The following is a 223,766-nucleotide window of genomic DNA, read 5'->3' on the forward strand; positions in this document are numbered from 1 at the left end:
AAGTAAGTACTCTTATATAAACAATAATCACAAAAAGGAATGTGTATTGTCTTTCTAGTTCTTGGAAGATCAAGTTATATATTTTATTATCACTTGGATAATACTTTTTAGATTGATTCTAATCTACCGACCATTCTTAAGCAACTTTTTTTTTTCCGTAAAATTAGTCTATAATATTTATACGCAAAATTATGTATTTGAATTTCTCATCGTATTATCTTCTAATCCTATCTATTTGTTTCTCAATTTTTATTTTCTTACAGAGAAAGTGATCAAGAGATTTCACAAAGGACACAAACTCATTCTTATATCCACAAATTTCCTAGTGAATTATAGTGATTGTATCTCTATAAATATGATCAAATCAGAGACCCAATCCCTTGTGTTAATCGATTATATCCACAATCCACAAGCGGAGGTTAATAATGGCTCAGCATCTAAATTGCCTGAGAGCTTAAAGAAAGATGATGTGAACCGAGCATATGTTGACACTGCTGCACCTTTTGAATCTGTAAAGGAGGCCATAAGTAAATTTGGAGGACTGATTGATTGGGAAGCTCAAACTCTAGAGGTGATTCAGATTATATTTGCTATTAATCTCTAATGAATAGGAGGTAAAGATGCTTAGATTAAGTTCTCTACTTACTTGCTATTTTTCCCTCGTAATTAATAGGAGGTGCTTAAACTAAGTTCTCCTCGCTCATCATCAAGAACATCAAAACTGTTGGAGAGTTTGAAGAAGGTCAATATCAACCAAGCATATATTGACACTGCTGCACCTTTTGAATCTGTTAAGGATGCTATAAGTAAGTTTGGAGGGACTGTTGATTGGGAAGCTCAAACTGCTGTGACTATAGAGGTAATCGTGCTGTCAAATTATATTCTAATTCTTTTTATTCTTTGGTGTAAGTTCTTAGTTGAGTTTGCCCGATTGTTTTTGTTCATTTACTTTTCACTATGATTTGATAGTTTTTATTCGTTTGTTCTCACAGAGGCACAAACATGTCCATCTTGAACTTGAGAAAGCACAAGAAGAGATCATGAAGTGTAAAGAACAATATGAAGCTGTAGAATCTATCAAGGAAGATGTGACCAAGGAGCTATCTTCTATGAAGAGACTTGTGGAAGAGCTAAAACAGAGCCTGGAGAAAGCACAACCTCGAGAGGCACAAGTAAAACAAGATTCCGAACTTATCGATGTAAGGTTGAAAGAAATAGAGCAAAGAATTGCTAACTTTGCAAGTGTTGCGGCCAATACTGATGGCGTCGAGATCGACAAAGAAAGAATTGCTGACTTTACAGCAGCAGTTGCAGAGTTGAGATTAGTGAAGCAAGAGCTGGAATCAATGGAAAGTGAGCGCGTTGTGTTAGTTGATGAAAGGAATACTGCGTTAAGGAAAGCTAAAGATTTTGATGTTGCATCGAAGGAGATCGAGAAAACCATTGAGGACCTAAACCTGGAGCTCGTCGCGACCAAGGAGTCGACTGAACTTGCCCATTCTGCACATCTCGAAGCAGAAGAACAAAGAGCAAGTGCAGCCTTGGCCTTGGAGCAGGATAAATTGATCTGGCAAAAGGAACTGAAGCACGCCGAAGATGAAGTAGAACAGCTCAAAGAGCAGCTCCTGTCGACAGATGATGTGAAGTCGACGCTGAACAGAGCATCTTCGTTGTTGTCCCGTCTAAAAGATGAACTAGCTTTGTACATGAAAGCAAAACCAAATCGAGAGGCAAAGAGCACTCAGGAACATAAGCTGGTAGATCACACAGGAGACGTAAAAGAGAGTAATCCATCGGCTTTGAATCCAAAGGAACTTGATGAAGCAAGGAGCAGAATTGAGAAAGCTAACAATGAAATCAACTGTCTAAGAGTTGCATCTTCTTCACTCAAATCTGAACTGGAAATGGAGCGAGCATCCGTGTCGACTCTGAGGCAGAGGAATGTCTTGGCATCTGTGTTAGTCTCATCTCTTGAAGATGAACTCGACAGGACAAAAACCGAACTAGGGAAGGCATTAGAACGAGCAGCCGAGGAAGCAGATCGGGCTAAGGAAATAGAAGAACAGGCCAAGGATGAAGCCTGTACGATGGAGAACGTAGCTAACTCCACACTCAAAGACTCATCAAACCTCGTAACTCTTTCGATCGAAGAGTGCTTCAAGCTCAGAGAGAAAGCTAAAGAGGCCGAGGAGATCGCTAACAGTAGAGTGATCTCCGCCATTGCGCAAGTTAATGCAGCAAAGGATCTGGAACTAAGGAGCTTACAGGAACTGGAGGAAGTGAAGGACATGATCCAAGAAAGGAAAACCGCGCTCAGAGCCGCAGAGGAGAAGGCTAAGAGGGCGACGGAGGGAAAGCTAGGAATGGAGCAGGAGCTACGGACATGGAGAGCTAAGCAAGAAGAGCAAAGGAAGGCGAGAGGTGCTGCAAAGAGGTTGCCTGAACTTTCGAATCTCGACGCTGCTGTAGAAGCGAGGAGTTGTGTGGGGAAAGCAGACGCTGGTATCGATGAGAGTCCATTAATGGCGAATCCCAAGCTGCAGATGACACGATCGAACACGACCAATTCCATCGCTGCCTCCAAACGAGGGAAGCGATCGCTGTTCCGGCGGATAGCCATGCTCTTCACCGGGAAGAAGACTCAGCCAATGGGGTGACAGGACCAGCTGTACTTCTATCTCAGAAGTGCATCTTCGACCGTTCATATTGAAAGATTTAAAATGCCTAATCGATTTTAGTCCGTCAGATCTCTTATATCTTCATGATTGATCGATCAATTTAAGTGTTTGAAGAGTTCAGATATATAAAATTAAATTTGAGGGCATTAGACTCTGTTATTAGATAAAAAAAAAAGTTAACAATTGGATAGTCAAATTAGATCTAACTATCATAATTTTTTGATATATTAGATCTAGACATTATGTTCTTTAAATTGATCAAAATTTATAATCCAATTAAAAGATTTGATTTGATTTTCCCTTAATTTTTTTCTTTACTTAAATTTTTTTTTTCATGTAAATTTGATTTCATGATTTATTTATTATTTCATCACATCCTTAAATTATTTATAATATATTTAATACTAAAATTATCTTCAATTTGATCCACGTAAGAAGGGAAAAAGATATAAATAATAAATTCCAAGCTCGACAGCATCTCATTCCTCACTCGATGCTGAGTCACAATATTCTATTCGCTCATATTATTGCACATTTAAATCAGCTCGGAATCTATTGCCAAATTTGTCGAGCTCTTGTTGGTGATATTAGCATCATTTACCGGAACTTTTTTGCACACATCAAAATAAATGATTGAGTCCCTTTATACGAATGAAAGTTCTGAAAACAGGTGCTATTCTTTTGATCCCTTTATCTGTAATTATCAGACAAAGAATAATAGGCCCTATTACAGATTCCCTGCAGATAAAGATATTTGATGATATCTGATTCTTCATGATTCATGCTCACCAGCATCTAATTCACCATCTGAATGAAATAGCTGCTTTTCAGATTTATATTCCATATTTTTGTTCAAGAATCAGCTTCTTGACCAACTTTAATAATTGGATAAAAGGATGAAGAAGATGGAAGTGGCAGTAATGGAAGTGGCCGCCCTTATCGCTGCCTTGCTTTACGTGATTCTCTTCTTGCACACAGCAATCGTGGCGTTCAGCTTCGCCTATAAAAGACCCAAACAGCAGGCATACGTTCGAACAAGAAAGAACCTTGCTTGGACGTTGTTCTAAGAGCTTCCAGTACGTATTGCCATGGCCATCAGGACCACGAGCACGGCCGCCACCACCACCACCAGGTCGGTGAACGGGGACATGACGGTGGAGGAGTTCAAGGAGTGGCTGATGAAGTTCGACACCGACAGGGACGGGCGCATCAGCCGCGAGGAGCTGCAGAGGGCCATCCGCAGCATCCGCGGGCGGTTCAGCGGCTGGAAGAGCCGCCGCGGGATCAGGTACGCCGACTCCGACGGCAGTGGCTTCATCGACGAGGGGGAGATGGACAACCTGGTGGAGTTTGCTCAGACGAGTCTGGGCCTGAGGATTGTCGTCTCTAATTAGCTGCATGGCATGCAGTACAAGTATAATTTACAGTGGTCATGTTGTTGTCTGCAAGTCATGGAAGCTTTGAATTACTTGACGAGCTTCCTATGTATTTATCTTCCTTTGTTGCTGTTGAATGTCATCGTTTCTACGTCATCGATGTTCTTGCTATCTGTAGTCAATAGTATTAAGTAGTAATCTTCATTACATCTCTATGAACATATATATATATATATATATATATATATATATATATATATATATATATATATATATATATATATATATATCCATATATATATATGGAGCGACTTTACCCACTTGTGTCCCATCTTGCGTCCTTTACCCACTTTGCCGCCAAAATTTCGATCCGTTTAAAGACCGTGCAGGGCTTGCAGAAGAAGGAAGAGGAAGCGAGACTATCGCTCGACTTGGAGGAGGAAGAGAAAGAATGACCTCCAAACAAGAAGGGGAGGATGAAGAGTTAGGGTCTTCCTTTGATTCCGATCAAGGATACGATGAAGAATCCGACTACGGAGGACAAGAAGAGGAAGAAATCGAGGAAGAAGACGAGGAGAGTGGCACGGAAGAAGCCTGCTCCGCTGATCAAGATCGGAAGTCACAGAACGTCGCCGCCCTCGTGAGGTACGCTGGTTTCACCGCCATCGTTGACTGCTCGCTAGTTTAAATGATCTGCCGGATTGCGAAATCTAGGGTTTCCTTTGACACAGAAATTGATCGTTGTGGGGGTGTGGATTCGAGGAGAATGGTACTTGTATCACATGGTCGTGTTTGGATGCCAACCTCTTGCCGCACTGAGTGTGGTCGTTCTCGGACCTTCTGCGCTGATAAGGATACACATGTTTCACTTATTAATCTGGATAAAACACGACAGCTTCAATTATAGAAAATTGAGGAAAGGTCGCAAGTGGAATGGTGTGACATATGAATGGATTGTGAATGGTTTAATCGATTTAAAGAGTTGGTTTGCCAAATGATAATGATGTTTGCACAAAAGAATTTTAGTTCTCAACGAGGTTGCTAATTGATATTGCTTAGAAGCGCAAGTTTCTGTTACCAAAAGAAAGAAATAAATAACACCTAGAGGTCCTAAGTGTTTGTTGCTCTCAAATCATTGAAATAATCATACAAATGCTACGAGCATCAATGTTCTTGGATTATTGTCTTGATTATCAATGGAAATCACTTGTCTTCATTTTTCAGTTTTGTTATAAAAAACGAATAGTCTTAGAACCAATTGGGATCTAACACCTCTAATAGGTAAGAAAATATACCAAAATATAGCAATAAGCTAGAAGACTTGCCATAAAACATAATAAAAGTTCCAAGCTAAGGGGACTAGTGAGAATCTGGTTTGACATCTTAGTTGTTGTCCATAGGTTGGTCTTTGTGCCTTTACAAGAGAAATAGAATTCAACTAGACCTTTTGGTGACTTCTGTTAAGCAAAGCAGCATGCATTCCGTAATCAGTACTTATTCAGAAATTATTTAAAGCATTATATTATAGCAATAGAAGCTAGTTATGTTTATCCTAATTTTTACTGAAGTTGAATTTTCAATTCGTTCTTTCCATATTTCATCTTTCCTTATTCTGATTCCGAGAGAATTTTGTTTTATTTCTGATTTTAGGTAGCTTCATTTTTGGTGATGTTTTTTTCTTTTTCTTGTTAGAGGAAATCTTCTCGTAAGAAGGCAGCCACTTATTCCACGAATTCTATGTGTCTCTGACGGAGCAGCGGTGGCTCGAAAGCCTTTTAAGCCACCATGCCCTTACCGATACAAGGATGAAAATGATGAACTAACTCGACGACTTTGGGCGCGTAAGAGATTTGTACCATGGTGTTCCTCAAGAACACCATTGGTTACCATTGGCAACATTCTGCATTCACCGAGTTTTACTAATGATGATCCTGAAGAAAGAAATCAGCCTCTGCCCCCTGGGATAGAGCCTTTAGTTCTTTGGCTGCCCGAAGGAGCAGATGAGTCAAATGATTGTGTATCTCGAATCGAAGTAGATCCTTTACTTGTTCGCTATCTTCGGCCTCATCAAAGGTACTGATCTCACATCTCTTGTAATTGTATCTGTTGACAAAAAAAAGTTTTTTTTTTTCATTTTTTTCTTGGAAAATAAACGTCCTCTTTGTTGTTACATCCATTTTTTTGTTAAATTGTAGCATGGAATATTACCTTGTCGCCTTTTCTAGTTATTGGTTACTAGCCCTTCTATCGGGCTCTTTATTCAGAAAAGGTAAGATATCAATGTAGTGCCTAATCACACATGTGCCTTGACCGTGAACTGAAGCTGAACTTAAAATAAGTCAAATGATAAAAGGACAAAAGATTGCCAAGAGGAGGTCTTTGACACAATGGTTATATTTTGTGCAGAGAAGGAGTTCAGTTTATGTTTGAATGTGTTTCTGGGTTATCTGGTTCTGATGGTATCTCGGGATGCATTCTGGCAGATGATATGGGGTAAATATATTTATCTAAAATTCTTTTATATGGTTCTGCATTGTTGTGATTCAAGATGCTCTACATATATTAGTTTCTGCAGTTACTACTTACTAAACCTCTACTTCTTATCCTTTTTTAAAATTTTCCAGACTGGGGAAGACTTTACAATCAATTACTTTGCTGTATACACTGCTTCGGCAGGGCTTTGATGGCCAGCCAATGGTTAAGAGGGCTATGATTGTGACTCCCACAAGCCTTGTTAGCAATTGGGAGGCAGAGATTAACAAGTGGATTGGAGGAAAAGTTCAGCTTCTTTCTCTTTGTGAAAGCACACGAGCAGATGTCTTATCAGGGATTGAGAATTTCTTAAGACCCTGCAGCCCTTTTCAGGTTTATTCGTTTTGGTTTCCAATTGCAATAACTTTGAATCAGTATTAATCATCTATATGATGACTCAGTGGATAGAGGGTATGTCTTCTAAGAAGAGTACTTGATGCATGAAATTCTTTCAGGTGCTCATCATATCTTATGAGACATTTCGAATGCATTCATCAAAATTTGAAAAAGGTGGAAGTTGTGATCTTCTCATATGTGATGAGGCTCACAGGCTGAAAAATGATCAGACATTAACCAATAGGGTATGTAAAGCTAATTAGTCTTCTCAAGAAAATGTTCATTTGCTATGTTGAGATGTGAAGAAGGATGCTTCTCATAAACTATGGGTTGTAGTATGCGTATATGTGCGTTGTTCTTTTTGTCTTCAGTATTTGTTGAAACCCAAGATTTGGTCATGGTGCATCTCCTTTTTGTATCAGGCATTGGCTTCTCTACCTTGCAAAAGGCGTATCTTATTGTCAGGGACGCCCATGCAGGTAACATGGTTCTTTGTGTGGTTCTCATAATGCAAGTTCATTCTACCAAATTTGTTCTATACGAACTGACTTCAGTTTTGATAGAATGATCTTGAAGAATTTTTTGCCATGGTAGACTTCACAAATCCAGGAATTCTGGGAGATGCTACATATTTCCGGAAGTACTATGAAGTAAGTCGATACCTTGATGTTGTAGTCATTATCAATATCTGCTACATGAATGTTACTTTTTTACCTTCTGCTATATGTATCAGAATTGTGTTTTTCTTTTCTGTGGACATCAATGAGCCATGGCAGGTTTCTTGATTTTCTTTGAATATGAAATTGTTGGACGAGGTAAACCATAATAACTGATATGGATGCTTAACCCAAAGCCATTCTCTGTATGTTAACTAGATGTTGTAAAAGCAATGGATGAAAATATAAAAGCATGAAACTGCAGTTGACTGTTTCTAATCAATTTAAATTAACGTTATTTGGTATTTTACAAGTAAAAGGTGCACTAAATTTGTATAGGCTAGTCTTGCAGGATTTGTCTATGTTGTTAGCTTATTTCATTGAACTCGCTCTGCTAATTCTAGATCTTGTCCCTGAATATGTACGATACTATAATGCTTATTGTATTACAGTGTATATCACACAAATAATGGAGCATCGAATGATTCTCAATCTCCAAACATACCAAGTCATATCCTTTTCTTCATTAATTTAATCATTTCGATCTTCTAAGTTTGAGCACCCCAAAGCTGCTTTTAAACTTTTTAAGTATATCTATAGAACATTTGCACGGAGTTTTTTGTTCAAAAACATGGAGGTCAACCTTATAAATGCAGATTACCTGATTTCATTTAATCTACCATATTTTCTACTGTCGTATGTTAAAAAATATAAGCCTTCTAAGTGGCTATTTCTAAGTTTTGATTACATAATATCCTTTATCAGGGGAAATTTGAGATAATAATTTATAGGCTAGAATCTGGTGTTAAAAAACCAATAATTTGATAAATATTATACTAGTTTTGTAGAAACCCTTTGCAGCCAGTCTTGATACATAATAGTTTAACACAACAAGCACACTTGTCATGATTAAAAGTACTGCAAAAATAAAACTTAAAAACTAGATGAATGAAAAAATAATGGCAAATGTTTATTAGAGGGAACTCTTTGTCCTTAATAAATTTGATTTGTTTGAGTTTCCATAATATTATTACCTTGCAGAAACTGCCAAAGAGTACTCCATAACTAGTGTGCTAATATGTGCTTGAGAAAACATGGAATGGCATGTGTCATGCTTGTCCTTATCAGATTGCATTTTTATGATAGTACAAATATTGGCAAGGGCTTAATACATATAAAAATCTGATAATAATAGTACTAATAATGATTATTATTGTAAACTTTCTTTTTTTTTTTCATTCTAATATGTAATATTGCTGCAGTATTTCCTTTTATTAAATTTCATGTTAATTTATCATAACACATTCAGTGTCATGTTATCCTGTGGCATTCGCGTGTTGTGCTCATCACATGGTGTGGCACGGGCAGGGGGCATCTACCTTTAAGGATTCGGTAGGAATGGGGATACTGATACTGCAAGTAAAATTCATGAGAAACCAGACATTTGTCAGCAGCCCATTCCAATTTGGACTAGACTAACTCTTTCTCGAGTTTGTTATGCAATTGTCATACTCTTAAGTCTTAAAAGCAGACTGCAATTCATGGTATATTACCATATTTGAATTGCATATGAAAACCTACTTTTGGTTTTGACATTTATTCGAAATCATCTAGAAAATGTTTATAAAATTTTAGGCAACACATTGAGTCAGTTTTTTAGCAGTCATATGACCATGGAATGCCATATTAGTTTGAAAATGGCCAAACATCAGTTGTTTGTTTGCCTTGGTATCAGTAAAACCTGTTATCCTTACATGCATTATGAGGCTATTCATAAAGTACCATGATGGGGTATCACCCTTTGTCATCATCCACTCTCCAAATTGATTTTCTCCTATGAAAAGCAAAACAGCTTAATTATGTGCAATTGCATTTGAATGTTTAACATTGCTTCATTCATGTTCAGTAGTATTCTTTAAACTTATAATTGAGTAGCATATTCTCTTTGTTGGTCTTCTGACTTTGGCTGTGTTGCTGAATTAACAGAATATGGTGATTCGTTTTAACCTTAGATTTACTCTTCTTTTTCCATTTTTTTATAAGAAATGATTCCTTGATTTTTTTTAATCTTTCGACAACTTATTTCCTATTGTTAGCTCAAAAGAATTGATGGATTGTTAGATTTAGCTAGTGGCAACTGTTTTGATGATAGAGAATGACACTAATATTTAGTTATATACTTAGGCGATATTTGCAGTTTTTATCAATGTAATTTCTTGACCTAACTTATTTTTTATGGCTTTAAAAAAGATACCAGTTGTTTCTGGAAGAGAGCCTACAGCAACCTTAGAAGAAAGGAAGTTGGGTATTGAGAGATCTGCTGAGCTGAGTGCAAAAGTAAACCAGGTAATCTTTCTTGAAAAATGCAAGCCTTAAAAGTCATACTGCACATGGCATGATTATGAGTGCAAGCTTCATTCTTTTTTTTTTTTCCGTATGCTTCATTCTTGTGTAAGCAACACATCACTATGAAAGTCATACTTTCATGCATGCCATTACAAATTCTCCTTTTTCTATTTATAAATAAAACGCCTAGAATCTAGGATTTATATGTAATAATCTTGAATCTTGAAGGGTATATATGTTAACTTTTTAGAGGGACATATGCATGTAAATGCTTATATATAGAATAATAAATTCCTTAAAAAGCCATATGTGGTAACAGATATATGATGTGTGTACATGTATTTGTATTATTGTATATATGTGGAGAGCAGAGGGTGGCCTCTTGTTGCAATTAAGCTATTTCATATGACAAGCATCAGTTGTAGAAATAGTCTCCCCCCTTAAGCCAATGTTCACTGATGCTGTCATTATGGCAGCTTGAATGGTGGGTTGCCCTATGTTAACTATTAAGAGAGTGTCACAGAACTATCATGAAATCCCACTTATCAAGTGAAAACTAGTGTACATTCTCATTATTGCATTTTTTTTTCCTTTTGTACATCAGCAACATTGGTTTGTCAGGCAACAATTTATCCTGCTAAATCCGTGATGATTTTTTCTAACCTATCTGCTTATGTTTCAGTTTATACTGAGGAGGACGAATACTTTGTTGTCAAATCACTTACCACCTAAGGTATCCTGCCTCTCCATAACTTTAATTTTGCTAAAGATGAGGTTGAAATTCTTGTTATGAGAAAAGTGGCTAGCTTTTTTTCAACTCAAGGTTTTTGTAGTTCTAGACGTCAAATTATTTAACTTTTTTGTAAGATAAGTATTAACATTGAAATTAAGGCTCTTAATAATATCAAACCTAGCACATTCTTAATCATCCATTGTAACAAGTCTGCATGTCAATGGACTATTAATTGATAGTAGTTAAGCACTTATCACTAGGGATTAGTTACCTTCTACCATCCAAGGTAACTAAGTTGGCTTTGATACCTACCAGTTGGGCGAGATTATTGTTTCATCTGTAACATTCACAAAGCCACTCTGTCATGCAATTCTGTATGGTTACACTTTATTTAGCTCTACATTAGTCACATTTAAATTACAAGAACATGGTGGGAATGTTCGAAGCAAGGTCCAAAAGATTAATTCGATACCAATACTGATCTCAGATCCATGGTACCAGCATCAATTTGTACCAAGTTTCATTATGGACCAATGTTGATTGCTGTGGACAATATCCATGCCAGACGAATCTTTCCTGCACTTATAATTTATTTAAGACCTTTATTTCTCTTCTTTGATAATTTTATAACATTTTATTAATCATACAACAAAATGATTTAAATAGAAGCAATTAAAAATCAACACATAACATCAATCATAAGGCATATATATAAATATTACATATAACTTCAATCATAAAACATTAAATTACAACTGTTCTGTTAATCAAACAGGCCTGTGTTTTTATTATGCTTGTTACATTGCCATTGTTCTGTATTTGGTTTTCTGGGAAAATCATATTTTAACTTGATCAATATTAGAAGTTTGTCATGGTAGCTTCTGGGCTTTCATTTATTTGGTACTTTTTTTGGTATTGGTGCATGTGTGTTACAGTTATCTAATGTTGTACCAACTACCAATGGGAGTTTTTGGCTTCTTTTGATAATTAAATGAATCATTACATTTCCACACACGAAATGATTCAAACTGCTGAATCTCAAAACAAATTTAAGGCACAGGGGTATTATCTCTATATCTATCTTATGTTAGAACAACAAAGAAAGAAATCTTTTATCTCCATCTGTAAATCAAAATAGTCAATTTTGCAAGTAAAATATATAATCATTGACAACTATCAAGCCAAACCTATGCCTATTACTAACTTTTTGGGAAGGCCGATCATGCAGCACCTGGCACTTCACAGCTATTAATATTGTTAAAAACAGTTCCATTCATCCCAGAATTGTTTATTAGTAACAGACGTTCTTCCATCAACCATATAGACTTTTTTTGGTTATTTTTCCCTGTATTTGACATGAACTTCCATGTGATGTCGCATCAGTAATGGCCAACTATATGAAGCTAACTTGTTGATTTTTTATATGCTTTTGACACAATGAATCTATCTAAAATCTTCTTATCATGGAAGCAGGATGAGTGCCATTTATAGAACTAAATGCATATTAGCTCACTTTTTCTAAGGCAATTTTACTTTTGCAACTTAGGGACTCAGAAGTTCTTAAGTGAAAGGGATATGGTTCAATGGACGCCTAGTACATTTTTTGGGCACATTGAAATCTTATTTTACATTTTAAATTAAGAGTATATTAGACTGAAATATAGAAAAAAAAGGTTTAATCATATCATTTTCTACAATTTAAAAATTTTCTAAGAAAGGTTGTGGTGGTCACCATAGCAAACAAGGTTGGTGCCATATAAGCTCAATGGTAGAATGCCAAATTAGCAGGTCAAACTTGGTCTATAAAACCTAAGACTGTTGGACTTTTAGATGGTTTAGACATTTGGTCCCTTTCAAAGTAATTCTTAGAGAAAAACATATCACAGATTTTAAAATGGTAATATAGTCCCAGATTAATGCAACTCTGGAAGAGAAGATCTATAATGGACATAGTTAGGGAGAAAGGATTTAGCATTCGAATAAAACAATTGAGTAACACCAAGGTGAACTTCCTTTTGTCTATGGAAATTACAGATGTCATTTAACATAATTATGCATATTTATTGCTTCATTTTTAGTACATTTGTTGACCATTAAGGTCAATCTATAGCTCCTTTCTTTATTCATATGCTCCTTATGCTCAGGGCAGAGGTATATATGGAAAGTAGTCTCAGTTTTCCAAGGCGCTTGTATTGCTTTTATGTATCTTTTATTCTTGCTTTAAATTTGTATTTTAATCAAACTCAGTATTTTTACTGACTTGGTTATTTAAATATAGATCATTGAAGTGGTATGTTGCAAGCTGACTCCTTTACAACTCGAACTCTATAATCATTTTGTACAATCAAAAAATGTGAGAAGACACCTACCTTTCATCGTCATTATGCTAATTAGTAATAAACTTTACTAAAAAAATCTTATTTTTCATATATGAATTTTATAGGTTAAGCGTGTTATAGCTGAAGAGATGAAGCAATCCAAAATTCTAGCATATATAACTGCTCTTAAGAAGCTATGCAATCATCCAAAGGTAAATATTAATTTTTGCAAGACTTGTGCAAGGCTTTATAAAACTATTACTGCAAGAGAAATAATAAGAGCTGATTTCATATCTTCGATATGCAGTTGTTCCACAAGTGATTCTTTGTTGTTCTATTATTCTATATGATGGTGGTTGTTCAATTTGTTCTGCCTCCTACCTGGTGGCACACATTTAATGTAGGAATGTCATAAAAAATTACATTTAGTGCAAGGCTTTTAATCTCTCTCCAATACTAGTTTAGTAATCGACCGGACCAGCTGGTACTGATATACTAACCGAAACCGCTTGGTATCATTCAGTATAATAATAAAAAAATATAATCAAAAGTATTGTATTGGTATTGAGCTCCATGTCTCAATACTAATAATTTGTCAAATTAGTAAGTACCAATATGTTATTCAACTAATTCATTGATAATTGCTATTAATATGGATGTTTCATAAGGTCATATATAATGATCATAGGCTCCTAATATTCAAAGTATAAAGTTACAGTACTGTGTATAGAATATACACCTATATATCATCAAAAGACACTTTTAGGTCATTAAACAATCATGCACACTTTTTTGGTTATTTATTATTACCCTTTGATCTCTATTCCTCGTTTTGTTCAGCTCATCTATGATTCTATTAAAAGTGGAAGTTCAGGAATGTCAGGTTTTGATGACTGCATACGCTTCTTTCCTACAGAATTATTTTCTGGAAGGTATTATCAGCGGTGTCCTTTTTTTATCATAAAAACAAGATGTTGTATTTCTTTTACTTGATTTTGAGTTTTGTTTGGGTAGATCTGGATCATGGACTGGTGGTGGTGGAATATGGGTGGAACTGTCAGGAAAAATGCATGTCCTAGCAAGGTTACTTGGCCAGCTTCGTAAAAATACTGATGACCGCGTTGTTCTTGTATCCAACTACACTCAGGTATTGTTGGGACATTCTGGCTTGTTAGCATCATTATTGTAATATCCAACTACACTCAAGTGATTAAGAACTTATCTCACTAAAATTGTCAGACTTAGTTGCTTCTGTCTTACCTAGTTAATGCTTGAAGAAATATTAAATGCTAGGGAAGCATATTGAGATGTAACTATCTCTCTAATAGAATATAAAACATAGCCCATTGAGCTGGCATCAATATATAGATTATTGAAGCAATGCTAGACAGTTGCTTAATTTACTCGATGTTTTTTTAGTCCTGCAGACTAACATGCTTATCATTCACTGTCAAACACTAATAAATATAACATAAGATATTATTGATACGTCAAAGTAGATCCTTTGCTTTTTTTAGCATAGAGGTTACTTCATTTTGTTAGTTGATGCCTTAGTTTTTTTAATGTGGGATTTATATGTACTGATGTTTTGGTCAAGAAGCTTGCATACATTGATCCTCCTCAGACTTCACATTAGCGGTTCACCTTTATTTTATTATATGTACTAATGCTTTAATATGAAGTTGCTCAAGAAGTTTCTACATTTCTAGGTCCCTAAGTAATTACTGGAAGTGATTTTTTAATTTTCCTCCTTTGTCCAAAGGGTAATGTAAATATTTTTTTGTGCTAGCTAATGTTTCTCCTAGTGATTGCATTGGTTTTGAAGAATACGCCTGATACTTGTATATTGACCAACTTAGATTTGATGCACTAAGGCGGCTCCATAGTGAAGGAAGTTTGACACTTTAGGAAGTCAAATAAAATGATGAAGTGGTAATGCTCTGTCTTACATATGAGTGTAGTGGCCACGAAACAAAAAGCTTGTCACCAAGGATTGCATCGATGCTGGAGAATATACCTACAAGTGGTACTATACATTGACCAACATAGCTTTGATGGACCAAGGAGGCTCCACAGTTAAGAAAGTTCTGTAGCCATAGAATAAACTTTTTTTTTTTTTGGCTCACTGCTTTTATTGGATAGACAAACCTCTCTTTTGAATATGGTTACCATATATGTATGCACTAGTTATTGTCATTTTTTGTAGAAACTTTACCATTGGTCCTACTACATCCTAATTGTCTTTAGTTCTCTATTATAAAATTTTGAATAAACTTGTTTGTGCAAATGCTTCTGTTTCTCCATCTTGCCTTGTCTTATAGTGCATTATGGTTGCAACATTAGTTGTTTGTTCATTGATCCTGATGTTTTGAAATCCTTTCAGACATTGGATCTGTTTGCTCAATTGTGCCGAGAAAGAAGGTATCCCTTTTTGAGGCTTGATGGAACTACATCCATTGGAAAGCGGCAAAAGTTGGTCAATCGTTTTAATGATCCATCTAAAGTGAGTAATTATTTTCTTTTTTTCTGTTTTGACATGTAGTCATTACACCGACTTTGATTATGTAGTTGTTCTGGCATTTTCCTGGCAGGATGAGTTTCTGTTTCTTCTAAGTAGCAAAGCTGGCGGCTGTGGACTTAATTTGATTGGTGGAAATCGCCTGGTCCTTTTTGATCCTGACTGGAACCCTGCTAATGACAAACAGGTATTCTTTTTCCCTGAGCGACTTCCTTTATACCTGTTACAATAAGTTGATAATATTCAGGGTATATGCTTTTTTCCTTCCCCAAGGCTGCAGCAAGAGTCTGGAGGGATGGGCAGAAGAAGCGAGTCTACATCTACAGGTTCTTGACCACAGGAACCATTGAAGAAAAGGTTTGGACCTTTTGATTTATAACATTGTAATAATTCTAGGCCACTGTATAGTTTATCATTGTATTATTTCTATAATGCTTTGGTTGCATAGATTTACTATGGACTATAAGTCTACTCTTCTAAGTGATTATTGATATTAATATAATCTTTTGCAGGTCTACCAGCGTCAGATGTCGAAAGAAGGACTTCAGAAAGTTATTCAAAAGGAACAAGCAAATAGTCAGATGCCACAGGTATAAATTTGCTACGTTTTACTTCCCTTACAATGCATAGTACTTGAGATATTCATCTTTACAGGGGAGTCTTCTGTCAAAAGAAGATCTGCGTGATCTTTTCAGTTTTCATGAGAATGTCAGGTAATTTGTACATCTAATTTGAATATTGTCTTATAACCAGGTTGATGAAATGACTTAAATTTTAGTTATATAATGTTTTTAAATCAATACAGGTTAGTATTTCTGCTGCAAAACTACTATGCTAAACAGTTAGAAGGGTAGAAAAACTTTCCAGGCTATGAGCATTAATAGTAATGTTACTCTAGTATTTTTCAATTCTTGCATTTGACTGGGGTTAGATCAATCATTATTGATAAACATATTTTTATTCTTGCCATTCTACTTGTATTTAACATGTAAATATTTATACTTGGTCGATACGAAGATAATGGATGCACCAGTATGGAGGTTTGAGTCGACCGATGAAAGTGAGAGGAAAGACAGACATTGGTCAAAAATGAGAAAATGGTGCTTCTGTTACTTTAAAAAATGTTGCTCTTGGCAGAGCTGATTTGAGAAAGGCTTCATTCAACCACAAATGATAGAGGATTAAAGCTTTCGACATTGTTTGTGCATATTCAAATGCTTCGTTGGTGAAAACCACATGCAAGTACATTCGGTGAGTTTTAAAATGTTTGGTGTCTATCAGTTAACGACTAAATCAGTTGCTATAATTTCTCATAGGTCTGAGATTCATGAAAATATGAACTGTGCACGCTGCAAAGAAGATGGTCTGATGGCAGTGAATAACATTGTCAATGAGATAGAGGACGATGACAGTGGAGATTCATGTGATGGAAAGCAAAAGCTAAGTGGATTAGTAAATGACATTGGCAGATTTGCTGAAATTGCTGGATGCTTGCAAAAGTTGACAAGCTCCCAGAGACAGGTTACTCTTACATAAATGTTCATAATTTTTCTTAAGCAAATTGTAGCTATTTTCTTAGAATGTTTGTTCACTTTGCTTTTTTCAGCTTGGAACTCCGTCTGAAGAAGATTTAGGAAGCTGGGGCCATCATTCAAACCCTGCAACAGTACCTGATTTAATTCTTCAATCGGCAGCTGGTGATGAGGTGTGTTGTGTTATAACAGCTTGGATGAACATGCATAAATCTTTTTGATGGCTTAGCAAGATTCATGATTGCAATGAAGGTTTAAAAATCAGTTAAATATCAGTTACAACTGTTCATTGGTCCAGTACTGAACCAATGTATTAAACGGCATATCAACTTGCACCGTCTGGTATCATTAAAAAAGAATAAAAAGATAAAATATCAATTGATTCTGAAATATATAGTTAAACATTGGTTCTTTGGATTGGTAAATTGATTCGTATAGATATGATCGAGTATTTGAAGCCTTAACTGTAGCAAATGTCATAGGTTTCTGCAGTATTTAATTTACAGCTCCTTGATATTTTTCCTTCTAACTTGTAGGATGAAACAAAACTGTAGAATAACCTGAAATAACTGTAGAATATTTTTCCTTCTTTGTTTGTATTGCAGTTTATATAATATATTTATCTTTTTGGAAAAAAAACCTGAAATTTTATTTGCAGGTGCATAAGCCCGAGAAGCCTTTCCCTGTACTTGCACAGTGAATTGAAAGTGGCCATTGTTTTGACTATTGTTAACTACTCTGATGACTTCCACTGCTAAAGCTCAACGATTTGCTAACATGACTTGGAATCATAATTGCAGGTCACATTTGTTTTCACTAATCAAGTGGATGGAAAACTTGTTCCAGTTGAATCAGGAGTAAGATCCACTCAGCATTTAGATAACCAAAAGTATGAGAAGAAAGATGGGAAATCAATGTTCTTGCCTATGCAAATTAAGCAACAATCTACAAAATCCAACGGAAACACTTGCCTGAAGAGTTTCAGCGGCCTAGACACTCCCCTGTCAAAAGAACCCAAGTCGATGAAAACATTGCGGAAGTTGCATTTGCTTAAGAAGTCTAACGTCTCTTTTGGTGACCAATCCTCCCTCAAAAGGATGCCTATTGCTTGTTTATCTGATGATGATTTCACATAAATCTACAGATCTGGCATCTTGTTGAGCATACAGTCATCTAGGAGACCATGCCAAAGTTGGCATAGCTGGCTAGATGCTTCTATCGGAATTTGGAAAGATAAGCACGGAGAAGGAAACCAGAAGAGCTGTCCTGGTTAAGCATATTTTCCGAAGAAATAAAGCTGCAGGTTCTTCTGGCTTCTCTTCAACATTATTGCCAAATGAATTTGCTTTTCTGCCTGTATCTGTCATAAAATAAGGCCTCTGATCCTTGAATCGTTATACAAATACCCTCGAGTTTGTGCTGTGCCAAACTCTGATCGATTGCAACGTGACAAGTCATTCCCTTTGTAATAGTTGAGCTTTTGACAATTGGGCTCATCTAAAGGATCCAGGTCGCCCCGGGGTTTTGACCACCGCACAAGGTCTCTTTACCCGTTTATAAGTAGGCATAAAACCGGTAAAAGTTAAAGCATCGCAGTGGTATTATTGTCTAGTTGATTTTATTTTGTTACATTTAATTGTGTACAAGCAAGTTTGTGAGTCAGTATTATTTGATTGCTTTGTTACTGTGAGTTAGTTTCTGTTTGAAGTTGTATTTTATTCCTCCCATACAGGTGTAGGCAACGTTCATTATTCTATTCCGGTTTGGTCAGATGAGCTCACTGCCTAACTCTGACAAGTGGACGATCCTCATTCATTGGTACACTGTTTCCCATAAACAAGTTATAGAGAGGCCGTCAACGTTTCTTTGTTGGTAAGATCGAGACGTAATCCATGGATCATAGAGGGAACTCCTCTCACTTGTCTTATCTTTACTTACTGATCCTTCATGCAATCCATCATTTCCCTTTGGATTCTTTCTCCCTTCTTGCATCATAACCAAAAGGTCTTACGAAAGAAATCTTTTTGCGGAAATTAAAGAAAAGAACAGAGTGTGGAACTTGAAGGAGACATTGTTCTTATCGTTTCTTTTTCCTTCCATCTGGACGAAGCTCGAAATTACGATTCTACCACTCCCTCCCGCCACAGATCCCGGTGAGCAGCAGCATCGGAGCCGTCGCAAATACTCCACACGCCGCCGTCGCCGCTCCGCAGCCGGAGCAGGCGGTAGCACCCTCCCGTCCGCGAACAGAGCCTCGCCGCCCACTGCCACGTGCTCCGCGGGGCCGCCGAAGTCGTAGAGCCCCTCCGCCCCGTCGCTACCTCCGGCCAGCCGCCGTTCCCTTTGGAGGAACTCTCCCAGAGAGGTCGGCCCCGCCATGTCGTTCCCGCACAGCCGCCACAAGCGCCTCCTCCCCCAGCGGACGCGCCGCCGCCGCTTCTCCGCTGCCCTCGGCTTCGGCCTCCTCTCCGCTTCCCCGGCGGTGGTTCCTCCGCCGCCACCGTGCTCCCGCCACGACGGAAGCCTCATCGAGTGGGCAGCGGCCTCGGCGAAGGTGACGCCCATCAGGCTCCCCAGCGTCGTGCTCCGGTCGGGGAAGAAGGACGCCGTTGACTGCGTAATCAGCAACGGATAACGAGTTCATCACTACAAAACCAAACTCGAAGGTAGTCCTCTGCCGCTTTCTCTTACCTCGGTGTCGAGATCGGAGGAGGAAATAGAGTCGTTGGAGGGAGACGAAGGGATGAGATAGGTGTCCGGATCCATGGCTCCGTAGAAGTTTCCTGAACAGAAATAGAGGCGCAGGAGGACGACGAGATGGAACGGAGGATTGAAAGAGACGAGACGATGGTGGAGAAGAAGAGAGGAGTGGGGCATGAAATGACAGGACTGGCCTTGATGCTCGAGGGCTCGCAGTCACTGCATGGGCGATGACGTACGACGCGGGGCGTCTGAACACTTTTAGGTCAGCTGATTTGGACGTCATTGGATTAATGGCGTTTGTTTTCGTTGACTAGTCCAAGAAAACAAGCAAACTGATCGACCACAGGAGATTCCACAGTGCATGCGCATGACATCAATTGCTTGTCGTACTAAAAATAAGAGAAAAAAGGGATAAAATTATTTGTCTCATTTATTTTAATTAAGTATCCTATCATTTGTCTCATTTCTAACACTGCAATCAATAGCTTTTTTTTTCAAAAAAAAGAAAAAAAAAAATATTAAAAAACTAAGCTGAATGGATACATCCAACCAACAAACCAAAAAAGACAAATAGAAAGATAAACTTTCTTCCCAGAAGAAGACAGATGTTCTAAAATCCATCAAGAAGGTTCTAAGAAGATGACAAATGTCTTGAAGTAGGATCCCAAGTTGTTTAGCCGTCAGCAACCCTTTCTCTTCCTGTAGTCGTTTCACAGAAAAATATATCCCCTTTAGAAAGATTCATAAATCCACAAAATAAATATTAAGCAGTATAATGAATCCAATTCCTCCGTTGTCTTTTTGATCTCAGGAGCTATCACTATTGAGTTTACACCAATCCTCATGTTTGTGACTTATGTGATGCATCGGGAGTTGATACTGTTTGATCCTATTCCAAATTGTTTAGATGACTTCGAGAGGGAGAGATAGAGTGATAAGAGCGATGTAAGGGCTGGAGAGGATGATTTCAAGATTATCGTCGAGCCCTCGAAGTTGTCGTAAGGTGGAGCCGAAGTAGATTTGATCTTCGTTGAGATCTTACATAACAGGTCAGTGTTAGGGGATTCCCGACTCGATCCCTCCATTGCTTAAATTAGTAGATAAATGATAGATCATTCTTTCATGGGATTGGGGACCGACCTTTATACCTGTGAAGCTGACAGGAGGGGATTGCAACCGGTGAGGATTGATTATACCTTTTTTCGGTGTGATCGTGTGAGCAACCAACTCGTACACCTTCAACAGCATGGGTCGACCCGGCTCTTGTAGTGTGGCATCGATTAGTGCAATCCCGTGCGACGCGAAGTTGACGAGGGACGATTGAGAGAGCACTGTCCACTATCTGAGCCATTTTCTACGGATGAAACTGTGACTAATATTAGAATATTCCCTATCACCACCAAAGGATCCCAAGTAACTGGGATTCAATTTACCCTATCACTGTTTTCAGATAAAAGAGTCTTCATGGAGCATGAAATAAAGCTACAACTTGATAGAAAATGGAGGAATAGTACCACTGGATATTAAAAAGTTTGTCATTAAACTATTTTCAAATAAAGACTATAAAATTTGAAGGCATCATTGCAGTTAAGTGAGTCTCCCTTCCTATGCCAATCATCAGAATCTCAGGTATCAAAATATAAGAAAGTGGTACCAAATTTGTTTTGAACCCAGTCCCACACCAATCTGGCATGATTGCAGGGGAAGAAAAGATGAACAACACACACTCAGAAGAAGTATCAATCTCAAAAGCAAGCAATCTATCATAAGTTAGCTGCTACAATTTATAGGCTTTCAGCAGAAAAACTTTAATCTGGAGGACCATAAGAAGCCTCCACAGATTGCCACTCATCTCAAAAACCTGTAGAATCCAACTTACAGGATTGAAGGAAATGGAATGCAGGTTTGGCTGAGGCTTTACCACGCAGAATCAATAGCATAAATGCATCACAATAGCCTCAAACTCTAAGCTCCAAAAGTTCTAAATCGGATGAGGTTCTTGTAATTTATTGACAAGCTTACATTTCTTGCATCAAACATGGATTCCAATAACTTATTTTTACATCAATGCCTCAACCCAAAGACCAAACAATTAATGACATGCAACTGCAAAAGAATGATACATGGCTCTGCAACACATGCCGAAAGAGAAGGAAAGAAAAAGCCCTGCTATCCATCTGCTGTGTTCATGTCTTTCTTCAGAACAAGGTTTCCTGATTCATTCCTGGTGAAGAGCTTGTCAACCAATTCATCCCACTTGGTTCTGCCACTAGATTTTGAACCATTGCTTGAAGTTGTGCCTTCCTGACCTTGAGAAGGCGCAGCGCCGGTGACCTCACTGTGGTCTCCTGTTGCGGCCACCACAGCATGCAGTATGTCCAAGGTCACTGCTCTTTCCAGCGCGTTCTTGTGTTCTTGCTCAAGACTCAGATTCCTACTCATTTTTTGTTCTGGTGGAGCGGTTTTGGGCACCATATCCTTCAGCAGCTGCAACATAACCAGCTTTCAGAACTCTTCAAACTTCTGAAACATAGTCTAGTGTTAACAAGAAGGCAACTAACAATTCATCGTTGATAAATCTAGTGTGTGCAATCCTTATTTTAACATGGTTCAGATACATGGTTTTCACTGTTTACTCCTAAATTTGAGATGGTCCGGTTGAGTGATCGCCATAAAAAACTCTACCCTGTTGATGCTATACGTGGAAGTATATAGGTATACCAGAGTTTTGCATGGATGTACTTAAAAAGATATATTGGAGTCGAGTAAATTCTTATTTTAACATGCACAAGGATGTAGTTTTCTTTGTTTAGCCTATTAAGATGGAAACAATTAAGACCGATAAAATCTTATGAAAGATGACAAATGAGAAAGATGCGTCGGTATCAAAGATGACAAAGCTGAGTGTATTGAGGTCTTACATCTAAAGCCTTTTGTGCTTCATGCTCTATCCATACAATTGCATGGTCCGATGTGGTACTACATGATAGCACAATGTGCTCGAATCTTCCGTCTACCGGAATGGCAGTCCTCACCTCTGGAGGATATCTTCCACATCTGCATCCACAGATATTATCGTGGATTTATTCATTTGCATTTATTCAACATACACACATATGCATTTATTCTTTTCGTGGCCTTGTTTGAATCCTAGGCATTAGATTCCATATCAATAGTTGGACTTAGTAGTCGATTTTGGCAAATCACTCAGTGGCATAATTGTAAAAGAGGATAAGCACTTGTTCCTTCAATATATCTATATCGACTGAAGCGACGATGGAATTTTTTCCCCGGATCAAAGTATTTAGAAGTTAATGATCCTACATTGGTCTCAAAAAAAGTAAATAGTTTATTGAACCATAATAAGGAATAGTTCTCCTCATCTTCAGGAAGTGCAGTTCATTGTCAATGCTGTTGTCAAAATTTTTCATAATATATATGATCAAACAATTCTTCATCCATTGATCTTCCATTCTACACTGGAATCAACCCTTTGCGACATTCATTGCTGAAATGCTCGCTCCTTAGTTGTTGTTGCTATTGGCAGAGTCATTTCTGATTTTATCGAGTGTTAAATTGAAATGACCTAATTTTTATAATGAAAATCTTCGTCAAGAAAATTTGAACCAAATAACCTGAATAAAGTTTGCAATAGTGATCTCCTATCTAACGGCACCCATGTGACTGCATGTCATTGGAAACTTGAAACCTTGATATATATGAAGTAAACCCAAGGAACTTATGATTGTTTGCATTCATGACCTTTCTGAAAGTTGATTTCGACTATGTAAGCAACATTTCAAGATCTTAAATCCATTGGTGATGTTTATATCACTTAGGCATGCTCCAAAACTACAAAACTTGGAAAAAATTTTAATTATTAAAAATCAGAAACTCAGCCACTCGATAATAAATCAATGCATAAATTTCAACTTATCAAGATATTCAATAATCAATAGATCAGGTCAGTTGGATAAGTCACCGTCTTCAGTAGAAGTTTATTATAAGTAACCATGATTAAATCAGTTCCAGAAATAGTAATATAAAATACAAAAAGAGACATGAGATTAGTTTTCACAGACATAAACCAAAGAAGTCAGACAACACTTTTAATCTTCACTCAGGAAGAAAATATCAAAATTTGAAGGAAATATTATGAATCATAAGGATTCATCTCAGTGGAGACATCCAGGTGGTTAGCACATTATATATGCAGTTAAAGATTCTAGGCTTTTGATCCCTATGGTGAGTGTCGAATGAGTATGAATCTTTACATAGTTCTGCATGAAGAACCACCACTTAGCCAGTATCATATAAACATTTGGCATTGATGTCAATCTGCAATATAACTCTTGATGAGTATTTCTTAGAGCCCCCATGTAAGCAATGAAGAATAAACTAATATTGGACCTATCCAATCATGATGATGTGATTCTTTATATGTTGCCTTCTATGCTCTTCTGAATCTCTGTCACTACACAGTGTCAGGATTATCTTAAACCAGAGAAACAATAAGCATGTAAACATTGCATGTTTGATGTCTGCATCATCATATTTTCTCAATTTCATTGGATGAGGTTACACTAACATTTTACCATGCACCCTTTTGGTGGTCTTTAGGCCCTGTTTACTTATATGCACAAATTGAACCAGATTAGTCATTGGGACAATCATAATGTGGACATCAATAACAACTGCATGCTACACCAAAGTTGTGGGTGATCCTTAATGGCTACTTCATATCCGAAATCACCTAAATTTTTCTCTGTAATGCAAGTTTGATTCACTCATCTATCAAGTTAGAACCAATCTACTGATCCAAATCTGAAGAATATTTTAACATCTGTGGTCGACATCAGATGGTTCATGTTTGCAGGACGAATAACCAGTTCTGTACCTCCAACATGCATATATCATGGATCTGTTCCTTCTAGTATCAATTTGGATATAAGTTTCACCTGATGTAAAATTATGTGAAAATAGAAGTCTATGATGGTTATATGCCTGAGAAAGACAAAACTTAAGAATTTCATTTACCACAAGTGAAATATGGAAAATTGATATTAAATTTATTAAGATGAAGAGATTTCTTAATGAAAGTCAACGAATATAATCATTTCTGGACTCAAGAATGTCAAACAGATTTAGTACCTGCAAAACTTTCTCTCAACGATATGATATATTCGACCGGGAACATAAAGCCTCCTTGGATCTTTGAGCTTTCTCTTTTCCGGAATAAATGTATCTCTCATGCAAACCAAACATAATAAGCAGGGCAAGCTGTCCAAATCAGTAACACCTAATTAATTACATATAGATTTTTCTGTTCATCAAAACTAAGCAAAAGATTTGAAATCTCACCAGAAAATAGATCCAAAGATATGCTCCAAGGGTGTTGGTGTTCTTGGTAAAAAATCATCCTGGGAAAGATCTTACTATGTCAAAAGCAGAATTCAGAAAGATTCATCACATGACACTCATATATAGTTGAAAATGAAAAATGGTAAGTTAAAAGAAGGTTTGGATGATTGCAAAGACAAATCAGTCTCTCTGAGCTTTCGGTTGACTATTGCTTATGCTAGCTACATCGACATTGAAGGATGCTGTGAGGATGGAACTATTCCAAAGGTAGTCATGACTCACACCCAGCTCTCAAATGCACCAATGGCAAATATAATTCATACGATCCAACAACACCCTGCTTTTATATTGCAGGCAAACCTGCACTTGCCCAAATACCCAACAGAACTATCATTTGGTGAGATCCAGATCACTATACTTGACTTCCCTAATGCTTAGACTGAGGTCAAGCTCTCGCACCATGAATTCCCGATCGAATCACTTCCCTAACTTAAGCAAGCAGTCCAATAAGCAACAAGAACGACGCAGAGATCAGAGAGCCGCACTTGCCTGCAGGATGACGGAGTTGATGACATCGGCATACTTCACGGCGAGGTTGAGGGACATGCACCTGGCAGGAGCGATGGCGTAGCATCGGATTTGGCTCCTGGGAATGCCCCCAAATTGGTCGCGGTGGTTGACGACGATGATGGTCATGAGAGCGGCGATGCCGGAGCCGAGCGAGTGGCCAGCGAAGACGAGCTTGTATTCGGAGCCAAGCTCCAGCCAGAGGTCAAGTAGGGTATCGGCCTCGCGGTTGAGGAGCCAGGTGGCGGCCCGGAGAAGGCCGTGGTGGACGAATCCGCCGTCGAACATCTGCTGGCCAAGGCGGTTGTCGAGCAGGACCTTGTAGTCGCTCTCGCGGACGAGGTTGAGGCCGCGGACGGCGAGGACGACCTCCTTGTGCTCGCGGTCGACGTAGATGAGGTACGGAGGGCAGCGACCGTGGGGGATCTCGTCGTATGGGACGCGCTTGACGACGCCGGAGGAGTCCATGCGGTATCCGCCGGCGGGGGCGTAGTTGGGGTTGGCCAGGTCATCCTCGTAGATGGCAAGCACGACGCGGCAGACGCGAGGGGCGGGCTCGAGCTCCTCGGCCGTGGCCTGCGGCCACGCCTCGCTGTCGTAGGCGCCCACGTAGGCGAGCCGCTTCCACGCCCAACGAGAGCACCCCAAGCACAGCACGCACTCAAGCCCGCACAATGCCGCCGCCATGTTCGACCGGTAGTGGCGGAGGCCGCGACGAACGAGGCGGCGCAAAGGAATACGTTCTGGCTCTTGTTTTGAGGCGTGTTATGGGAGACGAAGCAACATGGGGAAGGACTAATAATGGTAGTAGGGGAGAAGGAGGAGGAAGGAAACCAGACAAGAAGGTCCATGTTGGACACCAAAGATCCCATGGTCTATTGGATTTGCAGAAGTTGGATTAGATTTCGCTTCCTCGGTCAAAAGATGTCGCTGTGGAGAATCTACCGGTAGGATATTTAGTAAATCTAACACATGCAGTCTTGTCTCAGATTTAAAAGAAATAATTTCGATATTGAGTGATTGGAATTCATACTTTCCACATCTTCACCATCAATTGTGCTGTTCTCTGCGGATTCACATGGCATCGCTACTGATATAACCAAGCATTTATGACGAACTTTGTGATTTGAGGTTGGAACTGTCTGCATTAGTGTACATCCAAATAATAATAATAATTATTATTATTATTATTATATTAAATAAAAAAGGGGTACTTTATACTCCCGTGATGTGCGGAAACAAAAAAATATAGAGATATGATAGATCAATCTCTCCTCCAAATAAAATATAAACTATCAATTATTATGATACACGTGAGAGATAATTGATAGAAATAATAGAAGATAAGAACAATAATTAAAGAAGCTTTATTGTATAAATGAAATAGCTTTAGCTTGAATCTATTAACATATTCCCTCTCCTATTTATACAAATTAAGAGGAAGGATTTTCCTAACATAATAGAGGATTTTCCTCATATAGTTAGGAAAATATTATCTTCTATCATGCCCCCCGCAAGATGGTGCTCCTGACAATGATACCAATCTTGGATCGATGCAAAGAATTGTTTACAAGCGAGAGGCTTCATGAGTAAGATAAGTGTAGATCGCTGCTGCTGCTGTTGCGATTGTTGTTGATGTGATGGCACAGGCGTTCCCTTCATTCTCCTTAAGTCAGTCGAATGTTGACAGATCAGCGAAGACTATCGCTGTGAGGAAGATGAGGATTGACCACGGAGCCTCTTAGGAATGCAACGGCATTGGTCGCTGGCCGAAGGGTGAAGCTTCACTTTTCTCAACGACGTTGGTCGTGGTTGCGATTACGACGGCTGCGACGGTAGAGAAGAAATCTACAGCAATATTGCAGTGATGCTACTACAGCAAAGGAGGAAACTGCAACAGAGGAGGAAGCTGTAGCAGAAGAGGAAGCTGTAGCAAAAGAGGAAGGAAAATAGCTACAACGAGAAAGAAAGGTGGGGCAGTGCTGATGAGCAGCACTAGAGATGCCGTAGCGGAAGGGAACGGACATTGGCACAGAGTGGCAACACCAATGATGAATTGGTAGCGAGAAGAGAGCTTGCTCTAGGCAAGCGGCTCTGATACCATGATAGAATGAGAGAATGAAGAATGAAATTATAAGGATAAGCAAAAAGTCACACTTCAAGTAGTATCATGTGAAGTCTATTTATACATAGTGAAAGAGGATATTTCTTTAACTGAGCAGAGAGATTTCCTCATGCAGTTGAGGAAATCTCATCTGCTATGCAGTTGAGAATATCTCTCTTTTATCAGAGAAAATCTCTCTGTTATTATGCCCCCGCAAGATCGAGCTCCTGTCAAAAAGTTCTTCGAATGTGATTGGTGAATCACGCGCCCGTATTGCTGCTGCCAATTCCTTGTACTCGTCTCCGAGGCCATCGAGGATATGAACAGTAACTTCTTCATTACTGAGGGAATGACCTACCAAGGCCAAATTATCGATGATAACCTTTATGTTATGTAGATAATCAGCAATATTACTTCCCTCTTGTTTTATCTTCATAAGGCTGGATAGGAGACTGAGCATGCGAGTGCGAGAACGATTGGCCAAGGTGGTTTGCAACTTGCACCAAGCTTCGGCAGCAGTGTCACATGAAGAAATGAGTGGGGCAAGGGATCCAGCGACCGAGGCTTGAATTGCTTGAAGGATGAGGCGATCCTGGCGTAACCATAGTTTGTGATCCGGATTTGGTACTGGATCGGATGCGCTTGGGATGTTGAGCATCGCCGGTGGACAACGAAGAGAGCCATCGACATAGCCTAGAAGATCATAGCCAAATAATAGATTAGAGAATTGAGCACGCCATGATGCGTAGTTACCATCGTTGGATAATTTGAAGGGGATGAGGGTTGTTGCATTTATGGAGATAAGACTTGTATGTGGGAAGGTACTATGGTTTCCTGCGGGAACAGTAATGGGAGCATTAGAGGTAGATGATGATGACGACATATGGAAGATATGATCAGGGAAAAAGAAGTGTTGATATAGATCAATGTCACCTGAGATGGTGGCAAATAAGATATATGAAAGAATAAGGTCTTGGTGCAAGACAACTGCAGATCTGTGTACAATAGATCAGCAGTGAGGAATCTTGGCAACGAGGCAGCAGCGTAAAAAGTTACCGAAGGCTGCTTGTCTCTACGAAGGCAGAGCAGGATGCTGGCTGGCAGAGCAGGATGCTAGCTGCTGGGAGGCTTGCACCCAGAGGGTCCTCTCGGAAGCAGTGAGGATAATGTTGCCGAAGTCGAGGACAGCGGTGGCGAAGGCGTTGGAGGGAGAAGGCCAGGAGCTGGTCGATGGACCAACGCGCGGAAGCAGAGCAGATCTGGAGCAGAGGGTTAGTGACGGGGCGTTGGCGGCGATGAAAGGTGGGAAGTGAGAGGTGGATGACTGCAGTGGTTTGATGATGATGCAACAGCAGCTTCCATGGCCTGACGTGAAGCTATGGGTGAGGTTGAAAGACTCAAAGAGAAGAACGCTGCTCTGATACCATGATAGAAATAATAGAAGATAAGAACAATAATTAAAGAAGCTTTATTGTAGAAATAAAATAGCTTTAGCTTGAATCTATTAACATGTTCCCTCTCCTATTTATACAAATTAGGAGGAAGGATTTTCCTAACAGAATAGAGGATTTTTCTCATATAGTTAGGAAAATCTTATCTTCTATCAATAATTACATTAGTAATAGGGATGATTTTGTCTCACACCAGTTGATCTGCTATCGAGGTTGACACTCGGCTCTAGGTCACCAGCATCAAGATGGTGTCGTTGTGCATCTCGATAACTGCTTTATCTTATTAAAGGAGGAGAAAAAAAGAAAATGATCCTTTAGGTCAACACCTATATGAGCAAAGGCCACCCGAATAAGAAAGTATAGCTCACCCCAAACGGACTTCACGTTGATCGTCATAGTTCCAATAACGATCATGTCACCCGGTAGGAATACAAGAAAAGAGACATCATTCAAGACCTCTATTCGAAGCTTCAAAGAACTTCTTTCTACGGGGAAGAGTGATAGGGATGAATCTTGACACCTCCCAACTTCTCCCGTCATGTAAGCGACACCTAAATGAAGGCTTCGAGCCACCTACGAGAGGTTACATCACCTGCCCCAACTTCTTGAAGTAAGCCCATAGGAACCAATCATCGATCTCATAGTTAGGAAAATAAACTTTGCTCCATTAATGAACGATGGCATAACCCAACTTCACGTTTTTCTTTTGAATGAATGATGAGAGAACTACACCCTACTTGACCCAAAGAAGAAAGGAAGCATGATCAGAGATGTCACCATGATAGTCCCCATACGTTAACTCTAGGAGCACATGTCGATAAGTTACTTGCATTAAATGTTTCCACCACACCAGGTAAGGGGAGCCTCGATAGTGGCTCGACCATTCCACCTAACGCCTAGGTATAAAAGTCATACCCCAGGCTAAGTTGAGGGCAGACAAACAGAAAAGACTCTTTACTCTTTTAATTCATCCAACTTAAGTATCAAAGGGGTTGAGCCATAAGCAGAAGAGACTCTTTACTCTTTTAATTTATTATTGATACTATTATCTTCCTTTCCTTCTGGTTTTCTAACTTACATATCGAAGGGGTTGAGTCGTATCATGTAGAGTCAACAACATAGCTTGGAGGCACAATCAAGAAGTTACCGGTTATCAACTCTTGAACCAAGCTTCATCACTTGAAGAATGAGCCGCTCCTAGCTCACTGGGTCTTTCTACAACTTTCTTCATTTTGCACATCGCACTTGCTCTTCATGTCACCAAGAGGGACGAACCTGTGCTTGCTCTTCATTTTGCACATCAGACCGTCTCATCAGTCCCCAGTCTTGTGTGTTAATAACAAAATACAATCTTCACTACTCCTAATACATTAGTAACAGTCAGAGAATAATGAATCACAAGAGAAATGGGAGCTCAGAAAAATGAGATAACTGACATGTATGATTTGCACTAGGAAGAAATCTGTTCATGGAACTTTCATGTTGTTAGGATTAATAGACGGCTTAGAAGTCGCTAATGGTGGCTATCGCAGCATATTTCTTGTTTGGCTTTGGTCCTCAAACGTAGCCTAACGACTGCACTGTCACGTTGAATATTTCGCTGGTGTTGCCATCTTATGTATGTTTCTTTATGCCGACTTCACCAACATTATTAGGTTACAACATTCGACACGATCCACAAATTAGATTCAATTGCAATAGGAAAAATGTGATCGACGGAACAGATCCTCATGATATCGATAACTAAGGGAAAGATCAATCACATAAGTGGAAGGTATGCATAACGATTTTATATGACCTTATTACTAGGTTCGATGGAAAAGATTATTGATGATGAAACTAATGATGTCATGAGTATCGTCGACTGGTAAGTCAGTCCGATTGGTCTAGTATCGAAAGTGCAGGTTCATCCAAGTACATTTTTCTAGTTGACATGAGAGACTTAGTGAGATAAGACCATATAGGTTATCTGGTCGAAGGTCATTCTATTAATAAGGATCTAGTTTAAGATGATCGGGTAGATAGACTGGGATCTTCCTAGTTGTAAGGTTCCTCCTTGGGGGCTAGGTCATTTGAATATCTTCGAATTGTCTCTTCCAAACTTAAGTTAGCGAACGAGAAAAGACAACGATATAAGTCGTATGGTTGAGTTTGTGTATAGAGAGCTTTGGCTTAATATACTTGATCCCTAGGCTTTTTTTACTAGCTAGCCTGGGATAAGATCAGGTTAATCACTTAATCATTATGTCTTATGATTTTGATAAGATAGGATAAGTATTATCGGTCATTGATGCATGGCAAATCGGGATGCACTGTAACATCATTTTAGGATTGGTGACTTAGAGCCTTGCTCTAAGTGCCGATCTTAGTTGTAGATGAGCTGAAATGTGACAAAATCATCCCTATCATAAGCCTATCATTCAAGTATTTCTAGATTTAAAGGAAATTATTTTAAATAATTTTAAAATCATGATTTTTGTTGATATGATGGATATGTATAGTAGTCTTATATTTTATAAAAAATATTTTTAAATCTTTTGGATATTGTAGATCATGTCTAAAAAAAATTGTATGACATTTTCCCATTTGTTAAGTGCATGACATTTTGAAAATAAAATCATATTAACAACTTATTTGTAGAAATTTTATATGTTTAATAATTGTGGATTATATGGTCTTTTGTCCAACATTTTTATCCTAATACAAGTGTTAAAATTAATTTGCTTCACACATTGACTTTAGTCATGGAACCAATCCGATTCTTTTGTATGAATGGTGTCAAGGAAGTTAATTTGGATGAGTTGAAATTATCCTGTAAGAATAATTTTACAAAATTATCTAAGTGGATATCAAGCTAATGATGATATGACATTCGAATGTTTATAATATATATAATATCTTAAGTCGACATTAGTTTGAATGATATAGTAACCTAAAAAATTAATGGGATCAATGTCAGAGATTTTGTTAGATTGGAAAAGATTTATTTAATGAGATCTCTTTTAGGTGGGAAGACCATTACAAGCAAGAAAGGAAGCATTCGAAATGACTAAGTTGAAGTTAGGAAAGACTAGTATTAATCATTGTAATCTAAAATTCAGCCGATGCTGCTCAAAGAGTTTTTTTTTTTTTTTAAATTTAAAAGCACACAATTTGAAAGTTACAATGATATTAATTTGTAAGGAGAACTAAACTCTCATTCTTCTTCTTTTTATCCTTTATAGAGCTACTATAAATAATATATCAGGGACAAATGAGAGATAAGAGAAAATTTATAATATCTTAATAACTAATATATTTTGAGGTTCTATTGTTTTATAGATAAGAGTAAGTATTTCGGATAGTAATTAGAAAAGTTCTTAACAAATAAAAAAATCAAAATCAAAACAAATAAAATAAATGATTATTTGAAAATAATTTTGCTTAACTAAAATTTGAAACTTTGAAAAACCATTTTTCATCTTAGCACAAATTTTATAAAATAAATCAATAAGTCTAATAAACATAATACTTTATTAAGTTTGATTATTAATACAAGATATAGAGATTGTATGTTATCAATATTATACTTTCTTCTATATACTACAATATTGTTAGCTCTTTTAATGACAATCCTATTATTACATTCAATCATAATATATATATATATATATATATATATATATATATATATATATATATATATATATATATATATATATATGTGTGTGTGTGTGTGTGTGTGTGTGTGAGAGAGAGAGAATGTGAACATAGCCTTAGTTAATTGATCAATAATCAATATAGTGAAATCCAAGTTATTAATTGACATTAATTATTTATATATATATTTTTAACTACTAAGTACTTTATACCATAACGAATATAACTGTTAGAGCACTTGCTATTCCTAAAAAAAATTGTTGTGATATTTCATGTAGTATTTTCAACGACTTGGTAGTTAAGTTTGACTTTATCAAGTCTTGAGATATAATTTTGAAGTTATAAAGCTTGATTAGTGGTCTCAAAGTATACCATAAATTTAGATTCTATAATTAATAATGTAATAATATATTACTTAATTTTTTATAAATTATTCCTCCAACTAATATAAATATAAGACATAAAGTAGACTTCTTATTATCGAGATAATTTACAAGATCAATATATAAAAATATCATTATTTCAAGCTGATATATATATATATATATATATATATATATATATATATATATATATATATATATATATATATATAAAATCTTTCCTCCCTTTCAAGTATCTTATTACTTTCTTTATAGTCTTTTATTCATAAATAATTCTAATATATACATAGTATTTCAACTATAAATTAATATATGATGCTTGAGCATATAATAGGTTTTCAATTTTTCATACATAAGAAATATTTTTTATAAGATTTTTTAAGTTATTTTAAAAATACTTATTTTGTTTGTAATTTTTACCGATGTCATTTTGCTGAATAAAGTTATATATTAAATCTCTTCGAGACTCAGTAGATTTATTATTTTTTAGATAATCTTAATAATCTTTAAGATCTATTTATGAATATTTCAATATCAACAATATAAGATGACTCATTCATATGAACCAATTTAAAATTTTTGATAAGAATATTTTTGGTTTGGTATAATAAACTAAGATCATTAGTGGCAAGCAAAATATTATTTATATATAAGATCAATATAATAAATTTACTCACATTATTCTTTAGATATAAATATTGATTAATAGTATTTTTATTAAATTTGAAGGATATAATGATATGAAAAACTTTATATACCATTATCTAGAAGCTTATTTGAATTTTTATTAAATTTTTATTATATGAGGTTCTATCCTTTTATATATTTGAATATATAAGAGTAAAGGATCTCGAATTTATAATTAAGAGAGTTTCTCTAATCAGAATAATTTCTTAAGAAATCTTATCATAATTAAAATTTCTTTTTGTTGATCAATAATCTAATCAGAATCTAATCATATCTATAATATATCTTATCTAATTAAAAAAAATCACATAATCTAAATAGATAGATGTATACACATATTCGATCGATTATTCTAATAGTGTATATAAGATTTTAGTATATGGAAGTTCATTAGTTTTTACTCAATCACGTCGTTACCCAAATGACACGTGACTCGGAGAATTTAATTTAGTATAGTATACTAAGAGTATCAACAAATAAAAATAAATACATAAATAATATGCCATCATGGCACACAAATCATCTTGTTAGACACAAAAGGTGCTCGTAATGAACTAAAAGTTCACCTACAAATTAACTACGTCTTGTTAGAGATGATATTAAACCATGTCTTAGCTTAATGAGTTGCTTGCCTTTAAAAATAAAATATATAAAGCGTCATAAAAATAAAAATAAAAAGGTATCGTATTAGCAACCGTTAAGAGGGTTACCGGTGTCTGAGCCCCCCCCCTCCCCCCCCCCCCAAATAATTGGGTGGGCCGGCAATAAATCTTCTTCTCTGCACAGTTTTCAGAGCAAAAGTGCGACTAATTCCCATCTTCCTGTCAAAGCAAAGCGATGATACCAATTCCATGCTCTTCTCGCAACGCAAAGGATGTAGTAAGCCTATACATATCGCCGTCGACTAACCTACGCTCTTACGATTTTATCGCATCTAAAAGTACACGTGTCGAGCACGGGCTCGACCGCACACTTTACTTCCCCTCCACCCGGCATTAGATGGATCCGTGGGACCCATGTAGACATCACAGCCAATGAAAAGGCAGGTACTCGTAGGTACAATTTGCTGATTGGAAGAATAGGAAGGAGCTCTTCATCTTCCTGTATAAGATCTGCCCGCCGCGGAGCCATCGATCGATCGTGTCGGAATGGCGTTGGAGTGGGTGGTGCTGGCCTACGTGGCGGGGGCGGAGGCGATCATGCTGCTCTTCCTCACCCTTCCGGGGCTCGATCGACTCCGGCGGGGTCTCGTCGCCGTTGTCCGGAGCGCCCTGAAGCCGCTCCTCTCGGTGGTGCCCTTCTGCCTCTTCCTCATCGCTGACATTTACTGGAAGTACGAGATGCGGCCGTTCTGCGAGCAGGAAGGCTGCACCCCCTCTGAGCACCTTCGCCACCAGAAGTCCATCATCAAGAGCCAACGCAACGCTCTCCTTATCGCTTCCGCTCTCCTCCTCTACTGGCTCCTCTTCTCCGTCTCCGGCCTCGTCCTCCGCATCGAAAAGCTCAAACGCTCCGAATGAACCCAAATCATTATATCCGAATGGCGAACAGTATATTAATCTTTCGCCTTTGATTTGTGTGCTCTATTTATGATCCATGCATCTTACCTTCTGAAGTTCTTATGAAGCGTACTATGAAATATATGAAAATAATTGGATGGTTAATATTTTCTGATTTGATTTGTGTTGCTTTTTTTTTCTGAGTTTAATTTCGATGAATCAGACTTTTCATTTCTGCAAGTTGTAGATGAACACCTTCATATAGATTCTTTTAAGAATTAGTAGGAAGTAGAGCACTAACATCTCTCTCCTACATGAATTCAGAGGATGGGATAGATAGCATCAGAGCTTACTTTTTCTTTCTTAAATTTTCTTTAACAAAAGTGTTAAGAGTTCTGCTCCTAACAGCTGACGCAATTCAATCTCTACACAACAATGTTAATTCTTTTTCTTACTAAAACTCACTTTAAACCTCCAATCCTTAAGCAAATCAGATTCAACAGTACTTTAAGTGCAACTCTATAACATTAATATCTTAAACTTCATGTTTTTTTTGTAAATAAATTATATTTTTTAAAGACAATGATTTGGAGGATACCAATCATGTTGAGAATTTGCAAGGACTCAAGTCAAGTTTGACTAATTCAACAATGTTATAATGTTTTATTTTGTTTCCATCTTCATTTTTTTTTTTGTTATTTGCAATATGTCTCTCTCCTCTATTTTTATTCGATTCTTAATTAATTCTTAATATATTAAAATTTGGTCTAAAAAATAATATATCATCTAAATGAGTCGACAGATCAAATGTCAAGATGTTTTGATCTAAGCTGGTTGAATGTTGAATGGAATTGGGTTCACCTTATTGATTGGGGCGAAGATTACCTCGCTTGTCTCTAACTCGTCTTTCTCTAATGAACTTTTGAATAGAACTAATGCCATATATATATATATATATATATATATATATATATATATAAACTTGAGAGAAGATGTAAACCTATATGGATTGGTAGGTCATATACATCAATCATCATTCATATGAATCACTAGCACAAAATGTCTAAGTGGAAATTAACAATACAGACTTCAATTCTCGTTTCCAATGTGAGACTAAGCTGAATTATTGCACTGAATTATAAATCAAGTTAGATCATTGAAGAGTAGTCACATATCTCTTGTCAAAGAATGTGACATTTTGTTGGCTTGAAGAACACTCCACGATCTCTTCATCAGATTGAGCATATTCATCGTATGAAAGAGATATTTTCTTTTATCCACATTTTTATCGGATTTAATGTGTTTTTTTTTTCATGTACAAATGATTCATCATAGTAATCACATCATTTTTTTAATCATATGTTGCATGTGATGTCAAGGAAAAAAAAAACTTTTAACATTTTGAAAGTTTTAATTGGAGACTTATATTTATTAATATTTATCTTATTACTTTGAAAGTTGATAAAGACTAAGATTGATTTATAAAGATTTGATGAATATATTATTATTAATTTTAGTTTAAATATTTTAAGTTTATGATTCTAGTTTAATAAAATTAATAGATCATTTATCTTCTCATATTGATTTTTGATAATTGATATTTGACCTAGTATTAAGTCGATGATGAAAAGCTCAAAAAAATAGGATCATCGACTAAAGAGCACGTCACGTTGACGTGTTGCTAAATATTTCGACAAAGTTAAAAGATCAACTATCTAATCATATTTTCTTTTTAGATTTTTCGTTCAAAGAAAATATGTACCTTTAACTTTTTTTTCGTCGACGAAATAATTTCATTAACAGTAATTAAAAATATTCGAACCTAAATTAATAATATTATTCACATCGAATGATTATTGGCTAATATAAAGTTAGGGTATGCCATTTTATATCCAATAATCTCTTTCATCGAATCTTGGTAATAAAGAGATACTAAATTCAATCAAGAAAATTTATGTCATACACGAACTCATTCTTTATAAGGTGAGTTTTTATTATAGATTTGCTGATGTTTTCTACCGATCATCGTTTGGAAAATACTCACAACATACGAGAAAGCATCAAATTCCCTAAATAAATGACAATCAACAAAAAGTTAGATGCATATGTGATCATAAATATATATGTCTTATATGTTCATCAAGTTTTATTTTTCTGATCCAATACTCATCAAACTACTTTCTCTTTTAGTGTAAGAACACGAATCTCCATGCATCCAACAATCGTATTACCTCTTACCGACACGAGCTCTCCCTGAACCGTGAAGCGCCGTCGTCCGCGCACCCAACGGTGCAACCTCCACCACGTCAGCCGCCGCCCCACATATCCACGGGAGCGCCCTCGACCCACTCGCCTTACTCGCCGCCTTCCTCCCCTCCCTCGTCGTCGGTGTAGCAAAGGCCACTTCCCTCCGCCGGCCCCCGCCGTTGCTCGCCACGATGAGGCGGTCCAGCTCCTTCGTGATCCTGTCGATCTCGTACAGGTCGAACAGGGGGACCGGCCCGGGCTTCTCCTCCGCGGCGGCGACCGCCTCGAGCTTGTAGCGGGACGGGCGCTGCTTACGGCCGGCGACAGCTGCAGAGGCAGCACCACCCCGCCAGCCGAGGTCGAACTCGGCAACGCCGCGGCCGTCGCTGCCGGAGCCACGCTGGTGCCAGGCCCACGCCGCTGCCTTCGTCATCGCCAGCTCGTCCTCCGTCGCCGCGGCGGTCGACGAGGACGCTTTCGTCCTTCGCTTCGCCCGATCCATCTGAGCAGTCGAAGAGAGGGTGAAAGAGGAGAGCGCTCTAAACATGAGAAAGAAGCTCGTTATTGGCTATTCCTTTTTTATATTTATAACCTCCTTCTATTCGCAACCAAAATAAGAATAATAATAATAATAAAATAATTTTATTATTTATCATCTATTAATTACTAATTTTATTTTATTTTTATTTTTTATAATTCGGCACGTTGTTCGACACCCCTTAGATATCGTCTCGACTCGATAGATGTCGTTCGACGACTGAACGCAAGTGGAGTTATTCGACGTCGATAAATTATTATATATAATAAAAAAGGATTATCAATCGAAATCTCTATACAAAAAAGTTTTTTTTTACATTTTTATCTTTCCAAAATCTAATTATTAGTATCATTTATCATTATATAACATATGATATACATGTTTCTAACCATTATATCCTCTACATATTCAACTAACAGTCCGTTCCCAATTAGGAGGACTTCGTGTTGGCAGATTGATATCTATCACGTCCTCACAATTGATTCAGTCAATTCCAATTCAATCAAACCTATCCATCCGTCGGAATGACAATTAGGGAATCTAATTCAATCGAATTAGTAAGGATAGACGTTCGATTAATCTACCTCGCGTCTTGGACGTGATTGGTGCCTCTGAGATTGGTGTTACCACTTAAGAGATTTGTGCATTCGTGTTAGGTTTAGAGCTTAATTGCGTGATGGGGAAAGGTAAGTGAAGTCTCGGAAGTTAGTGGTGATGAGGTGGACAAGTGTTTTGAGGATTCATAGCCTCGTCTTCTAAGACTACTATTAATTAAGACGCCTCATTAATCCTTCAATTTGCTTTCCTTGTTCATGTGAACACCATCGCCTTTACGTGTAGACCGAGCACCAAAATTAATGAAAGAGACTCGTGAGAGGCTAATATTCTCTCGACTCTTTTCTTATCGTCTAAGATTCTTACTCAATTCAGTATTCTTTTTCCACAAATCCATGAACGACGGAGAAAAACGCAAAGTAGGTTTATAGTAATTTATTATCCGAGATTGTTAGTATAGAAGTTTGATCCGCAATCCATTTCACAACCTCACCATTTTGAATCCTCATGCACGGTAGATGGAAATCACCATCAATAATAAATCTCGAGGAGAGAGCAACTTATGCTACTTTGTACTCTTTATGATATTTAAATAGAGTTTCGGAACGATTCCTCCGACGTATAAATTAGTCAATAATTCATCGAGAGTTAATTTTTAATGTTGCACCATAGTATCGGAGCGCTCTCTCCTACCTATGTTTGAAAAATACTTTTATAATAAAAAATATTTAGAGACTAATTCTAATTAGTCAAAAATTCGATTGATTTGTTTTTTCATATTGATATCTATGCGAATATATCAATATGATATTTCATACTAAAATAGTATATTGAAAATCATATGAAGTCATTCGGGAATTGTTGAAGCTGAAACACTGAGATCAAATTAAAGGCAAACAAAGTCATGACTCCCAATTGTTGGATGCATTTTCCGTACTTGATTATGATCCGTGTTAGGCGAGTATTCCCTCCGATTGTTTTATACTTAGACAACTCCTTCAATTGCCACTCGTAATGCTTACCCTTAGTAGTTGGCTATATTTTTTGATCCTTACATTTTATTATCAATGAAAAGATAAAAAAAATAAAATAAAATGATAATTTTAACGTTTGAGTTGATAGTGACATATGATGATACCGCTAGGAGTCACGAGTGACTGTTATAAATAGAGTGACAGTGGGAGGTGATGATCATTTTGCATCTACATCAATATGGTTATAGCAACATTTGCATCGACACCAATCCATATGTCGAACAACATCACTCTATATCTACGTCGATGTTGATGTTGATGTCGAGTGACCCTTTCGTTGCTTAACAATATCAATGTCGATACAAATACAAAGCGATTCTCACCTCTCGTCGTTGCTCTTCTTATCGACAACAACCACCCGCTATCTAACAACATTGACATTTGTCACCATCAACTAAAACATTAAAATTATTATTTTTTTATATTTTTATTGATAAAATCGATAACATTAATGTAAATAGACTTAAATATTTTATGAATGCGAATGTAATTTTCTAAAATATAAGGATCAAAACATTAAAGATAATTAACTACATAGGATATGAATAATATATAATTAGACCCAGAAATTAGCGGACATGTTTCCACCAATTAATTAAAATATTAAAAATTATTATTTTTTATTTTTATAATTTTATTGATAAAATCGATAATATTAAGATAAATAGACCTGAATATTTTATTTTTTATATGTCAATAAATCGAAATATTAAAGATAATTAACTAAAGATGGACGAAAGCTGGGACGGATCTACATAGAGCAAGCTGAGCTATTCGTAAAGCTTCCATCTCATCGTATGGTTTCCATCCAACAAAGTCCGAGGAGTCTTAAATCGGGTAGATGGATAGCTAAGTTATTTAGGTTGCAGCTATCATGCCCGTTAAACGTTGACTTTGTTGCGCTCGAGTTCGGCTCTGTCGCTTGGAGCTCACATGAAGTAGACCAAGAAGACACCTCCAAAACAAATATCATATTTCCGATCTCACCTTTGAGTCTCACATGTTGGGTTTGAATTAGGCTTTTACCTCGAAATGAGTAGGGGATTATGATGTTATATCGATGGTTGACTTGCCATTGTTTCATTGGCTTGATGAGATCGTCCAAAGATACAGCCCAAAATGTGGTCGATGTGAATGTAGTTAATAATAGCCTAAGATGCACACAAAGATTTAATTGATAAATTATGGATCGAATCCAATATATATAATCGAAACTCTTTCGATTATTATGTGTGTTCTTCTTAGTCTATCTCATACATATGAATATTCCTAACAGATTTAGAGTTTACCAAATGAACAAATTCAAACATACCATGGAAGTTCAGATGGAATGAAGAATAAGTAGTATTACATAAATATATTTAATTAAACATTAGGTAAAATAGGAAAGACATTGCATTACACAAATATATCATGACAAAAGAGAGGCTTTGATATGGAACTCAGTAAATTTATTTTTATATCCATACCATTAAATAAGCATTTTCATTGTTCTATAGGAGAACATTTCTATAGACATTTGTTGGTGCTAAAAATCATTAAAATGGTATTAGAACTAAAACCATAATTCGTATTACTAATCCATACCATTATATCGACCGTCAATATCCGTCCGTCAATATCCGTTATATCGATCATCAATATGACATGTCCGTTATATCGATCATCAATATGACATGTAATAAATTATACCGAACATATACCACTCGTACCGATACTTTGTCAGATCGGATCGATATATATCAACCGTGCCAAGCGGTACATTTCAATACCACAAACCTTTGTTAAAACAGTAATTAACAGCAAACTGTAAGACTAGCAGTATCTGAACCTCTTTATCAGAGAGGACCTGTGGATGATAAATATTTATAAGGAGGAACAAGGCAAATAAGTGTAAATCCTAAGTTCATGGATCAAAATAAGAGGAATACTACATTAGAATTCTGGACAAAAGATCATGCTCACAGATAGGCCATGGATGGCTGAAATGAAAGAAGCAACTTTGGGAAAGAAGGGAAACAGATCTAAAAGTAGGCTAACAAAAGATCTCAGCATCCAAGAATTAGTAGATTCCCAATGAACAACTCCTTGGTGCCACATGCCCAGAGCATGGCATGCCAACCCTGATGAAACTATAAAGGCAGGTTTCAAGCAAAAGCTATAGCAAGCAACAATTTAGGGGCAGAGTAGACAAGATTTGAGATTACAAATCCACATGTGCCAGAGATCTGAAACTTCTAATATAAAATTACACAATCCAAATAAAATTTGGATTTCTTGTACAACTCAAGGGAGATTTGAGTATAGAACAATCTGGATCACATGATAAATACAGAGCAGAAGTCACCTCCCTGATTCTATTTCATACTGGAACAACATTTGCTCCTTTGTGGAGATCTTACTACAACGGACTCAACTATTGGCTCTGCCATTCTCATACTTAACTCCCTAGATTTCGCATGAACATGACAGAGTTGCTTGGCCAAATTCTACCAGCAAGTTTGAGGTGATGCAAATAAGATATATAGAATGTAAAATTACCATCAGCATTAGTCCAAAATCTTGGACAATTGCAAATCATGCACAAGAATATAGAAAAATAGGAAAGCTGCCATAGTAGTGTAAGTAATTTAGAGCAGATTGAAACATGATCAATGGAGAAGATCAGTGAGAAGTATTTGAAGTGTTTCTGACATGTACATTTACAAGACAAGGTGAATCAATTTGTTTCAAGCTTCCAAAGTAATAGGACGCCTAAGAACATTATTAAGAAAGAATATGACAGTCCTAAGGTAGAACAAGTATGTTGCCTTCGATGAAACTAGATAGCAAGAAAGGATAAATGTAGTAAACTTGACAAGTAGGAACTTGCAGCAAGAATATCAACTTCCAAGCTATATGATTGCACTTGAATAGCACACAGATCTTCACCATTCTCAGAATCTCATTGGTCTTCATCTTCATTATAAAAGGTATGGTACAAAAGAAGATACAAGAGTCATATAATAGGGTTTGATAGTAAACCAGATCTATGATCTTAAAATCTAAGATAATACGTAATTATGTTTTCACTTTCAACTAGATATGCCTCCCAAAACAAGAGCAGCAAAAAGCTAGTAATGACAACCAAAATGTCATTTCGATGTCTGAACTGTGTTGCAGGGTTATGACTCAAGTGATGCAAAATTTCCGATAAAATATCAGAAATTATTGTTGGGCAAAAGCATGAAACCATGTTACTAAACATGCTCATTAAACTTGATAAACCTCATTTCAGACAAAGGATTAAGATGCTTCTCTTTCCACAAATTCAGTTATGTATAATGAGAAGTTGGGATAATGATCTCTTCCCATGAGCTACTAATGGTTTCGCAGGGAATGAAAAAGAGAAAACACAGGTGAATTTAAGTGCAAGTTATTCAAGCTATCAGTGCAAGCTTTGAGTGAGTTTAAGGTAGATGTAAAATTTACAGCCATGATACTGCAATCTTATGTTATAGATACGATCCTGGTTATGAAATATGATAGCACACAATGTTCGTAATAGTGTAGAAACAAGGAACCATACCATGAAATGCATGATCAATGGCCTAGTGTTATCATAATTTTCCTGCTACAGTACCAATGGAAAAAAAAGGGGAACTGAGTGGGAACCAAAGAATTATCTTTCAGAAATCTTAAGGCACGACAACAGTATATAAATCCTCAGTCCAATTCGTGTCATGAAATTAGGGTACTCAGTAACTGACAAGTTAACATCACCATACAATGAAAACTAGTTATGTTCAAGAAAAACAAAAAAAGTCCTTAAACCAATGCTTCGAGCTAAGAAAAAGTCCAACAATTGAACCTTTAAAGTAGGTTACAGCTTCAAAAACTAAGGAGTCCTTCGTTCTCGGGTGATATGATGCAGGCTGAAAAGATTTAGATACTACAGATAACATAGTAAATTCTAAGTGGTACTCTGGATGCATGAAAAATAACATACAAACACTCAAAGTTCCAAATAATTACTGAATAGCAAAAGATGGAGAGTATCAAGAGAACCTAATAAATTAACAAGGGGAAAACTACTATACCAAGCCTAAACCTCATCAGTTGAGGGAATTAATGCAATTAAGCATGGTGTAGCTTGACAGGAACCAAGAGAAAGCCACTTGAAAGAAGAGTTTCCACAGATCAATTTTATTTGTAAAAGTTTTAAGTATAGTATTCCTGATTTATTTGGTACAATTTCCCAAACAACAAATTAATGGTCAATATTTCAAGTTGAGAATTTCTATCTAGCTATTCCTGTCATACTTTATATTTTACTGTGCTAATGCCACTGTGTTCCTTAAACTACTGTGCCAAGCCACCACTGTTAGCTTGATTATTACTACAGTGATTCAAGTATTTCACACCCATCAACAAATTCCAAGTTTAACTCTGTTCATTGCTATTAGCAAGAGTTGACAACTCAGTTGAGCGAGTGGAGAAGTTGCATGAGGCCACAGAAGGTATAGAATCACAAACACAAGTACAATGCATGCATCATATGAGATGAGATGCTTAAGATCTAATATATACCAACTCTGCCCTTCTCAGATTCACCTTGTGTACAAGGTCATGCATCCAAGTTGATCTAATGTGTGAGATATGTCAAGGAATCTCAAATTTTAATATTGGAATAGGTCAATACAATTTGCTTTCACTTTAACTTCTACACTTGCACTTGAACTTGGGTCATGATGCTGAAGTGGCAGATCAAATTCCCTGCTTCGTTGAATCACTTAATATCTACAATAACACCAACTCCCATGTAATCATTGTGGTAGGGATTGACTTAACAATTCTCATTTTAGAAGCTCACTTTGGAAGCATATGAGAATATTCAAACATCTGGATATGCAGTTCATCAACCATCCATAACCTGGCTATCCTGCAAAGGATTAATAGTTTCCTATTGTAGATCACTTTGCCTAGTGAGCTTGGTGTTTATGAAGTTGGGTGTAGTTCCAGAATCAAGTAGTGCAACAAGGAAGTCATCCTCAAATTCATTGTTAATTGCATGGTGGCAGGCAGATGTTAGTCTGAATCTTACATAAACCATGATTCCTTGCAAATGTCATTCATCATGGTGGTCATAGTCCATAGTTATCCAAGTCATCGGACTTTGATGCAGTAAGCATCTTAATATTCCTCGGCTTCATAGAAGCTGTTGATGCGGCCTTCTATTGGAGCTTGAACCTTGCTAACAAGAGAAGTAGTTAGAGCCACAGATTCTACAAGTGTGGTCAGCTCCAAGGAAATATTTTTGGTAGTCATCCATAGATCTTTGTCACCACTGCATCTGAAGCACCACTACATATTTAGTCATCCTCAATGGTTTGAATCAGATTCTACAAGTGTGGTCATGATCAGTTAGTCACAATCAACTTCAATTAATTCCTAAAGTCAAGCAGTCCCTGCAACTGCATTAAATAGAAAGCAGCTTCTCAACAACCCAAGACATTGAATGAATCAAGCAGAGTAGTGGGATTCAACATAAACAACTTGGTTTCACACAATTGCTTTGCTCAATCAGATTATCATGAAAAAAATCAGGGTGACAGTCAGCTCCAAAGAAATATTTTTGGTAGTCATCCATAGATCTTTGTCACCACAGCATCTGTAGCACCACTACATATTTAGTCATCCTCAATGGTTTGAATCGGATCATTAGGGTCCTAAAGGAACTCTTCCCAATGGATCTCTCAACTCAGTTGCTCATCGGATCATTATGAGACCAGGATTCGAGTTTGAGTCACAAAAACAATATCTTTGAATATTTAAAGGTAATGTCGTGTACATTGACCCTCCGCATTGGTGGGAGCCTCTCGTGCACAGAGTATATCTTTATGTGAGGTAGAAAACCATTAGTGCCACATCCTCAGACATTGTCACATCATCAAAGAACTGCTAAAATCTAAAATGCTTGTTCATAAAGTCAACATTTCTAGAGTTAGGAAGTTGATCTTGTCCAGTCTATAGTGATGGCAACATGAAATTGTGGAACTTATCATGGCATGTCACTGCTCCTTATGGAAACTATGGTAACTACAGGCACTTCTTAATGAGATGGCATCAAAGCTTGTTAACTGAATTGTCATTAGATCTCTAACCCCTAAGATTATCTGGTTCGATCATGCCTCTTAAGTGGATTTGAGTTACCAGAAAAATGTATATAACCATCGACAGCTATTTGAAGTGAAGTTTATATCAAAAAAATCAGGCAATCAGCATAATAGGTATAGGAAGGGTCAGGTCATCCTTGGTAGTGATTCAACAAGGACTTATGACAGCCCTCTAGGATTTGCTCTAATGTGTTGTCGGGACAGTGATATAAGCTATTGTTTAGCTGGCTCTTGTAGTGGCCATGTTGATACAAAAGACCTAATGGGCTTCAATGAAAATTGAGCATGGAACAATACAGAAAAAGTTATCTCATCTTGGGGGTTGATCATATGGTTTGTTCCTATTAAAGCTACATTACGGTAACTGATTTGCTTTCCTTTTCTCATCCTGACTTGAACTATGTGAACTCGGTTGGCCCTTGGATATTCTTGACCAATGTGTAAGTAACACATCACCAAACATATTCAGAAGATATTGCAGTAGTCATCCTCAAAACCAAGGTTCGCAATACCGTACCGTACCGGTATTTCGACCTGGGCTCGGTATTGGTACGGTACGGTGTACCGAGCACTGTAGCACTGTAGTACACACAGTGCGGACCGATACCAGGCGGTCCGCGTACCGCTGGCCTGTCGGACCGGTACGTACCGTCCGTACCGGGCAGTACGATTCGGTATGGCAGACACTGCTCAAAATGCTTCTCTAATCCATCCATGTGCTTGTCAAGATTCTTAAAATTTCACGTGTCATCTTTTACTTGATCATCACATCTCAAAGGGTTAATACTTGCTTGTATATGCATGCCTCAACCAAGAAATGATCTAAAATCATTATTGCCATTGGTCTTTTTCTAGGTATAATCTCTATTATGTGTTGCTCTACTTCGAGGAAGAGAAGTAGCCCTGGATGAGATTGATTTCAACAAAGTTAACTTATTGTGGGAACAGCAAGAAAGAAGACAGTTCTTCATAGCAGAAGTGGCTTATAAGTCCTTTTATAGGCTAAAAATGCAATTATCCAAAGTATACTAGAATATACAGTTCTTTAATAGTTTTTGTATTTCTAGTTGCTTTCTCTTTATCTCTTTGCCTGAGAGTGAATGAAGCTAACTGATACATTGTGCAGCATGATTAACCGAGGAAGCTTCACAGTTCAAACAATATTCAAAGTCAGAGCCAAGAAGGTAAAGCTTCAAACAGTTTTTTGATCTGAGTTAAAAAGCTAGATGATTTGCACCAAAATGCAATCAATTTATACACACTTAAGCTACTCGAGCAACTACAGAACTGATAAGATCATGCACATTTATAGCATGCCAAAGTAAGAGACCCCTGAAAGTTTCCACAAGAAAATTAGTCATAGTTATAAATTAAAAACAAACTAAAGACATAAAACAAAGAACAGTTACAGTTCACGGATCCCTGTCAAAATGTGAAGTAAACAAATTTATCTGTTATATTTTAATAATATGACAGGGGTTCAAAGGTTTCATCCATAAATGCTGACCAACAAACCATTAAAGAATATTCAGCAAAAAGGTTTGAAACATATCAGGACTCAATAAAATTAACCAAGGCTTTTTAGCAACGGTTCAAAAAGACATCTAGTTAGACAGTAAATTTCTCATTAGAACCACATGTGAATGAGAAAAAGGGAAAACACCAAGACTTCTGCCTAACTGAACATCTGAATCTCCAAAAGGATGTAAACTAGGCTAAGTAAGAAGTAACAGTCTACAGACTATCTAAAGGGCCTCTGCAGAAGACAACATGTTTATATACATGTAAGAGCAGACAAAATGCAGAGCCCAAGTTCCTACATAATTAACGAAATTGTACAGCTTTACCTGATTGTCACAAACTTATTGGTGCCATGTTTGGCCCAGTAAGGCCTTAAATCAATTGGATTTGACAAATTATATCCTTCTCCAGCAAGCTTCTCTAATACCTTCTTAAATGCACCTTGACTCATCTTCCGTCCACAAATCCGAGCTCCTCGCCTCTTTGTGCTCATTGGGAGTGGGTACATTGAAATGCTAGTAGTACAGCAGGCGGATTGCCACCCTCCAACTCCCCAACGATAGCATTGCCGTAGAGTGCCCGTGCAAGAGCACACTGGTGTCGGTATCCTCGAAATGTCCAGGTCAAACCCATTTATGACAATATCAGTGTTCTTCTTAATGGCCCTCCCTCGACCACCAGAACGACCATTAGTTTCATCTTTTGGTGTAGGAACCTTCTTTGGCTTCTTAGGCTTCGACGGCTTACAGGGGCGAGCTTGCGCCTGGGACCTCTTCTTCAAAGGTGCCTCCTTTGCAGTCACTGTCTCATTTTCCATCGCTGGTACTTTTTCATCCTTCGGTGGAGGCACCATTTGCTGCATCATTGAGGGCGCATGGACTCCATGAGCATCAGGAAGGACCGAGTATCCATGGTTCAAGGGCAGCATGTGTACCATCTTGTTATCTCTATAGTTAATCCAACCATTGCGCATAAAACCCATCGGAACCGAAGGCTCAGCTACATCACAGTCATGGCGGAGGAAGCCCCCGTTTGAAAGCAGCGGTTTTGTGGATTCACGCTCGGCTGCTACCGGGGACATAAGCTGCAACCCCAAGTTTCCCTTTAGGGTCTGCTCATAGTAGGCCCAATTCCGCATCCCCATTCCCCCATCACCATCCATAAAGGCAGATATATGTTGAACAGACAAGACTACAAGAGAAAGGGGCCTCAAAAAGTAATCTTTCAAACGAACCCGATCAACCCATCTACTGCATTGCTTCCATCTGGCCAAAACTAGGGAACCCACAACATCAAAAGAACAAAATCTTAGAGATATCACGCTAAATCAAGGGAAAACAGGACAAATCTAACGGAAAAAGGCCGCATCTTGAAACAAACCCTAAATCCGATCAGTCCGGGTGCTTTCTTCTGGCCAAAGCAAGGAACCTACAATACCAAAGGAGCAAAAGCTTAGACACGCTACACCAACTCGAGGGATGCGGACAAATCTAACAAAAAGAAAGAATCTTGAAACAAAAAAACATAACTCCAAAAACAATGAGATGCTATTACATGAACACAAGAAAAAGGAAAACAAAAACCCTAAAAGCCTTGCATCTCCAAAGTTTTACCAGATGAGAACACTTAAATACAAAAACGGACGGCAAGAACGAGAATACAAATAAGGAAAAAGTATTTGTCACAGAATAAATGAGCATAGAGCGAGACGTGATTATGAGAAAACAAGAATAAATCCATAAAAACGACAATGGCAACAGCTAGAGGGAGATAGAGAACAAAGGGGAGTCCTTACTCCGGGGAGAGCTGTATTTTAGGGTTCCTTACCCAGGTATGAGAGAGAGAAGAAAAAGAACATTAAGATCTATGCTATTTATAATGGTAAAGATGATGGTTTCAAATCTGCAAAATGATATACTTTATGGGAAGCAATTTTAATGTGGCGTGACAACAAGTTGTTTTTGTACCAACACAAAAATCCAGGAAAGGGGGTAAGGAGGTGGTGAGTCAATAACTAAAATAAAAACAAATTCGCCAACAATTGCATGCTTATCCATTGCTTTGAATCTGAGACACGCTTCTCTTATTTTAGTCTCTCTTCTTTTGCTTTGACTTCGTGAGAGGTGGCGACACGAACGAATTGGTCTTTGGGTTCGGCGTGGTTTGGGTCGATAGCACCACTCGGTTCTTCAAGTTGGAAGCCAGCGGCAATGTGGCTTTCTTTTTGTGTGCCTTGTAATCGACAGGGTTTAATCTAATCATTTAAGCTAAGCGAATTTTGATTGAATCTGTGTGTTCTTTCCAAGAGGCAATCTTCATAATTGACTTGTAATTTAAATTGTGGATTGATTCATACGAACAAAAATAAAATTGGTTCAAACTAAATATTATTTTTGTACTTGTAATCCTAGAATTCATTTCTCACTTGGAGAATAAATTAGCTGCCATTAGAGGTATAATTATTCCTACACCAAAAATTAGTCTTCATTTATATGAACCCTATTATTAAATAGGATTCTCATGATATTATTGAATACTTAGATGCCCTATTTAATCATTGATGAGTTTTGAGTAGGTTTATGGCTCAGATATAAAATAGGAGATATTGACCTTTTATCAGTGATATCAAAATGGGGAATAATAGATCTGCACTAAAAATCAGGAATTTGTCATCATCCTCTGTCATGACCACTTTTTTCTGTCATCACCTGAAGACATAAAGTTGAAATTTTCAACTACAGTTTAAAACTTTCAAATTGATTCACACATAGATTTTTTATAAAAATGAGATCTCATTTTTGATATAATTTTAAGGTTTTTGCAAGCTAGATTTGCAGTTTGATGAAATATGAAGCATACAGGTTAAGGTACTTTTTGACTCCTTTCAAGTGTTGCCCTCATACAAGACAGTGTTGCTGCTTGATGCCTTTTGGGAAACACCTCTACAGCCTTAAATGTAGTACAATGCGACGTACTTGAGATGCTGTTGAGATATTGTTGAGTTCCTTTATCCTTCATCAAAGCTACTGACCAAAGATGTTCTTAGAGGCATTCTCTGCTCTTCCTCTTTCATCATTGTGATGTTGCTTTATTGCTTTAGCTGTTGTGGAATCTCTTTCACCTGCATATTCTTGTTCTTTGCTGCTGGAGTACTGCCAGAAAGTATACTCCTTTATTCAAGCCTTTACATTTTTCAAGTTCCTATACATCCAAACACTGAACCTGTATCCAATGAAATAAAAGAATATAATTTGGTTCCTGAATAGATCAATGATAACCTATGGAAGGTGTAATCTTTAAATTTGCTAGTTAACACATTTATTATGACAAAAAAGATCTTTATATGAATAAACCAAATGAAAATTTCTGGATATGGACCCCCTATCCCAATGGTATTGCTGTCTCCTGATAGAGCATGTTTCAGTATCATATTATAGTCTTGGACTCACTATAATAAACAATGAAATAAAAGAATATGTATTGGTTCTTGAATAAATCATTGATAACCAATGGGAGTTGTAACCTTTAAAAATGCTATTTAATCCACTTATTATAACAAATAATCTTTATATGAATACACCAAATGAAAATATGTGAATATTCCTGACACCTAATTGAGCATTTGTGAGTATCAAATTATAGTCTTGCGCTTAGAATAATACATTTTAATATTTTCCTTCAAAGCTCTTTGATGAAATTTGAAAAAAAAACCCTCAAAATCTGATAATTTCTCAAATTACACCCTAAGTTTGAAAATTTTTCAAAAAAAAACACTCTTTTTCTCAAATAAGAACATTTTACCCTCTATCGACCACCATCCTCCGCCCAACCCTTGACCACACTACTGCCTTATTGATCACTCCCACCATTGGGCCACTCCACCCAAAGGGAGGCACAATAGTAAAGGCATCCTATGAAAATTTTTTAAAATTATTTAAAAAATTCTGAAACTCAAAGGTTTTTTTTCTTCTAAAATTCACCAAAGCTCTTTTTCATCTTAGTCTATGACTATTTCAGAACTAATTTTCATCTCTATGACTATTTCAAAACTAAATCTTAAATTTAATTTTGAGCTGGAAAGATAAGAATTTAAAAGATTAAATAATGCAGCTTCATACTGATAGTTAACAAAAGGTTATGAATACCCTTACAATTTAGATTCGTTAGGTCCTTGCAGAGGTTATAACAAAACTGTTTGAAAAGGCCTTGATAAAAAAGTACACTGCTTCTCCGATCCAAGAATTAACAATATCAACAATTGTAGTGAAATCAATAAATAGCCAATTCCACATCAAACACACTGCCCTTAAGACTAAATAATGGGCTTACACCTTGCATGAACATGTTTGTGCTTGTAAATTCTTGCACTTGATGTCCGCTACTAATTGCTTCACCAGAATTTTCACAAGACCTGCAAAGAAAGTGAACGATCTTTTGTCTTTGTGAAATAAAACTACTTCAATCTTAAATCAAGCACAGGTTCGCAGGAAAAGAATGATTTTGTCAGATAAATTAGAAAAAAAAAAACAGACTTTGAGATGGCATAAGATGTGGAGCATCTGAATGCATAAGCCATACGATACGAATGGCAAATGCCAGAATCTCAACCCGCCCTCGTTCTTGGCAACGTACAGCGCTGACGACGCTATAGGAACAAGCGCATCAGAGACTCTAATTTATTGCCTTCTTTTCACTCCCCAATCCAAACAAATCAAGCAAAAACCATCATAAAAAAAATCGTTCTTTGTGATTCTCAGACGAACAGAAAACGAAAGTCAACAAGAACATGGAGTGGCTGGCTCAGAGGCTAGTACAAGATTATCGACACCTCTTTCTTCAGAGTTTGATGGTATGTCTTTGCCAGTTCATCATCGCCCAAAGGCCACCATTTTTGACATGACGTGCAGAGATTAAAGAAGAGAAAGATCGAAGAGAACAGCAAATCAGAAGGCCTCAAAACCAAGAGGCGCCAAGATCACATCACAGAGAGAAAGCGATATTACCCGATCTCTCCACCCATCAGGCGATTGAAGTAAGCGCAATGCAGTAGGGGGCCGGAGTTGGACAGGATTCAAGGGAGGGTTCCAGAGAAGGGAAGAGCGGAGGCAACGAAGAGAGAACGGAGACGGAGATGAGATTTGGATGATGGTTTCCACCTTCGTCTATTATAGGGAGATCGGACGACTCGGAGAAACCCTATCTACAATGTAATGACTTAAATACCCTGCATAGGGAATTTGTATTCAAATATCATAGCCCTCGCGCATACATCAAAACACACATTCATCTCCTAAGTAATGCATTTGTGACAAAAGTATTATGACATCTAATGTATTTTAATAAGATATAAACATCAAAGATTTATTTCTACTTTCAATACGACAATCACGAAGAAAACAAATCAGGTCATATCGATTACATATTAATAGAATATTGGGAGCAGATTTGATTTGATTTATAGAATACACTATCTTTATTAATTTCGATTGAAATATTTTGAACCTCAGTGGTTTTATTTCCATATATATTAATGGTCAAATAACATCTAACCGCATGGCCAAACCCGCACGTGCGAGCCGTGGTTTGACCCAGACCCAACCCAATAAGTATCTGGTCCGTTTTGGTCGACTGTAGCCGTCAAGATAGGAACCACGTGCGATACTTGCCACGCGACCTGGGCCCACCTCAGAGAACATACGTGGCGACTGATCGTTGGAGACAACACCTCACACCGACCGTTCGTGACGTGGACCAAAGCTCCATAAAAGGCTCTTGGTTGGCAGCGAGGGCCGAAGGAGGAAGAACCTGCGACGAACACCAACGAATCTTCGTAGTCGATCGGTTCCTTGTTGGTGTCGCCGTCGCCGTCGCCGTCGGCCAATCCCTTTTCGCCGCCGTCCCCAATTAATAAGGTTTGGGTTGGCGCGTACCCTTCTTGGGCTTCTGGGAGTCGGTGGGGATTCGGAGATCTCGGAAATGGCCCAAGCAGTCGAGGAGTGGTACAAGCAGATGCCCATCATCACGCGGTCGTATCTTACGGCCGCGGTCGTCACCACCGTCGGGTGCTCTCTCGAGGTGAGAATTTTTGTTGTCTTTCTTGTCGATATTGGATTAGATCCAGGGTTAGGGTTGCAAGCTTTTAGATTTTAATATTTTGATCTCTTGTCATCGGCTGCGTCGTAATACTAGTTTTGTGCTTTGTGTTGATTTTGTGGAAATGTGTATTTTTCAGATTATATCGCCCTATAATCTGTATCTGAATCCTAAACTCATAGTTCAACAGTATGAGATATGGCGCCTCGTCACGAACTTCCTCTACTTCCGGAAAATGGGTAGGTTTAATGTTCGTTTTTTCATAATCATTTATCTCATGTTCGTAGACATTCTTTGCCCCGTTCTAATATTTCTGTTGCCAAAACCGGTGGGTGAATGTCAGTTTATGCATTTGTCGGTGGGTGAATGTCGGTTCTGCAAGATGTTGTGAAACAATTATTCCATTTCCATCCAAGTTCGATCCTGTTATTGTGATACGTACATTCATTATGTAGGTGCGTTTGTTCCATGGAAAAGGACATGAAATTTGATCTTTACTGTTCTGCTCCATCCGATCTTGATGATGGTGGATGGTGTGGTCATGGATTTGGTTTTAATTACACAGCTCATTTGACCAAACTGTAATCCCTGTCAGCCAGTCCTAGCAGAAGTGCCATGATAATCATGAAGGACTGAGGACAAACAGAAGAAAATTTAAACTGTATTGTTTTCACATTTTTCAGTGCTAACACAAATGTAGGCAAATAAAAAACAAGGTAGATTTTAGAGAGAAACAATAGAAATAATAGCGGAGAAGTAAACAAAAAAAGAAAATAATAAATCAAATAGATGGCATGATGAAATTGAGGCACTAAATTGAAAGATAGAAGCCATACTTTTTTTTTCTCAACCATAACAGGTCCCTTGATCTCTTTCTATTATCATGAACTATCCTAATCTTGAACTCGGGCAGGAGAAGAAATGGTATGGCTGACTAGTTATTTCATTCGAGTGGAAGAATTTAAATCACTTACTTGCTATGACAGTCAAGTTGTGTCATCATTTCTTTTCAACTTAGCTCTCTACAAATCAATTGAAAAAACTGCTATGAGAGATACATTAAATTAATGATTGAAATTAAATATTTCCATTGACTCATTTGAAGTTTCTTAAACTTGATTCATAGTACTCATAGTCCTATCAAAATGACAATTCTACCTATGTTATCATTTCACTGCATATTGCTCTTACTGGAGGTATAACTGAAGGGATTTCATTTGTTTTACCAGGGAATGTTCCAAGTATTCACTTAAATTTGTTGGTATGTGATGATCAATTATTACAAACAAGATATGCCCTACATGTTCATACAATAGTCCTACCTTGCACTGACATCTAATGGTTGTAAATGATATTTGTTTCCTGTTGAAATTTATGTTGTAGGATCTCTTCTGGCATTTGTGAATGAGATAATCTATTGACTACATTCATTTTTGTGGAATTATGTTCTTATGTATAAGACCAAAAACTTAGCTTTCTTAAGCCACTTTTTGCATGTAATTGTATTGCCAGTTTTAAATGTTACTTTCTACTTTTCATGCCTATAATTTGTATATATTTCTCCTGTCAAACAGTGTCATGAATTTGGAATTACCTTTAGGGTAAATTCAAAGAAACAACAACAATGATATTTTTGTTCTGGTTTCTTTCTTCATGGTGGATGCTTTAAAATATGCCAGTTCATGATTTGTAAGATTGATGTCAGTAGTTAACTTCGTCTCATTATTGAAATTTGTTCTGCCATTTGGGTCGTTTCTGTATAACTGGCTTTTCTCTAGAAATTGTTTCTCTTGTTGGTACTAACTTGTTGAAATTGCCAGATTTGGACTTCCTATTCCACATGTTTTTCCTTGCTCGATACTGCAAGCTTCTTGAGGAGAACTCATTTAGGGGCAGGACAGCAGATTTCTTCTTTATGCTCCTGTTTGGTGCAACTGTTCTAACTGGGATTGTTCTCATTGGAGGGATGATACCGTACTTGTCTGAGAGCTTTGCGAATATCTTGTTTCTGAGTAATTCGTTGACATTCATGATGGTTTGTGATCAGTAATTGATGTTTGGCCATATCTACACTATTTCTATGCTTCTTTATGGTTTCTTTTCTTCTAAGTTTGAAAGCCTCATAATGTTTTACAGGTCTATGTATGGAGCAAGCATAATCCTTATATTCATATGAGTTTCTTGGGTCTTTTCACTTTCACAGCTGCTTATCTTCCATGGGTGAGTTATTATACTATTCTTTCTTGATCAATGAAGCTAAACATGAATCTCTGTTTCATAATTTGCATTCTTTTACAAGCTTACAGTGCATCGTTTAACCTGAAATTTAAATTATACATCTTCACAGAATGCATTTTAAAAAAATGAATATTTGTCAATATTTGCAATTCAATTACACATTTATAATGTCTGTGATTTTCTGATATGATCTTGATGACTTTTCATGTGTTTCTAAATTTTATAGGATTTTTAGTGGATGCTGCTGCTTTCTTTGCGAATTATATTCTAAAGTATTTTTATGTGTTATATGGTTTTCTTTCTCTCTCTCTCATGGTATATATTGACTGAAGCACCTGAAGTATTGACTTGTTTTGTGGGTCCTGGATAGTGCAACAAACTGGGAATATCTGCCTTCTGTCTAGCATTAGTTGTGACTCATATGGTGGTGCATATGTAAAATAATAGTTTTTGATGAGTTTATTGTTATCCTTGGTAAAGAAATGCAAGGTTTCACTTGGTTTACAATCTCTTTGCATGTATATATCTAATTATCTGCTTCAATCAGAATTCAGAAATATGTTCTTGATGCTGCAAATTTCCTTAAGCTCATTGAATTATTACCTTGCAATCCACATAGGAGAACCTGTTGTGGTCTTGAGGCATTTTAACTGTTGTATGCCATGATTAGTAGTGCTTATTTTTTAAAGCTGGATTTTTTACTGAAAATTTGTTTTTATCTGAATAATATTGAAATCCATTTTGAAGAATTTTTGGCCTTCACTCTTATAAGCATGGAATGTTCACCTTCTTAGCCAATTGACATTTCTCCTCTGTTGCTTAAGATTTTCTTCTTTGGTGAAGAGTGCCGCTATGTTCTTATGGGGTCCATATGCAGTTGTTATTATGTAGCTTCTCAACCCATTGTATAGACGTCACCTTCACTACACAATTCCATAAACTGATCGAATAAGAATGGATCTGAGAGCCAGGAAAGAAGAGAGGTCAGGCCATCCGTCAGGTTCTACACATTTAAGAGTTGTGGCATTTTTATTTCCAAAATAATGGTGTTCTTATACCATTAATTTGATGTGGCCTCATCTTATAGATGTTTATAAATTTCATAGTGGTCTGAACTGGATCTTGTTGAATTGAAGAACCTGATTACTACTGAAAAATCTTACCTTTTAAATAACTTAATGTGAATGCCTTCTGTTTGGACTCTCAATTTCGGAAAATTGTCCATGGGATTGGCTGAAACATGTTATTGTGGTTTGAGTGCCATTTCTTTCAAGTGTTTTCTGTTAATTGCTATTAGTAGTCAATTAATCACCTTAAGATTCATATAATCTCTGATGGACTTAAATTTAAACCCATCTAGTTTGTGCCTTGTCTGTGCTGACTAGGCATGGTCCGCATGGTATAAACTGAAGTGTTCATTGCACATGCCTGGTACTTGCAATGCATGTTTGGATTTTGTTTGATGGCATGGCAGTGACACGGACATGTGACATGCCAGTTCAGTGCCTTCACAATGCTATAGGCACCTTAATATTAAGTACAGGATCTGTAGTGGGGAAGGACTGGCTGTGAAAGAAGTATATTCTCCTCATTGTCAGGGAGTTCTCTCAATATCTCTTAATTATTAAGCTAGCTGTTGATTGTATTATCTTAGATCCTTCACGATGAATTTATCCAACATTTTGTAACTTAATATGTGCCTCACTTTTTTTTCTTTCAGCGAAAAATAAATTATAGTAGAATGGTCAGCAGACTTGGAATCAATTGTGATCATTTACCTTTTTGTGTCCTGGGAGCTAGTTGCTTATATTAAAAATGCAAGTCATTATATTATTAAACTGTTATTGGTTCCTTGTGACAGGTTCTTCTGGGATTCTCTATTCTTGTTGGCAGCACTACATGGGTAGATCTTCTGGTATGCTACCTAAAACTTTTGGGATATTGCAAATATGACAGATATTGTTAGAATAATCTATGTGAAAAATAAGAGAGTAACATGGTTAAGTAATGGAAATTGTTCAATTTCTGAATGATGTTTCCTGAAATTTTGTAATCTTGGAACTACATAGCTTCACTCTTTTAAATGAGTAAATGTTCTACTAATATACGCTTAGGAAATCACCTAATTGCTGATTTAGATTTCAAAAGCAGTGCCCGGTTACAAATTTTCATATAAACTTAGATTCTTTACCAAAATGACCCTGCTCTGATGAGACATTATTTCCTTGGCATTTAAATCTGGTTTGCCTGTGTAAGTGGTAACCTAATGTGGCAAAAGACAGAAACGACAAGTGTTTGATCTAAGGTATAAAAAACAACAGATGACTAAAGTCAAATGCCTCTTAAAATCTTGCTTTTTTAATAGCATTTATATCCATCCAAAAATTAGACATCGCAATTTAGTTGATCTTACATGAAAAATAACATGGAGCACGTTTTGAAGTTTGAAGTAAAACAATGCTCTTACGTTAGACATTTGTGAAGTTAACATAGAATTTCTAACAGTATTAATCCTTATTTAATCATATGGGCATTTTCAGAGTTTAGGAGTGTGTTTTTATGATTAGGCTTTGGCTTAACAAAGATTCTCCAGATTTAGTAATTGCATTAATTAGTAGAGTGCAACATTTGAAGTCCAAATTTCTTATATAAGCTAAGAGCGCAACAATTCAATTTAGCAAGCTCTATGCATTCTTGATAGAGAAGGTTTTGTGTACTAATTTGATTGAACAAGACTGGAGATACACCAATTCCTCCTTCGTATTCAGTTGAGAATTTAGATCACCTGTTCTTTCCCGTTCAGAGTTCGTTGCTTCAGTCTTGACTATCAATCTAACTCTTTCTGATTATTATTCTTTTTTAACATTCATGTTCCATGATTTTATACTACCATTCTATTTGTTCTTGGCATTTTTTTCTTTTAATAATAACTTGTCTTATTATGCTGAACTAGTTGGATTGCCTCGACTGTAGGGTATGATAGCAGGTCATGCGTATTATTTTCTGGAAGATGTTTATCCACAGATGACAGGACGCCGCCCCTTAAAGACTCCTCTCTTCATTAAGGCACTATTTGCAGATGATGATGTTCTCATGGCCCAGCCAGGAAATGAAAGATTTGCTCCTCCTGCACAAGATCTTCATCAAGATTAATGAGGAGGAGTACCCAGAATCTGTGTGCTTCCGTTGGAGATCCAGCCATAAGCAGTTATTCGCTCTCACCTTTCAGACAAATAGGATTGATTATTTGCTCTCACCTTTCGCTCTCACCCAGAATCCTGTTCTTGTTTTGTGATTCTAGAAATGTTGAGTTTGACTCTTGTAGAAATGTTGTGCATAGCAGAGAACATTTATGGGCAATTATACTCTTTTGAAGAAACATTGTGTTGGCTGCAGTAAATGACATAAGCCTTCTCTGTAAAATTGACCTTATAATTTTTAATGAAAGTAGCATGCAAACATTTATAGGCGTGATTTCTTGCATTTACAATCTTGAAGAGGTTAAGATGAACACATGCTTTATTATTGGATTAATTATATATTATCTCTCATAATTAAATTTTTTAATATTTTAATTTTTAGATTTAAGTAATTTATGTTGAAATATTTATAGTTATGAAAGTGAAATGTTTAATTTTATTTATTTTAATATTATCGGTTTTATTAATAAAATATACAACATATGATAATACGTGCATGAATGATATAAAAATGATGGGAAAAAGATAATTTTAACGATGATAGCATTGTGGGTAGTTGTGGTGGTGATCAACGATAATGACGTGGTGATTGACCATGCTAATATCGCTTCGAACATTGATAGGGAAGAGGAGGCAAAGAGATGAGGCATCTGCGTTGATATCGAACGAGGAAGAGAAGGGAGCTACACTGCTCTACCTCCTCTTCCTCCTTTGGTGTTGCTTTGCATCTACGTCAATCTTGAAACCCTAGCCAAAATGACGATTCTCAATCCAAAGGCTATTTGCAATACGGTGATTCATCGTTTCTTTGTTGTCTCGCTCACTATATCCATCGCTATCATCCTTTTGATACTCTCCCCGGCCACCACAGTGCCAAAGGTGAGTGAGAAGGATGAGGGTTTGTTGTCTCTCCCGCCATTAGATCTGTACTCTTCGAGCCTTCATTTTGTATGACGATCAATCTTTGCCATCCGATCATATCCCCTCCAATCGCAGGCGGAGCTGATCTGAAAGTAGGTTAGTGACCACATTGTTGTGGTTGGGGCATATCTATTTGTTTGGGCGTTGACTAAAAGGAGAAGGAGGGTTTGGATTTGGCAGGAATGAGCTGAGGTATCTCTGCATAAGAATCCAAATATTACCTTTTGTTTGACTGATAAAAAATAAATGCTCTTGAAATTTTTTTTAAGAAATATAAAACCTAGAAAAAGCAGCTCCTTTATACTCAAACTATCACACCCTGTACATAATTTTCTTAAAGGTCCTAAATAGAAGTTCCATATTTTTCCACACAAATCAAAATTTAATCCTCCATCATGTCAGTTAAATGATTTAGAAAATCCAGTTTTGGTTCATGTCATATTTGGGAGGGTAGATAGTTAACCTATCTTAGAGAACCTCTTTCCCCATTCCTGCTTTAGTTTTCTAAATTTATAGGTGGCATTTGCAGGAATAAAAATGGTATTCTAAATATATTGATTGAATCATGCAAAAAAACAAAAAAGATTGATCTAAGTAGTTGTTGAGAACATAACCCAAGTTGTTTGAAGTAATCTTGACATACTTAATTCAGAAAATTTATGTATATTGCATTATGATCTGATTAATATGCAGGACAGCATTTTCTCTCCACATATGCAACACAACAATACTCTTAACAAAAGTATGCAATAAGATAAAGGTTTTACATCTAGAATGACACAATACTTTACATCCAGAATTTAACAAACAGGTTTCACAATAATTTAGACCTTTTTCCCCAAAGTGATCAAAGATCCCTCTGCAATCATGATGTAAGTAATGGTAGGCTGAAGACAGATTAATAATACATGACAAAATAGGAAATGGAGAAGGTAGACCAACATATCAGTACGCAAATAGTAATACCACTATCCACCTATCTTTAATGAACCAAATCAAGCTAGCAAGATAACTTTTCCTTACAAGAGGATAGTTGTCATACCAGAATGAGTTAGAAATGTACTTGTATCAGAATGTTTGTAGCCCTGGAACTTCAATCACTCAAGTTGGACAGTCATTCTGAAAATTGATTTCAGCATTAGGATCATGGAACCTGTTTTACTCCAGTCAAAAACTCAACACCGAGGTTGTCAGGTGAAAATGAAGAGGTTCACACTCCTTTACCCAAATCTCATCTTGACAAAGCTTGCTATGGCCAAGGATGATCAAGTTGCAGCCTTTGATCTATATTTTCGCAACCACATTTTCCATGGAGTTGTTCTTCTTGACGACTCCTCTAGAACATAATTCACCAAGTAGCTCCAAAGCCTCAGTGGTCATTCCTTCATAAGCTAATCCTTCGATAAGGATAGTGTAGGTTGATTCAGTAGGCATGCACCCGTTCGAAACCATATAAGCAAAGAAATCGATAGCTCGAACCGTCTGCTGAGCTTTACAAAGTCCCAAAATGATCGAGTTGTATATATTGGCATTGGGTCTGGTCCCCATCTTCTGCAAGTCCTGAAATATGTTGATTGCTTCATTGATTCTACCTTCTCTACTAAGACCAGCAACTAGTGAGGAATAAGTAATTACGTCGGGATGAAGCCCCTTCTGCATCATCTCCTTCAAAAGCTCCAGTGCTTTCGATGTATTCCCAACCTTCGACAGCCCATCGATGACCGTGTTATATGTAATCAAGACAGGGGAACATCCCTTGCCTCCTAGTTGCTGAAGCATCTCGAGAGCAACCTCAACCTTGCCATCCTTGCACAATGCAGTAAGCAAAGTGTTATATGTCACTATATCTGGGTAACACCCTCTCGAGACCATTTTATCCAAGTACTCTAGTGCTCTGTCCATCTTCTTCTCCTTGCAGAACCCGTGAAGCACCGGGTTATAGCTCATCGAATTGGGCGTGCACCCATGCTCGGGCATCTTCTCCAACACATCGATGGCACGGGCCAACAGCCCTTTCCGGCACAAGAAGTTGATAAGGATGTTGAAGGTCACGACACTTGGCGAGCAACCCTTGTGGATCATATCTGCCAACAGCTTCTCGGCGTCCATCCACCGGCCTGTGCTGCACATGCTCCTCAGGATAATGTTATGGGATATGACATTCGGATTGCAGCCGTACGACTGCATGCCACTCAAGAACTCGATCGCCTCATCCAGCCTACCCTCCTTGCAGATCCCATTTATGAGGACGTTGTACGTGACCACATCCGGGGTGCATCCCTTGGCCCGCATCTCATCCAGGAGCTTCATCGCCTGCCCGACGCCGCTCTCCTTACAGGCGGCCTCAATTAGAATGGTGTAGGTGAAGACGTCAGGAGCGCAGCCCCGCTGAAGCATACTGTCGAGCAACTCGAGCGCCTTCGTGAGGCGGCCCCGCTCGCAGAGAGACTGAAAGATGGTGTTGTAGGTAACGACGTCGGGCGGGACGGTCATGCGGCGGAGGAGGCGGAGAGCGGCGTCGGGCACGCCGGACTTGCAGTACCCCGCGATCATGACGTTGTAGGTGATGACGTCGGGGGCGGCGCCGGAGGACTCGAGGAGGTCGAGGACGCGGGCGGCGCTGCGGGTGCGGCCGAGGCGGCAGAAGCCACGGATGAGGCTGGTGCAGGGGATGATATCGGGGACCTCGCCGCGGCCGGGCATGGCCTCGAGGAGGCGAAGGCCCTCGTCGAGCTCGCCGAGCCGAACGACGCGGCGGAGACGGTCGTTGGCGGGGTCGGACGGGCGGTGGGTGCGCCTGGCGGGGGCGGCATGGAGGGACCGAGTCCGAGCACGGTGGCGGTGTCTACGCGGCGCAGTGGGGATAGCAAAGGAAGAAATGACGGCGGGAGGCGTTCGTCGAAGTGGGAGGAGGAGGCAGCGACAAGGGTGGGAGTCGCTAATGGCGGTTCGAAAGGGGCTACGAAGGGGAACGGAGGAAGAGGTCAACAGATCCATTACTGTTACTGTCCGGAAGCGAGAGAGTGGAGGAGCGAGCGAAGGTTATTAGGGAGAAGCGGCTGAGGATAACGTTAGCCGACGCGGTTAGGGAAGGAGGTAGACGAGGGTATTTGAGGGGATTTTTTTTTTGTTTTAAATAAATATTTTTATTAGGTCAATTTACGAAAAAACGCTATTAGTTTTTGAAAATGTGAGAAACTTTTAAAATAATATATTTTTAATTAGACTATGAATTATATTTCAAAAAATCTAAAGCCTAAAAATAAGATATTTTTATAAATTTTAAAATGATTATGTTATTAAAATATAATTTAAAATTATGAAAAACAATCATACCAACTTAATTGTGGATTTAGACTTTATGTAGACATGAAATTACACATGTGATACCATATATTTGGGATCTAACAATACATATTAAAGTGATAAATAAAGTGATACCATCACAGCCGTCGAAGCATCCCAATCGCTCTCATCACCGTTTAATCCCGGTCTCGTGGCGTTCTATATCTGGTGCAACGCTCCCCTACGGTGCCCCTTTCTCTCTCTCGGTCTCTCTCTCTCACTGCGCGTTCCATTCGAATCCCCAATCTTTCCCCCCATTTTACTTGACCTTCCTTAATCCTTTGCTTCCACCGTCCTTGATCTGAAATTGTTGGGTGCCAGTGCCGATTAAACCTCCTATCGGATCAATTACTTAGTTCTGATGGGAGCTCAGTCAATATTCTTTAGCTTTCTTCTCTTCTGGCCATGTTTTGTGGGGAATTGATAGCGAGTTTCTTCTCAAGATGCGGATTTCAGCTTTGCAAGTGATTTCTTAAGTTTGATGGAGGTTAATTTTTGGTTTTCCATCAAACTCGGTGATTAGGTTTTGGGTCTTCCACTTGGTGAAGTTTATTTAGGTGATGCTTGGAGATTAAAATTAATTCATTGTTTCTTCCCCCTAAATTTTGTGTTCTTTTTGTAATTTTTAAGTTTTGTATAAGTTGTTTATTGGGTTTGTATTAGGTCTATCTTTTTATTTTCTGTTTTGCAGTAATTGTTGCATGCAATGGAACATTCAGTGGCTACCATCATTGATACGACGAGTAGCAAGATGAAGGATGACGAACAGACTAACGATAAGAAGATCTGTGATTCGGAGCCAGTGGTTTACCAACTTGTTCGGGTAATTGTTAGTTGGCAAACTTTCAATCAGTGTTTATTTTGATTACTCAAAGCTCTTGTTTATATGTAAAGTGAAGAATTATATAGACTAATACTTTCATTCAATTGATTGTAGAAATGAATTCTTAAATCACTAAATCTTAATTGATCAATTTTAACTGAAATATGCATTTAGGATAAGCATTGGATTTTGCAATTGTCGATGTTGGGGTTTCATGTACAAGAAGGTTCTTGCAAGTGGTTGTCTACATGATCATCAAAGTATTTAAATACCTATATAAAGGTTAAGTTAATACTTACAAATGATGCCTTCTAAATGGCCTTTTATAGGGGCAATTACGTGGGGGATATTGATGGTTGCAGTTCCCATGACAAACTACACCAACTGAATCTGCTTATGCTGAAATGTGTACAACATCATGTGCTTAATGCAATATAGGTGGACGGTCAAGATTGACTAATGACTTCCATTTAACACAACATAATTTAAACATATATTTCATTGCATGGCAACATGCTCACAGATGCGTGGATCAGTAAGATCAGTGCTCAGTATGCAGACTAGTCTTGAGAACTGAGATTTTTAGATTAGGAAACATTTTAAAAGCATCATTAAGATTTTTGTGTTTTCAAATATTGTGTTCGGTATGGTGGATCCTATTGTTGGAAAAACAATATTATTGCTACTCAAAATCTGAGGATATAGCACATAGTCCAAAGTGAACTTGATTTTTGAGGTGGATGGCCAACTTAACCTTGTGGTCAACCTGATCTAAATATGAAATTGCAGAAGCAATCTTTTAAGTACTTGGTGATGGAGGGAGAGCGCCAAGGAATTGGTAGTCCCGTCTAGCTCAGCTAGTTTAGTTAAGCATGTTTTCTTTTTTTTTTTTAAATGCTCTTTTTGGTTTAGAGCTTCATAGAGTTTCTAAACCATTTAAGAATAGGCACAAGAACATCAATTTACTTATTTATAGAAGAACCAATCTTGTTTGAAAAACGTAGCTCCATAAGATGTAGTTCAGCTTCATGACCTCATTGGTATGTACCCTTGAGAATCCCCACATTTATATTATACTCTTTGATATTTCATCAGGATTCATGTCCAATGAATCCAGAAAATTAGTGCTCATTTGGGTTTGATCCATTGATATCTAGCGTAAATAATATCATCTTTAGAGAAGATAAAAAACCCCATTGCTCTTATCAGTTTCTGTTAATGCTAGGTTTTCATGATTAAACATTGATGCTTCAAGCTCAAGCTCTTACATCTTCCTTATGTAAATCCTGATGACACATGAGATATCATGAACCTTTTCTGTTATGGGTTTTCTTTCAATCAGGTTGAAGGTGATGGAAGGCTAGTTCCCGCTACTGACGATGAGGTTATTGAGGTGGAGCAATTACTCGAAGATAAGAAGAGTGACCTGGCTAAAGTGAAAGCTGTTGGTCATGATGAACAATGTATTTCCAATGAGGTTTTCTCTAAGTCTGACTTGGAAGGTATTGAGCTATTGACATATTGCTTTCCCTTTGAAATACTTTCTTTCGTGGTTTTGTGTCTGTAATTACTTTTATATTTTTTGTGATTATTCAGTATTATCCTGACATATCTGCTTTTTTGTTAGCCATTAATTTCAGGACTATTTTATTCTTTATGCCCTTAGGAAATGTAGTCTGGCTATGGCTGGTTCTTATACTCTATATATTTCTTCTATCTTATGAAAATCTCCTTTGTTCCTTAGTTTTTGGTACTTCTCCATTTTCAGTTGCTGTTTGAAATGCACACATTTTTTTCTTATGTCATGTAGTATCCAACTGTCTTTCTTTTACTTACGTCATGTAGTAGCTTATATATGGTAGGTTCTATTACTATAAGTCCCAATTTTCCATGTTTTATTTGCGCCATGTAGTGGCCAATATATGGTAGGCACTATTACTATAAGTCCCAATTTCCATATACATAGCTTTCATCATAGCCATGTGCATTAAGACTTCAGTAAATTGTCCATTTCCACTCTCTGTTTTCATTTTACCTGACATAGAGTTGTACAAAAAGATTAAATTGCTTTACTCTCAATTTAATGATTTATTTTTTTTCTGGACACAGAGTTGTCCATAATGATTAAATTGCTTTACCCCCAAATTTATTGTTCGAGGTGCGGTATGGTGTGAGTACTGGTTATTGCAACTAATTTGGTTTGTGGCACATGGGAAATAAGACTACTTGGTTCATTATTTTGGATCCTCCTACATATTTAATCATTTAATTAGATTACTTGCTGCATTCGATAAATTGTTTTGGTCTTACTGTGTAAATTTCTTAGACAAAAGTAGTCAATAGTTTTTTATAATTATTTTAGCTTACAATTTATAATTTCTAATACTTCATAGGAAAACAAATGTCACTGCTAGCTTAAATTATGCTTGGAATTATGTTGTTTCACGGTATATGCATTTTTTTTGTATTGAACTTCATACATCAGTAAATTTTGTATATCAGGAACCGTGCAATCTGGGAATGCTGACATTTCAAGAAAGTTGAATGCTAGGCTTGAGGTGTGTGTTCCTTCTTGGTGCATCAAGCAGTGAGAGCATGAATAAATTTTGTACTTGTTTTTTGTTGTATTATAACATTCCTTGTGTGAAATCTTATGCAATGAAATTTAGTCCAAGCTGGTTAGTTCTAAATGTAGATCATCAGCATTTTCACTCCAGTTCATCTAGTCTACTCTCTATATATCTTTTATATCTAGGGATATAAGTGAAACCCTTCATTGGATAAATCTTACTTTCACATATGGGTGTGACATAAATGTTGAAACAAATCATCCATTGTTTTACAGACATTCAGTGTATGGGATTTGAATGGTGGTATGAACAAACTGTATGCAAATCATCACCACTGAGGGATTAGTTCTTTGTATGCTAACCACATTGAATTTGAAACTTGACATTGGTTAGAGTTGGTTTATACCTAGAACATAACAAGGGCATGTACAAAATTGAACCCATTTAAATATCATCCAAATTATAATTAGAATTAATATAAATAAATGAATATTTAACTTGCAATGGAGGGGGGTTCTAGTTTTAACAAATTTAGGGATGAGGGGTTGATGAAACCCAACTTTGCTGGAGCTTAATGGGAAAATATGAATACATTCTTAGGCAAAAATTGTTTGTGAAATATTCTAGCTTAGCTTAATCTTGATGTCTAGAGGTGCTAATTGGTCTAACTAGGCTAAGTTATGACAATATTAGGATTGGGAAGCTCTGAAGCAATACATATTTGTAGCCAAGTTGACCCTGCCTTGGCTCTTTCTCCGTAGTGTTGTTTTAGTTTGGCCTCTATTTGTTCAGCCAAATAATTTGCCTAGTGATGTGACGCTCATTTGATGGGCCACGGCATCAATGACAATCTTGATGCCAATCTTGGCCTTGTCCATCTTCAAGGGCATGGCATCATTCTGAAGTATCACACACCTCTTATTGCATGGGACAACAGTGGAAGTTTGGTATGCATCAAAGTTGACGTCCAAGCTGACTCGGGACACTAGATCCTATTATTATGGTGGGCATGATTTTTCTTTAATTTGGTTAGTGCATATCAAGGATTTCATATTTGAGTGCTGGAGTGGAAGAATACAGATGACGAAATGGAAGACAATATTAGGTGATTTTCCTAATTATATGTGAATTCTAGTAGATTTGACTGAGGGTCTTGGCCTTAAGGCTCAGAGTTCATTTGAGCTGATCCAACGAAACCCCAGGACCTATAATTTTGGACTTGGATCTAGCTTAAAGGCGACATGGTCCAGGCCCTTTACCAGCATCTAGGAGATTCTTTTCTACAAGCCTTAATAAGTGGTTCTAATATATGGTTGTATGGTTGTTGAAGTTAACTATTCATTTCACTATGAAGTTCTATTTGGAGGACTGGCTGATGTTTGGATGAAGGTCTGGAGACTGTATCATCATGTTACGACTAATCTCTCTTTCATTTTGAATAAGAGATCCAGTATGCCTTCAAATTTTAGCCATAGGAACTTTTTTGTCTATCCATCTTATATATAACTCTTAGTGCTCATCAAATTTTACATGCTCAATTTTGGTCTAATTGTAACCTTTAATTTGTAACATTTGTCTCCATAACTCAGGTTTAGAATTAATCCTAAACATTCATTGGCTAAAAAAATGTTTTCTGCAAACAACTTACTTCATGGGATTTATTATACGTATGGTAATATGTGACTAGTGTTTGCCTCTTAAACTGCTTATGAATGGGCCTCGTAATGTACTAGAGTAATGATCAAACATATCTGAGACTGAGAGCGATTATTAGCTGAAAGTAGCTATTCCCTGCAGTAAGTGAAGGTTGCCTTTAGAAAAAGCAAATGTGTGAGTGAGCATAATATTGTTTGTTAAATGTACAACTACTTTGTCATGCACCTGTGTATTCCTATCGCATACTTTATCAATCTTGATATGGAGAACTTATATGATTGTACTGAGGTGTCTGCTGCATAGTTTCTCACTTGTTTCCGAATAACAGCTATTGTTAATCCTATCTTGAGGTGTACATCAGGCAACAGATTAGATGTCCCTAACCTACATGAACGTAAGAAAGACATCCACTTTATTACATGTTTGTTGACAACTATCATGGAATTCATTGGTCAAAGTCAAACAATTTATTTACTGTACATGAGTAGTTTCTTATCATTTTATCTCACATCTTCATTTTGTTATTTCAATTGATTAGTTTTTTCCATTATGTTGGTCTTGTTCTTCAGCTATTTTTTCTACCTTCTCTTTTTGTGGTTTATTTTACCATGTAGAATATAAAGGTGATGTTAAAAAAAGTTAAAAAGGAAGAGAGGCTGTTGTTGTCGGGTGAATCTCTTAATTGTTCTCCCAAATTCATGGCTATGGAGGATTCAACATCTGACAGATCTAACACCTCAAAGGCATGTATTGACAAGCATGAACCTGAGAATCCGTCTAGGGAAAGAGCAGCAAGTTCTCTGGAGCTTAATAGCATCCACATTGTTGAAGTAGGAACCATCGAAGCATGCTCAGGTCCCATGAATAAGGCAGCAACTAGTAGATCATCCATTTCTGAGTCTTGCAGTAGCTTATTACCTGATTTTTCTATTTTAAGAGGAGAAATTTGTTTGGATAATTTCTCAATTAGGGAACTTCAGGAAGCTTTTAGAGCTACCTTTGGGCGTCATACATCTGTTAAAGATAAGTTGTGGCTGAAGCGGCGGATAGCAATGGGGTTAACTAATTCCTGTCATGTTCCAACTGCACGTTTTACTATCAAAGACAACAAAATAATTCTCAGTGACCTGAAAGAACCTGCAAGGTTGCAACAGTCCACGATTGAAGCTGAATCATTATCCATGGACATTCATGCAACAAATGTTAGTCCCCAAGATATAAAAACTTGCTTAAATAACCAGATGGAATTTCAACAAGTGTCTGGTAAGAGACTTGGAGTACTTCCTTCAAATGATGATGTAAAAGATGAAAATATACAGATGGAGCAATGTGCTGCCAAGAGGATGAGAAAGCCCACAAAGCGGTATATCGAAGAACTTTCTGACCTTGAGACCAGGGAGTGTACTGCTAAATCATATTATTGTGTGAATTCAGAACAAAGTCAGTTCCCTTCAAAAGCTCAGATCATGCCTTTCCATGGTGGTACCCAGAGAAGACTTTCTTCGACTAGACACGAATCCCTAAGAGGATTCAGTTTTCAGGTACCATTTGTACTCAGAGCCAGAAGAGGACAACCTAGGAAGAATTTAATGGCGCTTATGGTATGTATATGTTCAATTAAGCATGTTCTTTAGCTTCATGGTGCCGAAATGTTGAGTTCTAATTGTCTGATAGTTACTTTAGATCATTTTATTGTTTCTCATGTAAGTGAAATATCTTGCTTTGTTTTTTCATGGAGGATGGGTGTTGACGTCATGGTAGAATTGCTCATTTATGATCTAGTAGATACCTAGGGTCCAAGTTGAGAAAACGTTTTCTTCCTAGAGCTCATGGTGGTGTGAGCCTTGTGCCTTGGGCTGTCCTCTTTTGTTCTATATTGCTAATAGGCTAAGATAAAATTTTGAATTCGGTAAGGCATATATCTATTGTTTATTTTACCAAAAATACATGAATCCTGAAAAGCTGAAAGACAACAGTTGATGATTTTATCAAACAATCACAAGATTTGTGCATGATCCAAGTTTCACTTAACTGTGAATTGAATTGACTGAACTCTTTTCAGCATCATTGTTGAGTCTTGGTGGAGATCAAACTAAATCTATAAATAGGGTCTTATTGCCTAATTCCACAAGTGCGTAGCTGGCATTGCTTGTGAATTTTTTATATCATATTGCTACTCAAATCAAGAATGGCACCATGAAGATTATTTGAACAAAAGAAAGATAAAGTACGGGAGAGTATTTCCTTTTTTGGGAGAACTATAATATGAGAATTTTGTTGTTATATACCATGAATAGTTAACCTCCATTCTAGTTTAGGTGAAAATATTTCTAGCTCCCAAAAGCATCTTTCTTTAAGAAATATCTGAATTACTTTTTTAAATTGAAAAAAGTTGTAATATCAACCTTTATGCCTATTTGTAGGAGTACCACCCTAATGCCATCTCTCGCATAGTAAAAACAGCTGTTATGATACCTGTCCTGGAAGAAGACAAGGAAAATGGAAGCAGTTCAAGGGAAACCAGATCTGTTCCTGTACAGATGTTGAACACGGTAAATTGATACAAGTTACCATGCAGCTTTATTCCTATACTTTGTGTTGTTGGTGAAGTTCCTATGCTTTTTAGTATCTTTTTATTGTTGATTCTTATGTAGTTTCCAGCAAGTTTTAAAACTTCTAAAGGATAGACATCTCAGAATATCAGGAAGTTGCAAGTATTGCCAACCACTTACCTTTAAGACTTAGTTCCTGGGAAGTTTGATCTTATCATGTTTTGATTTTTAAAAGTCATTTTCACTAGTCGATTGACACACGGACTTCGTGGATGCATTCTGATCGTATTCTATTCGCGATAAAGCTTTCTTTCGCTTTTTTCTGAATTCATTTATGCTTAGTTATGACATCTCACATCTTTTTCTTGCCTCGGTGCTTTATCATGGCCATCGGCTTTTGGTCACAACATAAATACACACCAAACTTTGTGGACCCTGAATGTGTTGAATGCATTTTCAGAAAATCTCAATTGGCAATATTCTTACAGAATTTATCATATGTCAAGAGTGTTGCTGGTGAGGAGAGTGTGGAAATGGATTGTGGAACGTTGAACTGTGAGGAGCTAGGTCCAGAGCACAAAAAGTTAGATGGAATTGGAGATACTGCATGTGATAATGTACCTAAACAACTGGCAGCTAAGGCTAATGTCAGGAGGAAGCATCATAGGGCTTGGACTCTATGTGAGATCAGGAAGCTAGTTGATGGAGTAGCTAAGTATGGAGCTGGAAGATGGTCTGAGATTAGAAGACTGTCCTTTGCCTCTTATTCTTATCGGACCTCTGTTGATCTTAAGGTAATGTTCACATGGTCCTCAACTCTGAATCAGGAACTTAAATTCCCTGTTCTCAATGAACTGAAGATGAAATATATTTGAACTATAAATTTGTTGATAAATCCCTAAATTGTTCTATGGTTTCTTCAGGACAAATGGAGGAACCTACTGAGAGCTAGCTTGGTACAGTGTCCTACTGAGAAAGAGGTAAGTATCGTAAGACGTTTCGATCATGCATTCTATTAATCTTTTCAGATTGTCTGTGAAACCATTCAACATCGATATGCATCCTTCCATATAGATACTGAACTAGCACCTATTTCCCATTAGATTTTATTAATTAGTATATTTTCTTATTATATATCACAATTAGGATCATTTCATAACGAAGTTGTCACATTATATGGATTTTAAGGTTGACTGACAATTTTGGTTGTGATTCGTTTACAAAGAAAAGTGACTCAGTTCCTCTGGTTATTTTCGCCTTTTGCTCGTGCAGGCAAATAACTACCGCAAACAGACTTCAATACCAATACCGGCATCCATTCTATCTCAGGTCAGGGAATTGGCAAAATTGCACGCACAGACTGGGATTAAAGTCAGCCCTAGAAAGTCTGCAGGCCATGGAAGCAGCACAGTTCAGCGAGAAGGATATGGTTTTATATGACACTTATGTAAACGAAACAATTCAAAGTAGTAAAAGCTAACAACATTTAGTCACTCTGTAAATTATTTTGATATGTATGATGTTCATAATATATGTTATGCATGTAAGTCTCCAAATCAGCTGGGATTTCAATATCAACAATTTAGTCACTCGTAAATGTTATGCACCTTTATGTGGAGGTCAGTACAGCTTGGACCTATCTTCATCTTCAAAGTGCAGGGTCGTCTAAGTAGTCTCTCAAGGGGAAGGATGGGAGAGCGAGGTTGGCTTCGGGGTTGTGATCGAACCTTCGAGGGCGTTTCGAGGGGTGCTTGGCCTATGTCAGGATTTTGCACAATAGACTAATGTCATGTGAGGTTTTCGACTAAATCTTTTCGATGGTTAACTCAATTAGTATAAGTGTGTTCTCTCTTTCTCCTAGGGAATTAGTTTTTCTACCTACAGAGATGGTTGAGGGGTCTGATAGTTGATAATGACCATTAGTACCTCCTGTGGCGCGGTTGTGTGGGTGGCTAACTTGTATGCCTCTTGTGGCACGAGTTGGCTCGCTTGGGCTTCTGTGACATGGCACTGACTTGTATAGTCTTGCGCGGCATGGAATCAAGCAAAGGGGCGCCACGATTTCCTTCTACGTCAAACAAATGTTGAGTCGTGTTCCATGTCGACTCTACGGTGGCTATCAACTAGTGACCTATAGTTGGTGTGGGAATACTCCCTGTCGTTCGTGTCCCCCCCGGAGGATTGCTTTGAGAGCCTCGTAGATGGGTTCGAGGTACATCATCTGATGCCTCCATTGGTCGGGGTTTTTGCTTCTTGGCACATGGCTTTGATTGGGTCCCACTGATTCAAATGTCTCGGGCGCTCTTCTTCAATGGTGTTGCCACCATAAACGCCCCGATGTGATTCTTGTTGTCTCAATTCATATGCCTCAGGTGCATTTTGCCTGGTGACTTCTCCATGGTCGACTCCTCCTCTCGACATACCTACCTCGGGCATGTTTGGCCAATGGCCTTATTGGATCTCTTCTTTTTCCCGACTTACACACCTCGAGCATGCTCTGCCTCGTGGCCTCGTCACGATGGGCCTTGGATATGCTGCTACCTCCTTCTCAATTTGTATAACTCAGGCACATTTGGTCCGATGGCCTCATTGTGGCGGGCCTCGGATCTTCTGCGACTTCCTTCCTGATCTGCATAACTCGGGCGCATTTGGCCCAATGGCCTCACCATGGCGGGCCTTGGATCTTTCGTTACTTCCCGATCTATATAACATAAGTATATTCGACCCAATGGCCTTATCGGGGCGGGGATATTCTTTCACTACCTCCTTCTTGATCTATACAACTCGGGCACATTTAGCCCAATGGCCTCACCATGGTGAGCCTCGGATCTTCCACTACTTCCTTTCCAATCTGTACAACTCGGGCACATTCGGTCTGATAGCCTTGTCGTGGTGCACCTTTTCTTCCACTACCTCCTTCCCGATCTATACAACTTAGGCACATTTGACTCAATGGCCTCACCCTGGTGGGCCTCGGATCTTTTGCTACTTCCTTCTCGATCTATATAACTCTGTCACATTCAGCCTGATGGCCTCACTATTGCGAGCCTATTCTTCCGCTACCTCTTTCATGATCTATACAACTCAGGCACATTCGACTCGATGGTCAGGCTGTGGCAGGCCTTTGGCCTTTTCTTCCACTACCTCCTTCCCGATCTATACAACTCAGGCACATTTGACTCAATGGCCTCACCCTGGTGGGCCTTGGATCTTCCGCTACTTTCTTCTCGATCTATATAACTCTGTCACATTCAGCCTGATGGCCTCACTATTGCGAGCCTATTCTTCCGCTACCTCTTTCATGATCTATACAACTCAGGCACATTCTACTCGATGGTCAGACTGTGGCAGGCCTTTGGCTTTTGAAGTATAGACAAGCTAGTCTTTTTTTTTTTAGCGCACCATCCTGGGGTTTCACGTTGTTTCCATATAACTTGGAGCGTCAATTCATCATGGTGAGGTGTGAAATTTTCAACTCCTCGAGGGTTTCTTCGAGGCATCATTATGGAGGATTGGACATTTCTTGCCCCTACGGATCTCCAAGGATTGCGTTGGATGGGATGGCTGCCTTGATGACAGAGGGTGAACGGTAGCTCCCCCCCCCCCCCCCCCCCCCATTAAATTTCTCACTTAAGGGGGGGAGACCCATTCCACTCAGTTCCTCCTGCTTCTCTTTTCCAAACCTTGGGATTCATTAGTACATCGGATCGTCTTTCTTCGTCGTACTTCGATCACCCTTCTGTAGGTCAAAATATCATTTTCTTCTTTCTCTTGTTATGGTGTGTTGAGTCGGGCTTCAGTTGAGGTCCATGTTTCATCCTCAAGTAGTTTGAGAGTAGAGTAGATAAGCTCATCCCTAAGGGGCATTTCCCCGATGGGCATTAAGGCTGTTATGGCCTCAGAGGCTATAAAAGAGGCCCATGACTATGACTTGGTCATGACGGCACCACTTCTAGAGCAACTTCGATTGAAGTATTGCATCTCGATTGAGTATGTGTTGCATGCCCCTCGGCTCGGGCAACACCCGTATGACCTAATCTCGAATGGGTTTGACTTGTCTTGTGATACCCTCAAGACGGGACTCAACCTCCTGCTTTACCTTGTCATCGAGTCCTATCTACAATGGTGATGAATCTTACTATCCTAGATGGTGCCCAACTCATGATGTTATCTGTTGGCGTTCATCGAGGAGTGCCAGGGAGCAAGGATCACCCCGACCTGAATCATTTTCTCCGCCTGCTTCCACCTGTGCAAGGGGTAGGGTGGCTACTACCTTATTGCTCGAGGCGGCTTCAATGTGAGTGGCGCCCCTTCGAATAACAAAGGTTGGAAGGTGCACTACTTTTTCGTCAGCACCAGTCAGGGGTGGGGGTTCGACCTTGAATGGTCGACGTGATGTATCAACAACACTCCCCCCTTCCTCTTTGATGAGGAGATCAAACAAGTCGGACGCCTAAAGGAGATCCTCTCTTCTTCCAAGTTAGTGAGGATAATGAATGAGGACTAACTGGTTGGAGCGTGTCTTAACCGGGCCCCTTGGGGTTCAACTTCGAATTTTTCCTTCTATATTTCTTTTTTTTCTTTTTTCCGACGCTGACCCTATTTTCTATCTTCTATCTTAGCAAGAATGGATCTCAAGAGGATGAAGGGAGCGACTCGTGTCTCAGGTTCTGCAACACCATGACCTCTACAACCTTCAACTCAGGAACTATCTGCAGAGACTCCCCAAGAACCTTGATCAAGATATGATGGCTCAAAATAGTCAAAGAAAAAGCAGAAGGTGGTAGCGTGAAAGGTGTCATAGTTTGAAGGAGCTTCAAAAGGAACTGAGGTGGGAGGCGGCCTTGCTCGGGGATTAGCTGATGGCCCTTAGATATTCGCTCAAGGGGGTGCTCCCGCTATTAGCCGTGCTAGGGAAAGGGGGCATACCCCGTTCCCTTTGGAGGCAGGGAGACCTAAGAAGAAAGCGAGTTGATCGAGGTCGATGTGCAACTTGTGCAGGGCCAAGGCCCGTACCAAGACCAAGTTGTTTATGGCTTTGCATATGGCCAACCTCCAGAGTTGGTGTTGGGCACTCCGATGGAGCCATGCTAGATGTCTCTCACCCAAGAGACGAGGGTGTGGGTCGAGGGGGTGACTACCATGGAGTCTCGCCGAGGGGCTCTCTGCCCCACTTTGGCAAAGTAGATATACTGCTCGCCTTTGGAAGTGTTGATCGATAACTATGCTCAGGACTTGGTCATGGTGAGTGATCCCGAGCTTCTTCCCCCTATCTAATTTTTGCTAAATTCTTTTTTGAGATTTAAATGATGCTGATATGTATGTGTTGTGCACCACCAATACTATATGATGAGCTTGGTCGATCCAATCCATGACATTGGAGTGGTAATTAACCAATTGTCCGAGATCAATGACAATCTTCGGGCTGAGGTCAAAGAGCTGAAGGCAGGGTCAGTACCTGCTGTCGTGATCGAGGCGAAGATGCTAGCAATCGATTTGGCTGAACAATTGGAACAGGCCAAGCGAGAGCTCAGGGACATTAGCCAGAGATTCAACGAAGCCAAGCAGTAGTTGACAGATGCCCAAGGAAGGAATCAGGTCTTGGAGAATGAGTTGCTCGGGATTGCAAAAGAGCTAGAAGCAGCTTGGGCTATGACTCAGGAAATGGAGGTGGCCTTGGCTGAGGAGTGGCACCTTGCTCCTGAAAGATTAAAGAATCCATCAAGGAGATGCTTGGGTTTCAAAGGGGATTGGAGAGATTGGGGCATGTCTCATAGCCCTAGCTCATTTCAAGGCCATATATCTCAATCTAGAGGTCTAGCAGGACCCCTTCACCAACTGCCCAGAGGATGAGGATATCCTAATAGAGATCTAAGTTCCCTTCAATAATAGCCTTAACCCTTCTCCAGGCTTTGAGTGATGCCTTAATCATTTTGTCGCCAAGCGGGATTGCTTGTTTTGGTTTCTTTTATAAAAGCTTTTCATTTTATGATTGATTGGGACCTTCTATTCTCCTCCCTCCTCCTCCTCTCTTGGTGGTGCAAGAGGATAGCAAAAAGGAGCCGGCCCTTCTTGATCACTACTGCAAAGTGGTGTGCGAAGACTATGAGGATTTGCATTGCAACAGGAGTGTCGCCACTTCATCTATCATGTGGATCATTGCTAGAGAAGATGATATTTGACCTCCTTCATCCACAGATTTAGATTTATATTTTTATGGATATATGATCGCCCCTAGGTAAAACATCTCACATGCGTTATGTAGTTTTTTTATTTTACGATTTTTTGCACACCAACTATTGCACCATGACCAACTATTATTCTTTAGGTAATCAGTTTTTTTTTGTTTTTCTATTGTGTATGTGATGCTTTATTAAGGTTTCCCAATAGTCAATGCTTAGTATATCCTTTAGTGACTAAGCAAAGATGTTTGCATTCTTTCCAAGGAAGTTGATTAGTTGAACAAGATCCTTCTCGGGGAGTGTCGCCCCAATCTTCACAACTCAGTTAGGTTGAGCTTTATCAAGAGGGACTTTGACAAGCTGCTTGGTAGGCTCAAGATGTGGCAGGGCCTTTGTAGGGTCTCATGGGTCTGTGCATGGTAGCTCGGGATTCGCCTTCTTTAGTAGCAAGACTACCATCAGGTAGCACTGCCTTGACTCCTGTGGGTCGTTTCGTACTTCGCCAACGCTGGCTCGGATTGGAAACTTCATTGCCCGGTGATATGTGGACACCATTGCTCTTAGCTGGTTGAGGGTGGGGCAATAAATGATTGCGTTGTATACTAAGGGGACATCCACCACCATGAACCTGGCTATCAAAGTCTTAATGCATGATTCCTCGCCGAAGGTGATGTGCAAACTGGTAGTCCTGAGGGGACAGATGGAATATCCCGTGAACCTCATGAGGGTCAAGATTATTAGGGAGAGCTCCTTCTCCATCAGCCCGAGCTTCTAGAAAGCATCAAAATATAGCACATCGATGGAGTTGTCGATATCGACCATTACTCTCTTTACTCAAGCATTGGCCATTCTGACCGAGATCACTAGCGCATTATCATGCTTAGGGTATTCTGCTTCCCCCCCTTCAAAGGTAATCTCATGTTCTTATTTATTCCTCGGGCATTTCTCTATAATCGCTGGGCATAGGCCTTATGCCCAAAGGAGTTATCTCCTCCTAAGGTAGGCCCATCGATGATAACATCTATTTGCTTTTCCATGGGGACATGGGGACAAAGGGAAGGTTCTCGGGATTTGCTACTTTAGGTCTCTGTGGATGAATTCTTCATATGGTACTTTAGGTCTGATACTCCTCCATGTTGTGGTCGTAGTCTCCCGGTGGAATCAACAATATGTTGACCTATCCCTCCACTCCGAAGGGCTCCTCATCGACACTAGTTCTTTCAAAAACTCCTTCTCCTTGATCATCTGAAAGATTTCTATCCTCGTCATATTGAGGAGAGGCAAGCTAGGCCTCAAGTGAGATGACTTAGGTCGATTAAGCCTTCTTTAGGGTGAACCGGAGGCTTGGGCTTGAGAGATGGCTCATAGCGAGACCTTTTGTGCAACTCCTCCTATCGACCCAAGATCATTGCTTCGATGGCCACATATTGGTTGACCCTTTGGAGCGCCTCGGGGATGATTGTAAGTGGCCTTTCATCCAGTGACCAGAAGAACTAAGAGTGCCTTAGGCCCATTATGAAGGCCTGGATGACCAACGTGGGGTGAGCATCAAAAACCCCTCGAATCTTATTAGCAAACCATATGAAAAAGTGAGAAATGGGCTCATCCTCCTATCTTAGGTCGAGTAACATTGCCGTCGACGGTTTCGAGTGCACGTTTGCCAAAAAATGAAGCTCAAACTTTTTCATAAACTAAGCGAAAGATGACACTGAGAGCGGTTTTAGGTGGCTATAACATTCGTGAGCTGGCCCTCTTAGCATCATTAGGAATGCTCGACACATTAGTACATTCAATATGCCATATAACACCATCTAAGTTTAGAAAGTCATTGTGTGTTCTCCTAATTCGAAGCTATTATCAAAAGCCTCCAACATCAAAAGGCAAACGTTGGTCAAGAGGGGCTCCTCCTGGATATCTTGGATAAAGGGGGAGCCACTTGAGGTATGCTTGTCAACTTCCCTCTTTTATTGTTGGAACTCTCATTGTACCTCGTTCAAGTGCTAGTTCACCGGTCACAATTGGGCCTTAAGCAAGTCATCCATCAAATCAAATTTGTCGACTAAGTATGTAACTTGAGAAAGGCTTAGGTGGTTTAGTAGGGCAAGGGAGCACTGCATTTCACATTGAGGAGTGCGGGTCCCTAAGTTGCCCCTTTGTTGACTAGGGGCGATCTTGGTGTGCAAGGGGTGATTCAATTAGGGTAGCTTGAGTGTGAGAACAAGTGATGTTTGGACCGTTAGCCATGGTTACATAATAGGCACTATCTGCTAAGCCAATTGGGAGAGAAAGGGAGTAATGACTTACATCACCCTGGTAAGTGTCTACACTTGGTAGGTGAGATTTAGGAAGGCCTCGATGGGGACCACCAGTTGTCTCAAGATGGCTCCTGAAGAGGAGAACCCAGGGTCATTGAATAGGTATTTATAACATCTCGAGGTTTCGACCGAAGTGGACTCGTCTACTTGCGAGTGGGTGGGCAGTTGTCCTTTTTGACTGAAAGCATTGTGTAAGGGTGGTGGAGCCTCCTCATTGGAGCACTCATTGAGAGGATTCATTGGTGGAAACTCTTGCGATATTCAGCCTTCCTTCTAGCATCAAAAATATTATGCACTTTTATATCATAGTTTCGGAGTTAGTACGGCTTAGTCCTATCCTAAAAACATAGGGTCATCCAAGTGATTTCTCAAGGGGCAGAAGGATAGGGGAGTGAGGTCGAGCTAAGGAGGTCGACTTTGGGGTTGCGGTCAGACCTTTAAGGGCATTCCGAGATGGAGCCAAGGGATGCTTGGTCTACATTAGGATCCTGCATAACAGGCCAATGTCTGAAGAGGTTCCCGATTCGATCCCTTCAATGGTTAAGTCAGCGAGTGTAGGTGTGTTCTCTCTCTCTTTCTCAGAATTGATATTTATAACTACGAAGATGACCAGTGGGTACGATGGTTGATAATGATAGTCGAAACCTCTTACGGTACGATCGCGTAGGTAGTTGACCCATACGCCCCTTACGATACGGGTCAACCTGTTCGGACTCTTGTGGCGTAACATTGACCCGTACAATCTCACACAACGTGGAACTGGGCGAGGGGGCGTCGCCTACCGGGTTGGTTTCCTTTTATATCAAACTGATATCGAGTCATGTTCTATGTTAGCTCCATGATAACTACCAGCTTGTGACATGTAGTTGGTGCGGTAATACTCCTTATCACTATACCAATGAATGCATTTCTCACGAGTAACTCTCCCATCAAACATTTCTGTTGCTTTGCACGAGAAACGTTCTCTTTCATGTCGTTTAGTGATTTGGGTCCAATTTAGGCATATTTCATCGGTACCAAAGAGAAGAAGCAACCGAGGTAAGATTGAATTCAATATACGGTTGATTGATTAGAGTGGCAGCAAATTCAATGATGCTCACACAGTGTACATCGAAAGTTTACATATACATGTGATTTCCCAATTTTACAGCCAACTTTACTTATTGAATGTTAACGGATCGGACTTTGCTTTAGTTTCTTATTTTATACAATTACATTATAAATAATTTATAGTTAATTAATTATACATAAAACTTCTTAACATAATTAGAGATTAATATTTTAAAATTAGCTAATTACATATTATCCCTTATAATTAATTATTTTTAGCATCTTGATTTTTACACTTTTAAATATTACATTAGGATTTTTATACTTACGAAAGTGAACCTCGTTTCTTCTTATACTATCGATTCTACCGATGAAAATATCGTACGTGCTCAGTGGTAAACTAAGGTGAAACAGAGTTAACATGTGCTCAGTGATAAACCCTATAATATTTTCATTAGTAAAATCGACGACGTGAGAAAAAATATAGTTAAATATTTTATTTTTCATGAGTATAAAGATTTCAATATAACTTTTGAAAGTACAAGGATCGAAATACTAAACATAACTAATTACATGCGATAAAAATACTTAATATGTAACTTTTACATTTAAAATATAAGTTTATGAATTATTCTTTATATAATTTTCTAATTTATTTAATATATATTTCACTATACACATGGTATTTAAACACTATTATTTGAGAAATAATTGTTGACGAGGTTGATGGAAGTTTGATAAAAAAAAAAAAAAAAAAAGAACATGTATATTATACATGTCTTGGAGACCATATTATTTACAATACAAACAATTAGCGAAAGATTAGTTGATCATTGCAATGCGACATCAAGAAAGCTTAACTAAGACAAGGCTTTGTCCTCGAAAATTATGCACTCAAGTGAATAGCTGTAATCAACCAAACATGTGGTGGGCTTTTATTAATGCTTTCGACCATCGAAATGGCGTGTAGACTGTCGGTTTAGTTGGCACATGAATGATAAACTATAAGCTAAAACTTGATCATGCTTATACTGAGAATAAAATATTAGGCAAATATGAGTGTTATATATAATGTGCATGAGAAGTTTAGGGATATAATTTAGAAGCATTTGTTGGCGTTATACTACTTAGAACATGGCTAGCAGCGCAGAGATATGAAGGAATCAGTCAAACATTTGCCATTGGGCTGGTCAACCGCAAGAACAGGCACGACTCCTCATGCACACACTACATCGCGCACCTTCTTCCTTTGACATTCGACGAGTCAAGGGGTAGAAAAGACATTTCAGCCTCCATTACATTGTGGTTGCAAGATTCGAGTTGTTGCTGAGTTGTACGTGTTGACCTCTTCTTCCCTCTCCAGTGTCTCTCACCAAGACCTCCTCTGTTACCCTCCACCACCTCCATCACCACCAGAGATCCATATAACTAGATCGAACTGAACACTTCTCGCCACCCCAAAGCTTGCTTCCTTCACTGAGACAAGTCGCACTCTTTCCCCCCCACCTCTCTCTCTCTCTCTGCAAGGTTTCAACCATGTCCAAGCTTTCATGGCGGTCCTGCGTAACAAGCTGCTGGAGTAACACTGATCAGAGCTCCGTGACGGAAACCAGGAAGGCTCAAACGACGGCAAGATCCCCCCAGAACATGGCGTATTCTCCGCTGTCTTCCGAGGGCTTGTCCTTGAGCGTTCCAAGATCAGATCTTCATGTGTTCACCCTGGAGGAGCTGAAGGCCGCGACGAGGAACTTCTCCATGACTAACGTCATCGGGTCGGGCGGGTTCGGTCCTGTCTACAAGGGGTTCATCGACGACAATCTGCGGCCGGGGCTGCTGGCGCAGCATGTGGCAGTGAAGTCGCTGGACTTGGAGGGGTTGCAAGGCCACAGGGAATGGCTGGTGAGTGCTGGAATTCTACGGTGTTCTTAGGCCTCTGTGCAACTGACGTTTTTGCCTTTGCGTTAAACCCTGTTGTGATGTGTTGGTAGGCTGAGGTTATCTTTCTTGGGCAACTGCGGCATCCCCATCTGGTGAGACTGATTGGCTACTGCTGCGAAGATGAGCAGAGGATGCTGGTTTACGAGTATATGGCTCGAGGAAGCTTGGAGAACCATCTTTTCAAGAGTAAGTCTACTTTTCTCGATAAATAAGTCGGAGACTCTGATCTAATTTAAGCCCAAAACACTTTTGAGGATGTTATCAAGAAGATCAAGGTATTCAGTAGATGATCCTCTAAAATCTACATCGAGAATATACCCGATCTTTCATCCGATGCTTAGATTTAGAGAAAAATGGTCAAACTATGGAAGTGGTTAGCAAAATAAGATTCACATATTAATCTCATGATTTATCTATAGAGCTGCTCATGTAGCTGACTCTAAATAGTTGGGACTTATCATACGAAGATAGACAAAGCTTAGAAGCAAGGGTGGGTAAACTGCCACATCAAAATGGAGTTGTTGGGAATTAACAACGGTGTTCGAGCGAGAACCTCTTCAAGGAGAAGGCTAATGCCTTCATTAATTGGCATTCTATACATTCTTTATTAGGTGTACTGCGTTGGAACGTATTTCTGGTCAACATGAATTCATCTACGTATGTTCACAGGACTTCTTGCTTCGTTGCCATGGTCTACAAGGATAAAGATAGCAGTGGGAGCTGCCAAAGGACTTGCCTTTCTCCATGAAGCTGAGAAACCCGTTATCTACCGCGACTTTAAAGCCTCAAACATATTACTGGACTCGGTAAATTTCTGCAGTTCTCGGCCTCATAGATATTTCAAATAGTTCATGCAAAAAGATGAATCGTATTCAAGTATATATCCCAATCCCTACGTTGGCTGGCTGGCATGCATTCACATAAATACTTTACATGAGCAAGAGTTGACTTTAAGACGAGCAAATGAGACCTGCAGATGCCAACTAAGAAAGACTTAGTGGCGACCTGTCATGATCCATCAGTTCTGAGTTCTAACTATATGCATTAGAATGGGCTATCATGTCATCAACATGCATAGAATACCTAATATAATAAATACTTCAATGTCTGATCAGGACTACACGGCGAAGCTTTCAGACTTCGGGCTGGCGAAGAATGGACCTCAAGGAGATGATACGCACGTCACTACGCGAGTCATGGGAACGCATGGCTACGCCGCGCCCGAGTACGTGATGACCGGTAATAATGACAAGAACTGTAACGAGATGAGCAATCGATTCGATGCATCTCCATGAGGAAACGACCAACTCACAGCTCGTCGTCCCTCTCCAGGCCACCTGACGGCGAAGAGCGACGTCTACAGCTTCGGGGTTGTGCTCTTAGAGCTGCTCAGCGGGCGTCGGTCCGTCGACAAGAACCGGCCGAACCGAGAGAAGAACCTGGTGGAATGGGCGCGGCCGTATCTGAACAACCCCAACAGGCTCAGCCGCGTCATGGATCCCAACCTCGAAGGTCAGTACTCCACCGACGGCGCACGGAAGGCAGCGGCGGTGGCTTACAGATGTCTCAGCCTTAGCCTGAAAACGAGGCCTAAAATGAGAGCCGTCGTCGAGGCCTTGGAGCCTGTCATGGAGTTGAACGACGTGCCCATCGTCGGCCCCTTTGTGTACACAGCACCTGAGGAGAAAGGAAACGATGGTAAGGAGGAGAAGGAAACGGCTCCTGCAGCAAAGTGGAGAGGGAGTCGCCATGATCATCTCGGTGCAACAGATCATTCTATGGCCAACTTTAACAGGGATAGTGGTCTTCACAAGAAATCTCCAAAGCACCAACAGAGCTCCAGTTATTGGAATTAGGTTTGTCAAAGAAGGTTCAGTATTATCATGCAAATAGAATAGAATACAGCTGAATTAAAGATCAATGGATCAACCGCTTTCATATATATATATATGATCTCCAGTTTTTTGGTTCATTATTACGTCAAATTATATGGGGTTAGGGAGTGGCGTAGTTATATGATGCCATGGTTGAGCTGCAGCCGCTTTCTGCTGCAGAACTTCTGTAAGAAAGGGGAGAAGATAGTAAAAAAAATGAGAAGTACTTTTAATTTATTCAAAAATATGTATTTTTATTATTCAAAAGGATAAAGTATAAGTTTTCTAAATAAAAAAAATTAATCATAATGAAACAAATCTTTTCATCCTTATTTATTTATCTTAATCTAAGTTTTTATCTTTTATTACATCTAATCCTAATTATTTGAATTAATTTTATCATATGCCCTTAATTCAAAATAGTTGCAACTTGAAGTTATATTCGAAAAAATAATTTTTTTTCGTCAAAACTTTTGTAAAGATATCGGTAAGCTGATCTTCAATAATTTTGTAAAAGTAATTTTTTCGTCAAAAATAATTGTTTGATGTATCATATGATTCTTCATTATTATAATAAAAGATTTATTATCGTAATAGATTTTAGTTAGTCCAATTTTTTTAAAAAAGATTTAAGAGAATTCTTCGAAGTCAAATTATTTGACATGCTATAATTATCTAATTTTTTTATTCCCTAAAAATATATCTAGAAGTGTGACGAGCGACATTTGCAATAGGTTCCAATTTAATTTAACAAAGGGTGTTTTCATTTCAAGTATTTAGGTACTCTTATTGTTCTTAGAAGGATTGATAAAATTTACTTGAATGGTCCGATCCAATCTATCTTGTATAGGTTTAGAAGTTGGCAAAGGAGGATGGTCTCCTAAGCCGGTGGCCTTATGCTTATTAAGGAAGGATGTTCTCTTAGATACTTAATTTCATTCTAGATAGGGTTACGAAGATAGTTAGAAGGTTCCTATTAGGATAGAAAATGATGATAATTTACATTATTTATATTTATTACCTTGGGATAATATGATGCTCTCTAAGAGTGTTGGGGGTATAGACATCATGGATTTACACATTATGAAATTTATTTTTGTAAGGGTGACATATTTTGTAGTATTTAAATGGGGATAATAACATATGGGCTAAGGTTGTTAGGGCTAAGTAGGAGGATATCGAGTGTGGAGATATATTTTTTTTATTATAGAGAATTTATGAAATAATTTTTTAAAATTTATGGGTAATGGCTCTATTTTATAATGTTATTGAAATTCAATATGTTTGTTTAGTTTCTGATTTAATATATAATGGATGGTGAAATATTCTAAGGTTGAAAATGTTATTTGGGAGTATTTTGTTAGAAACTTTTATATGGTCCCACCTCTTCATTTTGGGTAGATTAACCTATGCTAAGTTGTACCCTTTTTGTAATATGGAGTTGAGTCAATTTTGTATTATTTTTTCCTTTTATTTTTTTTGCTAGTAGCTTATGGAATATGATAGAACTGAGACTTAGAGTTTCTTATCTTCTTTTCCAAATTGGTTTAAGGGAAAGTGAAAATTAATAAGGGTATACAAATTGATGGTAATTCTAGCTTGATCTTTGATGCTATTATCACTACTAGGCTTTGGTGATTATGAAGAGAGAGGAATGAAATTGTTTTTAGTCATAGATATACATTGGTGTATAGTATTTTTTCACAAAACGATTACTTTAGTCCTTACTCATGACATGTTCAAACAATCTAATAGTGGTAGGTAAAATTTAGTTCAAATGTAGGTTTCTTAGAGTAGACCTCAAGATGAATAGACCAAGTTTGATTGTGATGGTTCTATAGTAAATAATAAGTTCAGTAGTATTGGTTTTTTGCTACAGATGATACTAGTGACCCTTTATTTGTTAGTGAGATGGATAATGTTCTAAGGTTAGAACAATGAGAGATGACCCTTGTGTGGTTGTATAGGATGGAGTTAAAAGGATCCATGTGAAGTCTGATACTTAGCTCCTCTATAGGTCTAAAGGTTGTATGCAATGTAATTGAGGATATTTTGTATGTTTTTTATTCTTAGGTAATCTCTAAAAGGTATAGAAAGAGACATGAGGCAATAAACTAGTTAGCTATATCTATATCTTTCCATAGAGGAGAGTGGCCCTCTCAATTGTATCATTTTTTTTTATATTTTAATTAATAGGGCTCCTTTTGTGTTTCTAATGCTTGACTAATATTTTTTAAAAATATATATAGGGTTTGAAAGTGGAAAGTGATTCATAAGTTCATTTTGTAAATAATATTTTTATTATTTTTCAGTGCTCTAATGTACTTGTTAGAATATTAAATTAAATTTTATGATTAAATAGAATTTTGATTTATAAGTCTTAGTCAAGGATTTTCTATCATAGTTAAAATTAAAATCTTGAGTTTATCCCTCTATAAATAAAGAGCTTACATAATATTTTAGGTATATAATTTGAGAGAAGAGATCGAGCTCAAATAATACTCTACCTATATAATTTGGAAGGAGAGAAGAAGATATTTAGATATTCAGAATTTGAAAGTTTTTAGGTAAGTTTTTAGTTTTAAAGTGTTCTCTATCTTTCTCTATGATTTTTTTTTATTTATGTCCATCATCTTTTATGAAAAAAATTTAATAATTTTTTTTATATTTTACATATTTATTCTTGTGTTTAATTTTTTAAACTCTTATTCGATTACCACCAATAAAACAAAATCTAACTAGGAACAAATCACATACTCTCGTCTTCTTCCTCTACCTCAACCAACTATCGCAATGATCATCGTCGCCTTCATCCTCATTTTCATCATCGACTACCCTAATACTCAATATTATTATATTAATTTAATCTAATTTATATTAATTTAAATATAAACTAAACCATATTAGGATTTAATTATATTTAACCTAAATTATCAAATTTAACTTATCATTCTAGTTTAAAATTTATCTTTTTAGTTTTGAAGATCACCAATTACAAATATATTATAGGTTATATTTGGAATAAGTCATATATTTGAGATGACATGCTTTGGTGAAGATAATATAGTCATAAAATCCGGATGCCGATCAAACTATAAAAATTGAGAATTTTTTGTCGATCAGCTTGATTAACTAATTAAACTATGAGTTTAAATGACTAAAATATTCTTAATTCATAAATATAAATCTTTTTAAGGGCACTTAAGTTTTTCCATATTACGGAGTTGAAATAGTTATACTCTCTTATATGATCCACTCCTACACCTCTCATTTCACTATGTTTTAAAAATGATAAGGTTATTTATATATTTTATAAATTAAATAAATTATATATTCATTTTTAAAATAAAACAAAGTACTAAATCTATATTCTGACTATTTGATTAAATGGATGATGAGTTTGAATGAAACTAATTAAAATTAACATATATTACAGACAATATCAATTCGACCCAAAAGTTTATGTTTTTTAAATTATAAGTCAATTCTAATATATATAATTTGACTCTATTAATTTTTATCAACGTGAGACTAAATTCCTGATTTTTTTTCTCTCACATATGAATATTGTTTAACATTATCGATCTAAAACACTTCATTGAAATGTATCAATTCAATTCTAATAATTATACAAGATATTGCAATGTGTTTAATGAATGACATAACAAAGACGTGAATGTGTTAAATAAAAAATTTTATATTAGAGAATGACTTTTTTTTATTCAACCAGATATAGCTGCTAAGATTTTCCTTGATAACATTTAAGATTTATTTAATTATATGAGAAAATATCATAATTATGTTGAGAAAAATTGTATAAATATAAATAGAGAGCATCGTATCAAACATAAAATATATATATACGTACACATAGTTTTGAACACATCAATTTTGTAATAGTACATTAATAAGATGTCTCAACGGAGATAGAACATATTTTTTATTAATATGATGAATTTTGTTGCTAATGATTCTATTTAATTCGGTAGGTGACAAAACACTTATCATAATCCAAATCACTTCGGAAACGACGTCATCTGGTCGTCACATATTTGAACGCCACAGAAAGCAATCTAAGGACAATCTCCGCATGCACGCAACCCAATGACAAGATAAGTGTCCCGATCGACCATGACGGATACAGACGCAAGCATTGGTGGCAGCCGGTCATGGATGGGTGATCTGATGACGCCAGTTGCCTTGAAGCTTGGCAATGTGTTCATGGCTATCTCGCCTCCACGATTCTTCCTACCCTTTATATTTATGTGTATAGGGAACTTGATACAATGAATGGCACACAGACACCGGTCAGATCAAACAAGGACTGTTTATAATATATATTTCCAGATCTGCAGAAGAAGCTGGACCAGCGGGAAATATAGAACAAAGAAGAGCAAAAGTGAGGCTATTCGTCTTCTCTCATCACCAGCCACCGGAAGAAGGACCAGTTCAAGTCTTGGGTTTGACATTTATCATTCCAGTGTGATATTTTTGACGTCACATCAGCAGTTTTGACTCATTCATTCTCCATCTCTATCTCAAGCAGGACGAGCTAAGATTTCTGTATTTGTTTGACCGCTCGTGTCGTTGATGAAAAGAACACACCCATGATAGAAATAGGGAAGCGAGATTAATGCTTTTTAGTATCAGTATAACGTTATGGCTACCATATGCACTGCATTATAATAGGATTACGTGAACAACAGTGGCAGATGATGCCACTGCAAACTATTCGGTCTCGACGGAGTAAGGAGCCATTTGTGGTCTCACAAAGACACTAAGCGGTTCGTCTCCTACCACTGATCAAATCTTAAATGAAGTCCAGCCTACTGGAAATTGTGATTTCGAAAAGAAATTATGTTCGTTTCTTACTTTGAAATATTGATATTTATTTTATGTTTTTAGTTTAGTTCTCTGTGAGCAAAAGAAGGATACATGTTTTCATATCAACCTTGAATTTTCGATCTTTCGAATTGAAGCAATTGATGCAGAGTTATAATATTTGAGATTTCTCATAGTCATAAGAAAATAACTCAATGCGTTTGCTCTTCTCATCAATGGTGGCACACTGTGGCATAGAATTGAGTGCACTTTTGTGTTTGACAAGATGATGATAAGCATCGGACATCTGAACATTAATTGCAATGGAAAGAAGTATTTTGTGACAAGTTATTACTTGGAATTCATGCTCTCACTAATCGCTCTGGTTCAGCAGTACCGGCAGACGAAGCAAGCGCCGCCACTCTCTTCCTCCTCTTATTTCCCGACAGTGGCGGCAAGGTTGAAGACGGAGGAGGCGTCCCCTGCGAGCCGATCAGGAGCGGGAAGTTGAGCAACGCACGAGAGCCGCGGATGCGGAACGCCGCGCGGTCGTAGGCGAGCGCCGCCTCCTCCGCCGTACTAAACGTCCCCAGCCAGACCCTTGCCCCATTCCTCCCGGGGTCTCTGATCTCCGCCGCGAACTTCCCCCATGGCCGCTGCCTCACCCCCCGATAATTCCTCCCCCTTTCTCGAGCTGGAAATGGGGCCGGTGGCGGCGGCATAGGCAGCGGCGATGCATCCTCGGCGGCGACGGGGAACAGCTCCTCGCTGCCGTCTCCATTAGCATCCGATGTCGGATAACGGAAGTCAATCATCGTGGTGCCGGCGGCAGTGATCGGCTCCTCGCTGCCATCGCCATTAGCATCCAGTGTCGGATAATGGAAGTCGATCATCGTGGCGCCGGCGGCAGTGAGCAGATCCTCGTCGAGGAGATGGCTGCGAATTCTCTGGAGGACGGCGAGGTCGGGGCACTGCTGTTGCGGGTGCGTTCCCATTGTGTGCGCGCGAGGTGGTGTATGCGATGAAGAAGATCGAGGGAGAGGATGAGAGAAGCAAGCGATGTGAACTCGAATCATGGAGAGGGTGGGCAGGGGTTGCAGGGAGTTGTTATATAAGGAGCGGTTCATTGCATCTTCCATGGTTTCGTCTACCTCCAGCTTCGCGGAAGCTTCGGGTTGCTGGCGGTCGCGACCACGACTTCCATGTGCCGGATTTCCATTAAAATGCATTTATATTCTTCTAGGACCTTTGCCTTTTCAGGAAATATTTTGGTATATGAAGCAAGCAAATCTATTGAAAGGGTCAGTAGTCGTATTGGGCTGCGTTGCCGGCGATCCCTGGAATCCACACACACCTAACCGGTTGGATCGAGCCAGCTTCAACCATTAGATTAGATCAGATTGTTGGATAGAGGATCAAATTCAAACTTTTCATTGTTTTGATAAGAATTGGTTTACTGACTTTTGTTTTGATAAGATTGAGTCTGCTGAACATAAGTCTGTATCTGTCCCTCCAGGAACTACTGAGACAGGCTATAAGTGATGAACACTTCTTGAGTTACGACAGAGTATATTACACCATGTTCTTGTTCAACACCTTGCTCAGTGGGTAGTAACTTCATGATATGATTAAATATCCTCAAATTTGTAGTGCTGTACCCATCAATCAGATCCATAAACAAAGACAAAGAGTAGATGAATTATCAGGCAGCTGCTCATCTTTGACATGAATATATTCTTATATCTTCATTTCGTTCATCAAATGAATATACAAGACATTCTTTCCTCCACAGGAAACCTTGTCCAACATGCCACAGAGAGAGGGAAGAACAAAAAGAGGCTTCAGAAACTTGCAATCTGGTAAAACAGAGCAGAGTTATAAGATGAAAACTAAATGGGCTTCACACTCATTGGTAAAGACAAATTACTCACTAGATTCTGTTAGCACTCACAAGAAAATTAAACAGAGAGAGAGAGAGAAATGTTCTTCTATCTGACCTACTCAATTTTCCAAGCATGCAGTATCAAAGAAAAACCAAGGCCTTGCAGTTGAGGTTCCCTCAAAACCTGTGAACTAGTAGACCACGACAAAAGCTTCTCAGCTGAAAGGCAAGTTTGGAACATGAAGACAGCATTGCCAGTAGGTGAGCCGAAAAGCCAGCTATGAACATCCCAAAACACTTCTACAGGAAGACCGTCCACCAAAATCGTCTGGTTTCCGCGGAATTTCCAGGCCAGTCTCTTGATCTGCATCACCCGCTTCTTGTCGATGCATATCTCAAGGCAGGGATCCTTGAGCCCTACGGTGTCGCACTCTATGGCAACGTCGTGGAACTGCCCGTTGTCACAGAATTGAGCCTTCGTGGAGTAGAGCTTCTTGCCGTAGATGTGCTCCGTCTTGGCGACGAGCACCGCGCTCGATGGAGGAGGCCTTGCGTTGGTCCTCTGATAGGCTTCTTTGATCAGGTTGCCGAGGAGGAGGACCATCTGGTGGTCGAAGACCAGAGCGACGTAGAAACCTTCGAGGGGCTCCGGGCCTGGTCCGAACTTGGCGGCAGAGAGGTCCCAGAAAATGTCTATCTTGCTGCCCTCCATGTCCAGTGTCCTCGAGCCCTTCCTCTTGGAGAAAAGCCATGGCTTGATTTCCACCCTGCAAGGCGGGCATTGGTTGCCGAGGTCATCGATTCCGACGCTCAGGCCTTGGCCCATCAGGTTCTTGCTCCATGTAACGTTGATCACCCGACGGCGGCCTAAGAGCTGAGCCTGGTAAAGGCAAGTTACCAGATTCTGAGCGGTCTTGCCGGCACCGGATGATGATTCCTTGGAGACCTGAACTCCACTTTCGCCGAAGCAAGAAGGGAAATCCCTCATCCTGGTGCCCCGAACCTGATCCGTAGAGGTCTTTCGGATCCAATCACCGGCCGGGAAGCCACACTCGCCTCATCTGATCAGGATTGCAAGAACTCATCAAATAATTCCCGGGTTGTTCTTCTCAGGAACATGCCACGAGCAAGAAGACTGCCTTCTTTTCAGCAAAATCAAGTCAAGTACTCAAATCTCAGTGTCAAGATAGAGAACAGGAGGGCAAATTACATCAAACAGAATCCAAAGCAACAAAGCACGAAACACTATGCTTAGTGGAAAACCAGTGAGAAAGGCATCAAACACCTGAAGAAACGAAAAGCACAAGGAGACGTAAAAGAATGGAGACCGTCTACCTTATTCCATGTCAAAGGACACCGCACCACTGCAAGCTCAGTGCTGTCAGGCTTCCTGCTGCGCCTGCCCGTAGCCTGCTCCTGGTGATGCCAGAGAGAGTGAAGAGAAAGGGAGACAAGGCACAACTCCTCCTCCCAAAGCCAACAGCAAGACTGAGAACGTGGGCAGTTAAAAGAAAGGGGAAAAGGTAAAGGTGGCCGGTCAAAGCAAACCAACGGACAGTCGTTACTCTCTCTTTGTCTCAGCTAATGCCGCAGCGGTTATTCGTAGAGCAACTGCAAGTAAATGTGAGGGTGTTTATGTTTTCTTTTCCAACAAATAAAAAATACTTCCATTACGAGTTCGTGGGATGCAGCTCGAAATCTTAGTCTAATCCAACGACTTTTGTTTCTGGAAACAGGAAACACAAAAACGGAAACAACAGTACAAACGGGCCTTACGCTGCAAGCAAAGCCGCCCACATGCAGAGTCACGCTCTAATGGATCCCAACAAAAGGAGCATTTAAAATAGGAGTAACACTTCTGTAGACGGCAGGCGAATGGAATAAGGCGATGATGGTGTCATGGTTGTAACGTAACAGCAATCAATGACAGGGAAACGTTTTTTTGTGGGACGAATTACTGCACCCACGAGCTGGCACATTGCTTTCAGTAGCCCCACATGAAATGGGACGGCAGTCCCCAACAGCCATAACTCGAGTCACCTACACCCCAACCCACGCCAAATTAATAGTGTCTATAACACCGATTGGTCCACGGACGTGACGATGCTGCGTCGGTCTGTCCTGCGGCGGTGGGCGTAGTCGATTCCGGGGTAATGACTGCAGCATTTGACTCGACCCGATCGGGCTTGGATGGGTGATTCAATACGAAATGATTGATGGTGAGTGAGGCAGGGAAGAGAACGAGGTCGACGCTCTGCTACGATAGCAGCCTGCGACTGTCGATAGTATGGATTTGATGTGCAAGTAATTCAGACTGTAATAGAAGAAAAATATCAACATCGTCGATTTCCTCCCATCTGAGAAGCACAGAAACGATGTCAGGCTAATAAGGAAGGAAATTAGACAATGGCAGTGACGGGGTGAGACTATGTAGTGTGGAAAGTCATCTACAATAATTGGGCGGCATTAACGTTGCAAGTCGACGAAGAGGACGACGACGAGGTTCACGAGGAGTGCGTCCTTTCTTCTTCTAGCCCCAACCTGTTTTACATTTGAACTCGAGGACAGTCTTCGCTACCCCGCCACCTTCCCTCACTCTCAAAGTCTCCGTTCTTTATTGCCTCTCTGGTCGGTCTCCTCGATAAGCTAATCTTACACTGCTTACTTGTAATACTTATATACATCCGATCCACACTCAATCACACGGCACGCGCAGCAGCAGCAGCTGGGAGAGTCTCTGCGTCCTCACTCCTTCCTGTGCGCAGTACAAGGAGGATCCTCTTGGAGGAGGAGATGGAGGGTGGCGTCTCGTTCTGGCAAGCGGTGACACTCTCTTCCATTTTGGGGTGGGTGGTGGCCTCGTCCTGGTTTGATCTCACCAAGAGGATAAGATCCCTCGCGCAGCCATGGGTCACCCGCCGCGTCCTCGCTGATACCCCTTCCATCCTCTGGCTACAGGCGAGTCATGTTGCCACGGTCTTTAGTTTCATGCACCCGTGAGCAAAAGCTGGATTGCTTGAGTATTTCTTATTGGATTTGCATGTGTCGTAGTTGGATTTTCTTTCCTGACGACTATATTAATCTGTTTGCAGAGCATGCGACATGGTTTCTTGGACTGTATCTTCTCGGTGCTATCTTGTTTCGTTTCAGTGCCTTTCTACACAGGATTTCTTCCCGTCGTCTACTGGGTGTGATCTTGCTGCTCCCGACTCAATCACTGATTCATGTGTTAGTTTGAATCAACTCTATTGATCGAGTTCATTTGTTTTCCAACAATTGGTAGAGTGGGCATAGGAAATTGGCGAGACAAATGACGCTCTTGATGGCGTTCTGTGATTACATTGGAAACTCCATAAAGGTATTTGGTGTGTTAATGTGCTTGCTGCTACCACTTTGCTGATCTACTGAAACATCGCATTTGATGAACACAGGATGTAGTATCAGCTCCGAGACCGAGTTGTCCTCCCGTGACAAGAGTGATGGCCACAAATGATGAGAAGGGGAATGCCATGGAATACGGATTGCCGTCCTCACATTGTCTCAACACCGTCTGTCTCTTGGGGTAATTTCCTCCTCCAGCATCTTAAATACCAATTCCTTCCCTTGCATATGATTATGTTAATGTGATTGCAGATATATGTTACACCATTTTCTGACACTTGGTGCCGAGACCGATGCCATCATTCCTGTAGCTTTTTTGGGTTTAGTTTGCCTCCTTATCATTTCAATCGGCATGGGTGAGTTCCAGTTTCTTTCTTCTTGTTGTCGTAGTCTGGGATGATGTCGTGAAAGCTCCTTTGGTTCTTTACACAGGGAGGATGTATCTTGGCATGCACAGCTTGATCGATGTAGTGGCTGGAATCATCTTTGGGCTTGTAATTCTTGCTCTATGGCTCATGATCCATGAATATGCCGATGACTTCATTACATCCGGGCAGAATGGTAAGCTAGATTGAGACATCAAATGCTATTTTCTTTTTCCTGGAATCATAAAAGTAATGCTTTTTCTTTTTATTTGTTGTTGCAGTCACATCTTTCTGGGCAAGTCTATCTTTCTTGCTGTGCTTTGCTTATCCGACTCCGGAATTTTCTACCCCAAGTTTTGAATACCATACAGCATTTAATGGTGTTGCATTCGGACTGGTAAGCACAAGCATTTTGTCCTCTGTCATGCGCGTGCCATCTATATGATGAAATGTCACTGAGATCTATGTACTGAAATCGACTCATTTTTCATACATTAAGCAGCAGTCATGATGATATTATGACATCTTATCCAAATGATATGCGCACCAGTCATCAAATCTCAAGTATTTCTTAGCTAGTCTATCATTCTATCAGAGAGAATACTTGTCAAGCAATCTGAACTTTGATACGACTTCCTCGATGCCATCCAGGTTGGTGGAATTCACCGACACCTCCATCCTCGGCATGGCGGTAATCCATCCTTATTTTCTGGACTCCCGGTTGTGGTCTTCTTAGGAAGACTATCGGTAGGCATTCCCACAATGCTGGTTGTGAAGTTCTGCAGCAAGGCAGTAGCTAAGTGGCTGCTTCCTGTGATGTGCAACACTTTGGGCATCCCGATAACATCGTCACGCTATGTCCCAACGCTGAAGGGGTCCCAAGGCAGCAAGAGCAAATCTGAGAGTAAGCAATCTGGTCGTCTTCTCCCTCACAAGGCATATGATGTCGACACCGGAATAAGGTTTCTGCAGTATGCTGGCCTCGCATGGTCTGCGGTGGACTTCGTTCCCGCGCTCTTCTCTCATCTCAACTTGTAGCAGTATAGCTGCGAGTGGGTTAGACAGAGTTGTTCTTAGGGGTGTTCCGGTTCGAATCGAATTAAATTGGCTTTCGATTCGGTTCGGTTTAAGTAAACCGGTTTAGACCTATCTAATTGACCCGTTCAATACCATTTAATTCGGTCCGGTTAATTGATTTATAATTTTAAATAATTTAAATATATGTATATTTAAATGAATAGGTTTGATTTAATAAACTAGTACGATTCAATTAGAATCTTGGTTCAATTGAATCGAAATTAGAACTATATCATTTATGAAATTGTAATATTAAAATTATGTTACGTTTATTGATATTTTTAAATTAAAATTAGTTCGATTTGATCCGAATTAGTTAATTAAATTGAACAAAAGTATCTCTTTATTGCCTCTGAGGTCGATTTTCGACTAATTTCGATTCAATTTGAACACTAGTTGTTCTATTATAATTTCGCAAATACATAAGTTCAGACTAAGCTAGTAAAAACTTTGATAGATCATAACAATAAATAACATAATATCATGTATCATCAACTATTGCTCTCTATTATCAAGATATCGCTTAGATTGATGTGGTTAGAGATGATAATTGATCAACACCCCCCTCCCTCGTACCTAGTTGAGATTAGAAGATGATCATACATTTACTTTTTTGTTCTCTTTTCTCTGGTGTTTTTTTTTTTTTCTCTCTTTGATATGTTGTACTTGTCAGATCTTCTTCTATTTGACGATATTGGTGGATTAAGATTTGTTTACACGATGTATATGATTTTATACATTTGCACATGTTGATATCAACATGTACCGAAAATATATTTCAAATATGTATTAGGAATCTAACACATTTCAAATATGAATTAATGTTTAATAAATTTTTTTTAAATCGTATTTAGTTTAGATACTACATTAAAAATGTTCAAATGCTAGTGCTACATAAGAGTAGTATTAATATTTAAGCATTTACAAGATGTTAATATAAATTTTTAAATTTCTAAAGTACCTTATGATGTTATTTTAAATCATAAAAATATCAAAATAATTTAATGAGAAATCAATATGATTTATATAAATAATATTTATTTATTTTTTAAAAAAATAATTTGTATTTATTTATATGATTATAGTTGGGGTCCTAATAAAGACATTTAGTCTTATATTTTTAAAAACATATATAAGCATTTAATATTACTCTTACCTTTAAAAATATTTTTTTGACTCATCTTGAAAAGATAAAATTTTATAAGCTCATCCAAAGTAAATAATTTCTTACGAACCTTCGTACTTATAGCAATGATAACAAAATATTGATTTTGTTTTCTTCTTACGTTTATGATTTTTTTTATATTTATGAATAGGCAAAATTTTGTAAGCTCACTCAAAATAGATAATTCCTTATGAATTTTCTTTCTTTTCTTCTTACGATTATGATTTCAACTATATTTGTGGATAAAATTAGGATTCTCCATATTATGATGTATATTCACAAGTATCTATCGATTTTGGGGTAAGATCAATTTCTATTTCTTAGATTATAAGGATCCTTATAAGTCATACATCATTGTCAATGCCTATCATAATTTAAATTAGACCATGGTGGTATAATACATGTAAGGCGTAGCCCAATGGTAACTCCATGTCATACAAATCCTATAATTTCATCCATATATTATATTTTCCTACTCAAACTTCCTTATCATGCTTAAATATTTGGTTGGTCGTAATATCAAATATCACGATCCGAAGCTAATTGTCCTATATCTTTATTTGACATAAATTATTGATAAAAATATTTAAGTTAAATTAGTAATAATACATGTCCTTATAAGTTAACCTTCATTTTATCCATTTTCGATGTATGACTAATTGATGTATTATAATAATGCATATCATTATTTTTTTTCTTTCATATTTCTTGTTGTTATTATTTTCGTTGTCTCTTTATCATTTTTTAGGATTAAGAAAAACTAAGCCTATTTTAATCTACATTATTTATTTAGTTTCTTCTAGACATTGCACTTATAATACTTTTGATTTGGATAAGTTCATTCGTATGATGCCAATTTACAAGGATTTGTAGATCTCGTATTTTTGGATATAATCTAAAATACATGCATCAAACTTTTTTTTTGTGAGGATTTAAAATGTACAAGATTAAAGGCTAGAAATTTTCATAGTCATATTGTTAATTTTGGAAAGCAAAATATTTTAAGAAATAAAAAAGGAAGGATCTATCTTATTCCATGTTTGGCCGATTATAGAAAGCACATGATCGAAGAGCAAATGAAAGCGGCCATAAAAACAAAACCTATAAAAGGAAATTTGATATATAAGGATATGTCATTTATTCTTGGAATAAAGATTTTGAAAAGATATGGTAATCCAAATAAAAATAATTTGTCCCCATCACAAAATCCATGCATATACCAAAAGAGGCCGGTAAAGAAAATATATTATTAGGAAAGTTGATGTCTTTGCGAAGCTTATTTGGAAACAAAATGAAATAATTGGTTAGAATCAATTAGATTCCAATTTGTTGTATAAATACCATCATTTTGAGAGGATTAAGGAGAGAACAATGAGTTTGTCTCTTGCTCGGCTTGGTGTTGTTCCAAATGTTAGTCTTGCCGAAGAGTTCTTGTTTTATGGTGTGTTGGATTGTTGCACACAACCCTACTAATGAGGTTGAGAGCTCGATCCCAACATCACCTTTTTATAAGGTGAGATATCTCAAAATAAGTTTCTTTTCTTTTTTTCTGTTCAAGATGATTGCATGAGATTCATTCGCTCTTTCTCTAAGAAAACAAATATTAGAGCAATATTAACTTGTATAAAGTAATGTTATGTTTCTTTCTTGTGATAGGAATTAGAAGACAAAAATTGTTTCTTATTCTATTTAGATCTTTATTTTTCACTTGTTTAAAATTGTTTCTTATTCTTATCTCTCATGAATAATTCATTTTTATTTTTAGTCGGTCTATAATGTTTTTGTTGTTTAGGAGGTGACACACTCCTGTTTAATTCGAAGCATATGAATACTTGTCATTCTCAAACTTGATTTAGAAAAGACTTATTATTTGCTTTACACTAGGTTCATTGTCAAATTTAGTTCTCCGTTGCATATTTGGTGAATGGGTAATCATACTAGAGGTATTTATTCGTCAACAAGATCCGATTTCTTCTTAAGTTTGTTAGATTTTTATATACTTGGATAAAATATATAATATAACTAATTGGATTCCGTTGAAATATTTTAGTTAATAGAATAGAAGTCAACTTAAAATAGGATTCATTAGGAGATAATGAATCCTAATGAATCCTAATATCTTATCCTAGATTCTCTACTTTCGTCTACAAATAGATAGGACCTCAAGAGACTAAGGACATGCATAGACGCATGTCTCTGTCTCAGAGTTAAGAGATTATTTCAACAATCTTGCATTAAAGACGATGCGGCATCGTTAAACTAGGTCAAAGTATTTGATTTCAGACATAAAGGTTATTTCCTTTTAATACAGCATATTACGGATTCTTATGCTTACAACCTTTACATCCTAAATCTTGGATTATTTCCTAATGATACTTGTGATAGGTGATTTATTTGCCCCTCTTCCTGTAAGAGGACTAGTAAGATTTTTCACTTGATGTAATTTGATGATATATTGTTACGCTTTTATGCCAACCCTCGATCTCATCATATATCCTTTGAATTTTTAATTACTTTGAGTCGATCACTAACCTTAAGATTAAGGTATCAAAATATGAGGTCTTCTTCCTTAGATCAGTAAGGAGCGAGGTTAGGAAGAAGTTCTTTGTCAGTTCTTTGTGCATTGCATGTACTTTCTTCTCGTAGAAGGATCAATAGATCTAAGGTTATTGGACATGTCCAACCTATTTTGGACTTGGATCGTGGTAGGAGTTGCTCTTGTCTCATGCTGGTAGGGTTATCCTCATTAATTCTCATTGAATTATTTGTTCAAGTAGAATACGTTGATGGATGATATTATATAGTTGATTGTCTATATATCTCACGATTCCACTTTTATATCTTGAGAAGAAATTTGTTTCATCAGTGCAAAACTAATTTTCTTTTAGGATAATGGAACTTAAATTAAGCTTCAGAAATGAGAAAGTATTCCGTCACGATAGATAGAATATTGAGAAAAATATTTTGACTAGTAGTAAATGCTTCCAGAAAAAAGTTGGCAATGAGATTTCTATCCGTACATCATAAAGTCATATCGTTTACATAAAACCTAGAAATTAACAAACATGATGTTGAGGATTTCAAGATGGCTACTTGCATTCAATATATTCTTGCAATGTTTTTTTTTGTATGAAATATATATTCTTAATGATTTAAAAAATATTTTTTCATCGTGCCGTAATAGAGACATGAATGACATACAAACTTTTATATCAACCTGTGTTTATCTTATTGTCAAAAATAGATAATCAATCTGTCCACGACAAAAAAAAATTGAGTTTCCTTTCATAATCAATATTTAGGCAATAGAGGGAATGAAGACCAAAAATCTACACATATTCAGTGAAACTTTGATACGAGTTCTGATAAAATGCTATGTTTTCTCTGTTACAACAAAATAAAACGTCGATCGAATCACAACATAACGCAGATATTGATACAAGTTCTGCGAAAATGTTATGTTTCTCTGTTACAACAAAATAAAGCCTCGATCCAACATCCCTTTGTTTCACAACATAACACAGATATTGATTTGGCGCTCTGCTCGTACGAAGCAACTGTTCTTTGGACCCTGTGCTACTTCATTATATTCTTCATGAACAACAAACTACCTGAAAAGTGGTCTCAATCAAAATATATTTTGGTCCCTAACTGGTTGAGCATGTGTCTATTTGCACTGGCTCAGGCGAAACTTCTCGTCTGATAAGAGTGATAGCATAAGTCGTTCTATCTTGATTGCACCAGGACCCGGCCGAAGGATAGTGGCATTTCCCACAACCAGGCAGGGGTCGCTACCATTTTTTCTACTCCCTGCGCACCACCCTCCTGGAACAATCATGTTTGGCCCACGAAACAAGAGCTCAGCGTCTATCTTGTCGAGTACAGGATCGTCCCTGTGGAACTTCCGAGCAAATGGTGCATTGCCCTCTACCATGCGTGACATATCATCCATGGTGAGGTAGTGAGGATGCTGCTTGGGTGGATTATCCCATGAAATGAAGTGAAGGTCATGGTTGACGGTGGTATTGTGGAACTCCTGTGCATTGCATATGACAGTATGAAAGTAACCTTCTGGAGAGGAGATGAAGTTGGCATAGTACATGAGAACAGCTCTTGGAAGGTTGTCCCAGCCCCATATGCAATAGTCGATGAAGGAACGTGAGAGAGCCATCCATGCAGAACCTGCAATAACCAGTGTGCACACTCATTAAATTATTATCTGCATTTCAGCATGTAGATTTTTTTTAAAATTATTATCTGAGTAAAAGAGTGAAACAAATGTTATTCTTTAAGGTTGCCTACCAGGGCCAAAGCACAATAGGTCACCGGCCTTTATTTAACGGGAAAAAAAGCTTTTAGCAAGATTATACTTAACATGATGGGGCAGCATATGAACCAGATACATACCATAAAAACATAGCATACGGCTCTTTGTCGCTACAGTCAACCCAATGAAATATTTTTGCCAATCACAGACCAATAGCTTGAATTGGTAACTGATGCAATGACACTGTTGGTGCCTCTGAATTAAACAATCTTCACAAATTTGTAGGAAGTCCAGACAAAGAAAAACTCCCCAAACCAAGGACTTCAATTTCATTCGGATTGATACATACCAACCAATATCCAATATTTGCTGGTCCGGAAAAAGTCAACACACAGACCACCCCTTTTCAGGCAGTCTAGGGACAGTATAAGGTTAACACCCAATAACCCTTGCGACAGGGCCTGGATCGGGCAATAGGCCTGGTTTTTTATTTTCTTTTTAACATTAGTGAAAAATCCTAATACCTCGTCTGCCTCTCTCTCTCACACATGATTTCTCCTCTAGCTCACCTCTTCCTCTTATTCTCATTCTGCACCTCCTTTTTCCATGATCAATACAGATCCATTACTTGAAATTATATTCTGTGTTCCTAGTACTCAACATGGATCCTTCTTCCCAGTACTTGAAATTGTATTCCTTGCTCAAAACATATATAGCACAGTGACAATATCCACATGTCACAATTAGGAAATGATGGGAAAAGTCCTATGATAAAAATGAATGGAACAGAAGGAAAATTGTTTTCTGAAGATTAATTTCTAGAAGAGTAGATGAGGTCATCACTAACAGCCTGGAATTTGTCCATCCTTTAAGTCAAGGACGACAACACATTACTGCAATATCCATGGACAGGGTCCTATAGGGCCATGAATTGGAGAAAATAATTATTAAAATAAAGAGCTAAAAAAACCATGGGTTAGTGTGACATCAAAAAGAGAGATTAGACACCTTTTTGCTAAACATAAAAATATGATGTGACTAGCTGAGACAACATATACCTTCACCATAGTAGAACATAGTCTTGGAGTTGAGGACCTAGAAAAGATGCTCTAACAGAACTCATTGACCATCTAACAAAAGACAGTGACAACACCATTGATTGCTCAATTGCTGGACTGCAACAGCAAGAACAACAGCTCAATTCTTGGGCCAGAAAACTCTAAGATCTAAAATTGTTAACAATGCTTTGGTCTCAATCACACAAATTGGTTTGTGCTGCAAGAACAATCATCTTGTAATCTATTTCAATATAAATTTAATTGGTGATATGAGGAGTCAGTTTATTTTTCTTCAATTTCGTAAATTTTGCTTAGGAATCAGCTTATTTTTCTTCATTTTCGTAAGACTTTTTGGTTGTGTATTTAATGTACTGGTGTAGGCTTTTGCGTCCTATTTTGAGCAGAGTTGGTTCCTTTGAGTTATCATTCAGTACACAACTTTCATGTGTTCCATCACATATCTAGTGGTGGAAAAACAAAACTACTTTCTTAATTGGCAAGCTTCTGCTTTATATAATTTCTCATGGATATTAAGAGCTTTGGTTGATAATTAATCAACAAATTTCCATGATGTTGTATCTCTATCCATTGATTCTCAAGAACATCTAATGATAAGAAATGACAATTCTGATTTTGGTAACAATTAGAAAGTTTTTTAATTCAAACTTTCGGTATCTAGAAAACCAAATATGCTAATTCATAACTCGAGCATAAGATAAATCAATTATGGCCATTTTCTGCAAGTTCATGTCTTGAACCTCTCTGAAGATAGAGAACATTATAGATATGAGATTTCCATAATGTGCAGACTCCACCAAAGTCATATTGCCTCTAGCAGAACATGGCAACAAGGAGATAACATATAAAAACAGTAAACAAGCTGAAAGTTAACTTAAGTACAAATAGTACATTCATTAAAGAGTTCTTCTCATCAGTATTGTCCCTGATCAAGATAATTATCTTAGAATTCTAATAGTAACAAAGATTGAACAATTATTCCACAAGATCATTATCGTTAGTTGCTAGATTAAAACCATCTCAACAAATACTGATGTTGACACTAATCCCCCAAAAGAACTGAGTAATCCTTCTGTAATATGCAATCACAATTCTGAAAGAACTGGATTGAGAGACTCCTTTTACCTGTAAACAGTTTGAATGCTGTCGGTACGCTTCTCCTCTGCGGGATCCAAAAGACATCAGATTTCTTCGTCATATACAACCCTGGATCTATAATTACGGGTTTCGCCCTCTGGAACCTACACAGACAGATCGAAACAAAAAACTTATGATCCAAACAAGTCAAACTCAAAAGCACTATCACACATACTCCTTCCAACCAATGTCACTGGTATGATCGATGAAGTTGAGATCCCTCGGCAAATTGGAGAAGGTGTGCAGCAGATCTAAATCCAAAAACCAACAAGCCGACACCCTTTACTTCGTAATCCAAGGAAAAGAACAAAAATTGACCCAAATTACGAAAAGAAGAAAGAAGAAACACAATTACCATCTTGGGTGACGAGGGGGTAATCCGAAGCACTAAGATTAATGAACCAATCCCAATCCCCACCCTCCCGCAGCAGAATAGCCGCGGCATGGAGAGTGTTGGCCACCATGGTCGGCCCGCGGTACGTGACGAGGTTAGCCTTGGTGATCATCCTCACGTTCCCGACGGCCGTGAAGAGCGAGTGGCGGGCAATGTAATCCCTCAGGTCTTCACGCTCCTCCACGGGGGCCTCCAGATCAAGGTGGACGACGTAGCGGTTGGCGGGGTGGTAGAGCGCGAGGAGGACTCGCTTGAGCATGTTGCCGTCACCGACAGTGCCGGAAATGAGGTAGGCGAGGCGAGGCGGCCGCGGCGAGGCCGTGCTGAGGCGGACGGAGGGAGGGGCGGGCCGGAGCTTGGACTCGACGAAGACAGGGGCGTAGAGGGCGGCCAAGGGGCTGGAGGGGTGGGAGAGGAGGGCGGAGGGGAGGAGGGAGAGGGGTAGGAGGGCAAGGGGGGCGTCCGGGGAGGAGAGGGTGGTGAGGAAGAGGAGGAGGACGAGGGAGACAGTGGCGCCGACCGCCAGGGGAGCGATCCACTTCCGGTCCACCATTATCGCCGCCGACCTTACGTGCAGGGGGCTGAGGGCCACCTTCATCTCCAGATCTGCAATCAAGCCGTCGCCCTCCTCTCTTCCACTCTCATCCTTCTCCAAGAAGACGAGGAAGAGGTAGGGTTCGATCTATTTCTTCTGCCGATGGGAGCTGCTCGATTACGAGATGCGATTTGTACTTTCGTCTTTAACCATAAATACGTATCGATGCAAATTTTGTTGCTTTATGTCCGAGCTGACTTTGTTTGGCTTTGGGCGTTCAATTAGATGAGACGGGTGTGTGCTTCGGACAAATTCCCGAACCAAATTACATATCTTACCTATTTATTGACGCCACCCAATCTCTCATCCGCTTCTTCATTGGAGGCCAGAAATGACCCCACAGGTGGGTCCATGCTTTTAGATCCGATGAGTACAATACCGTTGGATTTCGAATCCAGCAATTGTGACATATGGATCGATAGATTTGAAATAGCCCGAGGCACGTGACTTTTATAGCATCGTCCTCATCCGCCATTATGGATGAGAGGCCACGAATCCTTCCAAACTCTCTCTGTGGTGGTTGAGACCAATTTTCTATTAAAACTTGCCAAATTTATAATTGGTATATTTGTTCTTCCAATTTTAATTTTAAGATCCTTCTGTTTAACATATGCAATCCATCTTTAAACGTACAAAAAATGTAAAGATATTAATATGGATTAAGATTTTAATTATCAGTAAAATGAGAGCTAATTGATAGAGATTAACTGCAAGTTTTAAGATCCCTTGTTACAGTGTTAATCCAATTCCAATCGAACTTGCACAAATCCACTAAAAATGTAAGCAGCAACTTCTAAAACAATCATTCCACAAAACATCTTTCAAATGATTGAGCACAATGTCTTATTTATACATGTGAAAAGGAAGAATTTTTCTCAACTGTCCAACGAGATTTTCATCTACAGTGTCGATATGGTAAGATTGAAACATGGTTCTACCTCAACTTATCACTGAGAACTCTACCAGAGGAGGAGGAGGAGTATATCCAGGATCAACACCAGTCTTCTCGGCAGTATCTCAAGTTGACATGCAGATGAAGACTGGCCAGGAGCTGGACTTCCAGTATCAGTTGTATTCTCCTTTGGGCAAGCATAATTGCAGCGGCTCGGTGGGACAATCCTGTACACTCCCTCGCTTGTAAGAAGGAAAACATCCTTTCTATTGTCCTCACCAAATGAGTATATGAATCCCAGGGACGGGAGAGGACTTCCAGGAACCGTATCACAAGGAATAGGAGAGTTCTTGGCACAGTTGAAGGGAATCATAGTGCTGGTGTAGTTTCCGCTGTTTTCTGGGACCTCTATTCCTGCCCACATGGCTCCACCATACAGATCTGCATATAGGTACCTAAACATGCCATATGAGGAGGAACAAACAGTCAAGCAATCCAGCAAGAGGTAAACTTTGAAGCTGAGAATTCGGCTATGGAATTATTCTTGAGTTCTTGGTTACCTTCCATACATGCAGGGATCTGTCAATGATCTGTAGACATAACCACCGGTGATAGATGCAGAGCCCATAGTGGTGTTTATATCGGAGCGGCTGTAACCCATAACAGGGAGGATTGGATTTATGGAGCCAAGTGATGTATTACCTCCAGGAGACCGAGGTGGATGATAAAGATAAGGTCCCTCGTAGACTCGCCATCCGTAGTTTCCACCCTTTGAGATCAAATTTACTTCTTCGTATGATTCCTGTAGTTGTATTGGTGCCAGTTATCAGAGTAATTGAGAGATGTTTTTTGGACCAGGATTGTGGATACAATTGGAAGAAGGTGACAAGAAATGTAACGATATCTTCTATCAGATTAGTTTGTGGGAGGAAAGATAAGGACAAGGGGAAGAAAAGTTGAAGACTTTGAGAAGATGAGAAAGAACATAATTGAGATCAAATCGAACAAGAGTTCCTCATGGTAGCACTCTTTCTACCAGCAAAGATTTATTGGATCAAAATATGATGTTGACAATTTTGTTCTCAGTTTGTCAAATCCAAGGGTTCATATAGTCCATAAGAATGATAATTTTGATGGTAGTTTTACTTCTCAAGAATCAATACTTAGATACAAAGTATAAGTATCGATTCTAAAGAAGTAAACCATGCTGAAAGTAAATGGAACAAATACCTGGCCAACATCTGCACAGAAGAAATAAGAAGGTTTTTCTACATAAAAACTGCAACGCCATGGGTTCCTTAAACCCAATGCCCATATCTCAGCCTGTAGTTCGCTATCAACCATGTAAGGATTATCCTTTGGTATAGAATAGTTTCCCCATAGACCAAGTTCACTTATTTGATTCTGACCTAGAAATGGATGATTAGCAGTTAGAAGAGCTGACAATGATATTACGTCTGAAATGATGGAAATTTAACAATGGCCTAGTCAATACAGGTGACAGATTCTTTAGACATGACAGTTCTATAAGAAACACGGATGATGCAGTATTTGTGAAATCTAACCAAAGAATTAATAATGTGATCACCAGTTGCAAGAGAAGTAGAAGAAAAGACCTAAGTTTGTCCAGAGACTTACTCTGCATGTTGTTTATGTCGAGTCGCATGATTTTTCCAAGCATTGCCTTTTTGTTTTGAGCAAAATTATAAGGATCTCCTATATTCCCACCATCTCCCATCATAAGGTATAAATAGCCATCTGCAGGTCCAAAGAGAATTTGGCCACCATGATGAGCCATATATGGAAGCCCCATAGTAAAAATCCTCCTCACTTCTAATGGATTCGCGCTTGATGCCTAAAATTAAGGAGCCAGCTGAATTAGTAACTTGAACTTTGTAATCAATAATATGCATTTAGATTAAAAAACCACAGAACAATAAAGAGAAAATGTCTTCATTTAATTGAAGAGGATATGAAGATATATACTGTGGAGGGTGTTGTCGAGGAATCATTGGCAGTGAACTCAGCCACAACGGTTTGGTATTGACATGGTTGGGCACCATTATCAGTGCCAAGTTTTGAAGGATCACAGCCTATATCAGAGTTACATGAACATCTTCCAGAACAGGATGCCGATTGAAGCTTATCGCAGTTGTACGAAACGAAAAAACGTCCATTTGTTGTGAAGTTTGGGTGAAATGCCAGACCCATTAGACCAAGTTCAGTGTCAAAGATGACTTCATCAGTTAAATCAAGAAATGGGTTTGACTCATCGAGTTCCAGTGTTCCACCTGATCCATGTTCTGGAATAGTTGCCAACCAAATTTTGCCAGCTTGGTTTGACAGGAAAACACGATTTGATCCATCAGGGTGAGCAACCATGTTGAGGTAAGATCCATTTCCAATTCTCTCAAGACATAGACCTTTAGGAGTTGGTGAATCTGCGATGCTGTTGAATGAAACTGAGTCACCATTGAAGCATGGAGTATTATCTCCAGATGATCCTCCAAATGCTTTACAAAAGTCTGTTGCAGATTGCCAGATATCAGTAAGTTTGGATGAAGAAACTGGTAGCCCAGCAAAAGGAGAATTCCTTGTCGAAATATCTTTGCAAGTATCCCACACTTCTCTACAGAAGTCTTTGCTGGAGTTGTTGTGCAGAGAAGAGCTTGCTGAGCCAGTAGAGTTGCAGAGATATGGAATTGTTCTTGTCCTTGGTTCAGTTCCGAACAACTCAGCTGAATATGGATCGCATTGCTGCAAGACCAACATGGCAAGGCATGATCACATATCACATGAATTATGTTTCAAATTAATGGAACCACACACTGATGATATGATACAATTATTCTGCATATAACTAGAATGAATAGTACTTGACGCTATCCAATTGATGTAGCAGGAAATGTAACCTGATTTTGTATTTAGCAGTACCTGGAAAACCTGAAACCTTACGGTTTATTTTCTATTACTGCATCTATGAAGGATCCAGATGAAGAAAAACCATTCAAACAAATGCATAGAGAATGTTAATCCGTCTTCGGCATCTAGACATATTTGATAGTTCATGTATAAGTCCTGATCCTCAAGAATTAGAAACTAATGAGTTTGTAATTACTCCAAAGAAAAGGTCAACACAAATAAGTGAAAACAGGACTGATGATGCAGAATAGATATCGAATTTGGGGTCTTTCCTATGTGTCACATGAAGCAAAGATCAAACAAATTTACAGAAAAGATTACAGTGCAAAACTGTGCGACGAATTATCAGAAAAGAGACATAACCTAGCAAGCATAGGTGAAGATTTCAACATTTCAGAAGCAGTTCTGGACCTTATAACCCATATTTTTGGCAATGTTAATCTAAAACCTTCTCCAAGACCGAGTTCAATTGACCAAATCAAACCTTTCCATGATGCTCTGCCGCTAACAAATCACCAATTAGTGTAGCTAATGCTTCTTAGAGAAGTATGAGATTGGTCATCTATGAAGTTACTATCAATCTCTGGGTGAATCCAATCGACTACTCAGAGATCTTAATGACCATAAACTGAATCGGAAAGTGCAAGACTGTTTTAGGGCAACAAGTTTACCGCGCAGAGGATGGATTTCATGACAGCCGCGCAGGCCGCATCGGAGATGTTCATAGACTGGAACTGCTTCCGGAGTGCGGCATCATCGGTCGAGTTGCAGCAGCTGCTACCATCGTAAGCACAGAAGGATAAAGGAGCTTTCAGGGTCGTAGGTGCCACTAAGAAACCAAAGATTCACAACAGAAGAGACCGTCACATGAGTCGAACATCAAATAAAGAAACATTCAGCAATAAAAACAATGACATGGAAGGGATTGGATGGATGCCCACTTGAATCGGTGCACAGTTGGAGAGCAAGGGAGTGAGGGAGGAGGAAGAGGAAGAGGAAGAGGAGGAGAAGAGGCAGTGAAGCCATCATCACTGGCCTCATCACAGCTCAAGGAGAACCTGCTTTGACACCTTTGGTGAAGTCCAAGGAGGAGGAGGAGGTGATGGTGGTGGTTCAATCTGTATGCTCTAGAGTGGAGATGGAGGAGGCTTCCATGGGATCTCAATCAGGGTTGACCTGTTCCGAGAACGACATCGACCACATGGCTGTTGAGTACATCTAAAAGAACTGAGTTAGCACTCCCCTTGCATTAAAATTGAAGCCTCGACAGGAGCAGCGGTGGTTGATCGGTGGGAACTGATCTTTCAACCCCAATCAGCCTCAGAACAAGCCATCAAAGTCAACTTTAAAAAAGTCAGGATATCTCCAAAAGTCAAACTCAAGGACTACCCTTTGCACACCAGTCAAACAAGTCGTCCGTCTATGATTTATCTTAATCAATACATCCTGATCACCAATGAAACACACTAGTTTTCATGATCATCCACACAACCTCCACAAATCTCTTGCAAACTGCCTCTGAGACAAAGAAGCTGACGACAATCTCACCCTTGTTTGACTCAACAATTACACACCTCTTCCGTAATGAGATGGAGTCCAAGCGCAGGTCAGCCTGTTCCTACGTTGACTTCTAAAAATATAGCATTGAACAATATAATCTTACCGAATCATTCACAAAAGTCAAACATAAAGACGGGTAAATATTCCTATGAAATTCAAAAATAAAAACGTAAAGTATATTATCTATATAATAATGTATTAATCAATCTGAATAACTCAACAAAGACACGATTATTCCTCGAAAACAAGCTACTCTGATCCGGCAAAATAAGACAAAGCAAGAAATGGAATCATTCCCATTCCTCTCCCAGACTTAGCTCGATGGCTCTTTCTAGCGCTATCTGACAACGAAAGAAGGGCGACAGAACAAGAAGAGACGATCGGCTCGGACATCCATCATCGACAAATATTTCATTTATTTATGGCCATATATATATATATATATATATATTAGCACAGCAATACAAGCAGACAAATTGGCATATATGCGAGTGTCTCTCAAAGGATCCCACTCGGGAAACACTCGTCATCCTGTTCTGCGTGGAACTCCTCGATTTCCAATCCTGAGATCGAATTGGTGTGTATGCATGGACCACAGCTTTGGAGTCTTACCGCCGCAGTTCCTCGAATCCTACACTCGGTACATGCAAGCTCACTTCAGCAGCAACGCTTCCTTGCGCCTCCCCAGAAGAGACAGCACGGTCGCAGCAACATGTCTTGAAGACAGCCCTGCTGCTTCAATCTGATCCTGAGGTGATCCATGGTCGATGTATCGATCCGGCAGAACCATCGATCTCAACTGCTTCAGTAAAAATCATCACTGGGATAGTTTAGGAGAGAACAAAGCTAAGATTAGATTCCTTGTGTCGAGGGAAAGTTTACCTTCAGTTGTCCATCGAGGAGGCCACTCAAGCTCAGGAAATGAGCAACATGGGATCCGAATCCTCCGATGGAGCCTTCCTCCACCGTGATTAAGATATCGTGCTCCTTCACTAAGCTCCTTATGAGCTTGACGTCCAGAGGTTTGCAGAACCGAGCGTCGGCCACGGTGGCGAAGACTGCGTGGGCTCTCAGCGTGTCTGCAGCCTTCAGGCATGTGTTAACTGTGGAACCGTATCCCAGGATGGCGGCCCTGTCCCCTTCCATCAGAACTCTGCCCTTCCCGATCTGTTTGGGAACCAAAAAACAAAGAGATCTCAAAGATCGTTTTAGTTCTTTGAGGATGATGACATTGTTGGGAAGCCGGTCGCTACCTCGAGAGGCGAGCCCTTGTTGTCGGGAGGGAGGGCCACACCTACTCCGTTGCCTCTGGGAAATCTGAAGCAGCTGGGCCGGTCGTCGATGGCTGCCGCAGTTGCAACCATGTGCATCAGCTCGGCTTCGTCCGCCGGGGCCATCACGATCATGTTGGGCAAACAAGCCATGTACGTGATATCAAATGCTCCGCAGTGCGTCGGTCCATCGGCGCCGACGAGGCCCGCTCGATCCAGCGCGAACCGGACTGGTATCTTCTGGAGGTCGACATCATGCACCACCTACGGATCCTCCCAGTTGGATTAGATCATCAAAACCATCATACTGACACAAAATCCAAAGCTTACCTACCTGATCATATCCTCGTTGAAGGAAGGATGAGTAGATGGCACAGAAAGGCTTGAGGCCCTCGGTGGCCAATCCAGCTGCGAACGTGACGGCGTGCTGCTCTGCAATTCCCACGTCGAAGCATCGTTCAGGGAACCTCTTCTGGAAGTAGTCCAGTCCCGTCCCACCACCCATGGCTGCGTGGATAGCGACGACCTTGTTGTCCGCCTCCGCCTCTTTGATGAGAGCCTCCGCAAAGTACTGGGTGTACGAGCGAGTGGGTGACTTTGGCTTCAGCTGCTTCCCGGTGCTCGGGTCAAACTTCACGACTCCTGAGACGAGCACATCGTTCTAACTCTCCCCATGGATACCAAAAGAACATGCAAGGAACGTTACCGTGCATTTTGTCTGGAGCAGCCTCGGCGGGGGGATACCCTTTCCCTTTCTCTGTCACAATGTGGATGAGGACAGGTCCTGGAGCAGGCATGGACTTCACGTCCTGGAAGATGGTCACCAAATCTTCCAAGTTGTGCCCGTCTACTGGACCGATGTAGTATAATCCCAGCTCCTCAAACAATGATGATCCATTGGCACTTATCAGTCCTCTGGCGTACTCATCCACCTTCGCAGCAACCTCATGTGTTGGACCACCAATTTGCTTTGTGATGCTCTGCAGAATGACCCAATTCGGCGACTCAGAATGATCCAATTTACTATGTATGTCATAGCATCAACCATCGAAAGCAGTCCCAATAAATTAGAATCGTTGTTCTGTTGCCTCCTTTGGAATCATCGTCTCATTGAATTCGGCATACAAGTAGCCACCAGTAAAAACAGGAACAAAAGCAAGATGGGGAAAGGACGACAAGAAATCTACTAAAGAACTGAACGAACATGTAAAGATTAACTCGACTTTTGCGTCCTCACCTTGGCTGCTTCCCGGAGCTTACGGAACTTGGTACTTGCTTGAAGTCTGGTGAGGGCTTTGCTCAGTGCACCAACGGGAGTGGCAGGTCCATCAAGGGTTGCAGTTGGTAATGAAACTTGCCTGTTGTCATTCAACACCACAATAAGGTTCGAATTCAAGTATCCTGAGTTGTTCATGGCTTCGTAGGCCTGGCCAGCGGTCATAGCTCCATCCCCTATGACAGAGATTACATGGTTCTTCTTCCCTAGCATATCTCGGGCGACGGCCATGCCTATCAAGACATCCAATGGAATAAAGAATTGAGTTCGATTTAATGGGAGAGAGTAAGTGTCGAGAGCTTACCGAGTCCGGCAGAGATGCTTGTGGAGCTGTGACCAGCACCAAAAGCATCGTAGATGCTTTCATCTCTCCTGGGGAAACCTGCGATCCCAGAGGTTTGCCTGACAGTATGCATCCTTGACCTTCTCCCGGTCAAGATCTTATGTGTGTAGGCCTGCAGTTCATCCCACACATGTTATTTCCTTCCTCTTCTACTGGCAAACGCTACAATCTTTCTTCTCTGACCTGATGACCAACATCCCATATGACCTTATCCTCGGGAGTATCGAACACATGATGGAGAGCCACGGACAATTCCACGACTCCCAGGCTTGCACTTAAATGCCCACCAGTCTTCGACACGGTGAACACAATCTCTGCTCTTAGCTCTGCTGCGAGCTGCTCCAAGTCCTGTAAAGAAGATCTTTTTTCGTGAGTGGTGGGATCGTTATAACCAATGACATGCGTGAAGAAAGCACCAACGAGGAAGAGACCTGAACGGAGAGATTCTTCATGTGAATTGGGTAATTAATGGTGTCCAGAAGCGGGGTGGGAGGCTTCTCTCCGGAGAAATCAATCGTCCACCCATTCTTGCCTTTGTTAAACATCATCTTCCCATCACCACCAAGCCCGCACGCCCTGACACGAAACTGAAGAGAAGAAAATTAAGAAGGTAGGAGCAGAACAGATTTCATGCGTCGAACCACCGAAACGAGAACGGAAATGAGAGAGACTACACGGACCTGCCGCTTGGGGCTGGTTCTTGGATTCGGAGCTACGAGGAACGGAGCGGAGAAAGCGGCCATCAGAGAGCCTGAAGCCTCCATTGTGAGAGAGAGAGAGAGAGCTTTGGATGGAGGAGAAGGTAGGTCTGTGAGGGAGCTTTAAAAGCGTTGCGTCGGCAAGACGACGAAGGCGATATGTTGGTGGCAGCGATCAAACTTGCGACGAGAATCTACAAGCATCACTCGAGTCCCCGTTTTAGCCCCGCTGGCCCGGACGACGCGTGCAGAGAGATCAGTCCAAGTCCTACGCCGCCCGTGGACTGGTTCTTGAACCGCTCGGTCTAGAGCGGAGATGACGGCTTTTGTATTGCACGTTAATGAGTTCATACCCAAAAGGCTTTTACAGCTCCTGCAAATATATTGCCACAGCCAATGAATATAAAGATTAATTTGACTTAATAAATATAGTATCATTCATAATATATATATATATATATATATATATATATATATATATATATATAGAGAGAGAGAGAGAGAGAGAGAGAGAGAGAGAGATTTTTGGGTAATGATGAGTAATATATTCTTAATCTCAAATCTAACTTAGTTGAATTAGATCTAATCTATGAGGCATGTCTCATTTAGAATTGTCATCTATCATATAAATTCTTATGTTTATGTAATTTATATGTGACTAATCATAGAAAATAGAATACTTTTATGTGTGCAATTGTTGTCCTTTATGGGGACCTAAATTATTAGGTGAATTAGATGGACTTTTCCACCTCCTAAATTTAGTGCCCAACTTTCACAAAATAATTAAAATTCCTCGTTGCTTTTGAATTCAATGGTTCGACATCAGCTTTTTTTTTTTCTTTTATATTTATATTTATATTTTAAATTTTGGTTTAGTTTCAATTTCAATAATTTATTAGAGCGGTTTAATATTTGGTTTGTCTGTTCTCATTTGAAGTATTGTTTACAATTGTCAATCTCAAGTAACCCAATAATTTTCGCTTGACAAATTTTTTGATCCTATTAGTCTAATTATGTTCAAAAGAGTAACTACTAAGATCGAAACATATGATTCCTTTGAGTTTCTTTCGACTTTCATCATTTTTTTCTCTTTTTTTCTATTGTTATTGTTCAAACTTGTCTTACTTGATTCGTGTTAATGTAAGCATATGAAAGTCAAAGATCGATCGTCGAAGATTGATTATTTAATACCTATATAGTATCGAAGAGTATGATTAGGATAATATTTACATGTCATCCATATATTTTGACATGCTTATATTTTAATTGGAGGTTATAATTTTTATAATGAACTAACACTTGAACCTAAGTTTACTCGCTTCCAACTAGTAAAGATTCTTTTAGTTCACGCACTACATTCCATCATGCATGCTGTCCTTTTCATTCAAAAGAATATACCGAGTCCTAATGTTCTGTAGATGCTAATTGGACTTCACATTCGAGTTTCGATTGGTATAGCATGCGTTCACTAATGTATCTAACACTTGGAAGCTGACTTGTCGTGTTTAGAGTACGGAAGGTTTGACTGTGAAGGATCAACTATAAGCTTTTGGAGCAAGCAACAAAGTCAAAGGTGTAGATTGTTGAAGAGCGAGGCGTCAACACCGCATATTGTTGTGTGCATATATTCAACGGAGGCGTCAATCATAGGTTGCTCTATGTATTCTACATCATTTTCTTCATCTTAACATCGGCATAGTATAAGTATATTTCAATTGTAGCATCCAACAGAATGGAAACGTCGATGTTCATAACTCAAGTTAGCCGCCTTTCCAGAATACGTAAAGTCAAAGCTTCTCATCGCTCTGTCTCTCTCTCTCTCTCCCTGGTGCTCATCTTTGTGGATGAGGTGCTTACAGGCGAATTCCAAGCAGTGGGTTGACCAGCAATCGAATGTGTCTTTCCTGGAAGCCATTAGCATGATCGGTCAAACTTAGATCTGATAGACACCACTCAACCCAGAAGTCTAAACTACTTAAATATGATAGTTTACTTTTCTCTTTCAATCCTTAGTCCTTTTCTAATCTTCATTTTACATGTGAATTTGTTCCAAATATTTTCTTCTATTCGAATTGGCTTGTAAGGATATATCAAATACATGTTCATTACTGGTAGGATAAACTATGATTTTATCTATTTTTTTTTTAATTTTTGATTCATTTTTTTATGAATTATAGCTCATGTCATAGACTTAAGTGATTTTGTATAAGTCATGCAACTCTTTTATTACGTCCATAAGTAAAAGGTTGAAAAAAAAAAGAATTAGTGAAAGTAAATGTATGGACTAGCTATCGTCAATGATACCATATAGACAAGGATAGACTTTATAGGCTTGAAATGATCTCATAATAAATGTCGCATAGATCCTTGTACTGGGGGATTAACCAAAATATTAACTAGGACGAAAAAAATAAAATAAAAAATAAAACACCAAATTAGACTTTCATTCCACATCTTTTATAAATAAATATATATATATATGATGAATTAAAAAAAACTACATGTAAAAGATAAAATAAACAAATTCAAATGGCAAATCAATTTATCTCAAACTCTTTTTGTAATGATATATTATCCTATCCAAGGATTACTTACAAAAGAAATAATGTAATATTTATCTAATATCCTAACATTTTCTCCAAAAAGTTCCATTGGAGATTATTGCCATCATAACCTGCTTTGGTAGACTTCAAGATGTGGAGAACTGGGAATCCTAATAAATTTCCTAGGTTACTTGCCTAAACATTATCTAGCATATAAAGTATTATTGTCAGACAAATAACTCACCTATTTATTTATTTTAATAAGTAATTCACCTATAATTTTTTTTGCAAATATCTATGATTAATCAATAATGTATGGAGGATCCTAAATAGTATATTTGCTGTTTATGAAGAGTCGATTGATGCAGCAGAAATGCTTGAAGTATTTGCAGAGCAGGTAGAATTGTGCATGTTGAATGAATGAGTACTCCGACCAAACAAAGAACACTGAGCTGCCACTTTAAGAGATTAGAGTCAGCTTTGTTGCACATTAACCCGACATAATCCTCCACCATCATAATTAATCTTCTCCTTCCTTCCCTGCGCACATCTTTATCAGTGTCTTAATTAACGTTATATTCTTATCTTAATCCACACGAAAAGCCTTCGGTTTCCACCAGCTTGCAATTTTGTGTCCCCCACCTTTGCTTGATAGATTCCATCTCTCATCAGTTTACATCATAAAAAGAGAGATGGAGGGAAAAGAACACTGCGGCTTTCTTTATCTGTAATGCATCATACACTCCTCATTCCAGTAGCTTCGACAGATAACCAAGATAAAGGCAATTAATAATGCTTAGCATGTAATGTTGGTAACCTTCATACACTCTCCCATCGTATATTATCATGTAATACAAATTATTCGTATGTGATTGTAGTATAATGCATTTGTACTCTGAAGGCTTTCTGGAACTCTTAGTTCGACTAATATATTAAGTTCATCACGATAAAGTCTTTCTTTGAACAGCTACGTCTTGTAAGAGCTGTTTTTATCTCAGCCTGTTCTTTCCTCTCCAAGGCACTATATTCTGTGAGTAGAGAGAGAGAGAGAGAGAGAGAGCTGGTTATCTTGATCATGAAGAGTAAGGAGTGGATCATAATTTATGAGCTTCTGATGGTGGAATGCTACTTAGGTAACCTCGATTCATCTCCCACACAAACTCTGGCAAGTATATTGTTGTGGCTGGTTCTCCATCGGTAGTTCCTTCTATCGATTCTTCGTGTTCTCGTCCTTTCAGTTGTTGCAATGGGGGGCAGACTCCAGCAGAAGGCTGAATCCACCATCCCCACTCCCACCTTCTCCCCTCCGGAAGCCAACAGAACAGGCATCGACAGCACCACATGGTGCGTGGCCCATCCGGGGGCTTCTCAGTTCGATCTCGAGAACGCACTTGATTGGGCCTGTGGAGTGGGTGGCGCCGACTGCTCCTCCGTGCAGCCGGGCGCCGCTTGTTACCAGCCGGACACTCTCCTCTCCCACGCCTCTTATGCCTTCAACAGCTACTACCAGCACAATGGCAACTCAGATGTTGCATGCAACTTCGGTGGGACTGCAACCATTACAAGCAGAGACCCAAGTAAGCTCGTTGATGGCAAGTCCTCTTAAGCTTTATGTCCTGATCGACTCTTCAAATCAATAGACCTTTTGATTCATCTTTCTCACGTCATGGTAGGCTATGGATCCTGCAAGTATCTCAGCTCAGAGTGAGTAGCACTCCATGCTGTTTCTGCATACATTCGATTACCGAGCACTTGAACTCTGCTTAGCAAGCTTCTTTTGATGGATGCAGGTCAGCTTCTGAGTCGTCATCGCTGTTTCAGAGTGGCTTCCTCACGAAGATTTTGGAGATTTTGATCCTTTTGTGTTTGAACACTAGATTATGATGTGTCATCATAAGGATAATTACATATCAAAATCCACTGCGTTTCTTGTATGGCTCCTGTGGTTGAGCTCAAGTTGGCTGAACGTTCCATGATACTTAGCTTATTGTATTATGCAGTAAAAAATATGTTTATATTATGCCTTTGTCCCTTCTCTAACTATAACCAGTTTTGTAACCTAATAGTATTTTTTTCTTTTATTTTTCTAAAAAATACTCAAATATTCGACAAAATAATAGATAAAATTTAATTTATATTATGAAGATTTTGTATAGTTCGACACATATATGACTCCAAACCAACGATTTCGGTTTCGATTTAAGTATTTTCTTTGAATAAAAATTATTTTAATTGATCAAAACTATCGATTTCTATTTTCGACTTCACTTGGTTCAGTTTTGGTTTGAGTTAAGGCTAGGATTAATTATATATTACTCTTATAATTAGTTATTTTTAGTATTCTGATCCTTAAGTTATATTAAAAATTTTATAATTAATAAAATATAACTTTTTTATTTATATTTTATTAAAATATTATAATATAATTTTTAAAAATATAAAGATCGAAATGATAAAAGATAACTAATTATAGGAATAATCTGTGCGCCGATCTTTTCGGATCCGGATCATCATTCAAGCGAATCCGGATCCTCTTACAGTGGACGAGAGAATCCATGAACCCTAGTTCGCGCTTTAAATACCCGTCGCCTCCCTCGGCGCCGCAAACCCCAATCCCTTCTCAGATTCCTCCCTCTATCGATTTGAACTCTTTCATTTTGGTGCAGCGGAAGTAATTTTAGGGAGCCTGATGATACGGGTATGTCGCCCCAGTCTTACGGTCCGTTCGTTCTTTCGAATGGGCGATGGTGAACGACAATTCTATCTGATTCCTTGCCGAAATCTCACTTTTGTTTTCTTCTTACAGTGTTCTGCGTTTCCCTCTTTTTTTACTCGTTCGAATTTAATGGGAGAAATGATGATTCAATTCCATAGTTTTTTTTTTCTCTGCAAGTCAGATGATGAATTATCACAAAACATGCACTACCATCTGATCTCCCTTCTACGGTTAATCGCTTTGTTTTCTTTCTAAATGTTCGATTTTGTAGATAAAAATGTTGTTTTTAGTAGCGAAAATACTAAAGAAATAGATGGATTTGGTGTGCAGTCGATGATGAAGAATTAAGCAAGTCCTGATCTTTCTGTGATTATTATATTAATTATCACCATCTTTCGGCTGAGACTGCACAAATTTGTTCTTTAACTTTTCTTCCTGTTTTCCGATTTACGCCTATTATTCTGATATGATATGCGATGGGGTATCTGATGTTGAGCCTTAACTGTGGTGGCTCTGCATCTCGTTAGGGTGGCAGAGATGATGAACAGTTCTTGCGACACCGGTTGCTCTGTTTCTACCGTGAGCTTCCGGTTGCTCTGTCTATATCTTGTTCCCTTTCAATAAATTACATGGTCAAAGTCATAGAGCCATTGCGATTCACAAATATATTTTTGTCATGACGTATTGGAATTAAATGTGATCCAATAACATTTTTATGGAAAGTAGGTGGGAACAATCAAAGGTGGAATGACTTTATAATTAGTTAAATTATCTATGAATTATCTATATGTAATACTTAAAATTTATAGACAAAGGAGTAAATTGTATTTGACGAAAAATATAATTAATAATTAGATTAATTATATATTATATTTTGTAGTTAGTTATTTTTAGTATTTTGATTGTTATATTTTAAAAAGTTAAATTATTATTTTTATAATTATAAAACTAAAATATTTATATTTATTTATTTTAGTATTATCGATTTTATTAATAAAAATATAAAAATATAAATTATAAAAATAATCTTAATATTTCAATTAGTAATGATAGATAATGATGTTTTTATATCTGTGTTAATGTCAACATATTGATGTCGAGATATCATGAACGATATGTAGTCACTTATGACTTGCAACGATATCATTGTTCGTCATTATTGACGTTATCTGTCATCGTTGATGTCGTTCATCATCGTACCGATTAATGATTACGATTAAGTATGAATATATCTGCTCGTTATCTATTGAAAGGAACCAAATGGCACAAATATTACACGAAGTACGTCCTTCGAAAACAAACAAGTTGCATAAAACACAAAAGGACGCCGCACCGGCGCATACGTACTGCATACAACCACGGGACAGATTCAATGACATCTAATGAGACCCACAATCCTGATAGCGGTAACTAACCAAGATCATCAGAAGTAGTCGGAGATAGATTAATATGCCAAAGCTGTGCTCCTAGCGGCCATCACGGTGCCGCCGCAGGTGGCGGAGTGAGGAAGGGGACGGCAGGCACCGTCGGGATGGAAGGAATGACCGGGAATGAAGGCATCGGAGGAATCGTGAGCTTGGGGATACCTGCAGGCATAGGCGGCAACGTGACCTGTGGCACCATCGGCATCGGCGGCGCCGCTAGTGTAGGTATAGTCGGCACAACCGGCATCGGCGGCACAGTAAGCGTAGGAATGGCCGGTGCTGACGGCAGGGTTGGTACCGTCGGGGCTGCAGGTGCCTCGGCCGCGTCAAGCAAATGCCTTGCTGCATCGCATGTCATGAGGCTGGCCAGCGTAAGGACAGCTACGAGAATGCTCATCGTGCAGAGGCCAGCATTAGAAGCCATGAGGGTATGGGGTGTATGTATATGGGTTTGGAGGTCTCGATGGTGGCGATGAAGATGAGAGACTGGACATTTATAGTGGGAGGAGGATGGAGTTTGGGTCTGTGGTGGTGCAATTACCCTTGAATTAGAGCTCGGTGGTTGGCTCCCATGGCTGGTGTTTCGGTATGTGTTGGTGGGAAAGGACGAAGGTGACGTTTATTTTGTGTTGTTAGTTCATCTTCTCATCACTTGCAGTTGCTTTGATACTATAAAAAAGAAGAAAAAAAAATCTGTCTCAAATCACAAGTTGCGTATTTTTCTGTGCTATTCTTGAACAATGAACATTAATATTTGATAATTATCTAAGTTTTTGTGACGTATTAGTCTTCGGTGGTTGTACTCTTTGTATTTAAAGAACATATTCAAGTAGATATTTGACTATAGATCAATTTTCTAACGTTACATGTATGATTAAAAATTAATTAAGTGAATATATAACATCTCTGATTAATATGATGTTGAAAGTGAACAAGATTAAGATTGATATAAGGATTTAAAAAGTATATTATTATCAATTTTAGCTTAGATATTTTGATTAATGAACTATGCTAAACGAAGTTGATAGGTTAGTCCAATTGATATTGGGTTATAATATTTGGTGTTAGAGTCGACTTAATATTTGGGTATGATAAGAAAACTCGAGTAGAAAAAGTATCACTAGACTATATCTCACATGCATCATGTTAGGGTTGATCAATGTCTTGACAAAGACGTCAAACCCTTGAATGATAGAAATTGTAATACTCCGATTAATCTCATATCTCAATATCAGGATTGACTTATAATAATTTGATCAGTATATTACTACTAACTTCAGCCCGAGTATTTTGGCTAAAGTTTAGACCAAACAAAATTGATATGCTAGTTACCCCATTAAGCTCAAATCTTAACATTTAGTATTAGAACCGATCTAGTATTTAAACATAATGAGAGAGCTCGAGTAGAAAATGTTTACATGTGAACGAAGTCAGAGGATGTATCAGGGGTCTGATTTGAACAATGTTGAACATTGATAAGGACGTCTAAGTCTTTAAGCAACAAAGATTATAACATCCTTAATTAGTCATATCATGATATTACACATATTAATTTGATTAATTCTTAAAAAAATTATTTTATTTTTCTTTGACTAAAATAATTTAGAAAAGGGTGATTGATTCCCGCATCCATTTATTACCCTTATTTTTTATTTAACAAAAGTATAAATTAAAAATAAATGGACAAGTTTCCATTATTTTTATTTTTATTTTCCCTTCAATTGAATTGGTTCGACCCTTAAATTTATGATGTTAAGACCATTTCAAACGCAATATAATGGATATGATATTACCACAATATATGGCTAGTTTACATAAATATATAGAATCAATTTTAAATTCAGTTGCATTTATTTTGATATTATAGATAGTAAACTAATACTTTTGTATCAATACCTACTCAATAATAATAATAATAATAACATAAACGAAACTTATTAGATATACCTTAAATGTACTTAAGTTTTCATATTATAATCGCAAACTCCTACTTAATTGTTTTTTCTACATAACTATTACTCACGACATTAAACTTTTCATTTTCCTTTCTTATTTTGTTATTCAATTCTCCTTCAATTATATTTTTTCACTTAATAGTATCATCAATTATTTTACTTAATATTATGATCGTATTCGATTAGGGTAGATACTTGTAATGTTTAGTAGTCCTTATGTTAACATAAAGATGATAAATCCTACTAATGACTCTTTTTGTCTCAATAAATTTTTTTTAAAGTTGGAGACTTTGACAAAAAAAAACTTTTTTTATTTTTATTTATTTATTATTTTATATAAACCAATCCATTATTATCTGTTTCTTTTGTATTCCTTTTACCATCATGTAAAATGCTAATTAATACAAAATAATTTAATAATACTTAGTGTATCATTTGGTCTAATGACCAAATGAATCATATTAGTCCAGTGAATCCACTAAATAAATCATTTTGATTCGGTGAATCCAAAATAATGTTGCAGGACCTAACATATTGGGTTCGACACAATCATTTTGGACTCGGAGGCAGCATAAAGATTAATCCGGTAATCTATTGAAATATTTTGGAACATATCAATATCATATTAATGATATATAAAATATTTTAAAATATGTTAATGATACATCAAATATTTTAGAACATATTAATAACATATAAAATATTTTAAAACATATCAATTATGTATAAAATATTTCGAAATATATTAATAACATACGAAACATTTCGAAGTATATTAATAACATACGAAATATTTGAAAGCATATCGTACGGTCGAAAATAAAACCGAAACTATCGTGTTCCGCTTTCGGTGTGCCAGCAGGACTCGAATCTGTGATTCCGTACCCTACACAGCCGGGGAAAAGGAACCTTTTTAGGTGCACCGTCTAGCGTACCTTCCACTGCTTCCCCTCCGCCTATTCTTCTATCTCTTGTGGCCTCTTCACCTTCTTCTCTCTAATAATAGCGAGGGACAGGGATTAATTCTTCTCCGTCGCAATGGCTTTCGTCTTATCGTATGTAAGTCCTTCTCATTTGACGATATTCGATTTGTTCGTGTCTTTGTTGTGGTTGTTCTTGGTCGATGTGATAGCATGGGATGTAGTATTTAAGAGCATATGGTATTGATCGGATCTGTTTACCTGTCTAATGATGTTAATTTGTATTTGTTGGGACTTCAATTGACTGAAGAATATGTTGTTTTCTATCTGCCTAATTTTATAGGATTTATAAGTTTGTTATTCTGATCAAATGGGCGAATAAATTGCACACTATATGATTCTTTCCTCTTTTAACTTGTAAGCGATTCTTGCATTCTTCAGTCTTCCTTTTGTTGAATAGCAAATCAAAGGAGTAAATGAGCTTCATCACTAGTTTTAGTTATATCCTTATTGATCTAACTAAATTATTTCTGGCCATGTATAATCTAGAAATCTTTGCTTGAAAAGTTAATCTCTGTAAATGTAACTTATTGTTCATTCTTATATTTCACTTGTCAGTAAAAAGTCTAAACAAAATGTCAACAGTAAGGAGAATTCACTTTTTTTCTTGTTTCCTCATAAAGTTTAAATCCGAAGTAGCTTGTTTTCCCTGTTAAGATTTACTTACTGTAGTATTCTGGGTGTCTCATATTATGTTCAATTATTAGTCAAATGCATCATCTGGAATGGGTGTTGCTGAGGATTGCAAAGAAACATTCCTAGAACTTCAGAGGAAGAAAACTTATCGGTATGTGGTATTCAGTATCGATGAGAAGCAAAATCAGGTTGTTGTGGAGAAGACTGGTGCTGCCACTGAAAGCTATGATGATTTCTTGGCATCTCTACCTGAAAACGATTGTCGTTATGCCATCTATGATTTCGACTTTGTAACTGAAGAGAATTGTCAGAAAAGCAAAATTTTCTTCGTTGCCTGGTGAGATTCTTCATGCTAGATTATTTTCATTATGCCTTTTTTGTTGCTAGTATGCTGTGTCTCTCTAGATTTTATATGTATAGTATAAATCTTTGAATGAATCAAGGATGATTAAAATATATGCATACTGATTGAGGCCTAGTGTTGCAGGGGGAGAATTCTAGGATGTGCTTAGGACATGTTTGACTTAAACCTGTGAAATTAAATTGGAAACATTCTAAAACATGTATGTGATCGTAATTTAATTGTTGTCATTATCTGATGATAAATTAGCATAAACCTTGTAGATTGGATGGTTCCTTTATTTTGTCTTAGTTGGTCTTGTATGGATACAGAACTTCCAACAATTGTAGTTGTTTGAGGTCCTGAAGAAGATATATGCATTCTAAAATCTAATTATCTCTATTTTTGTTCTTGAGAGTGAAACAGAAATGCAAGTTTTGTCTCATAAAACCAATGGGTATGATGATTAGATTTTTCATCTTCATTGTGTCAGCAAGACAATATTAATGATCTCATTTGTTGTATGTTGATCGATAATAAAGACCTCATGAAACAGCTCTCTTTAGTTAACAATGTGCATTTCTTTCATTATATTACATATTTTCTAGTGCTGTACAATCTTGCACATCCATTCTGGTTATAATCGTAGTCTTTTCCTTGTTGCTTCTGCCATCAGGTCCCCCCATCTATATCACGAATCCGAGCCAAGATGCTGTATGCATCCTCTAAGGATCGATTCAGAAGAGAGCTGGATGGAGTCCACTACGAGATTCAGGCTACTGATCCGTCAGAGATGGACCTTGAGATTCTCAGAGATCGAGCACATTAATCTCATAGATCTTTGAGCCCAAGAAACTCCATTCAGAAATTGTTTTAGCTACTCATGCCTTGTGGAGATTAGTGTTTAAGATCTTAAGACTTTAGTATTCGGTGCAATTGGGATATGCGTCTTAAACAACTTTAATCATCGGAAACTTCTGTTGATAAATGGTTGAGGCAAGCTGGTGTTTTGTTCAACCTCTAAGATGACATTAATTGTATGATTGTTAATTGGTGGTGCTGCTGTTTATATTCTTGATTGTCATAGCCTTGCCAAATTAACATTTTTATCGAGAGGCAAACCCAAACAGATGCTCAGATGCTTATTATATGGGCCACTGGATATTGTAATATATAATGCTCGTGATAGTATTAGAATCGCATGGTTCTCATTTTTTTGTTAGTGCAGATGACCAATTTGACCAAAAAAAAAAGAGAGAGAAAAAAGAAAGAGAATTATATTTGTAATTCATTTTACTATTTATAATCTTATTTAATACTTTTAATACTTTTAAAATATTTTTATAAATAAATATAAATATTATTATCTTTTTTTTTTTTTTTTCTCCTCGCGAGCGAGAGAGAGAGAGAGGGATTAGTGGCAAGTGCTATAATATGCCTTTAGATTGGGATTGCATCCACCGTTCATCTGAGGTGATGGCTTTGATAGGAGGGGCCAACAGCAAAGGGGATCTGATGGGAACCTCGCACCCAATTTGGGGAATCGGAAAAAGAGCCGGACAAAAGCACCCAGCTTCCGTCATCGCCCACTCCGGACCGCGTTAGGCACTGCTGCACCTCTGCCGACGGTTGCAGCTCCATTCCATCGGTGGTGGTGGACTTCTCCGCTTCTTCTTTTTCTCTGCCTCCCCCCACCCACTCCCACTGTTGTCATTGCGCTTCCTCCTCTTCCGTTTCCCGTCTTTCGACCTTCTACCGAGAGTGCGTGCGGAACAACAAATGACCGGGGGCCTCGTCGTCGTCGTCGGCGGCGGCGGTGGCAGTGGCGGAGGTGGAGTGAACCCAACGCTTGTGAGAGTCATCCTGGCGGTGATGGCGCTTGGCCTCGCCGGCTACATCGTTGGACCCCCGCTCTACTGGCACCTCGCCGAAGCCTTCGGCCGTTCCTCTCCCTGCCCCCCTTGCGCCGCCTGCGATTGCTCCTCTCAGCCCCTCCTCTCCCTCCCCCAAGGTGCTCCCTCTCGCCCTCCCACCCGCTTTGCCTTTTTGCTCTCAGATCTGATGATGATCCAGTGCCTCTTCCCTGGTGGATCTTGAGTCGCGCTTTTCTTCGTTTCAAGATCTGATCAGGGGATCATTGGAATCACAACAACAGAGTGCTTTCTTTTTTTTTTTATCAATTTCTTCTAATTGTAACTATGGATCTTTTGTGTTTCTCTTTACAGAGCTGATCAATGTGTCCTTCACAGGTCAGTGTTTTTCTTTTCCCTTCGTATTTAATTGTTCATTCAGTATCGCATTTTATGTAAGTTAGATGGCAATGCACTATTTAGCATTTCTAAATAAGTTAAGCTTCGACAATTTGATAGTTGTAAAGTGGATGAAGTTGATTATTAATTTGAAAGAGTACTTTGGTATTCCTGATTTGCTTAATAGCAGTTGGTTCTGTGTTTCATGGTTAGAATTTGTAGCATGACCTTTTCTTTTTCCCTATGCAATACTGAAATAGTTACTATTCTATGATCTGTATTTGATATCAGAAGTCAGCATGAGACATGCATGATGAAGATATATTCTTATCTTGCTGTGTTTCTGCTGTATCTAACATAGTGTTTCTATAGTATCCAATTAGTCATGTTTCATGGCAGTAGACTCATGCAACAATTACACCAGATTTGTCAAAACCAGTAAGTATTTTGCATGTTATATATACATACTTCCATTTTTATGGTTATAATCATTCCTCTTTCATGTTTTACATCATGGAGTTGATAAGGTAAACACAAAAAGGCTTTCCCTTCTATGGAAAGAAAATGGCATCCCAAATCAACTATATTCCGAATTATGTTCTGTTTCATCATATATGTGGCTGCTTATGCCCTACAAAGGTCATAGTATTACCACCTCATATAAGGTTATGCTGCATCGATTGGTAGTTGTAATGTACACATATTTATGTCCTACTGTCCCTAAAAATTTGAAGCGGGAATGGCATCTCTGGTTTATTTGTCATATTTGTTGCTATTTTTTTGTAATTTATTATTTTTTGCCCTCCATAATTTACTGCAGATATAGATTCCTATAGGAGGGTAAATGGCATCCTGTGAATTTCTGGTTTGTCTGCAGTATAATCTGCCTATAAATAATTTTAAAATAAAATTTTGTTATCCTTGACTTTGTACTTTATCATGTATTACTTGAATGTTTAATTATGGATCACATGCAGCTGCATGAGTTCACATGCCACATGCTATTTATGATTTCTTGACTGCCTGAATGTATCAGCTGCTTTTTAGAACACTGGTCAATTGTTGACACTTAAGGTCAGCATCTTTTTTAAGACAATGCATCAAATTTTCAAAGGGTTGAGGGTAAAGAAACTATAGAATAATCAATAAAAGATTGGTAGGAAAGACATAATTATTTTCCTTTTCTTGTGACATGGAGAGTATTCGTTTGACATTTTAAGAACTCGAAAGGAATTGTGTTTTGATATTGAAATTTAAAGCAAGTAGTCTATGTTGAAGCTTTTAGACAGCACTAGATGATGCTGAAAAAGAAAGATCAGAAAGTTTGTAGCACAACTATCTATACGCAATTGTATAATCAACGTCCAAAGAGTGGTTATGTGACCATATATTCAGACATGGTCATATGAGCACCTTGCATAAATGCTTATGGAGACTTAATACATGGAATTACCAAATATATAGTCTCGGTTGCATATGCGGACAAAATAAATATATTGCTGCACATGCACTTGGCTTTTGATTTGGCCCTGTCACATATGAGTTACTGATAGTATAAACCTGAATATATATTTCTTTGTTATTTTAAGTATTTTAGTGCCAAGGCATAGTGACCGTAGAAGCAGCCACATATTGCCCATAAACTATGCAGTAATTGTCCAACCATTTACCATGTTCTTTTTTAAGCTTCTTGCTACAGATTAGAGTAAAATGGCACACAAAACCCAGCATACCACTTTTAAGTGGAAAGTTGCATATCCTCACACTCTGAAAATTTTCCTGCTTTAACTAAATTCTAACATTAAGAGCATGGTGTTGAATAGCATTTGCTAAATCTTCATTATATTTGTCGTCTCTGGTTTGCCTGCACTTATGCATTGTTGCACTATCTAAAAGAGCTGGTTTTGTGATTTAACTAAGGGTTTATTCATGCAAAGGCATAGTTCGCTTTGAATACATCTTGAGCATATCCATTTACATCCTAAGAACTAGTAATTCTTTTCTTAAGTCGGTTGAAATGTATATTTATGTGCTCCAAGAACATATGAATTAACATGATTTGTCACTATGAAGAAGCCCCCCAAATAGTTCTTTCTTTCTATCTTGCTGAACAAAATTTTGGGTGTATGAAATGCCTAAGGCTAGAGAATAATCTAAACTTTCTGCTTATCATGATATGTTTATGTTTTTCAATTGATTTTGTTTACTGCAATTATATTCCGTTCTTTGTTTTTCATTGCAACTACCCATCTGAGAGCCTCTGAGCCCATTTCTTTGATGCAGATTGTGCAAAACGTGACCCAGAGGTCAGTGAAGAAATGGACAAGAATTTTACTGACCTTCTCGCAGAGGAATTGAAGTTGAGAGAGAAAGAGTCAACTGATGCTCAACATCGTGCTGATGTGACACTGCTCGAGGCAAAGAAGTTGGCATCACAGTATCAAAAGGAAGCCGACAAGTGCAACTCAGGGATGGACACTTGTGAGGAAGCTCGGGAAAAAGCTGAAGCGGTACTGTTAGAACAAAAGAAATTAACTATGATGTGGGAGCAAAGAGCTCGGCAGCGTGGATGGAAAAAAACCCATGCTTTTCAAAGGTGATGATGTTCCATGTTTTGGTGCAATATCTTAGCTCTTACTATCAAATGTATTGCTTGTTGTAGCCAAAGAAATCTGAAATTATCCATACAAGTTTATTTCTTGATGAAAAATGCACTAGAAAATATGTGGTCACAAATCATTAAATAGAACAAGATCTGTCACAAATTTCATTAGCTGGAAGATGATCGATTACATTGTGATTTAGTTCTTGGCATAACATCCCAGTACTCAACATTGTTTTTTCTTGTGTTGGATCTCATTTGTGTAATGTTTTTGTTGTGTGAAGATTGATACCTTCCCAAATTAGTGGCTTATTTATTTACTATTATTTTTTTGCAGATTACAGCAAGTGATTATATAACATCCTTATTTGAACAAAGAACAATTTTTTTTTTATTTCGAGTAAAATATTTATATTTAATGGTATAAAATTTTCGAAGATGTTATCTAGCATTAGCTGCTAAAGATTTTATCGAATGTTTGTAAGATCACTATATTATTTAAAATATAGTTAGTCCCTTTTTATATATCTCAGTCAGATGTAAAGTTTTGATATGCCATGTACCATATGCGTCAAAATATGTCATATATGATCAATAAGCTTTGATATATAATGTAACATATGCATCAATCTATTGTTAATCTATTGTTTTCATAGATTGGAATACATTTTTATGGGCCACCTATTAAGTTTGTTCTTCTATTTCCAGCAAACAAGCAGTGCAACCAACCTCTTAGAAGGAAATAAAAGAAAGCCTTCAAACTAATTGTTAGAGAATAGAAAACAAAACAAAGTGAAGATATATTGATATGACAAAGAGAAGCAACAATACAAGTATTCCATGATAAAGACTATGCGTCATATTACTAGAATCTAAGAAATAGGAAATATAATCAGAATGTTGTCATCGTCGTGGAAAGAATTAGACGTAGAAGTTGCATTCTCATCCAAAAGATGATGAACATATTAACATTACGAAGTCGCAGCCTGTCCACAGACTGCGCGAAAGACTCGGTAGGTAAACAGAAGGCGATCGTCTGCATGCGCAGGACGCATCCTTGACATGCATGGATGGATGGTGGCGCACACTGCAGCACCATTTGTCGTTGCTGCTTGGCTACAGCTGGAGCGCCGCCTTCTGCTGCTGTTGCTGAGGAAGAAGGCTCATCACTCTCTTGCAGGCCATGATGGGCTCCCCGGAAAGCGAGATCACCGGGAGGTTGTCGCAGTTGCAGATCTCGATCATGAAGCCGTCCGGGTCATGGAAGAATAGCTGGTCCACGTAGATCCCACCTTCCTCCACTCGACGTTGGATGTAAGGGATTCCCATCTCTTTCAGCTTCCCCTCCACCAAGCTCAAGCTCTCGCACTGCAGCAGGTAAGGAACGAACTCAGTCGACGCATCTTATTCGTTAGGTAACGCAAGATAAAATACGTGTCAATCGCGACTGATGAAAACCATTTCTATGAGCTGTGTGTGCTGCAGCATCACACCCAGCCCTTTTCGCAACCATGTCAAATGATGATGATTATTGTGAAGCTCACAAGGCTCCAAGATGAATTCTTTTGCTCGTCTTTATCTTGAACTCAGTGCAATACAAAAGGCTTAGTAGGTGGGTGTAGAGATTGAATCGTGATGACACTGATTTATCTACTACAGCTTTTGGAAGTGAGTTGTCAAGCAATTGCGATGGTATCGATCACCGATCATACCCTCGTCTCGTAGCTATGGAAAGGTGTGAAAGGAAGCAAAGAAGAAATGATTTTTCCTCCTCTGCTCCTCTAACTAAGAAACAGTCTACACAATCTCCTAAAATAATATGAAACGATTACCTGGAAGGAGATGTGGTTGTCCTTGGGGTTAATCTCCTCCTTCCTCGGCATCTTCTCGGGGTCTTCAGATTGCAATAAGTGGATGCCGATTCCGTAGTTGAACAACCTGTGGATCAGAAGAACACAAGGAAAACCGGTTGATGGAAAGAGGAGACAGAATTCCATGAATTCTCCATGCCGAAGAATGAAATGTTGTGGCCGTGGATCACGTCAGGAGACTAAACTTACCAGGCACCAGTAAAATCGAAGGATCCCGGCCTCCTGATGGGGAGGAAGCCGAGCACATTCTGGTAAAAGTCAAGTGATCTCTCCACTGATCTGCAGACCAAGGAGATGTGATTCAAGGAAGCCAGCGGCAGCGCGCCACCTTTAGCACCCAACATCTTGTGAAAGCTGTTTGTTTGATGGAGAGAACAAGGAGAGCTCGGAACGTGCTTTGAGGTGGATAGAAGCTATGTCGCAGGGGATATATATTGATAGGCAACACAGGGGGGATTCACGACGACTTTGTCCAATCCGTAACGACGACAGGTTGCCTAACCTGACGTGGACGATGCATGTGATTATGACACGTGGATCCAACTAAGCACACGTTATCTATAGGATTCCACATTTAGTGTTGCCTGCTAAGCTCCAAGTCACCTTTTCTCTCTCTCTCTCTCTCTCTCTCTCTCTCTATATATATATATATATATATATATATATATATATAAAACATAAATTAGTTATCCTTAGGCCAACACCATATCAGACATTCTCGAAATAGAAACACAAAAGACAACGGATCGATTATCGAGTTATTTTTATTGTAAAATATTTATAATAAAATTATCGAAAGATCATAAGATCCGATTATAAATTGGATCCTCAAAAATATTCGTAGAAACATTTTCAAAAGTTCAAAAATAGTTTCAGATGATTACAAACTATCTTTTTTAGAAAAAAAAAAGTACAATCAAACATTAAATTAAGTATCTGATGAATCGATTCGAAAAATTGCTTCTGATATCGATCTTTATACCCGAACAAACTAAATAAAATCATGACTCGTAGAAGAAGGTAATTAAAATTACAATCTTTAGTCTGACTTGCAATTTCTTTCAGATATTAAAATGTTATGGTCAAACTGATGACTCGTAGAAGCACGAAATTAAAATCGAATCAAATGCTCTATGCTTTGGATTTATGTTCCCCTTCCTGTGTACATCCATGTGCAAGCACATGACTTCACCAGCATATCTTATGCGCACGAGAAATAAATCGCCGACGGTGTCTCACATATTTTATATTGAATTGTTTTGTGCTTCATGGTAGAATAATCTACAGCTCAAGTAGAGTTGGATGTGAGAATGACAGATAATACAAATTTGGTAAAAGGATAATTTCAACATTCATTCAGTTTTAAATGATTTTATCGATAAAAAAAAATATTAAGACAAATAAGATTATTTATTTTACTTTTAAATTATAGGGATCCTATTATAATTTTTTTTAAATATAAATCAAAATAGAATCAAAATTTTTGATAATATTTAATATTTATTTATTTTTCTTTCATTTGGAATCGAATCATCGATCGATTTTAATTTTGATTGAGTTGGTTTACATAAAGCTGGGTGAATTGGATCGAAAACAAATGTGGGACAAGCTTAAAGCCTTGTACATGAAGAGGACAGTGGAGAATCGTCTCTACTTGAAGTAGAGTTTGTATATGCTTCGGATGACTGAAGGTACATCTATACTCTCACATCTTGATAAATTTGATTCCTTGATTATGGATTTGAAGAATATAGATGCAAAAATTGATAACGAGGATAAGACTCTATTACTCTTGTGTTCTCTTCCCCAATCTTTTAAGCATTTCCGTGATACTTTGATTTATGAAAAAGAAACAGTTTCATATCAAGAAATTAAATCTGCACTGAAATCTAAGGAGCAGATAGACGGGAATATCACTGGGGAAAGTAGAGGGAATCAAGCTGAGGATTTGGTTGTCAGGGGTAGAATGGATAAAAGAGAATTTGATAGTAGTAGATCTAAATCTAGATTTAAATCCAGATATAGAAATTTGGAATACAGATATTGTCATAAAATGGGGCACATTAAGGCTATTTGCTTTAAATTGAAAAATAAATTAAAGCAAAAGGGAAAACTTATCGAGAAAACTATTGAGTCCGTTGAAGCTAGTGTAGCATCTGATGAGAATGTTAAAAATATTTTCTTTGCTACTAATAACAGGATGATGTGTAAAAATGAATGGATTTTATATTCAGGTTGTTCTTATCACATGTGTCCCAATAGAGATTTGTTTTTCACGTATGAATCTTGTAATGGTCGAATTGTTTTGATGGGCAATAATATCGCATGTGATGTTGTTGGTAGAGGCGCAATCCAAATTAAAATGCATGATGGTATTGTGAGGACGCTCACTTAGATATGTTCCTGATTTAAAAAAGAATATAATCTCTTTAAGCATCCTAGAGGCCCTTGGGTGTAAATACACAACTGAAAGTGGAGTTATGAAAGTTTCTAGAAATGCCCTTATTGATATGAAAGCTTGTAGGTCTGGTAACTTGTATATTTTGTAGGGAACTACTGTCACAAGCTCGGTTGCAGTCTCATCATCATCATTATCTAATTCTGACATCACCAAATTATGGCATATGCGTTTAGGTCATATGAGTGAAAAAGGTTTGAACATGTTGAGCAAAAGGGGTCTACTTTGCGGAAAAAGTACTAGGCCACTGGATTTTTATGAACACTGCATTTTTGGAAAATAGAAAAGAGTCGGCTTCAATTCTCCGGTAGTTCACAAAACGAAAGGTACTCTTAACTATATTCATTTAGACCTTTGTGGTCCAGCTCATGTTCAGTCTAAGGGTGGTGCCAAATATATGTTGACTTTTATTGATGATTATTCCAGGAAAGTTTGGGTTTATTTTTTTAAGCATAAAAATGATGTTTTTCTAACCTATAAATAATGGAAGGCTTTGATTGAGAAGCAAACATGTAAACAGATTAAGCGGCTTCGAACAGATAATGACATGAAATTTTGTGAAGGTAACTTTAATGAATTTTACAAAAATGAAGGAATCGTTCGGCATCGCACTATTAGGATGACGCCTCAGCAAAATGGTGTGGCCGAACGTATGAACAGAACACTCTTGGAGAGAGCAAGGTGTATGATCTCAAATGCAGAGTTGACAAAGGACTTTTGGGCAGAGGCGATTAATATGGTATGTTACATTGTCAACCGCGCTTCTTCTGCAGCACTTAACTTTAAAACTCGAGAGGAAGTTTGGTCAGATACTCCTGCTGATTGCTCTGATTTAAAATTTTTTGGGTGTCCAGCATACATACATATAAATGAAGGAAAATTACAGCCTCGAGCTAAAAAGTGCATTTTTCTTGGGTATGCTTTTGGGGTGAAATGATACAGATTATGGTGTTCTAATCGCAAATCCTCAAAAATTGTAATCAATAGAGATGTTACTTTTGATGAATTATCTATGTTATCTTCTAAAGAGGATTCTACTAGTTGTACAAATGATAGTGTGCAGAAGTAGGTGGAGCTTAAGATTGGTAGGTCTGATTCTTTTCAGTCGAACTCTTCTACTCAAAGAATGCCAGTAGATGGTCCCGAGTCTACTAACGCAGATGATCCAAAGGAAGAGCAATATTCCATAGCCAAGGATAGACCACGGAGAGATATTCGACCACCACAAAGATATGCAAATTTGGTTACATATGCTTTGTCTGTTGCAGAAGAGACAAGTGAAGTTGGTGAGCCTACTTCCTACTCAGATGCAGTTTCTTGTGATGATTCTGATAAGTGGTTGATTGCGATAAATGAAGAAATTGAATCTCTCCATCGGAATAGAACTTGAGATCTTGTGAAGTCACATTCGGGTAAGAAAATTGTTGGATGTAAATGAGATAATATTGCTGAGGGAAAGGTCCTTGTTCAGAAAATTCATACGAAGGACAATCCAGCTGATATACTTACAAAGCCTCTTCCAGTTTACAAGTTCAAATAGTGCTTGGACTTGGTTGGTGTTTATTATTTGTGATTGTCCATTGGGGCTTTTATGAAGAAGGTGGAGCAAGTTTTGTTGGGACATACTAAGGTGGAGATTTGTTAGTTTGACAAGTCCCAGATAGTCCCACATCGGGAAAATCAGGCTTGTTATCTTCTATTAAAACTATAAATAAGGGCCTAGGCTTTGAAGGCATATATACCACAAGAGGCATCACAAGAAAAACCTAAGTGTTTACTTTGGGTTTAAGTCCATACTCAGTTAAATAGTTTAGGCTTACGGTTTGAGTTTTTCTTGTTTAGTATTTTCTTTCGTCCGTGAATATAGGTGAAAATCAATAGACCGAACCACGTAAATCTGGTGTTCTTGTCGCTTTTATCTTTTTTCGCTTTATTGTCTTTGTTGGGTTACCAAAATTACCCTTTGGTAAATTTTTCTCTAACACAAAAGATTGCATAGCATCAAATGATCATCTATTAATCCTATATAAAACCATTTTATTAATCTCTAGGGCATCAAATGATCATCAGCTATCTGCACATGCATTAGCCAAAATTGTAGTCAAATACAAAATACATTTGTGTGAGTTGAAGTAAAATATCATATTCATTATAGAATTGATTGGCCAGCTTCTATTTATTATATTCGGTCTCACCTATTGAAGCTTTATTGATAATTTCATAGCTTAATGAAATAAGCTTGCAGCATTCTGCTTTTGCCTCAGAGGAAAAAATGAAGCCTCAACAAAAGAATACTTCAACCGCTCGTCTGATTATTATGGGTGTCGTTCAATTGTTGCTATCATCTAACGAGTTTTGTAGCTCATTGTTCATTTATAAAATGGCCAAGTAATCAACTCATACAGATTGTCCTCAGTCTTAATTAGACCATCTAAAGTTTGTGTTGTCAATTCTACATAAGATAAAATGCCAATTCTACATAAATTCCATTTCGTATAGTCATCTTACTTTAACCAGGATCTAGTTCCTTGTTGTATACCATGTCAACACAGCTTAAATTATACATTGCATCATATGCGTCCGATACATCAATGAATTCATTTGTATGGCTACTTCTTTTTATGCTATATTGATCACCTTAACCCTCTCTCAATGCAACATAAATTTCAATGTGTTTGTCACTATTAGGTGGCTAACATAAAAAAGCTCCTCTTCAGTGGCAGCTCCTCTGAAGGTGGCCAATGCCTGCTTCCTCTTAATCGCCTCATCTTACCTTTGCTCCTCCTTGCTGACCCTCACCAGCTACCCATGCTAGTTCCTCGTTATTGTAACTAATATGTAGGGCTCACCCTCTCTGTCTCTCTCTAAAATTTAGGTTGCCATGGCAAGTACAAAACAGTCTTACGACTCGATACACTGATTATACCGGTACCATACCGGTCCGACTGTAGACTAATATTGATGCTGAATGTAAATTTTTATCCTTGGGTAACCAATAAAACAATTAAACGCCAAGAACTTCTACCAGGGATTTGACAATAGTGCCTTACACTGATGCAGTCGAACCAGCTGCAGCACCAAATATACCTTCAAGAAGCATACCAACACCCTGGGTATACAAAACAAATTATAAAAAGGAATAGCTGATACTGCATCAAAATTCTTGTTTAATTGATAAATTTTTGACAAAGTACAAAAATATGTGGCCTGTTGTTTAAACCTGGAGGCCAATGCTTCGACTTAGCACGTATTAAGTTTGTTCTTCTATTTCCAGCAAACAAGCAGTGCAACCAACCTCTTAGAAGGAAATAAAAGAAAGCCTTCAAACTAATTGTTAGAGAATAGAAAACAAAACAAAGTGAAGATATATTGATATGACAAAGAGAAGCAACAATACAAGTATTCCATGATAAAGACTTTGCGTCATTTCACTAGAATCTAAGAAGTAGGAAATATAATCAGATTGCTGTCATCGTCGTGGAAAGAATTAGACGTAGAAGTTGCATTCTCATCCAAAAGATGATGAACATATTAACATTACGAAGTCGCAGCCTGTCCACAGACTGATACAACCTTTATTGCTACTACAAAGGAGAATTCCAAATGCGCGAAAGACTCGGTAGGTAAACAGAAGGCGATCGTCTGCATGCGCAGGACGCATCCTTGACATGCATGGATGGATGGTGGCGCACACTGCAGCACCATTTGTCGTTGCTGCTTGGCTACAGCTGGAGCGCCGCCTTCTGCTGCTGTTGCTGAGGAAGAAGGCTCATCACTCTCTTGCAGGCCATGATGGGCTCCCCGGAAAGCGAGATCACCGGGAGGTTGTCGCAGTTGCAGATCTCGATCATGAAGCCGTCCGGGTCATGGAAGAATAGCTGGTCCACGTAGATCCCACCTTCCTCCACTCGACGTTGGATGTAAGGGATTCCCATCTCTTTCAGCTTCCCCTCCACCAAGCTCAAGCTCTCGCACTGCAGCAGGTAAGGAACGAACTCAGTCGACGCATCTTATTCGTTAGGTAACGCAAGATAAAATACGTGTCAATCGCGACTGATGAAAACCATTTCTATGAGCTGTGTGTGCTGCAGCATCACACCCAGCCCTTTTCGCAACCATGTCAAATGATGATGATTATTGTGAAGCTCACAAGGCTCCAAGATGAATTCTTTTGCTCGTCTTTATCTTGAACTCAGTGCAATACAAAAGGCTTAGTAGGTGGGTGTAGAGATTGAATCGTGATGACACTGATTTATCTACTACAGCTTTTGGAAGTGAGTTGTCAAGCAATTGCGATGGTATCGATCACCGATCATACCCTCGTCTCGTAGCTATGGAAAGGTGTGAAAGGAAGCAAAGAAGAAATGATTTTTCCTCCTCTGCTCCTCTAACTAAGAAACAGTCTACACAATCTCCTAAAATAATATGAAACGATTACCTGGAAGGAGATGTGGTTGTCCTTGGGGTTAATCTCCTCCTTCCTCGGCATCTTCTCGGGGTCTTCAGATTGCAATAAGTGGATGCCGATTCCGTAGTTGAACAACCTGTGGATCAGAAGAACACAAGGAAAACCGGTTGATGGAAAGAGGAGACAGAATTCCATGAATTCTCCATGCCGAAGAATGAAATGTTGTGGCCGTGGATCACGTCAGGAGACTAAACTTACCAGGCACCAGTAAAATCGAAGGATCCCGGCCTCCTGATGGGGAGGAAGCCGAGCACATTCTGGTAAAAGTCAAGTGATCTCTCCACTGATCTGCAGACCAAGGAGATGTGATTCAAGGAAGCCAGCGGCAGCGCGCCACCTTTAGCACCCAACATCTTGTGAAAGCTGTTTGTTTGATGGAGAGAACAAGGAGAGCTCGGAACGTGCTTTGAGGTGGATAGAAGCTATGTCGCAGGGGATATATATTGATAGGCAACACAGGGGGGATTCACGACGACTTTGTCCAATCCGTAACGACGACAGGTTGCCTAACCTGACGTGGACGATGCATGTGATTATGACACGTGGATCCAACTAAGCACACGTTATCTATAGGATTCCACATTTAGTGTTGCCTGCTAAGCTCCAAGTCACCTTTTCTCTCTCTCTCTCTCTCTCTCTCTCTCTCTCTCTATATATATATATATATATATATATATATATATATATATAAAACATAAATTAGTTATCCTTAGGCCAACACCATATCAGACATTCTCGAAATAGAAACACAAAAGACAACGGATCGATTATCGAGTTATTTTTATTGTAAAATATTTATAATAAAATTATCGAAAGATCATAAGATCCGATTATAAATTGGATCCTCAAAAATATTCGTAGAAACATTTTCAAAAGTTAAAAAATAGTTTCAGATGATTACAAACTATCTTTTTTAGAAAAAAAAAAAGTACAATCAAACATTAAATTAAGTATCTGATGAATCGATTCGAAAAATTGCTTATGATATCGATCTTTATACCCGAACAAACTAAATAAAATCATGACTCGTAGAAGAAGGTAATTAAAATTACAATCTTTAGTCTGACTTGCAATTTCTTTCAGATATTAAAATGTTATGGTCAAACTGATGACTCGTAGAAGCACGAAATTAAAATCGAATCAAATGCTCTATGCTTTGGATTTATGTTCCCCTTCCTGTGTACATCCATGTGCAAGCACATGACTTCACCAGCATATATTATGCGCACGAGAAATAAATCGCCGACGGTGTCTCACATATTTTATATTGAATTGTTTTGTGCTTCATGGTAGAATAATCTACAGCTCAAGTAGAGTTGGATGTGAGAATGACTGATAATACAAATTTGGTAAAAGGATAATTTCAACATTCATTCAGTTTTAAATGATTTTATCGATAAAAAAAAATATTAAGACAAATATGATTATTTATTTTACTTTTAAATTATAGGGATCCTATTATAATTTTTTTTAAATATAAATCAAAATAGAATCAAAAATTTTGATAATATTTAATATTTATTTATTTTTCTTTCATTTGGAATCGAATCATCGATCGATTTTAATTTTGATTGAATTGGTTTACATAAAACTGGGTGAATTGGATCGACAACAAATGTGTCTTTGAGCTCTTACCTAGTAAAAGTTGCTCGAGATGAGCTTCCACAACACAAGATGATAGATTGTTTTGGCCACCACTTCGGTCGTATAATAAGTGCTCTTACATGAAATCATCATACGCTTGCATAATCAAACATGCCCACAAGGCCTGACGACATATCTTATTTCTAAGCTATTGTTTAGTAGCTATACAAGTGTAAATCGAAGTCCTAATAACGTAGCAAAAACTATGAGACGAGTTTGCTGACAACAATGCATGCATTACCGCCCACAGAAAGCTACTTAGCGCCCAAAGATTGCATAGAACTCCAGTAATTTTGATGGCCTCATTTTGACTTAACTATTACTAATAGCTTGTAGTTCTGCAATCCCAGACTTTGGTACCATGTTGATCTGTGTGGAAACAGTGATATGTGTCATAATAGAACAGTAGTGGGTGATAGTCTAGTATATTAAGAAAGCTTCATCTTCAGTTGATGTACAAGTCAATCACTGTAGCCTACTAACAAGAGACATCAGCTCCATTCATTGACCTATGGCAAAAGATGTGACTGAATTGACTAGAGGATTGCTGACACAGCATGGCAATTTGGTTTTCTTCCCGAAGCTGAACAGTTTATGCATCCAGTGAAATGATGCTACGATGCTCAATCCAAGCTTGTTATTTAATTGATGACTCAATTCATATTCCAACAATCTCCAAGTGTTTCAAGACAAACATATTATTAGTTTCGCAAGTTCCATAGTCCAACGTCGGGAAAATCAGACATGTTGTCTCGTATTGGAACTATAAATAAGGGTATGAGCTTTGAAGTCAGATGCACCATAAGTGACACCACAAGAAAAATCTAAGTGTTTGCTTTGGATTTAAGTCCACACTCAGTTAAATAGTTTGGGCTTATAGTTGAGGTTTTTCTTGTTTAGTATTTTCGGGTGTTTTATGGTCTAGGAACATCTTCATAAGACATCTATAATACTCCATTTTATAGTAGTGATTTGCTCCTCTTTTGTCCGTGGATGTAGATCAAAATCAATTGACCGAACTACGTAAATCTGGTGTTCTTGTCGCTTCTTTAATTCTTCTGCTTTATTATCTTTGTTGGGTTACCAAAATTATCCTTTGGTAAATTTTCTGGGGCTAGCTCTGACAAACTGGTGTCAGAGTCTGGGATCTTTTAGCAACGATGACAATAACAAAGATCGTTGTCGAGAAATTCGATAGAAATATCAACTTCGGTATATGGCAACTCAAGATGGAGGCCATTCTGGTTCAAGATAGAGTTGATTTGGCATTACAGGTAGCTGAAAACATTCCAGATGATACATCAAAGGAAGATCTTGCGGCAATGGATAAGAAGGTCCGATCAAACATCATTCTAAATCTCTCTGACGAGGTTTTACGGGAGGTAGCTACGGAGACTACGACTAAGAGCATGTGGGACAAGCTTAAAGCCTTGTACATGAAGAGGACAGTGGAGAATCGTCTCTACTTGAAGCAGAGTTTGTATATGCTTCGGATGACTGAAGGTACATCTATACTCTCACATCTTGATAAATTTGATTCCTTAATTATGGATTTGGAGAATATAGATGCAAAAATTGATAACGAGGATAAGGCTCTATTAGTCTTGTGTTCTCTTCCCCAATCTTTTAAGCATTTCCGTGATACTTTAATTTATGAAAAAGAAACAGTTTCATATCAAGAAATTAAATCTGCACTGAAATCTAAGGAGCAGATAGATGGGAATATCACTAGGGAAAGTAGAGGGAATCAAGCTGAGGATCTGGTTGTCAGGGGTAGAATGGATAAAAGAGAATTTGACAGTAGTAGATCTAAATCTAGATCTAAATCCAGATATAGAAAATTGGAATGCAAATATTGTCATAAAATGTGGCACATTAAGGCTGATTGCTTTAAATTGAAAAATAAATTAAAGCAAAAGGGAAAACTTATCGAGAAAACTACTGAGTCAGTTCCGTTGAAGCTAGTGTAGCATCTGATGAGAATGTTAAAAATATTTTCTTTGCTAATGATGACAGGACGATGTCTAAAACTGAATGAATTTTATATTCAGGTTGTTCTTATCACATGTGTCCCAATAGAGATTTGTTTTCCACGTATGAATCTTGTAATGGTCGAATTGTTTTGATGGGCAATAATGTCGCATATGATGTTGTTGGTAGAGGCACAATCCGAATTAAAATGCATGATGGTATTGTGAGTACGCTCACTAATGTTAGATATGTTCCTGATTTAAAAAAGAATCTAATCTCTTTAAACACCCTAGAGGCCCTTGGGTGTAAATACACAATTGAAGATGGAGTTATGAAAGTTTCTAGAAATGCCCTTATTGATATGAAAGCTTGTAGGTCTGGTAGCTTGTATATTTTGTAGGGAACTACTATCACAAGCTCGGTTGCAGTCTCGTCATCATCATTGTCTGATTCTGGCATCACCAAATTATGGCATATGCGTTTGGGTCATATGAGTGAAAAATGTTTGAACATGTTGAGCAAAAGGGGTCTACTTTGCGGACAAAGTACTAGGCAACTGGATTTTTGTGAACACTGCATTTTTAGAAAATAGAAAAGAGTCAGCTTCAATTCTCCGACAGTTCACAAAACGAAAGGTACTCTTAACTATATTCATTTAGACCTTTGGGGTCCAGCTCATGTTCAGTCTAAGGGTGGTGCCAGGTATTTGTTGACTTTTATTGATAATTATTCCAGGAAAGTTAGGGTTTATTTTTTGAAGCATAAAAATGATGTTTTTCTAACCTTTAAATAATGGAAGGCTTTAATTGAGAAGCCAACAAGTAAACAGATTAAGCGGCTTCGAACAGATAATGACATGAAATTTTCTGAAGGTGACTTTAATGAATTTTGCAAAAATGAAGGAATCGTTCGGCATCGCACTGTTAGGATGATGCCTCAGCAAAATGGTGTGGCCGAACGTATGAACAGAACACTCTTGGAGAGAGCAAGGTGTATGATCTCAAATACAGGGTTGACAAAGGACTTTTGGGCAAAGGCGATTAATATAGTCTGTTACGTTGTCAACCATGCTCCTTCTACAACACTTAACTTTAAAATTCCGGAGGAAGTTTGGTCAGGTACTCCTGTTGATTACTCTGATTTAAAATTTTTTGGGTGTTCAGCATATATGTATGTAAATGAAGGAAAATTAGAGCCTCGAGCTAAAAAATGTATTTTCCTTGGGTATGCTTCTGGTGTGAAAGGATATAAATTATGGTGTTCTGATCCCAAATCCTCAAAATTTATAATCAGTAGAGATGTTACTTTTGATGAATTATCTATATTATCTTCTAAAGATGATTCTACTAGTTGTACAAATGATAGTGCAGAGAAGCAGGTGGAGCTTGAGATTGGTATGTCTGATTCTTTTCAGTTGAACTCTTCTACTCAAAGAATACCAGTAGATGGTTCTGAGTCTACTGACGAAGTTGATCCAGAAGAAGAGCAATATTCCATAGCTAAGGATAGACCATGGTGAGATATTCGACCACCATAAAGATATACAAATTTGGTTGCATATGCTTTGTCTGCTACAGAATAAACAAGAGAAGTTGGTGAGCCTACTACCTACTCAGATATAGTTTCTTGTGATAATTCCGCTAAGTGGTTGATTGCGATGAATGAAGAAATTGAATCTCTTCATCGGAATAGAACTTGGGATCTTGTGAAGCCACATTCGGGTAAGAAAATTGTTGGATGCAAATGGGATACTATTGCTGAGGGAAAGGTCATTGTTTAGAAAATTCATACAAAGGACAATCCAGTTGATATTCTTACGAAGCCTCTTACAGTTTACAAGTTCAAGCAGTGCTTGGACTTGGTTGGTGTTTATTATTGGTGATTTCCTATTGGGGCTTTTATGAAGAAGGTGGAGCAAGTTTTGTTGGGACATACTAAGGTGGAGATTTGTTAGTTTGGCAAGTCCCATATAGTCCCACATCAGGAAAATCAGGCTTGTTATCTCCTATTGGAACTATAAATAAGGGCCTAAGCTTTAAAGTCATATACACCACAAGAGGCACTACAAGAAAAACCTAAGTGTTTACTTTGGGTTTAAGTCCACACTCAGTTAAATAGTTTGGGCTTACAGTTTGAGTTTTTCTTGTTTAGTATTTTCGGGTGTTTTATGGCCTAAGAACATTTTCCTAAGGTATTTGTAATTGTCCCTTTATAGTAGTGATCTGCTCCTCTTTCGTCCGTGGATGTATGTCAAAGTCAATTGACCGAACTACGTAAATATGATGTTTTTGTCGCTTTTATCTTTTTACGCTTTATTGACTTTGGATTGTCAAAATTACCCTTTAATAAATTTACTGGGATTAGCTCTAACACAAAAAAAAATTGCATAGCATCAAATGATCATCTATTAATCCTAAATAAAACCTTTTTATTAATCTCTGGGTATCAAATGATCATCAGCTATATGCACATGCATTAGCCAAAATTGTAGTCAAATACAAAATACATTTGTGTGAGTTGAAGTAAAATAGGTTTCAGATTGATATGACAAAGAGAAGATAGATTGATATGACAAAAGAGAAGATAGATTGATATGACAAAGAGAAGCAACAATACAAGTATTCCATGATAAAGACTATGCGTCATTTTACTAGAATCTAAGAAGTAGGAAATATAATCAGATTGCTGTCATCGTCGTGGAAAGAATTAGACGTAGAAGTTGCATTCTCATCCAAAAGATGATGAACATTACATTACGAAGTCGCAGCCTGTCCACAGACTGATACAACCTTTATTGCTACTACAAAGAGGAATTCCAAATGCGCGAAAGACATGGTAGGTAAACAGAAGGCAATCGTCTGCATGCGCAGGACGCATCCTTGACATGCATGGATGGATGGTGGCGCACACTGCAGCACCATTTGTCGTTGCTGCTTGGCTACAGCTGGAGCGCCGCCTTCTGCTGCTGTTGCTGAGGAAGAAGGCTCATCACTCTCTTGCAGGCCATGATGGGCTCCCCGGAAAGCGAGATCACCGGGAGGTTGTCGCAGTTGCAGATCTCGATCATGAAGCCGTCCGGGTCATGGAAGAATAGCTGGTCCACGTAGATCCCACCTTCCTCCACTCGACGTTGGATGTAAGGGATTCCCGTCTCTTTCAGCTTCCCCTCCACCAAGCTCAAGCTCTCGCACTGCAGCAGGTAAGGAACGAACTCAGTCGACGCATCTTATTCGTTAGGTAACGCAAGATAAAATACGTGTCAATCGCGACTGATGTCAAATGTTGATGATTATTGTGAAACTCACAAGGCTCCAAGATGAATTCTTTTGCTCGTCTTTATCTTGAACTCAGTGCAATACAAAAGGCTTAGGTGGGTGTAGAGATCGAATCGTGATGACACTGATTTATCTACTACTACTTTTGGATGTGAGTTGTCAAGCAATTGCGATGGTATTGATCACCGATCATACCCTCGTCTCGTAGCTATGGAAAGGTGTGAAAGGAAGCAAAGAAGAAATGCTTTTTCCTCCTCTGCTCCTCTAACTAAGAAACAGTCTACACAATCTCCTAAAATAATATGAAACGATTACCTGGAAGGAGATGTGGTTGTCCTTGGGGTTAATCTCCTTCTTCCTCGGCATCTTCTCGGGGTCTTCAGATTGCAATAAGTGGATGCCGATTCCGTAGTTGAACAACCTGTGCATCAGAAGAACACAAGGAAAACCGGTTGATGGAAAGAGGAGACAGAATTCCATGAATTCTCCATGCCGAAGAATGAAATGTTGTGGGCATGGATCACGTCAGGAGACAAAACTTACCAGGCACCAGTAAAATCGAAGGATCCCGGCCTCCTGATGGGGAGGAAGCCGAGCACATTCTGGTAAAAGTCAAGTGATCTCTCCACTGATCTGCAGACCAAGGAGATGTGATTCAAGGAAGCCAGCGGCAGCGCGCCACCTTTAGCACCCAACATCTTGTGAAAGCTGTTTGTTTGATGGAGAGAACAAGGAGAGATCGGAACGTGCTTTGAGGTGGATAGAAGCTATGTCGCAGGGGATATATATTGATATGCAACACAGGGGGGATTCACTACGACTTTGTCCAATCCGTAACGACGACAGGTTGCCTAACCTGACGTGGACGATGCATGTGCTTATGACACTTGGATCCAACTAAGCACACGTTATCTATATGATTCCACATTTAGTATTGCCTGCTAAGCGCCAAGTCACATTCTATATATATATATATATATATATATATATATATATATATATATATATATATATATATATATATATATATATATATATATATATATATATATATATATATAACATAAATTGGTTATCCTTCGTTAGGTCAACACCATACCACAACGGATCGAGTTGTTTTTGCTGTAAAATATTTATAATAAATTTATCAAAAGATCATACGATCCGATTGTAAATTGGATCCTTAAAAATATTCGCAGGAATATTTTCAAAAAACTAAAAGGCATCTGATCGATGATAAATGACTTTCTATAGGATATTCATAGAAATATTTTTAAAAACTAAAAAATAATTTTGGATGATTACAAACTATATTTTTTAGAAAAAAAAAAGTACAATCAAATATTAAATTAAGTATAAGGTGAATTGGTTCGAAAAATCTCTATTGATATCGATCTTTATATCCGAACAAAATAAGAAAAATCATGACTCGTAGAAGGAGGTAATTAAAATTGCAATCTTTAGTCTTACTTACAATTTCTTTTGCCGACGGGTCTCACATATTTTATATTGAATTGTTTTGTGCTTCATGAGAGAATAATCTACAGCTCAAGTAGAATTGGATGTGAGAATGACAGATAATAAAATTTTGGTAAAAGGATAATTTCAACATTCATTCAGTTTTAAATGATTTTATCAATAAAAAAATTAAGATAAATAAGATTATTTATTTCACTTTTAAATTATAGGGATCCTAATATATTTTTTTAAATATAAATCAAAATTTTTGGTAATATTTAATATTCTTTTTTTCTTTCATTTGGAATCAAATCATCTTGGTCTACATAAAGGTGGGTGAATTGGATCGACAACAAATGTCCCTTTGAGCTCTTACCTAATAAAAGTTACTCGAGATGAGCTTCCACAACACAAGATGATAGATTGCTTTGGCCACCACTTCGGTCGTATAATAAGTACTCTTACGTAAAATCATCATACGCTTGCATCATCAAACATGCCCACTTGGCCTGACGACATATCTTATTTCTAAGCTAAAGTTCAGTAGCTATACAAGTGTAAATCGAAGTCCTAATAACGTAGCAAAAACTATGAGACGAGTTTGCTGACAACAACGCATGAATTACCGCCCACAGAAAGCTACTTAGCGCCCAAAGATTGCATAGAACTCCAGTGATGTTGATGGCCTCATTTTGACTTAACTATTACTAATAGCCTGTAGTTCTGCAATCCCAGACTTTGGTACCATGTTGATCTATGTGGAAACAGTGATATGTATCATATTAAAACAATAGTGGGTGATAGTCTAGTATATTAAGCAAGTCAATCACTGTAGCCTACTAACAAGAGACATCAGCTCCATTCATTGACCTATGGCAAAAGATGTGACTGAATTGACTAGAGGATTGCTGACACAGCATGGCAATTTGGTTTTCTTCCTGAAGCTGAACAGTTTAGGCATCCAGTGAAATGATGCTACAATGCTCAATCCAAGCTTGTTATTTAATTGATGACCCAATTCATATTCCAACAATCTCCAAGTGTTTCAAGACAATCATATAGATCATGAAGCTGCTCTCGGTAATAATGCTGGTAATGACTAAGATCAACACAAAGATCCCAGCCTTGTAGAGTACATGCAGTCCTAGTAATACATATACCGCTCTCCTTTATTTATTTACTAAATCTCACTTTCTCATAATCAGATCTCCGCAACGCCGATGGAGGAGGATGATCTGGGACAATGGTTGAAGCCATACCAGATGCCATTAGGGAGAGGGGTACCGTAGTAGAAGCTGATGGCACGGCTAACATGGGGCTCATAGACCTGGACCCACTCTGGTGTCCACCCATCCCATCCATCCCGCCGCAAGTATAGATAGCATATTCCATACCCACATGGCCCTTGGATCTTGAAAGTATCGGTGGAGCAACGTTCGAATGCACCTGATGATGGATCATCCAGCCTTGGTGCATATACCTTAATCACGAGAAATAAAAGTAACATTCATATACTACATTTCATGGATCTCTTTCATACAGAAGTTTTAAATTGAATAAACAATATAAATATATTTATCAACGTAAGTTATGTTGGTCACACAACTTAGAAACCAATTAAAATCAGACACAATAGCTCAGATATTGGCACATCACCGCATTCTCAGTCTCATATATTAATGAGGCTATTCTGTGTACGAAACCAACAGAAAGATTTTTCAAAGCTATGCCCAAACTCTAGCGTAGAGAGTGGGCAAAAATGATTTGCTTACTCCGCTAACAAAAGTAGAAAGGGAATTTGATGACAGAGACCATACTTTCATGTGTCGGAAAAGAAAATTTATAGGATCTAGATGGGCACTGTGGTATAAATTTTAGGAGAAAATTCAAGCAACAAGTACATAAATAGGACTAATTAATTATATCAAGAATGGATTTGAAGAAAAGAAGAAACAGTTCATGAAATGCTACACAGTCAAATTACGAGACTTAATAAGTTTGGACTGCACATCAAAGCTTAAGACAGACCTATACATAGAATCAATATTGCAAAGAGTGGATAATTGAGAAAGTTTATGGCAGTAATATACCATTTAATGTTAATCTTGATGATTTGAATAGCATTCAAAAAAAGGTTTCAGCAAGTTATCAGATTGATATGGCACTATACTAGGCTGTACATCTGCATAAATCATCTCATAGCCTAAAGAAATAAACTAAAAAAATGAGGACAGGGTAATACAGAAGTGTATGTTCCATTATCAGTTTTTGTGAATCAATAAAGCCAGGCGGTACATACAGGTGATGGATATTTCAAACCAATGGTTGAACTTTGGATTAAAGAAAATTTTCCTGAAATCAATAAGAATATTGTCAATTATGATGATTATCTAGGCTTTCAAGAGACATACAGTTGAGAAAATCAAGTAACAAAGAAGATGGAAATGGTACCTAGTAGCCTCACACCATCGATCCTAAGACCCTCATGTTTGATTCACAAAACATCTGCATAATAAAACCAAAAGAACTCTGGGAGAAACTCATTCTACAATATGCAGTACCATACCCCAATTAAACTGCAGAGCCATTTCTACTCCTTGAAGAATCATCCCGTGCCCGTATTGGGTAGTCTCTGTCAAATTTGTTAGCTTTGCTCTAATTGTATGTCGTCTATCAACTCCCATTTTAGTTAATGTGCACTAAAATGCTTTTCAGACTTCAGAGAACTCAACACTAAATGCCTCATCAATTGCGTTAAACTTTTTTCTTCATAGATTGGTTTGTACAATTATAACCTACATTTTCATGTCAATAAGCATGCTTAGAGTGGTATCTTGAGTGTTTCATGTTTTCTGGTTGTATTTGATCCTTATAAATAGTTCATTTCTTGCCTAAAGACTTTCCTGGATATTCTTATACCACAATCAGGGTAAAGTTTTCATATAAGTTCTTGTTTTTAACAACAAAACATTTATGACCCCTTTCAGTTCATGATCTTGTTGGATTTTTCTCACCTTGATTCACATTTGATTTCTGTTCTCAGATCACCATCACCCTTCAATACATTAACATAAGAGAGAAAACAACTCAAAAAAGAAAAAAAAAATGAAATTTTTACGGATAAATTAAGTTACTATGCACCAGTCTTACTGTTATCATACTAGCAAATGGAGCATCTTGTAGCAAGATTCATTTTTTTTCTTTTTAAGAAAAAAAAGGCATTTCCTCTTCTAATCCAGTAGGTGATATATTATGGGTGAAACCTGGATGAAATACCAAGTTCGCAAATGTGACCATTAGCCCGACTGATGGGCTATGTACATCAGGAGTGACATGTTGGCACAAACACAGAGCAGAGAATATGTTTAAAGGTAATGAGTCTACATGTAAACATAATAATGTGTAAAAATTTTGAGAATAAAAAAAGATTACTTTTTTACAAGCCAAAGGAATGATACAGAAATTAACACCTCGGAAAGGAAAAGGGCGCACTGAAATTTTATCTATTTCTTCAAAAGAATAAGTAAGATAGGAACTCAGAAAAGCATAATAAATAGATACCTCGTTGTGGTAAGCATCACCGAAAGCGAGGCTGATCCGATCAGTGGTGAAGCGCCTGGAAGAGCAGCTGGTTTTTATCTTCACAGTGTAGGAACATCCCCACCCGATCTCCTCCTTCGATAAGGATCAATGCAGTAACCAAACAGAAGCAAGCTTCTTGAGCAACAAAAATAGGTTTCTTTTCGTAAAGCAAAGGAAGATAACCTCGATCCCATGTGTACCTTGATCTCTTGGATCTTGAAGGAAGGGAACGCCCGCGGGCGCGGATCGACGGGTACGGATTCACAGGAGATGAGGAAACAGACTGGTGACGACAGCAAGATGAGGAAGAGGAGGAGAAAGGACCTCAAGGGATTGCCCATCTCAGCTTCCTCTTTCTTCTCCGTTCTCGGTACCCCTTTTACCCGACAGAAGATGCAGGAAACCCGAACGCTTGTGTTCATGGCACTCACTCGCACCTGCCAAAGAAGGTCCCCCATTGGAAGGGTAAATTAGTCATCTTACTTCCGCACAACCGGATGCCATTAGAGATTGGCTACACTGTGTACGATTCCGAACGATGATCTGATGTCGCCACGTGGTTCACGAAATGCGGAAAGACGGTTTACCCGCCCGTGATGGCTAATTATAAGGAGTCGTTGCCAAAGACCGACTCCTTATAATTAGTCGATTTTGCTAAAAAGTTATAAATATTTTTTGATCCAATGAGAATATTTTGGATAATATTTAATTTCTTTTTCATGCCTTCAAATAATCAATGTGACGTATGTTTCAGAGTCACAAATGGTATATAGCTCATCGGCTCGTCAATTTTGGAATGGTCGGCTTCTCACCCATCAGTTTGTAATCTAAATTTAGTATTAATGATATTTTATTTTTTCAAAGAATACAGGTTTAGCTGATGACGGTACAAAAATTATCCTCATGTTTTAATAATATGGAAAGCGGAAGCAAAATCGATAAATAAATAAATAATTTAAAGTTTATAAAAATAAAATATTTTTAAAAATTAAACTTAAATGAGTTTGATACAAGAATTTTACTAATTTGTGGGGAGAGTATCATTGTTTGTGAGTCGGCTCGATTTAATCTGAACTCGAAGGCACAATGATAACCTCCCATGATAGTCTTGCAAGATAGTTGATGTGGCATTAAGATACCCGAGATGGTCTACAGGTGGCTCGGGAATGTCGATAAATTCTTACACAAAGGTTAACTTAGATAGAGTTTTCCGACTTGATCGTTCTGATGCTCAAGTTAATTTTTGAGGTGTTATATAATGTAAAGAGATTTCTTGAAGAGAGGCCCGACCCCTAGACTAGTGTTAGGGGTTGACTTTTATACCTGTTTAGTCGAGGGAAGAACTTGTAACGATCGTAATACCCTCCTTTTAACATTTTATCCACATGGGCTACGGGTCTAAATAGCCTCCCGTGGACTATTATCCACGGGGCCGACCAAGGGGGGGGGGAACAAGTTCGAACAGTCACCCATAAACTACTATCCACGAAGACCAACAGAGCCAGCTCGTACGCCCCCTCGTGGACGTAGAAGTTGCATTCTCATCCAAAAGATAATGAACATATTAACATTACGAAGTCGCAGCCTGTCCACAGACTGATACAACCTTTATTGCTACTACAAAGGAGAATTCCAAATGCGCGAAAGACTCGGTAGGTAAACAGAAGGCGATCGTCTGCATGCGCAGGACGCATCCTTGACATGCATGGATGGATGGTGGCGCACACTGCAGCACCATTTGTCGTTGCTGCTTGGTTACAGCTGGAGCGCCGCCTGCTGCTGCTGTTGCTGAGGAAGAAGGCTCATCACTCTCTTGCAGGCCATGATGGGCTCCCCGGAAAGCGAGATCACCGGGAGGTTGTCGCAGTTGCAGATCTCGATCATGAAGCCGTCCGGGTCATGGAAGAATAGCTGGTCCACGTAGATCCCACCTTCCTCCACTCGACGTTGGATGTAAGGGATTCCCATCTCTTTCAGCTTCCCCTCCACCGTGCTCAAGCTCTCGCACTGCAGCAGGTAAGGAACGAACTCAGTCGACGCATCTTATTCGTTAGGTAACGCAAGATAAAATACGTGTCAATCGCGACTGATGACAACCATTTCTATCAGCTGTGTGTGCTGCAGCATCACACCCAGCCCTTTTCGCAACCATGTCAAATGATGATGATTATTGTGAAGCTCACAAGGCTCCAAGATGAATTCTTTTGCTCGTCTTTATCTTGAACTCAGTGCAATACAAAAGGCTTAGGTGGGTGTAGAGATTGAATCGTGATGACACTGATTTATCTACTACTGCTTTTGGATGTGAGTTGTCAAGCAATTGCGATGGTATTGATCACCGATCATACCCTCGTCTCGTAGCTATGGAAAGGTGTGAAAGGAAGCAAAGAAGAAATGCTTTTTCCTCCTCAGATCCTCTAACTAAGAAACAGTCTACACAATCTCCTAAAATAATATGAAACGATTACCTGGAAGGAGATGTGGTTGTCCTTGGGGTTAATCTCCTTCTTCCTCGGCATCTTCTCGGGGTCTTCAGATTGCAATAAGTGGATGCCGATTCCGTAGTTGAACAACCTGTGCATCAGAAGAACACAAGGAAAACCGGTTGATGGAAAGAGGAGACAGAATTCCATGAATTCTCCATGCCGAAGAATGAAATGTTGTGGGCATGGATCACGCCAGGAGACTAAACTTACCAGGCACCAGTAAAATCGAAGGATCCCGGCCTCCTGATGGGGAGGAAGCCGAGCACATTCTGGTAAAAGTCAAGTGATCTCTCCACTGATCTGCAGACCAAGGAGATGTGATTCAAGGAAGCCAGCGGCAGCGCGCCACCTTTAGCACCCAACATCTTGTGAAAGCTGTTTGTTTGATGGAGAGAACAAGGAGAGCTCGGAACGTTCTTTGAGGTGGATAGAAGCTATGTCGCAGGGGATATATATTGATAAGCAACACGGGGGATTCACGACGACTTTGTCCAATCCGTAACGACGACAGGTTGCCTAACCTGACGTGGACGATGCATGTGATTATGACACGTGGATCCAACTAAGCACACGTTATCTATAGGATTCAAGTCACCTTCTATATATATATATATATATATATATATATATATATATATATATATATATATATATATATATATATATATATATATATATATATATAACATAAATTAGTTATCGTTAGTTAGGCCAACACCATACCACATCAACATTCTCGAAATAGAAACACAAAAGACAACGGATCGAGTTGTTTCTGCTGTAAAATATTTATAATAAAATTATCGAAAGATCATAAGATCCAATTATAAATTGGTTCCTCAAAAATATTCGTAGGAATATTTTCAAAAGACTAAAAGGCAACGTGATCGATGATAAAAGACTTTCTATAGAATATTCATGGAAATATTTTTAAAAATTAAAAAAAAATAGTTTCAGTTGATTATAAACTATCTTTTCTAGAAAAAAAAGGTACAATCAAATATTAAATGAAGCATCAGATGAATTGGTTGGAAAAATCTCTTCGATCTTTATGCCCGAACAAAATAAGAAAAATCATGACTCGTAGAAGCAGGTAATTAAAATTATAATATTTAGTCTGACTTGCAATTTCTTTCAGATATTAAAATGTTATGGTCAAACTGATGACTCGTAGAAGTAGGAAAATAAAATTGAATCAAATGCTTAATGCTTTGGATTTATGTTCCCCTTCCTGTGTACATCCATGTGCATGCACATGACTTCACCAGCATATATTATGCGCACGAGAAATAAATTGCCGACGGTGTCTAACATATTTTATATTGAATTATTTTTGTTAGGATCGGAGCGGCAGGGGTGAATTAGTATAGCGGATTAAAACTTGTAAGTTTGAAAATGATTTTGTAAATGCAAGGAGATTTCGTTTCGATAGTAACTTGAATAGATGAAAATCGAAAGCTTGCAATAGTATAAATAATAATTTTAAGAAAGTAAGAAATCACACATTCAAGGAACACGCTAATTTAAAGTGGTTTGGTCAAAATGATATACATTCACTTGTGAAGCCTTCTTCAAAGAGGCTCCCAACTTCCACTAACAAATCACTTTGAAGGGGAAGGACAAATACCCCTCTTACAAGAGTGGTTCACACTCTTACAAGTTTTCAATCAGAAAGAAGGAGGTGAACACTCGAGCAATTGAAAAACAAGACTTGCTAAAGACTTTGCTAAGGCTTTATCTCAATTTCTTACTCCTCAAAAGGTTGTGTTCTGTACTGAGAATTGAGGGGTATTTATAGGCCCCAAGAGGATTCAAATTTAGGCTCCAAAATTTGAATTCTCTTGGGTTTCCGAGGCTGGCGGTGCCACCGCTCAGTTCTCGGGTTCTAGGCGGTGCCACTAGCTACACTATTTCAGCTCACTGGTTGGGCTCCAAACTTGGCCCAAACCAATCCGAGCTCGGGCCCAATTAGCCACTACTTGGGTTATAGGATTAATACCTAATCCTAACCCTAATTAACGTGCTTAAAGACATTTCCTAAGCTATTACAAAGTCCGCAAGTCAAGACTTTTTCCGGTGAACTTTCGGCGGTCTTCCGATGAACTCTCGAAAACCATTCTGCGAACTCCTGACAAGCTCCTAGACTTCACGATTTAATCTTGGCGAGTTCTAACGAGCTTCTTCGGCAAGCTTTAATCTTTCTCGGCGAGCTCCGCGAACTTCCAATGAACCATCCGGCAAGCTTCCGAAAAACCCTTCGGCAAGCTCCCTACTCATTCTCGGCTAGTTCCGACAGCATTCCCGATGAACCTTCGGACTTCTGTCGAACTCTCGAACTCGCAACAAATCCTTCGCGCTTGACTCCGATACTTTGTTTCACTTTATGTGTTCATCGTTATCGTAGTTAATCCTGCACACACAAGCCAAAACTCTATTCCGATCTAGACAATTATTATAACACGAATTGACATTCTATTGCCCGACATGTCATTGGTTGGCCCGATACCCGACATCCGAAGCCTTCTGCCATCCAATATCCTAACGCGTTCTCCTCCGGCGCAATGTCAATTCCTCCTGCGTTAACTGTCTAATCCTGATCGAGTAGACCTGCATTACTCAAAACGTAGATTAAATCATAAACACATATCAAGTGGTTTCATCATCAAAATATGAGATTTAACAATCTCTCTCCCTTTTTGATGATGACAATCACTTGATGACGGAGTTAACATTAACTCCCGTAGTTTAAACGAACTCCCCCTATCAATATGACTTATTGATAGAAACTCTTGGATTCAAGAATCCAAGCAACATGTCGTCATAAACTTATACATAACATGTCATGTCATCGTACTTCTCCCCCTTTGTCATCAACAAAAAGGAGAAGTTCCTACTCTTATGTATTTAGAGATAAAAAGTTTCATACATTGCATGAAAAACATGGTATCAAATTTTATCATCATGCAATCTAGCAATTAAAGATGTGTAAGTTTAGCATGTTTACTTTTCTTGAGATAACAACTAATTGTTTCTCTTTAGACTACAAGCTAGTAATTTTCATGATATGCAAGTTGCAAGCTAGCAAATTTTTGCTTCCTTTGTAATGTTTGAACTAGCAATTTTGCTTCCGTAATAAGTTAGCATGTTTTGTATTTTGAGATAGGCAAGATAGCCGTTTGGTTTTTTTAGATAACAACTCTCAAAAATAGTGATCTTAACAAACCAACTGAAGATGGAGAAGAATATCATAAAACCAGCCGATATCTGCACGATTCTCCTACTTCCAACGCGTGTCAATCCCAGAAGTCCAACATTTTCACTACAAAACACCTAATCGATTATACTAAAGGAAACTTGGAAATAATCTTTAATAACAGCTGTAATGAAGCAGCTAAAAGAACTAAACAACAAAATTTATTGGATGCAAATTTTGGAAAAACCTCTTCTTCTTTTATTTCTTAAAGGAAGAGTTGAAAGAAACTTAATATACTTAAATCATTTCCATTTTCTTCTAGATGTAAAATATAAGCTAATTTATTTTTTTCTTGAATCCAAATTAACTACGTGGATACGGACAAAATTATCGCATTCGGGACAGCTAGTAAGAAGAGAACAAACAGATACAATGTGAAAAAAAGACACAAAGACGCTACAAGTCTGCAGCAATCAGCATCGGGTGCAAAAGATTGCAGAGCATCAAATGATCATCTATTAATCCTAAATAAAACCTTTTTATTAATCTCTAGAGCATCAAATGATCATCAGCTATCTGCACATGCATTAGCCAAAATTGTAGTCAAATACAAAATACATTTGTGTGAGTTGAAGTAAAATATCATATTCATTATAGAATTGATTGGCCAGCTTCTATTTATTATATTCGGTCTCACCTATTGAAGCTTTATTGATAATTTCATAGCTTAATGAAATAAGCTTGCAGCATTCTGCTTTTGCCTCAGAGGAAAAAATGAAGCCTCAACAAAAGAATACTTCAACCTCTCGTCTGATTATTATGGGTGTCGTTCAATTGTTGCTATCATCTAACGAGTTTTGTAGCTCATTGTTCATTTATAAAATGGCCAAGTAATCAACTCATATAGATTGTCCTCAGTCTTAATTAGACCATCTAAAGTTTGTGTTGTCAATTCTACATAAGATAAAATGCCAATTCTACATAAATTCCATTTCGTATAGTCATCTTACTGTAACCAGGATCTAGTTCCTTGTTGTATACCATGTCAACACAGCTTAAATTATACATTGCATCATATGCGTCCGATACATCAATGAATTCATTTGTATGGCTACTTCTTTTTATGCTATATTGATCACCTTAACCCTCTCTCAATGCAACATAAATTTCAATGTGTTTGTCACTATTAGGTGGCTGTTACGGTAAGTAACTTTTTAAGCCGTGGCCTCGGGGCCGACGCGGCTCGGTTCTGGGGCTCGGAATGTTGAGGATCTCGGGCGCAGCTCCCCCGGAGTCTCCCGGTCGGGATGGTGGCTGCGGGCGGTAGATCGGGTCGGCAGCTCCGCAGCAGCGCCGGGAAGAGGCCACCTCGTCTTCGCTCCTGCACACAGGTCAGGTCGGAAGCTCGGCCCGACCCCTCCGACGATCAAGTTAGAGGGCGTAACTTTCGGGCTGCCAGCACGAGCGCGAGGGCGAGCTTCTCGATTGGAGGATATCGCTCCTCGGGCCCGGTCAGGACATGACTAGTGTAGTAGACGGGGAGCTGTTCGCCGGCTTCTTTGACGAGTACCGAGCTGACTGCGTGCTGTGAGGCAGCTAGGTAAACGCAGAGCTCTTCCCCAGTAGTGACTGAAGCAAGGCGGGGAAGGTTGGCTAAATGCTGCTGGACCTGTCGGAAAGCCTCCTCACACTGGGGCGTCCATTGGAAATTCTTCGGATCTCTTATTGCGCGGAAGAAGGCTAGGCAGCGATCGCCCGAACGGGACAGGAATCGGGATAGGGCGGCCAGCCGTCCGTTCAGCCGCTGTAGGTCTTTGACCGTCTGAGGGGCCTGCATGTCGAGGATCGCCTGGACCTTTTCCGGGTTGACGTCGATCCCTCTTTCGTGTATAATGAATCCGAGGAACTTTCCTGTACTGACGCCGAAGGCACATTTTGCGGGGTTGAGCCGAAGGCCGCAGTTTCGAAGTGTGGCAAATGTTTCTGATAGGTCCGTTAGGTGATCTCCCGAGACCCGGCTTTTTACAATCATGTCGTCCACATAGACCTCCAGGTTTCGCCCTATCTGCTGGGCGAATATCTTGTTGATGGTTCTCTGATAAGTTGCGCCTGCGTTCTTTAGTCCGAACGGCATTACTTTGTAAAAGTATGCCCCGAGGTTGGTGATGAAGGCTGTGTGTCTCTGGTCCTTAGGCGCCATTCGGATCTGATTATATCCGGAGAAGGCGTCCATGAATGAGAGTCGGGCGTGCCCTGCGGTTGCATCCACGAGCTGATCGATTCTTGGAAGGGGGTAGCAGTCCTTTGGGCACGCCTGGTTAAGACTGGTGTAGTCAACACACATTCGCCAGCTCCCATTATGCTTTTTTACCAGAACTACATTGGATAGCCACTGTGGGTATTTGACCTCTTCTATAAAGTCGGCCGCTAAGAGCCGTTCTACCTCCTGGCGGACAGCTTGCTGCCTGTCCGGGGCCTGGGGTCGCGGCCTTTGTTTCACCGAGCGGGCATCAGGCGATATGTTGAGGTGATGTTGGGCTGCCTTCGGGTCCACGCCTGCTGTGTCAGATGGCGACCAAGCGAAGACGTCGGCGTTCTCCTGCAAGAGGCCGACGAGTTGTTCCCGCTTGTCCTGGGGTAGGTCAGCCCCGACCTTAATGGTTCGGTCCGGGCGTCCTTTTTTGAGTGACACGTCGTAGGTCGGGGCCGACGGCTCGGGATGTGGACTTGGCCGCTTCATTTTTCTGGGATCGTCCAGGGGTGCCTCGGTTTTTGCCCTGTTGTGTAGGGAGACCGCCGTCAGGTAGCATCGCCTGGATTCCCGAGGGCTTCCCCAAGCCTCCCCAGTTCCCGCGTGAGTCGGGAATTTCACTGTCTGATGGTAAGTGGAAACCAGGGCCCTGCTTTTGTTGAGGGAAGGTCGGCCGAGGATGGCATTGTACGCTGTAGGAAGGTCTACTATCAGAAAGGTCGACATCACCGTTTTAGTCTTGGGCGGTGTCCCCAGCGTCAGAGGTAATGTGACTGATCCCAAAGGCGAAACCGAGTTGCCGGTGAATCCGGTGAGGTCCGAGCGGACGGGTTTCAGGGCTTGCTTCGTAAGTCCCAGCTTCTGGAAGGCGTCATGGAACAGTATATCCGCCGAGCTTCCTGTGTCAATCATAATCCTTCTTACCTGGGCATTGGCGATTCTGGCGGTTATTACCAGCGCGTCGTCATGCTCCAGTCGTCCGGCGACTTCGGGGGGAAATGTGACCTGGGGGTCGGGAGTTCCATGGGGACCCTCGTCCCAGGCCGAGCGGGCGTAGGCCTTCCTTCCAGACATGCTATCCCCTCCGGACGCTGGTCCGCCAGTGATGACGCTGATTAGGCGCTCGGCCGGGCCGTCTGGGCGGGTGGGGGGGATGTTGCCTGTCTGATCGTCGGAGGGGTCGAGGCGTCCTTCCCGGCGGAGTTCGTAGATTTGCCGCGAGAGCTCGCGGCATTCCTCCGTGTCATGCCCGTTTTGGCGGTGGAAGCGACAGTACTTGGACCGGTCGGCCAGTTCTCGCGAGTTGTTCATCGGGTAAGGGGTTTTGAGCAGTCCCCTTTCCCTGATCTGGAGAAAGACTTCTGTGCGGGATGTACCCCTGAGGGGTCCTAACAGGGGAGGATCGGGTTGGTGGAGCTTGCGTCTGGGAGGGGGAGGTCCTGAGCCGGCTCTGGTCTTTCCCTCTTGTGCTCCTGCCGTTTCCCCCCCGTCCAGGCCTCGACTTCCACGAACTGGTTCGCGCGCTGGAGCATCTCGGGGACCGAGGTAGGAGGTCGCTCCACGAGAGACCAGAAGAGTCGGGAGGGACGCAGGCCTGTTACGAACGCCTGCATTGATAGTGAAGGGTGAGCGTCCGGGAGTTCCCGGATCCTTGTAGCAAAGCGATTTACATAAAGGGAGAGGGGCTCATCCTCCTTCTGGGTAAGCCCGAGGAGGAACGCCATGGAAGGCTTTGGGCGAGCGCAAGCTATGAAGTGGAGCTCGAAGTTCTTGGTGAGCTGATCGAATGAGGCGATCGTCGCAGTCTTCAAGCCTCCGTACCACGCGAGGGCCGGCCCTCTCAACGTGGTGGGGAATGCCCTGCTCATCAGGGCGTCAGAGGTCCCGTACAACGACATCTGTGCGCGGAAGGCCGTTGTGTGGTCGGCCGGGTCCGCGGAGCCGTCATAAGTGTCCGGGGGGGGGAGTCGGAAGCCTGGGGGAATGGCGTGCTCCAGTATCTTCGGCACGAACGGCGACCCCTGATGTGGGCCTTCCGTGGGCTCTCCTGGTGGTCCGGCACGGATTTCCCTTTGCACATTATCAAGCCGTTCGTTGACGAGACGCAGCTGAGCGCGGAGGGAAACTGCAGAGTTCGAGGATAGAGCCTCTGGTTCCGAGTGGCCTTCCGGGCAGACCGCCGCCTGCTCGCGGGTTTGAGATAGCGGCACCCGTGGTGAGGTGGGGGGCTCTCGAAGCTGGGTGGGAGCTTGAGTAGGGACCCCCTGTTGATACAACGGCAGGGGGCCCGGGGGCCGAGATGGACGAGAGACAAGGGGGACAATGGTTTGTACCATGTCGGTGAGTAGCTGGACCTGGTGAGTGAGGCCGTGGAAGGCTTCCGCCGATACGGGTGGCGGATTGCCGGTGGTTCCGTCGGGGGGCGATAAGCCCGGATCGTTGAAGATCCGCCAGTAGCGCTCCGAAGCCGTAGCGGGACGCTCTTCCCGAGGTCCTCGGAGAGGGGGGAGTTCTCCCGTAGCCTCAGTCGGGAATGGTCCCCCGATCGCGAGTCTGGCACGCTCGTCGTGATGACCGCTCGACATGCTGGGGGCCCTCCTTCTAGCGCCAAAATGTTACGGTAAGTAACTTTTTAAGCCGTGGCCTCGGGGCCGACGCGGCTCGGTTCTGGGGCTCGGAATGTCGAGGATCTCGGGCGCAGCTCCCCCGGAGTCTCCCGGTCGGGATGGTGGCTGCGGGCGGTAGATCGGGTCGGCAGCTCCGCAGCAGCGCCGGGAAGAGGCTACCTCGTCTTCGCTCCTGCACAAAGGTCGGGTCGGAAGCTCGGCCCGACCCCTCCGACGATCAAGTTAGAGGGCGAGATGTGGAGGGGGTTTTAGAGGACGGAATGCCTCCATACAAGTGTGGTGTGCGAGTGTCTCCTCCTCTACCTCGTCTGGAACCCTCTAGTATTTATAGATGGGCCTGGGTAAGTACCTCGCGCTGCGTCTGACACGCCCATTGGGGCTGTGTTGGAGACTGGGCTGCTGCAGGGTATGGCGTATCTCGATTGGCGTGTTCCTTACCCTTGACCGAGCCCTGGAAGGCGTAGAGCTGGGCTCGTTGGACGAGGGGTGAGGGTGTTGTGGTGACGGACGGGATCCAGTCCGGGCGTTAATGCGCCTGGGACGGCGTCCCAGGGTTTCGTTGACCGTGGAGTGAAGTCACGGTACAGGGTGGCTGACGTCATTCACGTCGTTTCGCCATTATTGCACTCATCAGTGGCTAACATAAAAAAGCTCCTCTTCAGTGGCAGCTCCTCTGAAGGTGGCCAATGCCTGCTTCCTCTTAATCGCCTCATCTTACCTTGGCTCCTCCTTGCTGACCCTCACCAGCTACCCATGCTAGTTCCTCGTTATTGCAACTAATATGTAGGGCTCACCCTCTCTGTCTCTCTCTAAAATTTAGGTTGCCATGGCAAGTACAAAACAGTCTTACGACTCGATACACTGATTATACCGGTACCATACCGGTCCGACTGTAGACTAATGCTGAATGTAAATTTTTATCCTTGGGTAACCAATAAAACAATTAAACGCCAAGAACTTCTACCAGGGATTTGACAATAGTGCCTTACACTGATGCAGTCGAACCAGCTGCAGCACCAAATATACCTTCAAGAAGCATACCAACACCCTGGGTATACAAAACAAATTATAAAAAGGAATAGCTGATACTGCATCAAAATTCTTGTTTAATTGATAAATTTTTGACAAAGTACAAAAATATGTGGCCTGTTGTTTAAACCTGGAGGCCAATGCTTCGACTTAGCACGTATTAAGTTTGTTCTTCTATTTCCAGCAAACAAGCAGTGCAACCAACCTCTTAGAAGGAAATAAAAGAAAGCCTTCAAACTAATTGTTAGAGAATAGAAAACAAAACAAAGTGAAGATATATTGATATGACAAAGAGAAGCAACAATACAAGTATTCCATGATAAAGACTTTGCGTCATTTTACTAGAATCTAAGAAGTAGGAAATATAATCAGATTGCTGTCATCGTCGTGGAAAGAATTAGACGTAGAAGTTGCATTCTCATCCAAAAGATGATGAACATATTAACATTACGAAGTCGCAGCCTGTCCACAGACTGATACAACCTTTATTGCTACTACAAAGGAGAATTCCAAATGCGCGAAAGACTCGGTAGGTAAACAGAAGGCGATCGTCTGCATGCGCAGGACGCATCCTTGACATGCATGGATGGATGGTGGCGCACACTGCAGCACCATTTGTCGTTGCTGCTTGGCTACAGCTGGAGCGCCGCCTTCTGCTGCTGTTGCTGAGGAAGAAGGCTCATCACTCTCTTGCAGGCCATGATGGGCTCCCCGGAAAGCGAGATCACCGGGAGGTTGTCGCAGTTGCAGATCTCGATCATGAAGCCGTCCGGGTCATGGAAGAATAGCTGGTCCACGTAGATCCCACCTTCCTCCACTCGACGTTGGATGTAAGGGATTCCCATCTCTTTCAGCTTCCCCTCCACCAAGCTCAAGCTCTCGCACTGCAGCAGGTAAGGAACGAACTCAGTCGACGCATCTTATTCGTTAGGTAACGCAAGATAAAATACGTGTCAATCGCGACTGATGAAAACCATTTCTATGAGCTGTGTGTGCTGCAGCATCACACCCAGCCCTTTTCGCAACCATGTCAAATGATGATGATTATTGTGAAGCTCACAAGGCTCCAAGATGAATTCTTTTGCTCGTCTTTATCTTGAACTCAGTGCAATACAAAAGGCTTAGTAGGTGGGTGTAGAGATTGAATCGTGATGACACTGATTTATCTACTACAGCTTTTGGAAGTGAGTTGTCAAGCAATTGCGATGGTATCGATCACCGATCATACCCTCGTCTCGTAGCTATGGAAAGGTGTGAAAGGAAGCAAAGAAGAAATGATTTTTCCTCCTCTGCTCCTCTAACTAAGAAACAGTCTACACAATCTCCTAAAATAATATGAAACGATTACCTGGAAGGAGATGTGGTTGTCCTTGGGGTTAATCTCCTTCTTCCTCGGCATCTTCTCGGGGTCTTCAGATTGCAATAAGTGGATGCCGATTCCGTAGTTGAACAACCTGTGCATCAGAAGAACACAAGGAAAACCGGTTGATGGAAAGAGGAGACAGAATTCCATGAATTCTCCATGCCGAAGAATGAAATGTTGTGGCCGTGGATCACGTCAGGAGACAAAACTTACCAGGCACCAGTAAAATCGAAGGATCCCGGCCTCCTGATGGGGAGGAAGCGGAGCACATTCTGGTAAAAGTCAAGTGATCTCTCCACTGATCTGCAGACCAAGGAGATGTGATTCAAGGAAGCCAGCGGGAGCGCGCCACCTTTAGCACCCAACATCTTGTGAAAGCTGTTTGTTTGATGGAGAGAACAAGGAGAGCTCGGAACGTGCTTTGAGGTGGATAGAAGCTATGTCGCAGGGGATATATATTGATATGCAACACGGGGGATTCACGACGACTTTGTCCAATCCGTAACGACGACAGGTTGCCTAACCTGACGTGGACGATGCATGTGATTATGACACGTGGATCCAACTAAGCACACGTTATCTATAGGATTCCACATTTAGTGTTGCCTGCTAAGCTCCAAGTCACCTTCTATATATATATATATATATATATATATATATATATATATATATATATATATATATATATATATATATATATATATATATATATATATATATATATATATATATATATATATATATATATATATATATATAACATAAATTAGTTATCCTTCGGTAGGCCAACACCATACCACATCAACATTCTCGAAATAGAAACACAAAAGACAATGGATCGATTATCGAGTTATTTTTGCTGTAAAATATTTATAATAAAATTATCAAAAAATCATAGGATTCGATTAAAAACTAAAAAAAATAGTTTCAGATGATTATAAACTATATTTTCTAGAAAAAAAAGGTACAATAAAACATTAAATTAAGCATCGGATGAATTAGTTCGAAAAATCTTCGTAGAAGCAGGTAATTAAAATTGCAATCTTTAGTCTGACTTACAATTTCTTTCGGATATTAAAATGTTATGGTCAAACTGATGACTCGTAGAAGCAGGTAATTAAAATTGAATCAAACGCTCTATGCTTTGAATTTATGTTCCCCTTCCTGTGTACATCCATGTGCAAGCACATGACTTCACCAGCATATATGCGCACGAGAAATAAATCGCCGACGGTGTCTCACATATTCTATATTGAATTGTTTTGTGCTTCATGGTAGAATAATTTACAGCTCAAGTAGAGTTGGATGTGAGAATGACAGATAATAAAAATTTGGTAAAAGGATAATTCCAACATTCATTCAGTTTTAAATGATTTTATCGATAAAAAATAATTACGACAAATAAGATTATTTATTTTATTTTTAAATTATAGGGATCCTAATATAATTTTTTAAATATAAATCAAAATAGAATCAAAATTTTTGGTAATATTTAATATTTAATATTTTCTTTTATTTGGAATCAAATCATCGATCGATTTTAATTTTGATTGAATTGGTTTACATAAAGCTGGGTGAATTGGATCGACAACAAATGTGCCTTTGAGCTCTTACCTAATAAAAGTTACTGGAGATGAGCTTCCACAACACAAGATGATAGATTGTTTTGGCCACCACTTCGGTCGTATAATAAGTACTCTTACATACAATCATCATACGCTTGCGTCATCAAACATGCCCACAAGGCCTGCCGACATATCTTTTTTCTAAGCTATTATTTAGTAGCTATACGAGTGTAAATCGAAGTCCTAATAACGTAGCAAAAACTATGAGACGAGTTTGCTGACAACAACGCATGCATTACCGCCCACAGAAATCTACTTAGCGCCCAAAGATTGCATAGAACTCCGGTAATGTTGATGGCCTCATTTTGACTTAACTATTACTAATAGCATGTAGTTCTGCAATCCGCCCAAAGGGTAGTAATTATGATAAGACTCGGCTGATGACAGTCGACGTCTCACATCTCGATCGGTGCGATTATACTCGGTCAACCGAACCAGAACACTGGCCGAGGCACATTAACATCTACTCAGGCTTGGTTTTTCACGCCACGCCAACCCCCATGTCAGACGCTATCAGCCTGCCTCCTGTAGGCGGGCACATCAAGTAACACCAAGCTTATCTATAAATACCCTCTCGTTCATCAGAGAATAGGGGGGCTCAGGAGGGACACAAACACTTCTTCATCCGAAACCCCCTCCACTATCATCTAACTCGATCGTCGGAGGGGTCGAGTCGAGTGTCTCGGCTCGACCTTTGTGCAGGTGCGAGGCCGAAGGTCCCCCTCGAACGCGCAGGCGAGGAGTTCCTGTCCGGAAGAGACGACTACACCGTCCCGATCGGACACCACCCCCGACCTCCTCAGCGGGCTCGAGGAATGCCCCCGGGGAGATCCCGATCGTCCGGACCCGAACCGAGCAGCGTCGGCCCCAACGCCACGGCTCAAATCTGTTTGCAGTAACAGGTACCATGTTGATCTGTGTGGAAACAGTGATATGCATCATATTAAAACAATAGTGGGTGATAGTCTAATATATTAAGAAAGCTTCATCATCAGTTGATGTACAAGTTAATCACCGTAGCCTACTAACAAGAGACATCAGCTCCATTCGTTGACACATGGCAAAAGATATGACTGAATAGACTAGAGGATTGCTGACACAGCATGGCAATTTGGTTTTCTTCCTGAAGCTGAACAGTTTAGGCATCCAGTGAAATGATGCTACCATGCTCAATCCAAGCTTGTTATTTAATTGATGACCCAATTCATATTCCAACAACCTCCTTCAAGTGTTTCAAGACAAACATATAGATCATGAAGCTGCTCTCGGTGATAATGCTGGTAATGACTAAGATCAACACAAAGATCCCAGCCTTGTAGAGTACATGCAGTCCTAGTAATACATATACTGCTCTCCTTTATTTATTTACTAAATCTCACTTTCTTATAATCAGATCTCCGCAACGCCGATGGAGGAGGATGATCTGGGACAATGGTTGAAGCCATACCAGATGCCATTAGGGAGAGGGGTACCATAGTAGAAGCTGATGGCACGGCTAACATGGGGCTCATAGACCTGGACCCACTCTGGTGTCCACCCATCCCATCCATCACGCCGCAAGTATAGATAGCATATTCCATACCCACATGGCCCTTGGATCTTGAAAGTATCGGTGGAGCAACGTTCGAATGCACCCGATGATGGATCATCCAGCCTTGGTGCATATACCTTAATCACAAGAAATAAAGGTAACATTCATATACTACATTTCATGGATCTCTTTCATACAGAAGTTTTAAATTGAATAAACAATATAAATATATTTATCAATGTAAGTTATGTTGGTCACACAACTTAGAAACCAATTAAAATCAGACACAATAGCTCAGATATTGACACATTACCACATTCTCAGTCTCATATATTCATGAGGCTATTCTGTGTACGAAACCAACAGAAAGATTTTTCAAAGCTATGCCCAAACTCTGGCATAGAGAGTGGGCAAAAATGATTTGCTTACTCCACTAACAAAAATAGAAAGGGAATTTGATGACAGAGACCATACTTTCATGTGTCGGAAAAGAAAATTTATAGGATCTAGATGGGCACTGTTGTATAAATTTTAGGAGAAAATTCAAGCAACAAGTAGATAAATAGGACTAATTAATTATATCAAGAATGGATTTGAAGAAAAAAGAAGAAACAGTTCAAGAAATGCTACACAGTCAAATTACGAGACTTAATAAGTTTGGACTGCACATCAAAGCTTAAGACAGACCTATACATAGAATCAATATTGCAAAGAGTGGATAATTGAGAAAGTTTATGGCAGTAATATACCATTTAATGTTAATCTTGATGATTTGAATAGCATTCAAAAAAAAGTTTCAGCAAGTTATCAGATTGATATGGCACTATACTAGGTTGTACATCTGCATAAATCATCTCATAGCCTAAAGAAATAAACTAAAAAAATGAGGACAGGGTAATACAGAAGTGTATGTTCCATTATTAGTTTTTGTGAATCAATAAAGCCAGGCGGTACATACAGGTGATGGATATTTCAAACCAATGGTTGAACTTTGGATTAAAGAAAATTTTCCTGAAATCAATAAGAATATTGTCAATTATGATGATTATCTAGGCTTTCAAGAGACATACAGTTGAGAAAATCAAGTAACAAAGAAGATGGAAATGGTACCTAGTAGCCTCACACCATCGATCCTAAGACCCTCGTGTTTGATTCACAAAACATCTGCATAATAAAACCAAAAGAACTCTGGGAGAAACTCATTCTACAATATGCAGTACCATACCCCAATTAAACTGCAGAGCCATTTCTACTCCTTGAAGAATCATCCCGTGCCCGTATTGGGTAGTCTCTGTCAAATTTGTTAGCTTTGCTCTAATTGTATGTCGTCTATCAACTCCCATTTTAGTTAATGTGCACTAAAATGCTTTTCAGACTTCAGAGAACTCAACACTAAATGCCTCATCAATTGCGTTAAACTTTTTTCTTCATAGATTGGTTTGTACAATTATAACCTACATTTTCATGTCAATAAGCATGCTTAGAGTGGTATCTTGAGTGTTTCATGTTTTCTGGTTGTATTTGATCCTTATAAATAGTTCATTTTTTGCCTAAAGACTTTCCTGGATATTCTTATACCACAATCAGGGTAAAGTTTTCATATAAGTTCTTGTTTTTAACAACAAAACATTTATGACCCCTTTCAGTTCATGATCTTGTTGGATTTTTCTCACCTTGATTCACATTTGATTTCTGTTCTCAGATCACCATCACCCTTCAATACATTAACATAAGAGAGAAAACAACTCAAAAAAGAAAAAAAAAATGAATTTTTTAGAGATAAATTAAGTTACTATGCACCATTCTTACTGTTATCATACTAGCAAATGGAGCATCTTGTAGCAAGATTCATTTTTTTTCTTTTTTTAAAAAAAAAGGCATTTCCTCTTCTAATCCAGTAGGTGATATATTATGGGTGAAACCTGGATGAAACACCAAGTTCGTAAATGTGACCATTAGCCCAACTGATGGGCTATGTACATCAGGAGTGACATGTTGGCACAAACACAGAGCAGAGAATATGTTTAAAGGTAATGAGTCTACATGTAAACATAATAATGTGTAAAAATTTTGAGAATAAAAAAAGATTATTTTTTTACAAGCCAAAGGAATGATACAGAAATTAACACCTCGGAAAGGAAAAGGGCGCACTGAAATTTTATCTATTTCTTCAAAAGAATAAGTAAGATAGGAACTCAGAAAAGCATAATAAATAGATACCTCGTTGTGGTAAGCATCACCGAAAGCGAGGCTGATCCGATCAGTGGTGAAGCGCCTGGAAGAGCAGCTGGTTTTTATCTTCACAGTGTAGGAACATCCCCACCCGATCTCCTCCTTCGATAAGGATCAATGCAGTAACCAAACAGAAGCAAGCTTCTTGAGCAACAAAAATAGGTTTCTTTTCGTAAAGCAAAGGAAGATAACCTCGATCCCATGTGTACCTTGATCTCTTGGATCTTGAAGGAAGGGAACGCCCGCGGGCGCGGATCGACGGGTACGGATTCACAGGAGATGAGGAAAAAGACTGGTGACGACAGCAAGATGAGGAAGAGGAGGAGAAAGGACCTCAAGGGATTGCCCATCTCAGCTTCCTCTTTCTTCTCCGTTCTCGGTACCCCTTTTACCGACAGAAGATGCCGGAAACCCGAACGCTTGTGTTCATGGCACTCACTCGCCGCACCTGCCAAAGAAGCCCCCCAATCGTAAGGGTAAATTAGTCATCTTACCTCCACACAATCTTATGCCAGTAGGGATTGGCTACACTGTGTACGATTCCGAACGATGATCTGATGTCGCCACGTGGTTCACGAAATGCGGAAAGACGGTTTACCCCCCGTGATGGCTAATTATAAGGAGTCGTTGCCAAAGACCGACTCCTTATAATTAGTCGATTTTGCTAAAAAGTTATAAATATTTTTTGATCCAATGAGAATATTTTGGATAATATTTAATTTCTTTTTCATACCTTCAAATAATCAATGTGAGGTATGTTTCAGAGTCACAAATGGTATAATAGCTCATCGGCTCGTCAATTTTGGAATAGTCTGCTTCTCACCCATCAGTTTGTAATCTCAATTTAGTATTAATGATATTTTATTTTTTCAAAGAATACAGGTTTAGCTGATGACAGTACAAAAAATTATCCTCATGTTTTAATAATATGGAAAGCGGAAGCAAAATCGATAAATAAATAATTTAAAGTTTATAAAAATAAAATATTTTTAAAAATTAGACTTAAATGAGTCTGAAACAAGAATTTTACTAATAGTTGTGGGGAGAGTATCATTGATTGTGAGTCGGCTCGATTTACTCTGGACCCAAAGGCATAATGATGACCTCACATGGTAGTCTTGCAAAATAGTTGATGCAGCATTAAGATACCTAAGATGGTCTTCAGGTGGCTCGGGATTGTCAGTAAATTCCTACACAAAGGTCAGCATCGGAGGGAATTTTCCGACTTGACCCCTCTAATGCTCAAGTTAATTTTTGAGATATTATGTAATGTAAAGGGATTTCTTGGAGAGAGGCCCGACCCCTAGGTTAGTGTCGAGGGTCGACTTTTATACTTGTTTAGTCGAGGGAAAAACTTGCAACGATCGTAATACCCTCCTTTTAGCATTTTGTCCATATGGGCTACATGTCTAAATAGCCTCCCGTGGATTGTTGTCCACGGGGCCAACCAAGGGGGGGGAGCAAGCTACTCATAAACTACTATCCACGAAAGCCAATAGAGCCAGCTCGAACACCCCGTCATGGACTATTGTCTGCAAAGGTTGACAAATCATAATTGCCTCCACATCACTACTAGTACGAGGGTGAGCCAAAGATGATTCTTGGAATGACTTTTTGTGGGTTTCTTTGTGCTTGCCCGAAATCATCACTTCTACAATTATGTACCGATTGGCCCTATGAAACATCTTGAGAGTTATCATTGGTGGTCTCTCGACTAATGACCAAAAGAAGCGGATAAACCTTAGGCCATCATAAAGGCCTATATCACTAGAAAGGGTGTGGACATCCCACTAGAAAGGGTATGGGCGTCCTACATGCCTCATATTTTGCCAACGAACCACGTGAGGAAGTCAAAGAGAGTTTCATCATCTCTATCTCAACTTGTCTCAACTTGAGTGACATTGCCACATATGTATGTTCCTAAGGAAGTGAAACTCGAATTCCTTCACGAGTTGAGCAAAGAACAAAATTGAGAGAGTAACTTCAAGCAACCGTTCAATTCTTGCACAAAGCCCCTTTGTGTTAGTGGAACGCTCGGCATATCTGAGCTCTGAAACCTACGATGTGCTCCATTGGATCAGCTCAAATAATCTCTTGTAGACTATTGTCCATGGCGATTGATAGATCGTAATTACCTCTATGTCACTACCCACTCGAGAAGTAACTTAGTCTTTGTCTTCCACATCATCCTCTTTGTGATGACTAGCTAACGAGATGAGATTGATTATTAAAATATTCCCTATCACTAGTCAAGCGAGGATATTTAAGAATGTATCGGATGAGATTTTGAACCTTTAACTAATAATAAACGAGTCAGGTATAACACCATTTTAAATCATTAAACTTAGATATATAAATAAAATAATTATTGATATAACTATTATATAAAAATCTACATAGACAAAAGCACAAGCTATGTGACTGGGATAAGAGAGTTTCTGCAAGTCGAAGAACTTAATCCATCTCGAACAAGGATTCATCCTTTTTCCATGTCAATGTTGAAAGTGATCTCCACTGAGCTTCTTCAGATTCATAAAACAACATAGCTACCATTATCACTGTCAATGTCATGTGTTGGTGTAGACGACACATTATGTCTCGTCTGCTATGAACCAGGAGATGATATCATGAACAAAGAAAAAAAAATTAAGAATGCTGAAAAGAATTTAGTTTATGCAGAAGAACTCAGCTGATCGACAAACGCGAGCAAAGCTATGTGGATATAACTACCTTTATCATGAATTCCAGATTTGAAGTGCTTCAGAAGAATTTGACTAAGAAACATTTGGTATGTAAAGGATCAGACATAAATTTTCAGCATGTATGAGCACATATAGAATAAACTCTGGAGAATGCATACATGTGCAATTTACATGTTTGGAGGCTGGCAATATTATCTAAGGAAACGGGTCGGCATCCATTCATGCACTCTGATAGGGAAGCTATAGAACTCTTCATTTCTGGCATCATTCTTGTTTAAAGGATTCAACCATAAGAACCCTCTGTCGGAGAAAGAAGTCTGGGCCTCCAGTGTGTTATCCAGCACTATCCCTACTATAAATGCCACTGTTGGAGCCGACGAGAAGATAGAATTTAATATGTCATTGAACTGCAAACAAGAAAAGACATGAGTGTCAAAAATTAAGCAATAATCAGATTTTACTCTATTCAGCATATCTCATTAAACTATAAATCCTAACGGGTCCTCGGCTTTTCGAGGTGAAATAATAAAGGAGGTACATATGCTAGTCGAAGTTATAACATCACAAGGCTTTTCTCATTTTTTCAAGAGTGGAAGCTCATCAGCTGAATTATCTGCATAATTTTCCTAATAAGAAAAAAGAAGCTCATCAGCTCATCTGGTTCTAACTTACCCATCCAGCATTTGTTTTAGCTGGTCCGTGACCCGCTGAAGCCGTGAATTCATTGAAGTACTGAGGAACAGATATACCAAGGAAAAGTGAAAGGCCCACTATGTACAGGTTCCTCATGGAGTTGTTGTTGGCGAATTGAATAAATGAGACACCAACAGCAGCTGCAATATCCAAATAGGTGGTTTTTAGAAGCATTAGCAGGATATTGATAGAAATAATTGAGAGAGAAAATAACAGAGAGTAATCCATATTTTCTTCTAAACTCACCGACGAGTCCAAACAGAATACAGTATACTGCTGCAAATATTGGTAATGGAATTGAAGCGAACAACGCACCGAACTTTCCTGTTATGAAGAATGCTTCAGATATCGAAAATTCAGTGAGTTTCATTCCACATTGAAATTAGTAGTACATACCGAAGATGGAGAAGAATATCATAAAACCAGCCGATATCTGCACGATTCTCCGACTTCCAACGCGTGTCAATCCCAGAAGTCCAACGTTTTCACTACAAAACACCTAATCGATTATACTAAAGGAAACTTGAAAATAATCTTTAATAACAGCTGTAATGAACCAGCTAAAAGAACTAAACAACAAAATTTATTGGATGCAAATTTTCCAAGAAAAGAAAAACCTCTTCTTCTTTTATTTCTTAAAGGAAGAGTTGAAAGAAACTTAATATACTTAAATCATTTCCATTTTCTTCTAGATGTAAAATATAAGCTAATTTATTTTTTTCTTGAATCCAAATTAACTACGTGGATACGGACAAAATTATCGCATTCGGGACAGCTAGTAAGAAGAGAACAAACAGATACAATGTGAAAAAAAGACACAAAGACGCTACAAGTCTGCAGCAATCAGCATCGGGTGCAAAAGATTGCAGAGCATCAAATGATCATCTATTAATCCTAAATAAAACCTTTTTATTAATCTCTAGAGCATCAAATGATCATCAGCTATCTGCACATGCATTAGCCAAAATTGTAGTCAAATACAAAATACATTTGTGTGAGTTGAAGTAAAATATCATATTCATTATAGAATTGATTGGCCAGCTTCTATTTATTATATTCGGTCTCACCTATTGAAGCTTTATTGATAATTTCATAGCTTAATGAAATAAGCTTGCAGCATTCTGCTTTTGCCTCAGAGGAAAAAATGAAGCCTCAACAAAAGAATACTTCAACCTCTCGTCTGATTATTATGGGTGTCGTTCAATTGTTGCTATCATCTAACGAGTTTTGTAGCTCATTGTTCATTTATAAAATGGCCAAGTAATCAACTCATATAGATTGTCCTCAGTCTTAATTAGACCATCTAAAGTTTGTGTTGTCAATTCTACATAAGATAAAATGCCAATTCTACATAAATTCCATTTCGTATAGTCATCTTACTGTAACCAGGATCTAGTTCCTTGTTGTATACCATGTCAACACAGCTTAAATTATACATTGCATCATATGCGTCCGATACATCAATGAATTCATTTGTATGGCTACTTCTTTTTATGCTATATTGATCACCTTAACCCTCTCTCAATGCAACATAAATTTCAATGTGTTTGTCACTATTAGGTGGCTAACATAAAAAGCTCCTCTTCAGTGGCAACTCCTCTGAAGGTGGCCAATGCCTGCTTCCTCTTAATCGCCTCATCTTACCTTTGCTCCTCTTTGCTGACCCTCACCAGCTACCCATGCTAGTTCCCCGTTATTGTAACTAATATGTAGGGCTCATCCTCTCTGTCTCTCTCTAAAATTTAGGTTGCCATGGCAAGTACAAAACAGTCTTACGACTCGATACACTGATTATACCGGTACCATACCGGTCCGACTGTAGACTAATATTGATGCTGAATGTAAATTTTTATCCTTGGGTAACCAATAAAACAATTACACGCCAAGAACTTCTACCAGGGATTTGACAATAGTGCCTTACACTGATGCAGTCGAACCAGCTGCAGCACCAAATATACCTTCAAGAAGCATACCAACACCCTGGACATACAAAACAAATTATAAAAAGGAATACCTGATACTGCATCAAAATTCTTGTTTAATTGATAAATTTTTGACAAAGTACAAAAATATGTGGCCTGTTGTTTAAACCTGGAGGCCAATGCTTCGACTTAGCACATATGCAGGAGGTGGTGTAGCACCTGCGAGCCGAGCAGCTGCATAATGGGCTCCAGTAGACTGCATTTAGAACAAAGATGAAGTATAAACTACTTTAATAAGACAACAAAATAGATATGAAATATCAAATTTTACCTCAAGACCTGAAACAAGTACTGCACCCATCATCCCAAATACGTGACTTGCAGCAAATATGGGAGCACCCCACTGAAATGGGTACGGGATCTTAATCCTGAGACAAACAATGCCAATACATTGATATTTGAAATGCTATTCTTAATGGCTTATGTTACATTTACTGAACAAAAGAATAAAGGATGCTGTTGAAGACTACCATGGAGCAGATGATATTAAGTATGATCTATCAGTACGGCAATGCAACTTGGTCTTCTCGGGGACATTGTTGTATGCACCAGCAGCAGTAAGAATAGCAGCAAAAGCCCATACAATTTTGACACAGAAAATGATTGAGAACCTCTCAAGCACAAAGTAAGCTCTCTCATTAACATGCTTCGTATGCTGTAGAGGATGCGGATGGGTGAGTCTGCTATTTGTCAGCATTATATAACAATTATCAAATAGGTTGATCTGTGAACCCCTTACCTGTTGGGCGATAACTAATAATACTAACAATATCAGCACTGGCAATCCAACTTCAACACATTTTCCTAGCTGAAAATATCAAAGGAATGCCAACTTAAGAAGTTTTTTTGAAACCCTGAGTTCTGATGAAATCTAGAAACCACACCTGAGGGAAGCCTCGCTCGAACAGTCCAAGACCCACAACACAAACTACAGGAACTATAGTCACAGGACTGCAGAACCTGAAAACCCACTTTTCGATACAATAATTAGACTGTAAACTAAAATCTGATGTATAGATATGCTTTCAACACAAAAATCAATGAAATTCTACCTGAAGAGTTTTTTCCATGCTCTGGTGTACCCAATAAATATGTTGACGAATGAAGAAATTATCAGTGCTCCTTGAATGGTTCTCGTAGTATGGACAAATCTCTGCAACAATATTGAGACCAAATAAATATGTCTTTCACTGTGAACAAAGATACTTGTCAGCAGTAAGATGCGGCTCAGTAATTGTGAAGTCACAGATCAAGTGCGCAGGCAATCAAAGATCATAAGCTACAAGAAGATTGACTCAGAAATCGATTTATTCTTCTTCTTCAAAAGCTCAATTATTTCTGGGTCTATTCAACTAATGTTTATTTGGTCTCAAAATTTTTAGACGATGAAATCCGTGAAGCACAAATTTCAACACTATAGGAAGAGTAACCATAATTAATGAAAGCAGAATCCCTTTCCTTCTCAATGATTTACACTGAATAGTCAAAACGATAGGTAATAAAGTGCAACAAATGAACTTGAAAGCAATGTCATCCATCTACCTGGTGTTCATCATTGTAGGCCCGTGAATTGAAGTCTCTGATAATTGACATGACAGGGATGATGAACGCAAAAGATGAGTTCATCACAGTGGGTAACCGTGTTCCGATCAATGTCTGGAGAAGGGTATTAATCCCACTCATGAACAGGAGTGTCTGAATAGTACGTGCCTTATCTCCCTGTTGCAAAATTACAACTGATCGATGAGTTGCTTACTAGTTTTGGGGGAAATCAGATCCAAGTAAAATAGAAATGTGTAAAGTAAAGATGTTTTACATGGTTTCCACCCATCAGAGGGACGAGAAAAGAAGCTAGCATGACAATTGATCCCAACATAACTATGTAGTGTTGGAACGCAAGTGCAAACATTTCAGCTGTAATTCCCAAAACATTTCTCAAGTAAGCAATAATCCTATCTGATAAATAAGTATACCGAATTACAGTTTTGGTAAAATTATGAAGAACAAAACGCAGTAATTGGACAATTGCCAAACCAAGTGAATCAAATCATATGGAGAGAGCATAAGCATACATGTCAGACAACAAAAATAGAACTTTGAGCCCTCTTCATGTAATAGAACAGAGCTAACCAAAGGAAATAAGGCAACAAACTGACATGAACGATTATTAGGGCATTTGGTTGCGGTTTCGTTGATGTATTCAGAAGAGAAAGACACTGGAAGAAACAAGAAGGGCAAGATATACTGCGAAAGGAGCAAACAACTGCATATCCATATTGTTGCATACCATCAAAGATCAACTGAAAGAAGCAAAATTAGCAGCAATAACTTGAGAATTATGCTCATTAAAAAAGAGAGGATCTTTTAGCAGAGATCCAGCAAAAGAAATGCAAAAAGAAGAAGGCTTTGAGGGGTAGAAAACTCAATACCATAATGAAATCTTAGAACCAAAATCTAAGAAGGTCAAAATCCTAAAGATACACCCAAGTATCTTAAGATCCAATAAACAATAAACTGGAAAAAACACAAGTATTGATGAAAATTCCTCGACATAAAACACAAACAGACAGGTCGTGTACAAGAGAAGCATGGAATTCATCCGACAGAACTACTGAACAGAGTCCAAAAAAAAACAAGAACAAGGGGGAAGAAAAGGAGACACGAAGCTCACGCCACGAAGGGTTGGAATGGAGGCAAAACTGAAGATTGGGAAGCTGCTCGAGGGGCGGGTGAGTCGGGTGGACGTCTCCAAACCCAGCAGCCGTCGGCATCGGCATCGGCATCTGCATCTGCACCGACGGCGGTGCGGTCGGAACCACCGGCGGCCCCTGGGGCGTAGGCGCTCCCGTCTCTCCTCCCATCCTCCAATCTACCACCGCGTACCGTGATCCCTTCAAGCTTCTGGTCTTCTCCTACTATTATTATTCGCCACAGCCTCCTCTGTTATCAAAACCAGTAGCTAAAATACTAAAAATGGAGCTCAAGAAAGACTAGAGATAGACTCGAGAAGCTGACAAACGAAAGCAAAGAGAGACTTTTCAAAGAAAGCATAGACGCAACGCACAGATCTTTTGTAAATTTGGATCAACAACAACACTGAGCGGTTTCCTTCTCACAAACTCGGATGTTTGTGAGAGAATCAATAGTAAATATGGCAAAGGTGGGAATCGAGACGTACATTAAACAAGGCAAGAGATCAACGACTCCAACCTTTGTTTATACTACTCATCGAGGTCGTTCACATTGTTCGAATTGACAGCAAAGATGTTGGACTCACCAATTTTACTGAATCCTAGTTACTACTTTACTGCCAGGAACATGTGAATGCAATTACGTCCTCAGTACTCAAGTCTGGGATGCGTCATCATGCACCCGTTGATTGTCCTCGCTCTGTGGGCCATTCTCATGTTTCCGCTGATTTTATTGTACTTCAGCAATTTTTACGCGGTTGGGGAACAGGAACATTAAATTTTCTGATTTGATGCTGCTACTTTGGATCGATGATGCATGAATCAGGGCAGTCGGTCAGCGTCGAAGCTAAAGATCATGGTAAGAGGAACACTTGTTCCCTACCCATGACGTGATTGGAAAGGGGACGTCGGAGCGTTGGCATTTGGAATCTCGAAGGAAACAGCGGAGTGGAGACACCGAGATCCCATCCATAGATCACGTGGAAGCAATAGTGTGCAGACATAGGATAATGTTTCCCGACAGCTACGGCTGCGGAGGTCGGCACCGACACGCCACGCCCGATAGATTCGAGTGCAATCTTTCTTCCCGGGAGGATGTCCACAACGAACGTTCAAAACGACCGGACATGACATTCGAGTTCCGTGAGTCTTCCCGCAAATGATCATCTATCTACCGGAAAGATCCGCTTGATGCCGGACTCTTATGTGAAGATTAAGCCAACGTTCCGGTGGAGTGAGAATGATTCTGTAAATTGTGTAACATGAACATCTCTGCTACACGAGCAGAGGCATCAGATGGGCTTTCGAGGATGATTAACAAGCAGAATGATACATTGGAGGAGGATATAATATATATTAATAGTTTGTTCGATGGATGGTTCAAGTAAGAAGACTAAGAGAGGACGAATGGAATGGACAAATGCTGGTAGCACGCAAATTGAAGTCATTAGCAGTGTCTGTATCAATTTAGCAGTATCGAGAAAAATTGAAGATATATGCACTATGCATCATGAGAAATTAAGAGTCAAGAGAGAAAATTGAGATTGAAAGCTGCACTTATTTCCTATGATCTTACTAGCTTTGTAGACCTAACAAGTTGTCCATAGGTTATGAGGCAAATTTGAATGCAAAAATATAGAGAATGAAAGCAGGAAAAAAATACTAGCACGCACAAAATTATGATTTTTAATCAGTAAAACACATTATCTGAGATGGTAATGAGCTATAATGTTGTTTGAACTTCTACAGGACTGAGTGGTAGCAAAACAATACAACTTTCTTAAGCTTATCCTCCACATATTTTTTGCTTGATCACTACTCACTAATGAACATATTATTTGTTGACTTACCCGATAAGTGAGGGATTGAGAACATGGCCGGTGAACAACACTACTCTGGTTACGTCTTCTCTTATTATAAAGATGAATGGGTGATCTGCTTCAAAGTCTAGAGGACCAATCGGTAATGACCTCAGAGCCACCACAGCAGCAGTAGCAGCGGCTGCTTCAGTTCCTTCTTCATTGACTTCGATAAAGGATTTGTGGAAAACTGATGATACATAGAGGCTTCGACCAACAGATGAATCTGCCACCTCTGATAGATCTGCATCTGCACTGAAAGGTAATGCCAGGCCCAAACTTTTCAGCAGTGCAGATGCTTCAAATCCAAATGATATCTTGAACTTTGGCAGCTTGAACTTCCCTACTTTAACCTTCGTCATTGGAAGACGGTGAGTTAAGAACTCAGACTTAGAATTCAACTTCTCCTGCAAACTCCACAAACCATCTCGTGCATCTGGCAGGAAAATATACATAGAGAACAGCCTTGCATCCTCACCTTGCTTGTAAGGGAGCCTAAGAACCTTAAATCCATCATTTGAAGACAAATACTGATCTTTTTTACTAGACATGAAAGGCACTTGAACTGAGGTTCCATTTAGTAGGTGGAATTCTGAGTCATTCGTCTGAGATGAATCAAACTTTTCATTCCAGGATCCTTTGAAGTAGAGTGCATTACCCAACACCAATCTGGTGTTACTGTCAACAGAACCAGGAGGAAGGAGCTCTTTGATCAGGCCAGCGGTAACGTTCTCAACCCAAGAGTTAACATCATTTGTAACTTCAACAGCCTTCATGGTCAGCATAGACGTCAACAACCATACCAATATCAACAGTATATAATGAACATGAATTGGATTAATGCGGAATATAACTGTAGTCAGGAACAAAAGTTTGACTGGAGATCAGGTGATCTTTTCCTTTTCCTTTCCTTAATTGTATCCTGTTTGACTCCGTTTATCTTATTAACAAAAAAGTGGATGGTGCCAATTGATATCGATTGTGCATATTGCTCTATAAAGAAGAAATATAAAGTGACAAGATATTTTCTAGCTCAGAGCCCTGAGAGTTAGAATTTTATTCTGAAGTGCTAATTTTTATATAAATTATAAAATAATCATCTCAGAGAATTCCAAATCTATTTTCTTCTTATGAGAATTGCAGAACTAATAATAGTATTACCTATGAAGTATACAAAGCATATTGATTTTTGCAGTAACAAAAACTTCACTTATCAATAGTGGAAGAGACAATTCACATGAAACAAAGTATGGAGGCAATTCACGAGGATATCAACAGTCTGTCAAAGATGCTGGGCTACTGCTTGCCGTTCCCATGAGTTTAGAAACTGAATAGAAGTTATGCACAGGTAATAAGTGCATCAAGAGAATATTGTCAAGTAACTGCAATGTCAGCTTAAGACACAAAAGTCCTATGATTCTCTATTGTTAGAAAACATTGATTTATGAGCATCTATAATGATAGAAATGGTCATATGACTCTTCTAAGTCACAATTTTAATTCCATATAGGTTTTCAGACCAAGAATAAATGACTCATTATAAATTAGTTAGTTGTTATGGATCCAAGTCTATCACAACAACAACAAAGCCATAAAATCCTAGTAAAACCATAAAGTTCCAATTATTTGTGATCGGCTACATGGATCAAAACCATCAAATGCTTGATTTTATTCGATGTAGTTGACATCAAGGATTGAAATTTCATATCGTACCGAAGTTTTAAGATTTGCTCAGTACGGTATGGTACTATAGATCGAACGGTACATTTTGGTATACCGCTCGATATATATATATGTGTGTATATATATGTATATATATATATATATGTATATATATATGTATGTACATATATATATGTACATATATATATATATATACATACATATATACATATAAAGGCGACGTTGCCTCTTTTCTACCCACACGGAGAGAAGGTGGGGCGAAGAAACAACGCAGAGGCCTCGTCACCTCAGACGAGATGACGATCGATTTAGAGTAGTAACAGGGCAAAAACAACCCCAATCGACGGTACCGCCCAGTAGCGGGCGATCCGCGTACCGGTCTGCTGGTGGACCGGTACAAATGATATTATTTGAAATTAAAATCCTTGGTTGACGTTACAAAAAAGGCTGTCTCAAGTCTTTCCTTTTTGGATCATATCTAGGTGGAGGATGAGATGGTAATAAAAAGGCATAACAAGCTTATTTTACGGATGTTCTAAGATGATCAACAACAACAAGCTAAAATGTCTCAACTATTTAGGATCATCTTTCGATTACTGTTTGTCTAAGACCATTTTAATCAAATTATGAATCTCAAGTCCAAGCTAATTTCAAAGATATTGTTGTCATGCATTTCAGAACACCCAGAAAATAACAGCTTAGAGCCAATTATTTGTATGGACTAGTTAACTTGCTAATCTGAAATTAGATGCCAAATAGAATCATGCAAAACCACTCGCAGCATACAGTTTGATGGTAAATAAATTAGTTATTTTTTCAGAGGTGTAAAGTACAAATATGTTTCTTGAAATGCATAAGCAGTTTGCACCCATTTGGAACACAAATTAAGAGCTAGATACTTTATTGTAGAATATTTAATGCAATTGAACAGTTTAGTTAAAGAACATGGCTGATCTTTTGGGCTTTCAACCAATTCAGATGTATAGATACAAATCTTAAATAAGATGAACAAAACTATAACCAACAAGAGAAGGCTGGATGAAGCATTCAAAAATCTGTTAATAATAAATATAGAGCAACATAATAGTACTGGATTAGCTTTAATAGTAATATGTGACATGAAAAAGCAATAAAATTTTTGATGTAAATAGTGTTAGACATTACAAAAAAAATTGGCTCATTTCCTGGAAAAAAAAATCAATTTTTTAGGATAATACCACACAATCGAAAGTTTTATCATTCTGTCGTAGGTCATATGTTCGATCCAACGTCCGTCCCCTATTATTCCGCTTCGCCTAATAATACTACGTTAATGGGAAAAAAAACCTGACCTTGGTTTGGAAATCAACGATTTTAGTGTCTGCTCTAAAAATCTGGGTGACGATCTCCTTGAAGGAAGGCTTCAGCAACAACGAGGAGTCAAAGAAGACGCCGTTGGCGTAGGACACTCTGGGCCCACCTCTCGCCGACCCGTCCGCGAGGACGACGGCGACAACCTGCGAAGATAGGGCGTTGAGGTCTGCGACTCCGCCGCTGTCGCCGAGGCCGAGGAAGGAGAGGATCTGGTCGAGGGTGCGGCCCTTGGAGCCGGCGGCTAGGAGGGACAGGACAAGGTGAACGGAGAGGGGAGAGAAAGCGAGGTTGGCGTCGCTGGCGGCCTCGGCGCCGACTTGCTTTGCGAGGCGGAGCGCGAACGCAGTCTGGTGGCCGATCGACTCCCTCAAATCCATCATGGTAGCAGGTCTTTGAAGAGAGCTGAGAAAGAGGGAAAAGGGAAGAGGGAAGAGGGAAGAGGGCGTGTAGTGGACAGCTTCTTTTGCTTCTGTTAGTCGTCACTTCCTAATCGATACCCCACAAAAACGTGAAAAGAAATAACGGAAAGCTAACGCGAAATTGACGCGCATCGGATGCAAAAACCCGTTCCGGTCTTTCGGAGTCGTCGAAGTCATGCGACGGCTCTAACAATCCGATATCATCGTTATCGGGTCATATCCCCGATCCGCATCAGGTTATTATCGGATCGGATCTCGAGCTGAATCAGGTCGGATCTAATCCGTTTACACCAATGGTTCTTACCTAAAATGTGTGCTATGGGATTAGAATTAGCGATCGGAATTGGATGGAACCAAGCGATTTTGGCTGATAGGGACCAATTTGATTGAATTGGACCCATAAGAATCAATTGGATTCAAACCAAAGTAATTCGATTAGGTTTAATTTGGACCGATTGATTAGAGTCCAATTTTTTATTTTGAATACCTATAGATTTAAGTTTATTTAAAATATTATCGTTTCTAATGTTATCCAAATCAACAAATATTTTGATCGAGATGCATCGTGTTTTCAACAATGATATCTACACGAGGATAATTATCCACTATTTATGAGATAGGAACACTGACACCACTTTGGGATTAGTAGTGAATGTCTATATATATATATATATATATATATATATATATATATATATATATATATATATATATATGACATTGGATAATAATTAAATATTTCTTAATATGAAAGCATTTAGTAATTTATAGACCTTAGGATGTCTTCGTATAAAAATACAGGAAGTCATGGAGATTAGAAATAGATATGTCTTGTCTTTGTAATACTCATTTTTACTTTAGATTAAAAATTGATAGAGAATCTACTGTCAATTAGTACACGTTTATCATATGAGATTCAAGTCATCCTATTATATCTGTCTACGTGGATGAAGATTCAAAATAGAAAAATATAAGCCTCCTTCTCGTTAAACACATGTTGTCACGTGAGATCCAAGTTACTCTCTACCTGTCTACCTACGTGGATAAATATTCAAAATATGAAAATACAAGTCTCTTTTTTCTCCGTTATCACAAGTAAGATAATTACATGTTTTCTTCTTATTTATTATAATAAGAAAGATAATTACTATCCTTTATCACAATCATAAACTCTCTTCTTTATTAAAAGATAATCATATCTTTATAAAAAGATATCTTAAATCCAATGCAAGAAACTCTTTTTAAATAACTCAAATTCATATTTAGAGATCTTAGATTACTAACTTATGCATTAGAGGGATCAAATCAGGAAATTCCTCCTAGCCTTAATCTTTATGTAAGTGATACATCGAGAGTATAATATTTCCATCTCGAGAGTATGACATTTCCATCTTGTGAGCTCAGTATTTTTTACCTTAGAAACATCTTAGATATTCTCGTGCATAATGGTCTAAACCATATTGAGATGTCAACAGTAATTTTTTTTCCTAACAAGAATAAATATCAATTTTTTTTGCGTAAGTTCTCACAACAACTTTGCATGGATTGAAGGAGACCCTACGAAAGAAAAGGCAGCAAAAATTGTTTAGAACATTTTCAAGGTAGTGATCGAATTCCATTAAATATGAAAGAAAAAGATCATTTAGAAAACCTTTTAGATTAGGACAAAGCTTTTTATCTTGATTCCAGTAAAGATCATATAAAAATATTCATATTAATTCAAAGAAAGATTTTGTTCCCAAAACATGAATTGTCAATGCATGAATTTTGCTCGTATATTTTGCTTCCACTTTTTTATGTTTATATGAATTTTCTGCTTGTTATACCAAGACAAATCTTTTAATCTTGAATTCTATCAAGATTTTTCTTTTCGAAACTAAAATATTGCTATGCAAATTTCCTGACCCTAATTCAGTAAACTTAAATTCCTTGTAAAAGATTTCATGCATGCATGGTATGAATATAACTATTGGTATCTGCATCACGCGCGCGCGCGCACACACACACACACACATATATATATATATATATATATATATATATATATATATATATATATATATATATATATATATATAAAAGATCAAAACAAAAAAAATTCTTTAAATATTTTCTATTATAAAAAATATTTCTTTAACCATTTATATTTAGGGAAGGTTGAGCAATAAAAGGTGGATGCATGCATAATTTTCGAGGTCAGAGTCTATGCAAAACCCATCTTAGAGTCTAAAAAGTGTTGGAAGGTTTGTGCCAAGAATCCTTCATGATACATGTGTTTGCGTCGTCGGAAAGACATCTCATGCTTAGCACCACATCAGAGATTTCTTTTTTGTTTTTGAATTGATTCTTTGATGACTACAACAATATAATTATACTTTGTAGAAAGATTTAATGCTAAGAACTTTTTAACTGCCTTTCTATCTTCCATGACATATCAAACATTTTTCTTTTCTTTGTTTTGTTCTTCTTCTAGTCCTTTCTCTTTGTTCTTCTCCCATTGAAATATATGCTATGGTACCCATTACTCGAGAACCTCGAGGATAGGGAATAAGAGGTGACTCATTCCTTTTCAAAGCTGTAATTTACGAGCGGAATATTCACATTGTTTGCTGGTATTGTACATGTATGTGTTCCATGTTCCTTCTTATCCAATCCTAACTCACCACAGAGCCTCCTCGTCCATGTTGATCCCACATGCATGGCTTCGAGCTCTCGTATGTGCGACGCCGGGACGACCAGCCCCTATGGAGGACTACGTTAAGATCATGTTCTACTCCTGTTCTTGGCTGTGTTCAAAGATTGGCGAACAGGGAGCAAACCTACGCAAACGATCCACTGCTAACTAAAGAAGCCAAGCTCCCGGAATCCATGACCTTTAAATTATTGGTAAAGGTGTACTACCAAATGCGATAAGGACTAAGGTCATGGGAATTGATTCTTTAGCTAGTGCTGGAAACTGATATGCATGCATGCATGCACAGTAAAGCTAAGTCATATAGCAACCAGTTCTCTTAATAATTGATGCAAGCATTTTTGTGTTGGAGTCTTTGAGATGTTCTTGTTTCTGGAAAAGCAAGTTAATGTTGCCCTCTTTGTGAGGTATTCATGTTGGTATTACCAACACTACCTGCAAAAGGAAGAGAGCAGGAAGGATGTCAATCGCCAACATCGAGTGTGGTTAATAATTGAGATTTCACGTCCTTTTACAAGGATTTGTAGGACGGGAATCATATAAAGTTGAGAGACGGACTGAGATGTCACTCCCATTCTCTTGTAGTTTTCTGACTCAATTCTCCAGTGCATGTACAGTCCCCATCTTGATTCTCCATTATTGAGAGCCCCATGCAAGTATAAAAGCTACGCCAACCCACGCAAACTGCAATAGACCCCATCACCGGATCGCCTCGTCTCCCGTCCTTCCTTTCTCTGCGTCTTGTCTTACCTTGTATCGATCAGGTCAGCATCAAACAACTTCTCCCTCCACTGTTGCTGTATATATGAAGCTTGTGTATGTAATGACAATACATTGGCGTGAGAAATCATAGTCTTCCGTTGTCCACTCATTGTTTTCCCGTGAATGAACGTATACGTACAGTAGATTATGATTCCTCACGCCATTGTGAAATGCTAGGAGTTTGGGAGGATGAGCAGGCGGCAAGGAGACTGGGACTGCAGGTCATGCCAGCACCACAACTTCAGCTGGCGTGACTCGTGCCAGCAATGTGGTAACCTGCGGCCGTCCACCGGCGACGTCTCCGACTATGCTGGCCTCGGAAGGTCCTCGGTCGGATTCAGCGTCCCCAGTTTTCGGCCCGGCGACTGGAACTGCTCCTGCGGTGGTCATAACTTCGCGAGCCGGACGAGCTGCCACTCGTGTGGCACTTCCAAGGATGACTCCGCCGTCAGCTTCAGCCGTGGGCTCGACAACGATGACATGCCGGGTTCAGGAGGCATCGGCTTTGGTGGTGGCGGGTGGAAGTCCGGTGATTGGTTGTGCACCAGGTGTCCTGCAACTCCCCTTTGTACCTTCTTCTCTCTCTTGCATGTCATGCATGTCCGAGAGAACACCAAACCCTAGCATCTGCTACAAGATAATGATTCATGTAGCTTTGTGCTTGCGTCTTTGCCAGGTCGGGCTGCAACCAGCATAACTTCGCTAGCAGGAAGGAGTGCTATCGATGCAAGGCACCAAAGGGATGCGGTAAACGACGCACTTCCAAGATCGATTCCATGTTTTCCTTCCTCGATGGACTAAGCCTTATGCCATGAAACATTCTGTGTCCAGGCACTTAAATCAACCAAAAAGACCAGAGAGAGAGAGAGAGAGAGAGACGAGATTACGCGACTCACAGCACTATCTCAGGTTATCGCTAACTAAGATACTGTTCCTTGTGATAGTCTCCTCCTATTAGCTTCTGCTTCGTATGGTGTTCTCGACTTCTCTTGTGCTTATAGAAGCTTAATCATGTATAAGTCGTGCTGCTGCACTCACTTCTTCTGCATGGATATGTAAGCGTCTACGTATGCGTTAAATAATGGGCTTCATGCTACATTACAAGTGAAGACATGCTATGCTCTTTCTCTCTCTCTCTCTCTCTCTCTCTTCCACTTGGATTCCGCGAATGTCTTGGCCACTTGTGAGAACTGTTTTGATATGGGAGTACCACATAGATTCGGAAAAGTCATATCAATTAGGCCTATAAAAGGCATCGCATCAATATTTTCATCTGTGCATAAATAGATTGGACGAAAAGAAAAATGATTAGTTCCTCAATTATCTACAAAATATAGGTCTACACGGATCAATATCATGTGGATCAAACCTGCTAAAAATAATAAATCATTAATGCTATTTCTGTCTAAAAAATCTGGAATATTTATATGTGAGGTGAAGATCGAAAAGATGACTGAAATTAATTACACGATGATATGAATTAAGAGAGTCAGAGTTACGTTGAGTTTGATGTCCAACGACATTAGGTTTAATTGGTGTATGTGACTATATATGCTAATCTTAATCAAAGACTCATCCATTTTAACATGTTAAGGCTCGTAAAAAAACAAATGAGTGAGTCAAAATATATTCTGAATATATATACATATATATATATATATATATATATATATATATATATATATATAATTAGGGAAAAAATTAGTCGAACACATCTTTACATTGAGAGCTAAACTTATCTTTCATTCATAATCTTGTTTTCATCTTTTTCAAGAATTAGACTGTATGTGATCTTTGAAGCACAAAGAACATGTATAAGTCTTAAAACAACAGTAGTAATGCTTGAAGCATAAAAAACATGATGAATAATTGATGCATACTCGTTTTATGTGATCTTTGAACTTCTCATCCCTAGTAAACTTTGGGCTAATTATAAATTAGCCCTCTTTAGCATCTCGATCCCTACACTTTCAAAAGTTACATTAGGATCCTCGTACTTACAAAAATAAAATATCAAGATCCTTATACAGGGTTAAAAATATAATTTTATAGGATTAAAAATCAAGATAAAAATAATAATTTTACTAGAGCAATGACGTTAAATGTTTTACTTTCAGAAGTTAGAGATCTCAATATAATTTTTAAAAATATAGAAATTATGATCGTCTTAGAATAATTAGCTTCACTCTTATCTTCACATTCTTTATCTTAATAATAACCATATTGCATGTAGAAATCTAAAACGATAACATTTTTAGTCAAGATTAGATTTCTCGCAAACAGGGTAAGAAAAATGGAATCAAGAGACTTGGAATTATGGTTTCATCTTTCCCGATATTTTGAGTTGATTTTAGGTTATGCCTCTCTACCTTTCTTTGAAACGAATCGTCTCGACGTTTGTAGAAACTTGACTTTGTCTGAAAGCTTCGTTTCCTTTAATTTTGTATGGAAAAATAGTACTCAAACTTCAGCATAAATGGAGAATAATAATAATGTTAGACCCAACACGAAGGTTGCATTCAAACCAGAATCGAATTGGGTTGAAATCCGAATCAAACCAAAACGAAATTAGCCTTCAACGATTTAGTTTCGATTCTGATTCGAGACGACGATTTCAAATTTAAAACAAAAAATAAGATTAAAGGGCTTTGATCGACCATTTTAACCCAATGATCCAACCACACCGTTTGAGGCTGAAGGGACAAATGATCAATTTATCCCTCCCAATTTATTATTTATAAGAATATTTTAATTTTTAAAAATATTTTTTTTTAAAGAAAGTGATAGTTTAAACTAGAAAACCATCGGAAATGTAAAAAAGAAGAGGGGTGTAAAAAGGTGATTGATCTTCGCCTATTGAAGGAAGACCGTTAGTGAATACAAGTGATCTCCACGAAAGAAGAATCATGAGTGGATTTAGGTCATAACGATCGAACCACTATAAAATCGATTTGTTGCTTTCTACTTTGCTATTTACTTTTGCTGCAATTCAACTTAGTTACTCATTGCTCTACTTCCTCGTGCTTATGAAAGTATTTTTAAGTTAATATCTTTTCGATCGATTTTCAACGAATGAATATTTTCCGAAATCGATAATTTTTTCCACTGCACTAATTCACTCCATCGCCGATTCGTTCCTAACATAAAAGGCTTTGATCAACCATTTTAGCCCTATGATCCAACCACACCGTTTGAGGCTGATGGGACAAATGATCGATTTATCCCTCCAACAGAATATTTATAAGAATATTTTAATCTTTTTTATAATTAAAAATTTTAAAAATATTTTTTTTTAAAAAAAATAATAGTTTAAACTAGAACTAAAACCATCGGAAATGAAATCGAAATTAACCTTGTGAGATTTGGTTCTAGTTTTCAAAATTTAGAAATCAAATACATCTAAGAAGATTGACAATGTAGGAAGTAACTTGTTATTTTGAATTAGTTCGACGTAGAATAACAAATTTTAGGAAAGAAAGGAGATCATTAAACTAAAAAGAATGTTAAACTAAAATCATTTTGATCCACAGCATGAATGCATAAATTTGAATCTATATTTTAAGACACCTGATTTCCATATCAAAAACATAAGAAAAGGAAATACACAGGAGAACAAATAAATTGCTGAGAATTAGGATGAAAGACTTTTGACTAGAAAAACTGAACACATAAAAATAATCTGAATATTTTGTGGAACTAATTTTACCTTTAATTTTTATTTTACGGTCACTGGTGGCATGATTAATCACCCCTGGAACATGAATAAACATATCAATAATGAATAGAGAGAACTGTTTCTTTTTAGATAATGAAAACTATTCCTTGATGTCATGGAAGATTAGATAGAGTGGAATGATAAAATCTCTCTATTATTGCTAATTCTATATATATATATATATATATATATATATATATATATATATATATATATATATATATATATATATATATATATATATATATTGTTTTTCTCATGTATTTTCAACTTAAATAAATAGCACAATATAAAATAATAATAATTATCGTGACCAAAAACTTTTGTGCAATATCCCAACAATTATAATCAACACATCATGAAGCACAAAATCTTCAAGAGATGCAAAAGAACACATTGTTTTCTCATGAAGCGATCATACGTCAAAACCTCTTCTTATTGGTAGCCTACTTCCTCTGAGTGCTTTTGATGATGATTTTTGTTGGTCTTTTTATAGGGAAAGCGACTACATGTTTGGCGTGTCATTAATTAAGACAGATTATTTTATATTGATTCCTCGAAAGATTTTGTTTCCGATATAAGCTTTTGGTAGTGGGTTAACTTTCCTAATATATGCCTTGTTTTATTGTCTACTTTTGATACCCAAAGTATTATTTTGATTCCTATATTCCGTTAATCTCGGATTCAAGTCATCTTTATACATGATCGATATCTCAGTGTCACATGATCGATATATAATTCATATATGATTTACTCATGAGCGATATATAATTTATACATGATTTACACACGATTTACAGTTGGACCATTGTAATGATCGAGATTGGTCAAGGCAATTGAAATGTTATTGTATCTCATACTTGGTGTGATATAATCACAATTGTTCTTATCTTTTATTATTTCCATCGTGGTATCAGAGCCACTTGCCTAGAGCAGGCTCTCTTCTCGCTTTTTCTCTCGTTGACTTCTTCACTTCCGTCGCCGTCATGATAACACGTCGCCGTCATGATAACAGATAAGATTTTCTCAACTATACGAGGAAATCTCTCTACTGTTGAGGAAAATCTCTTACTCTGTTGAGGAAAATCCTCTATTCTGTTGAGGAAAATCCTCTCTCCTAATCAACAATAACTCCGAAGTTTTGAACGAATATATTGTTAATGAGTGGAATGTCAAAAATAAGCTCCAAATAAGTCCAACTCATATAACAAATTTTTAACTTAACATATAAAAAATTATTATTTTTATCAAAATAACTTTTGCCACTATATCGATTTTCCTAATATAATATATTATTTAATTATCTCCTCTCGATGCTTGCAAGAATCTTATGTTACTTGTTTGGACAAAAGTATTTATTCTTTTAGCATTATTTTGTGCGTATACCCAATTCAATAAAACACCGATCGATTTGGATGGGCTTTCGTGCGTGCAATTAAGATTTCTTGCCTTCACGCATCCGAAAAGATTATGTGCAAATGACGTTGATAATCTCAAATTTTCCTAAAAAAATAATTTATATCAAGAAAAATTCAAGTTAATTACATAGTAGCAATTGTAGTTAGACATCTTTAATATCCCAATCCGACTTAAAAAATTTATATTAAAATTTATATAGTTATGAAACTAAAATATTTAATCTCATTTAATTTAATATCGTCAATTTTATTGATGAAAGATACAACATGAATGATACGAAAATGATGAACAAAAATATAATTTTAACGGTGATGACAAACAATAATATCGTGGGTGATTGTGGTGGTAGAAGTCAATCTTATCGATATAAATCTAAACACAACTCTATCTCCTTAATCTCATCCAATATTCCGAAAGACAAGGCAAGTGAGGCAAAGTGATATAGTACCGTTCATGCATATGCTGCTAGATCTTCCATCGACTTTAAAGTTGACAACGTTAGGATAAATGTTGTTAATGTTTCACTTTCATAACCATAAATATTTCAATATAAATTTTTTAAATATAAAGATCGAAATACTAAAGAGATCTAACTATATAAGATAATATATAATTAACTGACTATCATTGAAATTATTTTTTTATCTATCGTTTTCATCTTCCATCGATAAAACCGATAACGTTAGAGTAAATAAAGTCAATATAAATTTTTTAAGTCTACGAACCAAAATGCTAAAACTATCTAATTATAAAGAATAATATATAATTAACAAAAAAACAACAACACGCAAGAGATCAAAACCTTTAATTCTCGGAAAAATAAATCACACAAGAGTTCATTCAATAGATAATTTTTTGTTTTACTTTTTCAAGAAAAAAACTTGTATTAATAAAAAACCACATACACATATCGTCTCTCCAATCAAATCAAAGGAGATCAAAACCTCCACTTCTCGAAGAAACACATCACACTAGATTTCGCAATTTTCATTATCATATGATTTTCATCGATCATTTTATTAAATATATTTAGTTTTTGTTATATTTTTAAAATTGAAACCATTATGAAACTTTTGTTAGGAAAATATCACGATATCACCATCTCAAAACTCCACCGTATGTTCATAAACATTAATTCGGCACATTACTTATCCTACCATAATGCTGAATTACTATTAACAATTTTGGGCATTTACTTACTAAATAACATGTTATTTCATAAATCATCTCTCTTCGAGCAAATGATATATTTAATCTCTATCGGTTCATATAAAACCATGCTGTTATCATATAATCTATACAATTAATCTCCAATAAAATTGTCCTACCACATTAAATAGATTGTTTCACCCATTTCGTTGCTACTTTCTAAACCCAAAAATTTTATTAATTATTTCCAACTAAGAGAGAAAAACTTTAAATTTTTTATTCTTGTCAAAATATTCATCTTTTCATAATTTGACATATAATCTCATATAATAATATTTAAAAAAAATTAAATAATAAGATCAATTAAAGTTCAATATTTATCGTGACAAATACTCTATCTCTATCTATGGATAATCTTTTTCTAAGATTAATAATAAGATACTTATCGGATCTTTATTAATCAATTTTAATCTTATTTATTTTTTTATATTTATTAATTAATTTTAATCGTATTCAATTTTGATACGATGCTATCGTATCTTTATTAGTCAATTTTAATCTTACTCTTTTTTTTTTTTCTATTCTCCTATTCTTTGAGTTCATTGTTCTTATTAATTAGGTGAGAAACATAGCACTGACAAGCAATAGGGATTGGTAGCCAACTCGAGATGAACTTACATTCCTATAAGCGTTGACCAATAAGCAATCCAACAATTCAATATCGAATCCAATAAAATATCTTTCCACGCCAAACACGTTCACAGAAAGAAAAAGGACAGACCGAATCTATACCGAGCCTTTGACGGACAGCGGCGGCGACGACCGTGATTACTCCGGTTCAGTTCACAGCCACCTCCACCATGCCGTGGGAATGCCCGTTGAACGCCTCGCCTCCGCCATACCTCTCGACGCGCTCGTCGATCCACGCCCTCATGTCCGCCAGGACCCTGCTGCTGTTCTCCTCCGGCTCGCCCTGGATCAGGGAGTGGTACATCCCCTCGTACAGGATCAGCGTCTTGTCGGCGCTCGCTGCCCGTTGGTAGAACGTCTTCGATCCCTCCGGCGACGTGACCCCGTCGTCGGTGCCGTGCACCGTCAGGAAGGGCGCGGTCACCTCGCCGAACTTGGTCTGGAAGAAGTCGCAGAGGCGGGCGAGCTCCCTCATGGTGCCCACCCGGGGTTGCCCCGTGTACCGCCGCGGGTTGGATGCGATGACCCGGAGGCGGTCCGGATCCTTAATGGCCTTTCCCACCATCTTGTTGTCGGGCATCGCCGCCCAGGTGTCGGCCAGCCCGAAGAGGAGGCCGTAGAGGAAGAGCCGGAGGCGGGAAGGCTTCATGTCGTCCGGGATAACGAAGAGAGGGGCGGAGAAGATGAGCCCCGTCCAGGTGCCCGGCTCGGAGCGGAGGTACATGAGTAGGGTGGCGGCGCCGCCCATGGACTCGCCGAAGAGGAAGGCCGGCATGCTGGGCGACTCCCGGCGCACGGAGAGGAAGAAGGACAGGGAGGCGGCGGCTACGGACTCCATGTCGCCGAGGTAGCAGCGGATGCCTTGGGAGCGGCCGTGGCCGAGGAGGTCGGCGCAATGGACGGCATAACCCCAGGTGGCGTAGGCGATGGCGATCTTCTGGAAGAGCCAGCCGGAGTCGGAGCCGTAGCCGTGGGTCATGAAAACGAGGGCCTTAACTGGAAGGTCGGCGCCGGTGGCGGGGTCGACGGGGTGGAAGGACTGGGTGAAGAGGCGGCCGTGGGGGCTCTGGAAATAGGACTGCCGGTTGCGGACGCCCTGCGACGCGTAGTACTCATCCTCCCCGGGGACGTCACCCCAAAAGTACGTCGTCGGCGGGGGCAGGGCCGGCGCGTCGGATCCCATCGGCGGGCGTCTCAGGCGGCGAAGAGTCGCCAAGGAGACAAGAGGGCCAGGCAACGCGGCCTGCAGCACTTTTCGGGCTGGACGCCAATGTCTTGTTTCTCGATTCTTATAGGACAAAAGAGATGTGAGCTCTGTGACTACAAATGCTTTCTCTATGACTACACCTAAAAATCCAACAAATCGCGAGTCCACAGGAGAACACGCAACGGCGAATCTGGCCTCAGCCCACGATACCAAATCCGTCCTTCGACAACGTGGCCCTCCCTGAATGGTCGTATTAAGTAAATCGTGTTTGTGGTCCCCATGTGGACCCCATAGGGAGAAACTCCATTGCTTAAATGACCAAACTACCCCCAGCTCTAGCCGAGTGTTCACAGCTGTTGTAGGGAGAATTGGGTATTTGCACGAACAGGTACATAATAGAACAACAGATAAAAATGGATAAAGAGAAGAAGAGAAATCACAGGAGGAGGAGAAGGGTAGACAACTTCTCTGTTCTGACCTCAAGTGATACCACATCAGGCGTCTCATGAAATGTTTGTTGCCCACGATAATTGAAATGACTAATGATAAGTGCCACAATATCATTTCCAAGAACTGTATCTTTTCCTTGGAAGTGTAGCTGCTTATCTCCAATGATATCCATGAATACCATAATAATCCTGAGGCAGAGACGTCACATTAACCCCTTCATCAAGCTACGGTATGGTAACCCTGATTAGAGAAAGAATAAGCAACATTAGTTCACTGAAACTGTACTGTGGTCAGATTATACTGGTAAAAGCATGATTTAGTTGGTACTGCAGATCAGCACAAATTATATAGCTTCAGATAAAAGGTTATTGTTAAAAAAGCCGACAATTCTCTGCGGAAAAACATGATTTAGTCCTCAGAAAATTTAGTGCACAAAAGAAGTTAATCTTTGCCAGAAAATTGCAAATTCCACTGCATAAGTTAATTCAATCAGATTCTTGGCCTTTGTTTCAAAATGTTGTTGACCATTGTCATCAGTAAAGTTTCATGAACCAACATCAAGTAGCAAATAGCTTTCAGTTGTGTGAGACAAAGAACAGGCATATTGATTACTCAGTTCAAATTGATTAGTTAAGCATCTAGCAACCCAAAGAAGTACTAGAATTTCAAGTATATTTGATTTTTCGCCTTTGTTTCAAAATGTTGTTGACCATTATCATCAGTAAAGTTTCATGAACCAAGAAACAAACAGCTTTCAGCTGTGTGCGACAAAGAACATGCATATTGATAATTCAGTTCAAATTGATTAGTTAAGCATCTAGCAACCCAAAAAGTACTAGAATTTCAAGTATATTTGATTCAAATGTTATCTGGCATAACAACTTACATTAAAACTTTGACAATCTCCGGTTTGTCTACCTGCCCCATGAGAAGCTCAGGTGATACACACAAACAGACGGCACGAAAATAGCTGTGGAATACTCTGCAGCTTCAAAAATAAGGTCCAGTGACCTACAGTACCATGAGCAAATGGATGTAAGATTAGGCACTTGTGGAACCTCAAATCAGGTTATTAGATGTCAATAATAAGAAACATAATAGACCGATCAAATTTCTTGGCACCGCAAAAACACGAATGTTTACATGATGACCGGGGGGTATTGACCTACAAAATGAATCAACACATCAAAATGTATTATTTTGGCATCAAAAGTAACACCTTCAATGTTTGGCATTCCAGATCCCCACTTAATTAAAAAAAAAAAAAAGCATTCTTGCAATCTAGTATTTTTCACATCAAAGTACAACTGTGCATGCTGGCACGGAACATCCCACACCAGTGTGGGTTGGCATGGGCTACATGTTATGCCAGAATTCCATTTGCATGGTTTAAAGTACAGTGCCAATACCACACTGGTTCGTGCATGCAATAGTTGCAAGCTTCACAGGTAAAGGGGTCAAGACAATTAAGTAGGAAATCCAACATAGAGGTTGAGAAATCACAAAAGCCCACAATTAACTGAAATGAAAAATATGTCATATGGAAATAAGAAAAACAACACGAGATGGTGAGAACCTTAACTTGAGCTTGCTTAACCTATTCATTTGGTTATCATCTTGTGCAAAGAAGATTGTTTTTCTGCACTACCTGAAAAACTAGTCAGTGAGAAAGCCTGCTAAAGCAATCGAGTTATTCTGAGGAATGAGATCACATTCCCGCTTTTCTCACATAGTAGTTTATGCTATTTCAAGCTGGTTGATTTATTGGAACAAAAATATCTACCAATAAAATAAATGGATTAAGAAAGGTCCACAGCCAACCTGCAAAGAGGAATAAATTAAAATTCACAAATTATGCAGCTGTGACACAATAATAAATCAAAATTTCAGTTTCAGCATTATTCGGAAAGGAAAACAAATAAACTTTAAACGATAGCATATGGGTATGCTTAGTTTCTGTTCTATGTATGCCCATCCAATTGGCATTTCTGATAAACAAAAAATTGAATCTGCCACAATTATAGAACAACTCAACCATTCGGTATGAGAATGTTAATCCCTCCTTAGCAGAGCAAATCTCAAGTTAAAGTAGATTAAAAGACAGAATATTAATGAATGCATTCATGAACAAATAACAGGTTTCAATACCAGCGAGCAAGATGATAGCTGCACTTGGGTTTACACTCACATCATCCAAGTCTAATTATTTTGTTGGAGAGCAACTAGCATCCAAGATCTGCTCCTCATGTTGGGAGTTGCTGATCCCACAGTTACTGCTATCTTTCCCATCCTGAGACTCAAGAATGGATCAAAGATAAATGAGGACATTTTATTGCTGCAACTGATGAATAAATGCAGCTAAAGGCATGGTATTTATCTTTACCTCAGCAAAAGAACTGCTACCACATAAATTAATTAATATGATTTTGCTCCAATCCCAGGCAGCAGTCAGATCACAACTACTTTGGCAATACAACGGGGCAAGCATGGTGCACTAAGGTACTACCGAGGAGCAGATGACTAGAATGACAAAATTGAAGGGACTACTGCTGCAAGATATTTGTTATCAGCCACCGTTAAAAACTGTCATACATGTACATGTCAAATAGCTATCATGTGTCATGACTAAAAACATATGCACCATGACTAAAAACACCTGTTAATATCTTAATATAAAAGAGGCATTAATCGTTAAAAAGAGGCAATCCCAGTAATCATATGCTATGCACGGACATGTTTCACCCTATTTTGGGAATCTACATCCACAATTTATAACTGGTCACTGGCCGTTCATGGACACTTTACTATGAGTCCACCAATCTGAATCAAATAAAAAGAAAGCGCAGAAGAACACATTTAATACCATAATCAATAAGTTAAATGTGCTTTCGACCACACGAGTATAAAAAGAAAATATTGGAACCTTAAATAACTAAAAGAAAGAACAAGCTAACCATCACTACTCAAATTTACATAAAGATGCTAGCCATGAAACCTTGGCCATGAGGGGGGGGAGCTGCAACTTTCATAATAAAAGTATTACATCAACATGGCCATTGATAAATCATAAACAGCAAGTTAAGACAAAAAAGTGTAGACCTATACTTGTCATATGTCACTATGCGGAGGACACTTTCATCGCCTTTGAATTCAAGTAACCTGCTTGGAAAAAGAGAAAGCACTTCTCAACCAACTAAGAAATGACTACAATAACCTCTTAAAAAATGCCACAGAAAAGGCCAAATCCATCTGCTTTTGAATGCACCATTGTAGTAATGGCATCAACTCCTCCCATATTAGCAATTATATCAGACCTTTCCCACGTGATGAGGCATCCCTTCAGCCACATTTTCCTCATAACTAATGATTTGAGCAAAGACTTTTTGCAGCATATCCTTTGCAATCTTGTATGCCTCTGAAGATGTTGCTCCTCTCTCTGCAAACTTCATGGTATAATGCAAGAGATCATTGTACCACAAGATTGGTGAATCCTGTGAATAATTTTGCACTTCAAGCTCAATTTCATGTCCTACCGAGTCACTCTTTGCCTTCTTAGTCCATCTTTTTAAAATGCAATGTTCTGGAAGAAGAATGGTTCCACATGCCAAGAAGAGACCAAGCACATGTCTGCAAAGTATTCCTGAAACCTCATACTTGCAGCAACTACAATATGCTTTCTTCTCGGGCTCATCGAAGAAAACAATATATTGATTATGAGCATCCCCATCCCGTCCAACAGAGTACTTGATCATAGATCCATCTTGAATTTTCACCGCATAGTGGTTCAGTGCTTCGACGAGTTCTGCTTGGAACTTCTCAAATACCGTCCTAGTGTAAATACTGGCAGCTTGTTTCTCCATAGGTGAGTCAGTTTTCAGAATTGGTTGGGTACTGAGACTAGCACAGTCTTCTTGGGCTTCTTTTTCATAACCGTTGTCCATTTCTTGATCAAATTTTGCAATAAACATTTGCAAGGAGCTCTCTCTGACAAAGTTTCTTCTGTAAAACCTGTTCATACTTTCTACTCTCGAAGTCGTAGACAATTCTGCAAAAAAGGAGTCTCTTAGGTATGCTGGTACCCATCTGTGGCGGATATTATATAGAATTTGCAACCATGAGTTCTCCCTAAGATTATATTTATCAAGAATTTTCCTCCAATAAACTTCAAAGGTTTCAACCGTGGTAGAATCATTGATGCATGTCTTTAATTCATCATGAAGGGTGGGGTGCCTACGGTACACATCAGACAACTTCTTCTTGCATCTAGATAGGACACGCCATCTACATAAACGGTGACACGTGTCAGGAAAGACCTTTGCAACTGCTGATGCCAGAGCCTTGCCTTGATCAGTAGTAATAGACAGTGGGTGGCGTCCAAACATTGCTGTCAGCCATGTCTCAAACAACCAAGCAAATGAGGATTCTGTCTTATCTATCATCAAGGCACATCCAAAAACAACTGTCTGTCCATGATGATTTAGACCGGTAAATGCAGCAAATGGTATCATGTTTTTATTCTGCCTATATGTCGTGTCAAAAGTAACTGCATCTCCAAAATAATTATAAGACAATCTGGCTTTAGCATCTGCCCATAACACATTTGTCAAACAATTCCTGTTATCAACCTGCATTGCATAAAAGAAGCCAGCATTCTCTGCCTGCATCCTCTTGAAATACTCAAGAAGGACTTGAGCATCTCCTTCTCCAAATAGCCTTCGCCGCATCTCTTTCAGGAAGTCCTGATGCTCCCTATCTTTTCCAGAGAGGCGACTGAGCTGGATCTCACGCACCCTCTCTGGGCTGACCACCATATGTGTGTGCTCCAAGACCAACTTAGTGACAACCCATTTCTCAGGCCCCCTCCGAACAACCTCCATCATGGCAGGGCAACCATCCCTGATGGAAAGACGCTTGCGCTTCTTCTTGGTGCCATTTTCAGTAACCTTCTTTTTGTGGTGGCCCTCTTTTAAGCAGACAAACCTCTTCATGACCATCACTTCAACCCCCTTCCGCCTCTCACTGCGTGACCGTGCCACTCGAATGCCAAAGCCAAGTCGCAATGCATAGGCATTGTAGAATGCCCTTGCCACTGTATCAGACTCGAATTCCATTCCAAGACATGGCACCTGATTCTTCGCATCACCATCATCAGCAGCAAGAAGCTCATTTTCAATGGCCTGCTCGACTAACGCCATGTTACTGCTGGCAACGGATGTTGCAGCTTCTTCATGTTGATGATTAACATCTGATGCCTTGATATCATCTTCAAAATCCAGATAATCCTCGACCAACTCGTCATCTTCACTCGAAGAGTGCTCCATCGATCTGAAACCTCGTTCCAGATGTCACATAAGAATGTGTTTTTGCTAAATTATGCGACTAATTATACGAATCAGCAAAAACGAATATGTTCACACGCACGCACACAAAAGAGATACCGACACAGGAGGTGTTTACAACCCAATCTCATCAAGATCGGGTCTCTGTAAAGAAATTCGATCAAAATCGCAACTACGAATAGCTGAAGCCGACATGGATGTTTTCAATCGAGGGATTTCCACGTTACCACGAAGATTTGGGGGTTAGGGTTCCGAATGCGGAGAAGGGGAGGGAGAAAGAGGAACAGACGGGAGGATCCAAAACCCCGTAAATAAATTACACTCCAATGGTAGATGTATACCTGATCGCTTGAGTTAGGGTTGCAAAGCGGGGAAGAAGAAATTGCCGGGCGGCGGCGGGAAGAGACTTGGAGCACACCCGGTGGTGCTGAGGCGCCGCGTTGCCTGAACTAGATTGGGTTAGGTTCACCGTACGGTCACGCGATACACAACCACGCTTCCAAGAAGTACCAACATTAATAAGATCTAAAGATAAATAAAATAAATTTCATTTATAACAAAAATAAGACATATAAACTGAATGAACTTAATTGTTTGCCAATTAAAATGATAGCCACCTTTTTTTTTTTTTTTTTTTTTTTGCAAGTTAACTTATGATGGGTTTTAGAAAATATAATATATATATATAATGCTAATATATTTAAATCAACTCAATATATTCGCTTTAAGGGTTGAGACAAACTTGAGTGCATACTGATATGTACTAAAACCAAAGTTAGTGGAGTAATCCTTCTGATACTTATAATTTTAACAAAAATTAAAATAATTTTAATAAAATAATAATTAATTTTAATTATCATATTTTAAACTAATATGCATATGACTAATATATTGATTGAGTACGACTACTTCATCCTTGATTGGGCTACTATGTGTCATATCTTTGCTAGTTTTGTTGTCACATGTTGAATCGTTATCGGAGTAAATATATTTTTAGTATCACATGTAATAATAGTATATCATCAATATCAAAATTATGTTAGAATATGTTTAATGAGTATTAAATAGGGGGCAAGAATATCATTATATTTTTATGAATAAAGTGGATTAAACTACTATATATTTATATATTTAAGGGTGAGAAGCAAGGATTGATGAGCATAAAACATAGTTTTGCGTTGCATTGGATTGTGGATCATATGGATATGTGGTTTTAGTATATACTGAATACACTTAAATCAATCGAATTAATTATTTTTAATTTGTATTAAAATAATGGATAGATTTAAATACACAAATTGGCTTTCCTTTTTCCGCAAAGGACAGATAAAAATGATGGCGAGTGCATATTAAAGAATGTGGAGATGTAATTTTCTTAATTCAAACCATGAATTTTTAGTAAATCAAATTCATAATCAATGAAAAGAAACAATCTATATCTCCAATTTCCTCGAGTTGCCAAAAAAATATTGGCTTTATTTTCCTTGGACATAATTGCTTCGCAATAATGTCATGGCGTCGTGTTATTTGCATTATAGCATTACGTATTGCAAATTCCAAAAGATGGCATAAATTGGAACATTTTTTTTTCCAATAATTCATTAAATCATAGATGAGGACTAAGTGAATATATTAAGCCAAAATGGATGTGGGCATCTCCTACTCATATTTTAATATTAGAGGAAAATTTTTTGATGAGATTTTGAATCGTAAATTTATCTCACAAGGTTTTGAAATATTAATTTCTGATAAGTAAATTTGATACATCATTATTAAATTAATATTTTAGATATAAAAATTTTATCGAATAAAATTTTTAACTCTCAATATTTGATAATCAGATATAATAAATACATCACGATCAATTAATATTCTATGTATAAAAGTTTATCGAACTAGATTTTAAATTCTCAATCTTTTATAATTTGATCTCTTAAGTATTAATTTTTTTAATATAAAAAATATATTGGATGAGATTTTAAATCCTACATTTGTTCGACAATATTTCGAACATAGCCTTGATTTGATTTAATTCTTGCAAAAATGAATCTGTTTAATTTCTCCCTCCACAAATTCATTAATTCTGAGTTAGATTCTCAAACTTTTTTTTCCCGAAAGATGATATAATAATCATGTGAAATTGACGATCAAAAGTTAATCGTATTACTCTTAAACAACATATCTTACATGAATATGTAATTTATCTAATTTTTTTGTCAATATAAAAACTATCTTTTGACACTTGTATAATATTTTGATTTAAATTACCAAAATTGATTAAAAAAATCGTTTGAAGCTTATCAATTCGTAATTATAATAAATTTAAATGCATATAAAATGTGCTTTTGGCATACAAAGTTGCTAATTATCCATATCGATGTCATGAGCATTTTTGAAGCGTGTAGAATGACTTCGTGAGCATTTCAAAGTGCTACGTGGTCGAGCATCGAACACATTGAGTGCTTTTGGTGTGCTATGTGGATCATCATCCGGATGAACTCTTGATGGGCTTCCAAACTATAATGCGGTCAACTATTTCTCGATGGATTGATCTAAGCGATCAATATTTTCCTTTAAGAGCGTAATTTGATGATTGATTATGAAATCATGGATTTTTTTCACTTATATTTTTTAATTTATTAAAAATTCATTTCATTGTATCAAATAACGTCTTATATAGATTCAAATATGATATATTAATTATATATACGATAGTATATTGAAAAATAGAATATCTTAATATGAATTATTCCGATTGTTAGAAGTTTAATTGATCCACAGAGTAAAGTAATTGATCAAATAATATTATAAGTTAAGTTATCATAATCATAGTTATAAATTGATCCACAGAGTAAAGTAAAGAGGCATGAATTATTAAGTTGTCTCTTTAATTTTGATGATTACAATCAAATTTATCAAAATCATAAGCTTGGTTTATATATATATATATATATATATATATATATATATATATATATATATATATATATATATATATATAATGTATATCAAATATAAAACTTGGTTTCATTAACTATATAATATTCACTCCTCCCTGGATTAAAAACGTTAAACTCGAAAAACAAAAAAAAAAGTATAAATCCAAATCATCCAAATATATAATCAAAGTTATATATTGAGTCATAAAGTAAAGAGAGGGCTAATTATGTATTACTAGTCAACTATATTAGGCATATTGCTCCGTATATTTTAAAAAGTTAAATTAACATCTATATAATTATGAAAGTGATGCATCTAGGCTCATTTATTATAACATAATCGATTTTACTAATAAAAATATAAAAAATAAAAAAATAAAAAAATAATTTTAATATTCTAGTTAGCGGTGGTGGATGATGTCGGTGGTGACAGACAATATCAGTGCTAACGGATAACATCGATGTAAGCAGCCTCGTTCTACATTTACATCTACATCTACATTAATGTTATTACAGTTATGAAAGAATCATTGATGCAAATGACAAGTGACGCTACTCGACATCTGCATTGACAGTCCTTTCATTACTCGACAATTATGTCGATATCAACGTAGATTTAAAGCAACGAAAGGGTTGCTTGGCAGTTGTGTGTGTTGTAATTCATTATCACTGATGTCGTCCGTCACAATTAACTAAAAAATTAAAATTATATTTTTATCATTTATTTTTGTGTTTCGTAAAACTGATGTCATTAGGATAAATAAACTTACATGTTTTACTTTCTTAATTATACATATATCAATATAAAATTTTTAAAGTATAGAGATATTAAAATTAACTAATTATAAGGGATAATATATAATTAGTATGTAAAAAAAACATCTCTTTAATTTTGATTATTACAATCAAAATTATCTGGATCAAAATCATAACCTTATATAGTATAAAGTTATCCACATAATTATAATATATATATATATATTTATGTAAAATGTATATCAAATATAAAACTTTCCTTCACTGACTATACGATATTCACTCCCTACTTTCGGATTAAAAACGATGAACTCGAAAAACAAAAAAGGGCAAAAATGCAAATCATCCAAATATTTTTTATAGCCATTCATTCATTGGCTTCTTTCCATCATAATCATTCATTTACTGTACGAAGTTATTTTCTTACTTGATTGACATAAAGGAAAAAAGTAATAAAAAATTGGATAAAGGCCCCAACGGAGCGTCACACAAACACCAAAAAATCGACAAAGCAAAGCCCAAAAGATCCCCGCCCGCCGACCACGTCCGAACGCCACTCGTCTCAAGCCACGTGGCGCACGATCGCACCCCACACGGCTGTCTTGGGACCCGCTCCTGTCGGAATTCCTCCTCATCCGCATCGTCCCTTTGACGTGCGTTCCCGTCTCGCCCTTCCTTCCTTCTTATCCATCAAAGCAACGATTCAGCGCACTCGAGAATCCAAGTCTGCCCTCTAACCTACAGCCAACGGCAGGTCTTCTTCCTCCTTACCTTATCTCATTCCTCTCCTCCTCATCCTAATTATTCTTTGTCCACCCTTCGGTAACTCTTAACCTTCTTATCTGCTTCATATGCCCATCTATAAATACCCTTCCCTTCACTTCACGAGAGAGATAGAAGAAGAGAAGCAGAAGCTTTCTTCGGGGTTTTAGCTCTTTCCGCTTAAATAGACTGCACTTACTTAGGTTTACAGTATCATGAGGCGACAGCTACTACCGGGACTACCGGATGACATAGCGCGGGAGTGCCTCGTCCGCATCCCTTACCGCGGCTTTCCTACGGCCCGTTCCGTTTGCCGCCTGTGGAAGCGAGAGCTTGACTCGCCCTATTTCCACCGTATCAGGAAAGCCGCCGGCTTGACCCGATCGGTCGTGGCCTTTGCCCAAGCGGAATCGGCCCCCGCCACTGGGTCGTCTGCGGTTAAGAGCGTCGGAGGCTCCACACCTTCTTACCGCCTCTCGCTCTTCGAACCTGCCACCGGCGCTTGGAGCCTCTTGCCGCCCGTCCCCGGCCTCCCCCACGGGCTGCCGTTCTTCTGCCGGATGGCGGCTGCCGAGCGGGAGCTGGTGGTGGTCGGGGGATGGGACCCGAAGACATGGGCCGCCTCTGACGGGGTCCACGTCTACGACTTCGCCACTGGGTCGTGGCGCCGAGGGGCCCCCGTGCCGGGCCCCCGCCGGTCTTTTTTCGCGTGCGCCACGGCCTCGGTCGGTGGCCGGGTGGCCGTAGTCGTGGCCGGAGGCCACGACGAGGAGAAGAACGCGCTGCGGTCAGCCATGGCGTACGACGTGGCCAGCGACACGTGGGCGCCACTGCCGGACATGGCGATGGAGCGAGATGAATGCCGCGGAGTCTGCCTCGACGGGCGGTTCTACGTCATCGGGGGGTATTCGACGGAGGCGCAGGGGCGGTTCTCGAGGACGGCGGAGGCGCTCGACGTGGCGGCGGGGCAGTGGGGGGCGATGGAGGAGGACAAGCTGGACGAGGGGACGTGCCCGAAGACGTGCGTCGTGGGCGGGGACGGAAGGCTGTACATGAGCCGGGGGGATCAGGGGGGGCAACTGTCGGTCCTGGACGCAGCAGGGTGGAGGGCGGTGGCGGAAGTGCCAGGGGACGCGCGGGTGGCGCCTGATCTGGTGGCGTGGGACGGCGGCCTGATGGTGATGGGGTCGGAGACCCACGGTGGGGCGCAGACGGGTTACATCATGGAGGCGGGGACGGCGATGTGGAAGAAGGTGGAGGTGCCAGAAGAATATTCCGGCAACATCCATGCCGGTTGCTGCCTCGAGATCTAATTACATGCACAAGTCTTCGGTGCCACCGTCTCCGCTACCATTCATTCCCTGCCACCAGTTTTGTTCTCCCTTATCTGAGGACCTGTACAGCTTTTTGGTGCACAGTGGCGAGTCTATCTTCGACATGGAAGTCTCCGGCGCTATAAGAAAAGATGTGGATGGGGGACGACGATGCAATCCACATCCTAAATGGAGGAGACAACTTGGGATATCTAAGTATTATCCTTGCAATAATATATGATCCCCTGATAACCTTCTCATCATCATGTCACTTCAATCTTTTAATCGCCGGATGACTTAACTAACCATACTCGTTGTCATGAGTGTGACTCCTTCCCTCATATTTTGACTCAGACATTTAATGGTATTAAGTTAACTAATATATTTCTTTTGGACAATTTACTCACAAAAAATTTCATTAGTTCGCTTTTATGAGTTGTTGATGCCAACCTATTAAGGATTAATCCAAAGGTCTCTTTTTTTTAAAAAAAATAATTTTATCCTCATATTTCAATCAATTTATTTTTTAATTTTTTTTAATCTATCGTGAAGAAAAAGAAAGAGGAGAAGATCAAATCAAATCGATTGATTCGATTTGATTTACTTTTTTAAAATCTAATTAATTATATATTATTTTTTTATTTAAATTTTATTAATATGATGGTTTATTTAAAAAAAATTATATTTGGATCCTTATAGTTTTGAAGATAAAATACGTGACACCATGTGTTGGAATAGTACAAATTGAAAAGATAATTTGAATGTCCCTTTCGTTTCCAATAATTTTATCGGCAAAAAGATAACTTCAACATTCCACGCATTAAAAACATAAGGGATATTAAAATCACTTTTTTATATATCACTTTTGGATTGATGCATGTCATATGTTATATTTTTTTATCAATATAACTGACAATATTAGGATAAATAATATTATTTATTTTATTTAAAAAATTATAGGGATTTTAATGTAAATATTTTAACAAAAATTATCGTGACCCATACCTTATCGTGACATGGCGAAGATAGCTCAACAACTCTTGTTTTCTCTAATGGACGAATAGACTAAATTCGATGCGATATATAAGCTTGCCAACCTATGACTTCACTTGTCGCTATCCCCCATTAATGGCGGCCAAGAGTTGCTTCCACGAGGAAGAAAACAAAGTGAATAAATTAGATAGGTATGCGAATAATAGGTGCAAAACGAGCTATATCACACTTTGGAAGAAGTCATTGCCTCCTTCCGCATTACTTCTTCATCTCCCATCCTATTGCTTCATCTCCTTCCGCATTGCTTCTTCATCTCCCATCCTATATCAAAACGAGCTCCTTGGCAAAGCATACCAATCATCATTTAGAATCTTTATTAATAGCCAAAGAATAATCAAAGATGGAGATCAATATAGTGACATATGAGATATCTATACTGAACTTCAATTGGGTGAGAAAAAAAAAAAAACAATCTGTATGATTTACTTGCTTTATTAATCAATAATGCAATATATAAAAATATTTTTTATCTATTAGTAAGGTTATCATGTGATTAACTTCTTGTTGCATACCTTAAACATTGACCCGATGGTAGTGTATTTGACATATTTTGATGTTCAAAATTTCATCTGATATATTTAACATTTTAAATATTGGTGTGTTGACGATGTATTTTGATTAGTTTGATTGATAAAAAGTTTGTAAGAATTAGTTGACAAGCGAAGAAATATATGAATACGAGGAATGAGTAGTCGGTATCATTTTAACGGATCGATGTGAACCTCAAACCACAAGGGTTTGTGGCCCAATAACTCGATATATTATAGATAATGTTAACATAAAAAAATGATTAATGCATGATATCTTATCTAAAAATAATAATTGATGGGGGTGTCCCCAATTTGATCCTATTTGTAGTTCGAACTCATTAATCCCAACCGAGTACCTACTGAATTCATTTAGAATCCAATTAACAACTACTTGAATTCAATTCGAAGAGGAAACCTATCTAAAATTTATGATTACCATCATCTTTTTCAGAGAGTTGGAGTCTAATAACAATCTCTAATCTCATTTAGGCCAAGCATGACATGGAACCCTAAATGCTTGATTTCATGGTTGGATCAAACCCCTAAGCTTTCTTTGGAACAATATGTTGTGAAGGTTGATGATTTAGCACACAATAACATAAAAAGGAAAAAACTCATAGCTAGCAAGTCATCATCTTCCTGGCAGTGGAAGCTTGCATCTTATCTGCTGCCAAATGTCCAATCAATAGCTCCTTAATGGCTTTCTTGTGGTCACCAAGTCCCAATTCAGGTGGACTAGTATTTCTTCAATCACTGCAAGAAGTTGCTTATCTCATCAATAAGTGATGCATTTTGACTCCTTTTCTCTAGAAATGGGGTTAAGACTTAATATCTTTAGTTACATAGGAAGCTTATAACTTTCCAGATAAAAAATGCTGCATGCACCAAAGTATGAGGATGCCACTATACTTTTGATCCCTTGCTAATAATAAATACTATGAACATGAGGCCCTAATCTCATCCACCTAAAATTCTTTCTGCAGCCCACCTAAGTTTAATATCGGGGTCATGCCTAAGTGAACTCATTCATGGATGAATGCAGCGATAACTAATCGAACATGCTGCTTACAGTGTAAGCTGGGACATTGAAACAAGTGAGAGGTGCTGTAGAAAGAGAAACAAACAAAAAGGATAGAGAGATTAGAAACTATAGATACTTTTGTTTTGCCACCATCCTTCTCTCTCCAATCCTTCTTCTCCCTAAGTTTTTTTTCTTTCAGTTTTTGGCTTGCAGAATGTTTGATTTAAATTTAACATGACTTTGGAAAACCATAATGATGTGATCATCATACACAATTTCTTTTAGAATTTTACAAACTATGTCATGCTATGCATAATAATCATTCATAAGGTAGATAAAAATTTATCTTATCTTCAATTAACTTTATCAAAATTCGGATCAATCTAATCAAAATAGTTATCTTTATTTTCTTCATGGATGATTTGTCTTATGTTTATCAGATTGATCAGAGAAGGTTTGGAGCATTTATGAGAGGCATTTAATGAGTGATTTAATTGTTTCTTGGACTACCAACACTTGCCTAACTACTTCGGCCCTTTAATGGTTTATGGTTAATCTCCGTTTTCTTGGTTTGTCATTGGGGACCTCATTCAACTTATCAGTGCCCATTCGATACGTGATGCATAGGAGAGCATCAAATAAGGAAAACTAAGCTATTAATTGCTCATTATTTTGATCATTATCAATGATCAAAGAAGTTTAGTTCTATTGTAAGAGCAGCTCTTACAAAGAAGTCAGTGAGATCATTGGTTAATTATAGATTAATTCATGTAATTAATTATTTTTAGTATTTTGATTCTTATATTTTTTTTATAATTATATTGATTCTTTTTCATTTTGATTTATTAATCTTAATATAATTTTTAGAAATATAAAAAAATATTAAATATAATTAATTATATGAGGTAAATACGTAAGTAGCTATGACCGGCAACTATCTACCGTCGAGACTGTGCCCAACGTTCACGTCGGGGCCACCGCCGGCCCCGTTCGGCGTCCACCTTCAGTATCTCATCATGGATGTCTCCTTGGAGTACAGTGCCTATCTAAAGAACCAATTCGTCGAGCAGATGGGTTAGATGTACTCCACCTTCGATGTCCTCATCGCCAAGGCATGGCAGAGCCGGAAACAAGCCATTAACTTAGGACCCTGCAGCTACTGTCCATCTTTGCTTCGCCATGAATGCACGCCAACTGTTGCACCAAGTCTTGCCCTGCAATGGAGGCCACAACGGCAACTGCTACTACATAATGAAGGTCGCGGCGGCGAGCGGCAAGAAAAGCTCCGAATTGCGATACGTGGCGACGTGCATCCTTGTGAAGCCCTCCGCCACCCAATCCCGGTGCTCAGGAAGGAACACTCCATGGCCTTCCGTGATAGAATGATGTACTTCGAATCCTTTCTTGAATGCAAGGAAACGTAAGGTAACGACTGCTGTTCAAGCGAGCAGACGCTGCATTGGGATGAGATCAGAATTCGATTACGATCTTATGGATTCAAACAAGCAACCTTAAAATATTTTGAATCAGATCTAATAATCGTACCCATGCGTTCTAACAGGTAATGCAGCACACGTCGACTTGCGAGTCGATGTTCTTGCAATCCTCCTCTCGCGTTCTGAGATCATCAAGTTCTACATTTATGGAGGCATCGAGTGGGAGAAGTTTGGTGGGGTGCCGCTGTGTCTGTCATCGAACAGGATGAGGCTTTCTGTAGCTCACATAATGGTGGGATTGAATGCAACTCTTTGGATCTCATCAAGATTCAATAATAGCATCAAATCCCTCCGAAACTGATCTTTCTAATATTTTTCATTTTGCTTCAAGCATAATTAGTTTCTTGAAAGATTGGTCGTATCTCTCTCTCAACCTTTTATGATTGATATAATTAATCCATAAAAATTGGATATGTGCATATATTAAAATCCTTCTTATTAATTTGATTTGAAAAAACATGTTATGTTCTCCCATATATTTTTCAAATAATGTAATAAAAAAAGTACCCCCTAATTTGTTTATTTATTTATAAATAAATTATATCTATAAATATAAATTTTATATATATATATATATATATATATATATATATATATATATATATATATATATATATATATATATATATATATATATATATATATATATGTATTTGAAGTGGCGCCGACTACCGAAGCGGTGTGAGGATGACAGCGCACGTATTTAAATACGCGGAATCGGGCCGTGTAGATATGCGCTGGCTTTGGAAGATGTGAAGAGAAGTACGAAAAAGTGCCCTCCGCCTTTCTTCTCCACCTCTTTCTCGGGGGAGGAGGACGAAGGCCACGCCGTCGAGGAAGAAGAAGGGGAAGGACGGCGAGGTAGGGCTCCCGTGGCGGTTCATTGCTGAGAAGAGGAGAACCCGGTCGAAACTCTCGTGGTTTGTCTTCAGACCCGCGTCCAGTCGGAGATTCGAACCGGATCTCTGCTTCCGTTCGAATTGTTTTCTTTCCTCGCATTTGGATCTCTCGAAGCATGCTTCATCTTTGTCGGGTTTTGCAATGGCGTGTTGGGGTTTTTGACCTTGATCTGTTTGATTTTTGAACACAAGGTTTTGGAATTTGAAGGAGAATCTAATAAAGATAAGGTTTGGGGATGATTCGTTGTGAGCTAATGTGTTTTTTGGTTGATTGAAAGAGGGATTTTGACTGCTGGATGGATCCCTGTGACTTCTTGTTTGGGTTGAATGTATTAACGGAAAGACATGTTCTTTGGCGGTGGAATCGCTATAATTTCTTTGGATGTGGTGCGTTCGTTAATTTGACCTTGGCCACTTGTATTTTTTTTCCTTTATATTTGTCGGAATATTTGTTTCGTTTAGACGGATTTCTTTTCTCGGTCAACTTTATTGGAGAAAATTCTACAGAAAATAAAAGTTAGAGAGCCTTCCTTCAAAAAATGGTGGTGAGATCTTGTTCATGAGTTAATTCTTGAGATCTGCTAATGTATCTTATAGGATTTAATCTTTAGTTCAGGTTAACCAAGAAGAGAGGAGTGCTGAAAGGTCTCATTTTCCATCATGGTGGCTTCCATGGCGACTTCGGCCTTCTTCCCTGTCCCGACTTCTTCGTCTGTGGCCTCAGCAAAAGCACCAAAGCCCATCAGTGAAGGCCCTGAGCGCTTGGGTATCCGAGGTATTGTTGCTAAGCCTGCCTCACAATCAGGGGCCATGGAGGTCAAGGCACAGGCCCAAGCAATTCCTAAGGTCAATGGTACCAAGGTCGGCCTGAAAGCTGAAGCTCAAACTGTCGAGGATGATGCTCCCTCGGCCCCAAGGACATTCTACAATCAGTTGCCAGACTGGAGCTTTCTTTTTGCTGCCATAACCACTATCTTCTTGGCAGCGGAGAAGCAGTTCACTCTTATTGACTGGAAGCCCAGGCGGCCTGACATGCTTGCTGATGCTTTTGGGCTCGGAAAGATGATGCAGGATGGACTAGACTTCAGGCAGAATTTCTCCATTCGGTCGTATGAGATAGGGGCAGATCGAACAGCTTCTATAGAGACTTTAATGAATCATCTACAGGTATGGCAAAAGATATTTGCTTGATTTTTCACCTAATTTTTGAACCCTCTTTAGCATATTTTGCTCTTATTCTGTATGCAGGAAACAGCGCTTAACCATGCAAGGAGTGCTGGGCTCCTGGTTGATGGCTTTGGTTCAACTCCTGAAATGACTAAGAAAAATTTGATTTGGGTAGTAACCAAGATGCAGGTCCTTGTAGAACGATATCCTTCCTGGTATGTTCTTTCTCTAGATTAGAACCATTGCTTCTCTTCTTGACTAATGACGAAATACTTGATTTTTGGCACATTCCATATTATGAAAAGCTTCAACGCTAAGCAAGTTATAGGTACAAGGGATTTTCTTTAATACTTCATATGTATGATTGCTACTTTTTTTGTTTTGTCTAGCATAAATTTTCTTCGGTACATGCAAGGAGAAATTGTCATCTATTTTTAACCTAAGCCTTCTTAATCTTTTTGACCGAGCTAAAAAGGGAAGCTTAGTGCATGAGGCTCCCACCAAAGAGTGTGCACCGCCTTTCTCCTGCAAGTAGCAACTATTGTGACTGGAACCCTGGTTTAACAGTTTTTCAGGGGATGCTACTTGTGTTAAAATTTATGTATTAAATTTACTGTTTTTCTTGAATAAATTGTTCTCTCTAGTTATTATTTAGTCTTTTTGTGTTCTTAAGTATGCCTCTCCATTGCTTGCTTGGTCAAAGTGATTTACTTTTTTCATTCCTTCTATGGCAGTTTTATTATGCATTGTTTTTAAGTATGGTAATTTTATCCTTTTTTTTTGTTTTTCAGGGAAGATGTTGTGGAAATAGATACATGGGTGGCTTCATCTGGGAAAAATGGGATGCGTCGTGATTGGCATGTGCATGATCATCGAACGGGCCAAACTGTTCTGCGAGCGACGAGGTTGGTTCCTATATATGCCTTACATCTACATTCTTTTTTACAGAAGATCTCATTCGGTGGTTGAAAAATTTACAAGTAAGCATATTTAATGCTTGCTTTGCAAATGTTATGTGGCTCATATGATGTTTCCTGGTTTTGGCTTTCACATGCAGTGTGTGGGTAATGATGAACAAACTGACTAGGAGACTGTCTAAAATTCCAGAGGAAGTTAGAGCAGAAATAGGACCATATTTTGTGGATCGTCATCCTATTATAGATGAGGATAGCAGAAAGGTTCAGAAGCTTGAAGATAATACTGCTGATTTTATTAAAAGGGGGCTGAATGTAAGTCTGTGATCCGCATCTTTAGCTCTTGCAGATTTATTTGCTTGTTTCTGTAAATGCTATATATGTGGTTTGTAACTATTTCCCTTGCTATCAAATGCAGCCTCGATGGGGTGATTTGGATATCAATCAACATGTGAACAATGTAAAATATATTGGCTGGATCCTTGAGGTAACTTAGTTTATGTTACAAGATGTTAATTTGAAATGGAAAATGACAATTTAAGGCTACATAAGTGCAGTTGGTGACTCTTTTTAAATCTTTCTAGTACATTGCTGGAAATTTCTTGTTTTCATCTCAAGTAAAAAAGGACGACATTGACATGTGATAAGCCATATGTTGAGTACTTTTGGATGAGTGTCTGTCTTATCTGACATGTAAGAAATATTCTGTTTTTAAAAAAAGGAAATAACCAGCTTCATTCTTAGAAGTACCTTTTCGGTAAAAACTTAATTGTTTCCACTTCATAATTAGAGTTGTCTTCAAGGACTCAACTAGCCGAATGATCTCCGTGGATGCTGCATTGTGTTACAAGATGAGTATAGATAGAGCCAATGTAAATGTGGGCACTAAGAGGTTGCAGATAACAAGTTATTTTACAGGTCTTGCTTGGTATTAGCATATTGGTAAAATTGTTCTTCGCACCTGGTAGTCATGAATATCGAAGAATTATACTCAGATTATCATTGGTAGAATTGTTCTTCCATGGAAAAAGATATCGCCATTGCATTGAGTTACAATATCTTATTTGAATGCTGAAGCTCTCGATGTTACAGTTCCTACATTCTGTAATTGCTCTTTTTTTTGGCATACCATATTTCAGACCATGAGTTCCAATTACTGCATGCTGACTACCTTAACCAATTTGCATGTGTGAAGATCTTAACCTTTTCACAATGTAAGAAGCATCTTAGATTCCCCACTCTGTTCTGTGGTGGTGGTTGCACATGGCATGTTGTGTCACTGCTTCCTTTTACCCTGTTTCTGAACATTCCTTGCCAGCATTGCTGGACCACTAAAAGTGCAGCAGTTTGCTGACCATTATCCTTCTGCATTTAATGTTATTAGGTTGGTGGACCTGCTCCAATTTGTTGCTATTGTCATGCTCGTAGAAGGACATGATTTAAGTAGTTATGTAGCGCTGAGTAATGACCACATCTTATTATTTTATTATGCAGAGCGCACCGATCTCAATCCTAGAGAGCCATGAGCTTGCCGGCATGACCTTGGAGTACAGGAGGGAGTGTGGGAGAGACTCTGTGCTGCAATCACTCACTGCTGTGTCCAACCATGGTTCCGATGGTTCACCAGAGGCTGGCATCGAGTGCCAGCATCTTCTCCGGCTGGAAAGCGGGGCTGAGATTATGAGGGGTCGAACAAAGTGGCGGCCCAAGCCTGCCCAGGATCTCCAAAACATGGGGCCACTTCCAGCTGGGAACACATGATGCAATATGGATGGTTTAGGCCCCGGTTTTCCTTCATCTGTTGGTTTAGGATGGTCAGCCAGGCAAAGCCTTCTTTGGTTGGTAGAAAGAGATGGAGAGAACATATAATATTGCTTGTATTATTTGTAAGTTTCTTTCTTTCTTTAGTTTTTCCTTGTATTTGTCTCCTACCAACCAAAACCTCATTTCCATTTTGGATCCATATTGGTGCCTGCTATGAAATTAATTAGCATTATATGTAATTGTTTACAGTATTCAAGCAGCTTAGTTTGCAGTCCTTTAAACCAGGGACTCTCGATCGCTATTTCACGGCACTACTGATATGTGATGATCATCATCGTTCTTGTTCGACGTCGCCTACTGTTATTCGTCAGTTTTTATCTTCCAAGGTATACTCTCATCCCTTCTCCATCGCTTCTTCTTCCTCATCTTCCTCTGCTCGCCCTTTCTCTTCTGTATTTTTTTCTTCTCCGAAATGTTGATCAAATTGTCAAAACAGGTCCAGTATCTGAAATGGTGATCCTTGGTTTAAACTCTGACCATGACACACATCTGACAGTAAAAGAACCTGCATTTTGAAGAGGCTCTTTAGTTTTGGTATTGGCTGCTTGCAGCAACTGGATGGTTAGGATGTAGTATTGGCTCCACTAATTAACATATGAGATGTGCCTATTATAAATGGTAACCCAAGCATTGTCACAACAGCATATGAAATTATGAGTATTAATATTAATATCAGAGACAGGCAAGAACTGAAGTCCAATTATTTTGGAATGTGCCATATACCAACTTTGATCTATAATTGGGAACCTTCTCCTCATGTAGTTGTTGTCCCAAAATGTCTTCTTTTCATTCAATAGCTTTTAGGTGGTTCATTGCCTTCTTCAGTTCAAGCATGCTGCTACCGCCAAGGAGAACCATAGATGGGAATGACCACAGACTTGACTTGGAGATACTTCTCCAAAGCATGCATTCCATTGTCCCTTCCGAATCCACTCATCTTGTATCCACCAAAAGGGCAATCGTTATCGAATACCAAGTAGCAGTTGATCCAAATGATGCCTGCCCGAATCGATCTCGAGAGTCGGTTGGCTATGTTGATGTCCTTTGTCACAATCCCAGCCGCCAGTCCATATCTTGTATCGTTGGCTCTCTCAATCGCCTCCTCGATTGTCCTGCCAGAAATCACACAGCTTTGGTAGCATATGAGTGTGTGTGTGTGTGCTCTCGCTCTAATGTTCTTTCTTCTCATCTTTATGCATGGCTTACTTGAACTTCATGAGGGACATGACAGGTCCAAAGATTTCATCTTGGGCTATCAGCATACTCTCCTGTTCCAAAAGATCGAATGCTGTTACAGAGGAAGAGTCGAATTGCATTCTCAGAATGCATCATTGGTTGTAGAACTCTACCTTGACATCTGTGAAGATTGTGGGTTCAATGTAGAACCCTTTCTCACCGCAGGCCTTTCCTCCTGTCAGTATGGTGGCTCCCTCTCTTTTCCCATGATCGATGTATCTGAGAACTTTCTCAAACTGCTTCTTGTCGACCTTCATCAGAGCAAGAGAAATCCATGAGGAAAAGAAAGCAACATGGTGTGGAAGAGAACAGGGAAGATTACCTGAGGTCCTTGATGAACATGGGGACTGAAAGGGTCTCCAACGATCCAGGATTTGCAACTTTCTGCTATCTTTCTTACAAATTCATCATAGATTCCTTCTTGCACGTAGACACGAGATCCTGCCACGCAGATTTCTCCCTGCGATTGCGTACGAGTCATCGAAATGAAAACATGGGTGGCTAATGATTGGGTGAAAGAACCATCCATGCCTTGTTGTAAAAGATGGCCGTCCGAGCGAGTTCGACGGCCATGTCTATGTCTGCATCATCACAGATGATAACTGGCGACTTCCCACCCAGTTCAAGTGAGACAGACTTCAGATTGCTTCTTGCTGCTGCCTCCATCACAAGCCGTCCTACTTCTGTAGATCCTGTGAAACTAACCTGACACCAAAGGGAATTCGATGAGCAAGCTGAATCTTTCCTTTAGAAGATAATTGGTGGATTGCCAGTACGAATCATCTGTCATCGAGTCGGAATCACCTTGTCCACATCCATATGAGAAGAAATGGCAGCTCCGGCTGTGGCTCCAAAACCGGTGACAACATTGAGAACTCCATCAGGAATACCTGCCTGCGATATGGATGTAGTTATGTAGTAGCATCGAAGACTTTTCTATGAGAAAGAGCTGAATGATATCAGATTTCGCACCTGTTTGGCCAAGTGGGCACAGTAGAGAGCTGTGAGTGGGGTCTGTTCTGCTGGCTTGACGAGCATGGTGCAGCCGGCGGCCAGGGCTGGGGCGACCTTGAAGAAGAACATGATGGTAGGGAAATTCCAAGGGATGATGTGGCCGACTACTCCGATGGGCTCCCGCAGTGTGTACCCCTGAAACTCCCCTGACAGCTTCAGTGTCTCGCCATGGATCTTGTCCGCCGCCCCTGCGTAGTATCGGACCAAGTTCGAAGCTACTGGGACATCGTTCATCTTATTGAGAAAGAACAGCTTTCCTGCGTCTAAGCACTCGAGTGCCGCCAGTTCTTCTGCGTGCTGCTCGATCAGGTCTGCATATTTCATCATAATCTTCCCCCTTTCCTGGTCATGATTGAGAAGTTGCAGACGTCCATTTAGCAGGATGGTATAGTTCGAAGAAGCAATCATGAGGGGGGAGAGGAAGAAACGTACAGAGCCGGACATGCGAGGCCACTTGCCATGGTCGAAGGCTTCTCTGGCTGCCTTCACAGCCAAGTCGACGTCTTCTTTGTGGCCGGCAGCGATGTTGGCGATCACTTCTCCGTTACGTGGGTCAAGTGATTCGAATGTTTTTCCTGGAACAATTAGAACGAGGAAGACAAAGGAAGAAGAAAAGGTTCAGAAACGAGAGAGAGTATGTACGTCGACAAGTTAAGGAAGAGAACGCAAGTGGTTCTGTACCCGAGACGGCGTCGACGAAGCAGCCATTGATGAAGAGCTTGGTGAACTTGATCTCTGGCAGCTTGAGGCCATCGCCTGCGCTGCTATTAGCCTCGCTCGCCATGGCCGAGACGAAGAAGAGCTCCGGGTGCTGCTTCTGGCTTTAAGGTTTATGCTGATGGAATATATGACAGAAGGCTATGTTAGCCCATCGATAAGTGGTTTTGTATGGAGAGAGTGGTTGTTCTTGAATCATGTTCATGAACATGGTTCGTGAATCAAAATGATTGCACCGGATCATGGGTTGATTAACCAACGTTGATATGTTGAAAGATACAATGAGTTGCTTATGGTTACTGTCTCTCTAAGATTTCCTCCTTAATGTTAAATCATTTATTGCCTAATATTACATATGCTAATGATTCATTATCATGCCCCTTAAAGATTAAGCTTCTAGACGTCAATCTTGAAATGATGTAAATGCAACATCTTAGTGACATTATAAGTGAGTTAAGTATGGACGTGAGATAAACGTCTAACAACTTAATCCTTAACGAATTGAAAGTTAATGACGATATCTTTTATGTAAGAATGAAATATTAGATTACAGCATAGGTAGGTGGCATCAAAATTATCATAATATATTAAGAGATGACACTAAGTTCATATAGTAAGTTGATAATATAGTTAAGTACTATAGAGGTGGTGACAATGACACATTAATCTATGATCGTGTTGTTGTTTTTTTATCTCTTAGAACTCCAATTAATAGGGTTTGCTTCAAAATAGATAATATATGTGGATGTCTTGTTATTAGTGTTTTCTACCCGATCAATATCGACAAAGACATGATGATGATGCATGTTTTCGATGAAGAAGACTATGGTTGATGGTCCTTTTAAGATATTATTAGACATATTAAGGAGTAACGTAGGGTTGATCCATAAATTATTATAGTTTATTGACTATAAAAGAAATATTTAAACGAGTAAGGGATAAGTACTAAAATACTTATCTTACCGATATTACGTGGAATCTATAGCAAGATTATCATTATATAATTTTAGTGACCCAATAGAAAAGAGTGAGGTAATAACCTTTGGTATTCTGCAAGTTCTTTTTTGATAATAAGTATTAAATGTACTTCTCTTATGAGAGGAAAAGACCACATAATGTGAATATTTGCTCCACATCTAGAAAATAATTTAATGACCCTAGAATTAATCTATTAAATTACTTAAAAAATTATTTAATCTTAAAAGAATTGTTGCTTATGATGATGATAAAAATAAAGAACTATAAGTATATGATGCCTCTTATTATCATAAAAATAAAGAACTATAGGATTTGAATTTAATAAAATTGATAGACATAAAAAGTGATTCAAATTATGTATACTTTTAAGAGTTCTTTGACATATGCTAAGATAAACTAAACTAAGAAATTATTGCATAAAGATATCATCAATTAAAATCTCCTATAAGAAAATATTTTGTTAACCTCTAACTATCATAAGTGCCAACCTTAAAACTCAAAATAAGTTGAATTATCATATTTGATGATAGGATTGAATATTTTTATAAAATCAATACCAGATTATTAGTGAAATCCTTTGACCGCTAGATGTGTTTTATATCTTATAATGAATTCATTTGAGTTCAACTTAATTTAAAATATTCACTTAAACTTGATGATATTTTGTATGGGGTTGAATGATATAAGAGTTTATGTGATATTATGAAATAAGATATTATATTCCTTACACATTATTCTGTAGAGATCAATGATCTGACACTAAATATTATATTTTTAAAGTATATTATCATGTGATATTTAAGCCCAGTAGAATGATCGAGTTGTGTCGATGGCATGAGAATTGATGATGGGTTATTGACATGATCTTGATAACAAGGGTGTCATTTGATCGAGGAGATGACAAGGACATCTCTTGTGGCATCGAGGACATAGCAAAGATACAAATTAATCAAGTCCAGAAGCCGATGGAAGAGTTAATACTTGCAAGTAAATAAGCTGTGACTGTACGTACTAAACAAGAATATTAATGGAGTAGGGATTTGGAGGATGATGGCTGGTTGAGTTAGGGAGCATAGAAATGGAAGGAGATAGTCTTAAGGGAGTTTAGTATGCATCTTTATGAACTTAGTGATAGATGAATGTGATTGTGACTCTCATTATTGAAGGAGCAAGATTTTTTTAAGGAAAAATTGAATTTAAAAATATTATGTTCAAAGAAGTATTCAATAAAAATATAGTTTAGACCTCGATTTTAACTTGTGTGAGGTGTATGTAGTATAAATAATCATATACCCTTAATTTATGAATGATAGGAGGTTTGTATAATAGTGGTAACTATAGTTGTTGGTTTGCGACTTGTGATTGACAAGATATATAATGGTTCGAAAGGCTATCGATAAAAAAAAAAAAAGAGTAGCATAGAGACTTAGTGTCTAAGGTGTTTCATTCAATAGAGTTAATAAGTTATGGTGTGTGTGGTAGTGACTTATGATATTATATATAATATATTCAATGGAAGAATGATTTCAAGTGGGAACAGTAATCATTAATATAAATGTTTACAAGTGGTTTGATACAATAAATAAAAGATATCTAAGAGATAGTCTATGACTTCTGATACTAAGGCATAATTCATAGTGTATAATAACTGTTATTGATTTTGAAATTAGAAAGAATAATGAGAGATGGACTATTATTGAAAGATGATAAATAAATGTTGAATAAAAGGATACTATGCATCAAATCGGATAACAATAAGAGTGATTGATTAGGTAATTTATAAAATAACTAGTAATGACTACTCATATATACTATCTTTATTCTGACTTCAAATCAAAAATATCATCGTGCTTATATCTTTAAAAAAACATGAGTTATGATAGAATACAATAAAAGTATTATTTTATTTATAAAATTATAAGAGAGAGAGAAAAAGTTTTTTATGTGAGATATATATAAAATATCATCGAATTTAAAAGTGATCATATTTGAAATAAGTGAGTGATATGAATATTATTATCATCGCATATCTATGAATAGATTAAGCCAAAAGTAATGTGATGTGAAATACCAAAATTAATATATTTGGTTGAAGTAAGAATGTTATGATACTATAATAGAATATGCCATAAAAGGTTATGTTAATTCATTGGTGTATAGTGTTATATATTTATAAATGTTAAGATAAGAGTGGTTATTTATGAATCTATTTATGAATCAAGGTGATTATTCTCAAATCATGATTTGATTAAGGAGTTAAAAATACAATGTTTTATTTGTGATAAACAAATCAAGATTTCATGTCATTATTTTTTGCCAATCATTTATTGTCAAAGTATTTCTCATGATTCTTATTAAATCTAAAAACTTATTAAATTTGATCATTTATAATATTTTATATCCTAAATCTCTTAGTTTTTTTTTATAAATATTTTTCTTGTCCCTTCCCCAACTTATGTTTTACATGAATCTTTATTTATAAAGAGATAAACTCAAGATTTTAACTTCGATTACGACATAAAATTATATCTTAATGATGACTCATACATAAAAATTTATATTTAATCATATAATTTAATTTAATATTTTAAAACGAAGGATATAGTAATAAAATAATCCATATTTAGGGTTCTTCGCCATTGTCGTCAAACTTGCTATGACTTTCTTAGGGTGAACGAAAAGAGAGATCGAGCATATCGCCACTTCTTCGTTAATTCCAACAAAGAATCAAATATTTATACCAAATCGATGGTATATGCGTCCCATACGTCACAATTTATTTGCATTTGCTGTTGGTTTGGCGAAGAAAAACACAGGTTAGCCATATCTGCATTGTTCATCTCTCCAATTAAAGCAGTACTGACAGCTAAATCAACACGACGAAGCCAAATTTGATGCAGATGGGATCGTCTATCACTGCAATGCGATGATTCCATTAGAGGAGTACACTGATAGGTTAAAATAGCAGTGCAAGCCAAATCAATTCAGATGAGGCAGATGAGCAAGTCATCTCTGCAAATTTTTGATGCAGATGTTCCCATTCTTTCCTCCTCCCATCTTTGCTCATCTTCTCAACATGGTGAAGACAAAGCACATCAATCAATCGCATTCTGTGATGTAACTTGGATTTGCTGATGGCCTAAAATTTCTTTGTTAATGTGAAATCTTATACGTAAGAATTACTGAAATTGTTCTAAAAATATTAAAATTCAAGAAATATATTGTTTTGATTGGCTTTCTAAATGTATTCGGTGGAAAATGATTAAGAGAAATTCCAAATCCATGTGATACACATTGTTTATGATCTTATTTTAATAGTATCTTCTTATAATACTTTTTACCTTCGCTCATTCTAAGCCATATGTGTACAAAAATAATCATTCTTTGTCTTCTTATCCGAAGATAATCTTTATCACTACTCGATTCGAATCAGGTTATAATCAAGTGGTTTATTGATTCCAAACTGAATCAGAGATGATTTCGATTTCAAACTAGTTAAATTTGATTACAAAAATAAAAATAAAACATAAATAATATCTATAGTATAGTGGTCAAATTCTTAAATTTAAATCTAATAAACTTTTGGATTTGAATATTGATAGAGCCATTTAGTTTTATTAAAAAAATTATAAGTTTATTTTTTTTATAAAGTTTTTTACTTATGTTATTATACTTACTATAGTTATATATCTATTTTCAAATTTAAAAATAATATTATGATTTTTTTATATTTAAAATTATTTAATAAAAAATATTAATAGTTCGAATTGAAATCAAGAATCAACCATTCTAGTTCTATTTTGAAAAATCGGAATCAATGATTTTGAAATCAAAATCCAAAATTATGATTACCATTAATTAAAGGTAAATAAGAGTTATATTTAATAAAAAATATTTATTATATATATTTTTATTTTAATTTTTTTAAATGATAAGTGACAAAATGATATTCGAGTTTATATAAAAATATTTATAAACTAAACTAAATTAGCTAAAATCTTCTCTCTTTCCAAATTTTAAGAGCGACAAATGTTAGATTTAATGAGTTGCATTTCCATGTTACCTACCAAATAATGACATCATAATTCTCTTTCTGAGCCAACCGTTGAGAAGGGTATTATTGTCCAACCGACCCGATAAATATAACGGACATGTCCCCTTCCTTCCCTCCTCTTCCACCCTCCATTTCTGGGAGTCTCCCCACCGAAGCCGACGGACCTCCATCTTCAACGCTAAGACAACCTTTAAAGGCCAACCCGAGACTTCTGTACACGCTCCGATACCGATTGGTGCCCTCTTCGTCGACAGCCATGAACCGCCGGGAGATCTTGACATGGGTCTGCTGCGCCACCGTTGCCGCCGTCTTGGTCTTGGCCTCACCCGCGGCGGCCCTCGGCGTGAACTGGGGAACCATAATGTCCCACCCCTTCCTCCCCACCACCGTCGTCCAGATGATCAAGGCCAACGGGATCACGAAGGTCAAGCTGTTCGACGCCGACTCCTGGACGGTCAGTGCCTTCGCCGGGACCGGGATCGAGCTCATGCTCGCCATCCCCAACGATATGCTTAAGCGTATCAGCAGCGACTACAGCCACGCCCAAGATTGGGTGAAGGAGAACGTCACCAAGCACGATTACGACGGAGGAGTCAACATCAAGTATCTCCATCCATCTTCTCAACACTAATTCAACTTGTTATCACTAACACATATCTTCATCTTTTGATCTGCAATATGGATTCTGTTTATTGGTCATAAGCCTGTTTGATTTGTAGATGAGCAGTTCTTTTTCTTTTCCATTGGGTATTTGTTTTCATCTATAAGCAATTCATAGTAGTCAGGTCTTAGTCATACCAGTATCTAAGTATTGTTCTTCTTGTGCATTCTTTTACAGGTATGTTGCCGTAGGCAATGAACCTTTCCTAAGGAGCTACAATGGCTCCTTCATGAAGACCACATTCCCTGCGCTCAAGAACATCCAGAAGGCGCTCGACGAAGCCGGCGTCGGAAACCGAATCAAGGCCACTGTCCCCTTGAATGCCGACGTCTACAACTCCCCGGAAAGCAACCCGGTGCCGTCCGCGGGAGACTTCCGCAGCGACATCCATAGCCTCATGGTCGACATGGTGCGCTTCATGCACTCCAATGGTGCTCCTTTCGTCGTCAACATCTACCCTTTCCTCAGCCTCTACCAGAACCCGGACTTCCCAATCGACTTTGCCTTCTTCGACGGCGGAGGGCGCAACCTAAACGACAAGGGCCACCAGTACACTAACGTGTTCGACGCTAACTACGACACGCTGGTGTGGTCGCTGAAGAAGGCCGGCGTGTCCGACATGAAGATCATAGTCGGGGAGGTCGGCTGGCCGACCGACGGCGACAAGAACGCCAACACCGAAAACGCGAAGAGGTTTTACGACGGATTCTTGAAGAAGATGGGGCAAAACGAGGGGACGCCGATGAGGCCCGGGCACATGGATGTCTACCTGTTCGGCCTGATCGACGAGGACATGAAGAGCGTTCTGCCGGGCAACTTCGAGCGGCACTGGGGGATCTTCACCTACGACTGCAGACCCAAGTTCCCGATGGACCTCTCCGGCAAGGGGAATGACAAGTACTTGAAGCGCGCGACCGGCGTGCAGTACTTGCCGGAACAATGGTGCGTTCTAAACCCAGACGTGAAGCAGCTGAGCGCGCTGGGGCCCAACTTGGACTACGCCTGCTCCCTGTCCGACTGCACCGCGCTGGGCTACGGCTCCTCCTGCAACGACTTGGACCGCGGCGGCAACGCCTCGTACGCCTTCAACATGTACTTCCAGATGCAGGACCAGGACGTGAGGGCGTGCAACTTCGAGGGCCTTGCGGTCATCACCACCGAGAACGCGTCGCGCAACGGCTGCCTGTTCCCGGTGCAGATCGTCAGCGCCGCCCGTCCGGCTGCCGTCGCCACCGCCCGAGCGCTTCTGGTGGCAGGAATTGCCGCAATTCTGCTTTTGTGAGTGGAGGAATGGCAACCAAACAAAACACCCATTTGCACTTCACCTCATCATTCGGAACAAATGTCATTTAAGAAGCCAATTTCTACACTCATAGATTTAATGCATTGCTAGTCGTGGCAGTCCAATTCATCCAATGGATCTGTTCATTAATTTTAAGAGGGCATGTTAACATACCACTCGGATACTGCTAATTTAGCAATTATATATCTAAAGTCTTGAATTCGAATAATATATTTACTATTTTATTTCAACATTATTGCTTAATTTTATCATATTTTTATTTAAATATAAAATAATTTTAGCTTGTTACATTATGATCTTTGTGTTAGATTACTAATTTGTTTAGTGGAAAGATGGAAAAGATGTGATACAATTGAGATAACCGCCTAAACCTATGAGATATTTTTTTTAGATATTTCGTTCTAAATTTATAATATCTCTCCTTTTTTTTCTCCGTCGTGCATCTGCACACCGTCCCGACCGTTACGC

The 223,766-nt window shown here is 38.6% G+C and overlaps 35 protein-coding genes, 1 long non-coding RNA gene and 3 other non-coding genes across 50 annotated transcripts; 17 read left to right on the forward strand and 22 right to left on the reverse strand.

Annotated features, from left to right (window-relative positions):
* The first annotated feature begins 355 nt into the window (after positions 1–355).
* On the forward strand, positions 356–2,690 carry LOC103986040 (protein WEAK CHLOROPLAST MOVEMENT UNDER BLUE LIGHT 1-like). The gene is made up of 3 exons (XM_009403912.2): positions 356–571; positions 674–859; positions 993–2,690. Exons 1-3 carry the CDS (start codon positions 356–358, stop codon positions 2,655–2,657), a joined length of 2,067 nt encoding a protein of 688 aa, XP_009402187.2. The 3' UTR covers positions 2,658–2,690.
* A 1,001-nt stretch (positions 2,691–3,691) lies between these two features.
* On the forward strand, positions 3,692–19,000 carry LOC103985990 (DNA repair and recombination protein RAD54-like). 4 transcript variants are annotated; one of them, XR_010496807.1, is made up of 22 exons: positions 3,692–4,699; positions 5,747–6,127; positions 6,461–6,547; positions 6,679–6,919; positions 7,042–7,167; positions 7,345–7,401; positions 7,486–7,572; positions 9,829–9,924; positions 10,607–10,657; positions 12,936–13,010; positions 13,101–13,187; positions 13,816–13,907; positions 13,990–14,122; positions 15,359–15,478; positions 15,567–15,680; positions 15,767–15,850; positions 16,006–16,083; positions 16,148–16,206; positions 16,810–17,014; positions 17,100–17,198; positions 17,826–18,328; positions 18,758–19,000. XR_010496807.1 is itself a non-coding variant. In XM_065152558.1 (21 exons), the coding sequence occupies exons 1-21, from the start codon at positions 4,269–4,271 to the stop codon at positions 18,159–18,161; spliced, it is 3,039 nt and encodes a 1,012-aa protein (XP_065008630.1). In that variant the 5' UTR covers positions 3,692–4,268; the 3' UTR covers positions 18,162–18,732. The 4 variants fall into 4 exon arrangements, 3 of the variants coding, with proteins under 3 accessions (XP_065008630.1, XP_065008632.1, XP_065008631.1); XM_065152558.1 differs by lacking the exon at positions 18,758–19,000 and having other exon boundaries at positions 17,826–18,732; XM_065152560.1 differs by lacking the exon at positions 18,758–19,000 and having other exon boundaries at positions 17,684–17,968.
* Positions 18,926–19,902, reverse strand: LOC135638946 (uncharacterized protein At3g17950-like). The gene is made up of 2 exons (XM_065152561.1): positions 19,717–19,902; positions 18,926–19,638 (listed from the first exon to the last, which is right to left on the reverse strand). Exons 1-2 carry the CDS (start codon positions 19,900–19,902, stop codon positions 19,033–19,035), a joined length of 792 nt encoding a protein of 263 aa, XP_065008633.1. The 3' UTR covers positions 18,926–19,032.
* Positions 19,903–21,707: 1,805 nt separating this feature from the next.
* LOC135638223 (uncharacterized) lies at positions 21,708–26,491 on the reverse strand. The gene is made up of 5 exons (XM_065151243.1): positions 25,639–26,491; positions 25,090–25,148; positions 24,880–25,008; positions 22,650–22,785; positions 21,708–22,215 (listed from the first exon to the last, which is right to left on the reverse strand). The coding sequence occupies exons 1-5, from the start codon at positions 26,341–26,343 to the stop codon at positions 21,898–21,900; spliced, it is 1,347 nt and encodes a 448-aa protein (XP_065007315.1). The 5' UTR covers positions 26,344–26,491; the 3' UTR covers positions 21,708–21,897.
* An 8,504-nt stretch (positions 26,492–34,995) lies between these two features.
* Positions 34,996–35,594, forward strand: LOC135637684 (uncharacterized). Its single transcript, XM_065150393.1, has one exon. The coding sequence runs from the start codon at positions 35,069–35,071 to the stop codon at positions 35,438–35,440; it is 372 nt and encodes a 123-aa protein (XP_065006465.1). The 5' UTR covers positions 34,996–35,068; the 3' UTR covers positions 35,441–35,594.
* An 11,912-nt stretch (positions 35,595–47,506) lies between these two features.
* On the reverse strand, positions 47,507–49,399 carry LOC135638153 (protein Barley B recombinant-like). Its single transcript, XM_065151128.1, has 3 exons — positions 49,265–49,399; positions 48,850–48,897; positions 47,507–48,744 (listed from the first exon to the last, which is right to left on the reverse strand). The coding sequence occupies exon 3, from the start codon at positions 48,629–48,631 to the stop codon at positions 47,792–47,794; it is 840 nt and encodes a 279-aa protein (XP_065007200.1). The 5' UTR covers positions 48,632–48,744; positions 48,850–48,897; positions 49,265–49,399; the 3' UTR covers positions 47,507–47,791.
* A 3,849-nt stretch (positions 49,400–53,248) lies between these two features.
* Positions 53,249–59,274, forward strand: LOC135637683 (derlin-2.2-like). Its single transcript, XM_065150392.1, has 6 exons — positions 53,249–53,544; positions 53,702–53,801; positions 55,383–55,597; positions 55,699–55,782; positions 57,662–57,715; positions 58,774–59,274. The coding sequence occupies exons 1-6, from the start codon at positions 53,446–53,448 to the stop codon at positions 58,951–58,953; spliced, it is 732 nt and encodes a 243-aa protein (XP_065006464.1). The 5' UTR covers positions 53,249–53,445; the 3' UTR covers positions 58,954–59,274.
* A 243-nt stretch (positions 59,275–59,517) lies between these two features.
* On the reverse strand, positions 59,518–62,990 carry LOC135637694 (pentatricopeptide repeat-containing protein At1g09900-like). The gene is made up of 2 exons (XM_065150411.1): positions 60,964–62,990; positions 59,518–60,119 (listed from the first exon to the last, which is right to left on the reverse strand). The coding sequence occupies exon 1, from the start codon at positions 62,916–62,918 to the stop codon at positions 61,206–61,208; it is 1,713 nt and encodes a 570-aa protein (XP_065006483.1). The 5' UTR covers positions 62,919–62,990; the 3' UTR covers positions 59,518–60,119; positions 60,964–61,205.
* A 459-nt stretch (positions 62,991–63,449) lies between these two features.
* LOC135638565 (uncharacterized) lies at positions 63,450–72,409 on the forward strand. Of its 3 annotated transcripts, XM_065151729.1 has the most exons (9): positions 63,451–63,823; positions 63,958–64,089; positions 65,432–65,591; positions 66,592–66,647; positions 68,930–69,916; positions 70,739–70,867; positions 71,356–71,661; positions 71,791–71,847; positions 72,140–72,409. In XM_065151729.1, exons 2-9 carry the CDS (start codon positions 63,973–63,975, stop codon positions 72,305–72,307), a joined length of 1,980 nt encoding a protein of 659 aa, XP_065007801.1. In that variant the 5' UTR covers positions 63,451–63,823; positions 63,958–63,972; the 3' UTR covers positions 72,308–72,409. The 3 variants fall into 3 exon arrangements, with proteins under 3 accessions (XP_065007803.1, XP_065007801.1, XP_065007800.1); XM_065151731.1 differs by having other exon boundaries at positions 63,450–64,089; positions 71,374–71,661; XM_065151728.1 differs by having other exon boundaries at positions 63,451–64,089.
* Positions 72,410–81,840: 9,431 nt separating this feature from the next.
* LOC135638533 (serine/threonine-protein kinase RIPK-like) lies at positions 81,841–84,441 on the forward strand. Its single transcript, XM_065151675.1, has 5 exons — positions 81,841–82,313; positions 82,403–82,538; positions 83,022–83,158; positions 83,468–83,591; positions 83,685–84,441. Exons 1-5 carry the CDS (start codon positions 81,951–81,953, stop codon positions 84,206–84,208), a joined length of 1,284 nt encoding a protein of 427 aa, XP_065007747.1. The 5' UTR covers positions 81,841–81,950; the 3' UTR covers positions 84,209–84,441.
* Positions 84,442–89,215: 4,774 nt separating this feature from the next.
* LOC103986001 (ethylene-responsive transcription factor ERF106-like) lies at positions 89,216–90,291 on the reverse strand. The gene has a single exon (XM_009403860.3). The coding sequence runs from the start codon at positions 90,274–90,276 to the stop codon at positions 89,410–89,412; it is 867 nt and encodes a 288-aa protein (XP_009402135.3). The 5' UTR covers positions 90,277–90,291; the 3' UTR covers positions 89,216–89,409.
* Positions 90,292–90,904: 613 nt separating this feature from the next.
* Positions 90,905–91,917, reverse strand: LOC135637976 (uncharacterized). Its single transcript, XM_065150884.1, has one exon. It carries the CDS (start codon positions 91,915–91,917, stop codon positions 91,045–91,047), a length of 873 nt encoding a protein of 290 aa, XP_065006956.1. The 3' UTR covers positions 90,905–91,044.
* Positions 91,918–92,414: 497 nt separating this feature from the next.
* Positions 92,415–95,866, forward strand: LOC135637975 (lipid phosphate phosphatase delta-like). Its single transcript, XM_065150883.1, has 10 exons — positions 92,415–92,552; positions 92,666–93,557; positions 93,646–93,887; positions 94,022–94,117; positions 94,213–94,287; positions 94,361–94,491; positions 94,563–94,666; positions 94,743–94,871; positions 94,957–95,072; positions 95,327–95,866. The coding sequence occupies exons 3-10, from the start codon at positions 93,723–93,725 to the stop codon at positions 95,711–95,713; spliced, it is 1,203 nt and encodes a 400-aa protein (XP_065006955.1). The 5' UTR covers positions 92,415–92,552; positions 92,666–93,557; positions 93,646–93,722; the 3' UTR covers positions 95,714–95,866.
* Positions 95,867–100,232: 4,366 nt separating this feature from the next.
* On the reverse strand, positions 100,233–104,565 carry LOC135639157 (beta-glucuronosyltransferase GlcAT14B-like). The gene is made up of 4 exons (XM_065152949.1): positions 103,753–104,565; positions 103,573–103,648; positions 103,386–103,501; positions 100,233–101,099 (listed from the first exon to the last, which is right to left on the reverse strand). Exons 1-4 carry the CDS (start codon positions 104,387–104,389, stop codon positions 100,585–100,587), a joined length of 1,344 nt encoding a protein of 447 aa, XP_065009021.1. The 5' UTR covers positions 104,390–104,565; the 3' UTR covers positions 100,233–100,584.
* A 601-nt stretch (positions 104,566–105,166) lies between these two features.
* LOC135638474 (HIPL1 protein-like) lies at positions 105,167–109,466 on the reverse strand. 2 transcript variants are annotated; one of them, XM_065151591.1, is made up of 7 exons: positions 109,259–109,466; positions 108,872–109,029; positions 107,265–108,035; positions 106,917–107,133; positions 106,509–106,687; positions 105,839–106,080; positions 105,167–105,733 (listed from the first exon to the last, which is right to left on the reverse strand). In XM_065151591.1, the coding sequence occupies exons 2-7, from the start codon at positions 108,923–108,925 to the stop codon at positions 105,346–105,348; spliced, it is 1,851 nt and encodes a 616-aa protein (XP_065007663.1). In that variant the 5' UTR covers positions 108,926–109,029; positions 109,259–109,466; the 3' UTR covers positions 105,167–105,345. The 2 variants fall into 2 exon arrangements, with proteins under 2 accessions (XP_065007663.1, XP_065007662.1); XM_065151590.1 differs by having other exon boundaries at positions 109,142–109,466.
* A 753-nt stretch (positions 109,467–110,219) lies between these two features.
* Positions 110,220–113,478, reverse strand: LOC103986006 (probable 1-deoxy-D-xylulose-5-phosphate synthase 2, chloroplastic). The gene is made up of 10 exons (XM_009403867.3): positions 113,331–113,478; positions 113,082–113,237; positions 112,834–112,998; positions 112,612–112,762; positions 112,269–112,540; positions 111,738–112,011; positions 111,366–111,673; positions 111,014–111,295; positions 110,643–110,927; positions 110,220–110,559 (listed from the first exon to the last, which is right to left on the reverse strand). Exons 1-10 carry the CDS (start codon positions 113,412–113,414, stop codon positions 110,413–110,415), a joined length of 2,124 nt encoding a protein of 707 aa, XP_009402142.2. The 5' UTR covers positions 113,415–113,478; the 3' UTR covers positions 110,220–110,412.
* Positions 113,479–116,879: 3,401 nt separating this feature from the next.
* On the forward strand, positions 116,880–117,893 carry LOC103986007 (glucan endo-1,3-beta-glucosidase 13-like). The gene is made up of 4 exons (XM_009403869.3): positions 116,880–117,024; positions 117,130–117,468; positions 117,565–117,595; positions 117,682–117,893. Exons 1-4 carry the CDS (start codon positions 116,967–116,969, stop codon positions 117,773–117,775), a joined length of 522 nt encoding a protein of 173 aa, XP_009402144.2. The 5' UTR covers positions 116,880–116,966; the 3' UTR covers positions 117,776–117,893.
* Positions 117,894–118,573: 680 nt separating this feature from the next.
* Positions 118,574–118,662, forward strand: LOC135639268 (small nucleolar RNA U31b). The gene has a single exon (XR_010496893.1). It is a non-coding gene; the product is annotated as a small nucleolar RNA U31b (small nucleolar RNA).
* A 76-nt stretch (positions 118,663–118,738) lies between these two features.
* On the forward strand, positions 118,739–118,830 carry LOC135639247 (small nucleolar RNA Z195/SNORD33/SNORD32 family). Its single transcript, XR_010496874.1, has one exon. It is a non-coding gene; the product is annotated as a small nucleolar RNA Z195/SNORD33/SNORD32 family (small nucleolar RNA).
* A 102-nt stretch (positions 118,831–118,932) lies between these two features.
* LOC135639248 (small nucleolar RNA Z196/R39/R59 family) lies at positions 118,933–119,017 on the forward strand. The gene has a single exon (XR_010496875.1). It is a non-coding gene; the product is annotated as a small nucleolar RNA Z196/R39/R59 family (small nucleolar RNA).
* A 3,911-nt stretch (positions 119,018–122,928) lies between these two features.
* LOC135586003 (actin-depolymerizing factor 2-like) lies at positions 122,929–125,011 on the forward strand. Its single transcript, XM_065150483.1, has 3 exons — positions 122,929–123,045; positions 123,674–123,939; positions 124,619–125,011. Exons 1-3 carry the CDS (start codon positions 123,025–123,027, stop codon positions 124,785–124,787), a joined length of 456 nt encoding a protein of 151 aa, XP_065006555.1. The 5' UTR covers positions 122,929–123,024; the 3' UTR covers positions 124,788–125,011.
* Positions 125,012–125,449: 438 nt separating this feature from the next.
* LOC103986009 (uncharacterized) lies at positions 125,450–129,036 on the forward strand. The gene is made up of 3 exons (XM_009403871.3): positions 125,450–125,953; positions 126,168–126,191; positions 128,475–129,036. Exons 1-3 carry the CDS (start codon positions 125,722–125,724, stop codon positions 128,789–128,791), a joined length of 573 nt encoding a protein of 190 aa, XP_009402146.2. The 5' UTR covers positions 125,450–125,721; the 3' UTR covers positions 128,792–129,036.
* A 642-nt stretch (positions 129,037–129,678) lies between these two features.
* On the reverse strand, positions 129,679–131,085 carry LOC135637629 (glyoxylase I 4-like). Its single transcript, XM_065150289.1, has 3 exons — positions 130,854–131,085; positions 130,626–130,731; positions 129,679–130,161 (listed from the first exon to the last, which is right to left on the reverse strand). Exons 1-3 carry the CDS (start codon positions 131,006–131,008, stop codon positions 129,910–129,912), a joined length of 513 nt encoding a protein of 170 aa, XP_065006361.1. The 5' UTR covers positions 131,009–131,085; the 3' UTR covers positions 129,679–129,909.
* Positions 131,086–136,609: 5,524 nt separating this feature from the next.
* On the reverse strand, positions 136,610–138,019 carry LOC103986012 (glyoxylase I 4-like). Its single transcript, XM_065150250.1, has 3 exons — positions 137,789–138,019; positions 137,561–137,666; positions 136,610–137,096 (listed from the first exon to the last, which is right to left on the reverse strand). Exons 1-3 carry the CDS (start codon positions 137,941–137,943, stop codon positions 136,845–136,847), a joined length of 513 nt encoding a protein of 170 aa, XP_065006322.1. The 5' UTR covers positions 137,944–138,019; the 3' UTR covers positions 136,610–136,844.
* Positions 138,020–143,902: 5,883 nt separating this feature from the next.
* Positions 143,903–145,247, reverse strand: LOC103986041 (glyoxylase I 4). The gene is made up of 3 exons (XM_065150097.1): positions 145,024–145,247; positions 144,796–144,901; positions 143,903–144,395 (listed from the first exon to the last, which is right to left on the reverse strand). The coding sequence occupies exons 1-3, from the start codon at positions 145,176–145,178 to the stop codon at positions 144,144–144,146; spliced, it is 513 nt and encodes a 170-aa protein (XP_065006169.1). The 5' UTR covers positions 145,179–145,247; the 3' UTR covers positions 143,903–144,143.
* A 1,675-nt stretch (positions 145,248–146,922) lies between these two features.
* Positions 146,923–149,947, reverse strand: LOC103986011 (embryo-specific protein ATS3A-like). Its single transcript, XM_065150963.1, has 3 exons — positions 149,721–149,947; positions 149,500–149,613; positions 146,923–147,418 (listed from the first exon to the last, which is right to left on the reverse strand). Exons 1-3 carry the CDS (start codon positions 149,940–149,942, stop codon positions 147,140–147,142), a joined length of 615 nt encoding a protein of 204 aa, XP_065007035.1. The 5' UTR covers positions 149,943–149,947; the 3' UTR covers positions 146,923–147,139.
* A 1,153-nt stretch (positions 149,948–151,100) lies between these two features.
* LOC135637698 (glyoxylase I 4-like) lies at positions 151,101–152,415 on the reverse strand. Its single transcript, XM_065150421.1, has 3 exons — positions 152,217–152,415; positions 151,989–152,094; positions 151,101–151,527 (listed from the first exon to the last, which is right to left on the reverse strand). Exons 1-3 carry the CDS (start codon positions 152,369–152,371, stop codon positions 151,276–151,278), a joined length of 513 nt encoding a protein of 170 aa, XP_065006493.1. The 5' UTR covers positions 152,372–152,415; the 3' UTR covers positions 151,101–151,275.
* A 2,819-nt stretch (positions 152,416–155,234) lies between these two features.
* On the reverse strand, positions 155,235–161,277 carry LOC135638681 (uncharacterized). Its single transcript, XR_010496694.1, has 3 exons — positions 161,237–161,277; positions 161,067–161,125; positions 155,235–155,325 (listed from the first exon to the last, which is right to left on the reverse strand). It is a non-coding gene; the product is annotated as an uncharacterized LOC135638681 (long non-coding RNA).
* A 226-nt stretch (positions 161,278–161,503) lies between these two features.
* LOC135637662 (glyoxylase I 4-like) lies at positions 161,504–162,885 on the reverse strand. Its single transcript, XM_065150345.1, has 3 exons — positions 162,683–162,885; positions 162,455–162,560; positions 161,504–161,990 (listed from the first exon to the last, which is right to left on the reverse strand). The coding sequence occupies exons 1-3, from the start codon at positions 162,835–162,837 to the stop codon at positions 161,739–161,741; spliced, it is 513 nt and encodes a 170-aa protein (XP_065006417.1). The 5' UTR covers positions 162,838–162,885; the 3' UTR covers positions 161,504–161,738.
* A 2,378-nt stretch (positions 162,886–165,263) lies between these two features.
* LOC135637937 (embryo-specific protein ATS3B-like) lies at positions 165,264–168,309 on the reverse strand. The gene is made up of 3 exons (XM_065150829.1): positions 168,067–168,309; positions 167,846–167,959; positions 165,264–165,762 (listed from the first exon to the last, which is right to left on the reverse strand). Exons 1-3 carry the CDS (start codon positions 168,205–168,207, stop codon positions 165,484–165,486), a joined length of 534 nt encoding a protein of 177 aa, XP_065006901.1. The 5' UTR covers positions 168,208–168,309; the 3' UTR covers positions 165,264–165,483.
* A 2,265-nt stretch (positions 168,310–170,574) lies between these two features.
* Positions 170,575–176,415, reverse strand: LOC135639128 (nucleobase-ascorbate transporter 3-like). The gene is made up of 15 exons (XM_065152904.1): positions 176,299–176,415; positions 175,906–176,174; positions 175,051–175,148; positions 174,777–174,953; positions 174,287–174,387; positions 174,119–174,194; positions 173,974–174,042; positions 173,705–173,889; positions 173,506–173,602; positions 173,344–173,430; positions 173,174–173,232; positions 171,649–171,740; positions 171,499–171,576; positions 171,232–171,392; positions 170,575–170,966 (listed from the first exon to the last, which is right to left on the reverse strand). Exons 2-15 carry the CDS (start codon positions 176,093–176,095, stop codon positions 170,751–170,753), a joined length of 1,686 nt encoding a protein of 561 aa, XP_065008976.1. The 5' UTR covers positions 176,096–176,174; positions 176,299–176,415; the 3' UTR covers positions 170,575–170,750.
* Positions 176,416–177,594: 1,179 nt separating this feature from the next.
* On the reverse strand, positions 177,595–181,314 carry LOC135638825 (serpin-ZXA-like). Its single transcript, XM_065152275.1, has 2 exons — positions 180,798–181,314; positions 177,595–178,553 (listed from the first exon to the last, which is right to left on the reverse strand). The coding sequence occupies exons 1-2, from the start codon at positions 181,197–181,199 to the stop codon at positions 177,771–177,773; spliced, it is 1,185 nt and encodes a 394-aa protein (XP_065008347.1). The 5' UTR covers positions 181,200–181,314; the 3' UTR covers positions 177,595–177,770.
* Positions 181,315–184,638: 3,324 nt separating this feature from the next.
* Positions 184,639–185,801, forward strand: LOC135638152 (uncharacterized). The gene is made up of 4 exons (XM_065151127.1): positions 184,639–184,694; positions 184,870–185,240; positions 185,369–185,439; positions 185,524–185,801. The coding sequence occupies exons 2-4, from the start codon at positions 184,882–184,884 to the stop codon at positions 185,529–185,531; spliced, it is 438 nt and encodes a 145-aa protein (XP_065007199.1). The 5' UTR covers positions 184,639–184,694; positions 184,870–184,881; the 3' UTR covers positions 185,532–185,801.
* Positions 185,802–191,610: 5,809 nt separating this feature from the next.
* LOC135638680 (caffeoylshikimate esterase-like) lies at positions 191,611–196,001 on the reverse strand. Its single transcript, XM_065151947.1, has 3 exons — positions 195,706–196,001; positions 194,209–195,612; positions 191,611–193,562 (listed from the first exon to the last, which is right to left on the reverse strand). The coding sequence occupies exon 3, from the start codon at positions 193,434–193,436 to the stop codon at positions 191,814–191,816; it is 1,623 nt and encodes a 540-aa protein (XP_065008019.1). The 5' UTR covers positions 193,437–193,562; positions 194,209–195,612; positions 195,706–196,001; the 3' UTR covers positions 191,611–191,813.
* Positions 196,002–196,154: 153 nt separating this feature from the next.
* LOC135638679 (protein FAR1-RELATED SEQUENCE 5-like) lies at positions 196,155–199,162 on the reverse strand. Its single transcript, XM_065151946.1, has 2 exons — positions 199,003–199,162; positions 196,155–198,647 (listed from the first exon to the last, which is right to left on the reverse strand). Exon 2 carries the CDS (start codon positions 198,641–198,643, stop codon positions 196,631–196,633), a length of 2,013 nt encoding a protein of 670 aa, XP_065008018.1. The 5' UTR covers positions 198,644–198,647; positions 199,003–199,162; the 3' UTR covers positions 196,155–196,630.
* A 3,901-nt stretch (positions 199,163–203,063) lies between these two features.
* Positions 203,064–204,694, forward strand: LOC135637826 (F-box/kelch-repeat protein At1g80440-like). The gene has a single exon (XM_065150642.1). It carries the CDS (start codon positions 203,334–203,336, stop codon positions 204,429–204,431), a length of 1,098 nt encoding a protein of 365 aa, XP_065006714.1. The 5' UTR covers positions 203,064–203,333; the 3' UTR covers positions 204,432–204,694.
* Positions 204,695–209,272: 4,578 nt separating this feature from the next.
* Positions 209,273–213,514, forward strand: LOC135637540 (palmitoyl-acyl carrier protein thioesterase, chloroplastic-like). Of its 5 annotated transcripts, none has more exons than XM_065150113.1 (7): positions 209,273–209,392; positions 210,047–210,597; positions 210,679–210,812; positions 211,389–211,502; positions 211,655–211,826; positions 211,930–211,998; positions 213,006–213,514. In XM_065150113.1, the coding sequence occupies exons 2-7, from the start codon at positions 210,091–210,093 to the stop codon at positions 213,270–213,272; spliced, it is 1,263 nt and encodes a 420-aa protein (XP_065006185.1). In that variant the 5' UTR covers positions 209,273–209,392; positions 210,047–210,090; the 3' UTR covers positions 213,273–213,514. The 5 variants fall into 5 exon arrangements, with proteins under 5 accessions (XP_065006185.1, XP_065006184.1, XP_065006187.1 ...); XM_065150112.1 differs by having other exon boundaries at positions 209,277–209,392; positions 210,042–210,597; XM_065150115.1 differs by having other exon boundaries at positions 209,280–209,451; positions 210,042–210,597.
* Positions 213,515–214,063: 549 nt separating this feature from the next.
* LOC103986020 (aldehyde dehydrogenase family 2 member C4-like) lies at positions 214,064–216,424 on the reverse strand. 2 transcript variants are annotated; one of them, XM_065150108.1, is made up of 9 exons: positions 216,267–216,424; positions 216,018–216,160; positions 215,544–215,927; positions 215,376–215,465; positions 215,103–215,276; positions 214,894–215,031; positions 214,685–214,822; positions 214,542–214,603; positions 214,064–214,447 (listed from the first exon to the last, which is right to left on the reverse strand). In XM_065150108.1, the coding sequence occupies exons 1-9, from the start codon at positions 216,367–216,369 to the stop codon at positions 214,174–214,176; spliced, it is 1,506 nt and encodes a 501-aa protein (XP_065006180.1). In that variant the 5' UTR covers positions 216,370–216,424; the 3' UTR covers positions 214,064–214,173. The 2 variants fall into 2 exon arrangements, with proteins under 2 accessions (XP_065006180.1, XP_065006181.1); XM_065150109.1 differs by having other exon boundaries at positions 214,542–214,598; positions 214,680–214,822.
* A 5,214-nt stretch (positions 216,425–221,638) lies between these two features.
* On the forward strand, positions 221,639–223,277 carry LOC135638155 (glucan endo-1,3-beta-glucosidase 8-like). The gene is made up of 2 exons (XM_065151130.1): positions 221,639–221,937; positions 222,173–223,277. The coding sequence occupies exons 1-2, from the start codon at positions 221,696–221,698 to the stop codon at positions 223,275–223,277; spliced, it is 1,347 nt and encodes a 448-aa protein (XP_065007202.1). The 5' UTR covers positions 221,639–221,695.
* The last annotated feature ends 489 nt before the right edge of the window (positions 223,278–223,766 follow it).

Source organism: Musa acuminata, chromosome BXJ3-5, assembly GCF_036884655.1.
Source record: "Musa acuminata AAA Group cultivar baxijiao chromosome BXJ3-5, Cavendish_Baxijiao_AAA, whole genome shotgun sequence".
NCBI lineage: Eukaryota > Viridiplantae > Streptophyta > Magnoliopsida > Zingiberales > Musaceae > Musa > Musa acuminata.

Coding starts and splice junctions, on each gene's coding strand:
- LOC103986040 (XM_009403912.2), top strand. CDS start 356: ATGATCAAATCAGAGACCCAATCCCTTGTGTTAATCGATTATATCCAC. Junction 572..673: donor GGGAAGCTCAAACTCTAGAG/GTGATTCAGATT, acceptor CGTAATTAATAG/GAGGTGCTTAAACTAAGTTC. Junction 860..992: donor AAACTGCTGTGACTATAGAG/GTAATCGTGCTG, acceptor TTGTTCTCACAG/AGGCACAAACATGTCCATCT.
- LOC103985990 (XM_065152558.1), top strand. CDS start 4,269: ATGAACATATATATATATATATATATATATATATATATATATATATAT. Junction 6,548..6,678: donor ATTCTGGCAGATGATATGGG/GTAAATATATTT, acceptor AAAATTTTCCAG/ACTGGGGAAGACTTTACAAT. Junction 15,681..15,766: donor ACCCTGCTAATGACAAACAG/GTATTCTTTTTC, acceptor TCCTTCCCCAAG/GCTGCAGCAAGAGTCTGGAG.
- LOC135638946 (XM_065152561.1), bottom strand. CDS start 19,902: ATGCCCCACTCCTCTCTTCTTCTCCACCATCGTCTCGTCTCTTTCAAT. Junction 19,639..19,716: donor CCTCCGATCTCGACACCGAG/GTAAGAGAAAGC, acceptor CTGATTACGCAG/TCAACGGCGTCCTTCTTCCC.
- LOC135638223 (XM_065151243.1), bottom strand. CDS start 26,343: ATGGCGGCGGCATTGTGCGGGCTTGAGTGCGTGCTGTGCTTGGGGTGC. Junction 25,149..25,638: donor TCAACTCCGTCATCCTGCAG/GCAAGTGCGGCT, acceptor GATCTTTCCCAG/GATGATTTTTTACCAAGAAC. Junction 22,216..22,649: donor AAGCACAAAAGGCTTTAGAT/GTAAGACCTCAA, acceptor GTTATGTTGCAG/CTGCTGAAGGATATGGTGCC.
- LOC135637684 (XM_065150393.1), top strand. CDS start 35,069: ATGGCGTTGGAGTGGGTGGTGCTGGCCTACGTGGCGGGGGCGGAGGCG.
- LOC135638153 (XM_065151128.1), bottom strand. CDS start 48,631: ATGGATGGTGATGGGGGAATGGGGATGCGGAATTGGGCCTACTATGAG.
- LOC135637683 (XM_065150392.1), top strand. CDS start 53,446: ATGGCCCAAGCAGTCGAGGAGTGGTACAAGCAGATGCCCATCATCACG. Junction 53,802..55,382: donor CCTCTACTTCCGGAAAATGG/GTAGGTTTAATG, acceptor TGAAATTGCCAG/ATTTGGACTTCCTATTCCAC. Junction 55,783..57,661: donor CAGCTGCTTATCTTCCATGG/GTGAGTTATTAT, acceptor TCCTTGTGACAG/GTTCTTCTGGGATTCTCTAT.
- LOC135637694 (XM_065150411.1), bottom strand. CDS start 62,918: ATGGATCTGTTGACCTCTTCCTCCGTTCCCCTTCGTAGCCCCTTTCGA.
- LOC135638565 (XM_065151728.1), top strand. CDS start 63,973: ATGGAACATTCAGTGGCTACCATCATTGATACGACGAGTAGCAAGATG. Junction 64,090..65,431: donor TGGTTTACCAACTTGTTCGG/GTAATTGTTAGT, acceptor TCTTTCAATCAG/GTTGAAGGTGATGGAAGGCT. Junction 65,592..66,591: donor CTCTAAGTCTGACTTGGAAG/GTATTGAGCTAT, acceptor TTTGTATATCAG/GAACCGTGCAATCTGGGAAT.
- LOC135638533 (XM_065151675.1), top strand. CDS start 81,951: ATGTCCAAGCTTTCATGGCGGTCCTGCGTAACAAGCTGCTGGAGTAAC. Junction 82,539..83,021: donor GGAGAACCATCTTTTCAAGA/GTAAGTCTACTT, acceptor GTATGTTCACAG/GACTTCTTGCTTCGTTGCCA. Junction 83,159..83,467: donor CAAACATATTACTGGACTCG/GTAAATTTCTGC, acceptor ATGTCTGATCAG/GACTACACGGCGAAGCTTTC.
- LOC103986001 (XM_009403860.3), bottom strand. CDS start 90,276: ATGCATTTTAATGGAAATCCGGCACATGGAAGTCGTGGTCGCGACCGC.
- LOC135637976 (XM_065150884.1), bottom strand. CDS start 91,917: ATGAGGGATTTCCCTTCTTGCTTCGGCGAAAGTGGAGTTCAGGTCTCC.
- LOC135637975 (XM_065150883.1), top strand. CDS start 93,723: ATGGAGGGTGGCGTCTCGTTCTGGCAAGCGGTGACACTCTCTTCCATT. Junction 94,288..94,360: donor ACATTGGAAACTCCATAAAG/GTATTTGGTGTG, acceptor TGATGAACACAG/GATGTAGTATCAGCTCCGAG. Junction 94,667..94,742: donor TATCATTTCAATCGGCATGG/GTGAGTTCCAGT, acceptor TTCTTTACACAG/GGAGGATGTATCTTGGCATG.
- LOC135639157 (XM_065152949.1), bottom strand. CDS start 104,389: ATGAAGGTGGCCCTCAGCCCCCTGCACGTAAGGTCGGCGGCGATAATG. Junction 103,502..103,572: donor AGTGACATTGGTTGGAAGGA/GTATGTGTGATA, acceptor CTGTCTGTGTAG/GTTCCAGAGGGCGAAACCCG. Junction 101,100..103,385: donor AGCATTCAAACTGTTTACAG/GTAAAAGGAGTC, acceptor TGGTTATTGCAG/GTTCTGCATGGATGGCTCTC.
- LOC135638474 (XM_065151590.1), bottom strand. CDS start 109,241: ATGAGGCCAGTGATGATGGCTTCACTGCCTCTTCTCCTCCTCTTCCTC. Junction 107,134..107,264: donor CCTCGACAACACCCTCCACA/GTATATATCTTC, acceptor CCTTAATTTTAG/GCATCAAGCGCGAATCCATT. Junction 106,688..106,916: donor CGACATAAACAACATGCAGA/GTAAGTCTCTGG, acceptor ATCCATTTCTAG/GTCAGAATCAAATAAGTGAA.
- LOC103986006 (XM_009403867.3), bottom strand. CDS start 113,414: ATGGAGGCTTCAGGCTCTCTGATGGCCGCTTTCTCCGCTCCGTTCCTC. Junction 113,238..113,330: donor GAACCAGCCCCAAGCGGCAG/GTCCGTGTAGTC, acceptor TCTTCTCTTCAG/TTTCGTGTCAGGGCGTGCGG. Junction 111,296..111,365: donor TTCAACGAGGATATGATCAG/GTAGGTAAGCTT, acceptor GAGGATCCGTAG/GTGGTGCATGATGTCGACCT.
- LOC103986007 (XM_009403869.3), top strand. CDS start 116,967: ATGAAGAGTAAGGAGTGGATCATAATTTATGAGCTTCTGATGGTGGAA. Junction 117,025..117,129: donor GATGGTGGAATGCTACTTAG/GTAACCTCGATT, acceptor TCGTCCTTTCAG/TTGTTGCAATGGGGGGCAGA. Junction 117,596..117,681: donor TGCAAGTATCTCAGCTCAGA/GTGAGTAGCACT, acceptor TGATGGATGCAG/GTCAGCTTCTGAGTCGTCAT.
- LOC135586003 (XM_065150483.1), top strand. CDS start 123,025: ATGGCTTTCGTCTTATCGTAT. Junction 123,046..123,673: donor TGGCTTTCGTCTTATCGTAT/GTAAGTCCTTCT, acceptor TTCAATTATTAG/TCAAATGCATCATCTGGAAT. Junction 123,940..124,618: donor AAAATTTTCTTCGTTGCCTG/GTGAGATTCTTC, acceptor TTCTGCCATCAG/GTCCCCCCATCTATATCACG.
- LOC103986009 (XM_009403871.3), top strand. CDS start 125,722: ATGACCGGGGGCCTCGTCGTCGTCGTCGGCGGCGGCGGTGGCAGTGGC. Junction 125,954..126,167: donor CCTCCTCTCCCTCCCCCAAG/GTGCTCCCTCTC, acceptor TTCTCTTTACAG/AGCTGATCAATGTGTCCTTC. Junction 126,192..128,474: donor GATCAATGTGTCCTTCACAG/GTCAGTGTTTTT, acceptor TCTTTGATGCAG/ATTGTGCAAAACGTGACCCA.
- LOC135637629 (XM_065150289.1), bottom strand. CDS start 131,008: ATGTTGGGTGCTAAAGGTGGCGCGCTGCCGCTGGCTTCCTTGAATCAC. Junction 130,732..130,853: donor TTCGATTTTACTGGTGCCTG/GTAAGTTTAGTC, acceptor TCTGATCCACAG/GTTGTTCAACTACGGAATCG. Junction 130,162..130,625: donor ACAACCACATCTCCTTCCAG/GTAATCGTTTCA, acceptor TACCTGCTGCAG/TGCGAGAGCTTGAGCTTGGT.
- LOC103986012 (XM_065150250.1), bottom strand. CDS start 137,943: ATGTTGGGTGCTAAAGGTGGCGCGCTGCCGCTGGCTTCCTTGAATCAC. Junction 137,667..137,788: donor TTCGATTTTACTGGTGCCTG/GTAAGTTTAGTC, acceptor TCTGATCCACAG/GTTGTTCAACTACGGAATCG. Junction 137,097..137,560: donor ACAACCACATCTCCTTCCAG/GTAATCGTTTCA, acceptor TACCTGCTGCAG/TGCGAGAGCTTGAGCTTGGT.
- LOC103986041 (XM_065150097.1), bottom strand. CDS start 145,178: ATGTTGGGTGCTAAAGGTGGCGCGCTGCCGCTGGCTTCCTTGAATCAC. Junction 144,902..145,023: donor TTCGATTTTACTGGTGCCTG/GTAAGTTTTGTC, acceptor TCTGATGCACAG/GTTGTTCAACTACGGAATCG. Junction 144,396..144,795: donor ACAACCACATCTCCTTCCAG/GTAATCGTTTCA, acceptor TACCTGCTGCAG/TGCGAGAGCTTGAGCTTGGT.
- LOC103986011 (XM_065150963.1), bottom strand. CDS start 149,942: ATGAACACAAGCGTTCGGGTTTCCTGCATCTTCTGTCGGGTAAAAGGG. Junction 149,614..149,720: donor TCAAGATCCAAGAGATCAAG/GTACACATGGGA, acceptor TCCTTATCGAAG/GAGGAGATCGGGTGGGGATG. Junction 147,419..149,499: donor GTGATGCTTACCACAACGAG/GTATCTATTTAT, acceptor CTCGTGATTAAG/GTATATGCACCAAGGCTGGA.
- LOC135637698 (XM_065150421.1), bottom strand. CDS start 152,371: ATGTTGGGTGCTAAAGGTGGCGCGCTGCCGCTGGCTTCCTTGAATCAC. Junction 152,095..152,216: donor TTCGATTTTACTGGTGCCTG/GTAAGTTTAGTC, acceptor TCTGATGCACAG/GTTGTTCAACTACGGAATCG. Junction 151,528..151,988: donor ACAACCACATCTCCTTCCAG/GTAATCGTTTCA, acceptor TACCTGCTGCAG/TGCGAGAGCTTGAGCACGGT.
- LOC135637662 (XM_065150345.1), bottom strand. CDS start 162,837: ATGTTGGGTGCTAAAGGTGGCGCGCTCCCGCTGGCTTCCTTGAATCAC. Junction 162,561..162,682: donor TTCGATTTTACTGGTGCCTG/GTAAGTTTTGTC, acceptor TCTGATGCACAG/GTTGTTCAACTACGGAATCG. Junction 161,991..162,454: donor ACAACCACATCTCCTTCCAG/GTAATCGTTTCA, acceptor TACCTGCTGCAG/TGCGAGAGCTTGAGCTTGGT.
- LOC135637937 (XM_065150829.1), bottom strand. CDS start 168,207: ATGGGCAATCCCTTGAGGTCCTTTCTCCTCCTCTTCCTCATCTTGCTG. Junction 167,960..168,066: donor TCAAGATCCAAGAGATCAAG/GTACACATGGGA, acceptor TCCTTATCGAAG/GAGGAGATCGGGTGGGGATG. Junction 165,763..167,845: donor GTGATGCTTACCACAACGAG/GTATCTATTTAT, acceptor CTTGTGATTAAG/GTATATGCACCAAGGCTGGA.
- LOC135639128 (XM_065152904.1), bottom strand. CDS start 176,095: ATGGGAGGAGAGACGGGAGCGCCTACGCCCCAGGGGCCGCCGGTGGTT. Junction 174,043..174,118: donor TCGAGCGAGGCTTCCCTCAG/GTGTGGTTTCTA, acceptor TGATATTTTCAG/CTAGGAAAATGTGTTGAAGT. Junction 171,741..173,173: donor GCTGGTTCGACTGCATCAGT/GTAAGGCACTAT, acceptor GGTGTTTTGTAG/TGAAAACGTTGGACTTCTGG.
- LOC135638825 (XM_065152275.1), bottom strand. CDS start 181,199: ATGATGGATTTGAGGGAGTCGATCGGCCACCAGACTGCGTTCGCGCTC. Junction 178,554..180,797: donor TCGTTGATTTCCAAACCAAG/GTCAGGTTTTTT, acceptor CTGACCATGAAG/GCTGTTGAAGTTACAAATGA.
- LOC135638152 (XM_065151127.1), top strand. CDS start 184,882: ATGAGCAGGCGGCAAGGAGACTGGGACTGCAGGTCATGCCAGCACCAC. Junction 185,241..185,368: donor GGTGATTGGTTGTGCACCAG/GTGTCCTGCAAC, acceptor CGTCTTTGCCAG/GTCGGGCTGCAACCAGCATA.
- LOC135638680 (XM_065151947.1), bottom strand. CDS start 193,436: ATGATATTGTGGCACTTATCATTAGTCATTTCAATTATCGTGGGCAAC.
- LOC135638679 (XM_065151946.1), bottom strand. CDS start 198,643: ATGGAGCACTCTTCGAGTGAAGATGACGAGTTGGTCGAGGATTATCTG.
- LOC135637826 (XM_065150642.1), top strand. CDS start 203,334: ATGAGGCGACAGCTACTACCGGGACTACCGGATGACATAGCGCGGGAG.
- LOC135637540 (XM_065150113.1), top strand. CDS start 210,091: ATGGTGGCTTCCATGGCGACTTCGGCCTTCTTCCCTGTCCCGACTTCT. Junction 211,827..211,929: donor TTATTAAAAGGGGGCTGAAT/GTAAGTCTGTGA, acceptor TATCAAATGCAG/CCTCGATGGGGTGATTTGGA. Junction 211,999..213,005: donor ATATTGGCTGGATCCTTGAG/GTAACTTAGTTT, acceptor TTTATTATGCAG/AGCGCACCGATCTCAATCCT.
- LOC103986020 (XM_065150108.1), bottom strand. CDS start 216,369: ATGGCGAGCGAGGCTAATAGCAGCGCAGGCGATGGCCTCAAGCTGCCA. Junction 216,161..216,266: donor CTTCGTCGACGCCGTCTCGG/GTACAGAACCAC, acceptor TAATTGTTCCAG/GAAAAACATTCGAATCACTT. Junction 214,604..214,684: donor CAATCTTCACAGATGTCAAG/GTAGAGTTCTAC, acceptor CTTTTGGAACAG/GAGAGTATGCTGATAGCCCA.
- LOC135638155 (XM_065151130.1), top strand. CDS start 221,696: ATGTCCCACCCCTTCCTCCCCACCACCGTCGTCCAGATGATCAAGGCC. Junction 221,938..222,172: donor GACGGAGGAGTCAACATCAA/GTATCTCCATCC, acceptor ATTCTTTTACAG/GTATGTTGCCGTAGGCAATG.